Genomic DNA, 259,660 nt, shown 5'->3' with positions numbered 1-259,660 from the left:
TGTGATCTGGTGATGAATACACCAGGTCCAGAACTGAATGGCCACCACCTGACAGAGTGCAGATAGCCTGTCTCTTCCTTGTCTATTGATAGAAAATACCACAAGTATTATATCAGTACTGTACTTAGATTGTGGATCCCTGGAATCGAGGCAGAAATGCTTTACATGCCAGAAAGGTGGCTCTGAGTTCCAGGACATTTATGTGTAAATGCGATTCCGGAAGGGACAATATGCCCTAAACTTACAGAGCTAGATAAGCTTCCCATTCCTCAGTGGAGGTGTTTCTCACCAGAGTTTTGGTAAGTAGAGCTGCAGAGAAGAGTATTCTGTTCCTCAGCTGAAGAGGGTCTTTCCACCAGTTTAATGGGGATAGCACATTTAATGATAGACTGTAACTGTCATGTCCATGTGGTGCCTGCTGAGTAGATATACTGATTTCAGACACCCTTGCTTAGTGCGTAGGTGAAGTCCGGCAAACTGAGTCAGAGAGGTGCATTAGGCCATGTGTCACAGAAGTCAGTGAGAACTTGCCCCAGATGTCTTTGGGTGAGCTTGAACTTGGCTGATGAGGTTCACTGTCTTATGAAATCTTTCTTTTGGGAAGTAAGCTCTCATTAACTTGAAATCTATCACTGCTCTTATGAACTCTATGCTCTGAGTCAGAGTAAATGTCTATTTCTCTCTGTTGACTTTGGGGACTAGGATGAAAAGAGCTCTATGGTTACTTGGATCAAGTGGTTACCTGTTGCTGTGATTTTCATTGAATCTGTCAGTCAACAAGGTCTGAGTGCACATGGATACTGGTCTCCTTAGATGCGCTGCCATGATTTCCAAGCACTTGGTGAATATCCTCAGTGTTGTGGAAAGATTAAGGGGCAGGACATTTCACTGGTAGCAAGATGTTCCCACTAGGAATCTGAGGTATTTCCTGTGGTTTGGATGAATAGATAAGTGAAAATAGGCCATCTTGAAGGCTGATAGCAGTAAACCAATGTGGAGGATCTAACAAAGAAATTATGGAGGCCAGTCACAATTTTGAACTTGAAACAACAGATTAATTTCTTGAGAGCTAGAAGGTCCATAATGTGACACCAACCCCTTCCTTCTCTGAGCTGAAAAAATAATGCAAATAAACTTCCTGCCCCTTAAATCGAAGGGCACCTTCTTCACGTCTCTAAGTTGTAGAAGGGAATCCACTTCTTGTGTTAATAGTATCATGTGAAAAGTGTCCATGAAAAAAGACAACAAAGGGGGATAAGGAGTAGGAAGTGACTGGAATTGGACAGAATACCCCTTGGTTTACAATTTCCAGGATTCACTGATCTAAAGTGATCAGAGGCCAGGCTTCCTAAAAACAAAAGAGGAAGCTGCCAAAGGTTTGGGTAGAGGGGAAGAGATCCTCGAGAGTGAGAGGCCACTGGCATCAAACTTGCTGCCCGGCTGAAGACCCAGAGTGTGCAGCAGTGGAGGAAGAGACTGAGGGTTTTCCCTGGTGGAAACTGTTTGTTTGTTGGTGGCTCGGAGGTCCTCTGGGGTTGGTAATAGTTCAGGCAGAGGGATGTTGCCTGAATCCCATCTGTTAGCTTCTTTGCTTCCTTCTTGGAGCTGGGGCTTATAGGCCTGAATCCTTTAAAGAATGGAGGGTTTGATCAGTCTTTGAATTAAAAAGCTCACTGCCTTCAAAGGGAAGGCCATCTATTGTTATTTGTACCTCCCTGGATATTCCAGGTGTTTCTGGCAGGATAATCTTCTCATTGCCACAGATGTGGACATGCCATGATGCATGCCACTCTATCGGACAAATCAAGTGCAGCTTGAATGGAAGTGCAGGTCATCAGCTGCTCTTCATTCAATATAGATTTAACTCTTCCCCATATTTCATAGGAAGCCTGTCCATAAATTGAGACAGCTTGTTCTAGTGCAAGTAATTGTATTTTGTGAGCAGCACTTGGTAATTAGCTACTTCCTTCTGGAGGCTGGCTGACAAGTAGACTTTACGTCTAAATAAATCCTGCTTTATGGGGTCTTTCTCCAGCATGTTTTGGGAGGCTTTTGCTGTCTGGATTTCTCTTGGACAAGTGCTAGAATAAGAGATCCTGGCAATGGGTAAAACTAGAAGGATTCTAATCTCTTGGGACTTGTTACCTTCTGTCTGCATGCTTGGATGTGGCTAGAATCTATGCTGGAGTCTGCCACAGGTCCCTCTAGGTTTCAACTGTCCCTGATTTATAGGCATGGAGAGTCTACCAGGCATGGAAGATGCAGAATGTCCAGCAGTTATAATTTTTCTTGCTCCACCTCTAAGTGTATGTCAAGAGCCACTGCTATGCATTTAATAAGATAATGGAACGTCTTAAAATTGTCAGCCGGAGAAGACATTTAGAGTTTCACTGCCTCATCAGAGGAGAATGAGGAAATCACAGCCGAGATTAATTGTTCTCTCATAGCTGTCTGATCATTGTTGCTCTCCTCATCTTGTGTCTCTAGTATGTAAGGCTATACTAACTGACCTGGCTGAGTAGGTCCATACTGACTCTTGGGAGAAAGATATATAGTCCTGTAAGGTGGAGGGCAGTAGCTACTGGCTTTCAGGTAAGGGGTAGCACACCCCAGGATGGCCAGTAGGGCCACGGTTAATAGGCATGTGGATACTGGTGGACATAGCGGAGGATACCAGGGGGGCTGTTCTCTGAGAACTCTGAGTTTTCCTCCTGAAAGCAAGCCTTGGAGAGCCTCCCAAATTCATATTGTGATCCCCATGGAGGGAAGGGTGAGTCAGAGATGAATTCCTACTGTACACCTATGGGGAGGATGAGAAGAAATACAGCTCCTCCAGAGGTGTGGCTATGCTTTCAGATGTATAAAGGCATTTTAATGTCTCTACTCAAGAAGGTGATGCAGTCAGTACTACTGATGCTTCCCTTGCCTGCAGTACTGAGGTTTCAGAGAATGGTGGTCTAGCCAGCACCACTTTCAATAAAGCCAACAAAGATGACTCCAGGTTTAGGGGAGCTAAATCACTCAGTACCATCCATGTTCTAGGTACCATTAGGAATGGTAGCAAACAGCCTGATGCCGAGGAGTCTATGCTGGAGGAACAGTGTTCCCTGTATTTAGTGGGTACCACAAGCACCTGTTCAACAGTCAGTACTGGGGAGCCAGAGGAACCTTTTGTCAGGGCAGCAGCTGCACTTGGACTGATGAGTCCAAAAGGTGTAAGACCCTTGACTATTCATGCCTAGATTTTGCAGGCATCATGGATGACCTAAATCTCAGCTTGACTCTGGAGCAGTGCTTATTCCTACCCCTTTCTGAAGCTGTCCTCAAAGAGATCAAAGCTGATGACTAGAATCTCTTCTTGCCCTAGAGCTCAGTGTGGAATCTTGACTCACCAGGGCTCTCACTGAAAGGGGCTGGATGGAAGACTGAGCCTTCAGTAGATCCATGTCCAAAAAGGTCTTCATGGAGCACTGAAAAAGGCATAATTTCAGGTCGACTTCCCGGTCCTTATGGATCTGTTTGGAATATGAGCAGCTGATGGAGCAATCCTCTGGTATACGTTCCTTGCCTAAACAAAAAAAGACACCTAGAGTGCCCATCATTTAGAGGCATTGCAGACTTACAAGAATAGCAGGTTTTAAATCCTGGAGATTTTGCTTATGCATGGCAGTTGGAGCCCTTATAGGGTGTGTGTGGGTTCCCATGCCTATTAACTGATTAAAAGGTTTTTTAATGCTAACAAGCAAAATCAAACTAATTATCTACAGTAGCAGCTAACTAGTAACTAACAATTAATAGGATAGCATTTATTGCTAGGAAAGCAGATGAACACTACAAAGGTTTTCTCTTGTTGCCATGAGCAATAAGAAGGAGCTGAGGAATAGTTGGGCCTGCTCCACCCTGTATGCCTTCCATTGGGGTGAGTATGTGTGTGAAAGGATATCTAGGGTGCAGCTGGGGCCCCAACATACACTGCTGGCAAAAGAATCTGATCTCTTTTGCATAGGAAACTATGTGGACGATCACTTGAAAAGATATTGGCTCTCTTGATGGACTGTAGTCCTTTGGTTGTGTTTGATCTGGGAACTTTTGAGGGTGTCTCTCTCCTGAGGCTCATCGCTTTTGACTCTGACTCTTGTCAGTCTTAATTGCTTAAAGCAAGTGTGACCTAGTTGTGGTGTCACTGACTGGCTTTCCCTATGACTTGTTTACCATATTAAACAGATCCATCCCTCTTCTCTTTTCAAAACTGGAATGTTTGCCAATTTGTTCCTTAATTGTTAGTATGTCAGATTTTACATAGATTTTTCCTAGTAAAATTTTTCACAATTAAAATGCTCATCTGTGCTGAAAAAGTAAAGCCCATGGCCTCATTAACTTGTGTATTGTGAGAACACACATTCAAGCAAAATTGATAAGTAAATAGTTGATATTATTTTTGTAAACAATACCATCTTGTAACATACTGAAATTCCAAAAGTCAAAGCTGAAGTGTTTCAACCAAATTGTACTCCATCAGAGTTGGCAATTTGAAGTGAATGGGACTTGTGCTAAGTCATTTAGAAGTTTTAGGAAAACCACACTGTCAGGTGTCTAAATATGGCAGGAGCACAATTTTGGGCCCCTTTTTATTCTGAAAATGTTGGTGTATGTGTACAAAGTTTACTAACTTTTCATTGTTCAAATTGAAGTAATTCTGTTCTGAAGTGTGAAAGATTTTATGCCACTAAGTTTTTAATTTACAATTTTTGCTCCTGCTCTGGCAAACACTTATGTACATAACTTCAAGCACATGATTAGTCCCACTGAAATCAGTGGGATTATTCATGTGAATTAAGTTACATATCTGCAAAATCATGGCCTTAGTTTTCAATATTTTATGTTTTGTCAAGAGCAGTTTTGTAAAATTCAAATAAGAGACATTACCAGTCATGTCATCTTTTACAAAAACATAATTTCATTTAGTTTATTAAAAATTTTCATCTAAAATTGGAGTAGCACAAGTTTTGAAGTTAGTGTTACAAAAAGCACTGATATTAAAATACCTTGATTTAAGTTGTTCCACCCTGCTCACAACTGTTGATCTAAACTAACACAATTGACCAGTGCCTGTCTGGCAATGCTCAAGGTGTAAATATTTAGGAAATCTTTAATCCAATATTCCTTGCTTTCATCAGCCCATGATATCTATTATATTTTAATTAAGCAAAATTATACAAGAGGTATTTTTTCCTCTCAAAAATAAGACCTCATTCCCCTTTATATTAGCTGCATCCCTATTCCCTCTGTTGGTGACTTAATGGCTAGGCCCTCAAATATCTGCTTCCCACTACTTGCTGGTCCATCCCTTGGCTGCTAATGTGTTAGGTGGAGCCATGCTGGCTCTCAGCACTGCTCCTGTTGTGATAAACAGATGTAAAACCCGTTTAAACAGCTAGGGGAGGCTACAGGTGATTAGGTTAGGGTTAAGGTGTGTGTAGGACCACTGCCTTGGAAAGTAGTCATATGGTGAATAACTTATTGTGGAAAGGGTGAAATCACTGGTATAAGCAGTGCTGTCAAGACAAGGCCCTTTTCCAAAAGACACCAGATGAAATTAAGTCTTAGGGCTTGTCTACATTACCCGCTGGATTGACGGGCAGCAATCAATCCAGCAGGGGTTGATTTATCGCGTCTAGTCTAGACACGATAAATCGACCACCGACCGCTCTCCCGTTGACTCCAGTACTCCACCAGGGTCAGAGGCGCAGGCAGAGTTGACAGGAGAGCATCAGCCGTTGACTTACCGCAGTGGAGACACCGCGGTAAGTAGATCTAAGTACGTTGACTTCAGCTATGTTATTCACATAGCTGAAGTTGCGTGACTTAGATCAATCCCTCCCACCCCACCCCCAGTGTAGACCAGGCCTAAAATCATTCATCTTCTGGACAGGAAACTCAAGGGAGCCTTGTATAGGCAGATTTTTTAAAAAAATCTTCCAGCAGTAGGAACCACTAGTACTTTGACCATTGTTTAAACCTGTTCTGAGCAGGGTTAGATGACATGGTGAAAATGTCAGTGGCCAACTGTGCCCTGTTTGCACTTGTGCTCCCACCACTACTGCCATTGACTGAACAGCATCAATGTTTAGTATGGTGGTGGGAGATTTTAACTAAAAAGCTCTGTGTACACATAGACTAGAAGGAGGGAACTTACATGAGTTTAGTGAAATGGATTGATCAAGGGAGCATCTTATGCGTGGGTTCTTACTCTTTTGTGAAGAAGAATGTTTATGTTTATACATATGATTTAGGGAAGTAAATCTGACTTTTAACCCTTTTGGTATTGTCAGCATTTTATTGCAAACCTCCAGTGGTAGGATGTATTAAAGAGTAACATGGCTTCTCTTCTGTGCCCACTCAAGTTTAGTTTGCAGGATGCTAAAGGGTCCCAAAATACCACCTGGACACCGCATAGCAGCATCATGTTGTGAGTCTGTCTTGCGGAATAAGCAGTTAAATATGACAGTGGCTCCCCTCTGTAACTGATGTTTAAAACTGTTATCCTATATTATGTGTTTGCCTTCCCTGTCTGTCTTTTGGTGACAGATCATGCTCATGCTGAGGGTCTCTCAGTCAGAACTCCCAGTGAAAAGGAGAGTTGCAGATGTTCGCCATCTCTTGCAATCAAACCTCTTGTTTTCTGAGCTGTTGGGTGCATATCAAGTATTGTCAATCACAGATGAGGTGCTTGGTATCTCTAAATATAAAACAAGTACATTTTAGAATAACCAAACAAAGGCAGATAAGATGCATGTACCATCAGAACATCTTTAAAGCTTATGGTTTATGATACTTATTTTTCTTTTCAAAGTCTGTCCTATAGGTTCCTAACTCCACTGACCCAGTAAAGTAGGCTGTACTCTGCTTCCCTAAGCCAGGATGGCATGAAAAGGATGGGTCATTGACAGCTTTTAGTTAATAAAAGATTCCTGCCTCACTTCCCCTCCCTTGGAAATGTAATAGCACATTCAAATTAGTTTAGCAGTTCAAAAGGCTTTAATGTACATAACGACCTCAACAACCTAATAAAAGTCAGACTAGTAGGAGTGTTTGCTTACTAAGAGCCAAATTCATACCGAGCGTATATCTGTTGTAGTCCCTGTAGTTACACTATGGGTATGTCTACACTACCGAATAAGGTCGAATTTATAGAAGTCGGTTTTTTAGAAATCTGTTTTATATATTCGAGTGTGTGTGTCCCCACAGAAAATGCTCTAAGTGCATTAAGTGTATTAACTCGGCGGAGTGCTTCCACAGTACCGAGGCTAGAGTCGACTTCTGGAGCGTTGCACTGTGGGTAGCTATCCCACAGTTCCCGCAGTCTCCGCTGCCCATTGGAATTCTGGGTTGAGATCCCAATGCCTGATGGGGCTAAAACATTGTTGCGGGTGGTTCTGGGTACATATCGTCAGGCCCCCGTTCCCTCCCTCCCTCCGTGAAAGCAAGGGCAGACAATCGTTTCGCGCCTTTTTTCCTGAGTTACCTGTGCAGACGCCATACCACGGCAAGCATGGAGCCCGCTCAGGTAACCATCACCCTATGTCTCCTGGGTGCTGGCAGACGCGGTATGGCTTTGCTACACAGTAGCAGCAACCCCTTGCCTTGTGGCAGCAGACGGTACAGTGCGACTGGTAGCCATCATCGTCATGTCCGAGGTGCTCCTGACCACGTCGGCTGGGAGCGCCTGGACAGACATGGGCGCAGGGACTTAATTTAGAGTGACTTGACCAGGTCATTCTCTTTAGTCCTGCAGTCAGTCCTATTGAACCATCTTATGGTGAGCAGGCAGGCGATACGGATTGCTAGCAGTCGTATTGTACCATCTTCTGCCAGGCAGGCAAGAGATGAGGATGGCTAGCAGTCGTACTGTACCATCTTCTGCCGAGCAGCCATGAGATGTGGATGGCATGCAGTCCTTCTGCACCGTCTGCTGCCAGCCAAAGATGTAAAAGAGAGATGGAGTGGATCAAAACAAGAAATAGACCAGATTTGTTTTGTACTCATTTGCTTCCCCCGCTCCCTTGTCTAGGGGACTCATTCCTCTAGGTCACACTGCAGTCACTCACAGAGAAGGTGCAGCGAGGTAAATCTAGCCATGTATCAATCAGAGGCCAGGCTAACCTCCTTGTTCCAATAAGAACGATAACTTAGGTGCACCATTTCTTATTGGAACCCTCCGTGAAGTCCTGCCTGAAATACTCCTTGATGTAAAGACACCCCCTTTGTTGATTTTAGCTCCCTGAAGCCAACCCTGTAAGCCGTGTCATCAGTTGCCCCTCCCTCCGTCAGAGCAACGGCAGACAATCGTTCCACGCCTTTTTTCTGTGCGGACGCCATACCAAGGCAAGCATGGAGGCCGCTCAGCTCACTTTGGCAATTAGGAGCACATTAAACACCACACGCATTATCCAGCAGTATATGCAGCACCAGAACCTGGCAAAGCAATACCGGGCGAGGAGGCAACATCAGCACGGTCACGTGAGTGATCAGGACATGGACACAGATTTCTCTGAAAGCATGGGCCCTGCCAATGCATGCATCATGGTGCTAATGGGGCAGGTTCATGCTGTGGAACGCCGATTCTGGGCTCGGGAAACAAGCACAGACTGGTGGGACCGCATAGTGTTGCAGGTCTGGGACGATTCCCAGTGGCTGCGAAACTTTCGCATGCGTAAGGGCACTTTCATGGAACTTTGTGACTTGCTTTCCCCTGCCCTGAGGCGCATGAATACCAAGATGAGAGCAGCCCTCACAGTTGAGAAGCGAGTGGTAATAGCCCTGTGGAAGCTTGCCACGCCAGACAGCTACCAGTCAGTTGGGAATCAATTTGGAGTGGGCAAATCTACTGTGGGGGCTGCTGTGATGCAAGTAGCCCACGCAATCAAAGATCTGCTGATATCAAGGGTAGTGACCCTGGGAAATGTGCAGGTCATAGTGGATGGCTTTGCTGCAATGGGATTCCCTAACTGTGGTGGGGCTATAGACGGAACCCATATCCCTATCTTGGCACCAGAGCACCAAGCCGCCGAGTACATAAACCGCAAGGGGTACTTTTCGATAGTGCTGCAAGCTCTGGTGGATCACAAGGGACGTTTCACCAACATCAATGTGGGGTGGCCGGGAAAGGTGCATGACGCTCGCATCTTCAGGAACTCTGGTCTGTTTCAAAAGCTGCAGGAAGGGACTTTATTCCCAGACTAGAAAATAACTGTTGGGGATCTTGAAATGCCTATAGTTATCCTTGGGGACCCAGCCTACCCCTTAATGCCATGGCTCATGAAGCCGTACACAGGCAGCCTGGACAGTAGTCAGGAGCTGTTCAACTACAGGCTGAGCAAGTGCAGAATGGTGGTAGAATGTGCATTTGGACGTTTAAAGGCGCGCTGGCGCAGTTTACTGACTTGCTTAGACCTCAGCGAAACCAATATTCCCACTGTTATTACTGCTTGCTGTGTGCTCCACAATATCTGTGAGAGTAAGGGGGAGACGTTTATGGCGGGGTGGGAGGTTGAGGCAAATCGCCTGGCTGCTGGTTACGTGCAGCCAGACACCAGGGCGGTTAGAAGAGCACAGGAAGGTGCGGTACGCATCAGAGAAGCTTTGAAAACCAGTTTCATGACTGGCCAGGCTACGGTGTGAAAGTTCTGTTTGTTTCTCCTTGATGAAACCCCCCGCCCCTTGGTTCACTCTACTTCCCTGTAAGCTAACCACCCGCCCCTCCTCCCTTCAATCACCGCTTGCAGAGGCAATAAAGTCATTGTTGCTTCACATTCATGCATTCTTTATTCATTCATCACACAAATAGGGGGATGACTACCAAGGTAGCCCAGGAGGGGTGGTGGAGGAGGGAAGGAAAATGCCACACAGCACTTTAAGCACAGCACTTTAAAAGTTTACAACTTTAAAATTTATTGAATGACAGCCTTCTTTTTTTTTGGGCAATCCTCTGCGGTGGAGTGGCTGGTTGGCCGGAGGCCCCCCTACCGCGTTCTTGGGCGTCTGGGTGTGGAGGCTATGGAACTTGGGGAGGAGGGCGGTTGGTTACAGAGGGGCAGCAGTGGCAGTCTGTGCTCCAGCTGCCTTTGCTGCAGCTCAACCATACACTGGAGCATACTGGTTTGGTCCTGCAGCAGCCTCAGCATTGAATCCTGCCTCCTCTCATCACGCTGCCGCCACATTTGAGCTTCAGCCCTCTCTTCAGCCCGCCACCTCTCCTCCCGGTCATTTTGTGCTTTCCTGCACTCTGACATTATTTGCCTCCACGCATTCGTCTGTGCTCTGTCAGTGTGGGAGGACAGCATGAGCTTGGAGAACATTTCATCGCGAGCGTGTTTTTTTTTCTTTCTAAGCTTCACTAGCCTCTGGGAAGGAGAAGATCCTGTGATCATTGAAACACATGCAGCTGGTGGAGAAAAAAAAAGGGACAGCGGTATTTAAAAAGACACATTTTATAAAACAGTGGCTACACTCTTTCAGGGTAATCCTTGCTGTTAACATTACATACATAGCACATGCGCTTTCGTTACAAGGTCGCATTTTGCCTCCCCCCACTGCGTGGCTACCCCCTCAAACCTCCCCCCTCCCTGTGGCTAACAGCGGGGAACATTTCTGTTTAGCCACAGGCAAACAGCCCAGCAGGAATGGGCTCTTCTGGGTGTCCCCTGAAGAAAAGCATTCTATTTCAACCAGGTGACCATGAATTATATTTCACTCTCCTGAGGATAACACAGAGAGATAAAGAACGGATGTTGTTTGAATGCCAGCAAACATACACTGCAATGCTTTGTTGTACAATGATTCCCGAGTACGTGTTACTGGCCTGGAGTGGTAAAGTGTCCTACCATGAAGGACAGAATAAGGCTGCCCTCCCCAGAAACCTTTTGCAAAGGCTTTAGGAGTACATCTAGGAGAACCGCGAATGCCAGGGCAAAGTAATCCTTTCACATGCTTGCTTTTAAACCATGTATAGTATTTTAAAAGGTACACTCACCAGAGGTCCCTTCTCCGCCTGCTGGGTCTAGGAGGCAGCCTTGGGTGGGTTCGGGGGGTACTAGCTCCAGGTCCAGGGTGAGAAACAGTTCCTGGCTGTTGGGAAAACTGGTTTCTCCGCTTGCTTGCTGTGAGCTATCTACAACCTCCTCCTCATCATCTTCTTCTTCTTCGTCCCCAAAACCTGCTTCCGTATTGCCTCCATCTCCATTGAAGGAGTCAAACAACACGGCTGGGGTAGTGGTGGCTGAACCCCCTAAAATGGCATGCAGCTCATCATAGAAGCGGCATTTTTGGGGCTCTGACCCAGAGTGGCTGTTCGCCTCTCTGGTTTTCTGGTAGGCTTGCCTCAGCTCCTCCCGTTCGGTCCATGCTGGAGCTCTTTTGCAATTCTGGGACTCCATCATGGTCACCTGTGCTGATGAGCTCTGCATGGTCACCTGCAGCTTGCCACGCTGGCCAAACAGGAAATAAGATTCAAAAGTTCGCGGTTCTTTTCCTGTCTACCTGGCCAGTGCATCTGAGTTGAGAGTGCTGTCCAGAGCGGTCATAATGGAGCACTCTGGGATAGCTCCCGGAGGCCAATACCATCGAATTGTGTCCACAGTACCCCAAATTCGAGCCGGCAAGGTCGATTTAAGCGCTAATCCACTTGTCAGGGGTGGAGTAAGGAAATCGATTTTAAGAGCCCTTTAAGTCGAAATAAAGGGCTTCATTGTGTGGACGGGTGCAGGTTTACATCGATTTAACGCTGCTAAATTTGACCTAAAGTCCTAGTGTAGACCAGGGCTATGGATGAATTTGACCCCACAGACAGTCTTGTAGTTTGTAATAGTCTTTTGTTCTGCTTGCTTGACCATAATGGAAGTCCAAGGATAAATTGAATAAGATACTAAAATGTATTTTGAAATTTCCAAATAAAATTTCAGACAAATGCTAACTTTTGCAGAGGAATATCTTTAAAATGCTCCCTTCTTGAAATGTTGGTTGATAGTTTCACTTTTAGGGGGTTTCTCTGACTAAAAGAAAGTCCCCACAGACTAAATGTATCTCATCTCAGACACAGGCCACTTCTGAACTCTCAAAGTAAAGTACAAAGAGTTGTTCACATGATCTAACTGACTTCTGCCAAGAAAAGCCATTGGAACAAGGCACAGCTGCTTCTGCAGCAGAGCTGGAAGCTCCTATTCTGACAGCTTGGGTTGCAACTCTTTCTGTCCTCTCTTGCACTGTTCTAGCCAGAACCTTATAACTTCGCTGTAGAGGCAGATCTCCCTCAGACCAGTCTCCTGAGGTTTGTCTCTCTCTCCAACAGAAGTTGGTACAATGAAAGACATTGCCTCCCCCACCTTGTCTCTCCAATCTCCTGAGGTTCATTTTAGAATGAAGCTCATCCTAAATTCTAAGGTTCCTTTGCTGAATATATTTAATGTGTTATCATTTTTCTGTGAATTCAAAATCAGTTTGAGCAATGCATTTTTCAACTTATTGGCTCAAAAAAAAAGACTTGTGTTAACTATTACATCAGCCTTGGCCAGTGTTCAGTTCACAATGTCGAGTATTTATTCATGTGAAAGCTCAGAGGTAAAGCCAAATGCATTTGGCTGAAATCCCCTGATTAGAGAATGGTTTTCTCAGCTAAAAATGGTCACTCCTTTATTGATGTCACATAGCAGCTAATGATAGTTTTTAGGCTGCATCAAGTACTAATATGGTTGTTTAAGGCTAAAAATAAAGTAATATTTTTAGCTGAAAAAGCCTTACCCTGAGTGCCTGATGATTTTCCTTCTGGAAATGGGATTACATTTGAGATCTAACAAGTTGATTAAATCATTGTACCTCAGTGTCTTTCCCCCAGCTTTAAATAGCTGTAGTAACCTCCTTCAAGGGCCCCTACCTATAAGTCACCTCTCCCTAGACCCTGCAGTGACCTTATGAACCAGGAGTAACTACTATGGGTATGTCTACACTACGGAATAAGGTCGAATTTATAGAAGTCAGTTTTTAGAAATCGGTTTTATATATTCGAGTGTGTGTGTCCCCACAGAAAATGCTCTAAGTGCATTAAGTGCATTAACTCGGTGGAGCGCTTCCACAGTACCGAGGCTAGAGTCGACTTCCGGAGCGTTGCACTGTGGGTAGCTATCCCACAGTTCCCGCAGTCTCCGCTGCCCATTGGAATTCTGGGTTGAGATCCCAATGCCTGATGGGATGCGGGTGGTTCTGGGTACATATCGTCAGGCCCCCGTTCCCTCCCTCCCTCCGTGAAAGCAAGGGCAGACAATCATTTCGCGCCTTTTTTCCTGAGTTACCTGTGCAGACGCCATACCACTGCAAGCATGGAGCCCACTCAGGTAACCGTCACCCTATGTCTCCTGGGTGCTGGCAGACGCGGTACGGCATTGCTACACAGTAGCAGCAACCCCTTGCCTTGTGGCAGCAGACGGTACAATACGACTGGTAGCCGCCATCCTCATGTCCGAGGTGCTCCTGGTCGCCTCTGTGAGGTCGATCAGGAGCGCCTGGGCAGACATGGGCGCAGGGACTAAATTTGGAGTGACTTGACCAGGTCATTCTCTTTAGTCCTGCAGTCAGTCCTATTGAACCGTCTTATGGTGAGCGGGCAGGCGATACGGACTGCTAGCAGTCGTACTGTACCATCTTCTGCCAGGCAGGCAAGAGATGAGGATTGCTAGTAGTCGTATTGTACCATCTTCTGCCAGGCAGGCAAGAGATGAGGATGGCTAGCAGTCGTACTGTACCATCTTCTGCCGAGCAGCCATGAGATGTGGATGGCATGCAGTCCTTCTGCACCGTCTGCTGCCAGCCAAAGATGTAAAAGATAGATGGAGTGGGTCAAAACAAGAAATAGACCAGATTTGTTTTGTACTCATTTGCCTCCTCCCCTGTCTAGGGGACTCATTCCTCTAGGTCACACTGCAGTCACTCACAGAGAAGGTGCAGCGAGGTAAATCTAGCCATGTATCAATCAGAGGCCAGGCTAACCTCCTTGTTCCAATAAGAACGATAACTTAGGTGCACCATTTCTTATTGGAACCCTCCGTGAAGTCCTGCCTGAAATACTCCTTGATGTAAAGACACCCCCTTTGTTGATTTTAGCTCCCTGAAACCAACCCTGAAAGCCGTGTCGTCAGTCGCCCCTCCCTCCGTCAGAGCAACGGCAGACAATCGTTCCGCGCCTTTTTTCTGTGCGGACGCCATACCAAGGCAAGCATGGAGGCCGCTCAGCTCACTTTGGCAATTAGGAGCACATTAAACACCACACGCATTATCCAGCAGTATATGCAGCACCAGAACCTGGCAAAGCGATACTGGGCGAAGAGGCGACGTCAGCGCGGTCACGTGAGTGATCAGGACATGGACACAGATTTCTCTGAAATCATGGACCCTGCCAATGCATGCATCATGGTGCTAATGGGGCAGGTTCATGCTGTGGAACGCCGATTCTGGGCTCGGGAAACAAGCACAGACTGGTGGGACCGCATAGTGTTACAGGTCTGGGACGATTCCCAGTGGCTGCGAAACTTTCGCATGCGTAAGGGCACTTTCATGGAACTTTGTGACTTGCTTTCCCCTGCCCTGAGGCGCATGAATACCAAGATGAGAGCAGCCCTCACAGTTGAGAAGCGAGTGGCGATAGCCCTGTGGAAGCTTGCAAAGCCAGACAGCTACCGGTCAGTTGGGAATCAATTTGGAGTGGGCAAATCTACTGTGGGGGCTGCTGTGATGCAAGTAGCCCACGCAATCAAAGATCTGCTGATATCAAGGGTAGTGACCCTGGGAAATGTGCAGGTCATAGTGGATGGCTTTGCTGCAATGGGATTCCCTAACTGTGGTGGGGCTATAGACGGAACCCATATCCCTATCTTGGCACCAGAGCACCAAGCCGCCGAGTACATAAACCGCAAGGGGTACTTTTCGATAGTGCTGCAAGCTCTGGTGGATCACAAGGGACGTTTCACCAACATCAACGTGGGATGGCTGGGAAAGGTGCATGATGCTTGCATCTTCAGGAACTCTGGTCTGTTTCAAAAGCTGCAGGAAGGGACTTTATTCCCAGACTAGAAAATAACTGTTGGGGATCTTGAAATGCCTATAGTTATCCTTGGGGACCCAGCCTACCCCTTAATGCCATGGCTCATGAAGCCGTACACAGGCAGCCTGGACAGTAGTCAGGAGCTGTTCAACTACAGGCTGAGCAAGTGCAGAATGGTGGTAGAATGTGCATTTGGACGTTTAAAGGCGCGCTGGCGCAGTTTACTGACTCGCTTAGACCTCAGCGAAACCAATATTCCCACTGTTATTACTGCTTGCTGTGTGCTCCACAATATCTGTGGGAGTAAGGGGGAGACGTTTATGGCGGGGTGGGAGGTTGAGGCAAATCGCCTGGCTGCTGGTTACGTGCAGCCAGACACCAGGGCGGTTAGAAGAGCACAGGAAGGCGCGGTACGCATCAGAGAAGCTTTGAAAACCAGTTTCATGACTGGCCAGGCTACGGTGTGAAAGTTCTGTTTGTTTCTCCTTGATGAAACCCCCCGCCCCTTGGTTCACTCTACTTCCCTGTAAGCTAACCACCCGCCCCTCCTCCCTTCAATCACCGCTTGCAGAGGCAATAAAGTCATTGTTGCTTCACATTCATGCATTCTTTATTCATTCATCACACAAATACGGGGATGACTACCAAGGTAGCCCAGGAGGGGTGGTGGAGGAGGGAAGGAAAATGCCACACAGCACTTTAAGCACAGCACTTTAAAAGTTTACAACTTTAAAATTTATTGAATGACAGCCTTTTTTTTTTGGGCAATCCTCTGCGGTGGAGTGGCTGGTTGGCCGGAGGCCCCCCTACCGCGTTCTTGGGCGTCTGGGTGTGGAGGCTATGGAACTTGGGGAGGAGGGCGGTTGGTTACAGAGGGGCAGCAGTGGCAGTCTGTGCTCCAGCTGCCTTTGCTGCAGCTCAACCATACACTGGAGCATACTGGTTTGGTCCTGCAGCAGCCTCAGCATTGAATCCTGCCTCCTCTCATCACGCTGCCGCCACATTTGAGCTTCAGCCCTCTCTTCAGCCCGCCACCTCTCCTCCCGGTCATTTTGTGCTTTCCTGCACTCTGACATTATTTGCCTCCACGCATTCGTCTGTGCTCTGTCAGTGTGGGAGGACAGCATGAGCTCGGAGAACATTTCATCGCGAGTGCGTTTTTTTTTCTTTCTAAGCTTCACTTGCCTCTGGGAAGGAGAAGATCCTGTGATCATTGAAACACATGCAGCTGGTGGAGAAAAAAAAGGGACAGCGGTATTTAAAAAGACACATTTTATAAAACAGTGGCTACACTCTTTCAGGGTAAACCTTGCTGTTAACATTACATACATAGCACATGTGCTTTCGTTACAAGGTCGCATTTTGCCTCCTCCCACCGCGTGACTACCCCCTCAACCTTCCCCCCTCCCTGTGGCTAACAGCGGGGAACATTTCTGTTTAGCCACAGGCAAACAGCCCAGCAGGAATGGGCTCTTCTGAGTGTCCCCTGAAGAAAAGCACTCTATTTCAACCAGGTGACCATGAATTATATCTCACTCTCCTGAGGATAACACAGAGAGATAAAGAACGGATGTTGTTTGAATGCCAGCAAACATACACTGCAATGCTTTGTTGTACAATGATTCCCGAGTACGTGTTACTGGCCTGGAGTGGTAAAGTGTCCTACCATGAAGGACGCAATAAGGCTGCCCTCCCCAGAAACCTTTTGCAAAGGCTTAGTACTACATCTAGGAGAACCGCAAATGCCAGGGCAAAGTAATCCTTTCACATGCTTGCTTTTAAACCATGTATAGTATTTTAAAAGGTACACTCACCAGAGGTCCCTTCTCCGCCTGCTGGGTCCAGGAGGCAGCCTTGGGTGGGTTCGGGGGGTACTGGCTCCAGGTCTAGGGTGAGAAACAGTTCCTGGCTGTTGGGAAAACCGGTTTCTCCGCTTGCTTGCTGTGAGCTATCTACAACCTCCTCCTCCTCATCATCTTCTTCGTCCCCAAAACCTGCTTCCGTATTGCCTCCATCTCCATTGAAGGAGTCAAACAACACGGCTGGGGTAGTGGTGGCTGAACCCCCTAAAATGGCATGCAGCTCATCATAGAAGCGGCATGTTTGGGGCTCTGACCTAGAGCGACTGTTCGCCTCTCTGGTTTTCTGGTAGGCTAGCCTCAGCTCCTCCCGTTCGGTCCATGCTGGAGCTCTTTTGCGATTCTGGGACTCCATCATGGTCACCTGCGCTGATGAGCTCTGCATGGTCACCTGCAGCTTGCCACGCTGGTCAAACAGGAAATAAGATTCAAAAGTTCGCGGTTCTTTTCCTGTCTACCTGGCCAGTGCATCTGAGTTGAGAGTGCTGTCCAGAGCGGTCATAATGGAGCACTCTGGGATAGCTCCCGGAGGCCAATACCATCGAATTGTGTCCACAGTACCCCAAATTCGAGCCGGCAAGGTCGATTTAAGCGCTAATCCACTTGTCAGGGGTGGAGTAAGGAAATCGATTTTAAGAGCCCTTTAAGTCGAAATAAAGGGCTTCATTGTGTGGACGGGTGCAGGTTTACATCGATTTAACGCTGTTAAATTCGACCTAACGTCCTAGTGTAGACCAGGGCTTAGAGACTTAGCCCTGGTCTACACTACGGGGTTAGGTCGAATTTAGCCACGTTAGGTCGATTTAAAAATGGATGTGTCCACACAACCAACCCCGTTCTGTCAATTTAAAGGGCTCTTAAAATCAACTTCTGTACTCCTCCCCGGTGAGGGGAGTAGTGCTAAAATCGACCTTGCTGGGTCGAATTTGGGGTAGTGCAGATGCAAATTGACGATATTGGCCTCCGGGAGCTACCCCAGAGTGCTCCGATGTGACCACTCTGGACAGCACTTTGAACTCTGATGCATGAGTCCGGTACACAGGAAAAGTACCGGGAACTTTTGAATTTCATTTCCTGTTTGGTCAGCATGGCGAGCTCAGCAGCACAGGTGACCATGCAGTCTCAGAATTGCAAACAAGCTCCAGCATGGACCAAACAGAGGATACTGGATCTGATTGCTGTATGGGGAGAAGAATCTGTGCTGGCCAAACTCTGATCAAAAAGAAGAAATGCAAATATATTTGCCAAAATCTCACTGGGCATGTTGGAGAGAGGCTACAACAGGGACACATAGCAGTGCTGCGTGAACGTTAAGGAGCTCAGGCAAGCCTAGCAAAAGACAAAGGACACCTGCAAGGGGGGAGTCTCACGCAACAGGGATGGGGATTTTGTGGATGAGGAAGAGGAGGCGGAGGAGTAGGAGAATGTGCAGCAGGCAAGCAGTGAATCTGTTCTCTCTGGCAGCCAGAACCTTTTCATCACCCTGGACCCAATACCCTCTGAAGGTGGGATCCCCGACCCTGAAGCCAGAGAAGGCAGCTCTTGTGAGTGCACATTTGTAAGTACAGTATGGGGTTTAAAAGCAATAGTGTTTAATGTTTGATTTACTCCGTTCATGCTGGGCTGTTTGTGCTTGGCTAAAAGGGATCATCCCGGAGAATAGCCATGCGGCAGGGGGAGGGATGAAGGGATCAATCCAGAGAATAGCCACGCGGTGGGGTGGGGGGAGGAGTGTGCTGCACATCCACCTGAAAACTGCAGCCCCTCCTTTTTAATGTGAAACCCAACCCATTGCTTGCTATGGGAAAGGATGGCGCTGCAGTTTGAAACCATTCCCACATGTTGTGCATAAGAAGCCAACCCCACGTACCCTTTGCCTTACCATGGCTGCCTGGAAACCGAATTCTGTTGCCCAGCCATATGTGATGTGTCACCATATCAGCAGGTGCTCAATATAAAAGGCAAAATGCGACCTTGTACCAAAAGCACATGTGCTGTCTGCTGTGAATTGCTTGATTCACTGTGAAAGAGTTTCTCTTTTGTTCTCAGAAAATCATCTTAAATTTTACTCTCCCTTTTTATCTCCCCCTCGCCCTCCCTCCAGGTGCAAATGTTTCTACACTCCCCCATCATCTCCGTCCCTGAGGTTATCGCAGATTAGAAGGCGAAAAAAACACACCCACGATGACATGTTTTCCGAGCTCATGCAGTCCTTCCACACTGATAGGGCACAGCTTAATGCATGGAGGCATTCATTGTTAGAGGCCAGGAAATCATTAAGTGAGCGTGAAGAGCAGAGGCAGGAGCGCGAAGAGCAGAGGCAGGAGGTGATGCTGAGGCTTATAGGGGAGCAAACGGACATGATGAAGTGTCATGATGGAGCTGCAGGAAAGCCAACAGGAGCACAGACCCCAGCTGCATCCATTGTATAACCGTCTGACCTCCTCCTCAAGTTCCATATCCATCTCACCCAGAAGCCCAAGAAGACGGGGGACAGGAGGCTCCGGGCACCTAGCCACAGCACTCCAGAGGATGGCCCAAGCACCAGAAGGCTGTCATTCAAACAATTTGATTTGTAGTGTGGCTACAAAAAGCAATGTGGCCTTGTCCTTCCCTGCTCCCCGACCCCACGCCACCCAGGCTACCTTGTCAGTTATCTCACTTTTTTTAAAATTTAAAATTTAATAAAATTTATATTTATCTTTATCTTTCTGAATGAAAAACTTTTTGTAAGTAAGATTTGTTGCTAGTTGGAGACTTCCTAGAATATGAACAACTTTTTGGATTTTTTTTACAGATTATAAGGAAGTTTCACAAGTGGTAATTTGGGGAGTTATAGCATCTTCCCTGAGGGGAGCAGAAGCAGCAAGTCTTTTTCCCTTTCTGAATCTTGTTTTTGTAAATGTGTTTGGGTGTGGGGTGGGGGGAGGGAGGAAAGGGGAGAAAACCTTTACAGTCTTCTATCTTGCACTTCATCAAAACTAGCTTTTAATGTGTTTCTATTTAGGGGCCCTGGCTTGTAGGGTTGCAATTTCTGGATAAACATAGCATGTATCATGGGTGATACCTGCTGTGGTACAGTGGGGTTCCCCTTAGGGTGACTGAGTTTACTTGATATGTGGCTTGAACCTTCCTATATCTCACCATCGAATCCCATGCAGTTGGGTGCTGTTGCTTTGATCCTGTTTTGAAATCACAGAAGAGTAGGACTGGAAGGGACCTCAGTTCGTCATCTAGTCCAGTTCCTGAATGCAAGGCAGGCCTAAATGTTATCTAGACCATTCCTGACAGGTGTTTGTCTAACCTGTTCTTAAAAACCTCCAATGACAGGGATTCCACAACCACTGGGCAACTTGTTCAAGCACTTAACTACCCTGACAGGAAGCTTTTCCTAACGTCCAACCTAAACCTCCCTTGCTGCAATTTAAATCCATTGCTTCTTGTCCTATTCTCAGAGATTAAGGAGAACAATTTTCACCCTTCTCCTTGTAACAAGCTTTTCTGTACTTGAAAACTGTTATCATGTCTACTGTCTTCTCTTCTCCATACTCAACAAACCCATTTTTTCAACCTTTCCTCATAGATCATTCTTTCTAGACTTTTAATAATTTTTGTTGCTCTCCTCTGGACTTTCTCCAATTTGTCCACATCTTTCCTGAAATATGGTGCACAGAACTTGACACAATACTCCAACTGTGGCCTTATCAGCATGGAGTAGAGTGGAAAAATTACTTTTCATGTCTTGTCTACAACAGTCCTGCTGATACACTGCAGAAAGATGATTGCTTTTTTTGCAACAGTGTTACACTATTGACTCATATTTACTGCTGTGATCCACTATGAGCCCTAGATCCCTTTCCACAGTACTCCTTCCTAGGGAGTCATTTCCCATTTTGTATACATGCAATTGATTGTTCCTTCCTCAGTGGAGTACTGTGCATTTGTCCTTGTGGAATTTCATTCTATTTACTTCAGACAATTTATCCGTTTGTCCAGATCATTTTGAATTTTAATCCTATCCTCCAAAGCTCTTGTAACCCCTCTGAACTTGGTACTGTCTTCAAACTTTAAATGTACTCTATATATTATTATCTCAATCATTTATGAAGATATTGAACAGAATCGGACCAATGACCAATACCTGCAGAACCCCACTTGATATGCCCTTCCAGCTTGACTGTGAACCATTGATAACTTCTCTGTGGGAATGGTTTTCCAACCAATTATGTACCCACTTTATAACAGCTCTATTTAGGCTACATTTCCCTAATTTGTTTGAGATCATGTGAGACAGTACCAAAAGCCTTACTGAAATCAAGATATACCACATCTACTGCTTCCCCCTATCCACAAGGCTTGTTACACTGTCAAACAAAGCTGTAAGGTTAGTTTGACATGATTTGTTCTTGATAAATTAATCTTGGCTGTTACTTATCACTTTATCTTCTAAGTGTTTGCAAACTGATTGCTTATTTGCTCCATTATCTTTCTGGGTTCTTAAATTGAGCTGACTGATCTATAAATCCCCAGATTGTTGTTATAGATTGGCACTATATTTGTCCTCTTGCAGTCCTCTGGAATCTCTCCCATCTAGCATGAGTTTTCAAAGATAATAGCCAATGGCTCAGATATCTCCTCCGTCAACCCCTTGAGTACTCTAAGGTGTATTTCATCACTCCCTGAACACTGATCAAGTTGCACTGCAGTCACCACCTGCCTGCGAGGCAAAGAAGCCCGAATGTCTTGACAGGGTGATTGCTGCAGACGAAGCGGGGGTTGGCTACATGTCAGACGGTTGAAGGAGTCTAGGCTCTATGGTGGAAATGAGGATGTAGGGCAGCTGAACACAGAAGAGTGAGATGGGCATGGAGCAGAGGCTGTGGGGAAGTACCAGACTGGTCCTCCAGCTTGACGTGGGGCAGGGTGCAGAGCGGGGCCATAGCTGGCACCTGAGCACCAGCTGGGTGACAGGATGGCGTGGCCTAGGCCCTGTGACAGGGCGAGGCTGAAGGAGGGGCAGGAGCCAGGGTGGCCCGTGGCAGGCCAGCCCAGCATACTCTTGGAGCAGCGAGGGAAGGGAAGCATTGGCGCTGGGCACAGCTGGGTGACAGGCAGAGAGCCGGGCGCGGCCGGCCTCATGCTGTCTCGATGCCCTGTGCTGGCAGTGGGGCGGGGCTCGCGGCAGCCGTTGGCGTTGGGACTCCCCAGCTGTTAGCTCGCGCTCAGCTTGGGACGTGCTTCCTCAAGCCGCCGCCATTCCCATCCGGGGCCTACGCGGGTAGGTGGCGCCCTATATCACGTGACAATGCGTGGCGGCGCGACCGCCATCTTGTGTTGTTGGGAGTGAGGAATTGCTTCGGCTGTGAGAGACTCTCCGTCCGGGATCACAGGTAATTAACCCCGCTGGCTCTGGCCGGCTCCCATGGGCGCCGGGCGGTGTCTGAGCTTTTCCCCTTCCCGCCCGGGGCGTGTCTGCTCCGCAGACGCGGCCCTGCTGCGGGAACGTGCATAGGCCGCTTTGGAAGCACCGGCCTCGCCTACAGTTCATGCCCAGGCAAAGGCAGCGGGCTTGGGGTATAGAAGCCACGGAGGCCCGCGGCCTGTGAGGAGCCGAGGTTGTTTGGATTTGGCTTATGGGAAAGAGGCCTTTCCTGGAGCCTCTGCTTTTGGTCTTTCCCCCCGTAGCTTCCGAGGAGACTCCGGCTGCCTGATCCTGTTCTGTTCCTACTCCCTGTTGGCTCTGTGAGGTGGGGGCTCCGTCCAAGCGGTCCCTTGGCAGCCGGTTCTGCCGTGGGTTGGGTGAGTGCCGCTGGACCGGAGCCTGTCAGGCAGCTGCAGGATTTCTCGGGATTATCCCGGGCTACCTGCGGTTCCTGCTCATTTCCTTCTTACTCTAACTCCTGTGAACTCTCCTCTCCCAGCCCAGCGGGACCGTCCCGTGTCCTGGGCGAGCCGTGGGCAGGTTCCGTTCGCACTGAAACCACTCTCTTCTGAGCATGTCTGGCCTTGTCATATTGCAGACACTAGGAGAAAAGAGCTGGTTCAGGACTGAGGCCTTTCTCTCAGTGAGCTGGGTGTTAAGGGGAATACTCAGCAGTGTGTGACCATGGAGGCCTTGGCAGGCTGAAGAGTCCATTGATCAGGATCATGTATGTTTGGTATTAATCCAAGACAAGTAGTCTCAATGTCAACGAAGAACTCCCAGCACTTTCAAGTATGTAGAACTGCAGTTTAAATCGAGATAAGTTTGAGGTCAAGGGGATCAGTACAGATTGACATAGTAGAAGTAACACCCCCCACCCCCTCCACACACACACTCTCCTATGCCCATAACTTAACATTGATGGCATTGTTTTTTATTGTTACTTTTGCCATTATTTTTGCTGTCCATATTTTGTTCTCTAAATTTTATTTCTGAATTCTGCTTTTGTTGTTTTTTTAATTTAATCATTTTTAGCTCATCACCCTTTGATTTCTTGCTGCAAGAGCTAGCTTGTGCCACTTTTTGAAAAGTGTTTCCTTTTCCACAATTCTACTCATTGTGTTTATTGCCTACTAACGTCTAATTAAAGGTAAAAGTGTGTTGACTTTTGAGCATGGCTTTGAGTAGAATATGTAATAGTTGGACATTATGATGATCTGGATCTCTTTGACATAAAAACAGTTGTTCTAGGAGTCAACAAGACTTAGGACATTTATTGAACTCACCTATTGCTGCTAATTCTATTGGTAGTAGGCTTGGTAGGAGCATTAGTATAGACAAGGCACTGGTGGTCACTAATTTGTCTAGACTTTGTCTAGATCAGAGTTACGGCTTGTCTCCACTTACTGTAGATCGATGCTGCGGTGATAGATCCACCGGGGGTCGTGCTCCCATTGAATCTAGTACTCCACCAGAATGAGAAGCACCCAGTGCTGTGTTGACACCACAGTAAGTCGACCTAAGGTATGTCGATTCCAGCTACGGTTATTCACATAGCTGGAGTTGCGTAACTTAGGTCAACTTAGCCCCATACTGTGGACCTGCCCTTAGCTGATACTGTGGTAATAAGCCTGCGCCTTGTCAGTACGAGCAGGAGAATCCATGGAGGTTTAACAGTGGGAGAACTTTAAAAAAAAAAAAAAGGTAGCATAGACACATTGATCCAGTGAGGTAATTGCTGTCAGAGCTCTTGTATCACAGAATGGATTCTTCATTGAGCATGGACAAAATGCAGGATTCTGCTTCTGGTTAACTGTATTAAATAGGTCAGAAATAGTGGTACCATCAACTGAAGTGGTACTTCACAGTGAAAATTTATAGCAGTCATAGCAAAACTTGACAGTTTGTTGACTCCACTGCTGTCTGAAGACTTAATATAACTTTTCAGTTCTCTGACAAAGTTGTAAAATATTTGTTAGTGATTTCAGGAGCTGGACGGGGTCCCATGTCATCTGGGCTTGTGGATATACTTGCACATCCTCTGTCACCAGGTTTGCTGCAGAGCCTTTTTTGAACTGTTTTCCAGTGACTCTGTTTTCAGCTAACATAGATCATTAAAATATATATATTGCATCTTGGTTTACTACTCATCCTTTGAAAATGCATCAAGAGACCTGTGTAACGCATCAATATGAATCCGATGAAGTGAGCTGTAGCTCACAAAAGCTTATGCTCAAATAAATTGGTTAGTCTCTAAGGTGCCACAAGTACTCCTTTTCTTTTTGCGAATACAGACTAACACGGCTGTTACTCTGAAACCTATCAATAAAATAATTTCTCAAATACCTTGAACATCCCTTCTTTTTTCCAATAAAATGGTGTCCAGCAAAGGGGCTGAAAGTATGCTAAAATGATTCCTTTTCTCTCTAAAATGTACAATAAACTTAAAGGGAAAACAGCTTGAAAAATCAGCCTTTTATTTGAAAACCTTGTATTGGTCATAGTTAAAAGTAGATACTACTATAACTGAAAGGTGGTGTAGAGCTCTTTTTCATTTTTACTTTGTGTATAGTCAGTTTCACTATTTTCCCGGTATAGTCAATCATCTTGCTTTCTGAAAAGTCTCAGACACCAACTGGGGAATAGAAAAATCCGTACATACACATTTTTAAAGGACATTTTAAAGTAGAACAATGCCACTCCTTCCAAAGACTTAATATCTAAAAGGTCCTCTGTCAGGAACTGAAATTTTTTAAAGTTAAAAATTAAAACAAATCAAGTTGAATAATGCCTTGCAAATTTATGAATACTTTAAAGAAGCAAATGAAGTTTTCCATTTGGGATGAACTATGGAAGTGAGAGATGACGGGTAGCGCACATGCACATTATCCATGTTGATCTGGGGTGTTGGCTGAATGGACTTTTGGCTAGTCTAAATTCTGTCAAATGATATTTGCAGTGTACTAGAACACACAAGGAAAAAGCAGTTCGACTGACTTTAAGGTTAAGTCTACACTACAAGCGCTGCTACAGATCATCTTACTACAGCAACAAAGGGGATGTTTCTCTGTTGCTGCAGTAGATCCATCATAACAAGAGGCAGTAGCTAGGTCAGTGGAAGAATTTTTCTGACAACCTAGCCGCATTTACAATGCGGGTTCGGTCAACATAACTATGTTGCACAGGGCATGAAATTTTTCACAGTCCTGAGCGATGTAGCTAGGTCGACTTAAGTTTTAACTGTAGACCTGGCATTAGTTAAAAGTGACCTGCAAAGGGGAGTTGGTTGGAGACCCCTGCTGCAACATTTTATTTTATTTTTCTTCTTTAATGTGTTGAGACCTGAAATTCTCCTTAGATTTTCTGCTTGTGTTTAACATTTGAAATGTCAAAAATATTAAATGTTATTTTCATTTCTTTTGCTAGACTTCTCTTTAGAAGTCCAAATAATGGATAGAGGAGTCGTTCCCCCCCCCCCCCCCCCCGATCCTCCCCGTAATTGAAATGTTTCAAAAAGATCTAGTCTCCAAACTGTTCCTTCAGGTAGTTAAGTTAAATAGCTGTTAACAAACAGTCCCATGGTTTTTAAACAGTCTGATTTAAAAATTAATTTTCATCTCAGTTCAGGATTCTATTCCATGGCTTTTGTGATGTCATGCTCATACTAGCTCTCCAGTACTCCTGTTCAAGGAAATACTGGGATAAATGATACGTGAATCTTAAATGTAAAACAATCAGGGGACAAAAAGCTTAAAGAAGGATTTTAAAGTTTGCTTTTAGGCTATACTTAAAGGAAATAGGTTATAACCAAGAAGATTTAGTGATGATGTACATGTGAACAGTGTGCCCTCTTGTGGTGGCATGCATATTAAAAAGAATGTAGGGTCCTGCTATACTACTTTTCTGTAACTCGCTTTATTAGTTCCAGTGGTAGTGGCAGGGTGTGAAGATAAAGGATCAGGATCTCACTCCCAGCTTTACAAGTTTGGATGTCTTTGTTAGTAATTGAGTTTGCAGCAGTGGATTTATTACAGAATGACATCCAGCTGTCTTTCTCAAAATATGAAGGAACTTTGTCAACCTGTTTTTGAATTACAGGTAGCTAAAAATTCCCTGAACATGGAAGCCACTTAGCAGTAACTCCTTAGTTATGGTGATAAGTAGGGAGTCATTATAAATCCTATGTTCATATTGCTTATACTTTTGCACAGAAAGTATTTTTATACATCTGAGGGGTTTTTGGAGAGTTTGAAAGGAAGTGGTGAAGACACTTAAATTATGGATGTTTTTAAAAGAAACTGCCTTATTTTAAAATTTTAAATACAGTTTAAATTACCTTAAGTAGTTATTTGCAGAAATCCACCTTAATGTTTGCCTTAGCTGCTTATGATGTGTGAGCAGCATTGCAGAAGTCTGGCTATCTTAGATAGATAGATATATTGCCCCTATGACTGTAGCATCTGAGTATCTGTCTTTTATTGGAATTATACTTACAACACCTCTGAGAGGCAGAGAAAGTACCATTATCCCAATTTTACACATGGTGAACTGAGACACAGAGAGGCTGTGACTTGCTCAAGCTTATACAGGAAGTCTGTGATGGTAGAGCAAGGAATTCAGCACTAGGATAGAGCCGTAACCTCTGGACCATCCTTTCTCCATAGTTCATAAACTTTGTAGGGCAATGTGAAGTAGAGGGAACCAAGGACCCACAAACATCTCCTAAGATCTGCATTGCACATGAAGTACGGAGAGTTGGGGATCCTGCTGAGCTTTTCAAAGCCATCATGGAGCTTCTGAGGCTTTTTGTTTTAAAAATCCTTTACTAAAATTAAGTTAAGGTTGCTACAATGTATGTATGCCAAGGAGGGTTATAGTTTAACATACCCTCTCCCAAGCATTTAAAAATATGGTAATACAGTTTATGAAGATAGTTAAATATACAAAGATATTCACCATTCAGATGATATTTTACGTGTACCTAGATAAAATATCAGATTGTATATTCTAAAATCCTTTAAAGGTAATTATAAATTTGAAATATATTCAGTTTTAAAAAATGACTTCAATGTAATTTCAGGTACACTTCTCTCTGAGTCCCCCGTCAATTTTTTAGTGCTTTACAACCACATAATCCTATTTTCAAAATGTTTTTCTGTCCCTGAGCTGTGCCAAAAACCCACACAAACATGCAAAACTCATTATAGTGAAAACATTAGATTGACGATATGGAAAGTGCTGTAAAATGCACCAAGTAAACAGGTGAAACAGGCTATACATAAATGTAATAAAACTGGAAATGAAGGCTTTTTTCTGCTGTTTAAACAAGCAACTTTTTTTTTAAGTAGGCAACATTTATTTCACTCTTGTAAAATTTTTTTAGTTCATGATTTGATCTTTTAACTCTGTTCTCAGATCATCCAACAGGGAAATGCTTGTGTCACAGACCCAAACCACAACTTGAAATGCTTCTTAAATCACTGACTACAAATTAAAATGTCATACGTTGTATAGATATGTGGATTCCTCTTTCTCTTGTGTGGTAAATAATATTTAAATAGGCTGAGATTTTTTGGTCTGCATGTGTAAAGTGACTTTAGATTAAGGTAGATGTGTGGTCGGTATCTGGAGGATAGTGAGCCTCTCTAGGGAGGGTAAATCAAGACAACATAAGAATTCAATTATATTGGGAGTGTAGATGTGTTTTCTGCCTCATGGTAGAATGGGGAGAATGTGTGGAGAAGATGTTTCTGGACCGTGTGAAGACTAAAGGTAGATGTTCTGGTCTCATGACCCATTTACAGGTGGGTAGTTGGAATGGGATAAGGTTGAGCTTTTGGTTTACATGTGAGATGTAAAAGGTGAGATGTTAGTGTTACTAGCTAGTAATCGGTGGTTGAACCATTGTCTTAGCCATATGTGGAGAATTTGTAGCACGTATTGGAAGCTGATGATGTAAGATGAGGGGATATAAAAGTTTTCTTATTTATAGGTGGAGGCTGAACAGGGTTATGAGACATAGTTAAGCTCCCGCCTCCCCCACTTCCCCCATGGGTATATGCAGCTTACAAGTACATACTTAAGAAATCATGGGCTTGATTCAGCTCCCCTCTTTACATAGGGCTCAGTTAGAGTTGGATCAGGTGCTGAATGAATTGTGACCTTGTTTGACTATTTCCCTTCCCTTATTGTTTGCTATTTGTATTGCAGTAGTGCTTAGAGGCCTCATTTGAGATCACAACTCCGTTGTTGTAGGTGATGTACAAACACACAGAGTTTTTAGTCCTATTTGAAACAAAGCAAGTGAGTGTAACTACCTACCTCTTCCGCTCAGGGCAGGAAAGATTTCTCTATGAATCCCTGTGTTATAGAATAGATGATGGACCCAGGAAGTGTTGATGATGTACTCTTATATATGTTATGTGTATATATACATGCATAGGCACTGACTCTGTGGGTGCTGTGGGGCTGGAGCACTCATGGGGAAAAATTAGTGGGTGTTCTGCACCCACTGGCAGCCAAGCTCCACCTGCCCCCACCTCGCCTGCTCCTCCCCCTCTCAGCACTTCGCATCCGCTGCCTAAAAGCTGTTTGGCAGCACTTAGGACTTTCCAGGAGGGAGGGGGAGGAGTGAGGAGGCGGTGCACTTGCGGGAGGAGGTGGTAAAGAGGCGGGGACTTGGGGAAAGGGGGTGGATTTGGGGCGGAGCGGAGTGGGCAGGCACGGAGCCAGGAGGAGGGGTTGAGCACCCACGGGGCGAAGCAGGCGCCTATGTATACATGGTAGCAACCTTTATTTAAAGCTAACTTTTTTGTCAGTTGGTTAAAGCAGACTGCCCTGTTACTAGCCTGTCACTCCAACATCTTGTCTCTTATCCTCTCATGTGACAGCTATACTTTCATGTTTAAGAGCAGCTCCTTTGTGAAAAGAAGACTTTGTAGTAGATTCTACATGGGAGAGTTCTTGAAATACCTTTCCAATGAAAATCTAGAAATGCTTTATCACTCTGAAATATCCATTTTCTGAACATTTTATGTTTACTACCTGGGGGCATGGAAAATCTTGCAAAGTGGGGAAAACCTAATTGAGAATCATAAAACATGCTATAGGTATATGAGGCCTACAGAGGTCTGGTTAGGTAAATTAATGTGAAAATGATTGTTCATTCCAGGAATCCTTTTATTTGTGTGCCTTGACTTCATATGTTTTGGAATGTTATACATACATTTTGTTGGATTTAATGTGTTTTGTAGCAGTTTAGGGTTTGTCAGAGGGTGGAGATGGGTGGCAGGAGAGAGATCACTTGATCATGACCTGTTAGGTTCACTGCGGCACTTGGCATTGACCCTGTCGGTAGACAGGATACTGGGCTGGATGGACTTTTGATCTGACCCTCTATGGCCATTCTTATGTTCTTAGTTACAGCACCATGTGATAGCTGGAAAGGAGGCGGTTCTACCTCTGGAACAGATAGTGGCAGGGTCGTGCTAATTAGATATGATGGGTCAGGGATTCTGAGGGGGGTAATCAGGGGGCGGGAAGTGGGAGGAGGCCAGGCTGTTTGGGGAGGCGCAGCCTTCCCTACCCAGCCCTCCATACAGTTTTGGAACCCTGATGTGGCCCTCAAGCCAAAAAGTTTGCCCCCCCCTGCCCTAGACCCTGCCTGGAGGCTTGATTGTTCACATCTCTCTGGCTAGTATGTTTTAAAAAATGTTGGAGCTCCCATCTGCATCTGATTTGTTGAAGGAGTAAAAGATCTTTCTCCTTCCCTATTCTGCTGCTGGAGGATGGGGAACTCCATTACTCTGATGCTTTGCCAGTCTCCTCGCTGCTGATGCAAAATGAGTGGGTAGATAGGGTCTCTGCTATTTCACATCCTTCCTCTTGGGTCTTATGGGGGGCAGGGTTAGGATCTTTAACCTATCCTTTTTTTCTTGTCAAGCTCTCCCTTCAATACTTCCCCTTCCTGTCTCTTATGCTACTGATAGGTTTTCTGCACAGGAGCAAGTTGCAAGTGAAATTCTGCTGTCCAAAGTTCTATATAGCAGCTGTGAAAGTGACCAACCCATGGCTAGTTTCACTTTGCTGCTTGAGAATATTACTAATGGTAACAGGCACTGAAGCAAAAGCTGCCCAAAGACTCAGAATATTTTGTGGTAGTTCAAAGTGGGAATGTTATATTTCCAATCATAAAGGTTAGAAATGTAATTAACATACAGAGGCTTAAATTCTGAAGGAACAATGTCTTCGGAGTCCTCCACTCTAGGGAAAACTTTCTGTTAACTATAGGTGAGTGAATTTTCCAAGCCCTGCTCTACAAGACCTGAAGGTTAAAATGGCTGTGTAGAGAGAAGTATGTTTTAAGCCTCCTGGGTAAACACTGAATTGCTTGAAAGGGGAGAGCTATGTATTTCTTCTCATGTGTTCACATGTTCATGATGATATTTAAGCATGTGTTGGAAAAATGGCTGAGGTTGAGAGAGAATATTGCTTGGTTCTCCAGAGTTCAGGTCTCCCAAAGTTTAAAACATGTAGCAGCCGTAAAGGTGTAAATTATAATCGGAAGAGCTTTGAAGTCGGCAATGATGGCTTCCCTAAAATTACAAATTTTGTTGAGCTTGTTGCTTAGAATGTGAACTTCTGTTCCGCGTTTTGTCTAGTTTGATTTTGCTTTATACTATCCATGGGGGGATGCCACAAGAAGGCAATCAGAACTTGGACAAGATGCCACTAGTAAGGATATGATTTAGTCATCGAGGTCACAGATTCCGTGACTTTAACGGGCCTCCATGACTTCTTTGGGTTCAGCCCCCACTGCAGCAGGGGTTGGAGCTGTCTCATCTCCTCCACCCCTCCCTCCCCCCGTGGCTGCAGTGGGGGCTGGAGCTGTCCCATGGGTGCACACATTCTCCCCCCTCCCCCCCCCCCGGTGGCTGCAGCTGTCTCATTCCCCCCATCCAAGCAGGGGCTGGAGCAGTCCTGCCTCCCCTCCCCCAGTGGCTGCGGTAGGGTCTGGAGCTGTCTTGTCCTGCGTGGCAGTCAGTCCTGTCCCGTCATCTCCTCCTCCTCCTCCCCCCCGTCACAGACAGATGGCAGGATACTGTGAATTTTTGTTTATTGCCTGCGACCTGTCTGTGACTTTTAACTAAACATAATCATGACAAAATATTAATCTCATTACCTTCAAAAGTTCATGGCAGACTATCACGGATGAAAACAGCCTTGTGCAAGGTTGACAATGGTTCCAATAGATATACATAAGCAATGCCCACTTCCCATAAGATTTTTCTGCCCGCCTCCAGAAGAAAACACCCGTAGTTCCTGCTGACTTGCCACGACTGCCTTCACAATATCATTTTGCAGTGGCCATTGATGCACTCGTATCCAGTGCTGCTGGCCCAGTGCTGATCTCAAGAGATGTACAACGGCGTATTGGCTAACAGGTATGTCCTTGCAGAGTTGCGGCATTTCTGGGATAGAGAGGCGGGCATGCTGATGAATGTAAGTAAGGGTTTCTGAAATTCATCTGTTTGCATTTTGGACACAGATCCTGGATTAGGCTTAACAGGCTTCTGACAGGGACAGCCAGTGTGGCTGCCACAGTGCAGGAATTTGGCTTAGCCCAGTCTTCACAGTGTGACTACGGGGTAGTGATACAGACAGTGAAACACGTGGTGGAGGAGTGCACGATTAGAAGATTGTGAGGGTGAAGTACAATACTTTGCTATCCTTGATAATGCAGCAGTTAGATGGCTGAACAATCTAGATATTGACGTGTGACCCATATGGAAGAAGATGACTAGCTTTGTTTAAACCTGTTGTAGTCCAGAATGGTCAAATGAGTAGATTTGACTGTATCCATTGCAAGGACCCGAAGGCTGTAGCAGTCGCTTTTTCTTGTGCCAGAAAGAGAACTACATCTAGGGCTAGGGTCTTGAAGTATGTCATCACTGCAGAATAAACTCAGGCTTTTATATGGATGTTGCTCCTAACCCCTCTCCCATCCACGTGTGGTGCTGCTTTCAAGCCATGCTAGCTGGCTTGTCTTGGGGTATAGGCTAGAGTTCAGATGCTGCTTTTGCTTGGGCTGGTAACCTGTCCTCTTTGCACTGAGGATGCGTGCTAAATCAATCCAATGCAGACAGTCCTTCATTGCTTTTCCATAATTCCCCCTGCCTGCCCAGAAGAACAGAGAATTCACTCTGTATCATAGAGTGGCTTAGTTTACTGCAGCACGAACAACCGTAAGCTAAGCCCTCACTGACACACACAGCTGAGAGCAGCATCAGCGAGGACACAGTAACGGCGCGGTTTGGCTTTATGGGTTTGGGATAGGCTAACCTGGATACTCAGACATAGGTGCCAATGAACTGAGTTAAATCTGCAGTGAAAACGTACACAAAATCACTGAATCCAAGGGTATGCTCTGGTTCTTGCTGAAAGACTTACAGAAACATGTTGGTGCTCGTAATCTGGTTGTAAATTGTCCTACCTCCAGTGGGGGGAGCTAGAGCAATTTGCACCAGCTGAGGATCTACCCCACTGTTTCTTACTCAGTCCCAAAATTAATCTCTGTACATAAAACTTTTTTTTCCTCAACCTCCTTCATGATGTCAGCTGTGTTGTGGTCTGCCTATAAACATGATGAATGTATTAGACATTTAAAAGCAATTTAAATATGCGAAAGCGAAACTCTTTTAGAATTGAAAAATTTGATTAAGCATATAACTTTAAAATAAACTATAAAATGAGAAGGATTTCAGTGCAGAAGAGTAAAACTCCATCCTGTAACAAGATGATACTGATGTCTCTGATGCTACATCCAATCACATAAATAGTGTTCCACACAGGCCACTCCTTTAAACAATCATTCACCTAAGTCAGATCTGAAAGTGGTGATAACAGCCCAAAAAAACACAGCAGCACAGTACTTTCAAAGTTTCAGAAGAAAGAAAAACATATTCTTGTAAAAATTGTGGTGGCTTGTATATTTTTGTCTTGGAGTAATATTAATCATTGAAGTACGCTGTGGTAAATGCTTTTCCGTTATCACAGGGATTCTCAAACTTCATTTCACCGTGACCCCCTTTTGACAACAAAAATTACTATATGACCCCAGGAGGTGGGACTGAAACCTGAGCCCACCTGATCCCTGCCACCGCAGGTGGGGGGCAGTCCAGATGCACATCAATATTCTGGAACTCCAGACAGTACAGAGAATGTGTCAAGCATTTCTTTCATCCATTGGCTCCCATCATGTTTTCATCATGTCAGACAACACCACCACTAATTATTACATCGACAAACAAGGGAACACAAGGTTGACTGCTCTGTGTGCCGATGCGGTCAATCTCTATGGAAATGGTACATTGTCCACAAGATCCTGTTGTTGGCAGCCTATCATCTGGGTAACTCCTTGCTTAACATTGTAGTTATGTTCCTGAAAAATGCGACTTTGGATTCACTTAACATCGTTTCACTTAATTTCCCTTTAAGAATTCATGTAAATGGGGGGGTGGGGGTGGGTTCCAGGGAAATTTTATTCACCAGACAAAAGACTATATTATATACACACCCAGTATAAGTTTTAAACAAACAATTTAATACTGGTACATGGTGATGATGATTGTGGAGCTTGGTTGAGGTGGTGAAGTCAGAGGGTGGGTTATCTCCCAGGGAATGCCATACTGCTAAATGACGAATTAGCATTTGGCTGAGCCCTCAAGGGTTAACTCGTTGTTAATGTAGCCTCACACTCTACAAGGTAGCACGAATGGAGGGAGGGGAGACAGCATGAAAGAGAGAGACAGAGACACACACCCTGTGTGTGAGAGAGAGATGCGCATTGCTCCTTTGAGTATGCTGACCCCACTCTTGAGTACACTGCCTTTTTAAGTTGATTGGCAAACTGAGATGGCAGATGCTGCCAGAAAGCTCCCTTCATCCTGAGCCCTGTCATGTGTCCCCACTGCTCTATGGAAGATGGGCGTGCAGGAGCAGGGGGATACCCTGATATTTGGCTCTCCCCCTCCCCCTTAAGCAGGAGGCTCTGGGGAGCAGCTCCAAGGCAGAGGGCAGGAGCAGCACATGGCAGTGTGGGGAGGGACAGCTGAACTGCTGGCAATTGATAGGCTGCTGGGTGGCTGCCACACAGGAAACTTAAGGGAACCCGGAGCTGATATGGGGGCTGCCAGTCCACCCTGGTTCAAAGCCCCCACCAGCTAGCTGCAACGGGCTGCTCTCCCTGCAAGCAGTGGACAAAGCATGTGGCTGCCAAACAACGTTATAAGAGAGCATTGCGCAACGTTAAATGAGCATGTTCCCTAATTGATCAGCAATGTAACAACAAAATGGCATTAACCAGGATGACTTTAAGTGAGGAATTACTGTACTCGGAATGCGATTGCAGACTCTCTCAGCAGAAGCTTAGTGGCCAATCACGAGTAGGAATTCCACAACACTGTAGTAAGCAACATTTTGAACCCATGGGGGACTCCAACCAGAGACCTCTCTGCCTCCCACTCCAGCAACAAATGCAGCACATATTGCTGTAGAGCAGTGGTTTTAAAACTTTTTTCCTGGTGACTCAGTTGAAAAAAATAGTTGATGCCTCCGATGCAACAGAGCTGGGGCAAAGGGTTGGGGTGAGGGCTGTTGGGTGGGGACAGGAATGAGGGGTTCAGGCTGTGGGAGGGGGTTGGGCTGTGCAAAGGGGTCAAGGCTCTGGGTTGGGGGTGTGGGCTCTGGGGTGGGGATGGGGATGAGGGGTTTGGGGTGCAGAAGGGGGCTCCAGGTTTGGGGCAGGGCTCAGGGCTTGGGCAGGGGATTGGGATGCGGGCTTACCACAGGTGGCTCCCAGTCAGCGCCATAGCCAGGGTGCAGAGGCAGGCTTCCTGCCTGTCCTAGCAACGCGGACTGTGCTGCACCCTAGAAGTGGTCAACAGCAGGTCTGGCTCCTTGGCGGAGGTGCCGCCACCACCCCCCAGCTCCCATTGGCTGGGAACTGGCCAATGGGAGTGTGGAGCTGGTGCTCTGCAGGATATAGGTATCCACTCCCAAGGCGATTCTCTCATACTTTGCTGGTCAAATTAGATCAACTATGCCTTCCCCTTTCTACCACGCCTGCCACAAGTACGCCATCCGCACTTTCCCCAAGCTGCTAACACAATAGCACAATCAGACATCCTGATCTGTAGATTCTTCATCCCAGTGCATGGTATTTGGATGGGCATCTTCTCTAGAAGGGGAATGTTTATCGGAAGTGCAAGACATCCTTTTGAGCAGCAGGAAAGAGTCCACTAGGCTTTCCTACTGGACCAAGTGGAAAAGCTTTCCCCAGAGGAAATGGAGATTCCTTTTCTTTTGGATTACCTCCTGTTCTTGAAGATGTTGGGGCTCACCCATAACTTTCTCAAGGTCTACATAGCAGTAGTCAGAGCCTTCCATCCCCCTGTGGAAGTACACTCTGTATTTACACATCCATTGACTACTAGGTTTTGGAAAGGTCTCCTCAGAACTTTTCTACCTGAACAACCTATTACTCCCCAGTGGGGCCTCAGCCTCATTCTTGTGGCACTAATGAAACAGCACTTTGAACTGCTGGCTTCATGCTCTATGTCCCTCTTTTCCATGAAAGTCACCTTCCTTGTGGCTATCACTTCAGCAAGAATGGTAGGTGAACTTGGGGTCATGATGGCAGACCCCCCTTTCACCACTTTCCATAAGGACAAAGTCTCTTTGTGGCTACATCCCAAGTTTCTACCAAAGGTCATATCCCAGTTTCATCTGAACCAACCCATACACTTTACCTGCTTTCTTTCCAAAGCCTCTCACATTGGCAGAGGAACGATGACTTTGGTCCCTTGACGCCTGCCAGGCCTTGGCCTTCTACCTGTAGAGGAGACCACCTATCAGGAGGTCTCCTAGATTGTTTATCACAAGAGTTGAGAGCGTTAAGGGGCAAGCAGTCTCCACACAAAGAATCTCCAAGTGGATGTTTGGGTGCAGTACAATCAATCAGTTATTTGGGCTGTCTCCACCCCTTGGGATGAGAGCCTGTTGCATGTGAGCCCAGGCGTCAACTATGGCCACCCTCCATGATGTACCACTTTGAGACACACATAGGGTGGCCACGTGGAGTTCAGTATATACCTTCGCAGCACATTATGCGTCGGTGCAGAACTCTGCGATGGATGCCTCATTCGGCGTGGCTATCCTCCACTCAACCATTCCATCCTCATCCTTGCAACTTCTTCCGAATTAGGTATTGCTTGTTAATCACCCTAAGTGGACTAAAGTAGGAACCATCACTCAGAGAAGAGGACGACGTTACTTATCTGTAACTGGAGATTCTTTGAGATGTGTGGTCCCTATCTGTATTTCACTTCCCACCCTCCTCCTCTGCTGTGAATCTGTTCAATTTGCGATGGAGAAGGAACTGGAGATGTGGTCTGTCCACCCTGCCGTTATCACCTCAGGTGAAACTATGAGATATGAGGCAAGGGGATATGCACAGACAGAAAGACTAGTACTACTTTCTGCTCCTGCAACGCATGGCATGCATGTGTAAACTTCAGATAGGGACCACACATCTTGAAGAACCTCCAGTTACAGGTAAGTAACCTCCTCCTTTTTTTTGCAATTGTAAGTAATAGAACATTTTAAATGAAATATCCTGGCACTTGCCCAGGAAATCTTGCTATTTGCCATGGATAAGTGACTGGATTTTTCAAGCTCTGTAATTTATCATAATTTATAAAATGTGTAGCTGTGACTTCATTAATCAAACTTTTACTTCTGCAGCGGAGAGGAGTAGTGGTTCCTAAGTAGGAATTTGCTGGTGTGTTCAGATGTTTTTTTATTGCTTATTAATATCAAAAGAGACTGTGCAAATTGCCTTGTTTCTTCCTCTGCCCATGATCAAATTAGGGGTGCTGGAAGTGGTGTCTGGGACCAAATATCCTGTTATCTAAAGTAATTGTATTTCATTTTTAATTGCATTATAGAGCTTAGATCAGGGGTGGCCAACCTGTGGCTCCAGAGCCACATGCGGCTCTTCAGCAGTTAATATGCGGCTTCGTGTATAGGCACGGACTCCGGGGCCGGAGATTTCCAGTGTGCTGGGGGGTGCTCACTACTCAACCCCTGGCTCTGCCACAGGCCCTGCCCCCGCTCCACCCCTTCCCATCCTCTCCCCTGAGCCTGGCGTGCCCACTTCCCCTTCCAAGCCTCCTGCACACCACAAAACAGCTGATCGGGAGGTGCGGCCAGGGAGAGGGAAGGCTCTGATCTGTGGGGCTGCTGGTGGGTGAGAGGGGCTGGGAGTGGGGGGGAGGGGGGAGCTAATGGGAGGCTGCTGATGTATTACTGTGGCTCTCTCGCAATGTATATTGGTAGATTTTGGCTCCTTCTCAGGCTCAGGTTGGCTACCCCGGCTTAGATTCACTAGTAGAACCCACTTAATCAGTTATCCTTTTTAGCATTTCTTATGGCTGGGATGTCAAGCTGCAGTCTGCCTTTGTGTATTGAGGACACATTAACCTTATGAAGAAAAAAATTACTCTGCTGTCTTCATGATATTCTTTGTTTGTGATTTATTTATTTTTAGGTTAACACTTTTTTAAAGAGGACTAGAAAAGAAGAAAATGGCAGGAGAAACTCAAACACTTAACTTCGGGCCTGAATGGTGAGTCTTTTCTGTTTTGTCAGAGTCTGGGACCTTATTCTGAAAACTAGGAAGGCTTTATGGACATGTATATTCGAGAGGAGGGAGAGGCTGAATGGGTTATAAAACTGGATTGGGTACAGTGTCTGTTCAGCACTTACTCAAATCTAGTTCTGATCTATAGTGACTAAAAGTAATCTTCATCATATGACTACGTAGTGCTCTGTGTGAAAGGAATTGGAGGTTTTATGTCATTGTAATAACTAACACTTACACATCAAACTCTCCAGAATATCCAAAGAATGAACAAGAAAGCTGAAGATCTATCTTAGAATCATAGAATATCAGGGTTGGAAGGGACCCCAGAAGGTCATCTAGTCCAACCCCCTGCTCGAAGCAGGACCAATTCCCAGTTAAATCATCCCAGCCAGGGCTTTGTCAAGCCTGACCTTAAAAACCTCTAAGGAAGGAGATTCTACCACCTCCCTAGGTAACGCGTTCCAGTGTTTCACCACCCTCTTAGTGAAAAAGTTTTTCCTAATATCCAATCTAAACCTCCCCCACTGCAACTTGAGACCATTACTCCTCGTTCTGTCATCTGCTACCATTGAGAACAGTCTAGAGCCATCCTCTTTGGAACCCCCTTTCAGGTAGTTGAAAGCAGCTATCAAATCCCCCCTCATTTTTATCTTCTGCAGACTAAACAATCCCAGTTCCCTCAGCCTCTCCTCATAACTCATGTGTTCCAGTCCCCTAATCATTTTTGTTGCCCTTCGCTGGACTCTCTCCAATTTATCCACATCCTTCTTGAAGTGTGGGGCCCAAAACTGGACACAGTACTCCAGATGAGGCCTCACCAATGTCGAATAGAGGGGAACGATCACGTCCCTCGATCTGCTCGCTATGCCCCTACTTATACATCCCAAAATGCCATTGGCCTTCTTGGCAACAAGGGCACACTGCTGACTCATATCCAGCTTCTCGTCCACTGTCACCCCTAGGTCCTTTTCCGCAGAACTGCTGCCTAGCCATTCGGTCCCTAGTCTGTAGCTGTGCATTGGGTTCTTCCCTCCTAAGTGCAGGACCCTGCACTTATCCTTATTGAACCTCATCAGATTTCTTTTGGCCCAATCCTCCAATTTGTCTAGGTCCTTCTGTATCCTATCCCTCCCCTCCAGCGTATCTACCACTCCTCCCAGTTTAGTATCATCCGCAAATTTGCTGAGAGTGCAATCCACACCATCCTCCAGATCATTTATGAAGATATTGAACAAAACCGGCCCCAGGACCGACCCTTGGGGCACTCCACTTGATACCGGCTGCCAACTAGACATGGAGCCATTGATCACTACCCGTTGAGCCCGACAATCTAGCCAGCTTTCTACCCACCTTATAGTGCATCTTGATGTTTGAGATGGTTGATCCTTGTATCTGAGGCATATTGGTGAGGAAACTAGCACTGACACTACCCATGATGGACTTGTTCTACAGATACATAAGCCTTCTGTTTTCAGTTTTGAAAATAAAAACTTGTAAGGTAGAGTGTCTCTGAGAAATTTGTACCCCTTCTCCCTCCCACCACATTCACAGTATTTATTCATAAGGAAAAAATACCTGTGTTAAGAGTGGGCTTCCACGGATGCATTGTTGGAAAGTTACATCATGTTGCAGTGATTGTTTGAGAGTCTTATTACAATACCCATCCAATGTGCTTTGTCCTTGACCTGATAAAGGCTATTCTAGAGGTGTGATGGTAGTTCAGTCTTTGCCCCCCTTGCTTATTCAGTCTTGACCTCTCTGCTGAGGCAATACACAAAGATACCAATTGATGTTGCTTCGAAAGAGCTAGCATGATCCTTGGATGGATAAATTATGGGGTAGGCATACAAGAAATACTACCACTGCTTACGTAGTGGGGAGACCACTACTGAAAAAATGTAACTATTTTTGTGGGCGTACTTTTAAAAAGGATGTAGAACAATTGGAGAGGGTTTAGGAAAGAACTACAAGATGATTTGTCTGGAAAATGTTTTACAATGAGAGACTTAAACTTAATCTCAATCTATTAATTAACTGAAGAGAAGGTTGAGAGGTTGACATCGTTGACTGTACCTATCCAGGGAGAAAATATACTACATGGTGGTTTAATCTAGCAGTCCAGTCATAATTAGATCCACAGTGGTAGGAAGCGAAAGCTAGAAAAGTAAGGCACACATTTTTAATAGTGAGGGTAATTAAACATTGAAACAGTTTACAGAGGTATGTAGCAGATTATTCCTCCATCACTTGAAGTCTTAAATGAAGACTGGATGTCTTTTTTTGTGGATTCTTTCTAGTTCAGCCATGAATCATGGGGCTTGATGCAGGAATTACTGTGTGAAGTTCTGAGCCCCATTTTATGTTGGTCAGGCTAGATGATAATGGCCCTTTCTGGCCTTAAAACCTAGGAATCTCAACTTGGTATTAGACTCATCAGTCAATTTATTTCTCAGATGATGACTGTTGTTCATATTCAAACTGGGTTAGATTTGAAAAGGTCTTCTACAAGTGAAACATTACACTGAGTCGTCCAATCTCTGTGGTATGGCAGTTTGGAATATAGTGGTGTCCTGCTGATATAAAAATGGCACTAAAGAAATTGCCATAGGAAGGTGCCAAACTAAAACATAAAAGCTGCATTAAAAGTGACCCACAAGCTAATTTTACAGAATTCCCTTAACTGTACAAATATGTACAGAATACCTAAATAACCAAGTGAAAGATGGGCTTTGAGTCAATTTTTAGTTTAAAACTTTTTTCTTTTAATGACAGGTTTCAGAGTAGCAGCTGTGTTAGTCTGTATGCGCAAAAAGAAAAGGAATACTTGCGGCATACTGAGCTGTAGCTGTACTGAGCTGTAGCTCACGAAAGCTTATGCTCAGATAAATTGGTTAGTCTCTAAGGTGCCACAAGTATTCCTTTTCTTTTTTCTTTTAAGGTCTTTTGGTGTCCAGAACTGCTTTCATTGCTGGTTCCCCTTGTGATATACACTGTTGTTCATGCAGAGCATATGAAAATAGGCTGTGGTCAGATTATGTTAACATACACAGTTGCTTATGACATCACACCAACAATGAAGATGGGAGGCAATTTGGGTAAAAGTGATCATAAAATGCTAGATTTAATGAATCTAAGGAAAGGAAGAAGTGAGAGCAGCAGAATAACTTCAGAATGAACTTCAAAAAAGCACACTTAACTAACTCAGAGAACTGGTAGTAAGATCCTATAGGAAGAAAATCTAAGGAATAAAGGAGTTCAGGACAGCTGGCAGTTTTGCACGGAGACAATGTTAAATGCGCAACTGCCAGCTATCCCAATGCAAAGTAAACATGGCTAGAATAGTAAGAGGCTAATATGGCTGCATCAAGAGCTCTTTAATGACCTGAGAATCAAAAAGGAATCCTACAGAAAGTGAAAACATGGACAGATTGCTAAAGAGGAGTACAAAAGAATAGAACAAGCCTGTAGGAATAAAAGCAGAAAAGTCAAGGAACAAAATGAGTTACGCCTGGCAAGGGATATAAAAGACAATACAGAGAGGTTCTTTAAATCCTTTAGGAGCAGTGTTCCCTCTAATTTTTTACGTCCATGTGCAGAATAAATTGTTATATGCACCAATATGGAGGTGATGTGTAACCCTCTGGGGAAGAGGGTTGGGGACCAGATGTGGGGGGGATGAGGGCTCTGGCTGAAGGTGCGGGCTCTGGGGTGGGGCTGGGCATGATGACTTCAGGGTGCAGGGCGTGGCTCATGGCTGGGGCAGAGGGTTGGGGTGCGGGATCTGGGATGGGGCTGGGGATGAGGGGTTTGGGGTGCAGGCTGCCCTGGGGCTGCAGTGGGGAGATAGTACTCCCTCCCCCCGCCCCCCCCCCCCCCAGCCTTCTCTCGCCACAGAAGCTCGGGTGCAGGGGAGAGGCGCCTCTTTCTAGCCGCGGCAAGTCCGTGGCAGGCCCATGCTGTGGCCAGCGGGGAGGGGCTTCATAGGCAGCTGCGCAGCTTAGAGCAAATTTAGATTAGGAGCAAGAGAGAGACAAAGGAAAGGTCCTCTACTTACTGTGAAAGGAGAGCTAATTGATGACATTAAGAAGGTTGAGGTGTTTAATGCCTATTTTGCTTCAGTTTTCACTAAAAAGTTTAATGGTAACCATATACTCAACACAATACAATAAAAGCTTTGTTTTCTGGAATGTTGGAGGAATGGGGGGTGCTAGGAAGTCTCAAATTCCTGTTCACTAAGAGGGAGGGAGTTTGTGTGTGGGAGGGGGCTCGAGGTAGAGGGTTCCCGCAGCTCCCATTGACTGCAATACCTGGTCAATGGGAGCTGCGGAGCCAGGGCTCAGGGCGGGGCAGGAGCTGTGCACAGAGCTGTCTGTCTGCGCCTCTGCCTAGGAGAAGCAGGGACATGTCGTTGCTTGCGGGGAACTGCCTGAGGCGAGCACTGCCTGGATTCAGCACCCGAAAACCCCTTTCATGCCCCAACCCCTGCTCCAAGTCCCCTCCCGCACCCAAACTCCCTCCCAGAGATCACACCCTGCATACCCTCCTGAAATGCCGGATTCTAGAGCTTTCTGGTTGGTAAAATACCGGATAACACAGCTTTTACTGCATTAACAACAAAAGAGAAGGAATGCAAGCCAAAATAGGGCAAGACCAGGCTGAAGAATATTTGGATAAGATAGGTGTATTCAAGTCACTGGAGCCTGAAGAAGTTCATCCTTGGGAATTTAAGGAACTAACTGAAGCAATCTCAGAACTGTTTAACAATTGTCTTTGAGAATTCATGGAGGACAGGTGACGTCCTAGTAGACTGGAGAAGGGCAAGTGGTATCTTTAAAAGGGAAACAAAGAGGACCCAGGGAATTATGGAACAGTCAGTCTAACTTCAATACCTGGAAGTATACTAGAACAAATTATTAAACAATCAGGGTGTAAGCACCTAGAGGATAATAGATTTATAGGGAATAGCCAGCATGGATTTGTCAAGAACAATCATGCCAAACCAGCCTAATTTCCTTCTTTGACCAAATTACTGATGTAGTGGATAGGAGGGATGTGCAGTAGATGTGATATCTTTGTTTTAGTAAGGTGTTTCACACTGTTCTACATGACATTCTCATAACCAAACTAAGGAATTGTGGTCTAAATGAAATTACTATAAGGTGAGTGCACAGTTGATTGAAAGACTATATTCAGAGTAGCTATCAATAATTTGCTGTCAAACTGAAAGGGCATATCTAGTGGGGTCCTGGAGGGTCAATCCTGGTGTAGTACTATTCAGTACTTTCATTAATTACTTCAATAATGGAGTGGAGAGAGTGCTTATAAAATTTGCAGATGACATAAAGTTGGGATGGGATGCCAGTACTCTAGAGAACAGGATTAGAATTCAAAATGACCTTGACAGATTGGAGAATAGATCTGAAATCAACAATATGAAATTCAGTAAAGACAAGTGGAAAGTACTACACTGAGGAAGGAAAAAATCAAATGCACAAGTACAAAATGGGGAATAACTGGCTAGGTAGTGTGCCTGCTGAAAGGGAGCTGTGGGTTATAGTGCATTACAAATTGAATGAGTTGTATGTGATGCAGTTGTGAAAAAGGCTAATATCACTCTGGGGTGTTTTAGCAGGAGTGTTGTTTGTAAGAGGTGAGAGAGAACTGTTTCAGCACTGATAGGGCCTTACCTGGAGATTGTATCCAATTCTGGGTGCCATGCTTTAGGAACTATATTGTGCATATATTGGAGAGAATCCAGAGGAGAGCAATAAAAATGATAAAAGGTTTAAAGACTGGGCATATTTAGTCCTGAACAAAGAAGACTAAGGGGGTGCCTGATAAGTCTTCAAATATGTTCATGGTTGTTATAATCTGCAGCAAGGGAGATTTAGGTTAGATATTAGGAAAATATTTCTAAATATAAAGGTAGTTAAGTTCTGGAATAGGCTTCCAAGGGTGGTTGTGGAATCCCTATCATTGGAGGTTTTGGAGAACAGGTTCGACCAGCGGTTCTCAAACTGTGGGCCACAACCCCATTTTAATGGGGTCGCAAGGGCTGATGTTAGACTTGCAGGTACCTGAGGCCAAAGCTGATGCCTGAGAGCTTCAGACCTGGTTTCGGGGCTCAGGTTACAGGTCCCCTACCTGGGGCTGAAGCCCTTGGGCTTCGACTTTGCCCCTCCACTCCCTCCCTCCCTCCCCCCCGGGGGCAGTGGGGCTTGGGGAGGCTCAGGCTTCGGTCCCCCCTCCTGAGATTGTGTAGTAATTTTTGTTGTCAGAAGGCGGTTGCAGTGCAGTGGAGTTAGAGAATCCCGGATTAGACCAACACCTGTATAGGTTTACATGGTCCTCCCTCAGCGCAGGGGGCTGGACTTGATGACCTCTTGAGATTACTTCTAGCCCTAAATTTCTGTGATTCTATGAAAGTTTGATGGAGCATGAAGCCAGGCTTGTGGGAGGTCAAGTATATATATATTTTCAAACATATATTAGTTTTGTGAAGTTTATTAGTTTATATCTTTTGAGAGTTACAAATAATAAACTTTACAAAACCATGCAGCATTTACTTACTCTCCTGAGGCTAGGTTCATGCTCCAGCAGGTGTTCATGGGTGGGGTGATATCTTTAGCATTAGTGATGGAGAGTTGCGTCCCAATGGAAGCCAAGAATCAGAATGAATCTGAACATCTTCAGGTCTTTTTTAGAAGAAGAAAAATTTTAGTGTAAAACTTTCAAAGGCTTGGGCTCTTAAGTCACAGTAAGTGCTTTTGAAAACTTTACCCTTGAATTTTAGAAATGGATTTAGAACTCTCCTTCCATTTGGCTATTGGGATATTCTGTATATATTGATCCAGAGGAAGGAATATTGTAAAAATAAACTATAGATTCTTTAAGGAAACTTAAAAAATTGGTGCTACCAAATAGCAATAAATATTATTTGCAGTTTTAGTTGGAATTGCACCACTTTGACATTAAAATAATCACTGTTGCATATGCAGAACATAGCAAAATGGGTGGTGATCAGATTATATTAATATACACTATTGCTTTTAACATCACATCAACTATGAAAGTTTACACAGGTTTATATCTCAGAAAATTAGAGGCTATGGAGTTTTTTACTTGTAAATCATTAATTTGAGTGTAGCCTATGTAACGTAACAAAAGTCACATCAGACAGCTGTTGTCTTTTTAAATGAGTTCACTGTTTCAGTCCCACTTCTTTGTGGGGTGGTGTCCACATCAGGAAAAGCATCATACCAATTATTCTTGTTTGTGATCTTAGAAGGGGTTCCAAGAAATGTACAGCTCTTTCACCCCTAAAGATAGTTCTTTTGACTTAAGGAGCAGACACAATCTGCAGACATGTTTGGAAGCGATAATCTAAAAATGTTTAAAATACTAAAATTATCTAATGATTGCAGGACATTTTATAATGCTTAAAATTGTTTATTTTGGTATTGTTTTAGACTAACAGGTAAAGTAGGGCTTCCAAGAAAGAAAATCCATGGGGTGTAGAAGAATAATTGTGAGACCAGGCCATCATCTTATGCTGTGGTGGATAGCATTTCCTGATGTGCTTGTAGGGAGAAATTTAATTATACCTCAACAGAATGTTGTTGCTATGCTGGTGCCATTGTTTGGTAAGCAGGGTTTCTTTTTAATAATAAAAAAAAAATAGTCCTGGGATTTTTTCCTCTACTGCTGTAGGGTATCTGTGAAGCCAGTCCATTCCAATTGTTGGATTTATTTTATCCATCTCAAACTCTATTTTATGTCTGGTGGAGTGATATGATTGCACAGGTGTAGATTCTGTCCATTTTAATTTTGTTCCTCCTCTGCTTTGTTCTAGGCTGCGAGCTCTGTCCAGTGGCGGGAGCGTGACATCGCCTCCCCTTTCTCCTGCTTTGCCAAAGTACAAGCTAGCAGATTATCGCTATGGGAGAGAAGAAATGTTAGCACTTTTCCTAAAGGATAATAAGGTGTGTGTTGGGGGGAGGGGAGGATAGGAAGAAGGCTTGTCTGTAATCCCAAAATCTTGTGATCATGGAAAGAGGTCTCTCTGTATGATGTGTGCCCAAGTTGTTTTTTTTTAAATGCATATTCCTTAGTGGAGAACAAAAGTGCAGGTTCTTTATATATGTCCATGTGGTTCTCTCTCTAGGTGCACATATGCACCATACATATGAGATTGGAATCTTTTGGCCAGAAGTGTTCATAGGGGGCATGCCTGTAACATGTCCTAGTGTCCCTTCTTCCCACTTGAGGGGACAAAGGGTGGAGCAAACCCAGCTGCCCTTAGTTCTTACCACTCCTGACAGCAAGATGGAACTTAGTAGTGTATATCTACTATCCTGCAGCCCTGCTCTTCTAGTTAGGGTTTTAGAGTTTTTGTTAGTGTAGTTACTGTAGCTATGGGCCTTGGCCTGTTGGCAAGAAATTAAATCATGCACCTACTCTGGTCAGTGATCAATCCACTTTGACATTGGTGCTTTCAATGACACCTCCTTTGGTACTGATACCCTTGGTTCTGCCTCGCTTGGTACTGTCCTTCCCAGCTCCTAAAAATCTTGTCATTATGCCAGCATCCATTACTCAGTCAGTGGCAGTAACAGGCTTCTGTCAGTACCAGAACCAAAGATGTTCAGACTTACAAAATTGTTATCCCCCACGCTCCTCTGGAGTCCCTCTTTCTGATTTATAGACGTATATCCCAGTCTCCTCAGCCTCTATCAACACCTGAGGTTGGCTGCACTGTATGAGGAAGTGTGTTCCTATCTCTTCTTTGTCAGATCATAATAGGGAACCTTCTCCTAGATTTGTCCCTCAATCTGCAGTGTCTATGAATAGAAGTCCAAAAGGAAGTCTAGAGAGCACTCTTTTCATTGACACCAAAAAAGGCATGGGTTGGACAGAATCCAAAGGCCTATGGCAGGGGTCACCAAACTTTGAGACGAGGGCCATATTAGATTTTTGAAGGGGCTTCGCGGGCCGAAGCGACTGTGGAAAAAATTAAATATATACAAAATCGTTTAAAAAAAGAAATATTATTTTGGGATTAGTGAGAAGTATGGTACTGATGTTTTACTGACAAAATTTCATTTAGCTGTGGTTCAAAGTTAGCGTTCCCTATTATCAAAATTGATTGTACATGTTCATCAAAGTCGATCTGTCATTGGATTTCACATATTTCATCATCAAAAATGTTTTTTCATACACAATAAGTAGTGCCAAACACTGACATTAATCCACGGACAAAGTTTTTTATGTGAGCATATTGATGACTTGGCAGGCATTTATAGAAGTCTACCAGATTGCCTTCCTTATATTTGTTCTTCAACAAGTCATTGGATTGCAGGTCAGTCACTTCCATTTGAAGTTCAGGTGGCAGTTTTTCGAGATCGCAATCAAATGGGTTTTGGAAGATCTGTATTTCTCCTGCATTCACATCAAGGTCAGAGAAATGCTCCTGGAACTGTAGTTTCAGATCAGAAATGATTTCTTGTGCAAGCCTAGCTGGGAATCGTGATTCAGTTTCTTGGTTGAACTTTTCACAACATGTAAAATGAGTTGAGCAGTCCATCAGTTGGGACTCGAAAAGAACTAGTTTTTGCCTGAAAGCTTTTACCTGGGTGTACAGGTCACAGATAAGCCCGTTTTCCCCTTGTAGTCTAAGACTGAAGTCATTCATATGCTTGGTCAAGTCTACGAAAAGAGCTAATTTCCAAAGCCATTCATTGTTTGAGAGTAAAGGTAGAGGTCGTTTTTTCTTTTTTTTTTTTTTTTTTAAATTTAAGAACATTTCAGTTTCAGTTCTAAGCTCGAAAAATCGCGACAAAACCTTTCCACAGCTAAGCCATCGAACTGAAGTGTGTTAGGGCAAATCGTGATATTCTGATTCTATTTCCACCAGAAATGCTTGGAACTGACAATAGTTAAGTGTATGCGAGTGAATAAAATTCATGGTTGAAACTACGGGTTCCATAACACATGACACATCCAAATATTTCCTGCACTATGCTTGCTGATGAAGAATACAATGAAGAATCATAGGCTTGGGACATCCCACACTTTCACAAGCTTTGTAGATTTGTCCAACCAAACCTTTTTTTGAACCACACATGTTTCTACCTCCATCGGTTGTAACGCACTTCAGTTGTTTCCATTGCAGGTAGTATTGAGAAAGTGACTTTTCAACTTCTTCGAAAATCTCTTCACCTGTGGTTGTTCCATGCATGCTATGTTCAGAAGCTAGTTCTTCGGTAACTTCAAAGTTACTGCCAACCCCGCAAATAAACAACAGCAGCTGCGAAGTATCGGCAACATCGGTTGACTCGTCAAGTGTGAGGGAAAACCACTCAAACTTCTTAGCCTTTTCATTCAGCTGGAAAATTATATTACTGCCAGTGTCCTCGATTCTGCGAGCAACTGTTTTCGCTGAAAGACTAATTGTCTTAAATAAATATACTTTTTCTGGGCATATTTCTTCGGCTGCTTGAATCATACGTATTTTAACTAGCTCGCCATCAGTAAATGGTTTTGCTAATAGGAGTGCCACTCGGAAGCTGGCTCTTGTTGCAGCTTCGTTCTCAGTTTTCTTCTTAAATGTAAGCTGTTGTGATGATAGGCAACATTTCATGGATTCTAATTTATCTGAACGTAGCTTTCCTGTAAATTTAGAGTAGTTTGACAAGTGCTTGGTTTCATGTTCACGAATGTTGTATTCTTTTAGCACTGCGATGGTTTCGTTACATATTAAACACAATGCTTTACTACCTGATTCGGTAACAAAATAGTCCACACTCCATTGTTCTTTAAACACTCGACATTCAGAATCAACCTTTCTCTTCTGTCCTTTTCCCGACATAATCGCCCCAATAGCAACGGACTTAAATACAACGAATATACGTTTGTCACTAGTCTGACATGCGCTAAGACAAAAACCGAGGGAAACAACAATGACTCATCAAGCATCCGGTTTCTTCTGCTGCTACTAACCTACCTATTGTGTGCTCATCGGCTCTGCGACCCTGGCAGGAATGCAGTGACGTCATGAAGTTTCACCACCGCTCTGGGGTTTCCGCTGCTGGCCCCTTGCCAGCCAGGGTCCCGCCACTGGCCCCACCCAGCGTCCGCTGCTGGCCTGGATGAAGAAACCCTGGCTGGCAGCAGGCTGAGACACCGGTTGGCAGGAGCCTGCAGCGGGAACCCCAGAGCTCAGCCCGCCGCTGTTCTGGGATTCCTGCCGCAGGCTCCTGCCAGCCGGGGTCCCGCCACCTGATGCGATGTTGGTTGCGGTGCCGGACAAATGGGTCCACGGGCCGTAGTTTGGAGACCCCTGGTCTATGGGAATCCTTAGGGCCTGTGGGTGACTCCACCTTAGTATCATATACCATACCTGGTGTCATGCAAACCTGGCCTTACTGGCCACTTTGGAACCCTAAAACTCTACTTTCTAGACATCAGTCATCGAAAGTTCCTTTGTCTCATCACGGGTCTCTTTCTACAAGGCCTTCTGGAGCACTATAAGCACCTCATGTTGTGAAGCATATGGCCAAAAATGAGGAGGGTCGGGAAGAATATCTACCTCCTGCAGTACCTGTAGTCATCCCATGGACCTTCGTGGATACAGATGTTAAGCCTAATTTACCATCTGCAATTGATAATTTTAAGGCTTTTCAAGACCTGTTAAAATACATAGCATTGGACATTGGGAGTGGCCCAAGGAAGTCAATAAATTATTCAACATGTTGCATCCCACAATATCAGGCAGGTTATCCACACCACATATGAAGTTATTTTCAAACCTGCCAAGGACTAGGAAATCACTGGCCTCCAGCCTTGCAACTTTACTCTTCAATCAACCTTCAGGTTCTTATAGTAAATTTATTACTTTGACAGTGACTTATGTCTACCTCTGGTAGGATAAGATCTCCCATTTTGCAGATAAACTACCTCAGGACTCTATGGAGGAGCTGAGGTCCATTCTTACTGACTGCCAAGACGTTGCAGGCTGCTCTAGATGTGAGAGCTGTGTCTACTTCTATTACCATATTGAATCTTAATGGCTGAAATAAGCGGATGTACTGAAAGAGTTAGGGTCACCGTTGAGGATGTGCCATTTGAAGGTTCTGACTTAATTCTAACATGGATGAAGTGTGACATTCTTTGAAGAATTCCAGGACAATTCTTTGCTCCCTGGGCCTTTATCCTCCAGCTTGGAGAAGGAGAGAGGACAAACCTCAAAGATAGTGCTCATATTACCAGCAGAAATCTGCTGAGCTTCACAGAAAGAGACCCCTTCTTCCAGCAAAGAAGCAATTCAGCCCTCTTTTCAGCTACCACTCAGGTTGCATCTGGATTCAGACAGTAAGTTAGACAAGTTAGTCAAGAACCCTGGGCTGATCTGACTGGATGTATGCCCACACTGCCTCCCCACTCTCCTGTTTGGCAGCTGCTTTTTTTTATTTATTGGAGGTCTGAACTGGAATTGCTATGGACCATTGGGTTCTAGTAGTCGTCAACAAAGGATTTTGGTCCAGTTTGAGCCCTTGCCAGCCCCCATGCCCTTCAAATCTAGCACTCCTCAAGGACCCCTCTCAAGAGATGCAGTTCAGACAAGAGGTGGACTCCCTTCTATAGCTTGGAGTAGTGGAGGAGGTGCTTCTCAAGTGTGTGTGTGTGTGTGTGTGTGTGTGGGGTTATCACAAAGAAGAAAGGAGGATGGCTTCTCATTCAGACCTCAGCAAGTTCATCCATTGTTGGATGAAAGAAAGTCACTCTAGGCATTCATAATACCTTCTGTAGATCTTTAAGTTTAGTTTGCAACTCTTGACTTCCTGTATGCATATTTCTGTGTCTGTCCATCCAGTAGGCAGTTAATACCTTGTTTCCTAGTGTGAAGCTCATGCTTACCTGCACGGAGTTCTGCCTGTAAGACTTTCCATGGCAACAGAAATGTTTAGCAAGTTCCCAGCAGCTCACCTATCCATACCTTGAAGAATGGCTGATTGAAGACAAATCTCTTCAGAAGATACCCAGCTCAATAAGAATAGTCCTCAAGCTCTTTACCTCAGTGAGACTCAATGCAAACCATGAGAAATCCACTTTCTTTCCCGACTCAGACGATTTGAGTTTAGGACCACTCCTATGAACTCTAAAACAGCAAGAGCCTGAAGAGATTCTGTGCCATTGTGGACATCATCTCAGAATTGAAGTGTCCTCCCCAGACTTCAGTGTGAGACTGCTTCAGCTTATTAGGTCACAGGGCAACTTGCGCTTTAATGACGCTGCATTCAAATTGTCACGTTTTTCCCCTGTAGGGATGGTTGAAGTCTGTTTTATCAGCCCAGCAGATACAACATAGACTTATAGGTTTTAGTCTCTCCAGAATTGCTATCCTTTCTAGTCTCATACAAGGATCCATAAGAAATCTGCTAGGGCATACTTTTTGCTTCACACCTCCTTACCTCGAATGGGGTAATGGATGCTTCCCAGAAAGGATGTGGAGCTCACATAGGTCATATACAGATGCAGGGTCTTTGGTCCCCAAAAGAATCTCATATTCATATAACATGCTGAAGCTGAAAGCTATACGTTTAGCATTTAGAGCTTTCATGATCTTCCTCCAGGGAGCCATGATTCAAACTCTGAAAGATGGTACTACAGCGATGCGCACTATGTCTCCAGAGAATGGAGAGTGAGATAAATACATTTATGGAAGTAGTGCATACAACATTAGATTACTTCCACAGCTGTATTTACCAGATTATCCCTACAGGAAGTAGTCCAAGAATGGGCTTTCAAGGATTCTGTCCTCCAGCAAATCTTCCTCTAATGGGGACCCTCTTTCTTAGACTTAATTGTCACCAGCTTAAAGAAAGTGTCAAATGTTTTGCTGCAGAGGAGGTTACCTCCCAGACATGTTTCCAATCCTGTAGGTGAGGGATGTTGAAATGGATCTTTAATGGCCCACAGCTGGGCAGATTATTACCGGTATCAGTGAAAATTTGGATTCAATTTGCTCAATGCACAGCAGTTTGAGAGAATTACACAAGCAATAAAAGGTTATATAATCTTCCTAATAAGCTTCAGTTCCCCAAGCATATACCCTCAGTAACTGTGACACTCTGTACCTCGGGGGGACACCCTACACCCCAATGTTTATCTTTATAAAATGATTGTGTGGTATCCAATGCAAAGTTGGTCATGTTGGGTGTCTTTGGAAGGCTCATAATGCACTGAGCATGGTTGTTATAGTGATGTTATAGTAATTGTTACAGTAATGTTATACTAAGGTTCTAGGTTATGATTTCATGTATATAGTTAGGAGGCTGAAAATGTATCCTCATGGCTTAAAGTAAGCCCATGCAAAAACTCTCCAAGAACAGAGAGGCAGTTCACACCTCTTCAGGGCATGGATGGGACAAACCCAGCCCAGCCTCACAGGAACAATGGACACTGGCTTAGGCAGCAACAAAAGAATCTGTTAGACCCTTGAGGGAGTCACCCCCTTCCTTTGGGCAGTTTGGGACTGCAATGAAGTAATGCTTACCTGACTCTGAAGGGGGTGGGGGGCAAAGCCAAGAGGAAAGAAAGGACATGATAAAAGGGAGAGACATTTTGCCATGCTCTCTCTCTCTCACCTACATCTACAGATGCCACCACAATCAAGCGTCTGAAATGCTGATCAAGGGGGGAAAGCCTGACTGAAAAGTAACTAGCCAGCCTGTGGTGAGAAGCATCTAAGTTTTTTAAGGACATTGAAAATGTTAAGATCATCTTAGAATGCGTTTTGCTTTTATTTCATTTGACCAAATCTGACTTGTTATGCTTTGACTATAATCACTTAAATCTACTTTTATAGTTAATAAATCTGTTTGTTCATTCTACCTGAAGCAGTGCATTTGGTTTGCAGTGTGTCAGAGACTCCCCTTGGGAGAACAAGCCTGGTACATATCAATTTCTTTGTTAAATTGACAAATTTATATAAGCTTGCAGCATCCAGTGGGCATAACTGGACACTGCAAGACTGAGGTTCCCAGGGTTGTGTCTTGGATTGGAGGTACTGGCTAGTGTAAATCGTTGCAAGTAGCTGGGAGCAGCTTACAAGCCAGAGGCTGTGCGTGAACAGCCCAGAAGTGGGGGTTCTCACAGCAGAGCAGGTTAAGGCTGGCTCCCAGAGTCAAGGATTGGAGAGGCCTAGCATATCACCGGTCCAGATAACACCAGAGGGGAGCGTCACAGTAACTTTATTGGTCTTACACGGTATCCTGATTGGCAAACCAAGCAGATATAGCTACCAGTCCTAGATGGAGTCTTCTTTTCTTCTCAAGTACTTGGTCTGTTAAATGTCCCCCGAAGCAGTGTCTTGGTTACCCTGAGGTTCTCGGGTTCAAAAGTCCTACAAAAGTCTCTTGTAGCAAGGAGTTGATTACCCTGAGACCCTATCTTACAGTGTTACGGACCTCTTCAGATGTTAATAGAGGAACTAAGAACTATATGATATTCTGAACATTTATACCGTTGCTCTCAAAGGAGTCACATGTCCTCGAAATCTGCCCTGTGGGCATTCTATGTCTGGTTTTTCTAATTAATATTTTAGAAGGGACTGCAAGACAAAGACCGAAGATCAGTTGATGTTTGCCTTCTCATCAATCATTCATTCACTTGAGCTCTTAGTGTGGTGCCATCCTAAAGGGTAATTTTTACCTGGGTCATTCAGTACCAATCTCACTAATCACACATTTTCTGCGTTTTCTTTACTCGGTGAGCTGGCCATCAGCTGACATGACCAGAATTTCAAGTTGAAAACACACACACAGGTAGAGCCTCTGTTTAACCATTCAAATGCAATTTCAGCAGTCTCAGTAAATTTCCATACCAACTGTCCGATGCTAAGAGATCCCTGCTCCCAGAATCCTCTAGCAAATTCAGATGTACCAAGCCGTACCAAACTCATGTTCTCCGCATTCATTTATATGAATCACAGCAATTCATAATTCAGCAACATCCCAACAAGGGACCTGATACATACTCTTCCATGATCCCTTGAATTCCCAGCGTCTTCAGAAAAATGAGACCAGACAAGGCCTTACTAATGATAGCCTCAGTATTTGTAGTCCTGACCCGATACACCTCCGGATGCAGCCTCCAGTTGCTCTACCAGACTTGTCAGATGTTATTTCCCAAGATCAGGGCCAAATCCTGCCCCCAGTCCTTCATCTCTGCATCTGACCATATGCACAATTGCTAGCTGAGCGTTATGAACAGAGGGTGCTTTTCTGAAGTGCCAGGACGCTCTTATTCAAAGAAAAAAGGCTTCTACAAGGCTGACATAGATTAAAGTGGTAAAGACTACTATTCAAGCTCCTCAGCATTTGCTAGATGTCACTGTCTAGTAGTGTTTTGGGCTATTTATTACCTTGGAAGCAAACAGTTCTCTCCATTAGCTCAATTAGAATCCACTTAGCTGCAATTAGAGCATGTCACCCTTCTATTTAAGGTCACACTGTCTTTTCACATTCCATAGTTATGAAGTCAGTGAAAGGTATGGTCCATAGTTTTCCTTTACTTGGCAGCCCCTCTCTTTTCTAAAATCTTAAATATTGTCTTTCTGGCCCTGATGGATCCCTCCTTTGATCCTTTGCAGTCTTGTTCGCTACCACCTTTGACTAACAGGGTGAGCAAGATCCAAGTGTTGATGGCAAAGCCTCCTTATGCTTTATTGTATAAGGATAACATGACTCTCAGACCTCACCCAAAGTAGTCTCAGATTTACGTTTGGATCAGTTCATATCCTGGTATTTTTAGCTATACTGCATTTGACTCCTGGAGAGATTTAAGTCTCATACACTGGACATGTTGATCACACTATCATAACTCCCTCAGTAGGAAAAAACCCTTCTGCAAGTCACCCAGGCTTTTTGTATCCTTTGGGACTAGATGTAAGGAGACAGGCCATTTTGACTCAAACTGTCATCCCAGTTAGTATCTAATTGTATAAAGATCTGTATGAACTGTCTAAATTAATTCATCCTCTTGCATTATGGTGTGCATGAGTAGAGCCCAAGCAGCTTCATCTGCATGCTTGAGATTTTTACAGGGCAGCTACCTGAAGTTCACTACACACATTCACACGCTATATTACTCCCTAGTTGCCAGATTAGATGTCCAATTTGGTATGGCCTGCAGTCTCTCTCTTCAAACAGGACTCCTAGCATCGACTTCCTTAGAGAGAACTGCTAGATAGTTATCAAAAGTGGGATCCACATGGCCAAATACTCGAAGAATGAATAATTGCTTTCTCAACAGTCACTGTGGTTCTTTGAGCTGTTTTGTCCATATGGATCCCATGACCTGTCCTCCTTCCCTGTTAAAATGGAGTGCTTCAATACTATGATTCTGTATTGACAAAGGACCTGAGGGGCAGTTGATCTTGCTTCACCTCTGATGTCCTTGGGTGAGGGGTATGAGGACATGCAGGGCACAGGTATCGCCCCAGTGGATGCTGCTGGCAAAAAAGAATCCGTTTGCATGTGCATGGGGTGCATGTACACCTAGAGTAGCATCCACACAGACAAAATATCTCTAAGAACCACACTTTACAGTAAAATAAATAATTGTTCTTTTGGCTGGCTGTATTCATGGATGTTGGCTTCCAGAACCCTGGAGAAAGACAGGTGGGTATTGAACAGAGAGAGGAGTTTTTTTGGTGGAGATTAGAAGGTGCCTAGTGCCATCTCTGGAATGTGTATACCGGGGTGTAATGCTTGATCTGTAGTGTAGCTCTTAACATGCTATCTTCCTTGCAGATACCTTCAGACCTTCTGGATAAGGAGTTTCAACCTATTTTACAGGAGGAGCCCCTCCCACCACTGGCACTTGTACCTTTTACAGAAGAAGAACAGGTTGGTATCTGCAGATGTTTAAGAGATGATTTTGTGAAAAATGAATCTGAATAACTAAGAACATTCTGTGGACTGGGGCTAGACTAATGGCTGATTACAAATAGGCTGTATTTATATCTGAAAATATAAGATTAAGGTTGGGAAGGGTTAAGACTGGGAGACTTGAGCAAAGAGCTCTATAAGAGAGCCCTGTGTTGGCATAGAGTCCAGGTTCCTGGCATCAAAACCCAGTTGGCATCCTATATTGTTTAAGCAGGATCCCTTTGTTCATCATTCCGCTATTAATAGCGGGCATCCCCTAGCTGATCTGGTAATCCAAAATTATCAGAAGCTTCCAAGAAATGAGTCTGAGATTTATGTAGCTTTTTGTAGGACCCTGTCTCTGAGTTCACAGAATTTTCAGATCAGTAGAATAGCAGTTAAAAGAAAAATGTAGAAGTTTTAATGCTAATTTACCATTTTGGTGATTGCATGGCTGCTGATTCTTCAAGTGTCCTCTGCCTATTCATGCTCATGAGATGCAGCTCCGATGGTGGAACTTTTCAATAGCATTGCCTGTGGAAAGACACTTGCTCTCCCTCCTGGCCCTCCCTTTACTGTTCCTGAACATTCTGAGGGTAAGGCTGTAAAAGAGGGCATGTTGCTCTGGCAATTTCTCTTCCAGCTGCCACGCTGACAAATCAGTAACTGCTCTAGGCCCTTGGCCTGGATCCTTGGCTTAGATCAATGCCTTCTGTACACTTTTAGCATTCATAATAGATTAGATCTTAGTGTAAATAGTAAAGTTTTAACATTTTAGTGATAGGTTTTCTTTTATTCTTTTTTTTGCCCCTAAGTAGTAGTTTAGTGATTAGAGTGTTGGTTCAGTGATTAGGATCCAGTGGTGGATCCAAAGATGAAGAGGCCTCTTGTCCCACTGTTTTTTCTGGCATTTGAACCTAATACAAGATGCTTAGCTTGCTTCCAGGAAGGAGAGACGCTCAAGAAGGCACTCTGTCTGCAGTTCTTTCCCCCTGAAGGCTTGGACAAACATCAGAATAGACCACAACCTCTGCTTCTGCAGGTGGTCTGACAGCTAAGTTTTTCAGATCCGACACATCTCTCAAATCCTTGGGAGCACAGACCAGCATCTGCCCCACGATGCTTCTGGTGAGAAACAGCAGAAATCTCTGCAAAAGGTGCTGTCTTCGGTTTCAAGCTTCAGGAAACCTGCAGGACTCAAGAAGAGAGCTAAAATTGTTGAATCCAAAATTAGAAAGCAGAGATGGGAAAGGCCTCTGAGGAGAGACTGCTGCTACTCCACCATCTCCCTTCTTCTTCCTCTCCCGCCCTCCCCCCCAACCCAATGGATCCAGTCACTTCAGTGTTAGGAAAGGATTTGGTGCTCAAGAAGAGCTCTGTCAGCAGAGCCCAAAAGCATTGGGGCGGGAGGATACGTTCTGAATCCATTGTCTATGGATTCTAGTCAGCCCGATCCTGAATTAAATCAGAAGAATACTGATCTTACAGCGAAGCAAATAGCTAATATTTCAGACACACTGGATCCAGCTCTCTGTTCCAAGTCTCCTTGACAATTGGCTATACTGATGGCAGCTCAGTTCCATCATATGAATCAACAAATTGAGTTTTTTTGGACCCGGAAGGAAGCGACAAAGATGCAAGAGACAAACTCCATCAGACCTCTGTACTGTTGATTCTCCTCTGGAGAAGAGCAGATGAATGGAGGAGCTTCATGAATCACCATCTCTCCGACCACCTAAAACTCCCACATGCTCTCCTAGTAAAATGCTATCACTCTTTTCTGTTCTGCCCCTGAGACCACTGATCTCCCCTCTACTATTGAGGTCTGAGCAGCCTCGCCAGTTTACCACATAGACTCTAAGGAAAAGTTTGCTGGTAAGCAAACATATGGAGAGGAATTCATACCATTGCAGATTCTGTGAAATGTAACCAGGTGTGGACTTCTAACTGGATTGGCATGTACCCTGATGGGCTAAATGGCCTTATTGGCCGCCTCCTAGGCACTGCTTGGAGCCACAACATGGCTGTTATTCTAGGGCTCTTCCCTTTCCAAGAGTTCAGGCAGGTTTTCCATTGTTGAGTCTGAAGCTCGCAGATCAGTCCATGGGAACAAAGAGCAATCTCCTGCCATTGTACCAGACACGTTGCCACAAGAAGAGCCTATGGTACCTGAGGAATATTAGAAATTGATCTGAACCTGAAGGACCAGACCATTCCAGATTAAAATGTAGGGATTACTCCAGCCGCTTTCCCCTGTGAGGGTGCATTGTTGTTTCACATGACAGGATGGCAGCTACACTGAAGGTCCCCAACTGAGACTTCTTATTTTTTTTTTTCACATCCTTGGCTCTTCAAAAATAGAACTGCATTTCTGGTTTTAGATTGTCTATTGCAAAAGCAATATGTCAACTCCTATTTCTGCTCAGGCAATGTCAAAAAAGGCTGATAAATTATATCTGCTGATATGTGAGGATTTCTCTCTCTCTCTTCTCCCCCTCCCCCCCCCCCCCCACTCACCCAGCTCTCAACTCACTTTAAGGTAGAGGCTGTTGTCCACAGGTCTAAGGATGTCAGGTTCACTCCAAGCCTTCTGATAAAGGAAAAAGGATGGATGCTCTGGGCAGAAAAGTATTTTCTTATGCTATGTGTGACGTTGGAGTGGCAAATTAGCAAGCTGTTATGGCATGCTACCAGTACCATCTCTGGGAAAAGATGGCAATATTTGTGAAATTCTTCCCTGAAGGTCAGAGGAAATTGGCTAATGCCCACATCTCTGAAGGAAAGTTTGTTGCAAAATATGGTTTGAGGCCTTTGTTGCTGCTGAAGTTTCTGCTAGAGCACTTGATTTTGCCATCCTTCTGGCATGCATAGTTTAGATCAGTGTTTCTCAATGACTGGTCTGTGGACCGGCACCAATCCCTGAGATTTCCCTGACAGTTTAGGAAGGCAGCAAGCTGGCCCCTAGTATCAAAAAAGTTGAGACACACTGGTTTAGATCATTGGGATTCCTTCCAGAAACAAAGGCTAAAATGGAGGACCTTCCTTTCAGAGGACAGGGTTTATTGGATGATAGGACAGGTTAGGTCCTTGAGAGGATGAAGACCTCTACAGACATAAATTTGGGAATATACCAACATGAAGAAAAATCTGGTGTACTTGTGTTCAAGTATCAGAAGTAAGTCTGTCCTCATCTTCCATTTTATTTTTTTGTGGAGGCACAGCTGCTGAATGACAGCAGCAGCACCAAAGGAGAAGATCTTTTAAGCCATGTGCAAAAGGTAAAGAAACCACAGTGTCAACTTCGGACCAGATTTCAAGTTTGATATAAGGCCAGAGAACTGCAGATCGATTTTCAGACATTCCTTACCCACCCTATTTGGAGACTGCCTCTGTAACCTCTATGACTGCCAGAGTGCTAGAACCACCAACATGTGGATATTAACAATAGTACACAGCAGATACCCAATTCAGTTCTCTTGCTCCTTCCAACTCCTCCCATTCTATCCCTATTCAGGGACCCCTCTCCGGAGAGCTTATTAAGATCAGAGGTTCTCTCTTCTGGAAGCAGGAATCATAAAAGAGATAACAGGGGAATTTGGAGGGAAAATATTTCATTCAAAATACTTTCTAATTCCAAAGAAGGATGGAGGTCTCTGATCTATATTAGACCTGAGGGAGCTCAATTCCTTCATTAGGAAGCACCGTTTCCATTATGTTTAACCATGGCATGTATAATACCTTCCCTTTCAACACAAGACTAGTTTGTAGCTCTTGACCTAAAGGATATACATTTCCATATGTCAGTCAGACCAGCACACCAAAGTATCTTGGTTTCCTGGTAGGAGGGGCTGACTTCCAGTTAAGAGTTCTTCCATTTGGCCTGTCTACTGCACCCAGGGTTTTTAGAGTGCACTTTTATCTGTATATGATTTGGCTAATCAAAGCATTATCAGAAGAAAATGCATCCAGAGCTATATCTTAAGTATGTTCCCTGTTCAAGAAGTTACGCCTAGGGATAAACTGGGAGAAATCATTATTGAGTCTCTCACATAGGATCACCTTCATAGGCATGATATTGGACTCATTCTGCAGTGCTGCTTTGCCTGAAGAAATGTTTGCAAAGATTAAATGAGCCATGTCCTTGCTACACTAACTTCCCTGCCAAAAGTCTTCCTCTTTCTCAGACTAATTGACTTCATAGACTCAGCTGTGTCTTACACTTCACACCCAGCTTAAAAAGAGTCTCTCCAGTACTGGCTGACAAAGAATGTGTTCCTGTCTCTGCCATAGTGGACTCAGAGTCTCAGTGTTATGAAAGGAGTGGCTTTCAGCCCTCCAGCACCATCAGCAATAATAACCTGTCACATTCAATGTGGGCTGAGGAGCTCACTACACAGCATGTGCCACCATGGGAATTCCTATGAAAAGAGAATGCACATCAGTGTGCTAAAAATCAGAGCAATATTTTGAGCTCTAAGAGCTCTTCTTCCTCATGTCAGAAGGTGGTGCATGTTGACATGGACAGACCAATGGCTATGTACTATATAAACAAGCAGGAAGGCGCTCACTCAGCGCAACTATGAAGGGAAGCAGTAGGTCTGTGGCAATGAGGCATTCAACACAAGATCTACCCTGTAGTACTACATCTAGCAGGGAGAGACATGTCTTGTGAAACAGCTGAGCAGATGCAACAGAACTCCATGAGTGTGTGTTAGAGATGATGATATGCACGATCTTCAACTTGGGGTGTCAGGATGTAGATCTCTTTCCAGTTATGCAGAATGAGCCAAGGTTTGCTTGAGAGCAGGAAGTGACAACCAATCCTTTGGATGCATTCCTCATAAGATGAAATCAGGTTTTCCTGTATGCCTTCCTCTCACTTTTCCCAATCCATGGGAGGGAGGGGGTGGTTTAAAAAATGATTTTTTTTTTAAAAAAAGGCAAAAAACAAACACACAACAGAAGAGAACTAAAGTAATTTTGGTGCTTCTGGCATGTTTGAGATAAGTTGTTCCCAGACCACCTTTGGCTGTCAAAAGGAGTTTACCAGTCTCTCCCTCTTACTCCAAATCTGTTGAATTAAAAGAACAAAAGTTTATTGCCCAGACCTATATTCTCCATGTCTGAAGACCAGGGCTGTAGGGCTTTGATAGAGTTGGAGTAGTCTTGCTCTCTAGAGATACGTGTCCTAATTAACTGTAGGAAAGAATCAACTTGTAAGTGTCGTTAACCTCAAATGGAAGAGATTTGTTTGGGCAAACAATGATAATGTAACCCCAACCATGGCTCCAGTTTAGCATATATTAGAATAGCTGCAACAGATGAAACTTTCAGGTTTTTTGCCCATCAATGAAGGTTAATCTAGTAGCCATATCTATAAGCGAGAGGTTATGCCAGTAACAAGTCAGTATTCACACAGAAGTGAATTGAGATTTATGAAAGGATTAACGTTCCCCAGGAGTTAGATTCTTCTGTTGTGTGGAGACCTCAACAAATGCCTCACAAAGATAATGAAGCCTCCATTTGGGCCAATGGCAGAATGCCCTTTATTTCACCTCTCAGTTAAACATCTGCTCGAAAAGTAAGTGAACTACAGACCCACTATTCACTGTTTTATATAAGGACAAAGTTTTGCTACATCCCTGTCCCAAGTTCCTGCCTAAAGTGGTAACTGAACATCACGTTAATCCATTAAACTGGCAGTGTTCTTTCCAAGATCTCTCTCTCTCTCTCATTCAGGAGAAAATGTTTCATGCGTTAGATACAAAAAGGGCTTTAGCTTATTTTAAATAGGACTCAATTCAGGAAATCACCGTATCTGTTGATTTCCTATGCTGACAGCAAAAAATTCAAAGCAATCACATCTTAAACACTATCAAAATAGGTTAGGCTCTGCATTCATGAGGCCTACATTTTAGCGTTAGTCCTTGTCCCTAAGGAAATTAGGTCACAATCTGTGAGAGCCAAGGCAGCTTCAATGGCATGCCTTAGACATATTACTCTTAGAGAGGTCTGTACAATGTGGAGCTCCCTGCATATGTTTACAAAACACTATTCTTTGGACTTAGCATCCAGAGCTGATGCACAGTTTTTGGCAGGGCAGTACCCTATTTAATTAGGATTCCATGTCCCACCTTCCTCAAAGGGCAGTATTGCTTGTCAAACTACCCTCATGAGTGGGAATATGCAGAGGACACTCAAAGAAGAAATGGAGGTTACTCACCTTAGCTGGAGGTCTTTGAGATATATTCACGCATCCTGCCCACCTTTCTCTCTTCCTCAGAGTCTTAATTACAACCAAAGTGGGACTTGGAGGAGGCACTTGAAGGATCTGAGGCGGCCAGAGTGCCACATCCCCTTTTATAGCCTCACCCTCAGAACATTCAGGAACAGTGAGGGGAGGGGCAGGAGGGGGCATGAAAACGCTCCAACGGGCACTGCTATCAAAAAGTTCCACAGTCAGAGCTGGACCTGAGGCACATCCCGTAAGTGTGACTATGCAAAGTCCATCTTGAAGAACTCTGGTTACAGGTGAGTGACCTCCATATTTAGTTCTATGTCATCTTAAAGGCACTGTACTCACTGTTCTCCTTAACAGTACCTCTGCCTTAGTTTCTGTGCCTGCTAAAACAATTGTTGTCCTGCTTTTTACATTTTGAGGACATTTTCTTCCAACTTTTCTAGATATGACAGTCAGTCTTAGAGGTTGTTGAATGGGGCCTTGGAGAGGATACTTTTCAAAGTCAGGCAAAATCATTCTTTTTCAATTATCCCTCTCCTGAGTGGCTCTTATATGGTGAGGTCAACTCTCATGTTAGAGATGGCTATCTAATTGGTGTCAAAGCCCTGCAGGATCCCCGGCTAAACGGAGTCAATTGTAATACAGACTTGCTGCCTGGGTCTTGATGGTTTTACTACTTTCCCAAGTACTCACTATTGAGTAGTAGCAGAGTTTCAAAGGGAAGCCATTATTACCTCAATTTCCATCTCTGGTGGTAAAAATGGTCCTTGTGCTCATGTCCTTGGAAGCCAAAGAAGATTGACTTCACAAATAAATCTCTTGGATCTCAGGTTTCCAAAATTTGGCTCTCAAGGTATTCATCATTCATCTCCATCCAGATAATACAAATTCTCAGATGTCACGGAGGGAATGTATTACTTAAACTGTCAAGAAGGCTCTTGGTCTCCCTCTTACAGTAGGAAGCTGTTTGCCTGTGAGAATGGTGTATTTGCAACAATGCAGTGCCCTTGGCTTTTCATCTCAAGGGAAGAAGAGTACCCTAGTTTTTGATCAGATCTACAGAGGAGATAATCATGAGTAATCCCCCAAGGATTCAGTGGCAGTCTTTGTCTTACCGTGAGACATGTGGACTTCCCCAAGCTGTAAGGTGGAGGTTCCCAATCTGTGGCCTATGAAGAGTTGGCTGGTCATGTGTTGCTGACTGTCCTCCTGTCTCTAGCTATTAACTTGATTAAAAGGTAAAAGTGTACTTGCTTACATGCAAAATGTTAGGAAGTTGCTTGATTGCTTGCGTACTTACCTACTGTAGTTCCTATAGATACACCTGTGAACAGTGGGAAGTAGGGGGAAAAGGAAAAGTGGGCTGCTCAACCATGAGTGACAGAGCCAGTGGTCCACAGGATAATCTCTATTAAGATGTGGCCCAAACTGTGAAAAAAAAAATTGAGAACCCGTGTTCTAAAGTTGTTGGTTCTTAAGGATAGTTGTAGCAAGCTTGATTTTGTACCAGCTCTCCATGTACATGTGGATGCCTGCCATCTTTTGAACCTTACAATCAGTTCCTTCTTGATGGTAGTCAGCAGTGGAGCTCTCTGCAAGACCTCTGGCTCTGTTTGCCCTCTGGCTTTTCAGTCCTCTCATCATGTCTGTCTTTGTGTTGTTTTTCTGTTCTTCCCTACCTTCTAGCCAGACTTAGTCTTTATAGTCTTATTTGTGGACACCAGAGCAATTTTGGCTTCTGGCACTGGAGCGCTGGTAAAGTTTGTTCCCAGAGATTTCAAAGGAACTTTGGTTCCTTGACCGAGATAATTCTATTGGACACTGTTTTGTGGCTGAGTGTCCTGACTCTGCCTCTTCATCTCTGTTTTGTACTTTGGAATTAATTTGCATGCAGAGACACTTGCTTTTCAGGATTTTATCCACTGCCTTGACCTCTTAGGAGGAAGGAAGAATGCTCAGGAGGAATGCACCGATAAGTTACCTGAACTAACAGCTATCGTTCAGTAGAATTGCCATGTTCTTGCCCCATATATTTGACTAGTTAAAGTTGTGGCAGACACTTCACATCAAGGCCCAAGTCTTAAAAGGCAATTGAGAAACACATTTATTTCTAGAGAATGTGGACTTGTTTCTCAGTCCTCACATAAGATCTTGAGGGTTAGCACTACCACAAATACGTTATTGCTCCCCAGGATCCTGAGCTTTGGTGCTGGGATTCCTTTAGACAAAGGGTTTTACCAGCCCATAATTGCAATCCTTCAAGTGGTGGGCTGCTAGCTTTTCATGAGCAAAGGGCAGATTGAGCTCTGATAAAAGGTCCATGTCCAGGTAAAGTTCCTTCTCAGACACACTGAGTTTAAAGCACAAACCTATTCTAACATCAGCTCTGGGGTGGCTTTTTGGTATGGTTTATGTGATAGCTGGAGTGGATGCTTTGGGGTGGATGTCAGTAGGTCTACTTTGCTGCAAGGTCTTACAAAGAGATCTGGAAAAATGTGGATCATTTCTAGTTGAAGGCCAACATGTGTTTTCTTGAGTCTGTTATGTTCCTGTGCTTCCTTCTACAAGAAAGTCAGTTTTCATCTCAATAGCTGGCTTCAAGGGAATCTGATAGACATCTGCACCAACAAAAGCAGCATCAGGAGTTGGTCCTAAGCTCCCTCTCATAAACGATCAAAGTTTAACTTTTTTTTTTTTTTAAGGGTTTCAGAGTGGATAGCCAGCCCAGTCACTTTCTGTAGCTTGCCAGGACCTCCCTGTCAGAAGCAGACTGAGCTCTTTATCCCAGGACCCCTTGTTGCCTCTAGTAAGTGGGTCTGTCGTGCTTCATTAGAGTTAACAGTTCTGAATTCAAATCCCTCTTCTGAATCAGTCTCACTTTTTTTTTTTGGCCCAATGAATATTTAAGTACTTTTACAAAATCAAACATCTTTGAAAGGAAAGATTGAGACATGAATAGCCTGTAGCCTAGTGATTAGGGCAGTCACCTGGCAGAAGGGAGACCTGAATGCAAGTCCCTGGTCCAGAATGGGGATTGAAACCTGTGTTTCCTGCATCCTAGGCAAGTGCTCTGACCACTGGTAAAGATTATAAAGGGGTGTGCACACTGCCTCCCCCCACCCCAACTATTTTCCCAACTTATGAGCTCATGTTTTACATGGAAATTATTTTTCTTGGTGATAGTGACTTTAGCTTATAGTGAGATCACTTCAGGCTGAAGTGATCCACCTTATGTTGCTTTTTACTAGGTGGTGGTATGAACTTGTCTGAGATTCCTCTTCAAGGAATATCATGTGTTCTGAGATAGGATGGTTTCCACCACAGACAACCTATAACAGCCATGTGGGTCTCACTCCTTAGACTTAGAGAGCATTCCTGTTCAGATTAGGTCTCTAGGAAGGAATCCTGCTTTCTCTCAACCCTGCAAAACCGGCTTTTCTAAAAAGGGAGTTCAAAGTCTCTTGCTCCATCCTATTGGCTATTGAGAGTAAAGTCTGATGTGTTTGTGAGGAATCTTTCCTCTTCCCTGTTGTTATACCAGTATACACACACCTCTCCATAAATATGAATGGGGAGTGGGGAGAAATAAAAATTATTTTTGCATTGGCATTTTTTGCTGCCTGTTGAAGTAATATTCATTCATTATTTTGTATTACATTAGCACTGAGAGACCCAAACAAAGATTGTGGCTCCATTGTGGTAGACCATCCACAAATGTAGAGGAGACCAGTTTGTGCTCCAAAGGGTTTCCAAATTTAATAGGTGAGACAAAGGCTGGAAGAAATGAAGCATTAGCCCCATTTTACCAATGGAGCTGTAAGGCACAGAGTTAGTAATGTGGTGCAGAAGGATAGGCTGTGTTTTGAGAGAGAGATTCCCTAACTGTGGTGGGGTGATAGACAGAACACATATTCCTATCTTGGGACCAGACCACCTTGGCAGCCAGTATGTAAACCGCAAGTGGTACTTTTCAGTGGTGCTGCAAGCACTGGTGGATCACAAGGGACGTTTCACTGACATCTACGTGGGATGGCTGGGAAAGGTACAAGATGCTCACATCTTCAGGAACTCTAGTCTGTTTGAACAGCTGCAGGAAGGGACTTACTTCCCAGACTAGAAAATAACCGTTGGGGATGTTGAAATGCCTATAGTTATCCTTGGGGACCCAGCCTATCCCTTAATGCCATGGCTCATGAAGCTGTACACAGGCACCCTGGACAGTAGTCAGGAGCTGTTCAACTATAGGCTGAGCAAGTGCAGAATGGTGGTAGAATGTGCATTTGGATGTTTAAAAGCATGCTGGCACAGTTTACTGGCTCGGTTAGACCTCAGTGAAACCAATATTCCCATTCTAATTGCTGCTTGCTGTGTGCTCCACAATATCTGTGAGTAAGGGGAGACGTTTCTGGCGGGGTGGGAGGTTGAGGCAAATCGCCTGGTCGCTGATTACATGCAGCCAGACACCAGGGCGATTAGAAGAGCACAGCAGGGCGCACTGCGCATCAGAGAGGCTTTGAAAACCAGTTTCATGACTAACCAGGCTACGGTGTGACAGTTCTGTTTGTTTCTCCTTGATGAAAACCCGCCCCCTTGGTTCACTGTACTTCCCTGTAAGCCAACTACCCTCCCCCCCTTCGATCACCGCTTGCAGAGACAATAAAGTAATTGTTTCAAAATCGTGCATTCTTTATTAATTCATCACACAAATAGGGGATAACTGCCAAGGTCGCCCGAGAGGGGTGGGAGAGGAGGGAAGTACCGGGTGGGGTGGTGGATGAGGGGAGGAGGGAAGGACAAGGCAACACTGCACTTCCAAACTTATTGAATGCCCACCTTCTGTTGCTTGGGCAGTTCTCTGGGGTGGAGTGGTTGGGTGCTCAGAGGGGCTCCCCCTCCCTCCGCAATCTTGGGTGTCTTGGTGAGGAGGCTATGAAACTTGGGGAGGAGGGCGGGCAGTTACATGGGCTGCAGTTGCGGTCTGTGCTCCTGCTGCCTTTCCTGCAGCTCCACCAGATGCCGGAGCATATCAGTTTGATCCCCCAGTAGCCTCAGCATTGCATCCTGCCTCCTCTCATGTTGCTCCCGCCACTTCTCATCTCGCTCATCCCTCCTGTCCTCGTGTTCATTTTCTGCTTTCCTGGAGTCTGCCATGGTTTGCCTCCACGCATTCTGCTGAGCTCTTTCAGTTTGGGAGGACTGCCTGAGCTCAGAGAACATTTAATCGTGAGTGCGTATTTTTTCTCCTCCTTATCTGCACTAGCCTGTGGGATGGAGATGACAAGGGAAGTGTTGAAACATTTACAGCTGCGGGAGGAAAAAAAAAGGGAGAGTAGTAAAGAGAAAAGAGGAAAGACACATTTTAGAGAACAATGGGTGGACTCTTTCACAGTGAGCCAAGCTGCTAACTTACATAGCACATGTGCTTTCGGTACAAGGTTGCATTTTGCCTCTTGTATTGAGGGCCTGCCAGTTTGGTGTGAGAGATCACACACGCAGGGCCGGGCAACAGAATTCAGCTTGCAGGCAGCCATGGTAAGCCACAGTCTTTCGGCTTCTTCAACCTTTATAACATGTGGGAATGGTTTCAAACAGCAGCACCCTCCTTTCCCATACCAAGCACCTGTTGGGTTGGCCATTTAAAAGGAGGGGCTGTGGTTTTCGGGTTAACATGCAGCACAAACCCAACTAACCCACCCCCCCAATTCTCTGGGATGATCACTCTCCTGAGGATACCACAGCGAGATAAAGAATGGACGTTGCTTGAATGCTAGCAAACATCAGGACCATACGCTGCCATGCTTCGTTATGCAATGTTTCCAGACTATGTGCTACTGGCCTGGCTTGGTGAAGTGTCGTACCATGGAGGACGGAATAAGGCTGCCCTCCCCAGAAACCTTTTGCAAAGGCTTTGGGAGTACCTCCAGAAGAGCTTCATAAAGATGTCCCTGGAGGATTTCCACTCCATCCCCAGACATGTTAACAGACTTTTCCAGTAGCTGTACTGACTGTGAATGCATCCCAAGACTTCAGGGCAAATTAATCATTAAACATGCTTGCTTTTAAATCGTGTTATATTTACAAAGGTACATTCACCAGAGATGCCTTCTCCAACTTCATGGTCTGGGAGCCTGCCTTGGGAGGGTTGGAAGGGTGTTGGCTCCAGGGTGATAAACAGTTCCTGGCTGTCGGGGAGAACAGTTTCTCCGCTTGTCTGCTGTGCGCTTTCATCCTCCTCCTCATCTTCCTTGTCCCCAGAATCCTCATCCCTGTTGCATGAGACTCCCCCCTTTGCAGGTGTCCACAGACAGGGGTGTGGTAGGGCCTCCCCCTAGAATTGCATGCAGCTCATCATCGAAGCAGCATGTCTGGGGCTCTGACTCGGAGTGGCCATTTGCTTCTTTGGTAGGCTTGCCTGAGCTCCTTAATTTTCACGTGGCATTGTAGCGGGTCCCTGTTGTAGCCTCTGTCCATCATGCTCTTGGAGATTTTTGCAAATATATTTGTGTTTCATCTTTTGGAATGGAGTTCTGTTAGCACGGATTCATCTCCCCATACAGCGATCAGATCCAGTACCTCCCGTTCAGTCCATACTGGAGCCTTTTTGCGATTCTGGGACTGCATGGTCACCTGTGCTGATGAGCTCGCCACACTGGCCAAACAGGAAATGAAATTCAAAAGTTCCCGGGGCTTTTCCTGTGTACCTGGCTAGTGCATCTGAGTTGAAAGTGCTGTCCAGAGCGGTCATAATGGAGCACTCTGGAATAGCTCCCGGAGGCCAATCCTGTCTAATTGCGTCCACACTATCCCAAACTTGACCCGGCGATGTCGATTTCAGTGCTGATCCCCTTGTCAGGGAGGAGTACAGAAATGGATTTTAAGAGCCCTTTAGGACGACAAAAATGGCTTCGTCGTATGGATGGGTGCAGGGTTAAATCAATATAATGCTGCTAAATTTGACCTGAACTCATAGTGCATACCAGGGCTGAGTTCAGTATTTCTGTCATCTGAATGGGCCCCCAAGTTCATAAAAAATCTGATGTTCTCATTGAAGCCTTTTTGTACATGTAATGAATGCTTTGAAAAACAGAGTGAACATTTGGTACCAATGAACACGTCATTAATTGCACAAGACTATTCTATTATTTTCTGGTCTTCACTCACTGACTTCTTGCTACCTTACTGGCTGATTTTTGGACTTCTTTCAGTGCTTTTGCAGCTAAGAGATTTTTCTCCAATGGTAAACAGTAGTATAGATAGTATAGGTACAGCTCCTGAATCTTGTGCTCTGATCTAGTGCCGAGTATATTACTGAAATTCTTTCATCTCAAATTCCAAACTCATATACTGTGTCATGGTTGACTCTGTCTGAACTGCCTATAGTCATCAGTTCTCTTTATCTGCAGAAGGTTGAGAAACTTCATTTTTCCCCTTTTCTGCTTATTTTTTTCTCCTTTCTTCCTAGACCGTTTTAGTTTCCAGAAGTTTAGTGTAGCAATTTAGTTTCTTAACAAATAAAACAAGTTTTTGAAGCATCAAACCACTGCCAACATTGAAATTTTCTTGTACAAGTTTTTCTTCCAAAGCTGTCTTATTTTTCTCAGATCACATTTTTTTTTTAAATCAAGCTTCTTAATACTTAATGTGTTTTGGTCCTCTTATTTTTTTGGTGTTGAAGATTGCTTCAAGTAATGGCCAAAATTCAATCACAAAATGTCTGTCAGTAGACTCTGTAAGTGCTTGTGTGTTAAGGGTACATAGAGCTTGGGGGACGTTAGATAAGCCAAAGATGTTGGAGTTCAAGGTATGCGCTTCCTTCCCTTGTTTTCACTCACAACAAGCACCAACACTATTTGTACTGCTTGGGGAAAGCCCACATCACGTCCAAGTGCAGTATCTGCCTCTTGTTCCCGATCTGTACCTGGGAAAGCCAAGCTCTCCACCGCAAGAAACACCTCGTTGAGGTCATCATGAGGGATAAGTGGGATCCAGGTTGCGGGACCTGCTCCCCCATAATCAACCTAAGTAATTGAGTGCTCCTGTTACTGCAGAGCTCCTTCCTGAGTTTTAAATCCTACATACTTACCAGTGTATGTGCTGGGGACCTTAAGAGTCTTGAGGCCTGGTATCCCAACAGATGCACAAATTAGCACTGAGCCTTTCTTGGATGCACAATGTTGATAGCTAGACTCTCAAATGGTCAACTTATATGCGCTAGATCTCCCCGTGCTGTTGATCAGAGTGAGGTCTCTAGACCGACTTATTTACTTCTTCAAATGTTTAAGATACATCTACGCACCAATATGGTGCTCTGTCTGTCTCTTTCTCTCTCCCATAAATTAAAAGTTAAAGCATAAACAAAGGGGGATCTTGGTGGATAGTCAGCTGAACATGAATTCGAAGAGCCATGCTGTGGCCAAAAGGATGAATGTGATCCTTGGATATACAAGTGGGTATCCTGAGTAGAAGTAGGGAAGTACTTTACCTCTATTTGTCACTGGTACAACTGCTGTTGGGACAGTGTCCAATTTTGTTTTCCACATTTCAAGAAGGATGTCGGTAAATTGGAATGTGTTCTGAGAAGAGCCACGAGAATGATTAGAGGATTGGAAAACAGGACTTATTAATGATAGACTCAAGGAGCATAATCTATTCAATTTAAATAAAAAGTTAAGGGTGACTTGATCAGTATATAAGTACCTATATGGGGAACAAAATAATTAAGGGATCTATAATCTAGCAGACAGAGGTATAACAAGATCCACTGACTGGAAGTTAAAGCTAGGTAAATTCAAATTAAAACTAAGAAAGATTTTTTGCAGTGACAATAATTAATCATTGGAACAACTTAGCAAGCATTGAGGTGCTTCTCCATCACTGGCTACTTTTAAATCAAGATTGGATGTTTTTCTAAAAAAGATGCTCTAGTTCAGTGGTTCTTAGCCTGGAGTATGTGTACCCCTGTGGGTATGCAGAGGTCTTCCGCAGGGTACATCAGCTCAGCTAGTTATTTGCCTAGTTTTATAACAGGCTGCATAAAAAGCACTAGCAAAGTCAGTACAAACTAAAATTTCATAGAGACAATGACTTGTTTATACCGCTCTATATATTATGTACTGAAATGTAAGTACAATATTTATATTCCAATTGATTGATACTTTCTCATTTTTACCATATAATTAAGCAATTTTTCAGTAATAGTGTGCTGTGACACTAGTATTTTTATGTGTGATTTTAGTAAGCAAGTAGGTTTTAAGTGAGGTGTCTTGCGTATCGCCAAGTTACAAATCAGACTCCTGAAAGGGGTACAGTTGTCTGGAAAGGTTGAGAGCCACTTCTCTAGTTCAAACAGGAATTATTTTGGGGAAATTCTGTGGGCTGTCTTATACAGGAGGTCAGTCTAGATGGTCACAATGGTCTCTCCTGACTATCCGTAGATCACCAAAATGTTTTATGCTTGTGTATATACGTTTTTTTTCCATGGATGGGTAAGCAACCAGGTATTGTTCTTTTAGATAAACGTGCAATCTGTTGTTCTTATCATGTAAAAGGAAGATTCAAGTACATTTATTATTGAATTAGAACCACTGACTCTAAGGAGACTATTTAGTAAAGGTTATAAGTTAAAGTAAAATTCACTTCTTGCAATTGCTCTGAGAAAATCCAAAAGAACAGCAGATTGCTCTGACCAGTTGTGCTACTTAACCACCTTCCTGGTTAACACGTTGAAGTTAGATCAATTTCCTAATATGACAGTCCTTCATGATTACAGTTTTTTTGGTGATATATTAAGTGTGACTACATGACTTCCTTTTTTCTATATGTATGCTGTCTAACCATTGTGTATGATCAGTTTACCTTTTTTCTGTGGCCATTTATACAGTAGACCTTTCTAAAATTTCCCACCATGGTTGTCTCAGCATCCGAAGTGTTACCACTACTTTACCTGCTCCCCTCCTCTGTTTTTGGGAGATATTCCACAGCTTGCATATGTTTCTGCTTTTAACTTTCCCAAGTAGTAGCAGAGTGAAATTGATTAGGGTTATGAATATGATTAATTTGCGCGTTGCCAATTTTCACTTTGCAAAAATCTGAGCAGCAGCAAAGATGCTCAAGTAATCTGTCTGCAGACTGAGGAAGATATTATCACAGCTGTGCATGTTCAGTTAATTTTTGGAAGGTTTTCTTAGCAATTATAAGAGCTAGAAAAAAAACGTTAAATGAATACTCAGATTTTGTAGAAGTTGGCAACACTCATCAAAGAAAGTTTTGTACCTGTGATGGGTGACAGGATTTTTGCGAGCTATGCTCATAGTTACCAGTCTTTTCTTGGAGAGATTCTTCCTTTCCAAATTGATGTCAAATATTTGTTTGGATTTATTTGAAATAAACTAAAGTGCATGCAGCTTCCTGTTTCTTTGGACACCAATATATAGTCTAAATGGCGATCTAATTGCTCGTCTTATCATTACTCCTTTAGAAGACTGGACTCTTCAAGGCCATATTAAGTTAGATGTGTCCAGAGGCATGCAAGCAATGCTAGTCTATCCCCAATAGATTAATTTCTAGAAGACTTACAGAACAACTACATGGAGTTCTGTGCATTTTTTTTATTTAAAGCTTGGACTTGGAAGTACAACGTGAGTCCAAGTTTGGTATGCTTGTGTTACGGAATTGGTTTCTGGGCAGAAGTGCCTAAACTTCCAACTGTCTATGTTCAGAACATTTGGGGTGTTTCTATATAGCTAGTTGTTCTATGTTGAAATGTCCTTAGTAAATCTTTTTTTCTTGTTTCCGTTGCACTCCATGACTGTTGCATAGGATTTTTGTTACTGTTTTTTCTGTTACTAAAATGAGCTTTTTTGTTAAACTTTTAGTGATTCATAAAAATATTGAGTCTTCAGAAGTGGTCTATTTCTGTTACTATACTTTTGGAGAAAGATTATACTTTTTAATTATTATTCAGAAAGGTAATAATTGTAATAGATTACCTCTCAAGCACCCCATGTTCTTGAAGAATGGAGGAGATAATGTTACCGTCTTACTTTAAAAATGAACTGATTGGAGATAGTATTGGTGCGCTATATCCGTGAGTAGGCATGCATTACTCACTTATAAGGTGGCTCTCTGACTATGGATTTTAAGCTATTGACGTTCCAGTCAGTCATGTGCAGGGAGCATGGGAGACAGTACTTGCAGCACATTTTTAATTACTTTTTGAAAATAAGAATTTCAGGTAAGTCACTTTTTTGGGGCTGGAGTGTAACTTTCAGTCTCACTGCTCATTTTAATGTGTCCTTTACTGGCATGGACTTGTCATCTGCCTCTCTACCTGTTTCTCTGGCTCTCCGTCACCATAGTATCTTAGCTGATACTACCATCCTTGCTCTTCAGGGAGCTGACTGTGCTGCATTCTTGTATCTTCCAGAAAGGTGATGGAAAGATAAAGGCAAACGTTTGCCTTTGTTAGTTTAGAGGTTGAAAGGAAAGGAAACACTAAGAGTAGAAGATAAGGAAGCTGAAAAATAGTATTTTAAATGGGAATCCTTAGTAACTTCCCCATGTATCTAAGCAATTTTTTCCATATCTTTTAATTTGTTTTGTGGTTCGTGAGCATTTTCAATTGCAGAGAGTGTATACAAAAGAGAGTCAGGGTAGGTAAAATTTTTATTCTAAAAAGCATAGGGAAAGGTACATTTGCTTGTTTCTCACCTTGGCTGTCTCCTCTTCTTGGCAGAGAAATTTCTCCATGTCTGTAAACAGTGCTGCTGTCCTGCGGTTGACGGGACGAGGAGGAGGAACGGTGGTAGGGGCTCCTCGAGGTCGAAGTTCCTCTAGAGGTCGAGGTGAGCTGTTTTCTGAAGACTGGGATGATACAGTGGATGGGGGAAAGATCTAGGTTAAATTGTCTGAAAATTGACCACCATTATTTGGATAACACCACGAGGGGATGTGGAATTATACAGCCAAATAAAACTGACAAATTCCTGCCCCCAAGGAACTTTCCATTTAAAGGGCCTAACACAGCAGGGGTTGGCGAAGGAGGGAAAGTGCATGTGGGAGAATGAGGGTTGAAATACCACAAGATCACTAGGAACGCAAGTTACATATCTGGTTCCTCTTTTGTGTGTTTATTTTGTTAAATTATATAAATTTGGATTGAAGGAGAGTGATGAAAGGAACAGTTTTGAGGTGGAATATCAAGGAAAGTGTAAGGTTGCTTGACTCAGGGTTGTAAAGAATATCCAATTATATGAGATGGTATTTGAAAAAGTTTGGAGTCGCTTATAAAAGGAGAGAACAGGAGCATTAATTAAGAAGTTGAAAGGGTTGGTTTTAACTTAAATCTGTGGTTTTCAACTGGGGATACGCAGAGGTCTTCCAAATGGTTCATCAGCTGATCTAGATCAGGGGTGGCCAACCTGTGGCTCCGGAGCCACATGTGGCTCTTCAGAAGTTAATATGTGGCTCTTTGTATAGGAACCGACTCCGGGGCTGGAGCTATAGGTGCCAACTTTCCAACGTGCTAAGGGGTGCTCACTGCTCAGCCCCTGGCTCTGCACAAGCCCTGCCCCCACTCCACCCCTTCCCACCCTCTCCCCGAGCCTGCAGTGTCCTCGCTCCTCCCTCTCCCCCCAGAGCCTCCTGCATGTCACGAAACAGCTGATTGGAAGGTGTGGGGAGGGAGTGGGAGGCGCTGACCTGCAGGGCTACCAGTGGGTGGGAGGTGCTGGGAGCTGGGGGGGAGCGGATGGGTGAGCTGCTGATGTATTACTGTGGCTCTTTGGCAAGGTACATTGATAAATTCTGGCTCCTTCTCAGGCTCAGGTTGACCACCCCTGATCTAGATATTTGCCTAGTTTTACAACAGGCTACATAAAAAAACACTAGTGAAGTCGGTATATACTAAAATTTCATACAGACAAGAACTTGTTTATACTGCTGTGTATACTATACACTGAAATGTAAGTACAATATTTATATTTCAATTGATTTATTTTATAATTATATGGTAAAAATGAGAAAGCAAGCAGTTTTTCAGTAATGTGCTGTGACACTTTTGTATTTTTATGTGTGGTTTTGTAAGCACAAGTAGTTTTTATGTGTGGTTTTGTAAGCACAAGTAGTTTTTAAGTGACATGAAACTTGGGGGTATGCAAGAAACTCAGACTCCTGAAAGGAGTACGGTAGTCTGGAAAGGTTGGAGAGCCACTGACTTAAATGATCAGAAAGAAATCCTCTATTCTGTGCAATGCCTTAGATAACAAACTGAAAGAGATTAGTGGAGGCATAAGGTCTCTCTTGGCAGTTTATTTTGTTCGCTGATAGCACTTTGTTTTGTCAATTTTACTACTTCACTAAAGTTATTTTCCCTTATTTGTTGGGTCCTTCCACACTGCAGCATTTAAAGCAAATGGGGAAATGTGTCCTCAGATAATGCCAGGGAGGCTCAGGGTAAGGTATAGTACCTGAACTTATTTTTAATTTGTTTTGAAAAACAAAAATGTATTTTTATGTTGATAGTAGCCTTTAATTCTCTAGCCTTCATGAGCACAACAATATGTTTTCATATATTAATAGATGTGTTTTGTTGCATATAGAATGCTAGAAGCTGGAGATGGAAAAGACTTCTTGGGTCATATCCATAGCCCAGCAAGTGCCACATTTTTTCCTCATTCTGTCCCATTTAATTTTAAATGTCCCTTAGTCGTGGTATTGCCACTACCTCCCTTGAAAACAGTTTCATAGCTATTGGATGTACAGAAGTTTTTCCCGATTTGGTTTTAAGTTTTGGTTTTGGTTTCCTCTTATTTCTAATTTTCTGTTCTCCCCTGTAATTCTACTTCCTCTTTGCATCTACATCTTTCAGATATTTGTGGACTGCTATCATGTGCCCCTTCTTGATTGTTTAGCTAAGCTGTATGTATTTAGTTCTTTCATTGTCTCAATAGCCATTCCTGCTGACTCTCTCTAATTTTTTTTTTCCATTCAAGTTTTTCAGTATCTCTTTGCTAATGAGTTGCCAAGGACTTATTTAAAAATTTGAGGTACAGTTGTACCAAAGAACGAGAGAGAGGGGCTTTTACTTCCTTGTTTGACATGATGCCAGTGTAGCAGAATTGCATCAGCCTTTTCTGATGCCATACTTCATTCTTAACTGAAGTCTAATTTGCTCTGTCTCACCTAAGTGTGTGCTAGTATTACAGCTGTCCAGGTTTCTTTTTCCTGTTGAATATCTGTGTTTTGGACACTTTGCTCAGGTATGTTAGGGTTCAAATTTACAAACAGTTATACTGCATACAGTGCTTGTTGGGTAATAAATAGTCATAGGCTTGGACTTCCAGCTTGCATTTTTCCCCCCAAGTTGAATCTCAGTGTTTTCTGACCTTTTCTTATATATTGAAACCCCTTTCTATTTCTTTACCCTTCCTTTTTTTTTTTTTTTTTTTTTTTTTTTGCAACTCTTGCATTTCTCTTCCCCTTGGTCACTAACATTTACAATGATCTACTAATTTAGTCAGATTCTGCCACCTGTACTCACAGTAACATACCTACTTTTCAAATATTCCAATTGACTTCAATGGCATTACTTGCAAAGTAAGATACTACTCACTGTGAATAAGAGTGGCAGAATCTGGCTATAATCCAACAATTCTTCAGTTCTGTCAAAAATAGCAATCAATTTTGTCTTTAAAAGTCTTCCCCCCCGGTATTTGATCCGTTGTTTGTATAGGGATAGGCATTACATTTTTGGCTTTATAATTAATAGAATCCTTCTTCATTTCTTCTTTGAATATTGCTACTGTATTTCCTTCAGTCTACCACTACCTACCCAGTTTTCAAGATAGCAAAATTTTTGTTCTGAGTTAATCTTTCTTTGTTCAGATACAAGTTCCTTGTTACTTCAGTTGTCCAGACATCTTTCTTGATTTTAATTAATTTCATCCTCATTTGTTTCACCTGCTTTTTAAATTTCCCTTAATCTTTGCATACCATGTTCATTCTGATGTTCTTTTATTGCCTGTCTCTCCTGCCAAGCTTTAGCTGACTTTTTTTAAATTTCTTCGCTGCCTTTTCACTTCCTGTATAGTTTTATTAACCATTGATCATTGAGCAGTCCACTCCAAATCATATTGGCTACTTCTTGTTCTTTGCATTTTTTTTAGGACAGTTACAGTTTTTTGGTTTTAAGGTGTGATTTTAGGATTCCCCAGACAACTGTTAATTCAGGAAATAAACTGAGGTTTCTGCAATGACAGAATTCAGAATTATGCTAATAAACCCTTAGTGTTCTTGAAGCTGAAGATGTATATCAATTAGTCTTTGATGAAAATCTGTGCATAGGACTGATGAGAACATTTAATATGCAACGTAAATGTTTTACTCAAGGATGAAGTTCTTCAAGTGCAGCTCTGCTTTGATGAGTGACTGTAAAAATGGTATTGTAAAATTCTATAATGGTTTGTTGCTCAATGGCAATAGTTCCTTAACAGATTTTCTCATTTCAGAAATAAAATGCTTTCTTAATGTTAGTCTTGCAAACTTAATCTGGGTTCTGAAGGTCATTCTGTGTTGCTTGCAGCTTGCTACTCATCATGAGTAATAAAGCTTCTATAGATCTCATTCTGCCCTTGGCTACACCTGTGCGAGCCTGGTGTCTGGAATAGAGTTGCACAAGTGTAACTAAGAGCAGAATTTGGATCTACAGTTGGAAGTTAGTTAAATTTATCTGATGCAGAAGTGAGAATTAATTTTATTTTCTGGCAAGAGTTGGTGATCTGTGGCCAGTATTAGAAAGTTAGATGGGGAAGAATAGGAGAGAAAGCAAAGGCAGAGTCAAGATTGCTGTTGTAACCTTAATTGAGAATTACATATATTTTGAGTGTTTTTAGACTTTTTTAAAATTAAACAATTTATTAACCTTGTTCTTTAAAGAAGAATGTATTTAAAATAAGGTTACCGTTGAAAATCTTTTTGTCAGAGAATAAATCTGTTTGATGAGAGTCTGCCATAGAAATTTTTCTCATCAAAAATATGAACTTTCACTATGGCTAACTTAACTGCCAAATCTAATAGATGACTAGCTATGAGAGAAATAATCTTTCAAAACACAATTTAACAATTAGCAATAATGCCATAATACCCCATTACTTAATTTGGGTGCATTCCATAAATTTCTAGGCATGTACAAGTGGGTTTGTTGCTCTTATGCAGAAGTTTCTTTAGGCTGTTTTAATAAGTGTCAGTAAAAATGTTGAGTGAAACAGTATTCTGAAGTGTAACTTTACAGTTAAGTTAGCATTATCAAGGCAGCTTAATCATAAAACCTTCTGCTGGAGGGCGAAATTGCTCGTACCCCTAAAATTTCACATTTTGTGTGGTGTCACTTTAGTTGTGACTAACAAGTTTTCCCTGTTCTAAAGTAATACTCCACAAGCAATCCAAGGTCATGCTCTTGAACTTTCTTTCTAATTGATTTGTTTTCCTGGGAGCTCCCTGTGGATTGTAGTTAAGCTGTGTGCTTTGAGTACTGGAATGTTTACATTCATGAAGGAGGGCGTCAGAGAAGGAAAGGATTTGAGTCTTTGTGGACTGGGCTACAGACTTAGACTTTTTGTTGTTGTTGCTGTTTTCCTGCTCAAGTAAGAGGTCATAACTGAGGCAGCTTGACCCAGCACTGTGCTGCCTATTTATGAACTGAGGCATAGGGATGCTTCTCCTCTTTTTTTTCCATTTTCACTGCCATTTCACAAATATCTAGGCCATTGACAGTCTGAAATTCTATTTTAAAATATCTCTGAGTTGGGAAAATAAATTACAGCCAGATCAATTTTTACACACTGCTATTATGGCAGTTCTTAATACAATTTGACTACATGAACACTCCATGCTAATTTATTTGTGGTGAGGGGATTAGAGCCACATCTACTTTCTACTTAACGTGTATGGTGTGACTAGAGACCCCTGATTGCCTAGGAGATCTTGGTTCAGTTCTAAGCTCTGCTACAGATTTCCTGTGGGATCTTGGGCCGATAACTTAATATCTCTGTGCCTCAGTTCCCCATCTGTAAAATGGGGATAATACTTGCTTTGTCTTGTCTGTGTAGATAAGCTCTTCAGGGCAGAGACTCTCTTACTATATATATGTACAGCACCTAGCATATTGAGGCCTCTAGGTACTACTGTAGTACAAATAATAAGAGCAATGCTCCCCACTTCCATTTATAGTGTTTTGAAAAACGCCATGTTTTTTGTCCTTTTCCTCTATCTTTGCATTAGAGAGGCTTCTGTACTCTTCATTCTGCCTTTGAGATATCAGATAGGCCTTGTGTTCTGTGCTTTGTCTATTCCACATTACATCAAGACTGTCAGCCTCAGGTACTCTAGACTTCTCTTTCACTCCACTTCCATAAGAAAATAGGGAAGGTTGGAGAACTTGGCCACAGGAGAGTCAATTAGGGGGCAAGCTAGGGTTGAACAAAAACAGTTAACTTATTTATAAACTCATTTTGCCCTTTCTGCACTAGGTACAGTCTGTTTACAATCATATTTGCTAAAACATTTTCTAACACATACAATGCAACCAGTTTTTTAGTCAAGACATGGCTTCAGTATCTTTGACTACCATATGACCGTTTGCTGTTAATCTTTTTTTCAGGGTAATGGCGCAAGCCTTGATGATCTTTTTCATGTATTCTGCATGTGTTCGTAAACTAAGTTTGTCTTTTTGGAGTATAATATAAGGCTAATGTGCTTCAGTGTCAATACTGCCAGTATTCTAGCATGCACTCTGTTTATACTGACCTATTGCATATTACCACATATTTATACACTTCAGTTTTCTGCTTCAGTTAGTTTCTTCTAGGTTTTTCTATAGCTCTGTAGAAACTGATTTGACACATCTTGATTATCTTTTCTGTGTGGTACTTATTACGTCTTTCTCTTTTGTGTAAAATCTGTTCATTTAATAATGGAACTGTTACATAATAGGCCAAGTTTCTTCTCTTCTTCTTCAGTCTGTGCTATTTCACCTCCTTTCCCCGTGTTCTGTGTAGCTCTTCTGTGCATTACTTGGTGTGCTGGACTATAACCAAGACTCCAATTACCTTATTTCCAAATTCCCAAAAGTTATTTCATGTTCACCTTAAACCTTCCCTATTTGGCAGCCTGTTAATTTGTCCTCCTTCATGCACAGCTCCAAACATGGTGATGAAGTATGGTGTACAAGCTTGTGAGAAATGATGTCTCTTGAAATGTAGATGTTAATTTCCAAAATCAGTTGCTTGGGAAATGTTTAGCTTTGAAATATTAAGTGAGTGGATTTAAACACCAATACTATTCTCACGAGATGGAGGAAAGACTTGCCTACTGTCAGGTTGCAGTGTCTCATTAAGGAGAAGATTATAAAATGAGGTTACATTCACATTAGAAAGGGGAAGTAAAGTTCTTCTTACAAACATTTTTCTTTGTTTTTTTGTCTTTGCAGGCAGAGGCCGAGGAGAAAGTGGTTTCTACCAAAGAAGTTTTGACGAAGTGGAGGGTGGATTTGGGCGAGGAGGAGGCAGGGAAATGCACAGATCTCAGAGCTGGGAGGAAAGGTAACAAAAGCCTAGATTTTAAAATATACTGTAGATGCACGTGCTTGGATCCCATGCTTGCACCCTTCATCCACAAAAGATATTTCAGAAAGGCTCTGTAGGAATATGTACTGGTTGATTGTCTTGGAATTTCTGAAGTGGAGACCATATAGTAATGTTGCTAGAATCCCGGCTGTTACAACAAAAACACTGTTCAAAAGCTTATATTGCTGATTACTTGTGGGCATGAACAGAGCACAGCTGTGAGAAACTGAGGTGTTCTAGAAACCGTCATTTCCATTGTAGCTATCTTTGGGAGAAAGTTTGTGTAGCTCTTGGAGAGAGGGCTCTTCTGTTAGTTTTAGCCTTTTGTCTGTTTGCAATGCATTAAGCCTAGATTTTTAAAGGTATTAAGATGCCTAAAGATCTAGATAGGCTCCTGTTGGCATTTTCAAAAGTATCTGGGCACGGAACTACCCTTAAAATTTTGGCCCCATAGCTCTAGTGAGAGAGAGGAAATGTGCGAGAGTTGCACCTGAAATGATGGCAAGCGTCCAAAGCCTTGTTTGAAACTTTTATTCTGCCTTTCTAGGGGAGACAGGCGGTTTGAAAAACCAGGGCGAAAAGATCCAGGTAAGATATTGTTAATATATATGTACATATGCCATACTAAACCTTATGTTCCTGGTCTACTACTTTATGTAAGGTTCATGTACCTGGGTCCAGACTCCTCTAAAATGCGCTATCAAAAAGTTCCTTAAAACATTCTTTAAGCTCTTGCTTGTTCTTGCTTTGTTTGAGTCCTCTTCATCAGGAATTCCTTGAGGTTCCCATCTTTATATTGCTTCTGACAGAGAGCAGTTACACATTTTTGAAGTTGTAACAAATCCTCCACTTGAACTTCATCTGGAGCTTGCTGCTTACTTGGGGCAAGCCAGTCCGAACACACACACGTGTGTTCCATTCTTGGCACTAACTTCAATTTGGTTCTGAGGGCACATTCAAGGTGGCAGTGTTTGTCATGTAGATCCTGAAGTATATGACATCTGACTATCCAAGCAATTCTGTCCACCATACTTTTTGATGGATTTGCAATTAGTCAGGATGCTCTTGCTGTTTTTCTCTTGATATACCTTCTGGAACCTATAACAGAGTATTTTCAGTGAGAGGTTCTTGGCTGTGGAGCTCTTTCCTTTCACAGGAAATTAGTCAGAGCTATTGTCTAGCCCAGAGGTGGGCAAACTATGGCCTGTGGGACCGTCCTGCTGGCCCCTGAGCTCCTGGCCTGGGGGGCTAGCCCCCGACCCCTCCCCTGCTGCCCCCCTCCTCTGCAGCCTCACCGCGCTGCCAGCGCAACGCTCTGGGCGGCAGGGGGTGACCTCCTGGGGCAGCGCAGCTGCAGAGCCCAGCCTGACCTGGTGCTCTGTGCTGTGCGGCTGTCTCTCCTGGTGCAGCCGCGCTGCCAGACACCGGTGCTCCAGGCAGTGTGGTAAGGGGGCGGGGTTGGATAGAGGGCAGGGGAGTACTGGGGGTGGTCAGGGGTCGGGATAGGGGTTGGGGCAGTCAGAGGGCAGGGAACAGAAGGGTTGTATGGGGGCAGATGTCCTGGGGTGTGTGGGCAGTCAAGAAGGCGAGAAGGGGTTGGATGGGGCAGCTGTGGGCGGTCAGGGGACAGGGAGCAGGGGTCCGGGGGGGGGGGAAGGGGGGCAGTCAGGAAGGAGAAGGGGGTTGGATGGTATGGTGGTGGGCAGTTAGGGGTGAGGGGTCTGGGGGCAGTTGGATAGGGCAGGAGTCCTGTGGGGGGGGGCGAGAAGCAGCGGGGGTCGGATAGGGGGCCGGGCCATGCATGGCTGTTCGGGGAGGCACAGCCTCCCCTAATCGGCCCTCCATACAATTTCAGAAACCCTATGCGGCCATCAGGCCAAAAAGTTTGCCCGCCCCTGGTCTAGCTATTTTTAAGGTACAGTGGAAGAGGTACCGGTTGTCTTATTTGAAGTGTTATAAGCTAAGATGGCTTTTTGGTGAGTGGATGGGGAAGGCTTGGGGCAGAAAATACGTTGCCTGTTGGGAGGGGAAGTTTTCAGAAGCACAAAGGGCATTTAAGGGTCCAGTTACTGTAAGTCAATAGGACCTCAGTGTCTAACAGCCCTTTATCTCTGAAAGCCTCACCCCTTTAGGGTCAGTAGGTGTGTATTGCTAATTTTGCAAGGGTGCCATGGTGATAGGTGTCTTAAAAAAGGCTTGTAATCGCCATCTGATTTTCAAAGCCCTCTGAATCTCCTCTTCAGGTATCTGAATTGATTATCGTGTTGTCTTAAGGTTGCTTAATTTTTTGGTTCCTAAGGTTTTGGCTCAAAAGATAACAAAATTAAGCGAGGTGTCCCTGACTCTGCCCGACCTTCTTTTTTCTGTAGGAGACATTGCTCCTAAGAATGACCAATTAGGGTTCATTTAAGGTTGTCTACATCTAACTTCATCTCACAACTCTTCTGCCTCCCTGTGTCTTCAGTATTTAATCTCTCTGAAAAAGTGGGGAAGTTCAAAAGATTAGCCATTTTGAGTGTTTCTGCTGTGGTGGTAGTTAGGGGTTATGGTTTATGTTTTTGATATTCTAGTATGTAACTACAAAGTGGCTACTGTACTGTTGTTTTGCAGCTCCTTCCTTGGAAATCTGTGGAGGAACAAAACCCCAAACTAACTCCTTTAAACAGAGTAGAGAATTCTTCCAAAGGCAAATGAGGGTAGAAATGGCAGACTGGAGGCACTAGTGGCTACAACAATAACTTGATTTAATGAAATTACATTTATTTTAGCACCGTTTCATCCTGATGGATGTGAAAATACTTAGCAATTTTACCAAACTATGCACAGAATTCACTTCATTTATTAATGAAACCACAGCAGCAATTTAGCAATGCAGATTGACACTACATGTCACTTTAGGATGAGAAGCAGATCTCTTCTAAGTGAAATGGCACGAGGAATTTAGGTATGCAGGATGTAATTACCCTAGCTGGAATTATGCCAGGATTGATGCTCCTCTTCCTACAAAGCATGTCTTCGGATCTTTAGTAACCACAAGTGGTCAAGACCGTGGCTTTGTATCTCATCTGAAAGAGTGTGTCCCCCAAACAGATTTCTGAGTTATTGCCTTTAGTATTTACTCAAAGGGAAGAATGCCAACTACCAGGTCATTGACAGAACTTGCTGCTGCACCTGTTTTCTTTCACATCTCTTTCTGGTACTGTTCCAGTCTGATCCTGTTTAGCTTGTGAGAACAGACAGGATCACATCATGAGGTAATATGGCTGAAGGCCATATTTGTAAACTGTTCAGATTTTTGATATAAAATACTCTCAGGGTTTTAACTATATCCACTTAGATTTGCCTGTCACTCCTTTAAGGATTTGTGTGTCCGGGAGAAGGAAAATCTTGACTTCTTTCCTTTGTCTCCTAACCAAAAAGGGCTGGTCAATGATGATTTGGTTTGATTTCAACCTTGGTCAGTAATGGAAAAAGTCACTGCTATGTAATGGTCCTCTAGTGGCTTATGTAAAATGATTTGAGGTTAAAAGGATCCTAGTTTCACTTCCTAGTGGACACATTCCTATCACAAAATAACAGTTTGCACTGTTAGCAATCTTAGCAAAGAGGTGAAGGACTGAATTGGCATGAAAGTAAATTTATTACCGAGAGATGCTCTCTCAAGTTCAGGGATGAAGTTCGTTAGAAAAGGAGTGCAGTGACTGGTTACCATTATCCATGCTAAACCTGACAAGGGATTTAAGTTCTCAATTTTGCACTTTCCACCAACAGCATCTTCTTTGCCCAAACCAACCAATAATAGTGTGTTCTCCAATAAGGCCTTTGCGTGTTCTCTGACCAGATATTCACTGAATCACCAGCTCTTCGTGTCCCTCTGTGTTGTGGGTAGTCAAAATATCATAGATAAGTAGGAACTAGAAAGCAGGCAATAAACCACTCTAGAATATTTTGGTAATTCAGAAATCATGGGACCCCAGGAAAATATCTGAGTTAAAAAAAAAAAAAATAAGAAACCCCGTACAAATCGCCCAATAAATAGGATTAATTTTCACATGCTTTATAATTAATTGATATACTGCTAATGATCACATTCTTTAGCATTCAGAATGTGTTTTCCAGTTGATGCGATCAATTCACAAACTGAACAGCAACCCTCAGTCTTGGTATTGATATTCAAGGCAAAGATACACTATTCATTGCAGGAATTACTATGCAAATTGCCATAGACCCTGTGGCTTTCAGCCAGAAATACCCAAAAATGCTTCTCAAAGGCTTAGATTATTTGCCAATTAAACAAGTCATATGTTAGATCACTGACATCTAGAAAAATCACACAGAAAGGCAAATGCCAGTCCAGTTTTTACACAGCCTCTGATCTTAAACAAGTCCATCAGTTTCCAAGCAGGAATAGTGATCAGGAAATACATGTTTTACTGTTAACACGTTACAAATGTTTATGATTTACAAGACACTTAGAAAGTCAGCGTTAAATGTGGCAAATAGATTTCCATCTGAGTGCATGTTTATGCCTGTCATGTGAGGAATACTTGAATATTAAAAAAAACATGCTTAATTATTTTCATGAACATTTTTTACCTCTTTTAAACTTGTTGCTTTTAAAAGTTAAAAACAGAGCTATAATGAATGGTTTAAAATAGAATAGTTTTAACGACTGAAGATGTAAAATTCAAAATACTCAGTACAATATAGTCAGAATTACCCTGACTCTAAGGATCCTTATGTTACCTGGGTATGTCCATAGCTATGGTATGGTCTCACCAGTCAATGTCCTTAGTATAGACCGAGATGTATTATTACACTCCTGAATTGCAGAATAATTGAGTTATACAGGATTATGTGACTTAAAGTGGAGAATTGTCAATATATGTAAAGAAGCTCCTTCCTCGTGTTTGAACTATTTATACTTTATTCCATGCTTAATGAAGTATTTACAGTACAATTTCTTGTTCTGCTGCTGCTTTTTAAGGGTTGTCCTCTGTACTTTTAGGATATTGGTTTGGGGCTTAAAAATAGAAAAGGATAAATATAGCACAACCACCCCTCATCACCACCACTTTCCATATCTTGGGGGCGTGGCCAATAATGTTATGAAGAGAAACAGCTGAACTTTCAAGTGCACGTGCGAGACCAACTATGAACATTGAGGGCAAAGGCAATTTAATGTATTAATACAAGATGGTGTTTGGTGTTACTGTACAGGCACTACAGTGGGCTAAAATATGGTTCCATTATACTGAGAGTGAAAGACAGAATACTGAAAGTATCCATTCTCTATAATAAAACCAGCCCTTGAAGCCTGGAGAATTGTAGGGAAGGGATATGGAAACATTTTCAGATCAATGAAGTATTTTTGAATTCAGAGATGGCCACCTGCCCTCCAGTTCTGCATGGACCTCCTTCTTCCTCTGGTACATAACACATTCCTGTGACAACTACAACAATAGTTAACATGGAAAAGTAATAATATTTTAATATCTCTTTAGCTGTCTTTTTAATAGAAATTACCTTCTGGAAATGAGGTGCAGCTGGCACCTTATGACAAAACAGCTATCCTACCAGGTTCTCCGTGACCAGAGCCTGACAACCTCTGTACTTCTGGGTTTGAAAAAAAGACTCTCACTAGACAGTGCCCTCCTAATATGGCTTCAGACTATATACCCTGCTGTTGGTCACTTTACAATAAAATCAGCTCCAGTGTGTAAACATAGTTTTGTCTAAATTGCCTAGTAGTGGTTATGCCACATTTATTGCTGGGAAAAGTCATTTAATTATCCTTGAATGGCAACATTTATTTTGATGGTAACTGTTGGTTGTTTCAGTCTGAATACAGAATAGCTATTTTAAAGCCACATTCCATTGCTGAGAAGCTGTGAATTGACAGCAAACTGTCCACTTAACTGTTAGCCCATTTGATCATAATAGAAATTGTTGCATATAGGAGCACGGTTCTTTCTTCTTGGTATTCTTACGAGGCACTCCTGGCAAAAAAAGTCCCATGAATAAGCACTTGTTTCAATTTTTTTTATTTTAAAATTAATTCAAATGTGTCTGATTTTGTAGATATGATTTATCTATATGCTGTGTGTACAGATATAGATATTTATATTAAAAAACATAAAATATAAATGGATGCAGTTCTTGGTAGATATAGTGCATCCTGTGGTGCCAGAACTACTCGAAGTGTAAGATGTGCAAAGCTGAGAACACATAAAATTTCACTGTGCCAAGAGACATGAAAGAACATGAATTGCTGTATAACAGTCTGTTTTCTACTGCTGAAATAATTTATTAAATGTTTCCAAATATGAAAATATCTCCACTGTAGCATGTGTGTCACATATATACACTTCAGGATTTTTGGCACTTGCTGTCTTCACAGACCTGTCACAGAGATATTGTATTCCCTTCTGACCTGGTGGAATGAAGAACTGCAGTCAGTACTCTTGATTTCACGTAATAAACAAGTACATCTGGAATGCATTTCACTGCCACTGAAAAGACTGTCAATGGTTTTAGTAGGATGTTCAGTCATCTGAAAATTGATGTAACCATGTACCCAGAAAGTTTTAATGTAAAAGGGTTATAACAATCTTGGAACTACCTCATTGCTGATCCCCAAACTAGTGTAATTTAACCCCAGGTTAGTTTTAGATTAGGTCTTCCATTGTACTGTTGCTGCATATTTTGACGTAGTGTCCTACCCACATACCATTTAATTAGGTTTTGGTCAACTGTGGGAGTCTGAAAGTCTCACACTTCAGGGTCAGTGCAGTTTTAATCATAGTCTAGTGAATTCAGCAGGTAGCATTAGTACTTTCCCACAACTTGTAGTGTGGTACTTGTCCCTGACGTTCTATTCTGTGCAGTTAAAACAGCTTCTCATCAGTTTACATGTGCACTTTATGCTTTTTTACTCTGCACACTATACTGCAATCAAAAGGATGGAGAAAAGAGAGAGCACAAAAGAAAATAGGGGGGAAAAGGAAGGCTGGAAGTTTAACCTGAAAGTTTAATGTAATTAAAAAAAAAAAAAAGGCACCAAGTCCAAATTCTATTCTATCAGACCGGTCTCAGAAATCTGGAAGCTGTCAGTGTGCTGTCCATTGATGCGGATCTTCATGTCAGTCCTCTTTGGACTCTTAGAGTCTGCTGCAGCTGGGAACTCTGGAATAGTCTTTTCAAAATTCTCCATCTTGATCTGATATTCCCCTTTGGCACCTCGGGCCAGCATAGAAGCAAAGCGATGGTGTAGAATGATCTCACATGGGAGGTAGGATGTCCTCCTTTGACACGTTTCCCCTGTTCCCTCCTGCATTGCTGAGAGGAAGACTACTAGCTCAAAATGGCGAGGGGTATCCCCTTGGAGGAGAACACCTAGAGGACTAGATGGGGTAATGGAGTGGTAGTAGGTCAGTGGAAAGATAAAGAATGGACACTCCTCAAACGTGATACTGTCCAGGTGGAAATCCACACTAGTTTGATGCAGCTGACCATTCTCCTGTTCTTGGTAAAGAATAGCTGAAACCCGAACGCTGGTGAGTGGGCTGGGACGAGTGTTGGCCACCTGGAACATAAGGTATGGCTTGCCCTCTGTGTGTGCCACTACTGCAGAATGAGTAAAGCGGATGGAGAAAGCTCGATTCTTTGGACGGGCAATCTTTGCCACAAAAGCACCTACATAACAGGAAAGAATGAATTAACTATAATCATGATGGTCAGGTTAGTTTCTTACTTGTCCGCAAGTTGTATGGAATGGCCCATGAGAAAAGGAGGAGGCTTAGTGGGATGGACATACTGTTAACTATCCTCAGACTGCTTGATTTCAAATTATTAGATCTAGTCTACACATAGTACAGCTCCCATCATACCAAAAGTTGCTGGCACCAGTTTCTATTCTCAATTTATTAATAAAATAAATCCACTTTTTTTAAAGAGCCGTGGCTTTTTCCATGAACTTTTTTGTCTCCACAATCTGTTAGCATGTGTAAAACAGTAATATTTGGAGAATGAGGGTGCAGTTGCAGAAAGAGATGTGATCCTTGATTGATGAAGATCCACTCCTTGAACTGGCTATGGTATATAATTGTGGTCTTTCGTTTAATGAAACTGTTTAAAATACAGTACACTAACCTTTTGCACAGTATACTATATTTGTCTAAAATTATTCCATAGTTCAGCCATTTTAAGTAACTTTAAACTAAGTACCACTGGGATTCTAAAGTGTTCTTGGGTGTTGGCTACCCATGGATACTTAACAATAAAGTGAAGGGGGGTAAAAAAAAATTTAGCCAGTTTTAAACAAACTAGCTAAAGTTTTGGGTAAACCTGTGAGAGTCTGTATCAAAACAAATGGATTTAAACCTCAAATTAATGAAAGGTTGGAAGAAAGAAGTTGATAGAGGAAGATGGAGGAAAATAACTCGTTGGAAGTGTCAGGAGAGGAGCTGCCGTAAAGAGCAACACTTTCTGGTTTCCAGTACAAATCCTGAAATACTGTTGTTCAAGTGCCTCTCCTTTTTATAGGTCTTTAACTGCTTAAAAGGAGTTGGATTATAATTGACAGCTATAAAGCTGTTTTGAAGTTGAAATTTCAGTCTTGTTGTTCTTTTAGTAACTGGCCCTACTCCTTTTATGTCCCATCTGGAAGCACTCATAATGAGATTAAGAATTTTACCAAATCTACTCCCTATATGTGGTTGAAAGGACCTACCCTATTTAAAATTGTGAAATAAACCTGATTACCTGTGATGAAGGCCTCCAACATGAGCCCCAGGACCATCTGTATGGCAAGCAGGGCGATAGCACTAGGACAGTCCCCACTTGGGAACATAGTGCCATAACCAATAGTGAGCTGTGTCTCCAGGGAGAACGAGAAAGCAGCTGTAAAGCTGGTGACGTACTTAACACAAATGGTGTGGTTGTCAGGTGGGGCATCATGATCCAACTCCAGGTCCCCATTCATCTCAGCCAGGAGGTACCAGAACACTGCAAAGACTAGCCAGTGGATGACAAAAGAAGCAGCAAAGACTAGCATCATCCATCGCCAGCGCATGTCCATTAGTATTCCCCAAGCATCTCGTAGGTATGCCAGACCTTTCTTTTGGGTCCCATCAATCTGTAGTGTGCTGTGTCCATCTTTAGTCACCATCCTCAAGTGCCTTTGATCCAGGAGGGGGGCACTAGATTTGGTGGTGTTGCTGTTTATCATATCTGATCTCATCTTCTGAAAACTAAAAAGAGAAAATTAATTAAGCTCCTGCATATTTGTATTTCAGCTAATCTTCACAGATTCTGGCACATCAGCCAGGGACCAAATACTACCTGCACCCAACAAAGGATGTCTTAAACATTGCAATCCAGAGAAGATTGATTTAGGAGTTTTGGAGTGGAATTTATCACTGCTTTTGTGGTAACGATTAGCTAAAAAAGACTAAGTTAAACATCAGATTACTTTTAAAATTTCCCCTACCTAGTCATTTAAACAGAGTTGTCATATTCCCCCCCCCCATTTATATTTGGGTCAAATACCTGTGCTAATATGGCAGATCGGCAGCTGTAGCACTGCAGCTTGTGTGGAAAACAGACTTTAATATTTTACATCTGTGATGATAGCAATTAGATGTTGAGATTCATCTTAGCAAAGCAATATAGCAATCTAAAGAATAATAAAAAGCTAATATTTAACTACAGTTCTTCCCCTTATCTGCTTTCTTGGGGAAGGCTGTGTCTCGCCACCTCACTTCTATAATTCAAAAATTTCCTCACAGATGTTCCTGACTTTCTGCCTCTTTAAAATTACCTTTACCTCTACCAACCGTATTCTCTTATTGACTAGAATTTTGGTACCTGGGGGAGAGCCTCTTCTGCTGAACGTACTCAGGCCACTGCTGATGTTAAGCTGTATTAAGAAGGGGATAGAGAATAATACGGAAAATATTATGCCATTATATAAATTGATGAGAAGTTCTCCGCTTAAATACAGCATCCGTTTTGGTCACTTTAACTAAAAAATAAAACCCTCCAAACCCCACTGCAACAACAGGAGGGAAAAAAAAAATTTAGAGAAGTTCATGGAAATTTTTAAGTAAAGGTGAAGTTGCATATGAGGGAATATAAAAGTCAAGAGCCAAAAATTGCAAATTGTGTGCCTTATACTCCTACATTCATGTTTAGGATCTTAAGTAAGAATAACCTTTTTTTTCAGAGGTGCCGAGCACCTTCAGATCCTATGGACTTGACTGGGTGCTGTAGATGTTCAGCTCCTCTGATAAGCAGTTCGTTAGGAGCTGAACTGTGGGCACCTAAGTTTAAAAACTTTTGGCTTAAGAGACTATTACACTTGAATAGAAAATTAGTTTTATATAAATACTGAATGGGAAAGAAATCCTATTGGGAGCTCCTATTGCTAGTTAGCTCTTCCCATAAAACAAGAACACACACAATTAAAAGCCATCAAATAAAAAACTCTGGTTTTTAATCCATTGCATTAATTAATGATGACACTCACTGCCACTAGCTAGTGTAGAGGCAAATTGATTTTGAAGAAATAAACAGAGTTAAGCAGTTTCTCTTTATACAAATGCTTCAGGTCATAAAGATGTATAAGAGAGGATGTGCAATTAAGTGGGTTATGAAGATTCACACCTTTTTCTGAAGGCCTTGCCACTGTACATACCAGGCTAAAGGGATCATTGGCTTAGTCCAGTATGTCAATTTTTATATTCACATTAGTAGCCACCAGCCTTAGTTTGAATACCTAGGATTTGACCTGTTCATGGTAAAATGAGGACTGTTTTAACAAAGATAGAAATGACTATCTCCTATTTGATCAATGGCATATTGATCCTGGAATTGGTCCTGTAACTCATTTGATTTATGAGTTTATAATTTGTTCTGGATATAAAATCTTCATATGTAGATTTAAATATGATCATTACCATATCCTGGTGAGCATCGTGAATAGATCTTTTACTGTCTTCTTTGCTTGTGGTGGTGGGTTCCCCATACATACAAATATGTTTTACTTCTATTTGGAACATGCATCCAAGGGGCTTGAGGAATAACCGATGGTTTGAGTAGGATCTTGGGGCTTTTTTCCACCTTTTTATTCTCCATTCTCCTATTAATTACAGTTGTTTCCTTATCTCCTGCAGTGAATATGCCACAACTATATAATGGCTAAGATCAGGTGGTTTTTTTTAATGATTCTAATAGTTTTTTGAAATACAAGACAGACACAATGGGCGAGGTAATATCTTTTATTGGACCAACTTCTGTTGGTGAGAGAGACAAGCTTTTGAGCCACACAGAGCTGCTTTTCAGGTGGTCTTTATATTTCTGAAAAACAAGGCAGAATTTTCTTAAATAATGCGCCACTCCTTCCGCCGTGCACAGAGCATGAGTAACGATCTGCTGAGTCAATCATTGGGAGTGCTGAGTACAGTCTACTCTGCTAATAACCCTAATCCTGGCCTCCACGGACTGCCCTCCACTGAGGCTATTCAGTCTATATTAGTTCAGTCTTTGGGGTGCTCCACAGCTCTGCAAGAATACAGTTTCTGGTCTTGCAGCAGTGATAGGAAATCACAAAGTAAACAGAGTAAAATCTTCGAAGTGCTTTAGGTACCACGAATCAGCTTTACTGGTCCGAAGAGCTGAGTGTTGCATTAAGACTCAGAATGGCCTTGTTTAGTGCCTTGAGGGGGATTATAGAATGAGTATTATGGCTAGTCGATAGGAATGATGGGACTGTGTGCAGAACAAATTGGAGCCAGTGCCTCTTTATCATCTTAGATTCTTGGAATAAGCTGCGGTCTTGAGAAACATGTACTCGATTACTTGGAAGGAAGATGAATATGTGTAGACCTTTGGGACCTTATGCCTTTGGGATAAACCATATGAGTTCTTGGAGGAAAACTTTTTGTGTAAATTGTTATGGCGTCTGGAGGGCAGTTGTTATGGCATGTTTCACGAGTAGTTTGGGCAATAGAGTACAAAGCAGAGCAGAGCTACTCCTTAGAAAAAACTAAATCTAGTAGTGACAAGCAATAACAGGAATCCTCAGAGTATTATATACCCTTACAAATATAGAATAGTTTTTTCGGGTTCATTTTCCTCCCCCATATTCTGATAAAACAGCACACTACAGTAGAGCACTGTCATTTCACTACAATGCAGAGCACAATCAAGATCAGTTTGAAGCTCGGTTGATACAGCGACTTGATTATTTGATTACTACTAATGGTTTATTAATATTGATTTCAACCTCTCCTGCATCCAGCTTTCTTCATTACATCAAGTTGTTTCGGACATTTTCTATTAGTGAAATTCCAGTACTGTAACAATCTTGAAGGTATTTCAGAATGAAAGAATATCATCTCCATCTTTATTAACCTAAGCAGTGCTTTTCACAGCAGTCTCTTATCAATGTCACTTCAGACTTTAACAGTGAGATTGTCCTGGTGAGGAGGATAGGCTGCTGCTGTAGTCCCATTTGGCCTGGAAAAGTAGTCCTTTCTGTGGTAGTGATTATAGTGTCAGGTCACTAATCAGTGGTGCAGTGAATAATTTTAAAGTACATGACTGAGACTCCATATTTAATGTTTATTAAAAAATAACAACCAGGAGGGTATGAACCTATTGTGTCTTAAGTTAAATTAGATCACGGGACAAAGCTTCTTTGTTGGGATGGATGGAGAGTCCAAAAGTAGTGCAGCTGATTCAGGATGAGAGGAGTGTTTCAGGAGGAGGGGGGAAGCTAAACTAACAGGCTTAGGTTTTGAATTCTAAATCTAGGAAGTCTGAGGATTTCCTTTCTTCCCCCTTCCTCCCTGCAAGTGTTCTTTGAAAAGCAGATGCAACTTGAATGTATTTGAGAAGTCAGACGAAAGGTAACTGTTCACTCTCTACCTACTTCTCTCCTCTCCCCCTGTTATTCCCCCGCCTCTTTGTCAGATGATTTACATATTTTCTACTTTCCCTATTCATAGATTGATTAAATTATAAGATCAAGAGGAACCATTGTGAGCATCTAGTCTGACCTCCTGCATAACATAGGTCATAGGACTTCCATGGGTTGATTCCTTTTTGAACTAGATATCTTTTAGAAAAAAATCCAGTCTTGATTTTTAAAGTTTCCAGTGATGGAGAATTCACCACAACCATAGGTAAGTTGTTCCAATGGTTAATTACCCTTGCTTTAAAAAAAAAAAAAAAAAGTTGTTTCTAGTCTGAATCTGACTAGCTTCAACATCTGTCCATCAGATTTTGTTATGCCTTTGTCTGCTCTTGTTCTTGCCGGTTCTTATCTCATGAATCTGCTTGTCAGTTACAATCAGGACTTGCTGCCTCAAGACTAGAAGAGCTACTGCTACCAAAGAGATTTTTCTCAACGTCTTCCTTTGCATCCCCTTCCTTTGATATATTATTCCAATGTTTCCAGTCCTTCCTCTTATGTTACCTCTTACTTTTTTGAGAATTAAGTGATGGTTATTCAATCAGAAGTGTACATGGCATTGCTTCTTTCTCTTCTCCTTTTATTTCTTTTCTTTACCTCCTGTTCACCATCTTGTCCATTCCTCAATCCAGTTTCTCTGATAAATCAATTGAGTTGAAGCAAATCATAGCAGGATAGCTAGAGCTAACTTCTTTAAGCATCAAGGTAGTTCATGCTTTATTTTCTTTTCCATAGCAGATCCCAAGTGGCTTTTTAATTGAATCAGATTTTTTTCTGGTTCTTGGCTCCCTGATGGTTTGTCCACAATAAAGCCATCCTCTGCAGCTGATTAATACCACTTTAGCATACCCCTGATGTTCATGTAATCAGCTGCTACTTTTCACTATAGAGTTTAATGGTTACAAGAGTACATGGTCCTGAACCCCTATACTCTGCTTCATTTTGCCAGTTTGAATATATGTTCTTGTGCCCTCTGCTCTGTGGCTCTTCAGCTGAAGCAGTTTGGCTGTTTCATGCCACCCTGGTTTTCTAATCTTTCCCTTGCTTCTCTAGGCAGTTCATGCTCAGCCTCATTCCTGTGAACAGGAATATTCTGACACCAAATGTGTCTTAAGATTTGTTCTTCATATCTACACCCTGACCGAGGACATTGTACCAAATGCACTTTCAGGCTGTTCTCCTACAAAGGTTGTCACCACCTTGCTTTGTTGTTAAGGCTTTTGAATAGTTTCTCATTTGGATCAGAGTTCCAGCAAAACATTTTCAGAGTGCTACCCTAGCTTCCCACTCTCCATTACATCACTTGCAAATTCTATTTTAATTGACTTTGGAAAGCTTCTGAGGTAGATTGTACTGTTTGGAGTCTAGTTGGTGTTCACAACAAACTGGTGTAAGGAGAAAAAGGCTATGAAAGAAGGAATTTGCTAGGAGTAACTGCACAAAAGCTCACAGTTATCGTTCTAGTTAGCATAGACTTCAGTTTCCTTTTAGCTGTGTATTGAAGCATGATTCTGAGAATATTAGTGGAGTCCTATTGACTAATGTGCCACTGCTGTGAGGAGGTAAGTAAAATCCAAGCTTATATTACGTGAGCACAAATGACAAAAAAATGTTTTATACCTATTTCAGATTTAATTGGCATTTCTATAACTTAAGCAACGAGAGCTCATGTTTACTGTTGTTGAGGCTTTGTGCAATTCATGGCAAAATGAACCTAAATTCTGCAGTAAGGTCTCTAGATTCTGTGGCAGCTTCACTTAAATTTTAATTTAACAGTCTGCACAGCAGTGTCTGAGGTGTTTGACATTAAATCCAGTTTATTTAACGCAGTCCCCACACTTCGTATTTACTATAGATTTTTGTATTGGGAGTGCATAACTGCATCATAGAATTTGTCAGGGGAAGCTGGGAAGGGAACAGTTGGTGCTTTTGGCATCTGTGGGGGCACGGGGGCAGTTTGGTTTGTGGGATAATCACTTTAGCTGGGTGCTTGTGGTTCAACTATCAGTAGTAAAATTGCTGATATTTAAACATCAATGTTGTCTCTAGGTTTCTGTGTTAACACCCATTATGATGAATGTGGGCAGTTAGAATAATAGCTTTGTCATGTGAAGTTTCTTGCAGAATTAGGAAGGCAAGGTGTAAGTTTTTACAGTTGATTCACATTTTCAAGATTTAATTTGCACCTGACAGAGCTAAAATAACTTAATTTCTGCAGCACAGTTCTGTTGCAAGGCATAAATTCCAGGGCAGATGCCAAGGCCTGTATATTCTGTGATTCTGAGGCAGTTGTTGGAGGTAAAAAGGGAGAAGTAGCAAGATATTCTCCTGAGGTAAAGAAAGTGTAATACATGCACTGAATTTTTAATTAAATTTTAAACTGCTGAAAGACTTTGAGGTAAAATTGACGGTGGGGGTGGATGGGGGGAGGGGAGTTGTGTTTACATTACAATGTAAACCAAAAGCAAGCCTTATTGATTGAGATTTTGACTAGCTCAATATTGATATGCTACTGTACTGCTTAAAGCTGTTAGACCATTATTTCAACCATTGATTATGAAGTGACATTTGAGTGCCCTATACTATGTGGTCTCCTTCAAGTTGTTAGAAAAGCCTTACCAAGAAACTGTTTAAACTTCATCCCATAAGGGAAATACTTGTGAAATCTCTTAGAGAGATCTGGATGCAAAGTCCTAAATAAAGGTTTATTATTGGGCACTGGGGGAGATCAGGAGAGTTAGGTGGGGACCAAGGAGCTGGTCCACAAACTCTGAACATTTGATATTTAATATCGGGATAAAATGGGCCCATGTTTACCTCTATTAGCTATCCATCTTTGTAACTTCACATTTTCTCAAATGCTTCCCCAGTCCTGTGTGCAGCAAACTATCCCAGTGACCTATATGAGATAACCAGTCATTTTCCAGACCAGTGCAATTCATGCCTGGTGGTAAATGCATGATGCTCCTAAATAGTTGCTTTCAAATGAACAAAACACAATCATGCTAGTTCATAGTGTGACACTTATTTCATAGGCACACTCAATTCGCCATTGACAGATCTTTGAAACTGACCTTAGTCATAAGATCATCATGTAAAGCTAGATGTTTACTGGGCTCTGATGAATGCAGTGGGAAGGTAGAAGGGTGAGAGGAGTTTGGTTTTCTGGAAAAGACCGTAACTAGAGAATCAGGTCGAACCACTATTTTTATTTGAACCAGAACTTAACCTGAACCATGGTTTTGTCCTATGTACTGAACCTGAATCAAAACTGAGCTGGAAAAAAAATGTGGGTTACTGGTGAAAATAAAGGTCCAGCATTTCTTAAGCTCAACATTTAAAAAAAAAAAAAACAACAACAAAAAAACTACTGCGATCTTATTTTCATTATAAAACAACAAAATAACAATTAGACATGTGATTGCAACCAGAAAGGCCTTCCCCAATATAATGAGAAAAGACTAGAAGAAGGCTAGCCCAGAAGAGTAGTGAAAGAGAGAAGTTTAGGAGCTACCTGCACAGCACATGAGAGAGCAGGGGGCCCAGAGATAGATGTACCATCTCTGGGTACATCTCCACAGCAAAAAAAACCCCCAAAAAACATAAATAAAAAACACACAAACCCACAGCAAGCCTAGGTTCTGAGACCCTCCCACTTCCCTGGGTTTCAGAGCCCCCACTCTGGCCTGAGCCTGAATCTCTACACTGCTATTTTTAGCCCCATGAGCCAGACCTGGACTCTGAGACTTGGTGCCACAGATCTTTTACTGCTGTGTAGACATACTTTGAGATTTCATCCTGGTAAGAGAAGTGGAATGCTCCTGGTCCCAGAAGTTAAAGATAACTCTTCAATATCGAGGAAAGATAATGGCTCCCCAACCTATCTCTGCCACAGACAGACGATCTCCCAGCCATCCCCAACCCCAGGGCAGCTCCTCCTGCCAGTTGCCCCACTTGAAGCAGAGCCGTTGCCTCAAACTCAAATTTATTCCTTTACCACAGAGGTCTAGTTTGGAAGATGGTATTTTAGTTTGCTCAAACAAATTGTTCATTTCGAAAATTGTTTTCTGACAACACAAGAACTAGGAAAACTCATGTACAGTTAAAAAGTAAATAAATGTTCAAAAATGAAGATAGTTTCAATAAATTTCAACTTTTTAAATTTTCTTCCATTCTTTTGGACTGAAATTTGGTTTGAACCAGTTCAGACCAGTAACCAAACCACTATTTATTTACTTTTAGTTGCTTGATCCAGAACTGAACCCAAACACACTGAATGCAACTGAACTCAAATCTGAACCAAATCAAAATAAATACCGGTTTGACTCTCTGGTCTTTTCCCATCCTCAGCAATAGTTGATTACCTTAGCTTCAGTTGTATGCATCTGCTGAGCATTGTGAAGTTTCCTTCCAATGCCCTTTTCTGCCAGGGTTCTTAATGATGGAAAGTTTGGCTTCCCTCTTATGCCACTGTGGGCATTATCAGTTAGAAAAAAGGTTCATATTTGAGAAGAATTACAGAAATATTTTGTTTAAGGTGATATTCCAGTAGGGAGCTTCAAAAGCAAAAGCGCTCTCAGCTTTCTTTACACAATGAAAATAATTTGCATTATGTTTTAAAAGTTAAAATTATGCTATTGTAAATAACTTTGTCAAAAAGGTAATTTTATCGTGTACTTACCAATGTCTTTGTAGCTTTTATCAGTGTGCAGGGGAAAGGGGGAGAGGTTTTGGGTCCAAAAAGTAGACTGCGGTAATCTTATGTTCTTGTCCCAGTACAGGCAAGAAACTTTCCACAATTTAGTTTGTAGGGATCTCTTCTTTAAAATGGGTTTACATGTCTCAATCCTCTGTTTATAATGCAGGGGGGGTTGGTTTTCATCTGAAGCTGATGTGATTGGTCATTTTGTCTGCAGGGGGGCCAATTAGCTCTGATCAGGTGGAAAAGAATGCTGGTTTGTTAGGAGGGCTTTCTTTATCCAACACAAACCCTAGCAGCCGAGGAGAAATCCTCAAGAACTTATTTGGAGAAGGGCTGCGTTCCCCCCTCCCACTAATCAGGATTGGTCTTTAGGTTTGCATAATCTTACTTAAGGTTTTACTTGGAAGTTCAAAGGGACAAAATTCCTCAGAACTTTTTCCTCCTATAGCTGCTTTAAAATAGGAAATGTTCTCTATCATTTTTTCCTAACTAAAGTCAAGCAGAATATATTTGGGTGGAGATGGGAATCCTTGTATTTGTACTCTTCCTGTGCTTCCTTACTTTCATTGGGTCTCTTACACCTGAGTCTTGTTAGCAAACGGTGTGGGCTCCACCTAACAGTGGATATTGGTGCAGCCTAGTCACAGTCACTGGAGACTGTAGATGATTTGTAGTCTAATGCTAGTCAGAAGATGTAGATCCTGCCCTTCCTGTTCCATCTCCATACTGCTCCTTTGTAAAAGTATTGAATTACTCATGGGATTTTCTTTAAACTGTGATGAAACTATGTAGATTAGAGGAAGTTTCTGTGGTTTGAAAATGTGGTGAAACTGATTCTGGACAATAAAATGCACCACTCATGCACTTACATTCTGGTGTCCCTCAAATTTAGTGTTGAGTAGAACAGCTGGCTAATTAAAACAATTTTAGCTGAAAATATGCCTGTGGTGTCCAGCTTCCAGCACCACTAAAATGAGCTGTGAGGATATCTTTGTGATGAAGTTCAGTGTTTTACATTTTTTTTCTTTGTTAGCTGCTGATGTGAGGACTTTGAGCGAGCGTCAGGCATAAGAGGATCTGAGAAACAAAGGCTGTGATTGTTTTCAGTAAAACTACTGAAGGCCTGCTGGGAAAATTATTAATGTAGACTTTCCTACTTAGGAAATGAAATCTCCCCCTCATGGTTTTTCCTTTTTTAAAAAACAAAAAATACAGAACATTAATTCTTTGTTTCATTAGTGCAGAACATTTTAATACATGTTCAGGCACAGCACCATAAACTCTGATAGACATGTTATGACCTCCAGGACAAGGGAAAGTAATTTAGCACAAGGGGGCACCCTCCACTCATGCCAGTGTGTAGGACTGTGATTTGTCCTTCACTTTCCTTACATATTGTAGCAGGATTGCACTTCCACTGTGACAAACTGGGTTTTTGTGGGGGGGTGGGTTTATTTTTATTTTTTTTTAATAAGACGACATATTTTGTAATGTAGAAAGCTTATGGTTCTGGTCACATGTTTCTGAACAGACCCTCCTTGAGTGGTTTGGGATACTAGCCCATGCTTAAGATGAACAGTTTTACTGGGACATACGTAGGAATTAGACCTGCTGCATTCCTCTTTCTTATTTTTATATTCTGATACATTAACTTCAGTGCCAGCAAATGTTCATGAATTTAGTGAAAAACAGACGACTTTGAATGAAATCCAGGAATCTTGCCAGGAAAATTAGTTAGAAACTGCACCTGAGGATGCTTGACTGGTAGGGCTTAGAAGGAGACAGGAGGTGGGAAGAGGAGGAGCTAAGACTGGGAATCTGGAGAGGCAGTATTACTTAGTGTTTAGAATTGGAATCTGGAGAACTGAATTTTGTGTCTGATTCGGTCACTGATTTACTGTATGACATTAGACGAATTACATTATTATTTAGGCTACTTTTTAATCATGGGTATTTTTGGTAAAAGTCATGGACAGGCCATGTGCAGTAAACAAAAATTCATGGCCCATGACCTGTCTATGACGTGTACTATATACCCCTGACTAAATCTTGGGTGCTTTTGGGGGTGCATGGTCATGGTGCTGGGGAAGAGGGGGTGGCCAGCGGCGCGTGTGCTGGGACTGCTGCAGGTGCTGAGGAGAGGGGGTCGGGTGGTGGCAAGTGGTGGCCTGAGACTGCCTCAGCAGCGGCTGCTTGAACTGCTTAGGCAGCCCTGGATCCAGCCACTACAGAAGTCACGGAGGTCTCAGAAAGTCATGGAATCCGTGACCTCCATGACAGACTCGCAGCCTTAATTATGATGTTTATATGTTTGTAGTCTAGTAGTGTTACGCCACTAGACTGTCCAGTGCTGTCCAGTTTTCTCTAGCTATAAAACATGCCTACAAATTACTGATCTCTGTAAAGTTTTTTGAGGTCCTCTGAAAGCTATAACAAGTGCAAAGTATTATCATAGTATTTATTAACTTCCCTTGGTGAGGAAACGAAAGAGCTGGGAAAGGGAGAGAGAAACATCGTACTGAATAGATATCGTCACCACCCACTCCCATCCCCCCAGTTCACCACTACCAATAATATTTCTGTTAATAATCCTGTTCCACTTTGAAAAGAATATAGACTATACATCTTGTGGAAAACTCATGACACTGTGAAAAGGAGTTGAAGTTATTTGCTGTTCTAATAGAAAATCCTCTACATAAACAAGTTATCAAACTGCTGGATTCCAGAATTCCAATCTTGTTCTTTGAGGTTAGTCACTTCGCTATTCCAAATTGCACAGCTGTAGACTTTATTGGCTGGATGCCTATTTGCTCTCTCTGAAGTTTTCCATAAACACCATTGCTGGCTTTGTGTCAGACATGAACACAGGTGCCCTTTTACTGCTCCTTCTCCTCAGGAAGTCCAGTCAATTAGTGCAAGGCAAGACCATAGATTACATTTTATTCTTTTCATCTTAGAAAAGCCATGGTCAAAACCTGACTGCTATACTAAGTAATTTCAACCCAGTAAGATGGGGTTCTGGGAACTGTATGTAAATTCAGTTTACTAGTACTGTGGAAAATTTGAACTTTATATAAATTGTATGTACATTTTTGTGTTGGATCCACGTTACTCCACATTTTAGTAACTTCACTGTTGTCACTTTTCTGAGGCTTTTTTCTGATCTTTGGTTGATTGGACTTTCAAAATGGAGCAGTGTCTCTTAGTAGAGCTAGATAGGGTTTAAGGTCATTTTTTGCCAAATCCTTAGTAGTTATCAGAGTCCTTAGTCCTTGTAGTCTGTCACTGCCTATTGACTGGCTTGTTTGTGTTGTCCTGGTACATGGAGACTTAAGCAAGATCGTGGTGTGTTCCCTTTACTGTTTAATTGAGGAGCGTGGCACCAAAGCAGTCACATAATGTCACCATCTAGATCTGCTTTTATAGATGCTTGGAAAGATACCAATAGCAGAATTCTAAAGATTATGCTTTTCTCCACTATACATAACATTTATTCCTGAACACGCTTTCCTCATCCCTAAAACACAGGTACTGCACTAGAAATTCAAGACTGTAAAATCATCACCTCCTTTCTCCAAGGTCATTCTAGTGTCATCCTGTCCTTGCAAGCAGGCCTAAAACATGCACCAGATCATGCCTTGTCAACTCTTAGGTGTTGTGCATTTCGAGCAATGTTAGAAATAGAAATTGGATTTCTCGTAAATTAATAATGGAGAACTTAACAAGAGTAGTGCTGTGTCAGTATTTGAAAACAGAACCATTACTTTTCTTAAAGCAATGGGCAGGAAAACTGTCATTTCCTTGACGACAGTTTTAATCAAGAGAGTGGCTGGAACCAGTAGAATGATAAATATGGATGCACATATGCAAATATTTTCAAAATCTGTTATGAATATAATAGAGCATATAGCCCATTAGTACCAATTTGAAATGGTGCAATTAAGAGCAGTCCTCAAAACATTAGACTCCAATGCTGAATACAGTAACCATCATATGGAAGAAACTGCATCCTTTCTGAATTATTATAGTAAACTTTGCTGTGTTTGGGAGGAATGTCATGATCTCACCATGAAATTGTTTTAACCAGCTAATTTAATCTTACTGAATATGAGGCAGCCTCTTTTTATGGAACTGTTGTAAGCAGGTGAACTAGAAAATGTCATTAAATCCCCTTAAAAAACAAAATACCCTGAATCTCTGTCATAAGGTTTTATGTGAACCTGCCCTTGTGGACTAAATATAATATCCCTTGTAGAGGGGACTTGGATAACCTAAGAAGGGCTTTAACTCCTCACTGAAACCACAAACTGAAGATGTTCCTCTCTCACTGATTGCAGAGTTGGCATGTCAGTTAAGAGTCAAAGATTAATTCTTTGTGAGTTAAAGCCTTACCAAAATTTTGCTCCTTCCTCCGCTGTCATCTTATATTTTTAAAAGAATGGTTTCAGAAAGTAACTAGAGAAGAATTTTTTGTGTCAAAAGACACACTAACTAGGAAGTCTGTTGATAAGCCATAAAAAATTGTATAAGCTCTGCACTTGCCAACTAGGCCCTGTTATCAGTAATTCCTTGTGGTTTACCTATCATGGTCAAGGATGATCTCTTTCACAGTTTTTATTTTTCGTGGGTCCTTTGGTGACTGAAAAGTCAGATGCTTGAGCCACAGGTCCGTTGCAGATATTGCAGGTGGTGTTGGAAGACCGGGTTGGGCTGCGATTGCTGCATGACCATTGTCTTTCCTTTTCTGGCTTTTTTTCCTGTGACCAGGGCAAGGCTATTTTCCTCAAAAGTGGACGTTCCCTCTGACAAGTCTTCACCAGTTAACCCTATCCTGGGCTGCTGTCTCCCAGTGTGCAGTGTCAATGCCCCATCTCTTGATGTTTATCTTGAGCGTGTCTTTAAAACATTTCTTTTGGCCTCCTCGTTTCCTTTCTCTTTTGGTGAGTTGGGCATACAGCAGTTGTTTTGGTAAGCGTACATCAGACATGCACTCACAGTGCCTATCAGCTGGATAATCAGGGCCTCAACACTGAAGATGTTGGCCTCTGTGAGGACACTCTTACTGCGATGATCCTTACACTTTATGTTGAGGATCTTCCAAAGAAAGTGCTGGTGCTGGCATTCCAGGTTTTTCAGATGTTTTCTGTAGGTCACCCAAATCTCACAGCTGTAGAGGAGAATTGAGATTACCACTGCTTTATAAACTAAAGGCTAGCATGTGTTCTGATGATGTGATTGTTGAACACCTGGCGAGACAGTCTGCCAAAGACAAGCTTGGCACAGCAAATTCTGTGCCGAATCTCGATGTCTGTCTGCCCTCTGTGAGAGATGGCTGCCAAGATAGGCAAAGTATTCTGCATTTTCCAGTTCTTCTTTGCTGATCTAGATTTTCGTTGCTGGGTCTGATTACTGGGGACTGTCTGGTGGAGAACTTTTGTTTTGCTGATACTGTATTAAGAGTTAGCCCTAGGCTTCTGTAAGCTTCAGAGAAGCAATTAAGAGCTTTTGAAGATACTCCTTTGAATGTGCAACTACAGCACAATCATCTGTGTACTGGAGTTTCGTTATTGTTGCCGATATTACTTTAGTTCTGGCATGGAGACTAGGTTGAAGAGGTTGAAGAGGTTGCTGTCAATCCGATATTGGATGCCAATGCCCTGTAGTAGAGTGTCTTGGGTTAGTGTTTTCATAGCTGCTAAGAAAATGGAGAAAAGGGAGGGTGCCAGTACACAGCGGTGTTTTATGTCAGTTCGGATGACAAAGGGCTCAGAGGAGATCCACTGCACAGGATAGAGGCAGCCATCTGGTCATGGGGGAGGAGTCTTATAATAGTGATAAATTTGCTTGGGCAGCTAAACTTTGACATGATTTTCGACAAAGCCTAACGGTTGACACAGTAGAAGGCTTTGATCAGATGGATAAAGGCCATATACAAATCCTGGTGGTGGTGGTGGTGACGTTTTTCCTGGATCTGCCTACCTGCGAAAATCATGTTGGTTGTGCCTTATAGTTGTCTGAAGCCGTACTGGGACTCTGGAAGTATTTCCTCTGCAAGAGGGAGCAGGCGACTGAGTAAGATTCTAGCAAGAATCTTCCCAGTGCTGGACAGGAGGGCAATGCGTTGGTAGTTGCCACAGTCATCCCTGTCACCCTTTTTAAAAATGACGATAATGTTAGCATTATGTAAGTCGGCATGAATTTTTTCGGTGCACCACATTTTGAAGAGCAGCAAGTGAAGCTTGTTAGACAGTGTTTCTCCTCCTACTTCAGCTGGTATACTATCAGGACCTGGTGCTTTGTTCTTCATTTGTTTAATTGCTTTGCAGACCTCCTCAGGTGTTGGTGGGTTGGCGAGAGTTTCCCTGTTTGGATGCTGAGGATGGAGTTGATGGTGTCGTCAGTCACATTTGATTCTTGATTTAGAAGCTTTTGGTAGTGTTCCTTCCTGCGCTCTTTGATAGCTTCGTTATCCTTAAGAAGGGTACTATCATCTTCGGATCTCAGAGGTGTGAGGCCACATGAGTTTGGTCTATACAGGGTCTTTGTCTCTCAAAAAAAAGTTCCGCATATCATGTCTGTCAGCGAATGTTTGGATTTCTTTTGCTTTGTCCTCCCACCATTTGTTTTTGATTTTTTGGATCCTCCTTTGAACTTCAGCTATGAGCTGATGGAAGGAGCTCTGCTTCTGACTGGATAGTGGTTGGTTTTGCCAGTTGCAGAAAAGCTTTTCTCTTCTGAGAAAGGGCTGTAGTCTGTGGTGTTGTCGTCAAACCAGTCCTGATGGCAGCAGGTAGCAGGGTGAATGGATTCCTTGCAAACCTCATGGATGGTCTGTTTTAGGGCTTCCCGGTCATCTTCGACACTTGTGTTGTCATTTCTGGGTGTGTATATGGACAGTTTTTCACTGAGGAGTGTTTGGAAGTTCTCTTGGTGCACTGAGGATTGAAGTGTTTGGATGCTGTATTGCTGCCTGTGTGATTTGGATTGCTTTCTATGTTTCAGTGCAATCTTGATGGACATGACTGACCTTACCAGGTGGTGGTCAGTCCAGCAATCATCGACTCCTCTCATGACACTGGTGATTTGGACATCTCTTAGATCCTGTGTTCTTACAATGACATAGTCTAAGAGGTGCCACTGTTGTGAGCGGGGGTGTTGTCCAGTTGTTTTGTACTTGTTGCTTTGTCTGAAGATTGTGTTTGATCATATAGTTGTGCTCTGCACATTTGCTAAGTAGAAGGATGCCATTGGCATTGGTCTTGCTCACTCCTTCCTTCCCAGTGGTGCTACTCCATACTTTAGAATCTCTACCAACTCTTGCATTAAAGTCCCCTAAGAGGATTATCTCACTTGTTTTTGGAATGGATGACAAAATTTTATCAAGGTCAGTGTAGACTGATTCCTTCTGTTCTTCAGTGTCAAGAGTTGGTGCAATATGCATTGATGATTGTGACAAATGATTGATTGACCAGTTGGATGCGGAGGGTCATAAGGCGCTTGTTGATGCCGACAGGGAGCTCAGTCAGGTGGTTGACTAGAAGGTTTTTGATTGCAAAGCCACCACCATGTATTTGCCTGTTGCTTGCTGGTTTTCATTTCCAGAAGAAAGGGTAACCGCTTCCCTCTTCCCTCAAGCGGCCTTCATCTGTACATCGTGTTTCGCTGAGAGCAGCGATGTCGACGTTGTACCATGAGAATTCTTGGGCCGCAATTGCTGTTCTGCATTTGGGTCTTTCACTTTTTGATTAGTCTAGTCGGGTATGGACATTCCAAGTTGCAAGAAACATTTTTGTTTTTCAACTGCAATGGGAGTGATCCCTCTGGACATGGTTATCCAGTCAGGTATGATGGGATAGCCTATATTTGGGGCACCTTTTCTAGCCCATTCCCCGTATGGGGTGAGCAGAGGGGTTCCTAAAAAGGCCTGCTCAGTCTTGAAAGCTGCTGCTGAAAATTCCCCCTTATCCCAGTCCAGGAGCACATGTCTGAGCTGCCACCTTGACATGATGGAGAAGCTTGCATAAGATCCTAAGAGCAATGCCATCTGGAGTCCTGTTCTCCTGGTAGGGTCACCCATGGTGGTAAGGTTGAAGGCGAGGTACTACACAAAATGCAGCACAACCCAGTATAAGACCTCAATGGTAGACCAGGTAGATGAAAGAGTATCACCTCTCAACAGCTGTGAAGGTGGATGAAGGCTGCAGTGGAGGAGAAAACCCTGGTGGTCTTGGACCTCCTTGCAACTGGACACATGTGCCTCTTCCTCTAAGATTTTTGTGAATGCTGGTGTGCATCAGCTCCCCCACATTAAATTACTCATGCGCAGGCTTTTTTACAGGAAGAACTTTTTTCCCCACCCCTACCCATAAAAGTCCTGTGCCATTGGGCGAGTGGCAACGGGGATAGGTGAAGTGATCACCAGGAGTCCATAGACACAGACCCACACACAGGTGGTGACGGCAAGATGGTTTAGCTATGAAAATCATGACTATCGGTACAGAATCCTGCCCTGTGCCCTATCATTGCATCCAGGTATTCATGATCTTGTTAGCCAGGCTGAGGAATCTGTAAACACCTATACATATTTCTGAGTGATTTTGTTCTTAGAGTATCATCTTAGGATATCTTGTAGGAGGTGACCTAAAGGCCTTTTCTTTCTTCAGAAACATCAGTTGGGGTCACGTTTCTAGGTTCATTAGGGTAAGGAAAAATAACAAAATGAAATACAAACTTCACCAAATATTCTCTCTCCTAAAATATTTGACATGATTATTTCATACAAGGACCTTGGATATACTTGGAAAAATCAACCTACCTTTCCACACCACTAAAACTGATACCTTTTTATAGATATCAAAACACATCCAGGCTAGCATGTGCTAACAATAATAGGAAAGTAGTGTGTCACATCGATATGGCTCATAAGGATTCTGAAGTTATAACAGGACAAAACAGAATACAAGAAATACATGAGGCAGAACAGTGCTTAGATTAGACATCCTAAAACTGGTTGGAGGAGTGTTGTGCTCCAGACTGTAAATTAGTAGAAGCACATAGATACTCAGTATTGAATTAAAATGGCCCAGCGCTGTACCTGAAAGCTGGGTGTCTGTCTGTCTGTTTGAACTACTACATACATATTGGGGTAATCCTGCACCAAATGCTCATGTGGATACCTTTGTGTAAAACTTTACACCAACTATATTTTTGGAAATATTGGTATTCACTAAGTATCTGTGTTCTTATTTTCCTGTGCATTTTAAATGTTTACCGAGTGCAGATTAAGGATAATTGGTCCCAGATCTACCAACATTTTACACCTTCTTTGCCAGTTTCTTAAACTTGAATACAGTTACTCCTTTCCTCATTGCCTCACCCACAGCTGTCAGTCTCATTTTCAAATCCGGTTCATCCAAGAGCCAGATAGGGTAATGCAGTTACAGCAGTATTTTTTGTTCAGTCCATAATTCTACAATGACTCTCTTAAATTCACCAACACCGTATGTTTGCGCCAAAAAGGTTATAGATAAATGATTCTGATAAAAGTTGGTTTTATAGGGCCCCCCTAAAAAGATTTTATATACATATTGTGCAACTAACAATTATTTTAATTTCTATTTTATTAAAAATAAGTTTACAGTGCTTTCCTTCTCTTGCTTTTCTTATCTTCATTCCAGTTTTTTCTCTAGCATGTAATGTCTTTTCATTGTTAATACAATCTCTCCTCTCCCTCCACACACTTTTCGCTGTATTTTCATTTTTGCCCTTATTTTCCATATCCCTCGCTTAACCTCTGCGTCTCATCCTTGCCTCCCTCCCAGTTTCTTCCTCATCCCTTTCCCTCATTTGTTTCTTCACCGCTCCTTACTTTCCCCATGAATTGCCATTCCTCTTGGCCTCTAAATGCATTGCTCCCATTGATCTATCCAAGCTTCACTTCTCAAATGCTGCTGGAGATTCTTGGGACTAGATGTTTGTTTCCTGTGATGGCTCCAGATATAAGTTACAAGCCATATGTGTTTCTAGTGTCCTCAGATTGGACTGCATATTCATTTATATGCTTGTTTTCTTTGCAGTGAGACCAAATTTTGAGGAAGGTGGGACAACAACAACAGGGAGGAAACACGAGTTTATTCGCTCTGAGAGCGAGAACTGGCGCATCTTCAGGGAGGAGCAAAATGGGGAAGATGATGATGGAGGCTGGCGACTGGCTGGGTCACGGAGGGATTGTGAGAGGTGGCGTCCTCATAGTCCAGGTGAGAGGAGATCTGAGAAGGGAGTGGAGCAAAGTAGTTGAAGGAAAAGGGCAGTGAGTGAACAGGGACTGGAAGGCAAAAGGCTTATGGAAAAAGTAGGAAGAGAGGTTCATGCTATTTTGTTCACTAAACAAAATTTAAGTTTGTGCTATGAACTTCTAAACATACAGCCACATGATGACAAGCTCCAAAGTGTGTATTTAAAAAAAAAATACACACGCGTGCTTGTCTCCTCCAGCCACTGAGCTTCATTTAAGAAGGAAACCAGATTTATTCTTTGAGTATGTGTCATTGTGGATCCTACTGTAGGTCTATGTGCACCTCATACACGCGAGATCAGAATCTTTTGAATAGCATTGTCTGGGGTTGAGCATACAGCCTATGCCTCCTTTTGCTCCCATGTGAGGTCATAAAGGTTGGATCAGCCTTGACCCTGCCTGAGGCAACGAGATGGAACTGGGCATGTATTAGACCTGCTAAGCTTCCTTGAGCTTCAAACTTAATTCCACATTAGTTGTGTTTTGTGATGATTCCTTCTTCACTTCCTTATTTTTCTATTGATTTTAATGTCCTAGGAAAATAAAGAGCAGGGTGGGGAGAAAGAAAAAGCGAGACTTTCTGTATATTCCACTGTACAGCAGAGCAAGGTGCTTTGCTACAACCACCGCAGCAGACTCCAAGCCTTCAGGGTTTAAGCTCTCTCTAACCTGTGAGGGACTGATCCGTTCATTGATGGGCATAATCAATGCCTTTCCTGTTTGTGGGAAGAGTTGCATACATAAGTATGTGATGTGTAAATCATTCATGTTGAGGACTTATAAGTCAAGGGAAGTATGTCTCAAATGTCACTTGCTGGAGCAATCAATGTGTGTTACCTCGGATGCGAAGGAGACTTCCAACTCTAAGGTACGCGGGAGGGGTCATCCTCAGTGCCCATTGAAGCAGACGTTACACTCAAGGTAGGGAGAAGAATGTAGGAAAGAGAACCTCCTTATGACACCAGTCCCATCGATGCAACTGACTCCGGCAATAACTTGGCGCCAAAGCTGATGCCAGCACCCGAATTTATGGGTAAAACTGAAAGAGAAGGTTAAGCTGAGACCAGACATGGCTTCAAAAATAGAGAGGCAAGAAGAAACACCACTTCTCTAAGGATAAGAACAAGTCCTTCACCAAAGAGCACTGCCGAAAGGACAGACATTGCCGACATCGGTGTTTGCAAAAGCATTGGCACTGACACAAAATTCAGAACCAAGATACCCCCACATGAAATCTGAGGGATCCCCTTCAGAGACAACATCAGCAAGAACATAGCACTGGACACTGAAATCAGAGCGGAGACCTCATCCCTCAGTACTGCCATTTGAGGAATGCCGTTCCTTGTTAGCATCTCCAGTCTGTGCGTTTTCTCTGGCTTTGAACAGAGAGGCCTCCCTGCTACCATTCACAAGTTACTTCAGATCTGGCCCAGGAAAACCTCACCACAGGGCACTGACCTTACACAGGCATGAATGGCAACTGGTTGACCAGGACATGACCCATTCAGCATGCCACCGTACCATACTGGCCCTATTGCCAATAGACTTTTTTTTGTCACTGCAGACAACCCAAAATGCCAGAACTTTTGCTTTGGGGAGGCCTGAATTCAGAATCACTACTCAATACCTTCCTTCTGCAGTAGAACAGGGGCTTGCTGTAGGCCTTCCCACTGATTCCCTTGATTCCCAGGGTGACTTCCAAAATCAAGAGACAAAGCCGCAGTCATTCTGGTGGTTCTGTACAAAGGCAGATCTGGCTCACAAAGCTACTGTAGTTGTTCATCCAGCTCACAGGCCACAGAATCACAGCCATATACTCCATCGAGACCTGAAATCACTGCACCTGACTTTGTGGCTGTTCACTGTCTAAGTACCAAGGGCAGACTGCTCCCTGTAGTTTCAAAAAGTCCTATTTCAAAACAAGAAAACATCTATCAGAAGGACAAATTCTTTCAAGTCAAAAAGGTTCTTGATATGGGCAGTCCAAAATGATCTATACCCAGCCCAGGCCTTTATACTTAAGATCATTGAGTACCTAACACATCTCAAGGAGGCAGGTCTCTCGCTCAGTTCTAACAAAGTCCACCTCGCAGCAATTTCAGCTTGTCAGCTGCCTGTTAAGTCACATGGGGGGTCTTCTCTCACCTCATTGTAGTGAAGTTGCTGAAGGAGCTACTTCATACATATCCAAAGAACCCACTCCTGTCTGGGACCTCAGTGTATTTTTGCTCCCTGCACGCACCACACTCTGCAAAGAGTCTTCCTAGTGGCTATCAATTTGGTCAAAACAGTGAGTGAGCATCACATGCTTGTGGGTGACCCTCCCTGTACAACATTCCACAGGGACAAGGTAGTGCTGAGACCTCCTCCGAGATATGTCCGTTAAGGAGTTCCAGAATTTCTCCTAAATCAATCCAACTTATGTATTGACTTCCCAAAACTATATTTGGCACTGGGAGAAAAATTACACATACTAGATGTATCCAGTTGTCGGCACTGGATCCCACAGCCCACCCTCCATCTCTCCTGTTGGGTTTCTTTAGCTATCATGGGCTTTCAACTGGGAGGATCGCGACTGCTTCGCCCTTTAATGCCCTCACACAAGAGCTTGAGGAGGCACATGAACTGTGTGACCCCAGTGTATGCTGCTATTTTTAAAAAAATCCAGTCTTGTGCACATGAAACACACACGCACTCCAGTGGCATCCACATTGTTTACAACATCTCAAAAAATGACGGTTACTGTAGGGTAAGGAGCCATTCTTGCAATTACTACACACTCTTCTCTCCCCTCCATTATCTCTTCTCTTCAAACTATCTGTTTGTTTTTAGTAGTTAGTAATAAGCCTGAGGTTAGACTAATGTATTATCAGATGTTTTCTGTTACGTGGGTGGAGGAGAAAGAGTTTGTTTGTCATGGAGATTGATTCATCCTGTTCTTTCCTCAGACATACTGTTGCTTTGTTGCACAGTTCAGTTTTAATTACAACTGCTAAAACAGCACCTCAGGACAATCGGATGTGAGGTGTTACCCAGGATAGGCTTGCAATATAGGTGTACTTTAATCTCGTATCAATTGGTTACTCTTATAAAGAAGAAGATACGGACCTTATGAAGTTAGAAGTTCAGAAGTTTGTGTATGTCAATTAGTTCCGTAGTACACAAACTCCATAGAAACCTTCTGGAAGTTCCCTGTCGTTCACTTACAAGAAATCTTATTGCCTGTTTGAATTTTGATCTGTATTGTAGATTGCTGGCCAAATAATTATAGGTTAATCTAGTTATAAATACTAGATAGGTATAAAATCTGTGATTCTTAGAATGCTTCATACTTTGAAAGATCCTCTAGCATTTGAGATGAAATTGCCAGACTCCTGACATAGAAGTGGATGAATTAACAGGTATACCACACTGATGTTTCAGCTCGGATGGCTATGGTTTTGTTTGAATTTTTCTCTTAATCAGTAGTAGGTCACAGGCCCCTGAAAACAGTTTTAATACCTTCCTGTTTTTGCACTGAGCAATCTGTTTAAATCAACAATGGTGTAACCTGGTTCCACTTGCCCATTTCAGAGTCTTTAGACATTACCAACCATATGTGCTACTAAAAATAATCAATGAAACCCTTCCAACAACTTGCCTGCTTCCATTTATTTAGCTCAGCCTTTTCCTTTCAGAATGGTCTCTGCGTATACCCACATACTAGCATGTATGTACCTGACAACCTTTTATGGGTTTAGAAAAGTGTCAGGTCACACTGCACATGAATTTATGTATGGCTTGCTCTTGCACAGGATAAGCAGCCTGCAGCTGTCCCAATTTCTTTTTGTTCCTTTTGTTAATAAATAGTGGGTATTTAAAATCCAAATCTTGTTTCCTAATCTTATGAGTTTATTTTTTGTACTACTTGAAATACTTTTTTATTGGTGGTTAACCCAGTGAGAGGCAGTTGCCTAAGGTCTGCTCAGCTTTTGAGACTTCAGGCAGGCATATTGGGATCAAGAAGACAGGCCAAAGTTACTGCTGTTAAAGCAGTCTTTTTATACCCACAGACTTATCTTTTAAGATCCTTGCTGGAATCTGCTTCATTGATTCTGAAGTTTTTAAGTCCCATGAATCCAGAATCATAGGACTGGAAGGGACCTCGAGAGGTCATCTAGTCCAGTCTCCTGCACTCATGGCAGGACTAAGTATTATCTAGGCTATCCCTGACAGGTGTTTGTCTAACACGCTCTTAAAAATCTCCATTGATGGAGATTGCATAACCTCCCGAGGCAATTTATTCCAGTGCTTAACCACCCTGACAGTTAGTAACTTTTTCCTGATGTCCAACCTAAACCTCCCTTGCTGCATTGTCCTATCCTCATTGTCCTATGCCCCTTGCTTCTTGCCCTATCCTCAGAGGTTAAGAACAACAGTTTTTCTCCCTCCTCCTTGTAACAACCTTTTATGTACTCAAAAACTGTTATCATGTGCCCTCTGTCTTCTCTTTTCTAGACTAAACGAACCCAATTTTTTCAATCTTCCCTCATAGGTCATGTTTTCTAGGCCTTTAGTAATTCTTTTTGCTCTTCTCTGGACTTTCTCCAATTTGTCCACATCTTTCCTGAAATGTGGCGCCCAGAATATTTGAAATAAAGTTCTTTATCATCAGACTTTCATGTCACCCTTGCCACAATTGGATCAGTGCGCAGTTCTCTCTCCCTCTCCTGGAGATACTGAAGCTGGGACCATACTCTGTCTTGATAGTCAGCCTCTGTGTCTATCTCTAGATTTCCAGTCCCAGTCTCTAAGGACTCCTCCTAGTAATGCACTGCCATGGCTTTCCAACTATTCTTATTGTTGAACAGAATCCGAAGAGAGCTCTAAGTGTCATACTTCAGACGGTCATGGGCTTCCTCCAGATCCCATTCTTGCACTCTGACAGCTCTATGAGAAGAGTAGAGCCAGAGATTGGAAACCATGATGGAGAGACAGCTGGGTTCCAGCACCATATCCGTTTCCTCATTGTCTATATTTGATGCCTTGGGGGATGCCCCTGGCATCAAGTTGAACATCTCTGCTCCCTTATAGAAGCAGATCACCTAGAAGAGAGGCTTCTCTGTACAGTTGCAAGAGGTCTTTTGTTGATACTGATCAACCTGCTTACACGGATTAGCAGAACTAGCTCCATCAGCTTCAGAGCAATGAGCAACCTTGGCAGTGGAAGACCAACTTCAGAAGATTTCTTCCTTGTCTCCTTTGAATACATCATCCCTATCACCAGATGAGGTTTAGGTACTGGCGGTGTCTTCCTCTGTACTTGATGGCTTCAAAGTCTACAAAGAGCGTCTCAGAAGAATGACGGCTTCTCTTGGTAGAATTCTCACAAGCTCATTGACATTCTGCACCCAGCTAAGGCAGGAAAGGTAGCTCCTTCTGTCAGTGAGGTCATTTTGTAGCCCATCAAGACCGTGGGCAAACCCTTTTATCAATTCCACCAATAGCTAAACTTACTGAATGCAAATATCAAGTTCTATCCCAAGGGTTTGAGCAGGTTGATTCATAACCTGTGGTAGGTTCACTAGTAGTAACAGCAGTAAAAAAGAGAGACTGTCAAGACTGGGCCAAAGTTCTACCCCCAAAGAAGGGGGTGCCCAGAAACTAGACTTTGTTGGGGGAGAGATGTATTCAATGGTGAGATTACAGCTGGACATTGTCAATCACCAGGCTGTATTGGCACAGTATGACCATTCTAATGGGGAGGCAATGTCAGTTTGCGAGTAAATTGCCAGAAACCTCTAGGGAACCAGTTCCAGTCTCTTGTCGCAGAAGGCCATCAGGCCTTTCAATCACCTCTGCAGGCTTCCTGCGGAGCAGTAGATTCAACAGCTAGAGCTACGGTCCTGGGGCCGGTTTTGTTCAATATCTTTATCAATGATCTGGATGATGGGATTAATTGCACCCTCAGCAAGTTCACAGATGACACTAAGCTGGGGGGTGAGATAGATACGCTGGAGGGTAGGGATAGGGTCCAGAGTGACCTAGACATATTGGAGGAATGGGCCAAAAGAAATCTCATAAGGTTCCAACAAGGACAAGTGCAGAGTCCTGCACTTAGGAAGGAAGAATCCCATGCACCGCTACAGGCTGGGGATCGACTGGCTAAGCAGCAGTTGTGCAGAAAAGGACCTGAGGATTACAGTGGACGAGAAGCTGGATATGAGTCAGCAGTGTGCCCTCGTTGCCAAGACGACCAACGGCATATTGGGTTATATTAGTAGGAGCATTGCCAGCAGATCAAGGGAAGTGATCATTCCCCTCTATTAGGCACTGGTGAGGCCACACCGGGAGTATTGTGTCCAGTTTTGGTCCCCTCTGTACAGAAGGGATGTGGACAAATTGGAAAGAGTCCAGCGGAGGGCAACGAAAATGATTGGGGGCTGGGGCACATGACGTATGAGGAGAGGCTGAGGTAACGGGTTATTTAGTCTGCAGAAGAGAAGAGTGAAGGGGGGATTTGATAGCAGCCTTCAGTTACCTGAAGGGGGGTTCCAAAGAGGACGGAGCTAGGCTGTTCTCCGAGGTGGCAGATGACTGAACAAGAAGCAACTGTCTCAGGTTGCAGTGGGGGAGGTCTAGGTTGGATATTAGGAAACACTGTTTCACTAGGAGGGTAGTGAAGCATTAGAATGGGTTACTTTGGGAGGTGGTGGAATCTCTATCCTTAGAGGTTTTTAAAGACTGGCTTGACAAAGTCTTGGCTGGGACGATTTAGTTGGTGTTGGTCCTGCTTTGAGCAGGGGATTGGACTAGATGACCTCCTGAGGTCTCTTCCAATCCTAATATTCTATGATTCTAACACCGTGACAGCAATAACTATGTGCCGTTACTTGTGGTTTTAGTTTTGGATTCCTGCAGAAGTACAGCTCAGGATTGATTGACTCCTTTTCAAGGGCTGTGCCTTATTTTCATCCAAGATGGATGAGGCTTTATATGCAATAGGATTCTAGAGCAGTCTTAAAAGTCTGTAAGCCTCTACATGCTGGCCACACAGGGTACGTCTATACTGCAATAAAAACCCCGCAGTGCCAAGTCTCAAAGCCTGGGTCAGTTGACTCGGGCTTGGGCTGCAGGGCTAAAAATTGCAGTGTAGATGCTTAGGTTGGAGTCTACAGGTACTGCTAGAGAGAAAACTCTCCTGCACTGATACACAAGATTTGCACGCACACACCTACAGAGTAATCGGCATATATAACACATCTTGAAGAACAGTTTTGAGTAGTATTTTCTACTGCATGAATCCGATGAAGTGAGCTGTAGCTCACGAAAGCTTATGCTCAAATAAATTTGTTAGTCTCCATGGTGCCACAAGTACTTCTTTCGTTTTGCGAATACAGACTAATACTGTATACTGTAGCGAATACTGCTACTCTGAAACCTCTTTTTTCCTGGTGCTTCTGTTTTGCTGTCATATCTAGCATTGTTGGTTCTTCACTGAATGGAATTTCCTTCTTATGGTTAAGACATAGTTTTAGTTAAGTGTACATTTGTCATTTAGTTGTTTCACTCAGGTTTTCATTCCTCCTCATTTTAGAGGGACTTTCAAGTTTTGAATATTTCCTTAGTCTTATCAGGATGTTGGAATGTTTTGCTTTAAATTCTGTAAAAATGTTTACAAATAATATAAGAATTCAACACAAAACATGCCGCTTCTTATAGTCTCTACCTTTTCTTAGTTTACCATTTAGAAAAATATTTTTACGGTTCCTTTCCAGTTACCTGTATGTTTTAGGCCTCATCAAGAGTGTTAGGACTTGCTACTCTCCATCAGAAAGGATCTGCTGAAGAGATGTATTTATCAAAGAGAAAAATATCTGTTACTGGAGTTCTCTGAAATATATTTACCCCATTAATCCATTCTTATTGCATCTACATCTTTGCTTAAGCATTTCTAGAGATTTTAATCCAGAATGAAAGCTTCTGGGGGAACAGGCTCTAAGTTCTTTAAAAACTGTTTTACTTTAAATCAGAATACAGAAATGAAATAGAACAGACTTTTGCATCAGAATACTGTAACGGTTGTGTCAGAATATTAATTTGCTATATTGCACAATCCATCTAATATATGTTTTCAAGATATAAACAGAGCATATTAAGCTATATATCTAACAAAAAATAGGAAAAAAAATATATATACAATATGGCTGAGCCAATATTGGAGCCTTATCCTTTTGTATTTCCTTGTTAAAATGTAATTTTAACAGCTCCACCTTAATTTTCACTGACTATTGTTTACATTAAATTTCCTGGATTTGTAAATGGAAAATAAAGAAAAATAAATTTTGCTTAATAGTATTAGCACTTAATTGGGCAGTTTTTAAAATTGATACCTCAATGGTGGGGAGAAGCATAGAAAGCAAAGGAAGCATTCTTCATTCCAAGAAGTAACTGTTACTGTGTTGTTGAAAGTTTTGTTTTGTGTTTTAAAAAAATATATATATCAGTCACTGATGGGCTAGTTTGGTTATCCTACTGAATCAAATCGTGCCTAATTTTGTAGGTCTCATTTTGGTGCTTTGGCTACGTTTCATGACATGTAACTCCTTTTTAGGCTGTTTTTTTAACAGTGACTTCAGATGTGGGGCTTTATAGAAGGAAATAGTCTAAGAACTCCAGCTATTTTTCTTTAAAATGCCCGGCTAGATTGTACCCTATAGTGGCATTCTGAATTTTTGTCACTATTTGTCCTCTTCTTTTTTTTCCCTACCCCATCACCCTTCCAAATAAGTTTTTTTGTCCTGTGAGACTGTCTTGTAAAGTTACTTTCCCCCTCCTTTAGACGGTCCTCGTTCTGCAGGCTGGCGCGAACCTATGGAGCGACGGCGAAGGTTTGAATTTGATTTCCGAGACCGGGATGATGAGCGGGGTTACCGACGAGTGCGGTGTGGTAGTAGCAGTATGGAAGATGACAGGGACAGTCTCCCTGAATGGTGCTTGGAAGACGCAGAAGAAGAAATGGGAACATTTGACTCATCTGGGGCTTTTCTCTCGTTAAAGGTGAGAACCTTCCTTGTATTCTGTATATGATGTGAATAGATTTCCTGTTGTGGCAAGTCGTCTGTAAAGTTATTTGTGTTTATTGTATTTATAGAAGGTTCAGAAGGAGCCAATCCCCGAGGAACAGGAAATGGATTTTCGACCTGTGGAAGAAGTTGAGGAACATTCTGACTCTGAAGGGGGTCATGGTGAAGAAGCCAAAGAGCTTGAAAAGACAACCAAGAGGGAGGGGGATAAAAAAGATACAATAACAGCAGGTAAGAATGATTTCTTGGGTATCCATAATACACCGCATTCTTAGATTTCAACCTCCTAAATTAAACCTAAACTTTCAAATGTTACAGAGGCAGCAGAAGAAGCAGTCAGAGCATCTTCACCATCTACCCGGTCAGGTACTCCACCAAAACTCCAGCCACAAGAACCACTACAGGCCAGTGTATTTGAGAGGAAGGAAGAGTGTATCCCAGAACGAACAGAAAAAATGGAAGATAAAGAGAATCAAACGGCAAACACTCCACCATCCAAAGTGCCCAGTAGAGGAGAAGGTAATAGACTGAGATACATATGATGTTTGGTATCCCTGGGAGGGAGTACTGGTTAGTTTATATCTTCAGAGAGATGACAAAGGTGGGTATTTGGGGCAGAAAATTTGCAGAGTTAATCAGCTGCTCTCATAAGGTTTGTGGAAAGTGCTTCCAATTTTTATTAAATTGGCTGGGAGATCTTTATTCTAGTGCTTACAGGTTACTGTGTGTTATCTTTCTCAAATGTTTAACTTTGTAAGAACCATTTTCCTATGATCTGTATGTATGTTGTATGTGTCAGAGGAATTTCATGGCCCACTTTTGATTCTTTCTCTAGATCTGACTTCTGCTGTTCAACCTTTGCCACAGATCTCTCCAGCTACAGTTTCTCCTGTTCATCTTTCTCCTCCTCTTTCCAATACGAATCCTGCTCTAAAGCCAGTTCAAACATCAGTCTCAGCTGCTCCAGGCATGGGCAACATTTCTGCTGATCCAGATGATGAAGAGGGTCTCAAACACTTAGAGCAGGTAGAATTTCTCTAATTTTTTTAAATTCCTCCTCTGTTTACAGAATATCAGAAAACAGAAGAACACTGAACGAATGAACCGTTTCTGATGGAACTATTAAAAAAAAAATAGAGCAATGTAACTTGTAAAGTCCTTTGTGGGCAATAGTTTTTCAAGTCATTTCATACTCAGGCTACTTCTGTGCTATAGTCATTATGTTGAGAAAAAAATCAAAGCATGTAGTTCAATTTCTCAATATTTGAGGTTCCCTCTGGCACTGTCTGCTTCCAGTGGAGTTCAGGTAACAATTTATTTCTTTAGTAAATGTCAGAAGTCAAGTCATAAATCTGGCAATCAGTAACCCTCTCTCACCAGTATAATCTCTTACTAGAGATTCTGTTCAGTAATATATCATGAATTAACCAAAGTATCATAGCCTTCAAGTAACAAGTAGACTTTCTGTATGCCCAGATCATGTGATGGAGCATTTTAGAAATCATATAAGAAAGTTTCAGATATGCATGTTTTCCTTGTCATGTGTAAACTGCATTCTAGAACAGCTGAATAAAAGGGATCATAGTAATTAGTAGTAGGTGAGGCTTCTCCCATGGTAGCATATCTATTTCTGTGTTCTGTTCCTGACTCTGTTATTGGTTGTATGAGACCTGTTGGGCAAATCCCTTTAATATCTCTTTGCATCAGCTTATCCATATGTAAAATTGGGCACAATATCTAACTCAAAGGGTTATTGTGGGACTTCAGTGTTTCTAAAGCCATTGGAGAGACTTGCACAGAGTTGTTGTAGAGGTGTGGAGTACGTTATTAAAGGTGCAGTTCTCCAGTCTGTTAACCCCCTTGTAGCCCACCAAATATGGTTTTTGAGCTTTCTAGTCCTGACGTTTGTGATCGACACCAGGCTGTTTCATTAGTTACATCTTATGCCATCATGTGTGCGCGCTAATTGTAATACAGTATTTTCTAACATGTGTCTTGCTCTCTACTGCAGCAGGCAGAGAAAATGGTGGCATATCTGCAGGACAGTGCATTGGATGATGAGAGACTAGCAGCAAAACTTCAAGAGCACAGAGCAAAGGGTTCCTCCATGCCATTACTCCATGAAGCCATGCAGAAGTGGTACTACAAGGATCCGCAAGGAGAAATTCAGGGTAGGTCTGTGCCCTTTTCACTTCCTCTTTTGCTTCACAGAACTGTTAAGAGAAGTTGACAACAAATTTATTCAACCCCCAAAATGTACCAAAAGAACGCTGTGCTACTGTGTAGGGAGAAGAGCCATTGGTGCAGGGATTTCACAGTTCTAGTGAGAGATTTAGAAGAGGTATCCCTTTACCCAATACATCCCATGTCCTGTAGACTGCCTTTTGGCTCATTAGACTCTTCTATAAGTTTAAGTTAGAACAAATCTTAAATTGTCTTCTTACATGTCAGTAGCTAATCAGATCTCCTGATACCATGGGACCGAAAATCTATAGACCCTTGCTGTCAATATTGGAAAATACTCAATAGACTTGCTGTGACACACAAAAGAGAGGTTTCCTGACATCCGTGTCCCCAGCCAAGCTCCTGAAAGTGAGTTAAGATATCTCCCATCATCTATATATTGAAGATATAGAAACAATGCCATTAAGCTAGAAATATTGTGTAAGTACTTCATTTTCCAAAAGATAAATGGGGATGTGAGAGCTGCACTTGATCTAAATTGATCAACCTATTTGAGGTGAAAAAATAAGTTCATAGTAGAAGCAGTCTCTGTAAGGTACTTACTGATACCGGTAGATTGTAAATTTAACACACCAGCACATAACCCAATTGGGAGAAACATCCCATTTATCTGCATTTCTGCTATCTCATGCGATGCTTCAAGTCCCAGAGTCTTTACCAAAATAAGACTGAGGCTGGGGGCACTCCCATGGGAGTTGGAAACAGGCATTTGACTATTGTAGGATACCTATGTGTTGGAGACCTCTTGAGGAAAACAGTTCATACAGAGCACTAAACCACCTTAATCTTCGTGCAATAGCATGGGTTTCTGGTAGGGATGTAAATAGCAGTTTTAAAAAAAAGTAAAAGTTTAAACTATTAAACTGTATAATTTATATTAAACTATATAATTTTACCCGTTAAACATTTAACCATTAAGGAGTTCACAGCATAAGCGAGGAACTAGTGGTATGGGGTGGGGTGGGGGGGTGCTGCAGCACACCCATGTTTTACATGGTTGTCCCAGCTGCCAGGACTCTGGGTGTGGGCAGACAGCAGAGTTTAAACATTAACCGAATACATTACCAATAAGACTGATGCTTACCGGTTAACCGGTTAACATTTTGCATCCCTAGTTTCTGGTCAATGTGGAGAAGAACCACCTGTTTCTAATACTGAAGGCACAACACCTGAAAGTAACTCTGGACACAGCCAAAGATCATGTCTTAATTTCCAATGACATGCAACTGAAAATTGCTGACTTGATTCAAAAGTCAGCTACTTTCTGGTCAATAGTAAGCTTCTTAATGCAGCTCCAGGACATGCTAGTATTGTGTGGGCAAACTCTCTAGTGGGCCCGTATCAACAAGGCCGTTAAAGATTTCTGCTCCCTTTCTTACTTTGTCTCATTCTGTGCCACTGCAGCCTTTGTCAATAGTTATACCAAAGGCATATCAATAACTGATCATGTCTCAGAGGCTTGCAATATGTACAGAGTTGTTTAGTTAATTCTCCATTCCAGGGATCCCAGTCACTGTTATGAACATCCTATTGTACAGGCTATTAGTATGCAAAGGTCTAGAGAGGGAGAAGCACATTCTTACCTGAGAATCTGTATATATCTAGCAATTCCACCCTGTCAAGATTACACTGGAAAAGCTATAGAATAATTAGTTTATTCTCTGAAGTTTGGTCAAATGCCTAAGTAAGTAGCTAACCTAATTTATTGTCAGCAATTTTGCGAACTATCTACTTCAGGTAGATTTTCCAAGAGTGGTCTGTGCCTGGCCCAGACTCAGAGGTATTGCTTACCTTCAAGCTTCTAGGGGTGATAGGAAACACCTCTGTGAAGTTTCTGGACATAAAGAGTATAGTAAAGGAATTGCCCAGATGAGCTTATTAATATTTTTTCCTTTACATTTGCTAATATAGTAGAGCCTAGAGGCAACAATCTGTCTTAGTTTGTGCTTGACACTGTACATACAACAAAATACCAGTCCCTGACCCAAAGAGCTTGCACTCTAAGCAAAGAGTGAATATATTCTCTAAAAATGCCAACTGCACAGGGGTCTCATTCCTGGGTCTGAGCTCAAAATAGGAAGAGTTCCCCTGTTTCTAAAGGTGTTTAGACCAATAAGGTCCATGATAGTGGAGCAGAGTGCAATTCAGGCCCCTGCTTGAACGTTGCTTGCTACTCACTGCCACGAGTACTTGTTGCCCTCTGAATGATTGGGAGTTCGTCCTTGACTGAAGTTGGAAAAAGCTCCTGTGGGAGGCTGTGCCATACTGGATATTGGAATCTGGTGAAGAGCTGGACCATTGAGTATAGTTCATTGTTGTTTGGATTTGGCCTCTAAAAAAGAACACTGTCCAGCTTTTCCTGTGTTTTTCTTTTGAGATATCCCTCATGGTTCTTACTCTACAGGAGAGAGAATCCTACACAGAGGGGAAAATTACTTAGTCTGTAATTCTGCTTCTCTGAAGACATCCTCTTGCAGGATTCTTACTAACCCTCTGTTCTTTCTTCACATTGGAGGTTACCATTTTTCAGGTGTATTTCTCTGCATATTTTTGATCTTATGTTGGCTATCTTTAATGGCTTTGTGAGAGTTTGTCTTCATTGTGTTTGAAAGAAGTGACTGAAATATTCAGTGGATCACATTTATACTGAGTGGGGGGGAAAGTGCAGCTTCCAGTGCGTGTGGTCCTGCCTCTTTACATCATTACTTTCAAAAATAAAATAGTCTTCAGATCTGAGGGAATTCTGACAGTCTTCTGCTAGAAAGCTAAAACCCAGGAGCAAGAATCTTACAAAATATCTTCAGAGAAGCAGAATTACAAGGTAAGCAATTTTCCCTTTCCTCCACCTTGCTGCTACTAAAATAATATCCCAAAGTGTGTAAATTATACAGAAAAATGCTGTACAAATTGCACCATATAAATCCTACACAGTACCTTTATTGTCAGAAGTGCTGAATTAACTGTTGTTTGAAGGAACAGATCTAGGATCTGGAATAAATGTGCAGTCCCATAAGTCATTCAGAACAGTAGAGCAAGATGAACTTTGAAGGTGTGAGCCACTGACATTTAGATATTGTATCTATTTTAAGAGTTCCATGCTCTTGGTTCCCTACACACTGGACTTGACTTTTGTGTCTTCGTGTATTGGTTGGTGATATTGCAGGTCCCTTCAGTAACCAGGAGATGGCAGAGTGGTTTCAGGCTGGGTATTTCACTATGTCCCTGTTAGTAAAGAGAGCATGCGATGAGAGTTTCCAGCCACTTGGAGACATCATGAAAATGTGGGGCAGGGTTCCTTTCACTCCAGGTCCAGCACCACCTCCACATCTGGTAAGCACTTGACAATCATCACAAGTCAAACAATGATTTTTTTTTAAATGAGAAATGTTATTCTTTGAGTACTGTCATAAATCCTTGATCTTGGAAGTTCATGTGCTCTCAGCATCAAGTTTGGAACCCTCTGGAAAACAGCAGCTCTTGGAGGAGAGGGGAGGGATTACTGCTTTCACTTAATTTTAAGCATATACTTGTGTTTTGTTATATCGAGGCATTAGGGCTTAGTCCTTAGTCCTGATGTCTGATAAAAGCGCTGATACTGCACGTTTTTTTGCATGATCAGAAGTTTTGATCAAAATGCATTCTTATCTTTACATACTGTTGGGTGTACCATTTGTCCTTCTTTCCATCACCTGTTCAGAGCAATATTAGAACTTGTAAATATTCACACAGTTAATAGTGGCTTATTCCCAAACACAGGGCGAGATGGACCAGGAGCGACTAACTAGACAACAAGAACTTACGGCCCTATACCAAATGCAGCACCTCCAGTACCAACAGTTTTTGATACAGTAAGATCAACAGTCTGAGATCTGCTAGTGGCTGTGTTCTGCTCTGCAGTTTTAATAAGTCTGGTTGAACTTCTGGACATTGTTTCCCTGGGCAGTAGGGCTGAGAATGCTGCAACTCCAACAGCAGTGGTCTTTCAACCTAGAGCTAGCTACCTCAGACACACTTTACAGTGTCTTATTCCTTAAGCAGTACATAATTACTCTGGTGATATGTGCGCACTCTCTCTTGTGCACGCTCGCGCTCTCTGTCTGTATGGTGGGGGGTGTGTGTGTGTGTATAGTATATATAAAATAATGCTATATAGATAGCACCTTGCCTGATCATAATGAATCCTGACCCTCCTTGCAAATGGTGTTCTGGGGATTTGGAGTCGGGTACGACAGAACATCTTCGGTGTTATGAGGAACATAGAAAACTCCATTTAGAACCCTCTTTTCCTCGGTTGACTCATTGTTTCTTGGAGATATGGGAAACTATTGAAGACTGTAGCGTGATATCAATTTTTGCCCAGTGAGGTGAGAATTGGAGTTCCTGGGGTCTGGCCCATTTCTAACAGCTTGTATGGGAGGAGGCTATAATAAAGAAAGCAGTTAAAGATCGGATAGCTTTTTTGATTGTGCTAAAGATGTATGCCATTTTCATGATCTTTGAATGATGGCTGTTAATATAGGATTGCTAAAGTCAAGAGGCCTATCATTGTAATAGGAATGTGGACATGACTAGATATTTTACAGCTAGCTGGACAATTACAAAAGTAGGGTCAGCATATGAATTATCTTTGTATCAATTTTGGGAAAGCGAAGTGCAGAAGGAGGTAGGAATGGTACAAAGTATAGAATTGCAAATTAGAACGGAATAGTCAGATTGCATGGTTGGAAGTGAGAGGGAGGAAATTTTGTTCTGCCCACATAGGCCAGTTTACTGTGGTTTTTATATCCTAACTCTTCTCAGATCCCATTTTGTGGTGTCCTTCAGGAATCAGTGTGAGTACATATAGATTGGTTTATTGGATTAGTGGGGATTAGACTGGGTGGAGACTGAGGATAATGTGGGACTTCCACAAACTGGATGTTACATAGTTTGATAGTTAACAAATTCGATTGGCTCTCTGCTTCTCTTTTGAAGACAACAGTATGCACAGGTGTTGGCACAGCAGCAAAAAGCAGCTCTCTCATCCCAGCAGCAGCAGCAACTGGCTCTCCTCTTACAACAGTTCCAGGCCCTGAAGATGAGGTGAGTTTTCAGACCTTTACTGATTACTGTCCATGTTAGGCTGTGGTTATTAGTGTGATGTTCTCCTGTTGTCTATATGTGTCTGTTTCAGAATTACTTGGTCATATCTAGGGTTGTGCGTTCAACTTTTTTCCAGGCAGTGTGGGTGTGAACTATTTAAAAAAAAAAAAAAAGCTGTGGATATTGAATACCTTTTTGTCCCTGGCTTCTGTTTGGGAGAGAACTTATGAAAATGAGAAGACTCTTCCAGTTGAAGTCCTGGCTTGGCACTGTTGTGGGGAAAATTGTCACCAAAGTCCTGGTCAGCATTGGTAAAACACTGTTATAAGGACACACAATGTGCTGGTATTCAACTAGCAGAGGCAGGTCAATTCTATAATTTCAGATGCCATTGAAAATGGTAGCCTGTGAACTACTGCTTATAGTATCATACTGGGAGACTAACCCAGCACTTGACAGAACAGTCTTCAGACAAGAGAGAACTTTCTGCGTAGTACTGTCAGCATCAGGTTTTTTCTTAAATAAAGGCTTGTAGGGAGGCGAATGAAGGAAAATGCAATGACATGTTACGGAACTAAAAATTTCCATTGTGTGTTCAGACTAGACCTGTCTTTGGAAGTGGCATGTTGAATCTTCTTGTTTGTATTACAGAATATCTGAACAGAACCTGATGCCGTCTGTAACTAGGTCTGTGTCAGTGCCGGATGCTAGCTCAATCTGGGAGCTTCAGTCAACAACCTCACAGCCCACAGGTAAGAGTCTACTTCTAGGAAAGTCCCTAGGTCCAGAACCAGAACCTTACTTTTAAACTATTGCATCTCTTTTTACCACTTGCAGGAGGTGAGATAGATCAGTGTTTGGGTATGTCCGCTTCCATTAGAAATGAAAAAACAGGTCTTCAACTCACCTCATGCTCGAGGATAAATTCCATTTTGAATGGCTAAGGAGGGCAAGGAGATAAAGCTGTGCAAAGAGACGTAAAAATGTAGCAAACTTCATTTTGTCCGGGATTTGGTGGTAAAGCCCAGCCTAGACCCCTCACCTTGGTGCTTCTGTGCCTCCCAGAAAAGTGTTGGGGTGATCAGGCCTTGCTCCCTGGGGTAGTAAGGAAGTGTGGCCTCTTACTGAACATAATTATAAGAGTGTAGCACACCATTATGTTTTCAGTATTTGTAATGTAGTAGTAACCAGAATACACAAGACTTCCCTCTGTAGTTGGCTTCTGCTAGTCTGCTTACTGTTGCTTGTGAATATTAATTATCCTATTGTCTGTATGCTCTTACTTTTCTTTGCTTTCCAGTTTGGGAAGGAAGCAGTGTCTGGGATCTCCCCATTGATACTGCAGCTCAGGGACCTGCTCTAGAACAACTTCAGCAGCTTGAGAAGGCCAAAGCCGCGAAGGTTAGAGACTATCATGCATCTGGAAAAAATGAGTTACACTGTAGAAGGACCTGTTGGTGTTCTAAACTAATAGTTATATTTTTATACTTGTAAATAAAACTTTCCCAGACATCTCTCTAGGGTCTTAAAGTGGGATTATTTTGATTATTGGGTCAAACCTAAACATTCAAATTAAATTTCCCCCTTTACAGTCAGAAGTGGGTAGGAACAGTAACTGTCAGACCTCACTGCTACTCTTAATCCCAGCCTCTTCTTGCACAAATCAGTTTAGGGAATAGTGAGTGCTAATTGTTGGGGACATTCACAGATATTCTAGAACCTTTTTATGAGTCATGGTACAAAATGGTGTAGGAAGTACCATTTGGGGATAACTTCACAGCAACTCTTCATAGCCTCTTAATTCAGGAATAGTTTTAAGGAGTGGCATAGGAGAACTGATTTGGAGAACAAGAAGTTGTGGTAGACCCCCAAGAAATCACTGTAAAGAATGTTATAGGAACTCAGATCTAGCCAGGAGATTCCCAGGTGGTATCATCAACAAAGAATGGTGTTGGTGCATCATATTTTAAGATACTGTAGTCTCAGAAGGAATCACTATAAAGAATGGTGTAGAAGTGCTTTACCTACTCTAGTCTTGTATCTAATTGTAGTTTTGTATAATTGTAGCTAGAGCAGGAGAGGAGAGAAGTGGAAATAAGGGCCAAACGAGAAGAGGAAGAGAGAAAAAGACAGGAGGAACTTCGAAGACAACAAGAGGAGCTTCTTAGGAGGCAACAGGAGGAAGAGAGGAAACGACGAGAAGAGGAGGAGCTGGCACGAAGAAAGCAGGTGAATTTTTTTCAACACAGTTTAAAACTAAATCTGTGTCAGTATTACTGCAGTTCTGTAGGAAAACCCACCTCCAAAATCTTGTGCAGTCTGATCTATCTCTAAAAAGTGTGTGTGAAGACAGTTTATAAGAAGTATTTTTACCAGGGGTATGTTGCTGAAATATATTTCCTTTTCAGTACTGTCTTAGCATGAGAAACTTGCCAGAGATTTCAGAACTGGGTTTTTGTGTGTCTGACCGTTCCAGTTCAAATTGGGTTCTGCTTTTTTGTTCATGAGTTAGGTAGGCTTATTCTGTGTAGGATTATGTAGTGATTCTCCAAAATGGCTCATAATTAGGGTGTCTGAATTTAGGTTTTAATTGTTTACAATACAGTATATACTACTGTAATGAGGAATGTATACAATATACCTTCCTCATTATGGTATATACCAGGAGGAAACCCCAATCAACCCTGATTTTTGGACATCAACATAAAACTCAAAAAATGCTAATTTCATTTAGGGGGGTTGATTTTTTTTAATAAACATAAAAAAAGACACACCCTAATTATAATTTTATGTTACATCTATACTCCCCTTGTCATAGTTGAATTCCCATGCTGGGGATTAGAAGTGTGTACAGTTTACCACTGCTGTCGTATTCACTTTTCTTCACAGAATATTGACATCCCAGTAGTTTACAAATGACTTTACATGAGCTAGTGAATTTATTTTCACAAAATCGGAGTCCAGCTGTACTTACTAGTTTTGTTAATGAATTAAATAAGAAAATGAATAAAATGTCACATTTTGAGTTTACCCAATGCTGCCACAGAGTACACAGGCCTTGGTGATAAAGATTATTGGTCAATCCCTTGTACTTGTGAGGGTGAAAAGTTTCCTGTGGAAAAATAACACTGGAGAGCATTGGATTCTATTGGATTAGGTATAGTACTGGGGTTTGGAGACATGGGTTCTGTTTGTTGATCTGATCTGTGTGATGTAGGGTAAGTCATTTAACCTCTCTGCATTTTGTTTTCTCCTCTATAAATCAGGACGTTTTTCCTACTTCATCTGGAGGCTGCAGTGATTAGTCAACATGTTTTACAGTGCTTTAATTTTAATTAGTACTATTACCCAAGCAAAAATCTGCATTGAACTGGAGCTGAGACGATTAAATTTTTGGAAAGTGTCTCTATTTTTGCAGTTCATATAAACAAAAACAAAACTTTGGAAAGCCTAGAAATCTCAAATATAGTTTTTACATTCCAAAAAGACATTGTAAGGTATGGAAATACAACGTGAAGGTTACTCAAACAAGCTTTACTCTTCCCCTGAATGGCTGCTAATCTTCCATCTTCCACCCTCCACCCTTCCTTATTTCTACTTTGTCATATATGATCTTTTTAGGCTTTTTTCCTAATTTAGATGAATTTTCATTTCATGAATTTTCATTTCTTCTTTGACTGATTGCTCATGTGTATTCCACAATAGGTGTGTGTGCTTGCCACGTACACCGGTGCCGGAAGTTTTTCCCCTAGCAGCACCCGTAGGGGGAGCACCCCAGTGACCCCTGGAGTTGTGCCTCCATGGCACAGTATAGGAGGAGCTGCGTGCTCCCCTCACCCTCAGTTTCTTCTTGCCACCGGTGAAGGTGCATCGGAACTGCTCTGTTCCAGCTTTGCTGTAGCTCGTCCCCAGAACTTTTCGTTCATTCAGTGCTAGTACCTGTAGTTGGTTAGCTGTTACAGTTAGTTCATTTAGTTAGAGTACCCGGGCCGGGGCATGCGCCGCGTCCCAGGTTTTAAGGCGTGTGACACTTGTCGGTGATCTATGCCAAGGAGTGATCCACACGCAAACTGTTTACGCTGTTTGGGTGAGACCCATACCGATGATTGTTGCAAGATTTGCAAGTCGTTTAAACCTCGGACTAAGAGAGAAGGAGACATTAGGCTCTGGGCCATTCTCATGGAGTCGGCGCTGACCCCGGCTCCGGCACGCCACTCCGAGTCGGCACCACGGCATCAGTGCGGGGCGAGCTCTTGGTGCCTTCAACTAGTCGGCACCCCTCCCCGTCTACGGGGCATAAGAAGGCTAAGGAAGTGCCTTCTTCGCAGCGGCACCGAGGTAAACAAGGGGCAGAGACTAGACCCATGTTGGGCAGTCCTCAATCCCTTCCGGCCTATAGGCCTCCGACTCATGTTGAGCGGAGTAGCCCGGCCGCGTTGGATCAGGCTTTCCTGGATGTCCGGATGCCTTCTGTGCCGGAGGACCTGCAGGCATCCAGAGATGTCATGACCATGCCGCTACCAGGAATGCCGCTGGTGTCGGCCCCCCGCTCCAGAGGCAAGCCACTGCTGGGTTCTCCACATTCACCCCTGGCGCGGGAACGTTCCTGATACTGTTCTCCACCCAGCGACCATTTGGGGTGCAGTCCACGTGGCTCGTCCTCTACTCCCACCAGACTGTCTGGTTAAGTACTGTCTGACTGGGACTCCCAGCATAGCTCCACGCCATGGAGTGATTACCGACAGGACTGAGGCAGACTTTGTCAGAGGCCTTTGTCTCACAGGGGTTGCTGCAGCCGGTTGCAGCATGGATGTCATCACCGTTCCCACTCAGAATCCCGCTCCAAGTCTCCACCAAGGCACCGTCTCCACAGCCCGGGTCATAGGTAGCTGGCACTGTGCCGTCGCCAGTCCGCCAGTTGGAGCAGATCGCGGAGCAGCAGCTACAGGCAATACCGGTCCTCTGCATCAAGATCACGGTCCCATGGGCGATGTCGCTCCTGGCACCACTGTTCCTCCCAGTCCTGTGACAGCGGCAGGTTGTTCGTCAGCCCAGACTCCACTCAGTCACCCTTCCATGGGCCAGGCCGAACAGTCAGGGCCGTCGGTGCCACAGCAGGTGCAGTGGCACCGGGCCCAGTGGCCAGCACAGTGGTACCAGTGGGCACCATGGCCTCTGACGCAGCCCCCAGTGGGGGCCCACTTGGTAGCCGGAGCCTCAGAGGCAACGTCAGCCTCTCCCTCCAGGCCCCTGAGGAGAGGGTCGGTGGGACGTATGTCCTCAGCACCGTGCTTGGAGACCGACCAAGTGGTGAACCCTCCAGTGCCAGCGGATACCAAGAGCACCATACTGGCTTCCTCGCCCTCCCTGGATGAGGCAATAGCGGCCCTGCCCCCCTCCATCCCGCAGGAGGATTTTAGGCCCCATCAAGAACTTTTAAAACGGGTGGCATTAAGCCTTCACCTCCAGGCAGAGGAGCTGGAGGAACCCTCGGACTCCCTGTTCAATGTACTGTCCTCTTCAGCACTGGGCAGGTGGCTTTGTCCCTCCATGAGGGGGTGGCAAAGATTTCAAATGCCCTGTGGCAAATGCCAGCTTCCCTGGCTCCCATCTCGAAGAAGGCAAAACGCAAGTACTTTCTACCCGCCAAGGGGCATGAGTACCTCTACACCCACCCGGCGCCCAACTCCCTGGTGGTTGAGTCGGTCAACCACAGGGAGCGGCAGGGCCAACCAGCCCCCAGTCCGAAAAATAAAGACTCAAGGAGGCTGGACTCTTTTGGCAGAAAGGTTTATTCATCCTCGAGGCAAACCACCAGGCTCTCCTGGGCAGATACAAATTCAACTTGTGGGGTTCACTTCCCAAATTCGAGGACTCCCTCCAGGAGTGCGATTAAAAAAAGAGTTCAAGGTGCTGGTGGAGGAGGGTGCAGCTGCTGCCAGGGCATCTCTGCAGGCGGCGTCAGATGCAGCAGACACAGCAGCTTGATCCATGGCCTCGGCGGTGTCCATGAGAAGGGTGTCGTGGCTCCTGTCCGGGCTGTCCAGTGAGGCGCAGTCAGTCATGCAGGATCTTCCGTTTGACGGCAAGGCTCCGTTTGTGGAACAAACCGATACAAAGCTGCATGGCATGAAGGACTCCCGCATGACCCTGCAGACCCTGGGTTTTATGTTCTGGCTCCAGCATTGGTACGGGACCCTCATGGGCCTGGCAGTGACTCCGTTGCCGCTCCGCCCGGACCTGCTCTCCCAGGACGGGGGCCGCCTCCTCCATCCCAACCTAGTGGCTCTCCATCTCATGGTGTGGCTGCTCAGTGCTAGGCGGGGAGGAGTGGACGTGTTTGGAGGGGGTCTAGCATGTCCTCCTGGAAAGTAGGCGTTCCTCCACACGTTGCGCCTACTTGGCAAAGTGGTCCCAGTTCTCCAGATGGACCGCCGAGCAGGGTGTTTCCCCAGTGCCCCCTACCCCCCATCCGTCCAACCCCCGATCCAGCTTATCCTGGACTACCTCCTTCACATTAGAGCCCAGGGCCTGGTGCCCTCGTCAGTCAAGGTGCACCTGGTGGCCATATCGGCCTTCCATCTGCCGGTGCAAGGACACACTGTGTTCTCCCATGCTATGACTGGACGATTCCTTAAGGGATTGGACCGTCTTTTTCCATATGCTAGGCCCCCTGTCCCGCCGTGGGAGCTGAACTTGGTGTTATCCCATCTCACGGGGCCCCCGTTTGAACCTTTGACCATGTGCTCCTGGTCTCATCTCTCGTGGAAGGTGGCCTTCCTGGTTGCTATTATGTTGTCCAGGAGGGCCTCTGAACCCCCCATACACGGTTTTTCATCAGGATAAGGTTTAGCTCCGCCTACACCCCGTGTTCCTCCCTAAGGTGGTCTCCGTCTATCACTTGGGCCAGGACGTTTTCCTCCCTGTCCTCTGCCCCAAGCCACATGCATCCAGTGAGGAGTGCCGCCTCCACATGCTCGTCGTGCGTAGGGTCCTGGCCTTCTACCTGGAACGGACTAAGTCGTTCAGGAAGTCCTCTCAACTGTTTGTTGCCTCAGCTGAATGCATGCGGGGTCGGTAGATTTCCACCCAGCGCCTCTCCCACTGGATCATCTCTTGCATTTGCACCTGTTATGATTTGGTGAGTATTCCCCCACCACCAATTGTAAAGGCATACTCCACTCAGGCCCAGGCCTCATCGGCTGCCTTTGTGGCCCACGTCCCTATCCAGGATATTTGTAGAGTTGCCACTTGGTCTTCGGTTCACATGTTTACCTCGCACTATGCAATTGTCTGCCAAACCAGGGATGACGCCAGGTTTGGCTGGGCTGTACTCTCTCCCAGGGATCTGTGAACTCCTCCCACCTCCAACAGATAGAGCTTGGAATCACCTGTTGTGGAATACACATGAGCAATCACTCAAAGAAGAAAAGACAGTTACCTTTTCTGTAACTGGTGTTCTTCGAGATGTGTTGCTCGTGTCTATTCCACATCCTGCCCTCCTTCCCCTCTGTCGGAGTTGTCTGGCAAGAAGGAACTGAGGGTCGTGGGAGCACGCAGCTCCTCTTATACAGTGCCATGTAGGCGCCACTCCAGGAGTCACTGGGGTGCTGCTCCTACGGGTACTGCTAGGGGAAAAACTTCCGGCACCAGTGCACATGGCAAGCACTCACACCTATTGTGGAATAGACATGAGCAACACATCTTGAAGAACATCAGTTACTGAAAAGGTAACTGTCTTTTTCCTAAGGGCTTAAAGAAGTCCATTGCATATGCCTGCAGACATCAAATATTGGGAAAGTCCATTGTATTTGTGGAGTATAGTATACTTGGACTACAGATCATTTGGTTTTTACATGTCTTCAAAACCGCACTGAGTGCTTGTCTACACAGTGGGGTAATGTGCTCTATATGGGTGTGATTTCTAAATTGCCCTAACATATTGTGCATTAATTGGTCCATCTAAACCCTGGTGGTGTGCACTAAAGGTTCGCTAGTGTGCTTTAATGTAGTACTCTTTCAAACAGCACTATGTTCAAATGCATCAACAGAGTCTACATGGGCCAATTAATGTACAGAATGTTAATGCTCTTTAGCATTCGCACCCCCACAGAGCACGTTACCCCACTGCATAGACAAGCCCTAACTTTTGTTTTGTAAGTTAAGTTTGAGGATAGCATATTTGTATCCATAGATACGTTAACTGGTGTATCTAACTGGTCATGGTGATTCTGTAATTAGCAATTCTTACGGGAACAGTGGGGCATGATTGTCCGTGGTTGACTATTTTTGCATCAGGAAGGGTAAAGTAAGATTTTTGTTGTTGATTATGGAAACAGTATAGGTTCTGTCTGAGACCTTATTGCTTAATGGCAAATTTTTGCCATTTCAGTCAGGTATGGGCCAGAACTAACAGACCTGTTTTAGAAATGTATTCAGAAAGACTACCTGGATTTAATCTTCAGCCTTATCTTATCTAATAAAATTCATTCCTCACAAATCCTTCAAGAATTCAGGCATTCTTAGCAACAGCTCCCAAGTTCTGAGATCTAAGTCAGTGACCCCTTAATCACTTTCCCAGTGCATCTGGGGTAGCTGTTCGAGATATTTTATACTTCAAAAGCAGACAAGGTTGAAAAATTGATCAGTGAGTGTTGATACCCTATGGCAGGGATCGGCAACCTTTCGCCCACGGCCGGGCAGGTTTGTTTACCTGCTGTGTCCACTATTTCGGCCAATCACAGCTCCCACTGGCCGTGGTTAGCCGCTCCAGGCCAACTGGGGCTGCGGGAAGCAGCGTGGGCTGAAGGATGTGCTGGCCATCGCTTCCCGCAGCCCCCATTGGCTTGGAGCGGCTAACCACGCCCAGTGGGAGCTGCGATCGGCTGAACCTGTGGATGCAGCAGGTAAACAAACGTGCCTGGCCCACCAGGGGGCTTATCCCGGTGGGCCACGTGCCAAAGGTTGCCAATCCCTGCCCTATGGAAAGCTTCCTTTTTTAAATCAAGAAATCTCCTGGCGTCTTCCATGGAACGATTTTGTAAAGCTTTTTCAGAAAAGCTCATTAATTCCTACTGCATACCAAACTGGTGTGATCCTTGTGTCAAAGGGCAAGTATGTGAAAATAAGGATTCTTGCTCGTCAGATGTTTCACAGTCCTCCTGGCTAGACTTGAAGAGAAGAGGTGGCAGCTGTTGAATATTCAAACTGCTGGGAGGTAGATTTGACAGCTGTGACTCCTGAATTGCGGTGAAGGGGGGCATAAAAAAGAAGCAGCCTTCCAGAAGCAGGGAGTGAGAAAAGTTCTTAGGGAGAAAGAAGAGCTCCTCTCTAGTTTCCTCTTGTCCTGGGAGATTCATTAATCATCCCCTGGCTAGTGGATAGGAATAACTGGAGAAATAACTGACATTGTTGCCATGGTGAGAATTGTCTTTTTTTGCTTTGCTTTGGTCCATCTGGACCATTGGCTGAAAGAAGCAGCCTTGCATTTTGTTTCATTTAGACCTACAGCCAAGGAGCCTCCTTGTGACTATTTCATTTCCCTCTGTGAATGGAACACGTTTTTTCCTCCTTTTTGGGGTTTAAATTAAAGAGGACATGACTCTAACCCCCTCTAGGTATCTAGTAGTCCAGTTACACTTAATTTTCTCTTGTCTAGGTTGACCATTCCAAAACTAAGTTCAGCCTCCTTTGTGCAGTTGAAGAAGCAGGACCGTAACTGCCAATAGAAAAATGAGCCTTGCTAGAAGGGAAATGTGCAATATCAAAATTCTCTTTGGCGTGGTATTTCCCTTTGATACCTGCAAACCAAGCTTTTGCCCCAGTGGGACCACCGGGAGGAGAGCAGATCTCTGATCCTTTACAAGCATATTCTTAAATTCTTGGGAAATATCTGCTGGCAGAAGCCCCTCACAGACCACCTGTTGAACAGAATTACAATAGATGTGAGCTTTATCTGGGGAGCTCACATGGGAAACCTGTCATGTCAAGGGGGAGAATCTCATTCCAGGATCTGCCTTTCCATCAACCTGTTGGAGCTTAGTGCAGAAGGTGTGTAGATTCTTACCAAGTGGACTCTTAACGTTTAAACTTTTTTAAATAAGGAAGGGCTTGTCCCCTTCATTTTGAGAGGACAAGTAATCTAAATCAGACTGGAAAATAGAGAACTTACCTATCCACCTGCATATTACCTGTAGCCATAAATCAATCTCAAGACTAAAACCACAAATTATCGTCCATTTCTAAAAATGAACCTCAGCTTAATACTGAAGGCTTTTTCTTGTGTTCTTCACACAAACCTCTCCAAGTAGGCTTCAATACTCTTTACTGTCAGAGTAGTCTTTTTAATGGTCCATCACTCTGGTAAGAGGAATCCGTGATCTTGGTGTTTTTTCCACTTTAGAACTGTACTTTCAGTTCTTCTAAAAGAGTAGCTTTTTCATGGATATGTTCAAGGTAGACCTCAAACTCTCAAGACCTGGATTAGAGTGCAGGGCTTGATATATTTAAATAAGATCCCCACATTATAGGAGATTTAAATTTTGCTGAAATTTATTTTTAAAGATTTAAAATCTAATTATGCACATAGCCTGTGTAAACTTATGCTCTTATTTCCTCTCATTGAATCTCATCTTTGACTGTAAACTCTTTGTGGTAAAGACCTTGTCCTCCTCTGCATGTGTGCTCAGTGAATAGCACAGAGTTCCCTAATCCTTACTTAGATGCCTCTGATCAATACAGTATACTCCAATGCAAGTAGTAATTCATGTCATGCTTACTCAGCTATTAAAAGTAAAGGAGTACTTGTGGCACCTTAGAGACTAACCAATTTATTTGAGCGTGAGCTTTCGTGAGCTACAGCTCACTTCATCGGATGCATACCGTGGAAACTGCAGCAGACTTTATATACACACAGAGATATTGTTTTATGATCTCTGTGTGTATATAAAGTCTGCTGCAGTTTCCACGGTATGCATCCGATGAAGTGAGCTGTAGCTCACGAAAGCTCATGCTCAAATAAATTGGTTAGTCTCTAAGGTTCCACAAGTACTCCTTTTCTTTTTGCGAATACAGACTAACACGGCTGTTACTCTGAAACCAGCTATTAAAAGTGATTGTGAGCTACCCAATATCTGTGAGCTTAAATGTCATACACAAATGGCAGCTTTTCTGGTGGCAGATGGTTTAATCAGGGAACATCAGGTCGTAACAACATACTCATGATGAATTTAGAATAAGTTAAGGTGGTTCTGCTGATACATCTTAAATTCCTACCAAATACATATTTTGAAGTGATGGTTAGTCAGTCAGTCATCTTCCCAGCCAAATACAGGCAGTATATTAGTGTTGCTAGTCTGTACAGGAAGGGTGAATATGGATGATTAATCTCTTTAGCTCAAAATGGGATGGTGGGTGTTTTGGGTTTTGTATTGTTTTTTTAATTGTATATGAGAAATGAATAATCATAGCAGGAGATTGGTATGTAGAAGGGTTAAGTTTCTGGTCTGTTCAGATGATAAGAAGGAAAACGTTGGTATAACTATCCCATAAAAGGTGTGTGGTGCACTGGAAGATTTTCTGTATGTAAGTCTCTGGACCATATACAGTAGGTAGGTGGTATAACAGAAGGGCTTTTGGCTCATGTTAGAATTTTATGTCCTCAAGGATGAGTAATTGTAGGAGGATTTCTGATTTAAAGGCTGGGGCGATGTTGAGGTTGGCTGTGAAACCTTGATTAAAAATTTCCTCCCTTCCAAATACTTGGTTTTGGTTATTTGACATTCAAATAAAACTGTATTATTGTGACCTCAATTTTTATGAAGGGTTTTTTTTGTATTTTACCATTCTTAATGCATGTGATCTTTATGTAGATGGAATCACTTCAGTTTGTAATGGCGAGTAATTGGTCGCATAGTTGGGGACTGAATTCCTGTGGCTGGAAAATGCCAGGGTAGACTGTAGCACTCAAGCAGTAGAGAGTTGTTTCATACTCATTTTTTGTAATAAATAACTTTTCAGTTGTCCATTCTGTGTAATGCACTCTAGTTCTAACTGTAGAGCTCCTAGGCCAGGTTATTTCCGACATATACAATGGCAAGAATGGTAAACTTTTGGAAATAAAACGCCAGTCACTTTCTGGCTTTATCTCTGAAATGGCCAGTCATATCCACTTTGGGTTTGCACAGAAATGGTCACTTTTGGCAGGATATTACCAATATGGAATTTCACAGAAAAATGTCTTTTTTTTTTTTTAATTTGAAGGTGGAGTGGGAGAGGTATCAAAATTGGTCTTATAGTGGAAAGTGTCTTATGTTGACTATGGAGCTGTTACCATGGCTCCATAATTCTGAAAGTCAGGCAGAATTACGTTTTTTAATCTTTTCACTGGAAAGAAAAATGTTACGTTCATACTTTTAAAAAATGAACAGAATAACCAGGCTAATCTTGAAATCTGATTTCCATACTGGAAGAAATTCTGGTAACTAATGACAGACTAATCAAAGATAATTAGCACAGATTTATAGAGGGGATAATGATTAACAAATTAATTAACTTCTTTTGAGGAGGTGGCAGTGAGAGCTGAGAAGGGTGAAGCTGTAGACTTATTCTGCATGGACTTCAGGAAGGCTTTTGATATAATACTGCATAAAAGACTAGTATATAAGGTTAGTAAATATATTATTGATGGTGAACTATAAATTCATTTTATAAGAGAACTAAAAGATACTAGTAAACGTTGCAGGTTATGTAAGAGGGAATTCCATGGTAATACATGTTTAATCCAGTCGTGTTTTTTCACTACATTGTACAACAGTGAGCTGGATCATAGATTAATGACCTGGATCATAGTTTCCCTGAACTATATCTAAAATTGTCCCCCTTTAAAGTCCTGTCTCTAGGGGATGAGATCCCAGGCAGATTGGGAGATCTGTAGACCTTGCCAGTGCCATCTTCAGGCTGTTTTCAGCATTGCAAGCATTGTAAATTTCAGGTATTTTTAGTGAACATTTTACAAAAACTGATCACTTTTCTGCTTCAATGGATTCTAGGTTAATCTAAAACTGAAAACCCTACATAAGTATTTTCTCTGGTGTTCTTAGTCTTATTTTAAATATCTGAAAGGAAACTTGCACAGCAATGTATGTACACTGGCGAGATGCATGAAATTGGGGTGGGACAAAAAGGATAGTGACAGGATCCATATAGAATGGAAAATGAATATTGGTACTTCCTCAATATAGGAACAGCGCAAATTAGAAGGAATAATCATGGCACTTCACATAATAGTTGGTGTGAACAAACCCTGGAATATTATGAACATTTTTGGGCACTATATTACTAGAAAAACATTTTAAAAAATTAAAAGATATAGAAGAGGTCAAAGTTGATAAACCATCTCTGGATTTAGAGTTTGGAAATGAAATAAGGAAAATGTGGTGAGCTTTCCTTATAAAAAGTTCAACCCTTAAAGCCAGGAGTCTAGTGTGGCTGAGGGCCACTGCAGGTACAGAGTTTGATTGAAATAAAATTGTCATGTTTCTCAGCTCCTCATCACACCCCATCTATGACTAAAAATGCCAAAGGCCACATCAGCCATGTACCAGTTTAACAAAATAAGTTTTTTTGTTTGTTTTTTTCTTTCTGGTTCTCTGCATCATATTTCCCATGTGGAGGTTGTCTGTCAAACAATTTGGTCAGTCATTGTTACTTGAACTGGCTTCATTGTTACAAAATTGCCTGCTACACTAAACTGTGTTTTTATTGATGTTGTAGAAAAATAAACCTTTTCTCTCATCAAGCTGCTTTAATTTATTTGAAATTCTGTGCCTTTTAAGGAAGTGGTTAGAAAGAACAAAGGATGTAGGAGAAACAGATTTCTTCTTTATATTTTATTTTTACCTGCTAAGAGATTTATTTGGCAAGTAATTTTTTAAGACCAAATGTTTCCTTTTTTCAAGTGGAAAAATGCTTTCTGATAAGTTGGGATATTACAAGAAAGTAGAGAGAATTCTAACTTTTTTCCAGGGTCATTGTTAAAACACTTGTGAAAGGTTGTTTTCTCTATCTCTCAAAACACAAAAAACAAAACGAACGAACGAAAAATGTGCTTAAAATCTGCTATCTCAATTTGAAGTTTATCTGAGAGTAATTCTGTTGAAAGTATTAGAAGAGAAAAGGCGATATAGAGGCAAAGATAGAAAGAGTAGATAGGAACACAGACATGAGGGGAATAGGAAAGATTGGTAAAGTTGGAAAAAACATTTGAGATCTGTCAGTATAGCTATGTAGAGAGAGTTATCTTTATATACTGTGTATACCAGTGGTGTTTCTGATCATTTCATTCGAAGGCATTAAATGTGAGGAAGGATCAAAAGAAAACTCACTTGTTTCATGTTTCCAAAGACTGCATGTTTGAGAAGATTATGAAGAAAACAGACCAGTTGTCACTCTGTCGCCTTTAACTTTCAGGTGTATAGTCCTGTCAGTTTTACTGCTGTTACAGCCTGTATTGAGGCATGAGTCAAACAGCAGCTGTAGATGGTATCAGAACCATTGTACAAAGGAGCTGGATTCCAACACAAAATAGTAAAGCCTGCAATATGTGTCATGGGTGCTTTCTGACATCCATGGTAAGGATTTGAGGTCCCAAATACTGTTGAACATGGCAGGGAAATCTTCATATGTGTTGTTTGAGCATGGAATAGAGATGACTAGCTTGTAAACTTTTTCTTGGTGAGAGAGCTCAGCAACCAGACAAGGTAAATGTGGACTCTGTCACTGTTTATGTTGGAACTTAGAGCTCCTATAGCTTAGCTATCAGTGATTATTTGTCCACAAGTTGCTGTATGACTTGCCTCGCGTGTGTTGAGGGGAATAATTTACGATTTTTCCCCTCTGATTTCTTCCTTTCCAGTTTACCTTTTCTGTATTGTATTAAACGTCCCCTTGTGGTTGGGATCCTATTTTTGATAATCAAAAACCTTTTGTAAGGATAAAAAATCGGTTTGCTCATTTCAGAGAGAAATACAATTCACTGAGATAATGATCAGATTGAAAAATTGCATCCTTTACAGAGTGATAGTACATAGAGAAATACACAGAATCAATTCTATGGACAAGACTGACTGTGACGCTAACTCTTCCTGTATTTAGTGCTTCATATCATGGTGGGTCTTCTAGGAATAGCTGTTATGGGTAACAAAATAAATGAACTTGGCGTAGAAGAAACTAGTACTTAAATGCAAGAAACTAAGGCAAAGGTCAAACATAGATTGGGAGTACAGAAAGTTGAAAAAGAATTAACAGCCCTTAAAATCTTTACCAGTAAAAACTAGGGCTGTCAAGCAATTAAAAAAATTAATTGCAATATTAAACAATAATAGAATACCATTTATTTAAATATTTTTGGATGTTTTCTACATTTTCAAATATATTGATTTCAATTACAACTCAGAATACAAAGTCTACAGTGCTCACTTCATATTTATTTTTATTACAAATATTTGCACAGCAAAAAACAAAAGAAATAGTATTTTTCAATTCACCTAATACAATACTGTAGTGCAATCTTTTTATCATGAACATTGAATTTACAAATGTAGAATTATGTACAAAAAAAAAATGCATTCAAAAATAAAACGTAAAATTTTAGAGCCTGCAAGTCCACTCAGTCCTACTTGTTGTTCAGCCAATTGCTCAGACAGACAAGTTTGTTTACAGTTGGAGGAGATAATGCTGCTCGCTTCATGTTTATAATGTCACCTGAAAGTGAGAACAAGCATTTTCATGGCACTGTTGTAGCCGGCGTCGCAAGATATTTGTGTCAGATGTGCTGAGGATTCATATGTCCCTTCATGCTTCAACCACCATTCCAAAGGATACACTTCCATGCTGATGATGAGTTCTGCTTGATAACGATCCAAAGCTGTGCAGACCGACGCATGTTCATTTTCATCATCTGAGTCAAACGCCACCACAGAAGGTTGATTTTCTTTTTTGTTGGTTTTTGTTCTGTAGTTTCTGCATCAAGAGTTACTCTTTTAAGACTTCTGAAAGCATGCTCCATTCTTCGTTCTGCTCAGATTTTTGGAAGACACTTCAGATTCTTAAACCTTGGGTCGAGTGCTGTTGCTATCTTTTGAAATCTCACATTGGTGCCTTCTTTGTGTTTTGTCAAATCTGCAGTGAAAGTGTTCTTAAAACAAATGTGCTGGGTCATCATCTGAGACTGCTGTATCATGAACTATATGGCAAAATGCAGGTAAAACAGAGCAGGGGACGTACAATTCTCCCCCAAGGAATCCAATCTAAGATGTAATTAATACATTATTTTTTAATGAGCGTTATCCGTATGGAAGCATGTTCTTTGGAATGGTGGCTGAAGCATGAAGAGGCATACGAAAGTGTAGCATATCTGGCACCTAAATACTTTGCAATGTCTGGTACAAAAGAGCCATGCAAACACCTGTTTTCACTTTCAGGTGGCATTGCAAATCAGAAGTGGGCAGCATTATCTCCTGTAAATGTAAACAAACTTGTTTGTCTTAGTGATTGGCTGAACAAAAAGTAGGACTGAGTGGACTTGTAAGCTCTAAAGTTTTACATTGTTTTTGAGTGCAGTTGTGTATTTTTTTAAAAAAAGTAAATGTGTAAGTTGCGCTTTCACAATAGAGATCGCACCACAGTACTTGTATAAGGTAAATTGAAAAATACTGTTTCTTTTGTTTATCATTTTTACAGTGTAAATGTTTGTAATAAAAAATATAAAGTGAGCACTGTACACTTTGTGTTCTGTATTGTAATTGAAATCAATATATTTGAAAACGTAGCAAAACATCCAAAAATATTTAATATATTTCAATTGGTATTCTATTGTTTAAAAAAATGAATCGCTATTAATCAGTTTTAATTCCACTGTTAATCGTGATTACTTTTTCTGAGTTAATCGCGTGAGTTTGTGCTTAACCTAATCAACAGCCCTAGTATAAACACTTATTTGCTATATTTGCAATAATTACCAATTTTAAATACAGTGAGGGGAGTACTGCAAATTCCAGTAACACAGTGGTAGATGGCAAGTTTTAAAGGGCACCAACACCATATCATCCATTTTTTCCAGAGCACATGTATACAATTCCATGATCTTTAATACCTTTACATGAGGAATTGGTACACTTTCAAACTTAGAAATTAAATATTTGAGGCATTAAATTAAATATTGGCTGTTCGTGGAACATTGCACACCAGATAATGCTTTCCAGAAATTTTTGTAGGTAAGTGGATTATGAATGTGAAACAAGAGGATTACATTTCAGAGCAACCATAGATCTGGTCTCCACTACAGAGTTAGGTCGACATAAGGCATCTTACATTGACCTAATTATGTCAGTGTCTACACTACAGCCTTGCTCCTGCCTATGTAAGTGCCCTACTGCACTCAATAACTCCACCTCCACAAGAGGCATAAGGCTTGTGTTGGTATAGTTAGTGTGATGCATTACTTACATTGACTGTTGGCTGTCATTCGTGTCAGTTTCACGGCTCCATGCTGGAGCCGTGAAATTGACAAGAAAGACTGGTAGGATTCACAGCAGGGAGCCTGTGCCTGGCTCACAGCTATGGCTGGCCCCCCAGCTCCCCACTCTGAATCAGGCTGCTATCTGTGCTTGGAGCCAGGAGCACATGTGGCAGCAGGGCTCTCCGCACGGGGAGCTCCACCTGGAGCTGGGAGACTGTGCTCTCGGCCCCCCACACTACCCCTTTTAAGTCAGTGCAAGTGCACCTGGTGAGGACGTTATCCACCAACAGAAGGAGGGTAGTGTGGACATGAAAAGCTGCTGTAATTACTGCGGTGGTTGTATGTTGATTTAACTTAAGACAACTTAAGTTTGTAGCGTAGACATGCCCATGGTATGTTTGTTTGTCTTTTGGAATACAATGTAAGGAAAGTAAAAGAATCTGTTGAATTGGAACTCTGAGTCAAGCTCCCTGTATTTCTTTTTCTGTTACAACATGCAAATGGTGGACCATTAAACCAGCGTCTAGCTGCTGAGAAGTCTATAAAGGGCCTTTGACAGTTACACAAGGATAGATTTTAAATATCCGCATATCAAACCATATTTCTCTTGCAAAGAAAAACTTTTATATTTCATATTTTTCTTCTAATCCAAAGGAGTCATGTGAACCTTTTGCCATAAAGTTAATTGATGGGGGGGAAAAAATAGCTCCATAAATTATCGAGCTCCAAAAGGCTTTTGCCTCAGACCCTCTAAAACTGGAAATGGCCAGTCAGAGTGGTCTGTGTGTGGTGTATGCCTCTCTATTGATCCCCTGTTCTTAAGTATGTTTGTGTGACTCTGCATATGAAGACCCTGTAACGGCTGGGAAAGAAACATCAAGGAATAAGTATCTGAAAATCTGGGAGATTGCATTATTCTCTCTTGAGTATGACCCTGTTTTATTCATCCAATTTAAGATTCTCTTTTAACAGCAGAGTCCAGTTGATCACACCCAGGAGTTCAAACCACCTGGCTCCCAATTTTTTGTGATCTGGATTATTGCTTTCATTTGTTTATAAATCAAACCTACTTATTATTAGCAGTCTTAAATAGATCAGTTCCCTCCTCACATCCACCCCTTAATTTTTCAACTGCCCATGATGCAACAGTGTCTCTCCTTTCATAACTGTGGAATGAAGGAATCTCTCTACTCTTGCTACATTTGCGCTCTCCTTTCTACAAGGGGAAGTGGGGCAGTGGTATTAGTGATCTGTTGACTTGCAAGAGGGGGACCCAGTGGCTCCTATGTCTTTGGTTCATTTTCAGGCAGTGAGTGTTGAGCACTAGTCATTGACTGGGAGATTGTGCCTGTCCATAAGTCTGGGCAGGGAGATGTTCTGTGATAAAACTTTGCTCACATTCCCCGAACAAACAAAATGCAGTTTGTGAGCCCTTCCCCATAGACCTAAGAGCCACATCAGAAAGTCAGAAATTGTTTTGAGTCCCTTCCCATTATCGCTGGGGGCAGGGGAAGTGCTTGTAATTGAAGATTAGGGCCATCTTTTATCAGACAGATGAAAAAGCAGCTGCTGCATCCTTCTCCCTTCATGAGTGAATATATTTTAGCTGTAGGCATTGGCTTCATAATTAGCCCAGACAGTGTGTTACGCATGCCCGTGGGCCGTCCCTAATATGCCATATCAGCGTTTAAATAAACAAAAAGAGAAAATGGTCAAAGGGTCATCATTTTTTCTCATACTGGTTGGAAACCAAAGCCATTCTCCTGGAATAACACAGTTATGTTAGGTAGGATAACAGAAAGCATATAAACCCTTATGTTTCAGGGCATTTAACTGCTGGGGAATATAAAAAACTTTCCTTTTGGCAGGTCATTCCATAATTGTCCATTATGTAGTTTCCTGTCAGTATCTGTGGTTACTGTTGTCCCGGACAGTAAACTGGTCCATTGGTTTGATCTGGTATGGCAGTTTGTATGTTTATACTTCATTTATGCAGTACATATATGATGTGGTATAGGACTGTTGATAAGGGCAATGGTTTTAGCGTTCCCTTGATTCACCAGAGCCCAAAATTAGTGTGACCTTTGGGGCATGCTGCAAGATGTGTCTCTTTGATGTGTTATGATTAAGGCTGTGAGTCTGTCATGGAAGTTACGGATTCTGAGACTTTCCATGACCGCCGTGATTTCTGCAGCGGTGGGCGCTGGCTCAGGGGCTGCTGGAGCCAGGCAGCCCCTGGGCCAGCAGCAGCAGTTTGGAGGTGTGGGAGGTCACTCAGGGCTAGGGGCAGGGTGTTGGGGCCAGCGGGGAGCGCTTACCTTGGGGTGGGTAGCTCCCTGGGTATCACTGGCTTGGCTACCCTGCAGCTCCTAGGTGGCAGAGGGGCCGGTGTGTGGTCTCTATGCTGCCCACAGGCCCCGCCCCCGCAGCTCCCATTGGCTGTGGTTCCTGGCCAGTGGGCTCTGCGGCAGCCAGCGCTTGTGGCTGGAGCAGCGAATCCCCTGGTCCCTCTGCCGCCCAGGAGCTGCAAGGATGTGGAGCTGGGTAGGAAGCCCCTACCAGCTCCGCCAACCCTTCCCCCCCACCCAGCACCAACAGGGGTGCCGGGCTGCATGCCATGGCGTGGCATCCTCCCCCCACCCCGCCCTTAGTACCAGCTGGGAGACCATTCCAACCTAAAAACAACCAATGTTTTCATCAAAACTCACTTGTCTTGGGGATGCATGTCCTACCACAATATTTGTTAACCCATGGCTTTGTATTTTTGGGGTTCTAGGATTTTTATAATATGCTTTGTGTTAACACTAACACACCAAAAAAAAAAAAGGTTGGGTGCCCAGGTTTCCATGAGACAACTCCTGTGGCCAGACCACCTTGTGTTCTGTTTAGTGAATTGGTGTGTATCACTTTTGTTCCCATCTTTAGGAAGAAGCCCTGAGGCGGCAGAGAGAGCAGGAAATTGCACTAAGACGACAGCGGGAGGAAGAGGAACGACAACAACAGGAGGAAGCACTTAGAAGGTTGGAGGAGAGGAGAAGAGAAGAGGAGGAAAGACGTCAGCGAGAAGAGTTGCTTCGTAAACAGGTGAAAATGAATGTAAGGGATTTACCGTGCTCAGGCATGGGAGATGCTGGAACTGAGTGAACACAGAGACTTAATAGTAATACCAGCTGAGGAGAGGATGAGCCTTTCTGATCAGGATGGGAATCTGGTAGTGGAACTGCATGTGGGCAGAATTAAACAGATTGAACATGGATTACATTTTCCTTTCAACCTGGTAATAAGGATGAACAAACTTTATGCTGTGGGAAGCCGTCACAACTTTTTTGTTGAGAAGATGGAGTAGGTAGCAGTTCACATTCATCAGCGGAGCGCCTCCTTGCACCATGCCATGTTGCAGGGGGGGTTGTCTCTATTGCCCCCTGCAGGCCATCTGTCTTTGCATGCCACTCAGTTCTGGCTGAGAAGTAGCTAGTTCTGAGCCCTTCCAGATTATCAAAATGTCCAATGTAGTTCAGAGTCCCAAATAATCAACTTATCTTCTGGGCCTGGTTCTCAACCCTTTCCTAGCATTCCACTGCCTTTCACTGTCTCTGGTATCAAGCACTGTCCTGCCTAACATAAATCTTCCTGAAGCCACTATTCTCCAACAAGCATTGGTGCTTTGGCCCTTCACAGGAGCCAGCCTGCTTGTTTGTTCTCTGTGGCTTTTTCCTCTAGCAGGATTCCCCGTACTGCCTCCTTTCCCCAGGGACTCCAGCAATTTACGTCAGAAGTCTCCCTACTCTTTACAGGTCCTATCTTTGGCTCTACCCCCCAAGAACCTAACTTGTTCCCTGTGAGCCTCTTCCAGCCTGACTTCACTTAGCCTCTCCCAGAGAGGAAAATCCCCTTGTTCCACTCTCTCCTGGGTCTCCTCTCCTGAGTTCACAGATCTGTTTAAATAGTCCTCTCTCTGATCTTCTGCATCTTTATCAATCATCAAGTCACTATCACACTCAGCTCAGTGGGAATAGTTTAAGGGGCCAGCCAGCCTGTGACAGAGCTATATTTGTTGAATGTTTTACTTTCCATTACATATTTGACTGGGGCTCCAGAATATGTTGTGGCCTAAGCTTTCCAGTCTGTGGTCATTAATTTAAAAAGGGGGGCAAAATGTTTATAGTATTCTACCATGATAGTGTAAAATATTTACTCTGTAAGATGTAGTGTTTTGGACATTACTACAGAATACTGTATAATCCTTGACTCTTCTCCCACAATGCCTGTGTTTGCCAATCTGCCTGACTCCACTCTGCCAAGTTTGCACTCCTGCTTGAAAACCTTATCCATACTCCTTCATATCCTCTTGCCTTGGCTACTGTAACTTCCTTTTTTTGTGGCCTCCTAAGTTCTAGCTTTATAGATTCCATTATGTGTCCACTCCTTCTGCCAGCCATCTTACACTTTTTTTTAAAAGTGGTCAGGGTTCCTTCCCCACTCTGAACTCTGGGGTAAAGATGTGGGAACCTGCATTCAAGACCCCCTAAGCTTGTATTTACCAGCTTAGGTTAAAAACTTTCCAAGGCACAAATTCCGCCTTGTCCTTGAACAGTATGCTGCCGCCACCAAGTGATTTAGACAAAAAATCGGGGAAAGGACCACTTGGAGTTCCTATTCCCCCAAAATATCCCCCCAAGCCTTTACACCCCCTTTCCCGGGGAGGCTTGAGAATAATATCCTAACCAATTGGTTACAAAGTGAACACAGACCCAAATCCCTGGATCTTTGGACACTGAAAAAAAATCAATCCGTTCTTAAAAGAAGAATTTTATTTAAAAAAAAAAAAAAAAAAAGGGAAAAGGTAAAAATCCCCTCTGTAAAATCAGGTTGGAAGATAACTTTACAGGGTAACAAAGGATGCACAAAACACAGAGGGAACCCCCTCTAGCCTTAGTTTCAAAGTTACAACAAAACATGGATAAATCTCCCTCCAGCAAAGGGAAAATTCACAAGTTGAGAAAACAAAGATAAACTAGTACGCCTTGCCTGGCTGTACTTACAATTTCTGTAATATGAGAGACTGGTTCAGAATGGTTTGGAGGACATGGATTGATGTCTGGACCCCTTAGTCCCAAGAGCAAACGAACACAGAAAAAAAGAACCCAAAACAAAGCCTCCTTTCCCCCCCGCCCCTCCCCAATTTGAAAGTATCTTTTGTCCCCCTTGGTTCCTTTGGTCAGGTGCCAACCAGGTTATTTGAGCTTCTTAACCCCTTACAGGTAAGGAGCAATTTTAGGCTACCCTTATAGTTATGACAAGTGTCTTCATCACATCTGTCCCCAGACAACTTCATTGTCTCCACATAAGCTTCAGAATCCACTTTAAAGTTGCCCACTGTTAAAATTCATAACTTCCTGTCAGTGTCTGTCTCTGTTCCTCTTCCTACTCTAGCAATTCATCTAGCAATACTTCCTTCATTATCCCGCCACATAATCTTGTGCTTGTTGGTTTAAGAGCCTTCTCCTTTGCTGTTCTAGTGGTATGAAATAGACAAATCTTATCTTTTGGGTGTTAATTTCCCTCCCCCTCATTTCTAATCTGATCTGCAAACCTTTTCTCCCTTTTTTATTCTACTTTTCCTCATTTCATGTGTTCATGGCAGCAGCACTTCACTGAGAGGGCTAGTAGCAAGTAGTAGAGGTGCACAGTAATAATATGAATAAAAATCCCAGGGAAAAGGTGGGGCAGTATTTGGTTTTCCCTCTGTCCTGTCTGACCTGTAGCTAACTTTCACCATAAGGAAAGCTTCCCTTCTAATTCAGGGAGTATTGTGAAATCTGTATTTTGAAGGACAATAGACCAAATTATTTTCTCAGCCTGAAAAGGATAAAGTTGAATAAATGTGTTCTTTACTGACCATATTTGTACAATTAAATAAAAAGCTTCCAAGTATCACGTTTCATGAAGTAATTTAGATCTTCTGAGTCATCTTAGAGACTTTACTGTTCTTTGTATCCTGGGAAGGAAGAGGAAGCTGCCAAATGGGCACGTGAAGAGGAGGAGGCCCAGCGTCGACTAGAGGAAAACCGGTTGCACATGGAAGAGGAGGCAGCCAGACTACAGCTTGAAGAGGAAGAGCGAAAGCACAAGGAGCTGGAACTCCAGCGCCAGAAGGAATTATTAAGACAAAGGCAGCAGCAACAGGAGGCTCTGCGCCGGTTGCAGCAGCAGCAGCAGCAGCAGCAACTTGCACAGATGAAGGTAATGCTCTTCCACAAGCTAATTTCCTTCCCACTCAACTGATGTGTGCAGTTAAAACGTCCCCATAGTGTAGGACCAATGGAACTAGCTTGGAAGGCGTCTAGTTAATTGGACTGAATCAAGAGAAAGGGAACTGAGTGGTGGAACTGTATGAGGAGGAAGGAGAAGGGAAAGCAAAGAGTTGTTGGGGAGGAAGAGATGCTCGATATTTGGTGAAGGATGAGAGAAACAAGGGGAGAGTAAATTAAAACAAATGGAAAGGAAGGAAGAGAGAGCTCAGCCAGCCAAGAAAGATTGCCGGAAGAGAAAAATAACATAATTTTTTTATTCCACTTCGAGGAGAGTCATGGCTTGTTTTTAAGGAACTGAGTTGTTGATGGAGACCTGAAAGCATGTGGCTTAGTTTGTCTGGTGGAAAGGTGGCATCCCTTGGTCCACATAAGAGTGATCTCTACATCACAGGCCCCAACTCACCTTGCAGCTAGCACCTACAAGAAGTCTTTTTTAATTCCTCCTTTTTGTAGTTCTTAATTTGAAAAACATTTATACTGTTTGGCTTTCAGTTGTTTTAGTAGCCTCCAATGTGAGGTAACTGAGCCTTAAATATGCTTCAAGTAAATACCATGCTGTTTTTGAGGGGAAAAAAAATGATCAAAATGGTTTATGCATTGTAACTAATTTTTTATTCGGCAAATGCACATGTTTTAGTCCCCAAAGTTGTTGCCATTTTTTTGAATAACAGTTTGTATCCTATTACGTAATGGTTCATGGGACACAGCTGGCCCTGACACTGCCTTGCAGCTGCAAGCACATATAACAAAAATATGACTGCACTGAAAAACTGATACCTTTAAAGCAGACCTTTGGGTATCTTGTAGTATCCCTTCTATTCAGTGGGATCAAAAGATTTGTCTGTATGTTTGCAGTTTCAGTAGTGTTCACTTCAGAGAATTTGTAATTGTTATTATTTCCTACTTTTTTCCCAGCTCCCTTCTTCTTCAACATGGGGCCAGCAATCCAGCTCAGGAGCATGTCAGTCCCAGACCACATTATCATTGGCAGAAATCCAAAAGCTTGAAGAAGAGAGAGAGCGGCAGCTTCGAGAGGAGGTAAATTCAGTTGAAGTAGGTTTGAGGTCTGTAAACTATGTGTTGGAGTAAAATTTGCTGTGTTTCTACTTAGCTGTTGATCAAGTGAGTAAATATAAAAGAAAAACAGTAATAAGCAAATTTTTAAATAGGACCAAGTCATCTGGGCTGTTTTGTCTTTCAGGTGAAGAACCAGGTACTTATTTGAAACTACAGAGCTAATTTAACCTGTAGCCTAAACTGTATTTGAATGCAAATGTCCACTCCCAGCAATATATTAGAGATATGTGTTCAGGGGACATTCAGAACTTGAATAACAGGTGCATTGGTAAATTCTTGTTGACACTCAGTGCTGGAACACAGAAGATCAAGGTGAGATGCATTTGCACAACTATATTAAGTGAGTGTTGGGGAAATGAAACTCTAAGAGAACAAAGCAGGTCTTCGTAATGTAGAAAAATGTGGGGATTGAGATGGACACTTCATAAAGCTACTCTTGGGGTGCTTCTTGAGGGCTGTTGATCCTTACATTATTCTTGTTATTGACCACCCGCAATTTTTGTTCTTTTTGGTTTTTGGCTGTTTTTCTTTTGCATATGGAAGAAGAAAATTAAAGTGGTAGAATAACTCTCCTGATTGGTGGCTAGGTTGACTAGCCCCTTGATCTTCTTTGGCCTAGATTGATTTCACTTGCCATGGCTAAAGACAGTGGATTCTTGGCAGTATTATCAGCTATGCCATATATATTAAACCCCAGGTATAATGTCTCTAAATGGCAGTTGAGGAAAAAGCTTGCTTAGCTGTGCCATAGAAGAGCATGCAACAGCTAGAATCAAATCTTTCTGAACAGGCTGCAAATGTGTGTGTGGTACAGTACCAAAATATGGGTAGAGCTGTTGTGGATCTTACCTACAAGTAGTACTCTTAGAATATATCTACACAACCTGCAGCAGTGAGCCCAGAGATGATCCGTGTCTGTCAATAGTGTGGCGGGGGGGAGGTGGCAGAGTGAGGGCAGCTGGCTTCAACAGTGTTACTGAGCGTGCTCAGTACAAGCCAATCAGCAAGTTTGGGGAGGGGGACACATGATCCCACATCTCCCCCCCCCCCCCCCCAGCCCCTCCACAAGTTGCCTGTGGGCAAGCCTCCAGGGAGGGAATGTGCTTTCAGAGCCTAAGCTCCAGCCCGAGCTGCAACTTCAAAGCACAGTCTACACATCTATTTTTAGAGTGCTAGTAGGAGCCTTGGAGGTCAACCGGGTCTATGAGATTCACTGCCATGAACTATGTAGACTTATCCTTAGTTATTTTTTGTTCATTTAGACAGGTTTGGGTCCCGATGTTCCTTTTGTAAAAACAGAAATAATCTTCTTTGGGCCAAAAATTCTTATCTTCCCTTCCATGTCTGATGTCCAGAAGCTCAATACAGCAGATGTTTTTATAGTAGAAACAAGTTCAGAGTGTAGAACTCTTTCTTTTTCCCTATGGGTATCATTAAATTCCCAGGTAATGCTGATCCTGTTGATAGTTTTCCAAATAATAAATGCTACGAGAGCTTGAAAAATCCTGCACCAAAATATTATGTGGATTTACATTCAGAAAGTGGTATAGAAGATCAGCAAAGTAGAAATTTGGAGCAGATGAGAGTTTGAGATGTGGGTATTATAACTACTGTAAAACTTTAATCTGAGCATCCCTTGGTGTTTTCTGTAAGCATCCTGGGAGGTCTTATAAATTTTCTGTATATTTACTTGGCCGGTTAAAAAGTTTAAGAACTCATACTGCAAATATTGGGTCTCATGGCTACAGTTGCGTTCATGGTACTGTATCCATAATATCTGAAGAAAAGCTCTCTGTAATCTTGGTGCTCTCACTAGCAGGAGTTGATCCAAAAAATATATTACCTCACCCACCTTGTCTCTAACATTCTGGGACTGACATAGCTACAACAACACTGCATACAATAAGTTATCAAGATTAGGAACTGGGCAATTTCCCACTTAGCACTTTAAGTTGTCCACTTCTGACAGAGAGAGCGAAACAAGAGCTTGTACTTAAAATGTCTCTTTATCAGAGGGAAGACAACCACATTGGGAGGTAACCTCTACCAGTTAGTAAAAAAAAAAACAGCCCTCTCCTTTGCAAGTAGTCTCTGGATTGGGAAACAGTTCACCACATTCCAAAACACAAATTTAACAGTAACTTAAACATGAATCTCAAAGAAGATACATATTTTTGCATTCATTAGTGAAAAGCATTGATGGGTAATCTACTACATATGTTTCTACCTTTCTTACCCTTTCCTGTAGCAAAACAGGAGACATGTTGCATGATTGTCATCGTCTTTAGCAAATGAGAGAGATCCATTTTCCATTCCTGTTTTCAATCCCGGGACTAGGGCACTTCAGATACAACTCATAGGGCTTGTCCACATTTCAAGTTACTGGTGGCAAAGTAGGGTATGACTCTACAGTGCACCAGGTTGCCATTCAGTAACGTCCCACGTGGACAGTGCAGTGGAAGTCCTGGAGTGTGGACGAGGGAGTCACTAGTTCTGCGTCTGGGTTGAAATAGCATGGATCCTTTCATATTATCTTTACATCCTCTTAGGATTCACATGGCTGCTATTTTGTTTTACCGTTAACATCTGTGGGTATGTCTACACTACTGTTAACCTGAGTAAGAGGTTAACAATTCTAAAGTAGGATTTAGATCTTCAGTTACTTATTTATTAAAGAATGTTAATCTAGTTCAAAATTGCCCAGGTCCTAACCATAGCCAAGCTATGCCACTGACACATGGAAGACTATCACACGTTAAACCCAAAACAAAATATACAGATGATAATTTTGACACAGTTTGAATTTCTCTGAAATTTCATTAGTACCATAAGCTCTTATGACACTTTAACCAGAAGTTCAGATAATGGTAGATTCTTTAGTTTTCATGCCAGTTCAAAGCTGCTGCCCCCTTTTGTCCAAGAAGTTGTCAGTTCTCTTGACTACAAAAATCAAGGATATATTTGAGAGACATAGGTGGTATTTTCATCCTCTGACTATTGTTGTGGCACAGGTAAGACGTGGAGTTTTTACAGCATGTTAGGGGGGCCTCAGAAAGAAAAAGGTTGAGAACCCCATATCTGTCTGACATGCTTTAAAGGCTGAGGCCTACATTGTGACACTGCTGCTCATGTCGACAAAAAACAAACAAACTGAAACCAGTATCCCCAATAGTAATTATCTTCAGAGAGTAAGAAAGGCATGTTGTTTCTTTTTGCATGCAACAGCAAAGACGTCAGCAGCGTGAACTGATGAAAGCCCTTCAGCAGCAACAGCAGCAACAAAAAATGTCAGGTTGGGGTAATGTCACCAAGCCAACAGGCGCTACCAAATCTCTCTTGGAAATACAGCAGGAAGAGGCGAGGCAGATGCAGAAGCAACAGCAGCAACAGCAGCCGAACAGAGTCCGCAGTACTACGGTGCATATCTTATTTACCTAACCAGAACATGGAGAATTGTTACTTGCATTGTTCCCCTCTCATCACACTCCATTTTGGTTTTCTGAGACATTGCTGCTGTTTCTCCAGACCTGATGCTAATAACCAGGGTCTCATTTCTGTTCTGTTTCAACAGCATTCTAACCTGCACAGCAGCATTGGGAATTCAGTGTGGGGCTCTCTAAACACTAATCCCACCAGCCAGTGGGCATCTGATCTAGTCAGCAGCATCTGGAGCAATGCTGACACCAAAAACTCAAATATGGGGTTCTGGGACGATGCAGTGAAAGAAATGGGGCCTCGTAACTCAACCAATAAAAACAAGAGCAATGCCAGCCTCAGGTAGGAATCGGGAGGAATTTGTTTTTGGCAAAGGACTGCTAGTATTGCACTCATATTTTAACCAACTATAGCTTCATCACCTCTGGTTCTTGAAAATTCTGTACCACTGTCTTAAAATAGTGTTTAGCAACAAACAGCTTATAGGCTGTCCACAGAGTCCCAATTTCTTTGATTTTTCTTATCCACTAGGAAAATAAGTTGACTCTTAAACATTACTGGCCCTCTGTAAATCCATGGGCTTTTGTAGGCTATGCACTGTTATCTTAGATAATATTGTCTAAGATAATCGATGGCTGTTTCAGGCATAGTATGCAATATTTACAATTTCTTTGTCAGTAAATCCATAGGAATTACGAGCAGACAGAACAAGAAGGCGGAAGAAGAGGAGAAGCTGTTGAAGTTGTTCCAAGGGGTTACTAAAGCCCAGGATGGATTCACTCAGTGGTGTGAACAGATGCTTCATGCACTCAACACAGCGAACAACTTAGATGGTAAGAAGCAGGAAAGAATGAATGTTATGCTTTGTAACAGTATATGAAGAACAACATCACATTTGTACATTTGCACACATGAAATTCTGTGGATGATGACTGCATTTCTACCAAGGTGCTGTTTGGTTCATTCAGCAAGAGGGCATAATTAGCTGGGAAATGGCATTGCTATAAACTGCACTGCATTGTCTTCCCTCTTTGGGTAAAATATGCAGGTAGAATAGAATTGGGACTAATTCCAGACTCTCCCACTCTCACCCATAAAAATGGTTCCTTTTGGATGGAGGTGACAGGTCACAGATGAATGAGAATTTAGCCTAGTTCTAAATACATGCAATATTATTAACATTGTAACTCTCTAAAGCATTTTTGGGGTACAGTTTGAATGAACTATGCTCTGGTCTGATGCTTCAGTCAGTAAAATTGTATTGATTGCGGCATAAGAGCAGAGGATTGTTTATGGTCCATTTGAGCCTGGGGTTCACTGAGCTTCTGATATTAACTCTGCTGCAAAATGAGTCAAGTTAGGAACTGTTTAAGAGTAGCGGCCGTGTTAGTCTGTATCTGCAAAAAGAAAAGGAGTACTTATGGTACCTTAGAGACTAACACATTTATTTGAGCATAAGCTTTTGTGAGCTACAGCTCACTTCATCGGATGCATGCAGCTGATGAAGTGAGCTGTAGCTCACAAAAGCTTATCCTCACATAAATTTGTTAGTCTCTAAGGTGCCACAAGTACTCCTTTTCTTTTTAAGTTAGGAACTGCGAGTCATGAAGCAGTGGTTCACTTGCCCTCGTGGTTGTACACTTAATTTTCTTGCACATCACAGTAGGGTGAGAGGGGACTGTCTCCTTTTCTGTACGTAAAATAGTAGAATGTCTGCCACAATATGTTCTTCGAGTGTTTGCTCATGTTCATTCCACATTAGGTGTGAGTGTGCTGCATGCACTGTTGTCGGAGATTTTCCCCTCAGTGGTATCTGTCAGGCCAGTTCTCGTGCCCTCTGGTACTGCACGCTTATGCGCCAATATAAGGGGCAGTGCTGGTCCCACATGCTCTCAGTTCCTTCTTACCGCTTTTGATGGTTGCTGGAACATCCCTTTTTGTTTCAGCAAGGTGTTTTCAATGGTTTCTTCTCTTTAGCTTAGTTTTAGTCTTAGTATAGTATTAGTGTAAACAGTACTAGTGTAGAAAGTTAGTCCTTCTCCTTTAATGTAGAGGGGCTCCCTTTGACCCTGGGCTCAGGCATGCCCCAATCCCTGGGCTTCAAACCTTGTGCCTCCTGTGGCAAACCTGTGCAGGTGAGCGACCCACACTCCAGTTGTCTGAAGTGTCTGGGAGAATCTCAGGTAGGAGAGCACTGTCAGGTCTGTCAGGACTTTAAGCCTCATACAAAGAAAGACAGAGAAGCTAGACATTGGGTGGGGCAAACTTTTAGGCCTGAGGGCCAAATTGGGGTTCCAAAACTGTATGGAGGGCAGGGTAGGTAAGGCTGTGTCTCCCCAAACAGCCTGGCCCCCTCCCATTTCCCACCCCCTGACTGCCCCCCTCAGACCCCACATCCATCCAACCCCCCCGCTCCTTGTCCCCTGACCGTCCCCCCTGAGATCCGACCCCCTCTCCCCTGACTGCCCCCTGGGACTCCCTGCCCCCTTACCATGCTGCTCAGAGCACCAGGACTGGCAGCCTCGCTGCCTGGCAAGAGCCAGCCATGCCACCGCGCAGTCTAGAGTACCAGGGCAGGCTGGCAGCTCTCACAGCCGCGATGCCTGGCAGAAGCTTGCAGCCCCGCTGCCCAGAGTGCTGGTGACACAGCGAGCTGAGGCTGCGGGAGAGGAGGGCTATTCTCCCCGGCTGGGAGCTCAAGGGCTGCCAGGATGGTCCCGCAGACCATAGTTTGCTCACCTCTGAGCTAGACTGAGGGCTATCCTAACGGAAGTTGCTGTTAGACCAGCATTAGAGCCAAGCCACTCGGATTCGGCACCAAGCACTTCAGCTTCAGTGTGACACGCCTTTCTGGCACCACGCTCTTCTCAGCACCATTCTCCATCTCTGGTGGTGAGAAAAAAGCCGAGAGAGGACACTCCTCTGTGCCAAAGAAAGGCAAACAAGGGGAAGGCAGTGGAGTGCATCCTCCACCCCCGAACCCATGATGGCACAGTCGACTCCACCCTGAGGGCCTTTGAGTTCAGTGTGGGACCCACCCCCGCTGATGCCAGGAAGTCATTGTGGCTCCAGTGTGATAAGTGCCTTCTACCCTGGAGGCCTTTGCAGCCACCAAGGACTTATCTCTCCCGGTATCACCAACCCTGATGGGACAATCACTAACTCCAATGAACAGGAGAGAACATGGTGCTCCAAGCTCTTTCCCAGCACCTGGGCCCTAGATACCTTCTAGAGGCAAGCTGGCCCTTCCTTCCTTCTGCAAGGTCATCCCTGGTCCGGCACTGGTTCCCAGACCTTTGGCACCAAATGGCAGAAGCCATGGTCACGTCAGAAGGACTCTTTTTTGGAGTCTGCGGTGGAGCCCTATGCCCATCCCAAGAGCTGCAGCTGGTACCCATTCTACATGTCACTGGACCCGGGTATGGGTCACACACTGGCAACTGGTCAGGAGGATAGTGGCCGATGCAGTGACTATTTTGGAACTAATGGAGATTTTCCTCTGTACCAGGACCATCGTCCACTGGTCCTATGGTTGCATCCGAGAGGCGGGCTGCTACATAGCTCCATTCACCACCATACCCTGATTCCAGTACCGAGCCCAGTACTGACACACACATGATGTGGGCCCAATGGAGGTAATAAGGGCAGAAGATGAGGTGGAACTCCCTCTCTGGTACAGGTCTCTTCCTCCTCCTCCCCAGGTGAAGCCACCTTGGAGCCAAGTGGCTCGCTGTTGCAAGATGACTTTGGAGCCCAACAGGAGCTTCTAAAGAGAATAGCTGCTAATCTGGGGCTAGATGTTGAGGTGCTCAAGGAGTCTTTCCATAGCCACATTGACATTTTGGCTGCAGTAGCACCATCAAAGATGGCCCTATCCATCAACGTAGCTTCTTTTGGATCTAGTCAGAACCCTGTGGCAGACCCCATCTTCTCTCCCTCCCACTTTGAAGAGGGAAGAGAAGAAATACATGACAGCCAAAGTACTTATACTCTCACCCTCCTCCTGGCTCCAGTGCCGGCCAATGAGAGGGACAGGCAAGGCCAGGCAAGCATTACCTCCAAATAAAGACTTAAAGAAACTAGCTCTGTTTGGCAGAAAAATGTATTCAATAGGTAGATTGCAGCTGCATATCTTGAAGTCCTGCTGGGGAGATGTGATCGCAACATGTGGGATTCTTTGATGAAATTTAAAGACTTATTGCCTCTGGACTCCAGGCAGGAGTTCTCCACTCTCTTAGAGGAGGGAAAGAACATAGCTAGAGCCTCACTCTAGTAGACTCTGGACGCAGCCAGAACAATGGCTTCTGCAGTGGCCATGAGGTGATGCTCTTGGTTGCAATCTTTGAGGCTACCACAGGAGGTCCAGCAGTCAATCCAAGACCTTCCATTCAAGGGTATGTCACTGTTTTCAGATAAAATGGACATAAAGCTCCATGGGCTGAAGGAGTTAAAGGCTGCCCTCAGGTCCCTGGGCCTCTATGCTCCTGCTCTTTCGAGGAAGCATTTCAGGCCTCACCAGCCAGCTCGCTTCTCGGTGCCACTGCCACGATGGGACCTGTTCAGGAGAAGGAGCAAGGGTTACAAGTGTTGTCAACCGCTTCCATCCACCTCAGTCTCACTACTGGGATTGCATAGATACTCCAGAGGCCCCAACATTGAAGGTGCGCTCAGGGTGCTATACCCGTTTCCCTCATCGGAGCCTATCCCCTTTTTGTTTTCAGACCGACTTTCCCACTTCAGCCTGGTGTAGTCTTTCATCGTATCAGACTGCTGGGTTCTAAGTACAGTGGTGGACAGTTATACCCTTCTGTTTTCCTCCACCCTTCCCTCCCATCCCTGTCCCTCTTCAGGGACGCTTCTTATGAGCAACTTCTAGCCCAAGAGGTGCAAACCCTCCTACAGGTGGGGGCTGTGGAGGAGGTGCCTTAGAAATTGAGAGGAGAAGGGGTTTTATTCCCAATATTTTCTAATCCCGAGGAGAAGGGGTTTATTCCCAATATTTTCTAATCCCAAAGAGCCAGGGTGGTCTTCGACCCACATGGTCTCCCTGGTCTCCATTGTTCCCTCCCTGGATCCAGGGGACTGGTACACCGCCCTCGACTTGAAGGATGCCGGTTTTCATGTTTCCATCTTCCAAGGCCACAGAAGAAACCAGACCCATTACCAATTCACCACCCTTACCTTTGTTCTATCTGCAGCCCCCTTGGTTTTTACGAAATGCATGGCAGTGGTCGCAGCCGTCCTCAGAAGGCAAGGGGTCTAATTCTACCCATACTTAGACAACTGGCTGATGAAGGGCTATTCATGTGCTCAAGTAAAGACCAGCATCAGCCTGGTCCAAGCTACCTTCCAAGCATTGTGTCTGTTGATAAACAAAAAAGTCAACTCTCATCTCAGTACAGAGAATAGATTTTATTGGGGCAGTACTAGACTCAACCCACGCCAACGCCTTCTGTCCAGAGGCCCATTTCCAGACCATGTCAGATCTGATATGCAGGGTCAAGGCATACGCCATCACAACAGCCTGGGTTTGCCTCAGACTTCTGGGACACATGGCCGCAAGCACTTACTTGGTATGGCATGCAATACTGCACCTCAGATCCCTGCAGACATGGTTTGCTTCAGTGCACTCACCAAACATACAACACTTGGACTTGGTGTTTACTGTTCCAGACCCGATCTTCACCTCCCTTGACTGGTGGAAGGACCCCCAGTCGGCAACGGCAGGTGTTGCCTTTGTCATCCCCCAGCCATTCATAGATTCATAGATATTTAGGCCAGAAGGGACCATTATGATCATCTAGTCTGATCTCCTGCACAATGCAGGCCACAGAATTTCACCCACCACTCCTAAAAAAGACCTCACACCTATATCTGTGCTATTGAAGTCCTCAAATTGTAGTTTGAAGACCTCAAGGAGCAGAGAATCCTCCAGCAAGTGACCCGTGCCCCATGCTACAGAGGAAGGCGAAAAACCTCCAGGGCCTTCCAATCTGCCCTGGAGGAAAATTCCTTCCCGACCCCAAATATGGCGATCAGCTAAACCCTGAGCATATGGGCAAGATTCATCAGCCAGATACTACAGAAAATTCTTTCCCGGGTAACTTGGATCTTACCCCATCTAAAAACCCATCACAGGCCATTGGGCCTATTTACCATGAATATTTAATTACCAAAACCATGTTATCCCATCATACCATCTCCTCCATAAACTTATCGAGTTTAATCTTAAAGCAAGATAGATCTTTTGCCCCCACTACTTCCCTCGGAAGGCTATTCCAAAACTTCACTCCTCTGATGGTTAGAAACCTTCGTCTAATTTCTAATCTAAATTTCCTAGTGGCCAGTTTATATCCATTTGTTCTTGTGTCCACATTGGTACTGAGTTTAAATAATTCCTCTCCCTCTCTGGTATTTATCCCTCTGATATATTTATAGAGAGCAATCATATCTCCCCTCAACCTTCTTTTAGTTAGGCTAAACAAGCCAAGCTCCCTGAGTCTCCTTTCATAAGACAAGTTTTCCATTCCTCGGATCATCCTAGTAGCCCTTCTCTGTACCTGTTCCAGTTTGAATTCATCCTTCTTAAACATGGGAGACCAGAACTGCACACAGTATTCCAGGTGAGGTCTCACCAGTGCCTTATATAACGGTACTAAAACCTCCTTATCCCTACTGGAAATACCTCTCCTGATGCATCCCAAGACGACATTAGCTTTTTTCACAGCCATATCACATTGGCAGCTCATAGTCATCCTATGATCAACCAATACTCCAAGGTCCTTTTCCTCCTCCGTTACTTTTAGTTGATGCGTCCCTAGCTTATAACTAAAATTCTTGTTATTAATCCCTAAATGCATGACCTTACACTTCTCACTATTAAATTTCATCCTATTCCTATTACTCCAGTTTACAAGGTCATCCAGATCCTCCTATAGGGTATCCCTGTCCTTCTCTAAATTAGCAATACCTCCCAGCTTTGTATCATCTGCAAACTTTATTAGCACACTCCCACTTTTTGTGCCCAGGTCAGTAATAAAAAGATTAAATAAGATTGGTCCCAAAACTGATCCTTGAGGAACTCCACTGGTAACCTCCCTCCAACTTGACAGTTCACCTTTCAGTAGGACCCGTTGTAGTCTCCCCTTTAACCAATTCCCTATCCACCTTTCAATTTTCCTATTGATGCCCATCTTATCCAATTTAACTAATAATTCCCCATGTGGCACAGTATCAAACGCCTTACTAAAATCTAAGTAAATTAGATCCACTGCGTTTCCTTTATCTAAAAAATCTGTTCCTCTCTCAAAGAAGGAGATCAGGTTGGTTTGGTACGATCTACCTTTTGTAAAACCATGTTGTATTTTGTCCCATTTACCATTGACTTCAATGTCCTTAACTACCTTCTCCTTCAAAATTTTTTCCAAGACCTTGCATACTACAGATGTCAAACTAACAGGCCTATAATTACTTGGATCACTTTTTTTCCCTTTCTTAAAAATAGGAACTATGTTAGCAATTCTCCAATCATTCGTGTCCCTTGTTTCAGTCGTTTCCAATCTAGGATGGGGAGTCCACCTCAGCTGCCTCAGGACAAAGGGCCTGTGGTCCCAGGAAGAGGTCTCCCTACACATAAACATCAGGGAGCTCAAAATGGTCCACTTAGCTTGCCAAATGTTTCTTCCACAGATCATGGGTAAAGTAGTAAAAGTATTTATAGCCAACACAGCGGCCATGATCTACATCAGCAAGCAGTGAGGAACATGCTTCTCTGCCCTGTGTCAGGAGGCTATCCGCTTATGGGACTCCTGCTTGAAGCTTCCCATCTTCCGGGAGCCCAGAACGCCCTGGCAGATCACCTCAGCAGATCTTTCTTCTCTCACCATAAGTGGTGCCTTCACCCAGAGGTCACCAGGTTCATCTTCCAAAGGTGGGGGTCTCCTCAGGTAGACCTGTTCGCAACCAGGCAGAACATGAAATACCATTAGTTTTTATCTCTATGTGGACAGAGCCCAGGCTCCCTTTCAGATGCCTTCAATGGACAGAGCTCCTATTCTACTCATTTCCTCCAGTTCCTCTAGTGTACAAGATCCTTCTGAAAATCAAGTGGGACAAGGTTAGAGTTGTTGTTAAAGCTCTGGTGTGGCCATGCCAACAGTGGTTCGGCATGCTGTCAGTAGCACCCCTGCTACCGCTCCCACTCCACCTGGACCCAATAGTACAAGACCATGGCTGTGTACGCTACCCAAACCTCTGTGGCAGCTCCATGGTTGAACCTGGAGAAGAGAGCCTGTTCAGAACAAGTCCACCAGATCTACCCATCTACTAGGGCTACCTACGTGGCCAAGTGGAAGCATTTCTTGATATGGTCTTCCCAACGAGGTCTTTCTTCAACTCCGGTCTCCCCTTCAGTCTATATAGGATTTACCTGCTCTACCGAAAACAACAAGGTCAGGCTCAGCATCTATCAAGGTACACCTAGTAGTGATCTTAGTAGTAGTAGTAGCCTTCCACCCACCAACTGGCGATAGGTCAGTTTTCTCACACAAAAAAAGATGTCCATCTCCTTTCTTAAAGGGTTGGAGAGACTTCATCCTCAGATTCCTGAGCCAGTTCCCCCATGGGATTTAAATCCAGTCCTGTCAAGACTCATGGGCCCTCCCTTTGAGCCACTAGCATTGTGTCATCTATTGGCTGTTTCCTGGAAAGTCGCCTTCCTGGTAGTGATTACCTTGGCCAGAAGGGTCTTTGAAGTCTGGGCCCTTACATCAGAACCACTGTACACAGTGTTCTTCAAGAGCAAGGTTCAACTGTGCCCCCAACCAGTTTTCCTTCTAAGGGTGGTCTTGCAGTTTCATAGCAACCAAGCCATTTTCCTGCCAGTTTCTTCCCAAAACTGCACAGGAATTTGGAAGAGCAGTGGATTAATTCGTTGGATGTCAGGCGTGCCCAAGCCTTCTACATTGAGAGGACTAAGCTGTTCTGTAGATCTGTGCAACTCTTTGTGGCTATAGCAGAGAGGATGAAAGCCCTGCTGGTTTCAGCCCAGAGAATCTCATCCTGAATAATGTCCTGTATTCAGGCATGCTACGAGGAGATGGACCCCATCCTCTGTCAAAGTTAGCTGGTGAGAAGGAACTGAGAGGATGTGGGGCTGGCGGTGCCCCTTATACCAGTGCATAAGTGCGCGGCATCAGAGGCATTAGAGCCAGCCCAACATACACCACCAAGGGAAAAATCTTACGGATGGGTTGTGCTGTATGCACTGTTGCCAAACATAGAATCGATATGAGCAACACATCTCGAAGAACAAGTTATGGAAAGGTTAGTAACCGTTTTTTGCTGGGGCTATATTATGGGGAATTTAACAGGAGAGGCTGTTTACAATGGTTGATAGTTTGATAAAGAATATTGAATAAAGTATACAAAGTTTGTTTGGTTTTTGCACACACACACTCCTGCATCAGCACACGTCTCTCTCATGGTCCATCTTCTTCCCCTCGTATTGCAGTTCCCACGTTTGTTTCTTTCCTGAAGGAAGTGGAGTCTCCATATGAGGTCCATGATTACATCAGAGCCTACCTTGGAGATACCCCTGAGGCCAAGGAATTTGCCAAGCAGTTTCTAGAGCGCCGTGCCAAACAAAAAGCCAGTCAGCAGCAGCAGGTACATATTTGCTTGTTCTTTGCTTTGAAGGAGGATCTTGAAGTACATTGATAGTATTTCTGGAGAGGGTAGCAAAGGCTCAGTGACAGTCTGCATTTCTGTATTTAGCTCTTGGTGGTGAAAGGGGTAAATTATCTAGACTGGGGGGAGGAAACATATTTCAGGTATTCCTGTGGAATTGTACAGAATCTATCTGTCCCTTGTTAGCTGTGTAACTATCTGAGATCTTGTGTAAATAACTTTATAGGGAGATAATTTTATGGTGCAGGATTAGTTCTAGAAAAGAGATAAATTTATTGGATAGGTTAATGGATATTCTACTATCCATGTCATATGGAAAGTGACTTGGTGTCATCTGTGTATTTCCAGTGAGCAGGCAACGTTTAATTCTAACTTGTAATCTAGAATTGGTTTGTTTCAGGATTCGGTGTGGGGGATGAACCATAGTGCACTGCATTCCGTCTTTCAGACGAATCAGAGCAACAACCAGCAATCCAACTTCGAAGCTGTGCAGAGTGGCAAGAAAAAGAAGAAACAGAAAATGGTTCGAGCAGATCCCAGTTTGTTAGGTGAGTTTTGATACTTGAAAATGAGCATCTTCCTCTAAGTGGCTTATTTGGGATAGAGGTCATAATTTTTGTTCCATCTGCAAAGTCCTTTTTGGGTCTTTCGTAAGTCCTAGACATTAATACATCAAATATATGCAAGAAAGATGGAGGGAAGCCCCTTTAGAGTAGTCTGTATTTTAAAATTATTTACAACAAATTCATTGCATTTTTGAAGGCTGCTCTGAGACTCTGCCAGTCCAGTACTCCTACCACTGCTACAGGTGATGCTGGGTGTGTGGTGTACAATATATATAATACAATTATATGCTTCTGAGATGGTTTAAGGAGGTACCTATGTTCATGCTCAGTTTATCACTTTACCCAAACAGACGCAGAAAAAGAAGATGGGGGGCCTTTTAGACAGGTACATCTGCGGTGGTTTTATCAGGAGTCAGTATGATGAGCAAGGCATAATCCTGAACGTGTTCCCCTCTGACAGTTACAAACAGATGGAAAGAGCCAATTTAGCAGATTTTTTTTAAAAAAATTATTTTTATAGAAAAGGAAAAAATATCAGTTTGGAATCAATTCTTCCTGTAATTTGTGGTCTTGAGGAGTTGGTTGACCCTTAAATGTCAAACTTGACCCGATTCTGAAATTACTCACCTTGGAAATAGGTTGGAAGAATCCAAGCAAAGCCTTGTGGAGATAGGAAGAAAAGACTTCTGGCTGTGGAAGTAGAGAACAAATGAATTTACATGGTGTCAGGGTTCCTTCCCCACTCTGAACTCTAGGGTACAGATCTGGGGACCCGCATGAAAGACCCCCTAAGCTTATTCTTACCAGTTTAGGTCAAAAACTTCCCCACGTACAGACTTTGTCTTGTCCTTGAACAGTACGCTGCCACCACCAAGTGTTTTAAGCAAAGAACAGGGAAAGAGACCACTTGGAGATGTCTTCCCTCCCTCCTCCCCCCCCCCCCAAATATCCCCCCAAGCCCTACACACGCCCTTTCCTGGGGAGGCTTGAGAATAATATCCTAACCAATTGGTTACAAAATCATCAAAGACCCAAACCACTGGATCTTGGAACAATGGAAAAATCAGTCAGGTTCTTAAAAGAAGGATTTTATTTAAAAAAAAAAAGTAAAAATCATCTCTGTAAAATCAAGATGGAAAATACTTTACAGGGTATTCAGATTCAAAACACAGAGGATCCCCCTCTCGGCAAAATCTTAAAGTTACAGAAAACAGGAATAAACTTCCCTCTTAACACAGGGAAAAGTATCTTGAAAGTATCTTGTCCCCTTATTGGTCCTTTGGGTCAGTTGCCAGCCAGGTTAGCTGAGCTTGTTAACCCTTCACAGGTAACAGGATGTTGCCTCTGGCCAGGAGGGATTTTATAGCGCTTTATATAGAAAGGTGGTTACCCTTTCCTTTATATTTATGACACAAGGGTATTTTTCATTACGGGTAAACTGTTAAAATGAAAAATTGAGGTTCTATACGATTTTAGCTAAGCATCAGATATACATATCTTGGGCATCTCTTTGATGTGTGAAGAGGAGAAGCTGATTCTGTTTTATTGCTTTTTAAATTAATTGAAGTTTGGTCTTCTACTTTAGATATCCTGGATCTTTAAGGATATTAAAAGAAGGGTTAATAAGGCTCTTCAGCTAAATTCAGCCTTTTTCTGATATAGTAAATATAATCATGAGAACAAATACTGCAGTTTGGGAAAATATAGAAGGATCTTGCATAATAAAAATTACATTTCCTGACATTTCAAAAGCTACCCATAAGAATCTGTTCTTTCTTAAGACAGAATTTGCAGCATTGGTTTTCTGCTTCCATTTTTTAACTTTCCATACCTAGATTTAATTAAAGATTAAAAATGAATATTTATTTTTATGACAGTAAGGCCTCTGACATCTCAGTTTAAACGAAGATATCACTAATAATTTTGCAGTGATTCAGGATGTTGATCTAACTGCCACCTTAGGGTTTTTGGAAGGAATTCAGTAGTGCCATTTAATGTAACTTTTTTACATATAAAGCAAATTTAACTATTAGATGGGGATATTATAAAATTAAATCTTTTCTGTTCCTTAGGCCTCAAAAAGGTCCATATCTTTTTAGATCAAATGTAAATGATGGATTGGCAATACTGATGTTTGGAGAAATACTTTCTTTTGCAAAAAATCAAATGTCATTCTGTGAAAGCACAAATATATTTTAAAAAGAAATTAGCAAAGCTAGTCACCTGTTAAGGATCACAGACATTGTTTGAGTTCAGGATTTGGCATCACGAACTCCAGAGTTCTAATTCTGGATCTGATACTGACTCCTTCTGTGATCTTGACTTTTGCCTCAGTTTCTCTTTGTAGATGGGGAAGATTCTTTCTTTACCACGGCAGGATTGATGTGAAGATGTCTCTAAAGTGCTTTGAAGCTGAAAAGCATTAAATAAGTGCTAAGTTTTTGTTGTAATATTAGAAAAGAGTGAGAAAGCAGGCATCTGTGCAGTACTGGTATGGGATGAACATATCCAGGTCTGTGCGATGATAAAATGGAAACTAAAATTCCAGCTTCATATAACTCCTTCAGTCAGCTCTTCTGTTCATATCCCCTCTCCCCGTGACGAGGGGCTCAGCCTGTCACTTCTCTCTCCTCCTCCTCCTCCTCCGTCTGTAAACCAACTCTATATATAGCATATGTACTATTGCTTCATCTACCAGAACTCTTACTGCTGTAATTTCTCCTTTCATGTCTCCCTCAATTACAGCTCTTCAAAATCTGGAGCCTCATCTCATTTCTGTCTCCATGTTTGAAACAGCTTCATTGTCTATGCCTCTGATGCACTTCTCCCTGGCCTGTAATTCCTTGTGTTTTCTATCCCGAAGCCATGAAATACTGAAAGCCCCTCCCAGTTTCCCCTTGATCATTTTCCCTGAGACTTGGTCTTTTTACCTTTCTGTACACCTTCACCACAGCTAGGGATTCTATCCTGTTTGCTTGGTTACTGTAACTACTCTGCATACTTTATTCATACATATAGACTGTGATCTCCAATGAGGTAATTGATATTTTTGATGAATGAGGTCTGCACAAACATACATGTGTTCCCCAGTCCCACCCATTCCTTCCCACATTTGAATCTCTTAACAGGACAGAGTTCATGAATCGAAGAGTGGGAGCTTCACAGTTCCCCTAATTGTCTTGTTTAAAAGGGTCATGTAGTGGGCAAAATCTTTTATAATCTTGTTCTTTTTATAAACCTTACATCTCTAGCCAATGGGCAGTCTTCTTGTTCTGAATTGCCTGCTTTCATAAATAAAAATAGGGGGAAATATTTCAAAAGCTGCATTGTGGTTTAGCCACATAACTCCCATTAACTTCAATGAGTTTGCTGCTACCTTGTAACTTAAGGGATAGTATTCACTAATATTTTCGTTCAGATGCTACTTGTTAGAGGGCTTTCCCTTCACCCTCCCACTTCCCTGGTTTTTGTCACACAGACATCAAGCAGCAAAAGACCAGAAGTCCGAAGTGAAGACAATACGATGTTTATTGGGGTTAATTTCCAAGCAAGCATATTCCGAAGCCCTTCACACCAGTGGGGCTTATCTCTGTATGCTGTTAGTCTGTTCCCCAGTGTTCTGGTCCCAGCTCTGATGCTGCAGAGAATTTACCCCGTGTTCCCCTTCCCAACTCTGATGCCGCTAAGTGATAAAAATACACCTAAGTTCTTAAAGTATACGCCTTTACAGGCAGGCCTGAATATCTATATTCTAACACTGCTGCTTTATTATTTTTTAAAAATAAAGATTAACATATCCATCCATATTACACATTGGAAGAGATTTTAATACATTTTAAACCACTCCCTGAAAACAGTACTGTGATCCTCAAACTATATTAAAATCAGCATCCTTATCCACTAGATTGCACATACTGTTTTCAGCAAAATAAGTATTTTCATATTAGAGTTCATACGCACATTTCTATATGAAAACTGCAAACACGAATTCAAACTTACCTCTACATGCCCTTTGCTTCCTTCCCCAGACCTGAAGAAGAGCTCTGTGTAGCTCAAAAGCTTTTACCTTCCACGAACAGAAGAGGTCCAATAAAAATATTACCTCTTCCCCTGTCTGTGTACATGCATGTCAAATGACTCTGTTATGGTTATTTAATTGAATGGTTAAAGTCTACTGATATATCAGTGATATTAAATTGAGATACAGAATTTTAAATAAAATTATTTGTAACAGAGCTTAAATGTATAGCCTTTTATTACAAGGACTTTCTCAACTAGAAAACATTTTTTTCAAATTATAGGAATTAATATACCATCCAGTGGAGCCCACTTGGCTTAGTAAATACCTTAAACATATCCAATTTTTAAAAAGTGGATATAATATGCAGCAAATTAAATTGCATAGCTATCACATATTAATCTCTCTGAATACATATACTGTCTAAAGAAAATAAAGCATGGTTCCCTGTAGCTTCCTCTCTCTTGGTGTTCAAATAAGATCTGTACAAAACTGACAAGTTCCAAAGTTTAGAATGGATGTGACAATACCTTTGTATCCTTATCCAAATCATTTTTCTACAGATACTGGCTTTGCATTGAATTTCTAACATTGGTGTGCATTCTTTCCCTTTCAGCTTTCTTTAGTACATCTGATCTTCAGCATTTATATGATTTAAAACTTGGGGGTTATTTTTAAGTGTATATTGGATTTCCTGAATAATAGTTAATAGATGAAAAGCATGTAGGGATTGAAAATAGTACAAACATTTAATGGTGCTTTTAATCCTAAATTTGTGCCTATTGGTACATCTGCATGCTGTCTCCATCTGGCTTCTAGTTGTAAAAGAGTGGTTTTAAACGGGAAGCTGATACCACTTCAGACTGAAAGTTCATCAAATCTTCAGAAGCTAAGCAGGGATGAGCAGGGTCAGTCCTTGGATGTTAGATCTTTGCACCAGCCAGCCCTGCTTCCTGTACCACCTAAATACTCGACTGAAGAACATCTTAGAAATACTACTGTGTTGTGCTTTAAGCATTCTTCCTTCTGAGACAGTACTATCCGTGGTGTTCAGGCACAGTGATGCTGAAGGTGCCATCTTTTGAGAGACTCAGGACCAAGCTGTTAATGATTAATCACTAAAGATCCTATGGCACTTTGTCCAAGTCTATGCATGACAACCCTGGTGTCTTGGTCAAATTGCAGTTTGGGTAGTTACAGTCTGCAATGAATTTCTCCCACAGTTTAATTAGACATGTATTCTCCACTTCCTCCTTTAAGCAGTAGTTGCATATAATAAATAAAACTGATTATATCATACTTACACATGCACAGCCAGACTAAAACATTGCTTCTTTTGTTTTACAGGATTTTCAGTGAATGCCTCATCAGAGCGGCTCAATATGGGAGAAATAGAGACTTTGGAAGACTACTGATCTTGTGCAGATTGACCAGCTTTTCCTGTGTCTGTTAACCATGGATTCTCCACCTTTGGACACCGTCCTTTCTCCAACTTGCATTTTTCTTCGCCTTGCAGTTACTTACAGAATCAATCATCTCAGGCTGCTGCTTCTAGCCCCAACAAAATCTTTCTGCCCCAGGTTGCATAGTCATTGTTGTCTCTGTCAGCCTATAGACATGTGGACTTTGCTCTGTCTCCTAGGTGGGTGGGAGATAGGACCCATTCCCAAAAAGGCTGACTGCAGGCAGCACGCGTTCACTGTGCTGTCATTTCTTCTGCTGATTTATCTGGAAAGTCTACTGGGATTCTGCAAATGGTATCTTCCTTTCCCCGGTCATGCTTATCACATCCAACTTTTGCAATCATGGAGAGAGTTTGTGGTTAACAGAGATTGGTCAAAACCAAAATGCCACACAGATACTGACTTAAGTGCTCCATCAGGACAAGAGGTGCTCTCCAAATCCAGGAGTTGCATTCATAAGCTAACTTTAGAACTGGCAACAGCAGGAGAAGGTGGTGGTGGGTGGTGGAGTTTAACTTGGATTGGTTTGATGTTGCACACCCCCTGCCAGCCCCTCTCAGCACATTAATTTTGGAGGGAAAGCTTGAGTCTGTCTTCATTAGGTAGTGATGATAGTTACTGGAGTTCTCCCGCCAGCAACCTCCAGCCTTCCTGGACAAATGGGAATGTATAATGGGGGTAGGGGAGGGTGTATTTCTTCTGTTCAGGTTGAAATTACTCCCTTAAATATTACTTTCATAGGGATAGGACCAGTTTATTGGAGGCCCTTCTGCTGTGAATTTGTCTCGTTTAAGAGACAGCTACAGTCTTGGGTGGGGAAGGACATTACTTTCCAAACAAGTATCCCCCACAGTCTCAGCTGGGTTCCTATGGTAGTGATTCAGTTTTGTGTTACAATTGCATGCAAGTTAAGGGGCAGAGACCATCCTCTTCATAATGGAATGAGATTTAAAAGAGAACCTGACTGTAGGCAGCATCTGAACTCCTATAAACCGTGGAGAGGGAGAAAGTGAGGTGTGAGGCAATGGCACGGATTCCCCTTCTACACCTTCAATTGCTGAATATCCCTTCAATTCCGATCCATAATAAATATTTATGTAATCCCAGCTCTCTCTGCAGAAGTTTTAAAAAAAACAAAAACCTGAAACTGCAAAATGCACTTAATTTGACCCCCCGATCCTACCTCCCATTCCCAGAGGGCTGCAGTGTGCTTGTGGGGGGGAGAGGCTGCCATTTGGGTGGAGCTGTGTAAAGGTGTCTGTCTTTGTCATCACTGCCTGAAGAAGGCGGCTCGAGTTACTCCAGAGCAGTTTGGCTTTGGGTTTTATTTCATTTGGTTTATTCATTTTGGGGGGTAATCTTCCCCTCTTCCTCCTCTCTCTTCCTCCTCCTCCCCCCCAAACTTGTACAGTAACTATACAGAGACTGCTGCAGACTTGTATATAGTTTTTGGATCTAATAGCACGGAGAGACTTGGAACTGTTGCAAATCTGGTCTCCCTGTCTCCTTTGCTTTGTAAAGTCATAAAGGGGGGGAAGAGGGGTAGTTAAAATGTTTACAAAACTTTAAACTCCCTCTGAACTTTTGCCAGTGTGCGGGGGGGGAAAAAGAGAGAACTTAAATAAAACCTGGTTGTATTATATCTAAGAGCGCATTTTCTGCTTGCTTTTGTCTAAGATGATTTTTGAGATTATTCCTGGTGCTAAAACCAACCTGAAGCTTGACCTTCATCAAAGTTTTCATCAAGAAACATCAAGCAAATACACAGGATGTGGAGCAACAGCTGCTGCTTTATTCCTGGTCTCCTGTGGAATGTTGCTGGTTTTTCTACTTGATAATTTTAGAATTCAAAATAAACATCAGTAGGCCGAGATTGGAGAAAACTGCCACACAATCTTCACTCCCCTTTCCTTCCATACACGCACACATGCATTTACAGTCACCTTGTTTATGGAGGAAAGATCAACCTTTAGCTTGTTTTCTGTTATGAATTTCAAACACACAAAGTATCTGAGTAAACCAGCAAGCACCCTCCCAGCCCAGTTATCTTTACTAAAGAAGGGAGAGGTTTACCCTGAACACTTCAGCTTGGGGGAAGGGCTCTCTGAGGGCATTCTGTACATTTACCGTTTTTAGACAAAATCATGCTTTTACTTCTCCCCAATCCAAATACTAGCTGTCGTTTGCTGCTGCTTGTGTTTTGGTGAGGAAAATCCTGCTAAAGTTTGAGGACATGATGGAGAGGTAATTGGTCCTTTACCGTTCACATGTTAAAAAAAGGATTACATTGATTGATGTTACTTTGTTTCCTACTTATCTCCAGGCGTGCTCCCACTTCACCCCCAGTGTGCTTTAGCTCAAAATTTTCCTTCGTTTAAAATATGCTGTCTGGTTGAGGGTATCTTGAAATCTTTTTTGTACATAATTCTTAAATGTCCCAAAGTAGCCACTGTGCATGTGACCTGTTCATGAATGCTGTCCTATTCCCTTTTCCAGTAGCATTTAATTTACAAAAGGTAATTCTGAAGCTGTGATTTTGCCAGAACATAAGAATGTAAATGAAGCCACATTAATTTCCAGCTTAATAGGAACATGAGAGGTAAGAGGGGAGCAGTGCTCGCTAAATAGAAACAGCAAAAGTGTATGGAGAAGGGAATTTTGCATTCCCTTTAAGGAGGACCCCATCTGACTCCTATGGAAGTCTATGGAAAGGCTCCTCTTAACCATAAATAATGGGGTAAATTGGAATGGACACTGCACACTATCTCTTGAATTCAAATATTTTGGCATCCTGCCTCTTCCCTTTTAGGTTGGTGCTACAGTGGAGTGAATGTCTTCAAGTGGCAAAATTGGTTCCTTTTATATTGTGAGAAGATGGCATGAGCCTCAAGAATGGTCAGGATCACCTGTGTCAATATTTGGGGTGAAAAAGAAGAACTATAGTTCTTGTCAGTTTGTGGTGGGTGCAGTCCGTGTACAGCTATGCCAGTTCCCAGTTTGCTTTTCTAGTAAGATATGGAACTAGAGTCATTCTGGCTTCTGTGTAGCAGGGAATTGATAATGTTGAGTGTGGTGCAAGAGGCATTTGAGGCCTCTTTTCACAAGTGATTTCTGAAGCAAGTTCTGCTTCCTAATATCTCAGTTGCCTAGGGTGGCAACTTCCAGTCCACTCTGTCCTTCCTACATCTGCCAATTTCCAGTTTATCTGGCATAGGATTTAGCCTAGCAAAAAAGTGTTGTAAAAGGAAACCTGAATCTGGGTTAGCATCCCTGCTTGATTTAAGAATGTATTGAATTACATATCAAAGGAAAATGGCTCTAAGGAGATCCTGTAACAAAAAACTTTTGAATCTGAAATCTAAGACCAAAAAACCCACCTAATTCACTACATCTTCAGAGCACAGAGAACTGGGTACTGTGATGATTATATACTCATATTGTGTATGGATAGCTTTCTGAACTATAGTGCTTCTCTGAACAGAAATTACTTACTTCCTTGTAGTTTAGATGTTCAATCTTCATACCAGTTTTAAAAAAAAAATTCTGGACTCACTGAGAGAGAACATGATGAAACTGTCTCATCCCTGGTAAACTGGAAAGCTCTCCTTTTATAGAAGATTAATTCTTTCCCAAATCCCTTTATCATTTGAGGTGCTTGGGTCAGCCTAGTTAAAAAATGTGCATTTTTTCCCTCTGCTGTTTGATCCTCTTTCTCGAGCATGTTTGAGGGAAGAGAAGAGGGGCAGGAAAATGCCTATGGTCAGGTTAAATCTGATGTGTGTCTGTGATTTAGAAGATGCTTCTTGGTAGACAGTTGTGACCTGGGGTGCGGGGGGCGCCACGTGTGGTCTTTATTGTAAATCTACCTTTATAGTTTTATGTCCGGAAAACAAAGATGCCAAGAAATTGCTCTGGCTTGATTTCAGAGCATCTTTAACCCTAAAGTTGGAGGCCCTTGTTCATTGATGCCAGCCCTAATAAAACTGCCCCACACACAGGAGGGTAAACCATTGAACCATATGCCTGTTTTTGGTGTGGCTTCTGTAATGAATACTGTTGCATTCTAATTTCCAGTATGACATGGGATGGACACCCCAAAGGTAAGCATTTCAAACATAGTCCTGAATCCTGTGGGGGAACTCAGCCAACAACCACTAGTGTGCACTCACCAGATTGGGAGGGGTAACTGATTTCCAACGGTCCAGCTGTACATACGCTGTGGGAGGAATTTTTAGGCACAAATTTTAGAGGGTGGAGCTGTTCCTGACTTCAGGAGGGAGGTCTGCCTGGAAATCGGTGTCCGTGAGTCTCTACAGTGTTTGCACTCTGTGTGTGTCTGCATTCCCACATGAAGGGGTTTGTGATCTGACTAGACAAAGTTTCATCATACTAGTGAAGTTTCCAAGCCTTTTCTACTTAGAAGAGTTTTTAAAAATTCCTTCTGACACCCTCTTCCTGGAGAAAGAAATGCCCTATCACAGCGTTCTTCACCTGGTCCTGCTGATGCTCTCTGGAGTCGTGGTCCCTGCTGTCCTAAGAGGTAAGCATCTTTGTTTGGATTTACAGTCCCAAAGCACAGGGAATCTGTTACTTATTAACCACCTCCTCCCACTTTTGCCCCATCTCTTCAGTCTTCCCAAAAGATTTTCATAAGTAACTAGAGAGAAAGTACCCCCTCCTCATAGTTCAGTAAGTCATCTTTGGAATTCAAGTAGCTAGTACAGGGGAAGGGTTTGATCTGCCGCTTGAGACAGTGAATTCTGTCTATTGTATCTCTTTTAAAAATGACTACAGGCCTAGTCTCAAAAATAAGAATTACTGAGAATTTGGATTGCATCAAGCAGGTTGCCTCTGCAGCTGAGAGGAAGAGTTGTATGCTCTGAATCCTAGCAGAATTAAGTTAAAATCATGTTTCAGTTCTTTTCGTTGGGTTACTACTTTCACACAGCTTGGACAATGAACAGTAGATGAACCAGTTTCTGGTTATTCATTTTCTGTCTCCCATGCACAAGTACAATGTTGCAATGTTTGGGTCCCAAATAGTAGAGGAATTTTTAAAAAGACCAAGCTACATAGGCAGGGTTAAGTTATTGAGTTTTTCCTTCAAAACTGTGTATAGCCCTAAGAACTGGGGTGGGAAAGCACTGAACTATGACTGAGGTTTAGTAAAGCTTGGTCAGGCCCAAAAACAAAGCAAAGAGGGTGCAGGGGGAGGAGACTAATCAGTAGGACTTGTGCTTGCTCTCTAAGGTCCCATCTTGAATGGGACTGTTACAAACAATTTTTCAATTGCCATCTCACATGGTTTCAGTGCAGTTACACTGGCCAGTGCATATTAAGGGCATAGCCCTGTTCCACCAATTTAAGAATTGTTCTAAAGATTGTCTGTCTAATCTTTAATGATTTTTATGAACAAAGAAATAATGTTATGCCCACAGTCCTCTCCACATGGGCTGGCCTCAGTGTATTGCAACCATGTTACGGAACTGCTTCTCTTAACAGACTTCCCTCTCTAAGTGTAAATGGGACTGTGTGTGAACATCAAGTGGATGGTTCGGAGCAAGGTAGGAGGTGACTGTCTATCTGATTAAACACATTGCTAAGCCTTTATCTTGTATTCCAAACATTGGAGGTCTTGGAGCTACATTGGCTTGCGATGTACACTGCAAATTTGTTCCTGCACAATTCATTTTGGCATCTTGCATAGAAGGATTGTTCTGACCATTTGCCTGGCAAATTGCTGTACAGTTGATCTAGCCTTTTCTTTTTTGGGGAATTTCACACAAGAACTTTAATTCTGTAGAATATCAAACCACAATGTTTATAGAGGCAAGTGAAAAGTAAAGGTATCTAATATTTATTTCATGAAAAGATCTTGGCTGCTAGGAACTCTTTTTAAATAACTAAGAAATACAGCATCTAATTTGTGACTGCAACCCCAGTGTACTGATAAGATGATTTATATATGTAGCACACTAAACATTTGAATCCTAAATTCCAGTTTGTAACTAAAGTACAACAGTGGCTGATCTCTTCCCCCAAAGAATAGTTAAGCTTGTTAGAATCTTCCCCACCATGCAAGTGCATGTTAGTTATTTTTCAGTGGTGCCTTAAACTGCTTCCTCACTGAGCTAGAACCTCACATGGACACAAGAAAGCAATGTAGCTAAGTCAATACAATATATACAGGAACTCAGACTTACCATGCAAAAACTCCCATGGGATAACCAGTAGGTCTGGGATAAGGAGCATGTTGTACTAACCCAACCACAATAGGGTTTTCACTTATATTGTACCTGACCATCACCTACTATTCTGTTACTTTCATCTTCATAGTATACTTTGTATGAAATACCCCATCCCTAGCTGACTAGAGAATGGACGGTTCATTGAATGATGCCTGTACTGCCGCAGAATGCATTGTGTTGGTAGGATGTATCTTGTAGCAGTGTGTCTTTACTTTCTCTCAAATACATTTTCTCTTGCAGCTTTGAGCCCCTGGTGGGTTAGTTCTTTTGGTGTCTAAAACTGGAGCATCAGGGAACCAGTTTGCGTTAAAGATACGAAAAGTGTAAAAGATTTATTTTGCAGCACTAAGTGTGAAGGGTTCTCTCTCCCTAAATCAAGTCTTTTAATGCATGGTGGAACTTTTTCTGTATTTCATTCTGTCATAAAAGGGAAGTTTCCCGCCTAGCCCCAACAGAGGTGAAGGGGTACAGACAGTCCTCTGGTCTGCATATACATGCACACGGCCCCTGCCTTTTTGTAAATGAGTTTATTTAACATTCAGTCTAACCACAGCACTCTGTGCAGCTCCACACTTGAGCTCCCAGCATCACAGGCTGCCCTTTGTGCTTCCTATGAAGGGCTCTTTTCATCTCTACGCTGGCCACATGCCCACTGTGGCTACCTGGGGCCGGACAGCCCATTGCGGGCCTCAGAGTTCACCCAGCTCCTGCCCTTCTGTGTTAAGGCCTCTCGCTTCCCATAGCAAAGCCCTTGAAAGTGGGCAAAATGAAGCCAGCCTCGGACCAATGTGCAGATGTTGTAAATCCTGCTGGCCCAAATATCCTGGATGACTCTTGTCCTCTGGTGCTATATATAACAGGAGAAGCACCAGAGAACAAGGTGTATATATGTCTGTTTGTTGAAGCATTGCCTTGAAAACCCTTATGGAGCATAAACCTCCATTAATTGCAAATTAGGATATTAGCAAGACAGAATAAAGAATCGGATTGTTTCTGAGGGTTTTCAACACCTGCATAGAGCTCATTGCACACATAAAGGGTCAAAGGATTAGCTGTTTGGGATCAGACCACTTGCTCATCTAGTCTGACTTGACTTCCTGCAGTGGTCAATATTTCATGGTAAAGAAGAAGGCAACCTCAAACCCAAAGTCCTAGCCCACTGTTCTTAGAGTGCTTGCTAGTGTCGATTCCAAGTAGGTGTGCGCGCACTACGTGCAGTCGGTACCACCCTAGTGGCACCTGTCAGGTCAGCTGTGGAGCCCCCTGGAGTTGCGCCTTCATGGCAGTGTACATAGATTCCTGCCGACCCGCCGCCTCTTCAGTTTCTTCTTACCACCAGTGATGGTCGTTGGAGCCGTGTCTGTTTCTTACCTTGGCAAGCATTTCCCCTAGTGATTGGACTTTTGATTATTCTGTAAATAGTTCATTAGTTAGTGTTAGTCGTAGTAAGTTAGTTCGATAGAAATGGGGGGCTTTCTATCCCAATTCCCTCCCCTCTTGGGGTTCAGGGCATGCCTCGATCCCAAGGGTTTAAGCTGTGCAGGACCTGCCATGAGCCCATGCCAATGGGTGACCCCGCCAGCCGAGACACACCTCCAGCACAGCAAGGTGTGGTGCAGTCTAGAGGCAAACCCGCAGTGATGAGGCACTGTTCTCCGACACTATCCCGCTCAGCACCACCGTGGTCTCCACACTCAAGGTCCCCGTCATCCACACTCAAGGTCCATGGTGGATATATTAACTCCTGAGTGGCCATCCAGGGTGGCATTGCCACTCATTAAAACGTTTCAAGCCACTACGAAAACCTTGTGGCAGATTCCTGCCTCCATTCCCCCCTACAGCAAAGGGGGCGGAGAGGAACTATTTAATCGCCTCTAAGGGGTACAAATAGTTATTTACTCATACGCAGCTGAGTTCACTGGTCATAGTGGCGGCAAATGAAAGAGAGAAATGGGGCAGCAGGGGCCAACTCCAAAATCCAAGGACTAAAAGAAGCTGATACCTCTTCAGCAGGAAAGTGTACTCCACCGGTGGGGGAGGTGGTGTCCTGCTTCGGATTGTTAACCAGCAAGCAATCTTCAGTACTTACAATTTCAATTCATGGGACTCCATGATGAAATTTAAGGAGTTGGTCCAGTCAGACTCCAGAGTGGAATTTGCAGCCATAATAGAGGAGGGCAAGGCAGTGGCATGGACCTCCTTTGCAGGCCTCACTGGACGCGGCTACACAAACCATGTCCTTTGCTCGTGAGAACGAGCTCATGGCTCCAGAGGTCCAACTACCAATTCAGGACTTGTCCTTTAACAGCATGGGGCTGTTCTAAGAGCAGACAGACTCCAAGCTCCATAGTCTAAAGGTTTCGTGGGCAGCATTGAAATCGTTGGGCCTGCATACCTCCACTACCCAGCAGAAACACTTTAAACCCCACCCCCTCCGCGCTTCTACCCTCCCCAGCCTAAGCAGGACTTCTCCAGGAAGCGGGACAGGAATGGCCAGCATAAGTCTCCCCATCCACCACCCAGTCAAGGCCAGGGCTTGGCGAGGCAGTCATCGGGCTCTAAGCAAGCCTTTTGAAGGTGCGCCCGGGGACGATGTACCAGTCCTCTCGATGGATCCTTTGCCCTGATTTCTAAATCTTGTCCCACTTCTACTGTGCTTGGTCCCAGATAACCTCAGATTGCTGGTTCCTTCACCCTGCAGAAGTGGGATATTCTCTCCAATTCTTCTCCTCCCACCCCCCCTTTCCTGTCACTCTTCAGGGACCCGTCTCACGAGCAACTCTTCCTGCAGGAGGTTCAAACACTCCTCGCCGCAGGAGCAATGGAGGAGGTTCCTCAGGAGCTAAGAGACCAGGATTCTACTTCCAATATTTCCTAATCCCCCAAAGCCAAAGGGGGGGTGTCAGACCCATCCTCGACCTGCAAGGCCTCAACAGGTTCCTGAAGAAGTTGACGTTCTCTATGGTCTCTTTGCCATCATCCCATCTCTGGATCCAGGAGACTGATACATTGCCCTCAAACTCAAGGACTTGTATTTCCACATACCGATAGTTCCAGCCCACAGATGCTTTCTCAGCTTCATAGTGAACCACAACCATTATCAGTTTACGGTCCTCCACTTTGGCCTATCAGCAGCCCCTCAAGTTTTTATCAAGTGCATGGCAGTCATAGCCGCCTTCCTGAGAAGAAGGCAGGTGCAGGTCTTCCTGTAGCTCGACCACTGGCTGATCAGGGGCCGTTCCAGGGCACAAGTGGAGCAACACGTCAACTTGATGAGATCCACCTTCAACAGGCTGGGTCTCCTGAATATACACAAATCAACTCTATCCCCTGCTCAGAGAATAGAGTTCATTGGGGCAGTGTTGGACTCGGGTCAGGCCAGAGCCTTCCTTCCAGAGTCTCATTTTTGGACAATGTGAGACATCATACAAGGCTTCAAGCAATACCCCACCACCACAGCGAGGAATTGCTTGAAGCTCCTCAGACATATGGCAGCTTGTACATATATCGTGTAACACTCTCTAGGCCTGGCTGGTGTCAACTTACCAGCCAGGGCGTGACAACCTGGAAAAGGTGGTTACGCTCCCACTGCCAGTTCTCGGGTCTCTCCAATGGTGGCTCAAACCACAGGTGGTATGTGCGAGGGTCCCCTTCACCAAACCGCAGACCTCGTTGGCCCTGGTCACAGATGTGTCAGGATTTGGGATGGGGAGCTCATCTGGGAGAATTCAGGACCCAAGGTCTTTGGTTGCAAGAGGAGCTCTCGCTTCACATCAACGTCAAAGAGCTGAGAGCTGTCTGCCTGGCAAGCCAGACCTTCCAGGCCCATTTGCAAGGGAAATGTGCAGCGGTGATGACAGACAACACGACCGCAATGTTTTATATAAACAAGCAGTGCGGCGTTCTCTCCTCTCCCCTATGTCAGGAAGCCCTCAAGCTGCATAGCCCACTCAACTCACCTGGAAGCATCCTACCTCCTGGTTTCTCAGAACAAGCTGGCAAACTATCTCAGCAGAGCCTTCCATAATCACAAGTGGTTCATTCACCCGGATGCAGTGAACAACATTTTTCAAAGGTGGGGGAGTTCCCCAGATTCACCTGTTTGCCACAAAAAGCAACAGAAAATGAATTTATCCTGACCACACCCTAGTGGTGTAGGGAAGCACATTATCACAGAGACTATACCACAATGCACGTGGGGGAGAGTCTGTTGGTCTCTGTGGTGGCTGACCCACAGCAATAGACAGGAGTCAAAAGCCACGCTGTTAACTCTGTCAGCTGCTTTTGATACTGCTGATCTTGCGGTTTATATGACATGCCTGCAGGGTGCCTAGTGCCTCTGTTTTGGAAAGATCCTATATTTGGTTATCCTCAAGGGCTGTGATTTGTGGGATCCATCTCCTCACCCCATCTGATTGCTGTGTGAGAGGCATGGCTGTAGTGTCACACGTTATTCGTACTGAACCTGGACACCGATACTTCCTAACCTTCATCGTGCCTGGCGGACTGAAGACTCTAAATGGAGCAGAGCTTCCTTAAGCTCAGACCTGGTAAGATGCAGGTGTGGTGACGGTAGGCAAGGGCTGAATGCGCTTGGGAGCATAAGCCATACTCATTGAGGAGGTGTGGTTACCGCAGTATCCTCTAGGTCAGATGCACTGAGAAGCACCTAGCTAAGGACCAAGTGTATTGATCCCTGAGAAGTATGCATATTTCTGTGTAACCTCACTTTAAATGCCAGAGCTTTTGGGAAACGAGGCTAATGAGTCATTATGTACATGGCTGTGTTTACCTACCTTCATGATTCAGAATCCTCAGCTAATTCAGCTTCCTTCCTTTCATTACGCAGCCCAGGTGGTGGTTAGCAGATGATGATCCTAGGGAGAGCACACAATACTGAGAGATCTTCCCAAGTGGAGGCTGACTTAGATCCCTACCAAATACAGTCATGGCCACTTGGCCATTCGTAGGGAGGTGACATTTTTTTATTCGCGTAATAGTTACACCATTTTAAGCCTTAATACTTAAACTTTTCTATCAATGCTGCCCAAGCATGTTGTATTACATTCACCTTCCTGGTAGATGATAAACTGCATTTATACCCAATCGGTCCTTCCACATGGTGGCTCGAGAAGTGGATTAGTATAGTGTGGGTTCTTGTCAGGTGATTTTATGGAAAAGTGTATGAAGCATGCCAAATTCTCTTACAACCCCAGTGAAATGCCCAGGGGCTTCAGGCACCAGGTTCCATTGGCTGGTTTCAGTGGGGTTACAGTGTAACAGAGAAATGTCTCTCATAAAGTAACATTCATAGAGGACTGCATATCACTTAAACCCTATTTTGCTGGCCCCTCACAGACCAATGGATTTCACCCATAGAGAATAAATTGTCATGAACTCTTGGATGTAAGGCTGTGTTTCTAATGGGGATTTCTAAAGACAATACAGACCACAAGACTGATGCTTGAGTAGTTAATACATATTGCCAGAACCCAGAGAAGACTACAGGCTTACTAAGAGGTACAGTTCGGGTGTATTTCATGCAATACTTGGATGTCTAAAAAGACAATATCCTGCCCAATCTCTAAGCCTTCTTTATAAATGGTTTGCGTCCCTTACAGTTTTAAATGCGTTAGTTTTACTTCACAGATTTAAAGAATGTATTTGGGATTTCTACAGTGCCTGACACAAAGGGTTGCCAATTTTGGTTGGATGTATTCCTGGAAATCTCATCACATGACATAATCTTTAATTAAAGATTAATCTTTAATTCCTGGAGACTCCAGGCCAATCCTGGGGGATTGGCAACGCAGTGGCACAGTGGGGCCCTGATCCAGGATTGTACGGTGGTAGTACATACAAGCCCTGCTTAACTACTAATAAACTCCCACAAATGTTGGTGGCATTCTTGTGTTAAAATAGTGAGCTGAGGACTTTATTTAATGTATTTTTCTGCAGTGTAGCAACCAAAACCTTCTTTTTACACATTTAGTTCCATGTGTGACATCAGATCCTGTACTGCTTAAGTTGCATCATTAGTTTGTGGCTTCACAATGTCAACTACACAGCTAGAAAAGCATGCAACTTAAAAGGCTCTGTCAGGTGTGTGCACTGCAGAGAGACTAATAGAAATCCAAATTTCTCCTTTGGTTCTTGGGAATCTTACACTTTACTGTAAACATCAATTTCATCAACCTCAGACCCAACACAAAGTCAGCATGTTTGGGGGGTTATAAAAGAAGTGAGCCTAAAATGCATTTAGATACTGCTAGCTAAGGGCCTGCTTGTGTTGGCTAAAGCCAGAACATTCAGTGTTAACTCCAGTAACAGTGTAAAAGTGGATAGAATCTGAGTAATGGCCACTTCTCGTTTTTGTGTGGTAAATGAGTGTAGAGACACATGGGGCTGGATTGTTCAGCCTTATTTCAGAAGAGTGGGAACAGGGGGCATCTGAAGACACGGCTGTTAGTTGGGATGGAAAAAGTGAGGGCAAGTCATGGAAAGCAGACTGCTAGTTTAACACACGCAGTTAGTACTTTGCTCAGGAGGGATAAACGAGGCAGCGTCCTCTCTTGCTTCTGACTTAGGCTATGCAACTTTTAGTGACAGTGCTGTGTTGCTACAGTGTAGCCTTTGTTTGTCAGTTCTCCTGCTGACAAACTTCCAGCCCCAATGAGCAGCGTTAGTGTTGACAGCAGGAGAGCGCTTCTGCCAACAAAGAGCTGTTCGCACCGGTGCTTGTCGTCAGCAAAACTTGTCTTTCAGAGGTGTTAAAAAAAAAAACACCCCACGCCCCCCAAAAGATCATTTTTGTCATTCAGTCGCCAGCGTAGACATAGCCTTAGTTTCCCCTCTTGTGTTGATTAGTGCAGGAGTTTCAGATAATTGCATAATCCTATGGCATCTTATCTCCAGAGTCGGCAGTTAAGGATGATATGTTAAACAGTTCCAAGTGGCGGTAGGTCTGTCAGACTCTTCATGTGTCTTTGACATGGCTACTTAAGTTCGTGTGTGTGTAGGTTTTTGTATATACTCTAAACTGACAAGTATTGTTAATGTCACTTCAAAACAGGCTGCAAAGAGGTTGCATTTTTCTTTAGTAATTAAAACTCTGTTAGAAACCACAAGAGCTCAAGGCAGAAAAATCGTGTGGCGCATGCACTGTTAATCCAGAATCTGTCAGATTATATCGAGGTTTAACAATCACTAGAGGGTGTAAAAGTGCTTTAAAACCACAGTCAAAATCAGTTATTCCTTCACTTATCTAGCACTGAGTTTTGCGCAAGTCCTGCAGTGGTGAATATCCTTAGTGCAATGAATGCAGTTCCTTCCCAGCAGTGTTCTGTGTGCTAAAGATGCCACCAATGGCCACAGGAGAGACGAGACATGTAGCACTGCGTTCTGGTGTGAATATATAAAGCACCTTTCTATTACCCTCTTAGCGTATGGTTCATCAGAAAAAACAAACTCTCACACAATCACTTTCAGAACGTTCCCTGCTATGAAAACGCCAGCGACTGAGCTTGGTCCTGAGGAATGGTGTTTGCTCCAAGCAATGAGCCCATTATTTTAGCTAACATCTTAGAGCCTGATCAGCTGGGAGGCGTATGCACTGCTATATTGGCTTGAGTTCTCATGTAATCAAATAATTCTCTCTCCTATTTTTCGATTGGAGTCACTTGTCTTTGCTAGCCAGTGTTGGTCCTGGCACTTGTTGTGTTAACACAATGAGTGAGGTCATGACTTGGGCCGTTAGTTTCCCCCATGCAACCAAGCAGTTTAGAAATGGGGCTCAGAAGTTTCGTACACATTGGTCTGTTCTGAAACCACTCGGCTAGTAGTGCCAGCGGCTAATCAAATAGCCACAACTCTGTTTGTTTTGCACCTTTACCTGCTGACTTGCCTAACTTTATCACTAAATCTCTCCTTCCTCTTGATTTGTGTCTTGGTAGCTGAAACCCCAGGCTCTATAACAGGAGTGGCCAAACTTACTGATCCTCTGAGCCACATGTGATAATCTTCAGGCACCTCCTGTGGGGCTGAAGCTCCTAGACCCCCTCCCCACTGGGCAGGAGCCCCTAGCCCCACCACCCTACCACAGGGCAGAAGCCCTGAGCCCCCCTCTACCCCCAGTCTGATTGGGGGAGAATGGGGAGGTGGGGGGGGCTCCGCGAGCTGCACTTCAACTGTAAAAGAGCCACATGTGGCTTGTGAGCTGCAGTTTGGCCACCCCTGCATTATAATAAGAAATGTGTGCAAGTGTAATCAGTTCATAGATCATGTGCCAGTAGATGGTGACCAGACTATGTAGCATTGTTAACTGGTTTTGTACTGAGCCTGTGAATGCTTTGGGTGCGTAGCTTTGACAGATAACACTGGGTTTCCCTCCTCCACACACTGCCTGTAATTTGCATATAGGTGCAACCTACTTAAAGTTGGAAGGATTAGATTTTTATCAGTAAATGTCAATAAACGTCAATTTCACTGTGTATGTACAAACCGATGAAAATGTGGTTCTAGACCAGTGATTTTCAAACTTTTTTTTTATTTGCAGACCCTTAAAAATTTCAAATGAAGGTGCGGACCCTTTTGGAAATTTTAGCCTTAGTCTGTGGACCCTCGGTTGAAAACCACTGTTTTAGACAGCCGAGCTCTGCTCTCAGCATGCCCCAGCCCATGGGTGAATTCCACTGAAATGGAATTCACTGTTTCTGGCTGGCTTCTGTTTTGTGGAACCTTGAGACACCCAGATGTCTGAGCAGGAGCCTAGAATGAATCCACTCAGCCCAATGCAGAGTTTTGAGTTTATCACTGTTTATAGTAGGGGTCTCAAACACGTGGCCCGTGGGGTTATTTTTCCGTGGCCCACCGGCTCCTTGCAGCGCGCCCCCCCCCCAGTATTTACCTAGAGCGGCTTCGGCCCGGCGCACACTGGGGACAGGGCAGGCTCCCTGCCTGCCCTGCCCCCGCGCCACTCCGGGAAGCGGCCGGGACCTGGGGGAGGGGTCTGCGTGTTGCTCTGGCGGCTCCTCCAGGTACCTCCCCCGAAGCTCCCATTGGCTGTGGTTCCCCATTCCCAGCCAATGGGAGCTTCGGGGAAGGTACATGGAGGAGCGGCCAAAGCAACACACAGACCCCTGTGCCCCCCCAGGTCCCGGCCGCTTCCCAGAGCAGCACAGGGGCAGGACAGGAAGGCAGGGAGCCTGCCCTGCCCCCGGTGCATGCTGGGCCGGACCCGCCCCCCAAACCCCTCTTGCAGCCGAACCCCCTGCCCTGAGCCCCCTCCTGCACCCCACACCCCTCCTGCACCCTGACCCCCTATCGCACCCCTCTTGCACCCCGATCCCCTGTCCTGAGCCCCCTGGTTTATAGCATGCACCTAGTTAGAGGGTCTCTGGGTGCATGTATCTTAACTTACATATCACATGACAGCCAACCCTCACCACTCTGCCATGGTGGGCCAGCAATGAGACCTGCCAGGGTTTAGTGAGCATGTGAGATGCTGTCATTCTTTAACAGAATCCCCGCTGAGCAGTTGCCCTGGGTATGGCCTAGATTTTCTCAGCCCAGGAAGCTGGGCTGTTCTGGATCCCCGCCCTCAACTTTCTCAGCCTAGATAGCCAGAGTGGCCGTTGAGATGTCCCTGGCCTTGGCTGCTCCGCTAGATTTTCCATCTCAGTGTGACATTCCCAGTGGTTTCAGCAGGGACCTGTGGAATGTCTCCATTTCTCACTGGGGCCTCTGGGTTGTCCCACCTGAACAAAATGAGCATTGATGCAGACTTCTGGACCAGCCACACGTAAACAGGAAAGCCCTTCTCAGTCCCAGCCGACCCTGCTGGGAAAAGAAATAACAGGATGTGAATCGCAGCCTCAAACAGAATGCAGTTTCTTTTACTCTTCTCCCTGGGCAGCCCCAACGGGCGCCATCTGGGGAGGGTTCAAGTCTCTGAATGCTCCAGTCTGCCATGCTCCCAGGGAATGTGTCCTATCCAAACAGCTGCTGCTACTGGCAGGAGGCTTCTGACTCCCCCTGCAGAGCTAACTGTGTTCAGGCAGAGGACTTAGGTGTGCAAAGGCCCTGTCAGCACTTAAACCTTGATTGCTTTTGGGAGAGGAAAATGGCCAGAAGCTGAACAGCCCTGGGCTAATGTACTTTGCTTTCATTTTCTGAGTTGCAGTGAGTTGTAAATACATCCAAGCAGCGACCTCAGTACAAACACTTGTCCTGATGATTGCTGAGAAATGTGGCTGCTAGGAAAAATCACCATTGGGAAAACTTCCTTGTAGGCTTAGACTTGGTGTTTATGGTTTCTCATGTTTATACACAGCTTTGTGTTTGGGAGAGAAGATGCAGCAACAGCACTGGATCAGCGCAAGGGCCTGGAACAAACAGGGTTGTACTCTGGTCCAGTGGTTCTCAAAGCCGGTCCGCCGCTTGTTCAGGGAAAGCCCCTGGCGGGCCGGGCCGGTTTGTTTACCTGCCGTGGCTGCAGGTTCAGCCGATCGCGGCTCCAGGCCAATGGGGGCTGCGGGAAGCGGTGCAGGCCAAGGGACGTGCTGGCCGCCCTTCCCGCAGCCCCCATTGGCCTGGAGCGGCGAACCGCGGCCAGTGGGAGCCGCGATCGGCTGAACCTGCAGCCACGGCAGGTAAACAAACCGGCCCGGCCCGCCAGGGGCTTTCCCTGAACAAGCGGCGGACCGGCTTTGAGAACCACAGCTTTAATCAGTGTCCCAGCAGGAGGGTGCTCTAGCACCCACTCCCTAGCCCATGTTGCTGCAAGCGTCTGTGTGAAATGGAAAATTATCTAGTGGAAACTATCCTAGGAGCATGCTCTCCTTAACCCTGACAGGCAGCCCCTTTGCTGGCATAGGCTTCGTTCACCCCCAGCATTAGTCACACCAGGTTTCTTCCTGCCCGCCCCCACTTACATCCTAGCGGACGGTTTTCTTCCCCAGTGTACACCCTATGGCAGCTGCCTTTCTGCTCATTCACCAGTTCTGATTCCAGCACCTATGGTGAAATTCTGGCCCTGCTGAGTCAATGGGGCTTTGCCAATGATGTCAATGGGGCCAGGATGTCACCCCTAGTCTCTAGTGCTTTTCAGAGACTCCTAGAAATGTCAGGCTGGAAGGCACATCAAGAAGCGATCAAGTCCAGTCCCCTGTGCTGAGGCAGGATCAGTAAACTTAGACCAGCCCTGATGGGTGCTTGTCCAGCCTGTTCTTCAAAACCTCCAATAACGGGGATTCTACAACTTCCCTTGGAAGCTTATTCCAGAGTTTAACTCCCCTTAGAGTTTTCCTAATATCTAACCTCAATCTCCCTTGCTGCAGATTAAGCCCGTTACTTCTTGTCTTACCTTCAGGGGACATGGGGAACAGTTAATCACCGTCCTCTTTATAACAGCCCTTAACATATCGGAAGGCTGTTCTCAGACCCTCACTCAGGTCTCTTTTCCCAAGACTAAACATGCCCCAGTTTTTTAACCTTTCCTTGTAGGTAAGGTTTTTCTAAACCTTTTATAAATTTTGTTGCTCTCCTCTGTATTCTCTCCCATTTATCCACATATTTTCCAAAGTGTGGTGCTCAGAACTGAACCTGGTACTCCCGCTGAGGCCTCACCACTGCTGAGTAGAAAAGGATAGTTACCTCCCATGTCTTCCAGACAATACTGCTGTTAATGCACCCCAGAATAATATTAACTTTTTTCAACTGCAATCCCATTGTTGACTCCTGTTCAATTTGTGATCCACTACAACCCCCAGATCCTTGTCAGCAGTACATGATCTAGCCAATTATTCCCCATTTTGTAGTTGTACATTTGATTTTTTTCCTTCCTAAACGTCATACTTTGCACTTGTCTTTATAGAATTTCATCTTGTGGATTTCAGACCAATTCTCCAATTTGTCATACTTGTCTTGAATTCTAACACTGGTCTACAAAGTGCTTGCAACCCCTTCCCAGTATGATGGTCTGCCTGATGCAGCCCGGAGAGCAGCAAAGAAAGTGCCCTCATTAAATGGGGCTTTCCTTACATCTCTTGTGTATGTGGTTTAATTAGATAGCTCAGTGGGGGGGAGGGATAGCTCAGTGGTTTGAGCTTTGGCCTGCTAAACCCAGGGTTGTGAGTTCAATCCTTGAGGGGGCCATTTAGGGATCTGGGGCAAAAATTGGGGATTGGTCCTGCTTTGAGCAGGGGGTTGGACTAGATGACCTCCTGAGGTCCCTTCCAACCCTGATATTCTATGGTTCTATAAGGGGTATTTTTCTGTTCTGGGATCCTGGAGGCCCTGGGTCCATATGCAAGCTAGATTGCCATGTAGTATAACTCAGCTGAGGTCATTTACATACGACATCAGTATTGGTGCCTCAGCCATGCCCATGCCATAGAGGAGGGAATCTTTAGCTGCAGAAAGGCCAGAGCTGAGAGCCATTGGGGGGGGGAGGGGCGGATTAAGGCTCAGCGCCCCCCACCCCCAAGTAAACACTGGCAATTGTGAGCGGCTCTAACATGTTGCAGAGCAGAGGGCAGTGGTGAGACAGGCTGGCCAGTACAGGCTGCAAGTTGTGACTGGTCCCTGCAGGCAGGAATCCCAGTGAACAATTGCCAGTAGCCCAGTGCTGTAGCGGCATCAGTGGTTGATCGGGGAGTAATTGGGATTTATGCTTGTTCCAGCAGAGTATCCCCAAGGACCTGTCCCCACACTGTGGAATGAGCCGCCGGAGCTGCCGTCGGGAGGGGGCCCCTTTGATGCTGCCACCACCACAAGCCACTTCTCGGACTCTACAGGCTTCCCCCCGTACACCTCAGAGTATGAGCCTGAGGACACCACAGACCTGCACCATCTGGATGATAACGGTATGTAGGAGCCTCCCAGGCAGCATCCGGCACCATCTTCTGTTAGAACTGTCCAGCCCATGGCAGGTCAGGCGGTTACACAGCCATCATCTGCACACCCGAGCCCTTCTGTTTGGAGCAAATGTTACTGTGGTTTAGGAGAAAATCCATAAGGTATTGCTGAGAACTCAGTTATCTGTGTCCTGTTTTCTGTGATCTCAGGGAAAGGGGAAATGAACACTGGCAATATAAGCCATCCTGTTCTTTATCGCTTGTTTAGCACCATAGATATACATGGCACTCCAAGGGTTGCCAAATTTCTAATCGCACAAAACCGAACACCCTGCCCCGCCCCTGTCCCAAGGCCCCACCCATGCGCACTACATTCATAGAATATCAGGGTTGGAAGGGACCTCAGGAGGTCATCTAGTCCAACCCCCAGCTCAAAGCAGGACCAATCCCCAACTAAATCATCCCAGCCAGGGCTTTGTGAAGCCTGACCTTAAAAAACCTCAAAGGAAGAAGATTCCACCACCTCCTTAGGTAATGCATTCCAGTGCTTCACCACCCTCCTAGTGAAAAAGTTTTTCCTAATATCCAACCTAAACCTTCCCCAATGCAACTTGAGACCTTACTCCTTGTTCTGCCATCTGCTACCACTGAGAACAGTCTAGATCCATCCTCTTTGGAACCCCCTTTCAGGTAGTTGAAAGCAGCTATCAAATCCCCCCTCATTCTTCTCTTCTGTAGACTAAACAATTCCAGTTCGCTCAGCCTCTCCTCATAAGTCATGTGTTCCAGTCTCATAATCATTTTTGTTGCCCTCCGCTGGACGCTTTCCAATTTTTCCACATCCTTCTTGTAGTGTGGGGCCCAAAACTGGACACAGTACTTCAGATGAGGCCTCACCAATGTCGAATAGAGGGGAACGATCATGTCCCTCAATCTGCTGGCAATGCCCCTACTTATACAGTCCAAAATGCCATTGGCCTTCTTGACAACAAGGGCACACTGTTGACTCATATTCAGCTTCTCATCCACTGTAATCCCCAGGTCCTTTTCTGCAGAACTGCTGCCTAGCCATTCGGTCCCTAGTCTGTAGTGGTGCATGGGATTCTTCTTTCCTAAGTGCAGGACTCTGCACTTGTCCTTGTTGAACCTCATCAGATTTCTTTTGGCCCAATCCTCTAATTTGTCTAAGTACCTCTGTATCCTATCCCTACCCTCCAGTGTATCTACCTCTCCTCCCAGTTTAGTGTCATCTGTAAACTTGCTGAGGGTGCAATCCACACCATCCTCCAGATCATTAATGAAGATATTGAACAAAACCGACCCTTGGGGCACTCCACTTGATACCGGCTGCCAACTAGATATGGAGCCATTAATCACTACCCGTTGAGCCCGACAATCTAGCCAGCTTTCTATGCACCTTATAGTGCATTCGTCCAGCCCATACTTCTTTAACTTGCTGGCAAGAATACTGTGGGAGACTGTGTGAAAAGCTTTGCTAAAGTCAAGGAATAACATGTCCACTGCTTTCCCCTCATCCACAGAGCCAGTTATCTCGTCATAGAAGGCAATTAGATTACCTGATTAGATTAATTAGATTACCATGACCTGCCCTTGGTGAATCCATGCTGACTGTTCCTGATCACTTTTCTCTCCTCTAAGTGCTTCAAAATTGATTCCTTGAGGACCTGCTCCATGATTTTTCCAGGGACTGAGATGAGGCTGATTGCTGTAGTTCCCCGGATCCTCCTCCTTCCCTTTTTTAAAGATGGGCACTACACTAGCCGTTTTCCAGTCGTCTGGGACCTCCCCCGATCGCCAGGAGTTTTCAAAGATAATGGCCAATGGCCAGGGGTGAAAATAAGTTAGAGAACTTACCGGTACGTCAGAGTCCTGAGCAGGGGGCGTGGCCTTAACCGGAAGAGGCAGGACCTTAAATCTCCGGGTCCTTTAAATCTTGATTTAAAGGGCCAGGGCTCCAGCTGCAGTAGTGGCAGCTGGAGCTCTGGGGCCCTTTAAATCCCCGCCAGAGCCCCGCCACCGCTACCCTAGAGCTTTAAATTGCCGTCTGGGAAAGCCGGTCCTGGTACGGCGCACCAGCTCTTACCAGTATGCTGTACTGGGGCGTACCAGCTTACTTTCACCTCTGCCAATGGCTCTGCAATCGCATCCACCAACTCCTTTAGCACTCTTGGATGCAGCGCATCTGGCCCCATGGACTTGTGCTTGTCCAGCTTTTCTAAATAGTCCCGAAGCACTTCTTTCTCCACAGAGGGCTGGTCACCTCCTCCCCATGCTGTGCTGCCCAGTGCAGTAGTCTGGGAGCTGACCTTGTTCGTGAAGACAGAGGCAAAAAAAGCATTGAGTACATTAGCTTTTTCCACATCCTCTGTCACTAGGTTGCCTCCCTCATTCAGTAAGGGGCCCACACTTTCCTTGACTTTCTTCTTGTTGCTAACATACCTGAAGAAACCCTTCTTGTTACTCTGAACATCTCTTGCTAGCTGCAACTCCAGGTGTGATTTGGCCTTCCTGATTTCACTCCTGCATGCCTGAGCAATATTTTTATACTCTTCCCTGGTCATTTGTCCAATCTTCCACTTCTTGTAAGCTTCTTTTTTGTGTTCAAGATCAGCAAGGATTTCACTGTTAAGCCAAGCTGGTCGCCTGCCATATTTACTATTCTTTCTACACATTGGGATGGTTTGTCCCTGTAACCTCAATAAGGATTCTTTAAAATACAGCCAGCTCTCCTGGACTCCTTTCCCCCTCATGTTGTTCTCCCAGAGGATCCTGCACATCAGTTCCCTGAGGGAGTCAGTCTGCTTTTCTGAAGTCCAGGGTCCCCGCTTCCTTGGTGGCTCGTTCTCCCTCACCCTCACTCATTTTCACTGGGCTGGGGCAGGGGATTGGGGTGCAGGAGGGAGTGAGGGCTCTGGGGTGGGGCTGGGGATGAGGGGTTTGGAGTGCAGGAGGGAGCTCCAGGCTGGGGCGTGGGGCCAAGAGATTCAGAATATGGGATGGGGCTGCAGGTTGAGACAGGTGGTTGGGGTGTGAGAGGGGGTATGGGCTCTGGGCTTGAGGATGAGGGGTTTGGTTGTAGGAGGGGGTTCCAGGATGGGGGTGGGTGGGGCCAAGGGATTCAGAATATGGGAGGGGGCTGCAGGCTGAGGTGCAGGAGGGGGTACAGGCTCTGGGCTGGGAGTGCAGGCTGTTGGGTGGGTCCAGGGATGTGGAATTTGGGGGTACAGGAGGGAGCTCCAGGTTTGGGGGGGGCTCAGGGCTGGGGCAGGGAGTTGGGGCTCACGGTTGGGGCACGGGCGTACCTTGGGCAGCTCCCGGTCAGCAGCGCAGTGGGGCTAAGGCAGTCTCCCTACATGTCCTGGCACTGCACTGCATCCCAGAAGCAGTCAGCAGGTCTGGCTCCTAGGCAGGGGGGTCAGGAGGCTCTGCACGCTGCTCTTTCCTGCAGGCATTGCCCCTCCACCTAGGAGTCGGACCTGCTGACCACTTCCGGGTGCAGCACAGAGCCAGGACAGGTAAGGAGCCTGCCTTAGCCCTGCAGCACAGCCGACCGGATGTTTAACAGCCTGGTCAGTGGTGCTGACTGGAGTCACCAGGGTCCCTTTTCGACCGGGTGCTCCAGTCAAAAACTGGACACCTGGCAACCGTAGGCACTATCCAAAACAAAGATGGATTCCCTGCCCCCAAATCTATTTAACCTACTAGGGTTAGCAGTGAGATGGCCTAGAGAAGGAAATCAACCAGACTCTGGCATCCTGCAGGGTCATTGTGTCTCATCACAGCACTTCCCGTCCCCACAGGCTGCGCTCTCCAATAATCTAGCCCTCAGTTCCTCATGTTTGGAACCCGATCTAGGAGTTCCAAGGAGCTCAGATGTTTGACCCTTACAAAGTCCCCTGGGTTTATATTGTCTTGCTGAATCTTCTTTGGTCCCCTGTGTAACAAGAACGATGTCTGCAGTAATGGAAAATGCAAATGAGTCTGCCTTCATCATGTGCAAACCGCATGCATTGCCTCCTACACTTCCACCTTTAACGTTATTTCCTTGGGGCTGCGCTCCTCTGATACTGCGCGAGATAAGAGCCTAATGGAATTTGTTTATTCCTATCCCTACTCCCTCTGTGTGTCCTGTACTACCTTCTCTGCCCCTCCCCATGGTGTTCCTGCTTTTGGTGCAAGAGCTTTCTGCTGTGCAGCTCCTGGCCTCCGGAAAGCTGTGCTGTCTTGCTCCAGCTCCATGCTCTAGCTATGTTCAAATAGTGTCTGTAAAGTTCTTTTCCTCCACTGCCTGTCTCTCGTTGTTGTTCTCTTGTCCTTTTGCTCTGTGTCCCTATTGTTTCCCTCTGTAAGTAATTCTGGGCTCATTTGTCTGAGTGACTCTTTCCACAACACAGCTGTAACATGGGGCCATGCTGAGACTGTTTCCCCATTAGCCCACAAGAATAATCAAACTTCTTCCTCAAAGATTTTAAAGACCAGGGCAGGGCACTGAAATGCCACTTTCCCAACTGGTTTCTAAAGTCTGTAGTGAGTTAACTTGGAAGGTGGAGGGAGGGTTAAAATACGACACGTGTCCTGGTGAATGATCCCAGGAAGGGTCAATTGGCTAGCAGTGTCCTTTGCCACTGTGCTAAAGACCTGTGCTGTCAGAAGGTCAGTTAGCTGATCAGAGACCTGCTCAATAGTGACAGTTCCCTGAGTTGCTGTCATGTGACACAAGGAAGTTGCATTCAGTGATTGTGTTGAGGTGACAGCATTGCTGCCATCTGAACCTCCTGACTGGGAGAGATGGGCACCTAAGCAGCCGTGTGACCCCTGGGTATAATTCAGTGGCTGGGTGGTGTCACAGCATCTCTCCTCTGAAAGCTTTGTCAGGATAAACGGCAGAGAGACAAGGAGAACCACTCAACCAGAAACCCCTCCACCCGCAGCCCACCCCACAATGCCAATGAGCGTTCCCCTGTTGGAATGAAACAAGCGCAGCTGGCAGGTGAAGGGAGAGAAGGCTTCACTGGAAAGGCAGCTGGGACAAAGCTATGTCGAGACCTTGTGTCTCACGATGGGCCAAGGGAGGTAATGATGTAAGGAGACCACAAGCTCCTGGAGCTATGGTGGCACCATGATCACGGCTCTCCTGGGCACCTCTGTGATTGTGGCCCTGAGAAAATTTTCTGTCTCCTGAACTCTCCCAAAGGGCAGGACCGTCCCGGAGACCCTGCCTGCTGCTCCAACCATCATGTGCAATCTGGCCACAGGCAATTATCTCCTAGTGAACATGCACCCCTGGGGCTACACAGTCCCTTCCCCACCCAGGTTACTGCACTGCCTTCAAGTCTATAGCAAACACTCAGATCCAGGCATGGCTTTAAAATGTGCTTCCCTCTTATCTTCCTCCCCCTCCCTGCTTCCCTCCCTTGCTCATTTTCACCCCGCCCCAAGGCTTCCAACCCTACTTTGTCACAGGCCCAGAGCCGCCGGGGTTGCAGGGGGTGGCTTTCATGAGGTTTCCAAAGGGAAGTCAGCAGCAGCACCACTGCTCCTTGGCAGCCTTGCTACCATCCGAGGGAGGGCTGTTGCAGGGCATGGGGACGGAAGCCAGCAGCTGTAGTGTCTGCATGGTGCTTGTCACTCAGGGTGTTGCAGGGGGGAGGGAGGAATGGGGAAGGGGTTTTAAATGAATGTTAATTATTAGTGTAGGTGGTTTGGTTTTATCCCATTTTTCCTTGGAGTTTGCTGGGATTTGGTGGAGGAACATTCATGTTTGAAACTGGCTTTCTTCAATCAACCACCATAAAATCCCAGTAGCCCCGGCCCTCCGCGTACAGGTGCCGGGGCCTGCAGTGCAAGCACTTGTTGCTAAATGCACAGTGTGGGGCGACTCTGTGTAACGATTGTGCCTGTCATTTCCATAGTACACTCAGCACTGTGCATTTCCCAGGCATGCGGGATTGTGCCCAAGGGCAGTGGGGGCTGAGTATTGCAGGAGTGGAAGATTCAGCCCACCCGGGTGGAGGGGAAGGGCGGAGCGTGTCCTCACTAAATACTATTTCCTGCAGCTGCCTAGAGATTATTGGGGACCACACTGGACATTCCTGCCTCAGCCTTCCTGGTCCTGGAGCTGGGCCGTCTGGTGTGCTCCATGTGCCCAGGGATTTGTGGGTACAGTTTCTTCCACATGCCTTTAGCTCTGAGTGACCTCCAGCTCTTTGTGCTGTTCTGAGCCTTTCTTTTCTCTCGCAGGGTCTCTGGGTCCTGGAGCTATCAGTGCCATCGTAATTGCTGCTCTCCTGGGCACGTCTGTGATTGTGGCCCTGATCGTCATCACCCTGCGAAAATTCTCTGCCTCCTGAACTCAATAAAAGCTTTTTCTTAATACAAGTGTCTTCTGCTTGTCTGTGTGTCTGGGCTCTGGCCTGCTCCATCTGTGTGTGACTGCAAAGGGCCCCATTGAGGAAGCACCTCAATGAGGAGTCTGAGGGCCTTTTAACAGACTTTAACACCACCACTGCCCTCCGTGTACATTTTACTCCCACCTCAGTGGTAAGTTAGAGCCATGTGGGCTGATGCTGCAGGAGCATCTCTGGGTTGCTCGTGCTGTTCTGAGCCACAGAATTATTCTGGTCCTTTGCTGGAAGCTGTGAGGTTCATGACTCTGTGGCACTTATGCACAGCTGCTGCCCTTGCTTCCTGCAAACAGCCACCAGCAGCAAAGCATTCACAGCATGAGCTTCAGTATCCCCCTGATCCTGGCAGGAGCACATCGAGGGCAGGAATAGGTGGGACTTAGGCAAGGGAACTGACTTCACCATGCTATTGTGGGTTTTGCTTAATGGCTTTCTGATCCACCAACACACCTGTTACACTCACCCCTACGAGCCACTCCCTTTCATTGCGGGGTACGAACTTTCAGATACTCTTCCTGATGCACACACTTTACTTGCTCCTGATCAATACTCAGTGGCCTGTGATGCAATCACAACCACTGCTAGGATTAGAGAGATGCCATTGCCATTCTAACTATTCTGGAGATGTTCCCTTCAATACAGCTACAGGATTGTTGCATTCCCACTCCTGGTCCCCCCGAACTTTTCATATATGATTGCATCCCTGGGCTGTGATACCTTCAAATGCTGAAGTAACTGACTGCTCTCTTGCTCTTGTCATATTTCCTCCTGTTTTCAATATTGCCCTCCAGCGCCATAGGGACTCTTGCAATTTAGTGCCCCTGAGAGATGGTGCCATATCTGAGATGCTACTGGAGAGCTCTGATGCATAGTGGTAAGCATTCACAGGTGGTGGCAGCAGCAGCTGCTCCCTGTCAAAGATCTGAACAGGACCTTCGTTCTCGGTGTGAGACCGTATCAAAAGGGCTCTCGCATCCAAAGGTACAAGAGAGGGTGACGATAGCACCGTGAAACTAGGTGGGCAATTGCCAGAGACAATGGATGTCTCTGTTAGAAGCTGAACTCTGAGACTGTCCCACCAGCAACCGCTCTCACTGCCCATCACTTAAATAGGAACATTTATTCCCACCTAGTTACATCGCTCAGGGCTCTGGAAAATTTTGCACCCTGTGTCACACAGTAGGTTGTTCTAACCTCCAGTGTAGGTGCAACTAGGCTGACAGAAGAATACCACCTCTCAGAGAGGTCCATTAATGACATTGATGGAAAAATCCCTTTTGTTGTAGGAAGCATCTATGCAACAACTGTGATGCCATAGCACTGCTGCTGTAGTATAAACATACCCTTAGTGAGGTGTTTTTGAATGGGCGGTGCCTGCCCCACAGGGTAGTGATTGCTGGGGCAGACTGTAGTGCTGTATAAATGTCAGATAAGCAGCAGGTGCTATTTACTGGGAAAGGTGTTGAGTTGCTAACAGTAAGAACTGAAATCCTCACTCCACAAAAATGGCACGGGACGATCAGTGCGAGTAGCCTCTTGCATGCACCAACGCCAACCCGCAGACACTCTTGTTACCCCTGATCTACAGGTCTCTTCAGGTTTTGATGTCGCATGTGAATGGTGTCTCTTGTTAGTGGCCATCTGTCAGCTGAGCTAGGCATTCTAACTTCTTAAACCTAGGCCACCAAACAACTGTCAACTGGTATTAACTCTGTCCCTGGTGCCTGGATCCAGATGTGAACCAATGCTTGAGCTAAAAGGTTCAGTATTGCTTTAGGTCTTTACTGCTTTCACTCACTGACATGCTCATGAGTCTGGGACAGAACTAGGAAGGGGAACGGAACTGACTCCGTTCTGGCTATGCGTTGTTACATGAGCGTGATGCAGGATGAAAACCGTGGTGATGGTTACGCTCTGGATGAGACAATGAAAACGCAAAGAGGGCCAGGCTTTGGAAGTTGCTGGCGCAGTCAGCTGTATTTTCACCACAAGAAAAACAACAACAACAAGAGTTCTTTTCAGTTCACTCAGGCAGCCTGATAATGACCTGGGATCTCAAACCTGTACTCATGTTTCACAGACTGAGCCCATCGACAGCATTAGACCACCTGAAACTGACACATGTTGGACTGTGTGTCTGGAATGGAGGAGGTTAAAAGTGTACATAGAACAAACCCGATTCAGTGGCTGAATATAATGTACCATGTGTGACAGTTAGGAGGCCCCAAAACCACTACAAAGTTACTTAGGTGTTGGCATAAGTCCAAGGGTTCTGAGCTAGAGGGCAAAGGCCAGTGAAAGACTGGAAATGCCACTTCTCCGAAGTTGGCCATTGAATGATCTCAGCCAGGTAAAATTCATTGCCCCTAGCCTAGGTAGTGACTACAGTATCTTCTTTTTCATTGTAAAAATCATTTTTTGTCCCAGGCAAGTGCCAGGGTTAGGAAATGTTCATGACAATTTGGACAAGGCTGAATGATCTTTAATATGCTTGTATCTATTTGTCTTAAATACTTTTCATAGCTAGAGCTTCCATGTTTTGGCTTTAAACTAATTACCTGTAAACAGCTGCTGTTATGAGTCTTGGACCCTGAGCTTAAAGTCTGGTTGTACTTAGAAAAATGACTGTACAATTTATTTGTGGTCTTTGTATTTATAGCATCTCTGGATGAAATATGCTCAATTTACAAGTCAAATGGCAATAGTTTTTCTAACGGCCAGCCCCACACACCCAAGCTGGAGTCTGTCAGGCAAGCTGAGGCCCTTCTGGCTCACCATCCTGAGAGGTCAGCTTTGCCCTTATTGGAATACACGGGAACACAAGACCTTTGGCATACCCATGACTGGCCCAGATCAGCTGGCTTGAGCTGCAGGGCTAAAAATTCCTGTGTAGACAATTGGGCTCGGGCTGGCGTCTGGGTTTTGGGACCATCCCACCTGGAGGGGTCCTAGAATCCAGGCTCCAGCCAGAGCCGAAACATGTACACAGCAATATTACAGCCCCGCAGCCCAAGCCTGAGTCAGCTGACTCAGGCCAGCCACAGGTGTTGAATTGCTGTGTAAACGTACCCATTGGCACTTGTCTAACTTAAGTCATTCTAAATGTGCTCAGGAGTAAGAGAGCAGGAACTGAATTTGTCAGCAGTTTCTGAGGTGCTCCTCACGGCTGTACCTAGGAGTTGAATACAGCATTAAGATTTGCATACACTTGAACATCAACAATTCTGTTCCTAGGCAAGCCACAACTGAATCCCACTCACTCTCCCAGCGCTGCGTTAGCACTGCAATACTAATGACTGCATTGTACGAAGAGCCTGTCTGCAGCAGAGACAGTTACGCTAAAATACCTCGCTGTAGTCACACTGGCATGAGCTTCTGATCCAGGCATGCAGCAGTGAGGTTTATGCCTCAAGACTGCATCAACTGTTGAGTGACACCAATGCAAATATGCCTAATGTAGACAGCGTCTAAAGCACATGGTGGTGACTCATCTCTTAGCTGAATAAAAAGGTGCTGGCTTTACACTCATCTTTTTTACCACAACCACACTGACATGATACTGCCCAGTCTGAGAGGGGTGTTAAGCAAGGCTGCCAGGGGAAGGCGCAGAGATCAGAAGCAGCACTGAGTGTCAAGAAATGCCTGGAAGACTCTGCTTTACTGCATCACAGAAAGATGCTGAATAACTTAAATTCCCTGATTTTATGTTCATGCAAATAAATTCCCTGGGTCAGTTGCCCTTGTTGTAGCTAACAAAGGGCCACTCAGAGAAGGGGCTGCTCTGGAACTGCTAAGAGCAGAGCAGGCCCAATAGCCAGTCGTTGTTAGGATGCTTATTCATGGTCAGTTTCCAACCACTGTCTGTTCTCAGTTCCCTGCTGAAGCTCTTGATCCCTTGCCCTGTGTTTCATGCAGTGTTGAACTGCATCATATAAGGAAATGATTCCCTTGTCCTTCTGGCTACTGAGGACTTTCTTATATAGACAGAGGCATCAACACTGTACACACAGTTCATGCACACAGCTGGTTAGCTGGGTATACAGAGGATGTGCAGGCCCTCACATACCTTTAATAAAATGTCCCCTACCTTCCTGGCCAACTCCAGCTATTTTGCTTGAGTTCTCCTTGTTAGGGATGGGCCAACTACTGCTGCTGGGCTGCCCTTGCATGAGCTGGGTGTCTGAGTGCAGCCCCTCCCTTTGGAAACACATTCCACAGCCCACAGAGCTGGCTGGGAATGTGGTAGAGACTTGTGGAAATGGTCAGTTTACATTACATTCCAAATAGGACCTGACACTGGATTGAGTAAAGTCCTGCAGATTTACAAACATGCTGGGCCATGGCCTACATTTGAAGCCTCTGGCTCCGCTAGAATATCATCCTTGTGTAATGGTTTGGCAGCTGATGTGCAAACTCAGCAGCCCCATAGTTCCTTTCACCCTATCTGAATGAGGGCAGTGCACTCTGGCAAAGCAACATCCATGTCCCGGGGGGTGCTAATGTCTTGCCTGTGCTTTCATCTCCTATGAAAGCCATCATGTGTTCCTCTCAGAGTCTGTTTGTGGCAGCAGGTGGATGGCACCCTCTGCTGCTGTTCTGTGCACAGAGAACCTTGCATTTGGTACCCCCTGGAGGTTGAGCCCTAGACACTGGGTTACGTGCAGGACTAGAGTGGGTAAAGAGTTAGGGCTGCTGAAAGGCAGGGTGGGGTAGTGCATTTGCCTAGAACTGGGTTCAAAGACCAGTATGGGGAGAGGAGTGGGCTCAATAGCTGAACAGCAGGACTGGGCATCAGGCCTCAGAAGTCCTGAATTCTAGTCCCAGCTCTGGCCCTGTTTCCCTTTGTGATCTCAGGTGAGACAACTTCTCTGCCTCAATTTCCCCACCTATAAAATGGGGACATAAAGTAACATAACTCACAGGGGTGCTGCCAAGCTTAGAGGTTTTGCTAAGTGCTCTGACCCAGAAAAGCACCATGTGCTCCACAAAAAGCCCCTACTGCCATTGTGTTAATTGCCACGTGCCTCCTGGAAGAGATAAATGGCTTCAGCTGTAGTGTGTGTGCACAGAACTATGTTGTGGGGGTGGCACAAACCCATTCCTACAATGGAATCTCTCAGCAAGGGGGGTAACTAGGAGACCGTTTTCTATGGTACGTAAGGTAGAACTGTTCCCCAGCCCAGTTGATTCTATCCATTTATACTAGAAAAGCAACTGAAGCAACCCTTATATATATATATGACCAGCTGGTATGTTACAGCTGTGGTGAACCTCCTGGGTGGCTCTGGTGCGGTCTTGTCCAGCAGCTCCTCGGTGCACAGGGGAGCACTTGTGCTGCCAACCCCAAATACTGGCAATCCATTACACTGAATAGTTCCTTGAGCTTTAGACAAGTGGCCTCTCCTCTTCCGTGGGTTGGTCTCCAGAGGAATACAAAATGTGGAGGGAAGAACTTAATAAATCGAGAAAAGTCTATTTTTGTAGGTGTGGATGTGAGCAGCATGTTAAGACCAGGCCCTGTGCCCTGGCACATAGTACCTGCACCACCACCTCATTCTCTCAGCCTGCAGCATCTGCCCTCCATCCCTCTCCATAAGCCATTAGGTATTCTTTGTGCTCCAGGGCTTGGGGAGACCAGGGGTCATTGACGATTCCTGCTGCCCAGCTTCCTCCGCTGACTGTCATCCGACTTGTGGACCCGGAAACACTCTTTTAGGTTCTGTGATCGGATCTTGGGGTTCAGAATCTCCTCCCCCATAGAGGTAGGGAACCAGCCCCTTTCCTGGTCATGAAGACGCTCCCCAAAAATCCAACCTGAGGGGCAAGGAAAACATGTAGCGGGACAAGTCAACAGGAGTAGAATGTCCAAGTGCAGGAATGAGTACGAGTGAGAGTGAGCCACCAGGGCTATGCTTTGGAGGTCCTGGGTTGGGGTGGGCAAACTTTTTGGCCTGAGGGCCACTTTGGGTTTCCGAAATTGTATGGATGGCCGGTTAGGGAAGGCTGTGCCTCCTCAAACAGCCAGGCCTGGCCCCTGCCCCCTATCCAACCCCCCCCTGCTTCTCGCCCCCTGACAGCCCTCCTGGGACCGCTGCCCCATCCAACCCCTCTTCTCATTCCTGACTGCCCATGCCCCCTCTGACCACACCCACACCCAACTCCCCTGCCCTCTAGCCAACCCTCCCTGCCCCCTTACCGCGCTGCCTGGAGCACCAGTGGCTGGCGGTGCTACAGCCATGCCACCCAGAGCATTGTGCGGGCAGCACAGTGAGCTGAGACTGTGGGGGAGGGGGACCAGCAGGGGAGGGGCTGAGGGCTAACCTCCCGGGCCAGGAGCTCAGGGGCCGGGAAGGAGGGTCCCAGGGGCCAGATGTGGCCCGCAGGCTGTAGTTTGCCCACCTCTGGCCTGGGTTCAATTACTGCCCTTGAGACATGCTTAGCGGATATAGGTAAGGATTAGGAAACCAGGAAGAGCCTGCTGTCTAATCCCTTCTGAGCCACTGACTCACAAGTCACCTGATGTTGTATCCTAGTTGCAAAACTGGCTAAAAAGCAGAACTGAGTGAAAAGCAGATGCCACCTCTTAGCTAAGTGTTCCTGGCCACATCAGTACAGAAAACCAGAGCAGGGACAGGACATAGCTGCACTTCTCAGCCAGAAGAGGGAGTTCAAGGTACAAGAACGAGGGCCTTAGCGGATGTTTAGTCCCAATGACAACTAAACTCTGCTACTGCCTACAAGGTCACTGTCCCTAGGAGTCTGTCCTCTGATGCTGATGTCCCAAGAGAGACAGGGAGTAACAAACATTCAGGGAACCCCAGGTTGTCCAACAAGGGCACTTTTTTATCTGAAGGAACCTCCGTGTGTGTTCAAAAGCAGCCTGTACAGGAGAAAGCTCTGTCGCCCTTGTGATGAATGATTTTAGGGTTGCCTGGAGCCCCATCGCCCTTACCGTCATCTGTCTTGTCCAGGATGTTAAGAACATCTGCCAGCTCCAGGGACAGCTCGTCTGGTTGCTGAGCCACGTATGGATGGACACACTGAACCTGGGGGCAGTCTGACAATGGGAAGGAAAGGAGAGGGACAAAGTAATCCAGCTGCCCCAGAGTCCTGTGACTACTGTACAGTATAAAATGGCATAGGCTTGGTCTGCATGAGCAACTTTTCTATAACTACATCACTTGGGGTGTGGAAAATCCAGCACTCTCAGGGAGGTAGCTTACCTATACCAACGGGAGAAGCCCTCTTGGTGCAGCCTTTTACATGTAGACAAGCCCTTGGTCAGAGCAAGATGGGGGAAGAGGCTTCTAAGGTACCAGCACAAAATATGGCATGAGAAATGGAGCATGTAAACTTAGGAACAGGTATTGCTGTATCATACTATCCCTGGCTCCCTTATGCTCCCAGGGTGTTAACCCACACAATGAGAGGTGGGTGGCATGCCTGCTGCCTGGATTTACAGGGTTATGCCTGTGCTGGACAGTCCTTTGAGCTGGGAATGCTGAAGTAGGCTGCTGGAAGTGGGCTGGCTCCAGTGCTATAAAGGGCTCAATGAGAAGGTGCAGAGGCCCTGGCTGAGTGTTAACTCCAGTGTGAGGAAGGCTGGGGTAACCCTAGGAGGCTGCCCCACGAGGCCCAATCAGGTGGCCCACAGCTCTGTGAACAGCTCCACGGCAGTCAGGATGAGGCTCTTGGCCTACCTGCAAAAGACCACTCTGGCTATGGCCAGAGTGGACACCTTTTTGGTGTGTGCTTTTTTGCAGCCTTGGAGCATGCACACTTGTTGTAAAGGGCTTCTGTTGTGGCAGCCTGCTCTGCCCAGACATGGGCTAGCCTCCCTGTATTTACTCTTGCTCTGCTCATGGGGTGTGTGTGCCAGTTTGTTAGGGCAGTGGACCCAGCTAGGATAGGAGCGAGCTCTGAAGAGGCAAAATGGTGAGCAAGGCCAAGGGGGAGCCGACGCAAGGCCTGACAAACTGCTTACAGAGGGAAGGGACTGTCTTAACCCCCAGGTCTCTGGAGTGAAGTTCAGGTGGAGGGGAGAAGGAGCCATATCAGAGAAGCCTGAGAAGTGCTTCAAGTGCACGGGCAGGCTGGGGGGGGAAAAAGGCACCTTACAGCGTCATGGGTTGGGCTGCTCTCGGATGCTTCCCCAAACTATTGTTAGTCCTCGTTTTGGGTAGCGCTCACAGTGTGCCCAGTGTTTCCCAACCACAAAGGCAACATAATCCCTGCCTCAATTTGCTCATGGCTGAAAGACAGTGGCTAGGGAATGAGTCTGACGCACAATGGCCAGGGAGGTTGTACACTCTGTTCCCATGGGACTGATCGAGCTGGCCCCTCTCAGTCAGCGAGTTCCCTTTGGTGTCATGGCAGAGGGGAGCCTTCGGGAAGGACTGAACGTGCAGAGGGTTGGGCTGAGCACAGGCAGAATTAGCAGCAGAGACAGAAAGAAATGGTCAGGTCTTAGATATTGGTGAGGAGGCGGCAGCCACAAGAAGATTTGGAAGCTGCTTGGAGTTGTGGGGCAAGGGAAGATTTGCAGACAAACCCCTGGTTACAGGCTTGAGAGATGGAGCTGCTGATGGTGTTGGCAGTAACTAAGCGGAAAGGTGAGGACTTGGGAGTGAAGATGAAGGGCTCTGTTTTAGACACAGTAAGCTTATGTTGACAGACATCCAGGAAAGGAAGTCAGAGAGACAGACTAAGATGCAGGGTCATTGTGCAGCGATGATTGCTGAGTGGAGATTAGCTGAAGAAAGGGGAGCTCAGTACACTGTTCTGTGAAACTGTAGTGAGGCAGAGTGGCCTCCCTCTGAGCCTGATGGGTGGAGCCAAGCCAGCCCCACCCTCATGCTGGAAGTGGTGGGACAGGACAGGAAGTGTAAGAGGAGGCCCTCCAGCTCAGTTGGGCCAGAGCCAGGGAAGGAGGCAGACATATCTGTACCCCATTGCAGGACTCTGACCAAAGACTGAGCTGTGTGGCGCCCTGACTGTGGAAAGGAGTTGCTGGGACTGCCATCTGCCATTCACCTCGAGTAGACTGAGGACCTATGGACTACAGAGCTATGCCAAGGAGGGGGTGGGGGGAGGAAGTAGCCCAGGGAAACCAGACATTAGTCCAGTTGTGTGATCAGAAAATGAGTCAGCATGTTTTGGTGACTTCCCTACTGACCCAGTGATGGGACCACTCGCCACTGTTTGGATCCCAGGCCAGGGCCCTGTGGAGTAGGGTGGGCTCGGGTCCCCCTATCCCCTGCCGCCAACCCCACCCCTGGGGTGGCAGCCTACTCACCCTAGGCCAGACGGTTTGTGCCTTGCCTGTGGCTTGTTGCTCTGCCCCACCCAGAGAGTCAGAGCCCCAGATAGCGTTATGCTCTCTGCCCAAGCCAGGAGGCTTTGGGCTAAAGACTGCTCGTTGCTGTGGCCCATCCAGAGGGCCAGAACAATCCCCTGTAAATTGCTGCCTGTCTCAGCCAGGAAGCTGGACAACAGGCTGTGTGCTGGTCTGCCCTGACCATAGGCCAGAGGCCTAGCCTGCTAATTGACTGCTTACTGTGTGATGTAGTAAGGCAGAGTGGCCTCCCTCCAAGCCTAATGGGGTGGGGGGACACACGACCACAGAACCACTACAGAAACCCCACAAAGTGAGAGGAAGGAGGACCTAGACAGAAGAACCAGGATCGGATGCTCTCACGGAAGCCCTGGGTGGACAAGATGTCAAAGAGGAGAGTGTGAACAACAGTGCCAAACACGACAGCAAGGTGGGAAGGGTGAAAGTAGAGCTGGAAATCCAGCCAGGAACAGACTGTGCACTGGAACAGAAGTTTTGGTGCCCTGTCTACACTAGAATTTACAGTTGTGTTAATGCTTCTGGCTAAAACGTAAGTGTAGATACACTGAGCAAATGGGAGGCAGTGGGCGGGAAGGCGGTAGTTTGAGATTTTACATTGTTTTTAATGTCTAGTGTGATCTGGTGAGAATGATTTGGTGGAGTGAAGGGGGGCAGGAGAAAGGAAAAGGGTCACTGGGGCAGGAGGAAGAGTTGGAAGTGGAGAACAGGGGAGAAACCTCAATGCCAGGCACAGAGAGGCAAGAGGCTAATCTTGTCAATCTCTCTCTCAGAGTGCTGGCAAGACCCTGTGGAGGGGGGAGGCCTTGAGGGATGCAACCTCAGTTGCAGCATTTGCTACTCAACCAGCAGTCAGATGGCCCAGGCAGGGATCTCTGAAGAAGAGCATGACACACCGCAAGTTAAATAACCATCTCTCCCTCCCTCCATCTCTGCTGCATCTCTTACCCAGGAGCCTGGATGTGAATGAAACAAACTTGGTTCTCCGATTTGGGGCCAGCGAGATCATCCAGCGCTTCATCTCACTTCTGTGACGAGAGACATACAGAACACAGCTATGAGGGTGCAATTGTCTGGTTGCGGCACAGTGTTACTCTCCCAACCAGCTTTGCTTGCCTGGCCCACACTTCCAGCTTTCTCTGTTTGCCAGCTCCAACTTTTTTCCTTTCTCTGCTAGAAACAGAGACCCCTGCTCTGGGCAGCTGGGACACAGTGAGAATGTCTCATTGGTAGCTGGACAAGCAGCCATTTGAAGGTTAGCCTGGTCAATATGAATAAATTGGGGGAGATCTGAATGATTCCCATCTCTGTCCCTGCATTTTACTAGACTCTGTTTCTCCTAGGATAATGTAGAATCTATATGGGTCCCTGCACAGATGACTTGCTGCAGTAGCAATAGCTATGGGCAACTACGTGGACGGTAACCTAATTGGCAAGTTAGATCTAGTACAGTTCTCTTCCCAGGCTGCTGACCTGGGGTCACAACAGGTGTAACATACTCAGCCCTCTACTTCCCTTTCCAGCCATTTCTTCTCTCCCTACAGGGTGTCTTCCTGGAGCTTTGAGGATGGGCTTTCCATCACTCCTTGCTCGATCTGCTGTTGAGAGAGTTAAGGTGCACACCCTTTCCCCAAGGGCTCAGATTGTGTGAGGAACCTTTGGCTTCCCATTCAGCCCTTCTCAAACTCACTAGGCAGGTTTGTTCCCTCTTCTCTTCCTCACTTCCAGCCGGTGAGCAGAAAGGATCGCCTCTGGAATTTCTTTCCTCCCTGCCAGTTGTCAGAGCCCTTCCTTCCCTGGCATGCTCTTCCCTGCCTCCCTGCATTCTCACTCTGTATTGTGTGGTTCCCTCTCCAACTCTGCTTCTTCTCTGCACCTCCCTTGAGTCCTTCCCTTTATCTCTTAGCTCTGTTACTCTGACTCCTCTGTTCCTCTATTAGAGTAGTTTCCCTGCCCCTTTTCTGTGGCTGCCTCTCCAGCTGCCTGCACACACACACGCATACACATCCTCTCCATGTGCAAGCAGCAACCTGAAATTAGCATGCTATCCAATCTCTGCATGTCAGGTCTTAGCCATGTCTGTCAAGCATCACTCATCTGTGTGACACTCTGGCATTTTCCCTGAGTCGTCATCTCCCACACACTGGTTAGAATGTCACACACAAGCTGAACTGGTGACTTTCTGGGATAATCCATGCTGCAGGGGCCTTGTGTGCAGGAGGCCTCCATCTACCGCCTCTCTCCTGCAGCGGCAGCACCGCGCAATCCAGCCATCTCACACTGGCTTTCATGGCTCTTCCAGCTGCCTGCATCAGCCATTCCCTCCCCTGATCAGTGCCCTCCTCACCCTCCCCATCAGTGACTGCCCATCCCCTTCCACCCCTCACAAACTGCTGGGGCCTGCCTTCCTTCTGCATCTCTTCCACTACTGAGTTCTTCCCTCACACCTGACTTACCTCCCAACCCCAACTCCAGCCAAGGAGTGCCCTGTCCCACTGAGCCACAGCCAGCCAGCTGGAGGAGACAGTGGCAAATTCCACACAAACCTGTTGAGTTCCACTAAACTCATTCAGGATACTTGCCACTGAAAGAGCTACATGGAACTTGGCAGCTCTGCTTGGAGACTAACTAGTTACATTTTGGATCTTCAAAGTTCTGTACTAAGATCAAAATGGTATGGTTTTAACTTTATGCCTTGCATAAAAGCTACAGGTACTGGGAGAGGCCAGAAATTTAAATTTCCTGGCTTCTATGGATTTGAAATCTGCACTATAGCTTACCATTAATCTAAAACCTTGCATTTAATTACACTGAAGTTTCTCTGGGAAAAAACACTGATAAAAACAAAAAAGAGAGGTGCTGATTGGAAAGTGTGATCACTTCTATCTGTAGGTCAGTGTTTGAATGTGTGACCTAATGAGCTTAGGTAATATCGTAAAGTGCATTGACTGGGAACTTAGAAGTCAGAAGGGGCCACATGTTCAATTATGGTAACTGAAATAATGCTGAGAATGGCCTTTTCCACAGAGGTATAAGTGACTGAAAATAGGAGCTCAGTATGCTAGTGCTTCTCTGCCAAAGCATACTGTAATCAGCACAACGCTAGCTGTGATAAGCAAGGGCTGCCTTTGCCCTAAGTGCTTATTTGTGGTGTATAGCTTTCAGATGCCCAACATCCCCATTTTCAGGTACAGCAAATCTGTTAATCACCCTAGAGTAGCACAGTTTGCAGGGCGGTGGGAGCAGTCACATCGCATGTTACTCTCTCCTCACGCTGATCCTGCAATGAGTGTGTGGGTGGCTCGCTGCAGGACTGAGGCCATGATTGGAAATCTGTTCCAATTTATGTTCAATGGCAAGGCTTTTTGAACTCCAGTCTCCTCTTCTGCTACACCAATTTCAGGGTGCAAATGTCATGTAGACATGTCAATATTGGCTTTGGGGACACACCTATAATTACCTGGGCCTGCAAAACTGTGGGTACAATGAGAGACTACATTGAGGCGAGTCTGGAAACCAGACCCCAGGCATCTGAAACAATCGGCCCAGTGTTAGTGGTGTTGAATCATTTGCCCAGTCTGAGCTTGTTGGATCTTGAAGTAAAAAGCACAGAGTCAGACAGAAAAGGGTATCCAGGCAGACTTTAGCATAGTGGAATTCAAGACTACTGAGCAGCGCGAGGGCTGCCATCAGGATTGGGGCCAGCCATAGAAGAGAGTTTGATACTCATGAACAGAACTGGGACTCCTGCCTTTATCTTTACAGTAACTGCTCCATACCCCAGGGACTGTGGTCAGCTAGGGGGATAAGTCACAGGCAAAATGCTACATTTTTCAAGTGGTTTGAATCCTAGTGATCCACATCAAGCTGTGCTTGTATAAATGTACTGCATGTGTACTGCTAATTTAAATTACCATCTGGATATCTATGCTGAGAGATTTGCAAACCAGACATATAATTTCCTTTAGAATCTTAATTAAGTCTCGACCTACCTAGAAATCAGTGTGTTACACGAGGATGCCGTAAATACACCTGTACTGGAAGGAAACTCATCTAGCTTTATATCCGATCCCCCCAGAAGGCTCTGTCTTGTGTTGAGAAGTTACATCAGGAGGAGGAGGAAGGGCTGTCTCAGTGGGTGGACTCAGCCCAACTTGGTATAGCAGGGTATCCCCACAGATAGGAATTCAATGAGACCAGCTGGTGAGGAGGTAGATGCCAGACTGGTGACTGTGGCAGATTGGACACCACACTTTTGAGGAGGCAGGGGAATAGCAATGCAGGTTGCTAATGGGATGACAGTGTTTCATACTCACTGGGATGATGCCTTGAGCATGTAGCTGACCTCCCGATCATCCGTGTTCTCCAGAAGCCTCAGGATGAAGACATTGGCCAAACTCTGTCCCTGATCTTCTAATTCCTCTACCCGGAGAAGCCCTCGCGGCGCTGAGTCAAACACCTGGTACTTGTCGCTGAGAGAGGTAAGCAAAGGGGTCAGGAAAGCTCAATCAGTCAGTTGGGAGCAGTCTGGCTTTAACAATACAAAGTTCTGAGAAAGGCATGATACAGAGTAAATTCTTGGCTGGTGAGGGGAAGAGATGCCACCAAGATAGAATGAGGATGGATGGTCTGAGGGCTAAAGCACAAGACTAAAAATCAAGAGACCTAGATTCTATTCCTGGCTTTGCCACAAACTTTGTATGACCTTGAGCAAGACACCTAATCTGTGTCCCAGTTCCCATCTGTAAAATGGAGATAATGTTTTCTCCCAGGAGGGCTGAGATGAGAGGTTTATAACATTAATGTTTGTAAAATGTTTCTATGTTCTTGGTTGGAAAGTGCTACGCAAGTAGTACTGGGCACCTGGCTGACACTATGACAACATGCATATTAGAAATGCTTTACTGGACAGATAGACTCCTTACCAGTAAGTCTTTTTAATGTTTTGTTCTCTGGCATCTATTTTGTGTTGTAATATTTCTCCTGTCATAAACTCTATACTCCTAGCTGAGGCAGCTTTCTCTCCCCAGATGGTGTGCACCGTACTAGATACAATTCCTTGCCTCACACACTGGTTTGCACACCTCCCTGCTGATCAGACACTCCCAGCACATCAGACAGAACTTACTTTACTAGAGGTTTAACTTGCTTAAACTACGGGATTCTTCATACTGGTATTCAGCCAGGAGTTACTTTATAGTAGTAAGCCAAACATCCTAGAGTCAGATCTTTAGCTGCTGTAGCTCAGTGTAGCACCACTGAAGTCAATGGAGCTATGCTGATTTACATCAGCAGAGATCTGGCCTGAAATTTTAAGTAACACAAAGGTCAAACTGTGTATGGGCATGCAGCCCATCAACATCCACAGTTCACAGAAGAGGCAGTGTAAATATTCAGACAGCCCCTCTGGAAATGCTGTCTCTGATACAGGACTCTGTACTGCCATATTTCAGACATAATCTCGTCAACTATAGGACAAGAATCTATGCACAACTTAAGCAAGAATTGGTTGGATGAACCAAGGGGGGAGGTGTGCTTATAACACACATCCAGGTGTTGGCCACATCCCAAACTCACCCAGGAATCTGCCTGCAGAGTACCAGCAGGTCATTGAAAAGAAACAAGTAGATTTCTCTAAAGAGTTTCTTGGTGCGGAGTGTGCGTGATGTCTTTGGGCCATTCATTTGCTGCAGTTCCCCTTGCTTTAACAGCCAACGGGAGTGAGAGATGATGGGCACAGACTACATGGAAGAGAGAGACAGCAAAGATCAGAAGAGCAGGATCTGCAAACAACCTAACTGGTTTTAAGATGCATCTTGATAAGTTTATGAACAGTATTACATGATGGGGTTGGCTGTGATAGCAGAGGACTGGACTCGACAACTCAGGAGATCCCTTCTAGTCCTATGTAACCCTTACAGGATAAGTAACGCACACTCCTTACTTCACTCTCACAACACTAGAAATGCAGATAAACCTCAGAGTAGTGAGGAGAGGTACACATGGCTCCAGTAACAGGGGATGCAGCCTTAGTACTTAAAGTGCTGGCAACCAGGAGTGTGGAGAGAGAGAGGCAGCAGCTATCATGGAATGCAGAGATAAAGTGGAGGGATGGGGAAGTGAGGAACGCAGGAGTCAGAGCGGGGAGGTTTCAAAGTAGCAGCTGTGTTAGTCTGTATTCGCAAAAAGAAAAGGAGTACTTGTGGCACCTTAGAGACGAACAAATTTATTAGATCATAAGCTTTCGTGAGCTACAGCTCACTTCATCGGATGCATTCACATGAAGCGGGGAGGAGGCACAGGAACCAGGGGGCAGCAGTGTGGGATAGGAGCCTGAGGATTGAAGAAGGGGAAGGGGGGATAGAAGCAGAAGGGGAGGGGAGCAGGAACTAGGGTGGAATAGATAGGAGCAGAGGGTGATAGGCTATAGACACAGGGGCAGTAGGGTCTAACCACTAGAGTATACTGTGCTACAGAACCTGGAATTAAACCCATGAGTCCTGAGTCTCTACATTTCTTTGCAAAAAGAAAAGGAGTACTTGTGGCACCTTAGAGACCAACAAATTTATTTAAGCATAAGCTTTCGTGAGCTACAGCTCACTTCATTGGATGCATGCAGTGGAAAATACAGTAGGGGGATTTTATATACACAGAGAACATGAAAAAATGGGTCTTACCATACACACTGTAACAAGAGTGATCCGGTAAGGTGAGCTATTACCAGCAGGAGAGAAAAAAAAGCCTTTTGTAGTGATAATCAAGGTGGGCCATTTCCAGCAGTTGACAAGAACGTGTGAGGAACAGTAGGGGGAAAAAATAAACATGGGGAAATAGTTTTACTTTGTGTAATGACACATTCACTCCCAGTCTTTATTCAAGCCTAATTTAATGGTGTCCAGTTTGCAAACTAATTCCAATTCAGCAGTCTCTCGTTGGAGTCTGTTTTTGAAATTTTTTTTGTTGTAATATTGCCACTTTTAGGTCTGTAATCGAGTGACCAGAGAGATTGGGTACAGATGTGGGGACCCACATGAAAGACCCTCTAAGCTTATTCTTACCAGCTTAGGTTAAAAAACTTCCCCAAGGTACAAACTTTGCCTTGTCCTTGAACAGTATGCTGCCACCACCAAGCATTTTAAACAAAGAACAGGGAAAGAGACCACTTGGAGACGTTTATTTCCCCCCCTACTGTTCCTCACACGTTCTTGTCAACTGCTGGAAATGGCCCATCTTGATTATCACTACAAAAGGGTTTTTTTCTCTCCTGCTGGTAATAGCTTACCTTACCGGATCACTCTTGTTACAGTGTGTATGGTAACACCCATTGTTTCATGTTCTCTGTGTATATAAAATCCCCCTACTGTATTTTCCACTACATGCATCCAATGAAGTGAGCTGTAGCTCACAAAAGCTTATGCTCAAATAAATTTGTTAGTCGCTAAGGTGCCACAAGTACTCCTTTTTCTTTTTGCAGATACAGACTAACACAACTGCTACTCTGAAACCTACATTTCTCTGCTGTCAGCAAATAACTGTGAAACCCACTGGCAAAGTATCTCCTTCCCCTACTCCCGCCAGTGACCTGTCCAAATAGAGAATAACTGCTGATGACTACTTCCAGCTATTCCATTAACTCAAGCAGTAAAGGTCTGTGCTGTGGATGTGAAAGTTCAGACCCTGCTGATGTCCCAAGTTGGGGGTCAATATGGTTCCATGAGATGGAATTTCCCTTTTGGTATTTTTTAAAAAAAGATTTAAGACATTACATCCAAAAAAATTACATTAAAAGACACTATGGTTACAAAGTGAAACGCTAAATAGTCAGAAAATGCCAGAATTAAGGTTGCCTGTGCAACTCTGATTCATTCCCTGTATGTGTATGCATTATGATACAGTCTTTAATTACATGATCACATACTACTTTTTGCACAGGACCCCTGCCTTAGTCAGTGCACAGGATCAACCTGCCTTAGGGTTGTGTAGCAAATGAGCCTGTTGTCTGTAGGACCCCTGCCTCATTTGTTGCAGAACTTGGAAAGTGTGTAGTGGATGAGGCAGGGGACAGCAGGAAGAGAGTAGATGGTCTCATGGTTAAGACAGTGGAATGCTGCACTGGAGACCTGGATTCTATCCCTGCCTCTGCCACAGAGCCATTATGTGATGCTGGGCAAGTCACAAACCAGAATGTTCACAATTGGTCACTATGTTCCTAATATTCTGGGTGTCTGCAATACCCAGATGATATCTGTTCTATCTCTGCAGGGGTTATCAGTCTGTACTTATACCTTGATCTTAAACTCTAATTTCTTCTGGATGCTAATCATCTGCTCTGTTCGGCTCATTTTCCGGACACCTTCATTACATGCCTTCACAACCTGGGAAAAGAGAACAATCCAAAAGTCTGATTATAATTGAGGTCTTCTCCATGCTGCAGTACTCTCCTCCCATGGGTTGCTTAGCAAGTGTTGGTGTATAACATGTTCTTTCTATGTAAGTGAGCACCACAGTGTAGGCATTATAATAATGGAGGAAAGGAGATAGTAACTGGCCATCTTGTTAGCAGGGTTTTTTAATTTCAGAAAACTTTCATGTAGAACAACAAAATTTTTACATATTACAAAAGTGAAAAAGAACATTAAAGACCCAATCCAGCTTTCATAGTGAAAGTTTTTCCATTGAGCTCAATGGGAGTTGGACTGGGCCTTAAAAGAATACAAAAGACTATGATAAAATTCCTCCTCTATATAGGTTTCTTTAAATGCATAATGCTGAGAAGTGCAGTTAACATAGAGCTTTTTTTGTAGAAATCTCTGTCCTTAGCTGAATGTCCATTGGTTGTGGGAATTAGACAACAAATTATACATACATAGAAAAGGATCATCTTGTATGCAGATTCTATAGCAATACTTGACACTAAGAGAATTTTTGGTGTAAATTGACTAACTGAACTAACTAATAAATACTGATCCAACTTTGGTACTGTCAAGTTAGTTCTTTTCACCATCATTAAAAATTCACTTAAAGATTAACAAAAACGATATAATATTAGGAAGGATTTATATTTAGGGGTCATATGGCACCTATCTAAACTATATTCAGATATTGACTCCATTGTTATGCCAATATTCTGGTCTTTCGGAGGTACAAAAGCTATAATCAAACTATATTTCCCCAAATCCTACAATGCTACAAATCACCTCTCTTCTTCCTGTACATTCAATCCAGAAAGTACACATGCAGTACCAGCTTCATATGGAGGAGAAGGAAGGCAAATATTAATTTCAATAAGACATTGTCAGCCCTCTGTCAAGAAATAGCAGGTGTGTATGGGGGAGGGGGGAGGCTGAAACTCCCCGTTGGAAGAGAAATCAGTAACGCAGAAGTCTGTATATTCTTAGAGCAACTTGTTTGTTTACACTAGAATTGATGTGGTCACAAAACAGCTTGCAGGCAATAACCTCTTTTGGGGATCTCAGCCCAAACACCAGTACACAGTTCACCAGGAGCAAGTCTATTTCAAGAATAGAGAGATTAAGGTGGAGAGCAAACTCTCTTGTAGCTTGTCACAGCTCCCCACAGAAAATTCATCAGAAAATCAACAACTAAAAACTTGCTCACATGCTAAGAAAAAGAACTTGTAAGATTACATATAAACAACGCCACCGGGTGAGCTCTGTCATAACAATATATACTAATTACAGATAAATGAGGTTTAGCCTTACACCCCAACTTAAAAATGTACAAGTGAGCCATCGTGCTCTTTAAAATGGACCAAGCCAGGCAGTCATTGACAGACAAGTACAGCAACAATCATCTGTTTTCAAGGTAAACTTAGCCATCCTTGTGGCCAACTACAGTAGCAGGCCTCCTCAGACTTCTGAGCAACAGCCTCAAGGTGTGATCTAAAAACAACTGGCCATCACACTCATTGGAAGGCAGCATGCAAAAATATAGTCATATGAAGTATTCCAGTACATCAGTGTCAGTTTTAGAGATCTTTGCCTTTGATTTATCTTGAATGATTTTCAGCCAGTATGCTTCCTGGACCATTCCAGGCCAAATCTGAAAGCCTTACACAGGCTTTTCTTGTTGGTTTTTACCAGGGCTGTCAAGCAATTAAAAAAATTAATCATGATTAATCGCATGATTAAAAAAATTAACTGCGATTATTTGCATGATTAATTGCACTGTTAAACAATAATAGAATAAAGAAGGGAGTGGCACCTCTCAAATGTCTCAAAGACCCTGGAAAATTGTATCCCCAACAAACAGAGCTGCATATAGACAGAGTATTTGGCAGAGCTCACATATACTGCCCTATATAGACAAAGTAAGAGGACCGTGACCCACCATCAGAAAATCCCAGGTGGAAGACACCACAAGGCCTTCTCCATGTTCTGAGACTCCCCCAAAATGTGTACTCTGGCAGGTAGTGTGCTGGAAATAACTAACATAATTGATTTAACATAATTTCCCCTTTCTATCACACCTCCCTATAGGCCTCTTGGGAACCGGACTACACACAATCTTAAACACTCATAGAAAGCACCTCATTAAAGAAACTACTGTTCTAGGTCAGAAAAGTAAGTTGCAGCACAGGATGAAATCCAACCCCCATACAGTCCACTACTGGCTGCAGCTAACTAAATCAATCTCCCCATGAACTCCATCACCTTCAAATACCTACAAAAACAATTCATAATCTCTCAGACATGGGGGCAACTCTTCTCTCTAGAATCTCCTACAGAGCAAAAACACAGTCTGTTAATAAGAGCAATTCCTCTGTCTATTATTTGCTAGCATGGTCTGCCCTCAGGGGAGAATAAGGGGAAATAATTACACTGAAACAAATGGATCTCTGTCGTAACTCCACTGAGATCAGTGGAATTGCACCAGGAATGCATATGGCCCAATACCTTTTTAAAGACACTGAGGATGCTGGCTAATTCTCAATCTTCTGAAATTTGCCACCAGACTTACTGTTTCCAGCTCTTTGTGTGCTTCAAGGGCAGTGGTTTCCTTCTCGGATTTCTCTTCCACTTTCTTAAGAATATTCTGCACAGGAAGCAAAGGTGAAGTTAATTTCTCTCCCTGCTTGATAGCACACAACATTTTTCAGATACTACCATCCTTTTGGCCAAATTTGACTATCAACAGTAATAAATATTGGATAGGTAATGGAATATGAAGTCTTTCCCAAGTAGGTCACTGAGTCAGATCTAATCCCACATTGGCAGTAACTGAAAGCTGTTTCCATCAAATGGGTATTGAATAAACCTATGTAAAATGAGTGCCATGGTCTCAGACCAGTAGCTAGTGGACAAACGCATATTTTACTAAAAGCCACTCGACCTGGCAACAATTGGTAACGCTGTTGGTAATCTCAGTAGACAGCATGTCACTGAGACTGAACTATCTTCTCATCATTAGAAGGGAGCCCTCCAGGGCAGGGTTGAGGTACACTGGAAGGCAGTGAGGGGATGACAACCACTGTTGGACTTGTTCTGTGGATAGAGATTTCCAAGGCTGGTCATCACTACAACTCCTCTCAAGCACTATATTGTCACAAACACATATACACACACTCAGCCCAGGACAAGGTGATCTCTTCAGGTTAGTACTGGGAAAGCACCAGCAAAACAGTGTGAAGAGACATTTGGTGCTCACAAATAATTGCCTGACTCTTAGGGTAGGGGGACGCTGTTGTGCAGAGGTTTCAGATGTATGTGAGAGAGAGGAAGGGGACTGTTGCATCACTTTTATTTTGGGAAGAGGGTCCTTGGCTATTTAGTAATTTCAGGGCAGTTTCCTCTAGAAGAAAATACTGAGTTGAGTCTTAAGTGGCTTTTCTCCATTAATCCCTTCAGCTCTTGTCCTCCCACTTCCTGTGTCCCATAGACCTGACTCTGCACCAACCCTGATTATACATGAATCTGTCTATTCTGCACCATGACCATACATGTGCACGCTCCTCTGACTACATCACTCTGCCTTCCTGCCCTTTCATCCAGCAGGCCTATGCTTCCTCCTCTCCTTAACCAGCATTGCCCCTCCTCATGCCTGGCTCTGCATGGCACCACTTTCCTGAACTACTGCCACCTCATTTCCCTCCTCTCCCCTCCTCCAGTACCTGAAGCCATGCTGCTTCTCCTAGTTTTAATACTGACTCTGGGTAAGACATGGGAAGCTGTGGGGAGGGGGGGGGGGAGAGAGTGTGTGTCTGAATCGGTGTATGTGAGAACATGAAAAGGCTGACACTCCATGACAGCTAGCTAGGGGAGTCTTGGAGGGAGCATGGGGGACTGTCAGAAGACAGAGCAGAGAGGAGCTGTACCTGCACCAGTAGCTTGAGGCGAGTGATCCTCTGAAATGGCAAAATCAAAAAGGATGAGAAGGGCAGGCCTTTGCACTTGGGATCCATCTCCAACTGTGATATCACCTCCCGGAAAGCTGTCTTGTCTTGGCTGAGAATAGACAGACAGATTGAGACTGCTTTGCTCACTTCCTTGTGTATCAGACCTGTGTTTGTAATGGGCATGTCTGTGTGTGGTGCTGCTTTCCATACTACTCCCTTTCCCAGAGACAGCATCTGCTTGGCCCTCTCTTCAACAAAGGGGAAAATAAATTAACTGAACACTTCTAGGTGTATTTTGGTTTAAATTTGGGTTTATTTATAGCATTAGGAGATGGAAAAATAGACAATGTACAAGTCACTGTAGTGGGTTCACATGTGTAGCACATATAGATTTAGCAGCAGATGCTGAGTGTGTAGGAGTGCGTGAATGGGGTGTGTGTCCAAGTAGATGAATCAGAAGCATAATTATACATTTTTACACAGTTGAATCATTGTGGCAAGGTAAAATCCACACAGTCATAGGAACAAGCCATGCCATAAAGCAACTCAAGCTTAGATAGTCTTAGCTGTTATTGACAGGATGAAAAATCTTATCAGGCTTCTCATCTGGCACTGCAGCGAAGCAGTTTGTACTGCTGGAGTTCCACCTGGGGCATTGCCAGGGTTCTGCCATTTGAAGTTCACAGTGGTGGAAGTATTGCCAATATGAATACAGTGCTGCAGTCAGAAATCTCACAAGTCCCAACTGGTATAAACAAAACATTACTCTAAGAAAGCTCCCTCTAACTGATGTTTCCTGACACTTGCAAGAACTTGCTATGAGGAAGCTTACGCTACTGGAGTCCTAGCTGACAAAAACAGCACAGATGTCAGGATACTATTAATTTTGTTTGAAATTGGTCTTTAATGCATGTACTTGGAAATGCCCAGTAGAAGTAAGTTAAACAAAAGAATTATTCATAAGGCAGGCAGGTATTCTTACGTTTGCATGACTGCTTGAATGATCAAATCCAAGATAGGCTATAATTGTGTGCCTGAGAGAGTGTAGAACTAAATGTAGGGAGAAACTACAACATACAGCAGCAGATAAGCACTGCAAAGTTTTCCTGCTTGCTTAAAGTTTGACTAAATCATCCCGTTTTTTAAACTGATCATTCCTTCCCAGACCCAAAAGACTCTGCACTTCAAACTCCTTCTCCAGAAACCACACCAGATCCAAACAGGCCCCTTTAGTGATATCACATAATCCAGCCAATCTTCTATTTATCTTCTGGGCTCAGCCAGCTGCTCTCGTCAAATTGTTCATATTCTGAGACTTCTTTGTGTTACTGGTGCCCCACAAGGCACTGCTCACCTCTGTCCCAGGAAACACTGGGGTGCATGACATTTGAAAAGAGCAGTATACCAAATCAGCAGAGAGTTCCCTTGTAGCAGAGGATCTGGTAGGTCTATAGTGTCTTCTTTTGGAGTCTAAGAGAGGGAGCTGGAGAGCAGAGAAAGGAAAGGGGCAGTACTCTTCCATACTCATCTGAATCTAGCTAAAATGATTGTTGCTAAAATGTGGAAATGTACAGGGCAAAATCTGTACCTGGTTGGCTTGAAAAAAATCCAGGGCATTATTACTAAGGAGAAATGAATTCATTTGCTCAAAGACAAATTGCTAGGGTCTCCTTATTTTGATCTGGTAAAAGAAAATTCCCAGCTGGCTAACAGAAATTTGCTGGATTTGAATATACTTGAGTGAACACTTAGGACAAAATGCTCTGATGCAGGTGACCTACACATAGTGTAAGACCAGGGCAAGATGGGGAAAGTGGCTTTATAGTTTTCAAGAAGAGAATTTATCAGCTATCCATAGGGCACATGCCTTTCTGAGAATCTCAAGACAGCTGAACTAGACTCAGGATCACAAAGCTGAAATCATACAGCTATCTTTATCTTCATAACTTTTGCCTCTACCTGCTCTTCACACACATGCAGATTTTACAGCTTTGTGCTCTGTTGTATACACTATACATTCTTTGCACTTTGTAAATGACAACTCTGAATGTATTTGGGATGCTAGTTTTAAACCTTGTCATCTGATCCTTCAAATAAATTTAAACTATTTGTATGTTTTGTTTAAATAGATTCAGCTCCAGTTCAGGGAAAGGGTAGAACTTATGTTTTCCAAACCTGTTTACCAATCCCCTGCAAATGCCAAGTTAAAAATAAAACGCTGTCATCTTGACTACACAATTTGGTTGTTGGATTTTTTGCAAATAATTCAAGGTCAGATAATAGCACTCACAGAAGTTGCTTGTAAGCTCTCTCCTGGTAGGTCTGGTTGGAGACGTAGGTTACGTATACCGAGAAGTGATTAACTGTGTGCTGGTAGACAATGTCGCACACATCTGATATCACAATGTTTTCTTCCACCCGTTGCTCAAGGTCCAAGAGGAAACTAGATGAGAAACCCAGAATTCATATTAATCATGACCTGTAATTAAAGTCTCGGACCCAAACCATTTGGAGGGGAAACCAATTAGTACCACTGCAGACTCTTTAAAAGTGGTTAAGTCTTCACCCAGCCAGCTCCTCTCTCCCTCCAGCACAGAAGTCATCTGAGCTACACTGACAAGACACTGTTCCCAACTCAGCAGAGCCAAAAGGCTCATCGCAGTTGTCTTACCGTTCACTGACAGCCATGACATCCAGGACGTTGGAGAAGAGGATGTGAGCCTCGGATGGATGTAAGATCTTTTTCAGACGTTCATTCTCCATGAAGTGAGACACCAGCAGATTCAGACTCTTGTAGTATGAGGCTTCAGAAGTGACCAGTTCAAACATGGCCTTGAGGAAAATCCCAAAAAAGAAACACCAACAACATAATAATAGGTTGAGAGTTCATACCATTCATTGTGCACTCTACCTGTAAAGAGACACTCTGAAAGCTCATAGGATTGCTTAGTGATAATGAAAGCATTCATACTGCATGCTACTGACACAGTCCTGTACGGTTAACCATCCATTCCTGAATCAGTCAGTTTGGCTCCAAAATGCAATGAAAGCTCAAATTGTACAACAGTAGCATCCCCTTATGTACTATATATGATTATGGCTAGGAAAGTGACTCTGAAATGGTATCTTGGTATGGCACACAACTTCTGCCTCTTCTTCTGAGTCCTGCATGATTAATTTACTGACAAAACAAAGCTGTACTGCTGTGTACACTGCATTGCAGAGCCAACCTACTGTACCATAGTTGTAGAAAAGCAATATAGCATCAAAAACAAATTACTCACCTATAACTGGAGTTCCTTAAGAATATACAGATCCACACTCTTAGAATATGCCTGTGCGTACCATACGAGCCTGAACTCCTCTAGACCAGTGGTTCTCAGACAGGGGTACGCGTACCCTGGGGGTACACAGAGGTCTTCTAGGGCTACAATATTTATATTCCAATTGATTTATTTTATAATATGGTAAAAATTAGAAATTAAGCAATTTTTCAGTACTAATATGCTGTGACACTTGTATTTTTATGTCTAATTTTGTAAGCAAGGAGTTTTTAATGGAGGTGAAACTTGAGGTATCTAAGACAAAGCAGACTCCTGAAAGGGGTATAGTAGTCATGAAAGGTTGAGAGCCACTGGACTAGAAAGCTTTGATTGTTTGGGGGGAGGGGGAGGGAAAGACCCTGCCTCAAGCCATGGAACACTCCATGCAAGACTATATAATGAGGCAGAGCTCTGGCACACTTTCAGTTCCTTCCACTTCCTCACAGTCTTACAAACTCTGAAGATGGAGAATGGGAAACGATACTGATGATCTACTTGATGAACTCAAGTTACGGGTCAATAACTTTTCTCTTTTTACTAGGTTCAATACAGATCCCCTCTTGGGAGACTGGCAAGCAATGAGGACCTCCAAGGAGGTGGTACTGAAGAAGGTATCTGCTAAACAACGACTGCAGAATTGCTCTTCAAATAAGGCCCCATGGGTCTAGAACCCAGTCCTGTAGAGCTACCAGGCAGCTGACAGCTCCAGGCCATCATTCAGCTGCTGCTGTAACCAATCTGCACTCCACTTCCCATGACCCACTGTGGACACACACTCTGGGAAGCTTCGCCTCAAGGGTTTGACAAACAGCAGCCCCATGGCTCCTGATTGAGTTTATATAGGGTGGGGAGCCAATGTGCATTCCAGGAAGTATTCAGGCAACAGCCCAGATCTTCTGTAGCTACCATGACCATTCCTGCTCCTTGCCCTTGAATTCCTGACTTGACCTCTGCTTGATTTGAGCTTCTCCTCTTGACTTGAACCATGAAACCTCATTCGGACTCTGGCCCTTGGTATGGACCCTGGCCTGGACCCGATTACGAACTTCTCTGCTACTCTCAGCCCAATTACTACAGCTCAAAACAGAGAACCAAGCTCTGTGCAGGCAGTCCACACAGCTCCATGAAGAAAACATGGCACTGCGGGCCAAGCTGGCACAGCACTCTGCAGGCAACCAGATGCTACAAGAGCAGGTGGCCCAGCTGCAGGATGAAAACGCCACACGATGGACATGCACTGTGGCTGTATCCGGACCCAGTCTCCCTCCCAGAACTTTTCAATGGGGACTGCAAAAATTCAGGGGGTTGTTTACCAATACTGCTGCTGTTTCTGCTCCGCCCCCAGTCCTAAGCAAATGACCAAGTGAAAGTAGGACTCATTATTTGTCTTCTGACGTGAGATGCATTGGCTTGGGCCTCACCCCTACTCAAATGAGCGAGCCCAATGCTATCAAACTGGGATGCCTTCCTCCAAGAAATTTCCACCATATTTGACAATCCCCACCAGGCCCACTTGGCAGAGGTGGCCCTCTGCAAACTTCAGCAGGGGCAGGGTCTGGCCTCTTCCTGTCCCCCAATGGCCTCCAAATGAACCTCCAGAAAGTGGAGGCAGAACTAACCTTGGTGCCCTCCAAAAACTTCAAGGAGCTACAACGCTTCCAGGGGTTCACTAACTTTTATAGGTGCTTTATCTCTGGGGTTTCAGGCCAAACAGCTCCATTGACAGCACTTCTCTGCAAGGACACCACCTTCACTTGGTCTCCGGAGGCCCAACAAGCATTCAACCTGCTAAAGACAACCTCTACCAGTGCCCCAATCCTGGTCCATCCCGACCCAGCACACCCTTTGTTGTTGCGACCGATGCCTCCAATGTGGCAATTAGGGCCACTCTCTCCCAAAGACATAGTCCCCAACAGCACCTCCACCCTTGAGCCTACTATTCATGGAAGCTAACTGTGGTCGAACAGAACTACGGAATTCTGGATAAAGAGCTTCTAGCCATCAAATCAGCCTTTTGAAGAATGGCACCACTATCTGGAGGGTGCACCATACCCAGTAAAGGAATACATAGATCATAAAATATTGGAGCAACTCTGCTGAGTCAGAGTGTTGAACTAGAGGCAGCTTCGCTGGGTCCTGTTCTTCACACACTTCAATTTCACCCTCACATACCACCCAGGAGCCCAGAACGAGACAGCTGATGCCTTGTCCCAAAAAGTGGAGCATCTCACGAGCCAAGAGCCTCCCCACGTGAAGTCCCTGTGCATTCGTAAGCCCCAGAACTTCCTGGATGCCACAATTCCCCAAGATCTCACGTCACTGATCTGCTCAGCTACAGGGAAGGAGCCTCAAGAAAATCTCTCCTGTTCAGCTGACAAAGATTTTCTAGCCAGTTCTAAACTCTCCCACATAACTTTTTTGACTTTTCCTGAAAAAAACTGTCTCTAAAAGTCATGGAAGAGCGACCCAAGCTACTAATTGCAAAGACTTGACACCTGTGTGATTGTATCTGATTCTGTTGCAGCAGATGATCCAGATGGGGTGGCAGAAGCAAGGACTGGCTCTTTTACCAGATCCAGAGGATCCAAATACCAAACTGTCTGGCCCACTTCAGGCCTATCAGCAGAACTGAGTCAAAAAGTTCCAGCATGTTACTTTTCAGATGCCTGCTTGACCATTTTTGGGTTTACTGGCCTCTGAACCAATCCCCAGGAGCAGTAGACCAAGTAGGTTTGCAGATGGAAGGCTGCACATCCTCGCACAAGACAGATTTGCTTTCGCAGCTCACAGGAACAGTTCTGGTAGTTGGGAGTGTGTGTCCCTTTCACATACATCTTGACTTCATACCTGCAGTGCTCGCCATAAGCAGCTTTTCAGATGCTTCGTGTTGGGACTTAAGCGATGGTGAGCCTTACAATTAAGAGATTGGACTGAGACTCAGGAGATCTGGAATCTATTTGCAACTTCATCACTCTTCTTTTGTGCTAATTCACTTGAGCAATTCACTTAACGTCTATGTGGCTTGTTTCCCCATCTGCAAACTAGGGAAAACACCACTACCTCTGCGGGGTGTTGCAACAATTAACTCATTGCCTATTAGGTGTTCAAATACTACAGTGATAGGGAACCCTTCAGATGTCTATTGTAGTTTAGTGCTGTAAGTTTACTCAGTCATGTACAAGAAGTGAGCTGTGCCAAACAAATAACTGGGACCCACAATAGAATTATTCAGGTTGAGGGCTGTGCCTTTGCTGGAGCCTTCTCTGAATGAGGCAAACCTCCATAAGGATTCATACGGGTATATGTTAGGAATTTCCCTCTGAGTCACTTCTTTGAAGTCAAACCTGTCTTCTGAATTCCTGAAACAACAAAATACCAATTCCACTGTTGTAGACCCCAAATCCAATTCTAGACCATGATGGAGCTGGGACCAGGAAAAGAGGAATGGCAGACGCAGCTTAGTGCATGATGTGGCTCCCTCCTCTCTTCTGGAAAGCACTAACCAGGCACCTAGTAGATCAGTGGTCTCAAACATCCATCCCATTTGATGTATGTATGTGGCCTTCATGGAATATTTGATAGCTCAAAAATATATATTTTTTTAAAGAAAAAAGATTCTATCCTCAGAGTTGCAAAGATAACCATAGAAAATTTAAAGCCAAATGTAAACTGATGCAGTGTTATCTTCCTGAGTCTGCAGACAGCCAGAAACAATGGCTTAGAAGTATGGACTACACTACCCTATCAATCTCATGGGATGTTAACTAATGATGACACTTTAAATGAGGCATTAACTATGTCATTGCTGATCATTTTAGCAAATGGGATGAGACAGGGAGTGAAAGTGAAGACCATGAGGAAGTTAGGAGTTGCTAAAGGGAAAGAAATGCAAAAGGAAAAAAGTAAGTAATCCTAAAGGTTAAGCTTATTTTCCCACTGCGTAAAGCCTAAATGAGACAATAAGGTATTTAACAAACAATAACTGGAAGATTAGTTAGTAAATAAATCACATTCTAGCCCTAATTTCTGAGCACATCTCTATCTGATATTGGTGAAAGTTACACTGTGGATTTAGAGTAGCTCTAAATTTATACTCATCAAACAGGCAATAAATAACAACCAAATTTGGTCACCTCCACCGAATAAGAGTGACTCCCCTGTAACAGATCGGGAAGAAGAAAGGTTAGCTCAGTATTTGAGCTTTCCAGACAACAATTTTGCTTTGTAGCAACATTTGAGGTTTTTAATTTTTTCGTTCCACACTGAAATAAAAACAAAATCTTTTGGAAGTGTTTACAAACATGGAATTGGGGTGGGGTGGGGTGGGGTGGGGGGGCGAGGGAGAGAGAGAGGGACAGACTCTCACACTCTTTAAGAGCAGAGTTTTTTATTCCAGATCACTCGGAAACAAGCAGAGCAGGGACTTGAAACTGGTCTCACACTCCTAGGCTGGTGCCCTTTTCTGGAGGGACTCGCCACCAGCACAGGGGGCCCCCTGCCATAGGCACAGACTCTGTGGGTGCTCCAGGGCCGGAGCACCCACCGGCAGCCAAGCTCCATGCCCTGCCCCAGCTCACCTCACCTCCGCCTCCTCCCCTGAGTGCGCCATGTCCCCACTTCTACTCCCAGGGCTTGCCACCACAAAACAGCTATTTCGCGATGTAACAAGCTGTGGGAGGGAGGGGAGAGGACTGGGAACGCGGCACACACAAGGGAGGAAGCAGGGAAGAGGTGGGGCCGGAGTTGGGGCGGGGCCTTTGGGGCAGGGGCGGGGCAGGAGTGGAGACAGGGCGGGGCCAGGGACATTGGGCGGGGGAGTCGAGCACCCCCTGGCACCAGCAGATGTCTGCGCCTATGCCCCCCGCCCGCAATCACCGCTCCTGCCCCACACAGGGCAAAGGGCAGCCCCATCCCCCACCCCCAGTGAGGCTACAGTGAAGGGCGGCAGCAGCAGGGAAGAAGGGGCACATGTGATGGCAGGGAGGCGAGGGTGCTTCCTGGACTTGAGGGGCCCTAGGATCACATGCAGTGACAGTGGTGCAAGGTGAGTGTGCTGCCAGGGGAGAAATGGGGGCCCCTCCCCCAGAGCTTGCTGCTGCCAGTGGGGAGAGGGCTGGGGGGAGTCCTTCTCTCTGGCCCCAGCCCCGGGGCAGCCTGCCTGCACCCCCAACGCCTCATCCCCAGCCCCACCACACCTCTGAGCCCCTCCCTCATCCCCAGCCAAAGCCCTCATCCCCCTGCACCCTAACCCTCTGCCCCAGCCCTGAGCCCCCTCCTGCATCATGAACCCCTCATCCCTGGGTCACCCCACAGCCCTCACCCCTGCACTCTAACCCTCTGCCTGAGCCACTCCCACACCCCAAGTCCCTCATCACTGGCCCCACCCCAGAGCTCTCACATTTTTCCATTATTTTTAGAAATATATATCGGCTTACAAGGCAGGTGCGTGTGTGGGGGGGTGGGACTTGGACCTGTTCTGAGCATCACTAAAAATCATACAAACCTGCCGCCCCTGGTACTACTAATACACTCAAGTAATTTAAATTTATGGTCACTTGTTCCAAGCCCTCCCCCATTACATTCACATTCTGTCACTTCCTCCAGGGCAGTTCACTGTGAGAACCTGAGTAATGTCTCTTTTGGCTTGTTCTTCTATTTTTTGCATCATTAAAATATCTTCCATAGAGTTGAGTTCAAGAATGCCCTTGATGATTCATGATTTGCTGTGCTTAATGCTCAGCAGATGTCTGGATAATTAAAGCTACCCATGGGTGATTTAGTCATTTCTGATAATTATTCCAATAGCATGTTACTTTTTCTGATTGCCTCATGACCCCTGTAGTCTACAACACATGTCCATCACGATTTCTTTTGTTTTTCCCATTCCTATGTTTCAGCCCATGTTATCTTATAGTCACACCTCCTGTTATTATTTTATATTTTTCTGCTCTTGTATTCACTTCTGATCCTTAATCTCACCTCACCCTTCTTTCCTCTTTATGTCTTGCCTATCCAGGGTCATAGCTGTATTAATATTCTAATCAGTAACTCACTCCTTCCACCATATTTTGGTAGTGTGAACAAGGTCATAATTGGTTTCATGAAGTACTACTTCCTACTTTTCCTACCTATTAACCAAATTTCTTACATTCTGTATTTTTAAAAAGAGTGAATTCTATTGCTCCTTTTATTGGTCATTGCTAACTCCATCATATCTTTTAATCAAGCCTTCTCTGCTTAAAGTGTTAGCTGGGTGAACAAAACGTCTTACCCCATCTGTCCTATTTTAAAACCTACCTAAATCAACCCTGCTAGCTTTGAATGAAGACAGCTGATACCCCATACACTCAAACAAAAACCATTGTCTAGTCTTCACTCGCTGCAAAAGACATTCCAGTGTTATAAGTAACGCTATGTTTTAGTCACGGGTATTTTTAGTAAAAGTCATGGACAGGTCACTGGCAGTAAACAAAAATTCATGGCCCATGACCTATCCATGACTTGTACTATATACCCCTGACTAAAACTTGGACTGGGGGGCCGCGGGTGCTCTGGGGGTGTGGGCTGGGGGAGGGGGCACCGCAGGTGCTGGGGGGGGAGGGCAGCAGCGGTGTACGGCCCAGGATCCCCACTGGTGCTGGGGGTGAGGGTTGGCAGGACTGGCAGGCTCCCTACTTGGCTCTGTGCAGGTTCCCGGAAGCAGCCAGCATGTCTCTGCAGCTCCTACGGGGAGGGAAGGCCAGGGGGGGCTCTGCACGCTGCCACTGCCATGAGCACCGGCTCACAGTTCCCATTGGCCGGGAAGAGCCCCTTTGCCCCTCTGCCTAGGAGCTGCAGGGACATGCCGACTGCTTCCAGGGATCCCCCAAGGTAAGCACTGCCCCACACCCCAGCCTTGAGCACTTTCCCACACCCAAACTACTGTTGCTGGGGGGGAGGAGGGGAGGGATGTGGTGGCCTGAGACTGCCTCAGCAGTAGCTGATGCGGCTGGCCCAGGGGCTGCCTGAGCTCCATGACAGACATGCAGCCTTACTTATAAGATAGTTCTGAGGGAATTCTGCGTCACTGCGCACATGCAGAATCCATGTCCTCCACAGATTTTTTTTCTTCACAGAAAATACAGTGAGGTGCTACAGTTATGCCTTTCTCCCACCAGGGGCTGCTGTGGCACCAAAACAGAGGGAGCCGGCTCACTGGCAGTAGCAGTCAGCAGTGGATAGGGAGGAAGAGAGACTGCACTCTTCACAACACCCTGCCCTGAGGCCAGGTGAGGAGGCGGCACAGGATATGGGTGGGAGGGCAGACAGACAGAGCTGGGCTCATGGGACTGCTGGGGGATGACACATAGACTGGGACTGAGAAGGGCTAGTGAGAGGGAATAGACTGTGGTGGGGGCTGAATGGGAGTAGGGGTGCAGGGCCACATTGGGTTAGTGGGGTGGGGCTGCCAGGGACACATGCGGGGGGAGAGTGGTGAAGGAACACATGGGAATGGAGGGAAAGTGGGGGCAAGTGGGGGTGCAGGGACACAAGGGACCAGGGGCAGATATGCCTGACCAAATGGGAGAGGCTGGGGTCAGCCAGCATCTGTATGGGGGAGGTTCCCCAACTCTTGAACAATCCCCTCCACCCCCTAAAAAACCTGTTCCATACTTCTCCCACCCACACCCAACAACACTCCTGGTTCACTCGCAATTACTTCCAGCAATTACTTCCCTCTCCCTCAGATCCTCTGTTACCCCTGGCTCTCCAAAGCCTTTCCACTGCTTCTGAGGGGTGTGGAAAATACAGTTCTGTATAGTAGTTTAAATGAATTATTACTCAAAGCTCTGTATTATTATGCCTGGTAAGGAATCTATTTGTCAAAAAACATTTCCTGAATCTTTTTTGTTGTCTGTATTGTTATGGACATTCTTGTTGACAGGTATTTTGAAATAAATTACCAAAATAATTGAAAATGGCATGATTATATTGTGTTATTTTGACAAATAAAATACACAGAATTCTGCAGAATTTTAAAATATTGTGTGCAGAATTTTAAATTTTTTGGCGTAGAATTCCCCCAGGAGTAAGTGCTGCTGAAGGGGTGTCTGTACACCATCCTGGCTGAAGCATGAAGGAGTTAAATCCCTTCACTGACCTGAATGGAAAAAGTATCCCAGAGAGGCTGCCTGAGGTGCAAAGCCTTTAGATAGTAGCTTATAACAGTGTCCCCTTGGGCTGCTGAAAGGTGGTGCCAACTGCTATGTCTCAGGAGCAGGGAAGCCATAATAAACGTTTTCACTCATGTGTGCACCACTGTGACAGCCCTGAGTGTACAGTCAACAACCCACTCAACACATTATTTGACACAGCCATATAAATTAACAGTACAAAAACAATGTCCAGAGATAGCCTAGTCTGTGCAGTTAAAGTGCTCGTGCATCCTTATTGACCCAATTTTGCGTACTGCAATTGTCATTCTGTTTTAAAGTAAGGACAGAATCAAAGAATCAACACTGCGAAATAAGGAAACTCCACTGGGACTGGTGACCAACCATTTAATTCCTTTTATTCCAATTCATTTTTAATTATATTAAACAAAGTAATTCTTCCTAGGAATAATAGAAAGTATGATTCCTGCCTCTGACAACAGAAGAGGATCATCTGGCATGGAGGGAGGCCAAAGAGGGTACTATTATTAGTACTTCATTACTCCTTTACCTCCTTGTAAATCAGTAGTAGTAGTAATGAGAAGCTATGTTCTCGATTGTTGCTATTGAAGTTGCCAGCAGCAAGATTCTCTTCTGGTGATTGGGGTAGGGTACAGGCAGGCCTTAAATTCTCAGAGATTATTTCCAGGAGTTTCCCATAACCCTAAGCCATGTTCGGGGCTATGGGCTTCAGCCCCATAAGGGTCAGGGGGCGCCAGGGCTTCCGCCTCCACAAGAGGTGCCGGGACTCTGGCTGAATTTAAGCCCTAGGTACAGGACTTCCTCATGCTCTTTGGAAAGTGAAGTTCATTAGCATTACATATGGGGGTATTTAATAGACCACAATTTGTCACTGGCTGTGGTGGAACTTCCTTATTTTTGAATGTTGATATTTTGACTTAAGTGACTCTAGTCACACTGACTTTAAGGAAAAATCCAACAGATAAACTCTTTATTCCCTCTCATGCCTTCCATTACCTCCTGCAGTTTGATCTCATCTGGCTGAAGGATATTCAGGACACCGCTGCTCCTGATCTCTGGAAGATCCTGCCACAAGTTAAACCTGGAGGTGGAGTTCCTGAGCAAGCTGATTTGGGGAGGAGTCCTGCTTTCTGCAGTATTTGTGGGTTCTGCCTCTAATGGCGTCTCCTCACTGGCTGAGCACTCCTCGGGGTCTGTCTGTGCATCTTGCAGTCGTCTGGTTTCAATCTCCCGAAGTGTAGATTTATCTCGATATTCCTGATACAAGAGCCCTAGAAGCCAACATAATGGTTAGAGAGCTATTATTGAACAATATAGGGAAAAGAATATGGATTTATTTTGGCGTGAATATTTTACTTCAGTTCATCGAAGCAAAGAGGTAGAAAGCATCCATTCCAGAGTGAAAGAAAAAGCCAAATGTTGATTTCCCAGCCTCAACCAAAAGCGGAAAGAATAAAATTACAAAACTGTGGAAGTACATGCAGAATCCGATGAATCCATTATCAGTTTCTATATGTGAAAATGGAACTGTCTCATTTCTCAGTGGCGTCTTTAGAAAGGTCTGTAAGAAAAGGCTTTTCCCTTATCTTTGTATGATGCTACTATACTATTAAGGATCTACATATCTGCTAGGGAGATGGCATTATATAAATCTGTTTTACTTTAACCCCTGTTAAAGTCAAGGGAGCATCTTCCATTGTCTTCAATGGGGACAGGATCAGGTCCTTAGAGAGGAAGGGTAATCAGGTCATTAAAGTACTAGATCTGGGGTAGGCAACCTATGGCACGCGTGCCAAAGGCAGCACGTGAGCTGATTTTCAGTGGCACTCACACTGCTGGGGTCCTGGCTACCAGTCCTGCGGTCTCTGCATTTTAATTTACTTTTAAATGAAGCTTCTTAAACATTTTAAAAACCTTATTTACTTTACATACAATAATAGTTTAGTCATATATTAAAGACTTATAGAAAGAGACCTTCTAAAAAAGTTAAAATGTATTGCTGGCACATGAAACCTTAAATTAGAGTGAATAAATGAAGACTCGGCACACTACTTCTGAAAGGTTGCCGACCCAGATAGACCAGGGCTCAGGAGACCTGGGTTCTGTTCCTGGCTTTGCCGCTAACTTCCTGGGTGAATTTGAGCATATCACTTAATCTCTCTGCACCTCTGTTCTCTGTAATACTTCAAAGAGATGTAAGAGGATAAATTATTTAATGTTCATGAGATGCTTGAATATGTCAGTGACAAGTGTCAGCCATAGAAAAATAGATAAAACTTTAAGGGAAAACTGCAACCATTTTGTTCAGTCCAGCAGTCTTAAAGGCCACCTCACTATATTTAAACTACTAAATGATTGACAACAATATGTAATTACAATTAATATTTCTGATCTTACAGCTAGGGAAAACTCTTCAGATGACAGTGGTAGACTTATTCATTTAATTCAATGAATCTGGTAATCTGCTCTCTCATCCTCAATGTTATGTTTAAATACAGAAAAGTGGGTTGGGGTTTAGTGTTAGGAACAGAGAACTGGGAGTCAGGGTTCCTGAGTTTTATTCTTAGCTCTACCAACCATTGGATTTTGCTCTATGACAAGTTATGAGATTTCTAGTGCCAGGTGGAATATCTATCAGAACAGGAAGCTCTTAATGGGGGAAAACAAAATAAATATCCCCCAACTGAATGAAATGAAATAAAATCAGTTATATTTAAAACTGTTCAAAGCCCTAAATAATATCTAAATGTATTGGTCTTGTCATTTATATATTTTGAGAGCATTCACTCTTAAGTTCCCATTGATTTTCCCAAAATTCCTTCAGAATCTGGGGCAGAGGGAGTTCCACTGAATTAGGCAAAACTTCCTTCTGATTTTCAGGGTCCTACCCCTAACAAAAGAAAACTACAAAACAATCTTGTACTTTGGAAGTTTTAAGATCTAGTATTTCTCATAAGGCTGCTGTTAGTTGTCCCATGTTGCCCTTTCCAGTCATCCGGTGGAACCAGAAAACCAATTCCTTGGATCTAGAATATGAATTACTAGATTTGACAACACAGGAGTGCCAATTAGTCTTCCGTTAGTCATTCACTCCATTTATTTAATATAAATTGCATTCTTTTAATTTATCTCCCTTGGTTTGGTTTATACTTGAATAGGACATCTGCTAGGAGAGCAATACAGCAGTGCACAGACAATCCAGGAGTTTATGGAGAGTGTTGGGGACAACTTCCTCGTGCAGCTACTGGAGGAACCAAACAGGGTTCCGTTCTCCTCTTGACCGGCTGCTTACAAACAGGGAAGAATTACTAGGGGAAGCAGAAATGGATGGCAACCTGGGCAGCAGTGACCATGAGATGGTTGAGTTCAGGATCCTCACAAAAGGAAGAAAGGAGAGTAGCAAAATACGGACCCTGTACTTCAGAAAAGCAGACTTTAACTCCCTTAGGGAACTGATGGACAGGATCCCCTGGGAGGCTAATATGATGGGGAAAGGAGTCCAGGAAAGTTGGCTGTATTTTAAAGAAATCTTATTGAAGGTGCAGGAACAAACCATCCCGATGTGCAGAAAGAATAGCAAATATGGCAGGCGACCAGCTTGGCTTAACAGTGAAATCTTCGGTGCGCTTAAACACAAAAAGGAAGCTTACAAGAAGTGGAAACTTGGTCAGATGACTAGGGAGGAGTATAAAAATATTGCTTTGGCATGCAGGGCTGTAATCAGGAAGGCCAAAACACAACTGGAGTTGCAGCTAGCAAGGGATGACAGGTAACAAGAAAAAGAAGGGTTTCTACAGGTATGTTAGCAACAAGAAAAAGGTCAGGGGAAGTGTGGGACCCTTAATGAATGGGGGAGGCAACCTGGTGACAGACGATGTGGAAAAAGCTGAAGTACTCAATGCTTTTTTTGCTTGGGTCTTCACAGACAAGGTCAGCTCCCACACTGCTATCCTGGACAATACAGTATGGGGAGGTGGTGAGCAGACCTCAGGTGGTGAAAGAACAGGTTAACGACTATTTAGAAAAGCTGGACATACACAAGTTCATGGGTCCAGATCTAATGCATCCGAGGGTACTGACGGAATTGGCTGATGTGATTGCAGAGCCATTGGCCATTATCTCTGAAAACGCATGGCAATCAGGGGAGGTCCCGGATGATTGGAAAAAGGCAAATATATTGCCCATCTTTTTAAGAGGGAAGGAGGAGAACCTGGGGAACTATAGACCAGTCAGCCTCACCTCAGTCCCTGGAAAAAACTGTGGAACAGGTCCTCAAGGAAACCATTTTGAAGCACTTGGAGGAGAGGAAGGTGATCAGGAAAAGTCAACATGGATTCACCAAGAGCAAGTCATGCCTGACCAAGTCATGCTGATTGCCTTCTATGATGAGATAACTGGCTCTGTGAATATGGGGAAAGCGGTGGACGTGATATATCTTGACTTTAGCAAAGCTTTTGATACGGTCTCCCACAGTATTCTTACCAGCAAGTTTAAAAAATATGGACTGGATTAATGGACTATAAGGTGGATAGAAAGCTAGCTAGATTGTTGGGCTCAACTGGTAATGATCAACGGCTTGATGTTTAGTTGGCAGCTGGTATCAAGTGCAGTGCCCCAGGGTTCAGTCCTGGGGCCAGTTTTGTTCAAAGTCTTCATTAATGATCTGGACGATGGGATAGACTGCACCCTCAGCAAGTTTGTGGATGACACTGAGCTGGGGGGAGAGGTAGATACACTGGAGGGAAGGGATAGGGTCCAGAGTGATCTAGACAAATTGGAGGATTGGGCCAAAAGAAATCTGATGAGGTTCAGCAAGGACAAGTGCAGAGTTCTGCACTTAGGAAGGAAGAATACCATGCACCGCTACAGGCTGGGGACCGACTGTCAAAGCAGCAGTTCTGCAGAAAAGGACCTGGGGATTACAGTGGACAAGAAGCTGGATATGAGTCAGCAGTGTGCCCTTGTTGCCAAGAAGGCTAACAGCATATCGGGCTGCATTCGTAGGAGCATTGCCAGCAGACTGAGGGAAGTGATTATTCCCTATTCTCTATTCGGCACTGGTGAGGCCACATCTGGAGTACTGCATCCAGTTTTGGGCCCCCCACTACAGAAAGGATGTGGACAAATTGGAGAGAGTCCAGCGGAGGGAAACAAAAATGATCAGGGGGCTGGGGCACATGACTTACGAGGAGAGGCTGAGGGAACTGGGCTTGTTTAGTCTGCAGAAGGGAAGAGTGAGGGGGGATTTGATAGCAGCCTTCAACTACCTGATGGGGGGTTCCAAAGAGGATGGAGCTTGGCTGTTCTCAGTGGTGGAAAATGACAGAACAAGGAGAAATGATCTCAAGTTGCAGGGGGGAGGTCTAGGTTGAATATTTGGAAACACTATTTCACTAGGAGGGTGGTGAAGCACTGGAATGGGTTACCTAGTGAAGTGGGAGAATCTCCATCCTTAGAGGTTTTTAAGGCCCGGCTTGACAAAGCCCTGGCTGAGATGATTTAGTTGGGGCTGGTCCTGCTTTGAGCAGGGGGTTGGACTAGATGACCTCCTGAGGTCCCTTCCAACCCTAATCTTCTATGATTCTAAGTGTTGTGATTGTTAAATGAACAACAATGCTGGTGTCAGCCATTGCATAAATACTTTATTTTGCTTTACTCAATAAGGGTTAAAATCTATCTGGCAAAATGTATAAATGATATTGTATCTCATAAACAGTTTTCCTATATAACAATGTGAGAGACAGGTCAGGAGTTTGTGTACCAGGTATTTCAATTTTTTTTGAAACTCAGTACCAATTAATGTTGAACCTATATTTCTAGACAGAGTTATGATGGGAAAACGTGTACATAAACACATACACTCACAGAATGTGGTAATTCTTGTAAACTGTTCTTTCTGGAAAGATATTCAAAACTGGATTAAAATAGCAATAGGATTAGCTGTACCTTGGAAACCGTACACATTTCTGTTAGCTTCCTACACTGTAAATGAAGAAAAGAGACTTTCCTTGAAGTTTATCACGATGCTACTTACATAATTCCTCATAGTCTACTATTGCTTATATGGTTTCATACATGTTATCTGTTAATCGTCAATAGTGTGCTCAGTCCTGTACATAACACAGGGCATGAATTGGGATGTACAGAACATTTAAAGCTTGTGAAGGGAACTCTCCTGAATCAGCATTGACCTTAGTGAGACTTCTCATGTACTTAAACTTAAGCACGTGCTTAAATGCTCTGCTGCACTGGGGCCCAGAGTGTTCACTGGTTTAGAGGATCAAGCCTTAGGAGAGCAGGGAAGGCTGGGAAATGCAGTCCCCGGGGCATGCTGGGGAATAAGGGGACTATATAAAAAAGACTACCTTTTCCACAGTAGAGGAGACATGTGGAAGGAAGGAAGTTGCGCTGATGGGTCTTGTCCTGAAAGTTATAGGCAAATAACCCCACTTTGTTTTTGTTTTGTGGAATTGTGGTTTATTCTCTTTGTAAACATTTAGAGGCAGATCCCTTTAATAAGGATCTGTTGGGCAGATTCTTTTCTTCTGTTTTTGGAGAACATGAAATAAAACTCTAGTCAATGAAATTCTTGTTTTGTTAATATGTTCCCTATCTGATCCACCTTTCCTTTGATCTGCCAAAGATGGAAGACAACATCCCTTTCCCAAGGAGCCTTCAGCCCAAAAGTGTCAGCTTAGGTAGGGTTGGAGAGAGAAACACATTTTAAAGAAGGATTTGAAGGTAGAGGGAAGCCTACCTAGTGGGTGTTCCAGACATAGAGAAAGTATGAAAGCATGAAGATGATAGTGGGAGAAGGACAGAAAGGAGGATGAGTAGGAAGATCTTTGGGCAGAGCAAAGACAGCAAAAAACCAAATACTAAAATATGAAAACAGAGATATAGGCTGTGAAGGACTTGGGAAGGGTGTTGGTGATAAGGATGGGAAGCATGAATTCTATATGGAAGGTGAGGGGAGTTAATGTGACTAGAGCAGCATGTGAAAATGATTTTATCTGCAATATTTTGGGACAGACTGAAGGGAATCAAAGTGAGAATCAGGAAACTTAAGCAGGAGGCTATGGTGGTTAAATCAGGATATGATCATGGCCTGGAGAGGCATTTTAGACCTCCTGAAAGGTAGGAATTGATTTTTTTAAGATGTTGAAGAGAGAGAAACTATGATCTGGGATTGGCCTGAATATGGGGACAGAGGAGGAGTCAAAGAGTCAAAGGAGTCACTGAAGATATGTGTACCTCTTATTACAAAAGTTTTATTGGGCAATGGCTGTCTAGGTATTAGCTGGTTTTAACAATGCAAATCTTAGAGTATGGAAGTATGGAATTGTTGTCACATTGATTTAAATGGCTGAAGTAGTGGTTTGCATCGTATACTATTCATAGGTTTTATATATTCCCATTTTGAACCTCTCTCTGCTATTATTTTACTTCATTTTGTCCATTTGTATTAAAAACTGAAAACTGTATGTGATCATGGAATTAGACTGTATCATAATGCATACACACAAGGGGGACGAATTAAGGGTGCATGGACAACCTTCATCCTGGGATTTCTAACTTATGAGTGTTCGATTTTGCAATCTGAACTTACTTAACACAGGTTTTTAATATTTTGTATGTAACAGTATATATAGTCTAGTGTTTCCTGAAGGCATTTGGAATGAATTCTGGTTCATTGCAACCACCTGGAATAGATTCCAAGTTTCACTTGCAGAGGTCTGCTTGGCCCTAATTTTAAAACCTGCCCTGGACCCAAGGCAGAGCTGAGCACAGACAATCTGAACCTGACCGGAGAGTGTTGAGTTGTTTTCAGAACCAGCCTGACCCAAGCCCAACACTTCCTCCCGAACCTGTGTCAGCACCACCACCTTGTCCTTGGGGCTTGGCCTGGGGGAACTTCCTGCTCACCACGCCCCATGCTGGCTATCCATCTGCAGCCACCTCCTGCCCAGTGCGTCGGCCTGGTGATAGCTGCGTGTCCCACTACTGCCAGCCTCCACAGCTTCACTGAGCTGTGTGTGCTGCCAAGTAAGAGGCACTGTAATCGAATGTTAAACCGTATTGTACTGCTCAGCCACTAGATGGCGCTGTGTGTAACATACCCTATTTTAACAAACCTCAGCCATACCTGGCAGAACATTAAGACACTTATGATTAGAGCCCTGCATGGATACAGGAACGTGTATCCGCATCTGATCTGCGATCCGCAAAAATTGTCTGAAGGTATCTGCATCCATGGATATGGATATCTGTAGATATCCACGGATTTGCAGGGCTCTAAACAGCACTGTGCAGCAGTGACCAGTGGAGCCGGAACGGAGGGTGGGGAAACGGGGAGCCTCGTCCATCCACTTTTCACAGGGGCAGACCCCTCCCCCTTACCCTCTTCTTCCTTCCCAAGCCCCCACTCCCTCTCCTCCCCGGCCAGGCCAGCATGGAGCCTAGCCGGGGAGCCCAGACAGCTCTGGGGAACCACAGCGGACCCTCCACCTGCCCGTGGTGCATGGTGGGGGCGAGGGGGCTGAGAGCAGCCCTCAGCCATGTCCCTGCCTGGCTGAGGGAAGGTGGAGGTTCAGCAACTTTGAACTCTGAACTTTGAACGTGTGGCTCTCAGGCTGGGGGGGGCATGTGCCTCAGAGCCTCAACCCGGCCACGGTAAGAGCCGGGTGGGCAGCTGTGAGGAACCATGGTGCAGTCCCTCTGCCTGTCCTGGGCGGGAGGTCTGGGGGGCAGGGACACGAACCGGGGGCTTTTTGAGCCCCCCGCCCAGGGCAGGTGGAGGGTCCACCGCAGGTCCCCACAGCTGCCCTCTCAGCTCTTATCATGGCTAGGCTGCGGCTCCGAGGCACCCCCACCCCCGGCTGGAGCCTGGTGAGGGAGAGACGCATTGGCAGCTGTCGGAAGCCTAGGTCCCTCCACCTGCTCTGGTGAGTCTGTGCTACAGCTCCAGAGCCCTGCACAGATACAAAATTTGTATCTGCATCTGAGCTGCTATCCACAAAAATGGTCCATGGATATAAAGCAGATACCTCAAGATTTGCAGGGCTCTACTTATGATGAACACATCTGGTATGTATAAGCAAGCTCTATGACCAGTCCATATCGGGTACAGAAGAATGTGACATGTTGACAGGAGTAAACTAAGAATAGAGACAGAAGGAACAGCAATAAAGGACGCAGGATCTCATCGCCATGCCATTCTTCAGTGCCCCAGAGAATTTCAACTTTGAAAAACCTTCACAACGAACAGACTGGAAGCAGTGTTTTGCAAGACTTCAAATTGCAAACTCCTCAAAGAAACTGAAGATGTATAGGTATCTTTTTAAATTTATGCTATGGGGAAGTGAGGAAACCATATCTTTAAATCTTTTGACTTTACTGAAGACAGTCACAAATGATTATGAAAGGGTTCTGGCTATATTTGATGCATACTTTATATCCCAGAAAAATGTGGTTTATGAAAGAGGATGTTTTCACCACAGAATTCAAGAACCAAGGGAAAATGTTGACCGTTTTATAAGAACTCTGCAAATGTTGGCTGAAAACTGTAATTTTGGAAATGAAAAACATGAAAATACCAAATACAGGCTGGTTATTGGGTTAACAGATAAAAATCTTTCACAGCAGCTACAACTCAAGAGAGATTTAACCCTAAGCACAGCTATACAGATGGCAAAGCAGTCAAAATTAGTCAAACAGTACAAAAGACAGGAGCACACTGAAAAATCTGAAACTAGCTTAGAAACTATAAACAGACATTTGAGTGTTAAGTTATTATCATAAAACCGCTGAGGCAAGGAGAGAGAACTCTGAGGCTAAGAGGGACAAATTCCAGCCTACACACACAAGGTGTGAAAAAAGTCATATACCAAGAGATGATGCATGTCCAGCTAGAGGTACACCATGTAATAAATGCATGAAATGTGCAAATTTTGCATGTGTTTGCTTCACCAAAGCAGTCAGGGAGTTGACTCATATTCCAGAGAATCAAGACCCATTTTTTCCAAGCTCTATTTCTTGTATTCACATAGAGCCTGTCTGGAGAGTGAAATTGAATATTCATAGCAAGACAATTCACTTAGGAATTGACTTCACCAGTCATCTCAGAAGGGACTCACAATCACCTTTAACCCCTTCCAGAGCTGAAGTCACTTGACATGCATCTGGGTAGCCATGGAGGTATTCTTAATTGCATGAACCAGTTCATCACAGAAATAGTTTACAAAGACAAAACCTTTGCATTCAAGTGGATGTGATCAAAGGACCACAGACCAACACCTTTCTCAGCCACAGTGTGGCAGCCATGATGGATTTAATGAGAAAGGTAGATGAACTCAATGGAATATTTGGTGATATTGAGCTTTAGAAAGGCGATCCAAATAAATTTGAGACAACGCTGAACCATATAGTGTACATATCCCTTGCAGGATTCTCATCCATTACTTCATAAAGTGGAAAACGAGTTAGAGAGAATGGCATAATTAAGAAAAGTGCTTAGCCAACAGCATGGTGTGCCACAATGGTACCAGTAATAAAGAAAAATGGAAAAATATGAATGTGTGGATCTTAAAGGACTTAATGAAGCAGTCCCAACATTGCATGACTTCCTCCCAAAAGTGAAAGGAGGTACAGTATTCTCAAAAAGAAAAGGAGTACTTGTGGCACCTTAGAGACTAACCAATTTATTTGCTCAAATAAATTGGTTAGTCTCTAAGGTGCCACAAGTACTCCTTTTCTTTTTGCGAATACAGGCTAACACGGCTGTTACTCTGAAAGTATTCTCAAAGCAGATTCTGCCAAATTAGCCAAAGAAAGTGCTAAACTGACTACATTTATCACATCCTTTGGGAGATTTTGTTTTCAAAGATTATCTTTTGGAATTACCAGTGCACCTGAAATTTTCCAAAGAAAGATGGCAGAACTGTTAACGAACACAAATGGAGTTGTAGGTTTCATGGATGATATTCCGATATATGGATCTTCAATGGAAGAATACTGTACAACAAAACCCTCAATGAAGTCCTAAACCTAAGCAGTTAGTCTAGACTGAAGACAAACAAGGAAAAGTGCATTTTCTGCATGCCCCAAATAAAGTTTCTGGGACAGACAAACAAAAATGGAATCAATCCTAGCCCTGAGAAAGTGAAAGCAATTCAAGAATTGAATGCACCAATGAATGTACCAGAACTGAGATGTACACCAAGGATGATAAATTATCTTGGTCAATACCTACAAGACCTTTCTACAGTGACAAAACCACTGAATGAATTGTTAAAGTCCAACACATCTTGCCTGTGGGGGCCAAATCAAAAAACTGTCTTCAAAAAGGTTAAAAATTATCTCAACAGCTCCAGTTCTCAATTACTATGATGTCCACAAACCCACAGTGATAACAGATCATAAACTGCTTGTAACCCGCATCAATGGAAAAGACCCTGATCAAACACCTCTGAGATGCCAATGTCTATTGCTAAGATTAATGTAATTTAACTCAATTGCTAGATATATTCCTGGGAAAAATCTGGTAGCAGCAGACGTTCTGTCACAGAGCCCAGCATTGCACTTCACTACTTGAGAGTTTGAAGATGACGTAAAGGCATATGTGGATATTGTGGACACATTCAAACCAGTGTGAGAAAAGAGACTATTCCTGCTACAGAAAGCAACCTCGACAGACATGCAACTTCAGGAAGTTTCTAAGTTACATTGGAGCAGCTGGACCAAGTATCTAAAGGATACTAAGGAAGTGACAAAAGACTTCAGCAAGTCAAATGGACTCATGATTAAAGGCAACTTCATCGTCATTCCTAACGAAATGAGAGGAGACATTCTAAACCTCAAAGAACATCAAGAATTAATTGAATGCCATGAACAGGCTAACAAGTCAGTGTGGTGGCCAGGCATCAGCACAGACATAAAGAATAAAGTATCTGCATGTGAACACTGTAGAACTAATAGACAAACAAAACACAAAGAACCTTGAATATAAACACCTCTACCAGACAGACCTTGGAAGAGACTAGCTGCAGATTTATTCAAAGTCAGAGGACATCATTACCTAGTCATCATGGCCTGTGTTTTCAGGTATACAAAAATAATGAACTTCAAAGACAGTATGACCGTGTAAATACTGTAAATGGTAAGAATGTAGAACAGGGGTCAGCAACCTTTCAGAAGTGGTGTGCCGAGTCTTCATTTATTAACTCTAATTTAAGGTTTCGCATGCCAGAATACATTTTAATATTTTTAGACGGCCTCTTTCTATAAGTCTTTAATATATAACTAAACTATTGTTGTATGTAAAGTAAATAAGATTTTAAAAATGTTTAAGAAGCTTCATGTAAAATTAAATTAAAATGCAGAGCCCCCCGGACTGGTGGCCAGGACCTGGGCAGTGTGAGTGCCACTGAAAATCAGCTCACGTGCTGGGGAAGATGTAATAGAATGCTAAACTGTTCAGCCACTAGGTGGCACTGTCTATAAAAACCTGATTTTAAACGAACCTCAGGCATATCTGGCAGAACATTAAATGCTCTTATGATGAACACAGCTGGTGTGTATAAGCAAGCTCTATAACCAGTCCATATCTAGTACAGAACAACATGACAGATACTGAGACTCCTCAGCACATTCACTCACAGCACATACAGAGCACAGTGAGACAGGAGGAGGGATAAGAGACAACATGACCCAAGACGAAGTGGTTGGGTTGTTTTCAGACTCAACCTGAACCCAACACTCGTAGTCAGGTCCTGTTGGGTTACGTTGCAAGGATCTACAACAGAAGATGGTTCTTGGAGATTCAGCTCATAATATGTCTCTCCACTGGTTACTGTTTCCTTTCCCCCTTTACCACAATGTGTTGTCAGTTTAACTTATGTTATCCAATTTAGACTGTAGACTCCCATGGGCAAGGACCTCGTCCTCTTCTATGCCTATACAACAAAAAGCCCACTAACAGGGATATAGGAATAATTAACCTACTGCAGCTGACCCTTGTGCAGTCTGTGACTGATGGCAATCTTTCTCCTAAAGAGTACAACATGGGTGTACGCAAGTACATCTTACACACATCAGTTTGCAGATTTTTAGCTTCCTGGGAGCAGCATTTCTTGTAGCAGGGTAAGAAGGATGGTCCAGTGCCTAAGGCTGTGGACTGGAACTTGGGAAGTCCCACTGGATTCTTGGCTCAGCCAGAGACTCCCTGTAGTACCTTGCACAAATCACTTAATCTTCACCCTGTGCCTCAATTCCCCATCTGTAAAAATGTAATACTCTTCCTCACAGAGGTGTTGTGAAAATAAAATCCATTAATGATTTGAGATGCTCAGACACTAAAATGATGAGGGCCTTATAAGTAACTAGATCGATATTTGGCAATTAGGTTGTTTTGGTGTCTAGCGCTGTTTTTACATCTTTATCAAGCCTTTCATTAACACATTGCCACTAAATTAAGACTATAATAACACATCTGCCTTGGGAGATTAGTAGAAATGCAGCAGGAAGGAGACAACAGATCAGGCAGCGAGTATACAAATTTAAAACTGTTCACTACATCCCTGAACTATGCCCAAAATTCTGCTGTTTTGGCTGACAAATATTGTCTGACTTCTTCTGGCATCTAACTTACTCAAGCTTTCTCAATGCCTTCCATTTCTTCCTTGGTCCAAGCTTCCCATAGCATCCTCCAAGGCTCAGCCTCTCCCCATCAATAACCCTACACCTAACTGCAGACTTCTCCTGTTCCTGGTAAATGTCCTCAGTGGTCCAAGTAGTCTCCTCATTCCCAACTATAGGGTTTTGCCTGACAGCTTACCAGAATCTCTAGGAGATTTCCCATTTTGGCCCATGACAGGCTTCAGCCTTCTCTCCCCACTCGTGTCCTGGAGCATCTCTTCCAGGCTGCCAAGATATCAAAGCCTGGACTGTTCAACAACATGGCTTTCTGAGTCACTATTTGGACTTTATACTGGATTCCCACATAACAAAGCTTTGTTAAAGTGGAGTTAAGGCTGCTGCTCTACAGCAGAGCCACCTTATCCTTTCATGCCTCCAGAACATGGAACTCCAAAACCCAAACATGGGAAAATCAGGAAATGCTCATTTACACTCCCCTCCCCACGCCATGTATTCTTTAAAAGAACATGTTATGCTTAAAAAACAAAACCCCACAACCTTGAGAGAAACAGTTAAGGTAACACTTCCCACACAAGAAACCCCAACAATCTTAACTCTGCTCATTATGGAGACCATGAGAAACTCAAAATATCAGCGTACCTTATCCCTTCATAACATGTGTAGCCAGTACAGATCTGCATCTAACACAGTATACAATAAGACTCTGATTTGTATAATCCCATAAGTCTTTCAGTGTGGTCTGTATATTTCCGTTGGCCCAGCAATATTTATCCTTTTTTGTGTGTGTGTGCGTGAATTTTAGAGAGGATGTTAAATTAAGCTTTACATAGAAACTTAGCTGCTCTACAGTTAAGGCTGTATAGCTATCAGCTGCTCCATAATTAAAGACAAAAACATCATTTATGAAACCAGTTAAGGTTGCTAAGTGACCACAGTTAAATTACCTACCACATAATTTAAAAAACTCAAGCACCTAAAGACAAGGAGATCAACAGCTAAATATATCATATATTTTACACTGACCACATATGTTACTCTCATCAAGTACAAAGATGTGCATTTTATCATAACACAACCATAACTCTGACCTATGGATTTTGGGGTTATATTTTACATATTTTTGTTATCTACATTTCAGGAACTATTACCTTATAAAGAGATACCAATAAATATATTCACTGATGTTTTTCACTTAACAATAGACAATCTAATGCTTTGACAATGTATTTATTTGGTGGGTTTTTTTGGAGAGTTAAGTTGGATATGCGGAGCAAGTGGCCTGATAGTGTCCACTTATTTAAAATATCAAACAAATATAAAAGCCACTGAAGTCTCCAGATTATACATTCAGCTAAGAATATATACCCGGGGTGGCCAAACTTACTGACCTTCTGAGCCACATACAACAATCTTCAAAAATTCAAGAGGTGAGGCGCACCTGCTGGGGCTTGGGGCTTCAACCCTGCGGTGGAGTGGTGGGGCTAGAGGCTTCTGCCCTATGGGGAGAGGGATCTTGGGGCTTCAGCCCTGCAGGAGAAGCCTGTCTGGGCTTGGGGTTCAGCCCTGCAGGGAGGGAGGGTCTCAGGGCTTCAGCTCCACAAGAGGTACTTGTCTGGGCTCAGGGTTCAGTCCTGCGGGGAGGAGGGTCTCAGGGCTTCAGCCCCGCAGGAGGCGCCTGTCTGTGCTCGGGGCTTCAGCTCTTCTCCTGCTGAAGCCCCAAGCCCCAGCAGGCACATCCTGCAGGGTTGAAGCTGGGAGACCCACCTCCCTGCTGGGCAGAAGCCAGAGGTGACACCTGGGAGGGCCCATGGAGTCACATACCACACCCCAGATTTTGCCAGGATTTGATGACCTAGCTCAGCACTTGGTACCACTAGGCCTCCTCCCTGCATGGCAGCTGCTGGAGCTGGTGAGCTGAGTGCTGCAGTTGTGAGGAGAGGCAATGGCAAACAGCTGGGATCTGCAGGGAGAACTGTTCAGGGTAAGGGGGAGCAAGACTCAAGCTGTTAGAGGGGGGCAAACCTCATCAGGTAGCAGTCGCCACTGGCAGAAGCCCCTAGCCCCATCATTCTGCTGCAGGGCAGAAGCCCTGAGCTCTGCCCCCCAATCTGGTGGGCAGAGAATGGAAGGGCTTGTGGGGCTCTGTGAGCCCCACTTTAACTGTAAAAGAGCTACATATGGCTCTTAGCCACCCCTGATATATGCAATCTTGTGTTCCTGTTATTCTCATACTTGCCTTCCTCCTTCTGTCCACACCCCTATCTGTGTTGCATTTTCTCCCTAGTTAGGCCCCAATCCTGAAAACTGATTTATGTGAGTGGACACACACAGCCTGACAAAGCCACTGGGGTTCCACACAGGTGCAGTAATCCATCCACATGGATCAGATTACAGGATCAGATCTTTAGTTTACAGTCTCTTTCAGGCAGGGACTCTCTCTCTTATAGTATGTTTGTTCAGACCCAGCACAATGAGGTACTGATTCTGTAATCCAAATAATATGCTTAATAGGGAAGTGTATTTATAATAAATTTAAGTAAATATGTGGATATGCGTTTGAGGTTGAATGTGTATATACATAACTTGTTGCTTTTTTCAAAAGGGTTTTATGTTGAATTTGTATTTTGAGATTTTTGTTGAAAGAACCATATTTATTTAGACTTAGTGTAAAAGTGGCTGTGTTGCAACCCTGGTCCATGCTCCCGTTCCCAGGAAGCCTGGGAGGAGACAGGAATCTCCCACTGCTTCCTGTAGAGAGGAGTGACTGGATTGCATGTACTGAAAGGGTTTGCCTTTAGATATCTTTGGCTTGTAGGCACCTTTTGATTGCTTTTTATTTGGGCTTTACCTTATCTACCTCTGTGGCGTAGCCAGGGTGGAAGAAAAGCACACTAGATCAGCAATGGCTGGAGCATCTGGAAAATGGGAGTGGGGGGGGATACCAAAATTTAATTTTTAAAAAAGTAGCAAAGATGTCTTGTTTTTTCATTTTTTGTTTTTATGTTTGTCTATTTATCTGTCTAATCTATTTAAATGTAAGCTCTTTGGGGCAGGGACTGTTTCTTGCTCTCCCTGCACAGCAGGGTCCTAATAAGGCCTCTTGGTGCTACTGTATCATAAATGATTGATGATAATAGACCAGTGAATATCTGGATTGATGGCTGAGGAGGAGCTCTCTCCTGTGGGGAGCTTTTTCCACTTCCCGTGTCCTCACACCTTGAGAGCAGTGGAAGGTGGCACATGCCTGCTATTAGGGGGGTTAGTTCTTGCTCTCCAATTATTGCTGCTTTCAAGGTTCAAGCAACCTTAAGAACTACCAATTTCACACTAAGGAGCTAAAATCCAGGAGAATCTTATATAGATGGTATCTTTAACTAATATAAATTCTGCCCCAAGATTAAAAGGCTAGAAAGTAACCTACTTGAACCACTTCTTACAAATTTCAGGCCAAGTTTAGTTCTAATGGGTTATACGTAAATGTTTGAACTATTTTCTCTCTCATGTATATTCAGCGTCTTCACTCATCAGAAATGCACGAGTGAAGTCTTCGCACTCTAGAAATCTAGGAACACTGCCTGGGTTAACAGGGGCAGTATTTCTGTCAGACAGCACAATGCCTTGGGCAGCCCATAAGTTTATGGCACAACAAACATGGCCCTTACCTATTTGTTCAATGAGCGTTTTCCAGGAGTCAGTTGTCATAGGGTGAATCATTTGCAGAGTTTCAGGGAGAGCAGCTGGGCACTCTGGGAGCACGGGGCTCTCATCAGGGATAAGCACTGGTCCAGCCGTGGAAGGGGATTCTCTTTGGGAGAGAAATATACAGTCAGGCATTGTCAATCGAGCTGCCCTCAGCCCAAGCATTTGACAACCCCAGCTTCCACATACACCAATGGGCTCTGGCACTTACCAGCATCAGTGGCCAGCAAGACACACTATTTAGGGACCCTGAGTGTGTATCTTTCAGAACTACCCTATGATTCACCTCCATAGGGCAAGCACACTCCTTCCTCTCCAAAAAACCCCTATGTGCCACAGGGGCTGTCTTTGAGCACTGGGAGTGGAGGCTTTGGGCCTGCAGGAGAGCAGTAACCTCTCCTGATTCCACCCGGAGCTGGGGTATGGGATCCCATCACGGATCGAGTATAGCCCTGTGCAAGAAGGTGATAGAGCCAGGCTCAGAGTAGGTGTGTGTTTGTGTGTGTAACCGAGGGATTCTGGCTGGGGTTCAGCTCAGGTCCGTATAGAGTAGGGAGAAAAGAGGATGAATGCATCTCAGTTCCAGTACATGGAAGGGGGCAGGGGGAAGGGATGCTGAGAGTTCAGTCACATACCCTGGTTTAGGGAGAGGGAACTTGAATCTAGGTTCTTGCTGGAGTTCAGCCTGGATTGGAACAGGGAGATGGGGAGGACTGAAAGTGGAGAGAAATGGGGATCAGCCTCGTTGGTGAGAGAGATGGTGGCGGGGGGAGAAAGGAGTGTGATGAAAAACAGCCCCGGTTGATACATAGGTATGGGGTGGGGGAATGTGACGGAGATGAGTTCTGGTTGTGGGGTGTGTGTGTGTGTGTTGGAATGGAGGTCAACACCATGTCAGTAAGGGGGTGGAGGAGGGTTATAGGGGGTGTTGGAGGGGAAAAGGTGTGGAGAGTGGAGATCAGTCCAGGTTGGGGCAGGGGAGGTTTGGAGAACAGCCCCAGGCAGGGCAGGGGGATTGGTGTGTTGTGGGGGGGGGGTGCAGAGCAGCCCTGGGTGGGGCAGGGGGATTGGCGTGTTGGGGGGGAGGGGGAATTGTAGCCCCCAGCAGGGCAGGAGGATGGGGGGGGGTTGGAGAGCAACCCCGGGCGGGGCAGGAGGGTTGGCGTGTTGGGGGCGGAGGGGTTGGAGAGCAGCCCGGGCCGGGGAGAGGGATTGGCGTGTTGGGGGGGAGGGGGGATTGTAGCCCCCAGCAGGGCAGGAGGATGGCGGGGGGGTTGGAGAGCAACCCCGGGCGGAGCCGGGGGATTGGGGGTCGGGGGGTGGAGAGCAGCCCCTGGCGGGGCAGGGTCCGAGTCTGCGGGTCACCGCGCTCTGGCTCAGAGTCAGGGGGCAGAGGAGGGACGCGAGCCCGGCGGTGGGTCCGCCTGCAGGTGGGAAGGGGTGAGCGGGTCCTGCGGCGGGGCGTCCCCTCCCCGGCTCGCCGTCAACCCTCGCCCCTCACCTGCCGGCCGGGCGGGCTCCGGCCGCGCTCTCCGCCGAGCCGTCGCGGTCCAGGGCGCAGGCGGCGCTGAGCGCCGCAGCCAGCAGCTCCATGTGAGGCTGTGACAGCGGCGGCGAGTCCGGCTCCGAGCGGCGGCTGCCGAGCGACTCTGCAGGCGGAGCGGGGCTGGGGGAGGCCGGGCGGTTGCCACGGCAACGGGGGTAGGAAGGCAGCAGCCTGCGCGGGAGGGTGATAGAGACCTGCAGCGTGCGCGGGGGAGGGACCCCCGGCCCGGCTAGAGCCCCCGGGACACCGACCGCCCCCCTCAGACCCCCGGGACACCGACCGCCCCCCTCCCCCTGAGCCTCCTGGACACCAACCCCAGAGACCCCGGGAGACCAACCAGCCCCCCAGAGCTCCCTGGCCTAGCTAGAGTCCCCGGGAGATGGACCGGCCCGTCCTGAGCCACCTGAAGATAACCTGGCTCTCCCCAGAGCCCCTCACCCCACGGCCTGGCTAGAACCCCCGGGAGATGGACTGGGCCCCCAGATGCCCCATGGCCTAACTAGAGCCCCCAGGAGATGGACCATCCAGGAGAGAGCTGCACTCCCCCAACAGCCCCTCCCCAGCTAGAGACCTACACCCCCCTGATAGGTGGCACCTGTCCAGATAGAGCCTCTCACAGCTGCACCCCTTTCACAGAAGCACCCTTGAGAGAGCTCTCCTCAGAGCCCACTGCCCTGGGTACATCACCCAGAGGCAGACATGCCCCCCCGCCACACACACACATTCCAGCAGCCACCACCCCTATCCCCAGCCAGAGCTCAGAGACATGTGCACCCAGCCACCCCTTACTGCCTCCAGCCCAGCACACACACAGAGGACCTCTCCTTAGCCCCTTAAACCCAGAGCACAGGTCTTCTCCCCCCCTCCCCCCACACACAGAGGTGTCCCCTACCCCTTGCCTCCTTCAGTTTGGGGCACAGAACCCCCCTCTCCCACTTCGTCTGCACGTCACTGCCCTGGAGCAGAGTGTGTGTTTTGGAGGGGAAGTGTGGCGTTTTTGGATTACTCACGGATTTGGTGCATATTGTGCATTACTTCTACTGAAAGCAAATTCTGAGATGGAGGACAACTGGAACTCGGAATAATTCCCTCCTCCAGTCTCCCCTCAGAGGGACTTTCTCTCAAATCCAAATTACTACACAGACAGAACAATTAGCTTCCTCCCCAATACAGGGGATTTTGCACCTTCATCCTTCCACCCCCCTCTCTACCTAAGAATTGTCAGCTCTACAGGGATTTTTTTTTTTGTGCTCATACAATAAATATCAATATTTTCAGCACTCTAAAATCTGTCTTCATTCAGGTAATCTTTATGCTGCCTCAGGGATGACTCCGCTTGAACTTTGGCATCCAGTCACACCCCTCTGATCAGTCTGAAAACTTGTGGACAGGCTGGGTGCTGCTCTGCTACAATTTGCTAACTCCCAGGAAAAAAAGGTAATTCATGCCAAATAAAATCTGAGGATTTAAACAGGAAATTCTCAGCTAAATTTCCCAGACAAACCTTAATTTACCCTTTTGCATATATAAATATGGCTTTTTTCAATATATAATCATACAATTTAGGCAATAATAATGAAATCCGTATGTGGGTCTCAAGGTATAGACAAAAGCAGCTTTTTTTTCTCTATTATACTGTATTATTTGCTAAATAATGCAACAGGATAATTTGGCCCAACCTCTTTCAGTTACACTGGTATAAATCCAGAGAAACTCAACTGATTTTAATGGACACCATCTGGGTTTACAATGGTTGTCACACACATCCCTGGTAGAGCCCCTTTTGGCTGGAAACTCCAGGCTGCTGTGTTGAGGAGGGGACCCAAAACACTAGATTCATGTGCTCTTAAACTTCCCTTGGGCAGAAAAGGTTATAGCCCTTGGCATTTTTAGCACATTTCCTGAGCACAGGCGGGCTGTTACCACTTTATGGAAATGGGATTACAAAGCCTAGCTTCCCTCAGCCCCCAGGACCAACAGTGACCCACTCCCAGACTCGCTTAAGTACACCCTTTCCCAGAGTTCCATCCATGGTCGCTCTATGTTTAGTTTAACTCTTGAGGGGCACATATTGGTGAAGCAAATCAACACACAGATAGACTTCAGAAAGTTTTCCAAACACAATTACTCTTTATCTCTCTTGCAATATTTAAGTAAAGATGTAGACAAACAATAAAACACCTATGTGTATTTCCCTACCCCAGTTTCTTCACCAGTCTTGAGCATTCTTTGGGCTTCAGGATGCCCCCTTGCACACAGTTTCTCTCAACCATGGTGTCTCTCTCACCTGTGCCCCAGTTTCTTTCTTTCTGGCTGATCCCTCAATTAAACAAGCCCACACTGCTATGAAAGCCTTAAGCATGTTTCTCTCCTGCGCAAGCTTTCTGTGTGACTCAGGGCGTCACCCTACTTACCCAGTCTCTGTAGTTTTAAAGGCTAGTTCTTTTTCCTCCTGTTTGGGTGAAATATTCCACCCAGAAAATCCTAGCTCTGTAGGCAAACTTGGTTGAACTGGTTTCCAATCCTCCCTCAGGTAACCTTTCTTAGCATACACATTGTTTGGGCAGAGCTCAGTGGTTAAAGTTAACTGCTCTCCTTTGTCCCTAGTCTGGGCCTTATGTAACACAGACCTGACAGCACCTGGCTAACTCCACATCCATGATACAGCAATTTCATAATACCAGTCAGAACTCATAAATTGTACATACACGGATTTCCTAAATCATCACAACCAGTGTTACTGAAGAATTTGGCCTTTTGTGAGGGTTTGCTGGGAGAGGTTAACAGCTGCTAGTGGTCACAGAGGGTTTTGATAACTCAAACGGGGATCATGGGATAGTCATTGCATTTGACAGCTAAAAGGAAAAGTCCGGGGCTTATCACAATGGGAAGTTTGAGAATTGGAAGGGGGGTCTGTGTTTTGTCACATCTGTGAATATGATGGAGTGAGGAGTGTTTGAGACCAGAAGTGGGGGGCAGGCATTTGTTACGAGTTAGAGGGTCAATATGATAGGAAAGCTGGGTGATACAGCACTTACCAGTCATAGAGGGATCTGGGGGACAGACAACTGTGAGGAGGGCCAAAGGCTTGGAAATGGGGTAAAGTGGTCAAGAGCACTGGTTGCAATGAGGCTTGTTTATCTGATCAGTGGATACTGATTGAAAGCTGAGCCCTTGTCATCGAGGTAAGAGTATTGGAAGAGTTGATAGCTGTGTGTGGGGGGGGGGGGGGGGGGGGTCAGAGAATTGATACTTACATGGGAGGGCAATCACTTTAATGAGCCTGTTCCTGGTAGAGGGGCTGCCTATTCTTCACTCCTGCCTTAAGAGAAGGGCCAAGAGTGAGGTAGTTCTTCCTAAACCCATATCTACCAATCTATCTACCACAGCAGCTATCTGCTATCTACCAGAGCAGCAAAATGCATGAAGTTTTACCAATTGTGCTAAAATGAACACAGTATTAAATATGGGTTTCAGAGTAGCAGCCGTGTTAGTCTGTATTTGCAAAAAGAAAAGGAGTACTTGTGGCACCTTAGAAACTAACAAATTTATTTGAGCATAAGCTTTCGTGAGCTACAGCTCACTTCATCGGATGCATTCAGTGCCACTTTGAAAATATATGAAATATAACTTTCATGGGCACCTATTTAGATACATCTCACAAGAAACTGATGCATGTTAAAAGGTTAATGAATTTAACTTTAATAACTTTTGTGCTAGTATTTCTAAACCAAATATTTTAACAGTTAGTTCTTATATTGCATTTTTTCTCTGTAGATCTGAAAACTTTGTACAAAGGTTGGAAAGTATTATCTCCATTTTACAGATGAGGAGATTGAGTTACTACTGAGAAGTATAATATAAGATGCTCAAAATTGCAGCAAGTCAGTGGCAGAGTCAGGAGAAGAACCTAGATATCCTGACCCCAATTTTGCTGGGCCACCCTCTCAGGGGGTAAGTCTAAGACAAATCTGAACTTTTTAGAAACGTAAGCATTTTGGGTTATATGCAAAAATAGAAAACATATTTTTTTCCATAATCCTATAACTGCCTGTTAATTAAGACAGCCTGCATGTTTTTTCTTCAAACTTTCCACAAAAAACTCACCTTTGGGCTGAGATGAAAGCATGAAAAATATGCATCCACAATTTTTTTTAATTGAAAGCTATGAGGAGGTGAAAACAGGAGTTTAGAGAATGGAATGCTTTCTGTGACCATGGGAGGTCACTACTGTGATAATAAGGAACATCCCACATTTTAGTCCCATATAAACCTGTTCCATTTTTAAGCAGTGACAGGCTCATTTTTCTTCCCCTAGGAAGAATATTTTTATTTTTAAACTTTAATCTTTGAAAAGTGTTGCCCTTTCTTCCTTGCCAAATACACACCACGTACTCCTACTTCAGTCTCTAGATCTATAACTGAAGAGCTCCTTGTAATCAGCACAAGTGCTTAAGAAGCACACCAGAAGAAAGGGCTCCTCACACCCAGCAGGGGAGAGGAGTGGGAAAAAGAGAATCTAACTACTGGCATAACGTGCATTTTAAAAATGATGCATCAATCCTGCAAGCTGGTGAGCACCTCCTGTTAGGTGCTGGGTGCTTTCTGCTCTCACTGATGTCACAGCAGACACAAAGCAACTTGAAGACTGGGCTCTAAATTTAAAAAAACCAACACAGTTTCTCTTTAGGAATTATAGGGTTTTCTGAAGCACTCAGACACTGGGAATTATCCCCATGTGTGCCTCTCCTCCTTTCATTAGCCCTCTTGGCACTGGGAATGTTCAGTGTGGCTGTGCTAAGGAGAGGGAACGTGAGTTTGTGTGTATTTCTTCAAGGATGTAGGGAGTGGAGTGGTTGCCAAATGTCCTTAGCTTTAGCATAGTGTCCTTAGCTTTAGCATAGAGAAGATTTTAAATTTGGCTGACCTGGCCCATGGCTATATTAAAAATGTGATAGTTTACTGGAGTTCATAATTTGCCTATTTCAATAGTATAGTTATGGCTGGATTTTTATTCTAAACCCCTATTTTGAGGTGCTAATAGTTTTTCAAAGTAATTAACCCATTGGACTAACATTGCTCATGTATATTTTAAGCACAAAGGTGAATTTTATTGGAAAGCTTGACAAAAACCTCACTTGGCTGTTCCTGAGGATGGAAAAAAGAGGTTTTTATATGTATTTGTATTAATTTTTTTGCATTAATCTTCCTCCTACAGAAACTAAAAAGAAGAAACACAGAGCACCCAGACTAGCAGACCTTACTTGGTGGGGGGGACCCCCCCCCCACTGACTTCCAGTCAATGGGAGTATTGCATAGGTAAAGGGTACAAATGGGGTTCACACAAACAGCCCTGTTCAACCAAGGCCAGCTGACTCACAGGAGAAATGTGGGGTCAGTTATAACTTCCACTAAGGCTATACGTAGTCAAGTATGTTTCATGATTCAGTTAGACAGCATGCATCTGCTGAGCAGTGTTTTCTGCAATGATGAGTAGTACAAGCATAACTTCTATATTTTGGTAGAGTGTTTTGAGTGTTACATCAGGTCCTATATGTTATTTTTGCACAGGAATTCAGGCATCAGTTTCTATTTTTCACTTTGTTAATCACAGTCTCTAAAGATACCATCTGTGCACAATTTTCACTCCTGGGCCTTGTCTTTCTAGTGTGGGATCAATGGAACTCCCCAGTCCCTGAAGTTTTTTGGCCGCCACTTCCAACCACTATTCTTTGAACATTGAGTCCTTTGGTTCATTCTTGACCAAAGGAGTTCTATCTCTTCTGACTCTGCTTTGGCTCTGTGTCCCTGTGAGGTACCAACCCTGCACTGGGTCAACGGGGGTGACCACTCATGAGCCCAGGAGACCATACCCCCTTTCCCCTGCTGTGCGTGCTCCAGATGGAGGGGACAGATAAAAGGAGGCATCCCAGCTCAGTCAGGGCTGGTGGAGGAAGGATGTGTGCTGCAGGCTCCTGCAGCGGAACCATTGACTCTCTAGGTTGTTGGGACTGTGGACCCTGACTACGCTGTGGATGACTAGCAAACCACAGAGACTGATGGAGATGCCGAGCCACTGTCAGCTGAGGAGACGCCCGAGATGGGCTTTACGGTAGTAAGTGACCCAGGGAATGTGTTAGGAGCCAATGCCTGAACCCTTAATAGGCAGTTTAAGAACCTGGTGTGGTAGGGTGGGCCCAGGTTCCCCAAACTTCCCACCCTTGTCTGCAATTGCCACTAGGTGTGACTACTGGGGACTCTGGATATAGACTGAGTGTTTGCTCTGTCCCGCCCCAGGGGCTGCAGACTGATTGTTTGCTCTACCCTGCCCTGCCCTGAGGGTCAGAGCCCCAACTGCCATTGTTTGCTCTGGCCAGTAGGCCCAAAGGCTACAGACTACTTGTTTGCTCTGACTGCCAGGGGTCCTGAGCCCCTTGATCATGATTGCAACAGGGAATCCTGACAAACGTGTGACGGGTTTACCAACCCTGCACTGGACAAATAGGGGTGGCCCCCCACTCGACATGCCAAGCCCCCGGGACTGTCCCATTTCAGTTCTGTATTGCCTCGGGTATCCTTTGTATGGTGTCTCTGTCTTCCAGTTAGGTCTGATTATTATTTTAAAATTAGCAATCTTTGATTCTGTGTGTCCTTCGCACCACCCATTATTAAGGTTGTCTGACATTTCCTTTTATAAAATGCTGTTTTCAGTTGCTTATAATAACTTTTCCAAACTTTAACCATTTGGGCTGAAATTTTCCATTCTGTTGTCTGCCTTGGGCTGAATTTTTGTGGCAAATTTCAGCCAAAATGTTTCAGCTGTTTCTCAGAATGAGTCTAGGGGAAAAAAGAATTGTTTTGCCCATGTTAAAAAATTCTGGTTACCTTTTCTTTGAAAAATCCTTGTGCCCCCATGCTTTCGAGCAGGGATTTGAAATTTGGCAGGGAGATATACCTTTGTGTCAGTGATGTGCCTTTTGCTGTCCCCTGAAAATCCACCCAACTTTGGCCAATTTATAACCCTTTGAAAAATCCATTTTGTACATGCTCAGTAGAGACTTGTTCAAGCCTGACAGCTAAACTCCCTGATAACGTGGTCCACAGTGAGCAGGTTCCAGCCCAGGGCAGAGCAGGATTTCCCCTGTAATTGCAGCTGTCTGGGGTTGTGGGCTGTGCTGCCTATAGGCATCTAACTGAGAATAAGGAGATTGTTCTGTCCTTTGTTCTCAATTACACCCCTGCCAGACCCAGGGAATTTGGAGGAGAGAGTTGCCTAATAAGAATGCAGAGGGGACAAGAACTGGACTGGCAGGGGAAGAAGATTGGGGCAAGAGTTTATGGGAGTGGAGACTGGGGACTTGGATGTTGGTCAGATGGTTGGGAAGGGAAACAGACTGGGATTGGGAACGGGGGCAGAGACCGGGACTCGATGGACACAGGGACTGGGAGCTAGTAGGTCGGGGGGAGATTGAGATTGGATGAGAAGCTGTGTGGGAGCTGGGACTGAGAACCAGTGAGGTGGGGGGAAGGAGGTGAGGAAAGGAGAGATAGAAATGACAAGGATCCAGTGTCCAGGGCGAGAATTGGGATTGGCTGGGCAAAGAGACTGGGACCAGGAGCAGGGGATAATAGAGGACACAGATTGAATGAGGAGCGAGATTGGGGGCATGGCTACATTTGCAGATGTAGAGAGCTTTGAGTTAAACCCGCCTTCGGAGAGTGCAGTAGGGAAAGCACTGCAGTCTGTCCACACTGACAGCTGCAAGCGCACTGGCGTGGCCACATTTGCAGCACTTGCAGCAGCATTGGGAGCGGTGCATTATGGGCAGCTATACCACAGAGCACCTCTTCCCATTATGGCGCTGTGGCTTGTGGGAAGGGGGTGGGGGAGATGGGACATTCTGAGTCCTGTCCCAACGCCCCGTGATGCATCAGTTTGCATCCCAGCAATCCCTGTGCTTCCGTCCACATTTGGTACCATCTTTCAACATTTTTTTGTACTGCGCGCTCTGTCTTCCCTTTCAGTCTGCGGGAATGGAGCCCAAATTGCTCAGGAGTATGCTGACGAGTCTCACCAGCACATCATCTTTGGCAGTCGAGTTATTCCTTATAATCCGAAGTGACAGTGAGGGCTCCGACAATATCGACTCGAGTAACGCATATGACACAAGTTTGCTTGTGGCATTCACGGACATGCTCACCATCATGGAGCGCCGCTTTTGGGCTCGGGAAACAAGCACTGAGTGGTAGGATCACATCGTCATGCAAATCTGGGATGACAAGCAGTAGCTGCAGAACTTTCGGATGAGAAAAGCCACTTTCATGGGACTGTGTGATGAGCTTGCCCCCACCCTGCAGCACAAGGACATGAGATCGAGAGTTGCCCTGACAGTGGAGAAGCGGGTGGCTATTGCAATCTGGAAGCTGGCAACTCCAGACAGCTACTGATCGGTCGCTAACCAGTTTGGAGTGGGAAAGTCTATCACTGGAATCATGTTGATGCAAGTTTGCAGTGCTATTAATCACATCCTGCTCAGAAGAACCGTGACTCTGGGTAATGTGCATGACATTGTGACTGGCTTTGCACAAATGGGTTTCCCTAACTGCGGAGAGGCGATAGATGGCATGCATATTCCAATTCTGGCATCAGCACACCTAGCCTCCGAGTGCGTTAATCAGAAGGGGTATTTCTCTATGGTTCTCCAGGCGCTTGTGGATCACTGTAGGTGTTTCATTGACATTAACGCAGGCTGGCCCTGAAAGGTGCATGATGCACGCATCTTTCGGAACACTGACCTGTTCAGGAAGCTGCAAGCTGGGACTTTTTTCCCAGACCAGAAGATCATGGTAGGGGAAGTCGAAATGCCCATTGTGATCCTTGGAGACATCGCTTACCCTTTAATGCTGTGGATCATGAAACCCTACAGAGGGAGCCTTGACAGCAGCAAGGAGCGGTTCAAGAGGCTGAGCTGGTGCAGAATGACATTGGAGTGTGCTTTTGGCCATTTAAAGGGTTGCTGGCACTCTCTGTATGGGAAGCTGGACCTGGCTGATGACAGTATCCCCGTGGTTATGTCCGCGTGCTGTACCTTCCATAACATTTGTGAAGGGAAGGGTGAACGATTCACTCAGGCATGGAACTCTGAGGGTCAACAACACCTGGAGGCTGAATTTGAACAGCCAGAGAGCAGGGCTATTAGAGGGACCCAGTGTGGGGCTGCAAGGATTAGAGATGCCTTGAGGGAGCAATTTGAGACTGAAAGCCACCAGTAATGTCTGGTGCCCTGCACGGGAGTGAAGTGCAGGGGTTCCAATGTTAGTAGGAATCTGTGTTTGCTACGCTGACTTGCAGTGCCTGTTTCTTTCCTGGGCTAAGGTATCTTTTACTTTATGCAATAATAAAGAATGTTTTAAAAGCCAAAAAATTCATTTATTGAAAAGAAACACAACTGCTTGGGAAACAGAAAGGGCAAGGGGGTGGGGTGGAGAACAGTACAATCACAGATTTGCCTATGTCCTGTTATCATACTCGGCCTTCCTGTCTGGAGTGCTGTGCAATGAGTGCTGCACTTCAGGATGGCTATACTGCATGGTGATGGGGTTTGAGTGCAGTGGGTAAGGGTCGTAGTTTTCAGGGCTGGGTGGTGAAGCTACAGGTGTTGGAGACAGCTGGTGGCGGTAAGAACCCGGATGTTGGGGAAAGTGGGTTGGAGGTAACATGGGGGCACAAGGGAAAGAGTTTTTGGAAAAGGGCTGCAGGGGGTGCGGGCTTGGTAATGCTCCGCCTCATGGCTATGAGCGCCTGGATAGAGTCCACTTGGTTCTCCATTATGCTTATCAGCCGATCCATGCTTTGCTGCTGGAGCACTGCGCTTTTGTGCCGGTGCTCCTCATTCTGCTAGCGGACCCTTCTTTCGCTATCCCGCCGCTCCTGCACTTTTTGATTTTCATTACCTGAATGCTGCATTACTTCTTTCTGATTCTTTGGAGTCTTTCAGTCAGTGATAACACAGATGGCTGAGATCTCAAGGTTGCATCTGTAAAGGCAAAATGCAACACTTAACAGAGGCAGCACTGTTCACATCAGACAGAGCAATGATTTCCCCGTACTTAAGGGCAAGCACAGTCTACACAATAGGATAATTTGCCTGTCCCAAAGCAAGCGCACATAACCCACAGGAGCCCCAAAATGGTGAGTAAGCACAGGGTCAAACGTAACTGATTGTTTCACGGCTGTACTGTCCTCTGGGTTTCTGTGCCGTGGGAAGAGCCAACAGTGGCAGGGGGCCCATGTACTGAACACTGTCCCCACATTTTCCACAGGAGTTCATCCTGGAAGATATCTCGCTGCTGCGGGTGACCTGGGAAGCAAGGGAGGGTCTTCTGCTGCAATGCGGCTTCCGCCCTGGCCTATATGCAGCTTCCCTGTGTGCAGCAATGGTCCTCCCGCCCCTCACACACAGTGGCATGGACAAGTTAGCCTTAGTGGAACAAGGACCACAGTGGCTCTCCCAAAAAACCTGCGCAAACACATTGCCCAAGTTCTGGATGAGACCTTTGAAGAGATAACTGAGGCCAATTACCGCTATGTGAGAGAGCACATCAACGCCCTATTCCGCATCTAGGCATGCGTGCAGCCCTAACCCTCCTCGCCTCAAGAGCCCACACCGAACAACTTCCTTCCCAAAATAAAAGCTGCTTACTGGGAACCTCCTCTGGTGTTTGTCCTTCTCCAAGAACCAGCTGCCGTGACTGGCTACCTTCCTCCTGGCTTGAGAACAGCTCCTGGCTGCATGCATCTAGGGATGCCGGGGTGTCTTCTTCCGCCTCAGCACCCTTGCTCCTGCTTTGGTCCTCCTGCCTTGTTGCACTGGGCTCTGAAGTGTCCATGGTGATCCTCGGAATGGAGGTGGGGTCTCCCCCAAGTATTGCATCCAGCTCTTTGTAGACCTGGCAGCTCGTGGGGGCAGCACCGGAGTGGCGGTTTGCCTCACGGGCTTTGCGGTAGGCATTCTGCAGCTTCTTCACATTACTCCTGCACTGCAGTGCGTCCCGGTCATGGCCCCTTTCCATCATGTCCCTTGATATCTGCCCGAAGGTATCGTAATTCCTATGGCTGGAGCGCAGCTGGGACTGGACAGCTTCCTCCTCCCAAACACTGATGAGGTCCAGCACCTCGCCATTGCTCCATACCGGGGATTGCCTGGTGCGTGGAGGCATGGTCACCTGGAAAGATTTGCTGAGAGCACTCCACGCCTGGCTGAGCAAACAGGAAGGGGATTTTCAAAATTCCCAGAACATTTTAAGAGTGGGTCTGATGGTTGGTCACCTGAGGGCAGGGCAGTAGAGTTCAAAGTGATGACCAGAGTGGCTAGAACAGGCATTGAGGGACACTTCTAGAGGCCGATCAGAGCACACTAACAGACCAAGGCGTCCACACTGGTGCCGCAGCGCTCCAGCGGGGGTGCACAAAACGTTATTCCACTTGCCGAGGTGGAGTTCCAGGAGCACTCTAGCTGCGGAGTTAGAGAGCTCTACGTGCCTTTAATGTGCTCTAACTCGCAAGTGTAGCCAAGCCCTGGGAATGTGAGTGGGTGTGGGATGTGACTGGAAACCAAGGTGGAGAAGAGAGAGAGATTGGATGAGGAGCCAGGGGGTGGGACTGGAACTGGCTAAGCAAGGAAACTGGGGACAAACAGCTACAGGGTTATGTGGGGAAGGGGATTGGGAGTTGCCTGGCAACGAGAGTGATAGTTAAGGGGGGTGGCAGAAACTGGGATGGGGAGTCCCAAGAGGTCAGACTATGAATTGCTGAGGAAGGAGACTGGGACTGGGATGAGAAGCCTGAAAGGTAGATACTGGGACTGGCTAGGTGAAGTGAATGGGAGTAAGAGAAAGAGCCAGGTGGGGGTAGGACATGTCTCTGTGATGCAATAATATAGACCTGGAAGAAATTTTTTGGATGAAACTTTTGTTGCCAAAAAATGCAGATTTGGGTCAACAACAACCTTCTGCAAATTTGCGTCAAATTCGCCAAATTGTTTGTCAGTGGAAAAAATTTCCAAAAAAGTTAAAACATTTCAACTTTTTTATTTGAAATGACATTTTGTTTTGAATTTTACTACATTTTATTTAAAAGATTTAAAAAACAAAAACAAAACCTTGAAATGAATCATTTGAGGAAAATTTTTAAAAAAATTTGTTTTGGGTCATTCCAAAACAAAAAAATTTCAGTTCAGTTGCCAAATCTGAAAATAGGTTATTTACACAGCTCTAGTCATAGAATTTCTGACTTTTCAGTTTGCTTTCTTTAAAACCTTGGAAATTACCTGCAAACAATAAGAACAGTATTAAGGATGCAAAAGTCAAGCACTCAACAGTTAGGAAATGCCAGAATTAAGGTTGCCTGTGCAACTTTAATTTGGCCCCTTTGTGCATATGCATTCTGATAGTATTTAAATAACATGATCACATGCTAATTTTTCCATACCCCCTGGACCTGCCCTGGGGATGAGGCAGGGTTGAGTAGTAAAGGAGACTTGTCTGTAGGACCCCTGCTTCATTTGCTGCTGAAGTTGGAAGGTGTGTAGTGAATATAGCAGGAAGAGAAGGGATGATGTCAAGGTTACTGCCATTGAATTCTGCCATGGAGAATTGGTTTCTGTACTTGCCTGTGCCACAGTTCCTATCTGATGTTGGGCAAGTCACTTAAACCAAACTTTTC

The 259,660-nt window shown here is 44.3% G+C and overlaps 6 protein-coding genes across 14 annotated transcripts in view; 3 read left to right on the top strand and 3 right to left on the bottom strand.

Annotated features, from left to right (window-relative positions):
• Positions 1-22,195: 22,195 nt before the first annotated feature.
• Positions 22,196-170,944, top strand: GIGYF2 (GRB10 interacting GYF protein 2). 7 transcript variants are annotated; one of them, XM_073360202.1, is made up of 29 exons: positions 22,196-22,337; positions 31,733-31,812; positions 37,977-38,054; positions 45,925-46,054; positions 55,886-55,981; positions 73,978-74,086; positions 80,728-80,839; positions 81,411-81,451; positions 108,618-108,797; positions 117,657-117,874; positions 117,969-118,131; positions 118,219-118,419; positions 118,736-118,926; positions 119,912-120,071; positions 123,308-123,474; positions 123,901-123,992; positions 125,119-125,226; positions 125,878-125,978; positions 126,527-126,627; positions 127,294-127,455; positions 145,670-145,840; positions 148,751-148,987; positions 149,974-150,096; positions 153,361-153,552; positions 153,707-153,912; positions 154,249-154,403; positions 163,082-163,236; positions 163,658-163,805; positions 169,189-170,944. In XM_073360202.1, exons 3-29 carry the CDS (start codon positions 38,014-38,016, stop codon positions 169,254-169,256), a joined length of 3,828 nt encoding a protein of 1,275 aa, XP_073216303.1. In that variant the 5' UTR covers positions 22,196-22,337; positions 31,733-31,812; positions 37,977-38,013; the 3' UTR covers positions 169,257-170,944. The 7 variants fall into 7 exon arrangements, with proteins under 7 accessions (XP_073216303.1, XP_073216302.1, XP_073216305.1 ...); XM_073360201.1 differs by lacking the exon at positions 31,733-31,812; XM_073360203.1 differs by lacking the exon at positions 31,733-31,812 and having other exon boundaries at positions 22,197-22,337; positions 145,670-145,828.
• On the bottom strand, positions 87,844-98,609 carry KCNJ13 (potassium inwardly rectifying channel subfamily J member 13). The gene is made up of 4 exons (XM_073360208.1): positions 98,521-98,609; positions 90,731-90,782; positions 89,627-90,114; positions 87,844-88,558 (listed from the first exon to the last, which is right to left on the bottom strand). The coding sequence occupies exons 3-4, from the start codon at positions 90,102-90,104 to the stop codon at positions 87,936-87,938; spliced, it is 1,101 nt and encodes a 366-aa protein (XP_073216309.1). The 5' UTR covers positions 90,105-90,114; positions 90,731-90,782; positions 98,521-98,609; the 3' UTR covers positions 87,844-87,935.
• A 17,275-nt stretch (positions 170,945-188,219) lies between the features above and the next one.
• On the top strand, positions 188,220-194,777 carry SNORC (secondary ossification center associated regulator of chondrocyte maturation). The gene is made up of 2 exons (XM_073358904.1): positions 188,220-188,415; positions 194,668-194,777. The coding sequence occupies exons 1-2, from the start codon at positions 188,220-188,222 to the stop codon at positions 194,775-194,777; spliced, it is 306 nt and encodes a 101-aa protein (XP_073215005.1).
• A 2,004-nt stretch (positions 194,778-196,781) lies between these two features.
• NGEF (neuronal guanine nucleotide exchange factor) overlaps positions 196,782-259,660 on the bottom strand; it is a 108,896-nt gene continuing 46,017 nt past the window's right edge. For 2 of the 3 annotated variants that reach the window (XM_073360196.1, XM_073360198.1), the window contains exons 4-16: positions 246,892-247,107; positions 245,354-245,496; positions 229,032-229,306; positions 219,210-219,370; positions 218,829-218,981; positions 216,518-216,647; positions 215,164-215,238; positions 212,469-212,558; positions 209,761-209,924; positions 208,500-208,655; positions 205,132-205,211; positions 201,784-201,888; positions 196,782-200,645 (exon numbers count right to left, since the gene is read on the bottom strand). In XM_073360196.1, the coding sequence (XP_073216297.1) occupies positions 200,473-200,645; positions 201,784-201,888; positions 205,132-205,211; positions 208,500-208,655; positions 209,761-209,924; positions 212,469-212,558; positions 215,164-215,238; positions 216,518-216,647; positions 218,829-218,981; positions 219,210-219,370; positions 229,032-229,306; positions 245,354-245,496; positions 246,892-247,107 (1,921 nt within the window). In that variant the 3' untranslated portion in view covers positions 196,782-200,472. The remainder of the gene's footprint in view (positions 200,646-201,783; positions 201,889-205,131; positions 205,212-208,499; positions 208,656-209,760; positions 209,925-212,468; positions 212,559-215,163; positions 215,239-216,517; positions 216,648-218,828; positions 218,982-219,209; positions 219,371-229,031; positions 229,307-245,353; positions 245,497-246,891; positions 247,108-259,660) is intronic. The other variant, XM_073360199.1, reaches the window with a different exon arrangement.
• NEU2 (neuraminidase 2) overlaps positions 246,898-259,660 on the top strand; it is a 74,906-nt gene continuing 62,143 nt past the window's right edge. Inside the window, exons 1-3 of the mRNA XM_073358903.1 lie at positions 246,898-247,091; positions 248,240-248,373; positions 250,714-250,890. The gene's annotated coding sequence lies outside the window, so the exon portion shown is untranslated. The remainder of the gene's footprint in view (positions 247,092-248,239; positions 248,374-250,713; positions 250,891-259,660) is intronic.
• On the bottom strand, positions 256,412-258,180 carry LOC140917409 (zinc finger protein with KRAB and SCAN domains 2-like). Its single transcript, XM_073360200.1, has 2 exons — positions 257,640-258,180; positions 256,412-256,973 (listed from the first exon to the last, which is right to left on the bottom strand). Exons 1-2 carry the CDS (start codon positions 258,154-258,156, stop codon positions 256,903-256,905), a joined length of 588 nt encoding a protein of 195 aa, XP_073216301.1. The 5' UTR covers positions 258,157-258,180; the 3' UTR covers positions 256,412-256,902.

The sequence above is a fragment of the Lepidochelys kempii genome, chromosome 9 (genome assembly GCF_965140265.1).
Source record: "Lepidochelys kempii isolate rLepKem1 chromosome 9, rLepKem1.hap2, whole genome shotgun sequence".
Classification (NCBI taxonomy): domain Eukaryota; kingdom Metazoa; phylum Chordata; order Testudines; family Cheloniidae; genus Lepidochelys; species Lepidochelys kempii.
Note: the sequence above shows the minus strand (reverse complement) of the source record. Positions and strands in the feature narration are given on the sequence as shown.

Excerpts from the sequence above, each read along its gene's own strand:
- GIGYF2 (XM_073360201.1), top strand. The coding sequence starts at position 38,014 with ATGGCAGGAGAAACTCAAACACTTAACTTCGGGCCTGAATG. Across the intron at positions 118,927-119,911 it reads GTCTCAAACACTTAGAGCAG|CAGGCAGAGAAAATGGTGGC; the intron begins GTAGAATTTCTC and ends TCTCTACTGCAG. Across the intron at positions 123,993-125,118 it reads TACCAACAGTTTTTGATACA|ACAACAGTATGCACAGGTGT; the intron begins GTAAGATCAACA and ends TCTCTTTTGAAG.
- KCNJ13 (XM_073360208.1), bottom strand. The coding sequence starts at position 90,104 with ATGAGATCAGATATGATAAACAGCAACACCACCAAATCTAGTGCCCCC. Across the intron at positions 88,559-89,626 it reads GTTGGAGGCCTTCATCACAG|GTGCTTTTGTGGCAAAGATT; the intron begins GTAATCAGGTTT and ends CCTGTTATGTAG.
- SNORC (XM_073358904.1), top strand. The coding sequence starts at position 188,220 with ATGCTTGTTCCAGCAGAGTATCCCCAAGGACCTGTCCCCACACTGTGG. Across the intron at positions 188,416-194,667 it reads GCACCATCTGGATGATAACG|GGTCTCTGGGTCCTGGAGCT; the intron begins GTATGTAGGAGC and ends TTTCTCTCGCAG.
- LOC140917409 (XM_073360200.1), bottom strand. The coding sequence starts at position 258,156 with ATGCCTCCACGCACCAGGCAATCCCCGGTATGGAGCAATGGCGAGGTG. Across the intron at positions 256,974-257,639 it reads AACACCAGAGGAGGTTCCCA|ATGCAACCTTGAGATCTCAG; the intron begins GTAAGCAGCTTT and ends TTGCCTTTACAG.